The sequence below is a fragment of the Gavia stellata genome, chromosome 18, assembly GCF_030936135.1.
Source record: "Gavia stellata isolate bGavSte3 chromosome 18, bGavSte3.hap2, whole genome shotgun sequence".
In the NCBI taxonomy this organism is placed as follows: Eukaryota; Metazoa; Chordata; class Aves; order Gaviiformes; family Gaviidae; genus Gavia; species Gavia stellata.
The window spans coordinates 20,095,770-20,304,513 of NC_082611.1; the positions used below are offsets into that span (position 1 = coordinate 20,095,770).

Genomic DNA, 208,744 nt, shown 5'->3' on the forward strand with positions numbered 1-208,744 from the left:
AGAATGAATGACTGACAAAAGCAAATGGTGAAATAGAATAATAAAATAATGAAACAATGGAATAATGACATAATGTAACGATGTAACGCTATAATGAAATAATGAAATGAAATCATGATACAATGAAATACAATACTTTAATTTCATTATAATGAATTCTTTCTTTTAATTTAATTTAATTCAATTAACTTCATTCCATTCCATTCCATTTTGCCATTTCAGGATTAAACGTAATGTTTTCACTTCATGATTTCAGCTCATTTCATCATTTCATTTCATTTCATTTCATTTCATTTCATTTCATTTCATTTCATTTCATCTTTTCATTTCATGTGATTTCATGTCATTTCATTCTTTCATTTCATTTCATTTCATATCATTTCATTTCATTTCATCTTTTCATTTCATGTGATTTCATGTCATTTCATTCTTTCATTTCATTTCATTTCATTCTTTAATTTAATGTTTAATTTAATTCGTTCCTTTCATTGCATTTTTCCGTTTAAATTCTTGTAATTCTTTGATATTGTTTTATGTCACTTCATTTCATTCTTTCATTTAATTTCATTTTACATTTCAATCTTTCATCTCATTTAATTGTTTCATTTTTCATGTCTCCATTTCATTGCATTACCTCATTTTAAATTTCATTTTATTATTTCATTTTTTCATTTCATTCTTTCATTTCTTAAATTAATTTCATGTCATTTCATTTAAGAATTTCATTTAATTTCAATTAAATAATTTTGTTTAGTTTAATGTTATTTCATTTCATTCTTTCATTTTGCTTTGTCTAATTTCTTTTGATTTCACTTAATTTCATTTCTTTTCATTTCATATTTTAATTTCATGATTTAGTTTCATATTTTCATTTCATGTCTTAATTTCATTATTTCATGTTATTGTTTAATTTAATTTCTTTTCACTCATTCATTTTATCCTTTAATTTAATTTCGTTTCATTTTGTGATTTCATTTCATTCTTCAACTCACACTTTCATTTCATTTTTTCATTGGTTCATTGTTTCATTTTTTCATTGTTTCATGTCAGTATTTTTTTTATTTTCATTTTTTCATGGCATTATTTCTTTTCATTCTTTCATTCCTTCATTTTTTTTTTACTTTATCACTTCAGTATTACCAATGAAATAAAATAAAAAGACATTAAATGAAATGAAAGAATGAAATTAAGAGAATGAAATAAAAAATTACATGAAAGAGTGACATAAAATGAAATGAAATAAAATTAAATGAAAGACAGACATAAAGTGAAATAATGTAATGAAATGAAATGAAATGGAACCTAAGAATGTATTAGTGACATGAAAAAATGAACTACTGGCAAAACGAAAGAATGAATGACTGACAAAACAAAATAATTAAATAGAATAATACAATAATGAAACCATGAAATAATGACATCATATAATGATATAATGAAATAATGAAATAATTAAATGAAATAATGATACAACGAAAGGAAATAATTTTTTTCAATTCATTCTTTCATTTCGTTTCATTTTGCCTTATTTAATTTCATTTCATATTGTCATTTCATGATTTCACTTCATGATTTCATCTCATTGCATTAAATGCACTGAATGAAATGAAATGAAATGGCGAATGGAAATGAAATTGAATGGAAAAAATAAACTAAATGATATTACATTAAATGAAGGGTGAAATTAAATTAAATTAAATTAAATTAAAGGAGGAAATGAGAACTCAAATGAAAGAATGAAATGAAATTACATGACATGAAATTAAATTATTTTTTAAAATGAAAGGCAATGAATAAAAGGAAAATCTGAAAGGAAAGTAATGAGTGTATTAAGTGGAAGGCTAAAAGGAAAGAATGTAATGAAAGAAAGAAATTAAATGAAATCATGACATGAAATGTAAGAATTAAAGTATGAAATGAGATTAAATAAGATGAAACAAAATTAAATGAAATGAAAAATGAAGTGATTAAATAATGAAAAGAAATCGAATGAAATAATGAAAAGAAGTGAAAGGATGAAATGGAATGAACTGAACTGAACTGAAATTAAAGGAAATTAAAGGAAATTAAAGGAAATAATGCAATGAAATTCAATGAAACAATGAGATGAAATGGTGAAATGAAATGAAATAATGAACTGAAAGGAAATAATGCAGTAAGATTAAGTGAACTAAAATGAAATGAAAGAACAAACAGAAATGAAAGAAATTTAAATGACAGAATAAATAACATTAATAAGATTTAAAAAGAAAGTGAAATTAAAGAATTAAATAAAATAATGAACTATCATGCAGTAAACGAATCAAGGGAAATAAAAAATGAAATGAAATGAAAGAATGAAAAGTAAGAATGAAATAATCAAGTCAAATAATAAATGAAGGAATGAAATGCAATGCAATTAAATGATATGAAATAATGAAAAAAAAACAAAAAAATGAATTGAAAGAATGAAAAGAAATTAAATAAAATCATCAAATGAAACTAAATGAAATAATGAATTCATTAAAAAAAGGAAATCATGAACTGAAATGAAAAAATGAGTTAATGAAATAAAATGAAATGAAAGGAAAGAATAAAATAAAAAATAAAATATAAAATAAAATAAAATAAAATTAAATTACATGGAATGAAATGAAATGAGAAAAAAGAATGAAATCAGATGAAGAAATGAAGGAATTTTTAAAAAATATTGACATTAAACAGAAGACTAAACAAATCAAAGATTGAAATTAAATGGAAGAATAAAAACAATTGAAAGAATGAAACTAAAAAAAGCAATGAAATGAAATGATGAAATGAAATGTAAGAATGAAATGAAATGAAGCAATTAATGGAAATCAAACAAAAGAGTGAAATGCAATAAAATAATGAAATGAAAGAAAATGAAATGAAATTAATGACAATGAAATTAAATTAATGGCAATGAAATGTAAGAATGAAATGAAATTGAAAGACTGACATGAAGTGAAGGCATGAAATGAAATAAAATAAAACTAAATGAAATGAGAGAATCTATTTAAAGATTGAAATAATTAAATGGCATGAGAGAATGGAAGAAAATTATAAAATGAATTTAAATGACTATCATGAAATGAGTAAGTGAAATGAAAGGAAATGAAATGAAAAAATGAAATGTAAGAAAAATTAAATGAAGGAATTGAAATGAAAGAATGAGATGTAAAAAGGAAATGAAATAATGAAACAATAAAGGAATAAGAGAATGAAATGAAAAATTACATGCAAAGAAAGAATGAAAAGACTGTATTATATGAAATGAAATTAAATGAAATGAAATGAAATTGAATTAAATTAAATTAAATAATGAAATAACCGAAGAATGGGTTGAAAGAATGAAATACAATGCAATGCAATGCAACGGAAAAATTATAGGAAATTAATTGAAAAATAAAAAATTAAAAGAAAGAAAGTAATGACAGGCTTAAACTGAAGAATAATATGAATGAAATTAAAAGAATGAAGTGAAAGTATGAAATAATGAAATTAAATGAAATAATGAACTTGAAAGAAAAAAGAAATTAAATTAAATTAAACTAAATCATATTAAGTGAAACAAAACTAAATGAAATTAAGTTAAAGAATGATATCAAAGAATGAAGTGAAAAATGAAGGAATTAGTTTAAATGTAATGAAATGTAATGTAACCGAATTTAATGAAATGAAATGAAATGGAATTATTAAAAAAGGAAATGAAATGAAAGAGGGAAATTAAAGGAAAGAATGAATTTAAATAAAAGGCATGAAAATAAATGAAAGAATGAAAGAGAATAAAATGAAAGAATGACTTGAAAAATGACATGAGAGAACAAAATGAAATTAAATGAAAAATGAAAAATTAAATGAAAAATGAAATTAAAGAATGCAATGAAATGAAATGACATTCAATGAAATAAAATTAAATATTTAAATGAAATTGAATGGAAGAATGAAATGAAATCAAATGCAATGAAATTAAATTAAATTAAGGAATGAAAGGCAATGAAATAAAATTAAAAAGCAAAAGAAAGTAATAAGTGTAGTAAATGAAAGACAAAAATGAAAGAATGATAGAATGAAATGAAAGAATGAATTCATGAAATGAAATCATGCACTGAAATGAAATCATGCACTGAAATGAAATGGAAATATGCACTGAAAGGAAATAATGAAATAATGCACTGAACTGAACTGAAATTAAACTAAATTAAAACAAAACAAAACAAAATGAAATTAAATGAAAGAATGATATTGAAGAATGAAGTGAAAGAATGTAGGAATGAAATTGAATAAAATTAAATGTAATTAAATGTATTGTAATGTAATGAAATGAAATACTGAAAGGAAATAATTAAAAACTTGAAATGAAGGAATGAAATTGAAAAATGAATAAAGATTAAATGAAAAAATCAAATGAAATTGTATTAAATTAAATTAAGGATGAAATGAAATGACATGAAATGACATGAAATGAAAGGAAAGAAGGTAATGAAAGAATGAAATTAAATAAAAAGACATTAAAATAAATGAAAGAATGAAAATGAAATGTGAAATTACTAGAAATTAAATGAATTTAAATGAAATGTAATTAAATTAAGTTAAACTAAACATTGAAATTAAATGAAATGATGTTATGAAATGAAATTATGAAATGAGATGAAATCATAAAGTGGAATAATGAAATGACAATATGAAATGAAATAAAATGAAATGAAATGAAATGAAATGGAATTAAATGAAATGAAAGAATGAATTGAAATGAAAATATTTTATTTCTTTATAGCATTATTTAATTGAGTTATTTAATTATTTCATTATATCTTTACAGTATGTCTTTATTTCATTGTTTCCTTATTTTATTATTCTTTTCATTATTTCTTTTTGTTAGTAGTTCATTTTCTCATGTCACTATTTCATTCTTAAGTTTCATTTCATTTCATGCCATGTCATTTCATGTCATTCCTTCATTTAATTTTTCATTTCTTTCATTCATTTGGTTTCTTTCATTTTTTCTTTCACTCTCTCTTTTCATTTTCCATTTTCTTTCATTTTTCATTTCCTTCTTTCATTTCCTTTCTTTTCATTGAATTTCATTTTAATCTTTCATGTAATTTGTCGTTTCATTCTTTAACCAGGGGTTTTACGCCGTCATAGGGGAAGACAGGGAGTCGGACATGCGCTACCCCTTCGGCGATTTAGACCGTGCGAGAGAAAAGCACCTTAGAGATGACCAGGAGGCGGCCCTGAGGCCCCTTATAAAGACAGAAATAAATGTCGGGGTGTGGAATTTGGATAATGAGGTGGGGATTCCTGTGCTCAAAGAACCGTTAAGACTGACCTTGGCATCTCTTGGCATCTCTTGTGCGACCCGGGGGAGCGGAGACTCGCCTGCAGATAAGGAGGGGGCCCCGTGGAGGCAGGACAGCTCTGCTTGTGGTCAGCAAAGACAGCGAGATAACAGGAACCTGAATGGGTCTTTGTTTCTTCCAAAGGCTTCGTGTCCCATCGCTGACCTTTGCCTCATTACTGGTGAAATGCATATTCCAACTCACACCCTGCATATGCTAATGAAGATTACAGAGTTCATGCTAAACATGTATGACTATAGCACTCGTCTCTCCACCCAAATCATGCTACACGTCACATATGGGGGGGGACCTCGTCGGTTTTGGGGATGAAAGACAGAGAAAATGGTTGTTAAAGTGGGAGAGAAGAACCTCGATACCTGACGGAGCAGTCGACGGGCTGCGTTCTCTTCCCCCACCCCAGGCAGGGACGCCTCTCTGGGTACGCGCTGCGCCTCCCACCCTCCGGGTGACAGTTATCCCCGGGTTCGTGTATTACTGTCAAGTTTGCTAGCAAGGTGAACCTTAATTAGTAGCACTATTGTAGTTAGTGACTTTATCAACAGCAATCTCGAATCTGGTTCTGTCACTTTCAATAAAATAACTGATTTTGATTTTTGTGCACCTGCTCAGTGCAAGTCCTTTCTCTGGGGCTCTGATAAACGAATCAGTGAAAGTCCCGGGACTCTGACAGACAAATTTTGAAACCACATTCCTTTTAACACACCACGAGGCTGATGAGGAACTAGAAATAACGACCCACACCATTCCTTATTCCCCCACCGATGTAGCAAAAATTCAGTAGAAATATTCAAGAGAATCAGGAGAAACAGAGACAGAACATGTGCGGAGAGTCTCGCTTACGGGCGGGGATCCCATAATGTTGTCCAAGGAGGTGCCCAGAAGTCACTCAATTATGGACAGAGAATGGGGTTTATGAACACAGGAGGGACTAAGGCTCAGGCAAACCTCCGAAGGATAGCGGGACAAGGGGAACAGCAGCATCCCACAGGTCCCTGTTCCCAAATCCATCAAAGAAGGATGCCGAACACTCGGGATGATAGGAGATACGCTCTGTGGGCCGAAGGCATTTCAAAAGGGATTCCGAGGGAGGTCATGGACAAATTGCCCACGCCTAACCTGGAGGCATTAATCAGGACATGGAAAGACCTCCAGGAAAGCCAATGGCTTTCTCATATCCTGAGGAAAAGCCGGAGCCAAACGCCCTCTCCAATCCACCGCATAGGGACTTGATCGATTTAAGGGGCCCTGGTTTGGGAAGCTCCCCTTAACCTGTATGCCTGCACAGCCACCGATGCCCATAGAGGGGAGCGTAAAATTGACACTCGGTGCATTATCCCTTCCTTTTAAAACCGGTCCTCATTGGACTGGGGTTTCTGGGTTTTTTTCTGTTCTCTTTTAGGAGGAAATATCACAGGTGGTTAGAGAAGACCTACAGTCAAGCCTATAACGAACAGTGATTGTGAGCATTTGCAGCCGGCGTAGATCGACAGGCTAGTAACTGCACAAACTATAGTTGCTGGCTCGCTGATCTTTGTAGAGTGTCTATGTTGGCACCACGAACCTTAGTTTGGGGGAACCTTTTCCTCTCCCTTGCTGATACCAGCGGCTGGGGAGATGAGGCCCCAAACCTTGCCTGGGAAATGATAAAGGGCTTTATGAGAATATGGGGGCAACCGGATCAAGGAGTATGTATTACTTTTCCCCGAGCAGCTGAAAAGGGGCTGAGATTTTTTATGATGCCGGTGAATTTGAGGTTTATTTTGAACATGACTAATCCCACCTCTCTTACATTTTTGGCAAAGAAGTGGACAACTGTAAACACTAATAGCCAGGTACAATGGAAGGGTAAGCCACTGATGGGAGGTGACATCTATGAAACATGGAAGGAGCCTCCTAGTTTGTCTAGGAGTGCCACGTTAATGAATCTGCTCTGTGATGTTACCAGGCCTTTGTTTAATGTAACAGTCCTGTCTCCAATAGAAGGATCAAACCCTTTGTTACGATGGGGCAATTTGTCTAGCGGTAATACTACTTTTGAATAATTGTCAGTATCCATGTAGACCTTACCCGTGGGATCCGATGCTCCATCCTGTCCGGAAGCCTGATCCCTTTGAAGCCAAGTATATGACAAAGTGGGAACCAAGTTGGCGCATCCAACTCCCCAAGAGAACACAAAGATCTCCAAAAGATGGAACTAATCTGATCTGGGCCTGGTCTGGATCTACCACAACACAACCACCCCAAGACCCTCAATTCAAACCACCCATTAGGGGGGCACCCAGTCCTCTTTTTAACTGTACCAAGGTGATGACATGTGACACTGGACCTGGAGATCCTCCTGAAACATGGTTGATTAGTAGGCTCAGGACCCTGATCAGAGATATGTGCACCTGTTGGGGATATGCATCAAAAGGGTGGCAAAATCAAGATTCACCTTGTAACACCACCAATACCTCCTACATTCCCTCAGGTGGCATCCCACATACGCATTGTCCTATAAAGGGAACCCCCCGGAGACAGAGCCGCAAATAACTGTCGTAAGGTTTGCTGACCATTATAATTGCAAGACAGCTGTATACACGGCTCCTCTGGGATTGGCTTGGGGATGTTCCGATGGAAAGTTCTAGTCATATTTAACACTGGAACAACATGCGGGATTGAAGTGTGGTGTTGGAATCCCCTCTTTGTGTCCCTCTAGAGTATTTAGTTTCACATCTCACCGCCACAGAACACGCACAGAACACGGTAATAACCCCACAGCACGGCCCGCGTGGGGCTTCCCTTGCAAGCGCTTTCAAAAACCAGCCCCATGGCTTGACTCAAAACCCTGACGGAGCCGTGAGCCTGCGGAGTCCGTGCTCCCCTTCACAGGGACCTGGATGCTCTGGTAGAGCCCTGGGGGCAACTTACTGAGCTTGTGCTTGTTAACGAGAGGGAAGTTCTAGAGAAAGACCTTAATAGGGACAGAAATCAGCTGACTTCCCATGCAAGGGACATCAACACAACACCTCCAGAACTGGACTGACCGACCCACGTGTTCAGCAAGTCAAACTTCCGCCAAGCTGCTAGCTCAAGGTAACGCAGCTTGACACCTTAAGCCACTTGCTTACTTTGACTACAGCTCCGCCACCGTTTGGCCCGTACCTTAACCCGCTTCCCGAAGGCCCTGCCTGTGCTGCCGGAGCCGGCTGAGCCGGGAGATAGAAGGCCCCTTCCCTGGGCTCCCGGGCCCACAGACCCCCAGGGCTGCAGCCCCCCGATGCCCCCGACCTCCCGGGGTGACCCCTTCCCCCGGACACCCCCGCTGCCCCCGGACCCCCCCAGGTCCCTCTGGGGTGACCCCCTCCCGCGCGCCCTCCGGCTCTCTGCCGTGGGCCCCCCTCCCCCGAAGCCCCCAGCTCCCACCGGGGAGCCGGGCCGGTCCCCTCCCGCCCCAGACCCACGGCTGCACGGCGGGACCCCCGCCCGCCCCCCAGCATCCCGTGCCGGCTCCCACCACCCCGGGGCCGCAGGCGGCCCCAAGACCCCCTCCAGCCCTCCCCGGGCCGCCGGGCCGGCCTCCCCCCGCCGGGGCTCGGGGCAGCCCGGAGCGGCACCGCCCCGCTCCCCTCCCGGTTCCCGGCAGCCCCCGCCGCCCACTGCTCGATCTCCAGGGCCGCCCCCTTCCTCTTCTCGCACAGCGCGGCGTTCAGCGCCCGCACCACGCCGGGCGACAGCGGCGCCAGGTCCCGCTCGGCGATCACGGCCCCGCCGGGCCCCGCACCCGCCGCCGCCACCGGCGGCCACCTGACCCCGCGCCGCCGGCCCGCCCACGTGACCCCGCCGTCGCGCTCCGCAGCACCCCCGCGCGGCGCGGAGGCCGCCGGCTGCGCCCCGCCCCGCCGCCAGGGGCGCCCTTTCGCCGATCGGGCCCCTCCCGTTGCCTCAGCACGGGCTGGATGGGACGCGCTGCTGGGTTTATTCCAAAGAGACCTTTAATTACCCCCGCAGTTAATTAACGAACGCCCACGGCCAGAAGCAGCGTGGCCCAGGGACCCCAGGAGGGGCACGAGTCACGGCTGAGGGGGCAGACCCCGGAGGTAGTACACCCAGGAGACCCCCGGCCCCTGACCGCCGGCAGCCCCGGGGCAGGAGACCACCATCCTGGTGGCGACGGGGGCCGGGGCACCCTGGAAGGCGACGGTGATGAGGGCAGTCTTCTTGGAGCGCCAGCGCTCGGGGCCCCTGAGGGTGAAGGCCGGGTGCTCCACCCTGTACTGGAAGGCCGTGGGCTGGAGGAAGACGTTTTTGAAGGGGATGGAGGTGGTGCCGCCGGCCTTGACGGGGAAGGGGCCCTGGGGCTTGGGCGGGAGGGCGAGGCCGAAGAGGGGGATGCTGTACTCCCCCCCGAGCCGGGAGGAGAGCCGCAGCGTGGCCCTGACTTCGCCCAGCTGGCAGGGCTCGTAGGTCACCTCCACGCTCACCGCCGAGCCCCCGGGGCTGGCGGGGGCCACGCTGATGGTTCTCTCTGTCTGGAAGTCGGGGCAGTCGGTCTGCGCAGGGGAGAGAAGAGACGGGGTGGCGGGTCACAAAAGCAGAGCCGGCACCTCGGGGAGAAAGCGATGGTCCCCCGCCATCACGCAGGCCGGGGTCCCTCTCCCATGCCTGTCACTGCAGCTGTCCCACCCACACCATACCCCTGGTGAGCACCCACGATCAACGGCCACGAGGACTGTCCAAACCTGACGAGCAGGGACAACCCTGCACCCAAACCCCAAGAGACCCTTCTGCCAGAGCTGGGGTTTAGGGTGGAAGTCCAGACCCCACAGAACCTGCAAGAGCAGCTCCAACAAGGGCAGCAGAGAGGGGTCTGCGAGTGAGGACAGTCCAGCTAGAGACAGATCCAGTGTCGGTGGGAAGACCCCCGGGCTCACGTGGCCGCCCTGGCTACACCAGGGCAGGATCCCTCGACAGAGAGGGCTGATGCTGGCCAGATGAGCTGCCTCCCCCCAAAAGAGCCCAGGGAAAGCTGGGGTCACCTGGAGGAGGTAGTCTGTCTTCTGTCGGGCGTAATTCGTGATTTCGGTGGTGATGGTCTGACTAGAGCCCAGTGTGGTGCGGAAGTAGAGGGGCTTCTCCGTCCTGTGCGTGGTGGCTTTCAGGTGCAGGTTGTAGTAGAAAGAGCCCAAATCGCTGCTCTGAAGCACCAGGCGCCCGCTGCTCTCACCTATTTTCATGGGCTGGTACTCAAAGACAAGGTCAGCCTGGGAGGAATGAAGGGAAAAGCCACTGGGTCACGCAGAGATGGGGAAGGCAGGGCCTGGGATAGGGGAAATCGGTCCCTGGTGTGCTCACGCAGTGCTGGAAGGCAGCCCAGCACCCTCCCTCGCTCCAACTCCTTCTCTCTGGGTCAGAGCCCTGCTGCATGTGGGGGACAGTTCACTTGGGGGACAGTCCCCAACATCTGAGCGCCCTCCAGCACTATCCCAGAAGCTTCCCACCCTAAAATGCCCCTATACTCCCCCAGGTCACACAACGCCTCCTGTCAATCCAGGCTGCAAACACCCTGCCAGTGGGGTGAGGCATGCCCTGCAGCCACTCCAAACTGAAAATACCCACACTAAGTAAGGAGCACGTGGCACAAGGACCTGCCACGTGAGGCCTGATGGGAGCATATCACAAGGGGCAGCATGGCAGACTCCACCAACACAGGGCTATTCCCGCTAGGGCTATTCTGACACACTGCTTCACCTCCAGATTACTAGCAGGTCGGAGCTGTCACCCTTGGAAAGAAGCCCCAGATGGTTCATGTAGGGCAGAGCACCCACTCCCAGAAAGGCTGCAGGAAGAGGAGAGCGTACAGGACGAGCTTTGCTCCTACCTCCGACTGTGCAGGAACAGTGAAATGTGGGGGAACGTTGACATCGGGCACTTTGCAATCTGTGGCAAACGTCACCGGGACAGGCAGAGGGTTCTCCACCTTGACGGTGGAAGACACTCTCTGCCGAACAGCGGCGGTCATTTCAACAGTGCTGAGGGGTCCCGAAGCGGTGGCCTTGAAAGTCACCATGTAGAACAAGTACTCCTTGGTCACCTCGTTGAGGAAGGTCACCTGAATGAGAGAAAAAGGGAAGCACTATATAAAAATATACCAGCTGTGCTAAGCCAGCCCAAAGAACCCCCCAAGCCCAGCACCCTACTTCCAAGAATGGTGGTAAGCAGCCACCCAGGAAGAGTGCCAGACTGGGGAAAGCATGTGTGGTATTTCCACTCTGGAGTCTCCTGATTGCCTGTTGCTTCCAGCTCACCAATGGCCTGACCCACCTGTGCTCTGCAGCCCCCAGTGGGACCCTCGCAGAGACTGACACGTGAGTGGGGCACGTGGAGAGGTGCCTGCTGTTCAGTACCCACCCAGGACACCTACAAGCCCACCAGTGGGCACGTGGAGGTATGAAAACAGGCACATAGCTTCTCAGTGAGCAAACAGCTCCTTGAAGGGCTCCACAGTCTGGTGTCCACACTTACCGTTGCGTTAAAGACTCCTTCCTTGTAGGAGAGGAACGTGAGCTTGTAGTCCTTTTTGGCAGAGCCTGGCACGTCAATGTAGTCCAGCCCCTGCAGCACAGAACTGCTTTCCAGGTTTTCTGGTTTGAGTATGTCCACTACCACGAGGAACCTGTGGGTGAGAAGAATGCAGTGAAGCTCAACGGGAAGGACTCCCATAGGATACCCATCGTGGGGGGGCACAACACAGCTCCTCACACCCTCAATGCCTCAGGCAGAGGGAGACAGCTCTCATCCCCTCGGAGGAAAACCCTCCAGGATGGGTCTGCATAGGCAGAACGTGGGTAGGGTGATCCCAGACACCTATGGCCAGAAATGGGCCGAGGAGAGTAAAAAGCTTGCAGGAAGGACCTTCCGGGCAGTGGGAAGCCCTTCCTTGTGCTGCTGCAGGGATTGCTGGTGGGACGAGACTTCCTGGGCCGGACTCACCTCTGCGGTCTGTTCAGCCAGTTGGAAACAGGGATGAGCTCAGTGTAGGAAGTCCGACATGGTACCTGCCGGAAAATGGTCCCTGAACACTTTGGGGCCTCAGCAGTCCCTTGCAAGAGGTAGTACAAGCCTGTCCCATCCGGCAATGGGAAGAAGATGGAGCCCTAGAGACGAGAAATAGGATAAGTGAGCTCTCCTGCTCTCTGTCTGGACGAGTTACTGGCTCTCGAGCACACCTGGGCAGTCCCATGTCTCAGGCTGTCATTTGAGCAGCTTTGAGCAGGTCCAGCTGGCAGAGCTGTGACCGCAGCCCTGTGTCCCACGCAGGTGGAGATGGCAGTGTCATACCCGCTCGGGCTGGCACAGCCACGGGACACAGAGGCAACACGTCTGGGCAAGGCAAGGAAGCACCAGCCCTGCAGCAGAGCTGGTCTGACCGTCCTAGCACCCTTTTACTTGCCTTACTAATGTGGGCACGTCAGCTGCCAGCCCTGTGCTTGTGCAGGGACAGCCGTGGTAAGGGGGTGGCAGTCCCTACTAAGCTTGGCTGCCCCGGCAGTGCTGGGATTAGCCCCAGCATTACTGCCAGGAGAGCAGCCTGTAAGCTAACACGGCAGGGTCCCACCAGCCAGGGTGGGCCACGAGAAGCTCATAACCAGTACTCATCGGGTGCCAATGGGTCACAGCCACCTGCCTGCAGCACCTCCTCTGCCTCCAGAGCAGCATGAAGAGTCCTGCAGTTTTCAGCAAGGCTGTACATTAAAAAGATACTGAGCCTATGCAACCCTACAGGGCACAGATCTGCTCCGCACCCTGGAGATTGAGCCCAGAAGTCTCTGGCCTCCACTCTTGCTCTGGCCTAAATTCTGGTGTGGTGTAAGATCAGCTAGAGGGGGCCAAGGGGCAGGTGTCTGACACCCACCTCCAGCACCCCGGAGCCGTTTGGAATTGACCCCCTTGATTTAAGAGCTTGTCCCTGGTGCATCTCAGAAATAGTGCTCATGGAAACAGAGGGGACAGTCACCCTACCTGCCCAGCCTGAGACCTGCAGGAAGGGCTCTTTCCACATCACCAAAGGTGATGTCAAGAGAGATGTCTGTGTTGTTTCCCACCCGACTGCTCATGGTGAGGGGGGGCACTGAGAAATGGCAGGGCAGCTTCGCCCCTCTCGTTCCCTGCATGCTGCAAAAGGACCCCAGCAGGGCAGTGCTGGCAGAAGCAGTCGCGCCCAGGACTTGGGGAGCCTGTGCAGCCCACAGGGCTGAGCACGGGGCGGGTCTCCGAGCCCCCCTGGGCTGCACAGGCAGGGACCAGGAGCTGCACAGAACGAACTTCATTTCCTGGACTTTCAGACAACCTGGTTTTTCAGGTTAGCTGCTCCAACACATTTAATGGTCAGTCCAGAATTCCCACCTGCAGTTTCCTTACACCTGGCCTCTAGCCACCAAGAAATCCAGCTTCCAACATGGGATCACAGGATAATTTCAGCTTGGAGGGGACCTCTGAAGGTCATCTTGTCCAACCCTCCTGCCCAAAGCTGGGTGAGCTATGAGGGTCATGCTACCGAGGGTCAGCGTGCTGGCACAGCTCACATACCTGATGCTGCTGCTTCTCAGAGCTCATCGTTAGGGGTTGGTAAGTGATCTTGTAGGGCTTGTTTTGTTGATTGGCCTCTAGATGGAAAAATTCAGGCCCCTTCCAGTGTTCCCCCTCAATGACAGGTTGCGCGGTCCAGGCCTCATTGCTTGGGTTGGACAGGAGGATGGTCTGGCTGTGCTCCTGGCGCACGTCGCATGCGAAAGTCAGTGTCTGCAACAGAGGAGCACAGAGGCTGCTTGGCCATACCGAGGAATCCTTTCCACTCGGACTCTGACTAGCTCTACGCACAGGGAGCAGCTTTTCCTCGTCGTACGCAAAATTCCCGTTTGAGCTGTAGATTTTGGTGTAAACCAAATTGTCGGTTCTTAGAGAGGGAGAGGAAGGGGTGTTTTGCATGCTGGGTGAAGGGGGATGCCGCCTCCCAAGGAGGGGAGAAAGAAAATGGGGAGTCATGGAAGGAAATCTCTCCTGTGCAAGGACAAGACCTGCAGCCGCACAGCCCCTTTGTGGGCAGGCTGGAGAGCAGCTCCGGGCTCTCTTTTGGGAGCAAGAGCCAACACCCCCCAGCTGCACCCTCCCGCGATGCCCGTGAGGGCCAGGAGTCCTCCAACGCTGCATCCCTGTGCCCTAGGAGCTGGATGCAGACGCCTTGCCCACTCCTAGCGCTGAATGCCCTCCCCAGTCCCGACAGGGACGAAAAGTGTGGCTGCGCGTGCAATACTGGGAGTACAGCTGGACAGCTCTGTGGGGAGGGTCTCAGAAGAGCCCTGCAGGGTGTCCCTGCAGCAAGGGTGCTGCAATGCAGAGCCAGGACAGCTGAGGTGCTCGCTGGAGGAGCAGCACCGTTAACAGGGGAGGAAGGCAATTACAGGGCTCAGAAATTTTGGGAATCCTGCCCAACGGTTTTTTCAGGTCTCTGGGATACCCAGGCAGGATGACAGGCAGGAGCGAGTCTATGCACGTAAATATCCTTCAGTCCCTGCCCTGCGAGAGATGTGGTGCAAACGGTGGTGCAAGGAGAGGACCCATCCTGTCTCTGCTCCAGTTACCTCTTTGGTCACAGGGGTCTCCATGCAGCATCCTGCCAGCGTAAGCTGGAGCGGCTCACTGCCCTGGATGAAGCACTTCAGGTCCTCGTACTGGATAGCGTGGCTCAGCTTACAGGGGTGGAAGGTCACAACGAAGGGGACATCCATTCCTGGGGAGATGTAACCCTTGGCGGGGCTGATGGAGAAATCTGGCTTGAAGCTCGCGATGTCCCACTTAAACCTTGCCAAGGAAAGCACAAGGACAGGAAGGAAGGATTAGCAATGGGGAGGCTGCGAACGCAACGTGCCGTTTCTAATCCTCTTGTGGGCTTTTCCACCAGATTTCAGGCATGACGCTGAGCCACCTGGCAATAAGGCTTCAGGCTGGCCAGGAGTCAGCTGCACCCATCTGTAAACAAGGTTTTGGTTGTATCCCTTGCTAACTTCCAGGGCCTGACTGCACAGCCTTGGCTGCCCAACTCTCCACTGGGACGGAAAAGCAGAGGGGAACTATCTGGGCAAGCTACAGCTCCATCCAACCCTCATCCAAGCTCTCAGCCCTCAGAGAGAACAGGGTTTTGCATTACTTGACTCCTATGTCGCCCGTGTTCTGCATGATGATGCGCCGGGATGTGTAGCTCTGCTGCACCACCGCTCCAAAGCTGAGGTGTTCCTGGTCCAAGCTCACATGGATGCCCTGGCAGGAGCCCCGCACCATGAAGAGGGAGCGCACCAGGCCGTTGCACTCCATCGTCACTTCTTCGGTGAATGGCTGGATGCGGCGTTTTGGGGAGAAGGTCACCTCCACTTTACAGGTGTCTCCTTTGGGCTTCAGACTTAGTTCGGTGGTGGGGTTCAAGCAGAGAACCTGCCCAAAGAAATGAGTGGAGACTACTACTACAATTGTAACTACTAGCTCCTGCCCAGAGCAGCTCATAGCTACCAGCAGGCACACCAAAGTGCTCTCCAAGTGAAGGAAGGAGCCTTACCCCAGCTTCTTGGAGCTCTGGCATGGTGGACATGAGACGGAGCTTAAAAGTAAGAGGGGCAGCACTGTTGTTTGCTATGGTGACCATCTTCTTCACCGTCTGTCCGATGGAGAGGGCTCCCAGCTTCACCACCTTTCCTCGTGGTTCCACAACATCAACCTGAGGTAGGAGGGATTAATATAAAGTGAAGGGAAAGAAGGAGAAAAGGTTTTCTGCCACCCTCATGGCAGAAAACCAAAACATGGTAGGCTGGGGAAGAGATGAGGAAAATGAGAGAGAAAGCCATGCTGGCTGCCTGCCACCTGGAGTTTTAGGGTTTGGATTTCATCTCACCTTCATTTTCATGCCCCTTCCTTGGACCTCAACAGTCTGCTGGCAAAGACCATTGATTTCAAAAGGGATGAGCTCATGGTAAGACGCAACCTCTCTGGGATAGAAAGTGATGGGCACCTCCACTGTCCCTCCTGGGCGTAGGACGTGCCCTGGGAAGTCCACCTCCAGGTACGCGGTGTTGGTGAACAAGCAGTTCAAACTGGCAGAAAGCACAGCAAAGAGGAGCAGAGGTGTCACAAGGCTGTGTGCGCTCAGACAACAACATCAGGGCTACTTGGGGCTCTCCTTTCTCCTCCCCCTGCATCTTCAGGATTTCACCCACAGTGGTCACGAGGACATGGAGCAGGCATGCGCTAAGCAAGGGTTGAAGGAGTGTGCGGAGAAGGCCTACCTCATATCCCTGTCTGCCTTGTTTGTGATGACAAGGGTCCGCTGGGCAGGTGGCATCCCAGCATGGTAGATGAAGCAGGCTCCAAAGTCGAGTCTGGTGGTGGAGAAGTGGACAGCGGGCACTACCACAGTGGCCAGGAACACGCAGGTAAACGTGGGACCCTTGCTGATCTGGTGGGGCAAAAGACACCATGAGCCAGGTGAAGAGGTGGGAATTACAACCCCAAACACCAGAGATGGCTGAGGAAGAGGATGGGGGACAGCTGGCTGCAGTGACAATAAGGAAAAGCAAGTACCAAAGGACCCCAGAATAGAAAGAGAAGGCGGAATGCTTGGGCTAAGAGGGAAAGGGTTTTTGAAGAGTCATGGCCCTGCTTTGTGCAGCCATGTGCTGGCAAGACCGTTCTGAGCTGTGGGACCCGACTCAGGAGGGGTCTGGCAAGGAGAAACAGCTCCATCCCCGCGCACATCTAGAGCCCCTCCAAATTAGGGGCAGAGAGGGCCTGGGGCATACGTCCTGCCACAAAAGCACCTCCCAAAGTAGTCCTGGATAAGCGCTTAAGTATTAAAATATTCCATTCAGAAGCTGTCAGGCTCTTTATTGCAGCAGCAGGAGCCTCTCTGCCTCGTTCAGGCTCTTCAGTGACGGAGCTCACCCCCAGCCCTGGCCTCCTGCTGCCAAGCTGCTGCGTAGGGAAGGCGAAGGTCCCGTATTAAACACTGGTGCCTCACCTGTAGCGTCAGCTTTACATCCTTTAAAGAGCACATCTTCTGTGGGTGAAACACCAGCTGGGTCTCTGCTTTCCCCTCCGCCTGCACGGTGCCCGTCTGAGGGGTGACAGCAAGGACCTGCTTACGGGCTGGGGGGCCGCTCAGCTCCCACGAGAAGGCGAAGCTGAACTTGCCGTTATTGCGGATGCTGAAGATGCGCTTGATGTTCTCGTTTAGCTGTACCTGCGGGGAGAAGATGGTGAGGATTAGGGCTTGGAGCACATGCAAAGCGCTGGCTGGCCCAGCAAGTGCTCCTTCATCTTTCACATTCAGCTAATGACCTGTCTGAAAGATCAATCTCCCTCTCTCTAGAGACCCACAGATGAAGAAAAAACGTTCCCTCTTAGTCAAACATATCTGCAAAGCTCCTGGTTAAGGCCGAATCTTGCAGGGCTTTGTGGGGCAAATGGTTCAGGGAACCAGCGCTGCTCACCTCCTTGAGATCAATGACGTTGACCTCCTGGGCGCTGAGCTCAGTGACACAGCCGTCGCCGTCCTCACAACTGACAGACGCCTTCACGCTGTAGCCGGTGGCCTTGATATTCAAGGAGAGGGGCTGGGTCTTCCTCTTGACCTTGCACTTGAGGTTGAAGACCACCTCTCCTTCTAGTGTTGGTGTGAAGATGACTGTAATGGGAAGCCTGGGGAGAAAAGATCCTTTTTGCTCCATTCACTGCCTCTTTGCTTTCTTGGCCCCACATTGCCTGCTCTGGGAGGGCAGGCTGTGCAATGGCTGTGGTGAGACCCCAGGCCTCGGAGAAAACAGGAGCAGCACTCTGCCCTTCCAGGGCCTTCCGCTATGGAGCGAGCCCTGGTGACAACTGTTTAGGGTATGATGATCCCATGCAATGAAACGGCAGAGGATACAATGACAAGGCAGCAAACCCTGAGCTAACGCTGACCTTACTGCCCTGCCCATGTGCTACAAGGCAGCACTGGGTTAAGACCCCACTTCTGTCCCACACACAGAGGAGGGCACTCCTAGAGACCCCCAGTCTCTCTGATCTATACGACAAGGGTAACAGCCTCTTTGCAAAGAGGAATCATCCAGCTCCCGTGACCGCTGTGCAGTGCGGGTGCCACCAAACTGCCTCTTCGTAATTTCTGTGGATAATTTCTGGGTACGTGATCAAACACAACCAAACTACAGAGATTGAAGGAATTACCCCCTCTCAGGTGAGCCACAGTAACTGATACAGGATGTTCTCTTATCTTACACCCTGTGGCGAGCCAAAATTCAGCATCTTTTAAGCCACAGCAAAACTGCCTGGAGCTAACGCGTTCTCCTTACACCCAGGCAGGCTATGAGTGGGCACAGGGACATTTGTGGTGGATCAGCAGATGAGCTGGTGACCTGCTTGAATTCATGATCATGTCTGATCACAAGTCACACCTGCAGTTCACAAGAAAAGAGCATCCATTTTCTGACAGGTGATCCTGCAAAACACAGCTAGCTGTGTAAGCCTGTTGCTGTCCCCCATGATGGGCTTATATGCTGCTTGTGTGCTCTGCTGCTCTTGGTCGCTTTGCCCAGACCACGCGTGGTGGACTCTGTCACTAAAGGAACACAGAGGAGAGAGGAGACCTTGCACACTTAAGGCTGCTAGCTCAGGGGAATCACAGAGTTAAAACCTCCAAACATGCTTTTGTCATCAAAACTAGAAGATCCAAAGCCTGAACTTCTCCAGGAAGGGGGCCTAGAAGACCGGGGTAACCCCGGCACAGCCACTCTACGGAGAAACCTGAAGTTTCATGGTGTCCCCATTGGGAAGGAACAAAACAAGGCAGACGTACGCTATGGCCAAGAGTCACCAGGTGAATGTGGAGGGGAGAGCGTCTCAAAAGCAAAATGATGGTGCTGCATTTGGCACATGGGAGAGGGAATCTGACCCGTGAGCCCTATTACCTTGAAAGAGGAGCGATGGAGCCTTCCAGGGGCTCTATTTTCACGGAGGTGTTGCATCCCTCTGAGAAGAGAGAGCTTTCTCTGAAAGCAAAGCTGAAGGCTTCCTTCTCACTGTTGATCATATAGATAGTCTGGCGTACCTCGTGCCCTGGGGAGAGGACAAAGCAGCTGCTGAAAACCTTTTGTTCCTCTGGCCACCAGACCACCACTGCCCACTGTGCTCCTGCCTGCCGGCTGAGCCCAGCAGGCAATCTGCAGTGAGAAGCACTGCCTGCAGCATGGCACGCTCAGGATGCCAACATGGAAACGTACTTCTCACCCCCTGGGCTCCCCCGCATCACCCCCAAATCCCCTCTTGGAAACAGCCCCAACTACATGCCGTATCCCTGACACATGCCTTCCTCCCTTCCCCTTCCTCTCCCTCCTAACACTTGGGTGCCGGGAGCTGGATGCTCTGCTCACAAGTGCCTGTTTCCATTTCCACCTTCCTCGTGGGAGCCTGCTGGAATAATGGGACTGCTGGGCCCCTGGAGAGGTACGCTTCTGAGCACGTAAGCTATAATCATGGTGCTCACCGATTAACAGCAAGTGGAAGTTCAGGTGGGATCTGTCCAGAGTCACGAGCGGGTCGGTGGTGTTGCCCACCAACAGGAATGGGACCGAAATGCTTTGCTCAGGGATTGTAAAGACCCAGAATGATTCTGTGATGTCCAGGTGCCGGGGGACGAATTCAAACTTGATCTGGGGGAGAAAGAGGCAAATGAAGGAAAGTTGCTGCCCCTGGCTGGGTAAGGGGAGTGGGGTGCAGTCTATACCACCAAGAAACCCCCCAAACCTCCACCTTATGTTGCTGTGAGCTCAGAGATAGGCTGTTGTGCCACTTACAGCCCAAAAGCATGGCAGATGTGGGGTACAGGGTGAGGACAGGTTCATCTGCCAGCTCAGTTACATTGCAGTCAAAAGTTTCTTCATGGTCTTGGCAAGCTCACAGAGACATGGGATGCCCAGTAGGTGTAGATATAGCCGGTGTTAAATTGGCATACACGTGTACCGGATCTACTTTCTTAATTTTCTGCACCCACCTCTGCTTTCTTCCCCGGCTGGATCTGACCTCTCTCTGTGAGGCAGAAGAAAGCCACCTGCTCTGGTGGGGCTTCACGGTCTTGGCAAGTCCACTGGAAGGAATACACGGAACTGGTTGGGTTCATAACCCTGATGGTCCTAGGCACACAAAGCAAAAAAAAGGACTACTAAGGTCGTGTTGGGATGTTAATGACTCTGTCCTGTAGCAGACATCAGGCACTGCCAATCCTGCACACCATCTGGAAGGGGTTATTTGGTATAGCGGAACGACGTTGGGAGCACAAACATTTCACCTGCTTTCTAGGGGCCCTGTTTGTCTCTCAGGTGGCTAAAAATTAATGGCTGTCAACAAAGAAATTAGCAAAGAAATTAGCCAAAACCTCTTGCATATTAAAACAGTGAGATCAAGTGAAAGTGGTAAAATGAAGTCCAGCAAGACTCCTTTAGAAGATAGTACTCTCTGTTGTGGTTGCAGCCTTCGCTGACCCTGTCTAACTGGTATCTCAGAGGTGCAAGAATGTCCCAAGGATGCTCTTCAAAGGGACAAAAGTTGTACTGGCCACATGACATGGGCTGGGGATACGTGGTCCTCCCAGATTGACCCATACCTTACTGAAGACAAAGAACAAAAAATTGGCCAGTTGGTCTTCAGTGACCAGCTTGTTCCAGCCCCAAAACAGACTGGTGGCCAAGTCTCAGCAGATCACAGACAAGGTACCTCGGGGCTTGGAAGAGTAGCTAGAGAGGTCTCTGGTTAAGGAGGGTGACTAGGAGACCACAAACAGGGGAAACCATGCCCACACCTACCTGCTGTTCCTGCCGCGCACTCCAATTGCCGCAAACTCAATCACTTTTGTGTTGAGATCGAACGTTGCCCCTTTTGGTCCCTGCAACTCTGGGTTGCGCCTTTTTGCAGTGATGTAGTCAGAGTCTTCCAGTTCAAAGTGGCAGTTTGGCATCAAGCTTCTCCCCTTCACAACCACCTCTGGGCACTTCTGATTTGGCTTCAGGTTAGGAATACTAGGAAGAAAGGGACTGGTATTAGCCAAACTAACGTTTCTGGACGGCAGCTGCTTGTCTGTCTCCTTGTACAGCACAGAGCGCTGCATCCTCTCTCCGTGCAAGCGTTGCTCAGCAAATCAAACAGAATTGCACTCCCTGCCATGGGGAGGCAGCAGAGGTGAAATGGCAGAAGCATGACCAGTTATGTGTCTAGAGACCAACCGCAGCACACAAGTTTCTATGTAGGTAAGGAGGCCGTGCTTGTCTGATAAGGAAGCGTAGCTAAGGACTAGCTGGCCCCTTGACAGCCTTTCTGGATCTCTCGTTCCAGATTTTGCAACCCTCCAGGAGCTTAATATTTCATACAATGTCTTTTCCCACTGTCCCATACCTGCTTCTACCAAGGCCGGATGACCATCTTTCTTTGTTGCTGTATGTTAGCTGTTTCTGCTGCCTCTCTGGGGCTGGCTGTCCCCAGGTCTGCACTCCCACCCACCCCAGTCAGAGGTATTACCACGACTATCCATCAGTAGCATGAGTTGAAAAGTGGCTGGACGTTTCCTACCTGCAGAGCATACGGCTCTGAAAGTCCCCCACGTACACCGGAGAGAACTTCATCTGGAAGAGCTGCTCCTGGCCGGCAGCGATGGTGCCGCTGCCGGGCTCGACAGAGAACAGCAGGGCGGCACTGACGGCGTTCAGAGATGAGCTCAGGGAGGAGGAGACGTGGTCCACAGCACGGTCCAGCTGGCTCGAACAACGGCTAGATCGGAGCTTCACAGAGGTACCAGAAGTGGAGGAAAGGAATTCCCCTGCAATGAGGAAGAGGTTATAGCAGGATATCTTTCAAGGAGAAAATCCTCTGTTCCCAGCAACTCTGCCTTCTGCTGCAGGCGAACAGAAGGGAGGTGGGATGCACTTGGAGCATCCCTGGCCAAGCGCTTTCAGCAGGAGGACTCCCGATGAAGAAGAGGGAGAGCGGTCAGGTTGCTTTTTGCTTCTGTGTTACTGCTTGCTAAATCGTCATCCCAGAAAGTCCTGGGGACGGGTGTGAAAGTGAGGACGGACAGGAGGGACAACTGAGGGTGGGGGGCAGCAAACACAGTGAAAAGGCCCAGCAGAGACCCAGAGAAGCACGTGAATCAAAACACACAACTGAACATCAATCTGTAAAGATATTCAGATGATGGACAGGAAGGCTATGTCTATGTTAGCAAATGAAATGGGCCCAGGACTGAACCCCGCTGCTTCACTCCACGCTGTTAAACTCCCTCCGTCTCCAGGACTGGGGAGCTAGATGCAAACTTCTCCTGCAGAACTGTTTCTGGCCAGCGTTCCTTCCCAAACCACACCCAGGAACTAACAGTAGAGATGTCTGGTGTTACAGCATCTGGGAAAATTTCTGGGCGCTGTTTCACGTCCCAGCACAGCCAGCCTCAGCGCTTAGCATTAAGGACAGCGTTAAGTCCTGCTCCCCAGCTGCCTACAGAACTGAATTTTGTTTGTTGTGCACGGTGGAGAGAAGGCTTTGGGGAACAGCACTGCTCTGTCCTTCACACCCTTTCCTTCCTTCCTCTTTGTCAGGCTTTCATAACCGACGACCAGCCAGCTAATGGCACAGCAGACCGGCTTCAGCACAAGCGTGCCCCATGCCGGGGAACAGCCAACACCAGGACCCACAGGGGAGGGAGTTAAGCACATTCAGAGCGTCAAGGACTTTGGTTGAGGTCTCCCAGCTCGGCAATCAGACAAGCTGCTTGTGCTAGGAAACGCAAGGCTTGACAGCTCTCCTCATTCCTGTTCCTGATGAGACCTCTTGGACACACAGCCCTGTTTCCCCGCAGAACCACGCTGCTCCCAAGGAGACCACGCGCTCAGACACAAACACATTACTGCACGTTAATGAGTCACGGCCCCGCCGTTGAGCTCCGATGGCTGCTGTGAGCAGGGTCTCCGCCTGCAGCAAACACTCCCGTGCCCGAGTTAGGAGGGTTAATTTAGACAGTGACTTTGCTTTTGCTGTAGACTGGGGAATTGCACACAGACAGTGTCTGCAGGTCAGCGAACCCGTTGTTACACTATCAATTTTCCCAGTCTCAGAGACTTGCCAAAGAAGTGCCCTGATGTCCCCCTTCCCAGTCCCGACCCACCACGTGGCTCTCCCCTGAGCCAGGCCCAGCTCCCGCGCAGAGCACAAGCGTCAGAGCAAGTGTAGGAGGGTCTGGAAGGCAGAGAGGGGGCAAGGAGAAAGTCTCCAGCTGCAGCTGGGAAGCTGCTGGTGAAGGTGGGTGACCAGACAGGGATGAAAAAGCAATTCATGCTCTGGGTGGAAGTGGTATAGTCTTCTCACAAAGCCCTCAGCTACCAACTGAAACACCCCGGGCACCCCCAGCTGCCACAGAGAGCTAGTGCCTTACCATCCAGACTGGGCAGGAGCAGCTCCCCAGTATGGCTCACTGCCCTTTCATCCTCCACAGCCCTCATCCAGGTGTATTCCAGGGCCACATTCCCTGTATTGGACAGCTGGAAACTGAAAAGCAAGGAGGAGGCATAAAAAGAAAACGTCCAATAAATACCAAGCAAGTAGGAAAGTAACCCTGTACGGTGGGCTCCCGGCACCCCTTTCTTTATGCTGAGTAGCATCTTCTTCCCCAGACAACTCTGCCACGTCTAGATCGCTGCCCTGGGCTGCCCCGAGACAAAGTATTTCAAAGTTTGGAAGTTTAAGAGGAAATGGCAGACATGGTGCCCAGGAGAATTAATCCAAGGGTCTTACTCTGGTCTTTATGTCTCGGTTTGGCGTTATTTTGACTGAAAACTCGTCTTCAAGCAGATAAGGACAGGCAACACACAATGAAAGCAAAACCATGGTTGTTCTCAGCAGAAAGGCATGGCAGGATGGCAACCACCATCTCCTGCTTGGCTTTGTGTGTAGATATGTGGGCCCCAGCACCCAGCCAGGACTTGGAAAGGATGAAACCAAAAAATTATGTGTTTAAAGGGAAGAACAGCAGGTGAGACTGCTCTAGGGAAGCAGACACCGTGTCAGCCCTGGGCAAAGGCAGCTCCCATACGCAGGTCCCTGCCTGGCCTCCAGCACTCACGTGAACGTCCTCGTCTGGAAGAGCAAGGTCTCCTCGAACTGAATCATGTCCGTATCCAGCTTGAACTCGGCGTAGTCAACGACAGCACTGAGGCGAAGCTCCACCTCACGGCTGCTCTTCTCCAGGACAGTGTGAGCTGGTTCTGGCTCTGGCTCGACCACCTCCAAACAGGACAGGAAAGAATCACTGAGCAGAGCCCAGAAAGCCAGGCTGAACAGGGAGTCTTTTGGCCTCCAAAATCAGCCACATAGAGGGGCTAGAAAGGACCATTCCCATTTATTTCCCTGGAAAGATGATCAAATGTGACCCTTCCGCTACAATATTTGTTTCTACCTACTGATCAGAGAAATCACCATGACTGCAAATACACCCATGGGGACTATGGCCGGGTATCGGTCCCCGTGTTTCAACCCTGCAGAGTGTCTGACCTTCTTCCTGGCTCCCCATAAATCTAGCAGGCCCCTAAATTAGGATTAAGTTCCGCTGCTGGAGCTCTGTGGATGGAGAACCCCAAGAATGAACAAACCTAGAAAGCACCTTTTCCTTCTTGTCTTAGGAGAAAGTGCTTTCCAGATGTCTCGGGTGGGGCAACAGCCACACTGGTGGGGGCTGGGGATGGGCATTTTGGGATGGGCACAAACTCACTAGGAAAGTCTCCAACTGCTGATGCTCGGATGGGGAAGAAGTTTGGTTTACAGGTCTTACAATGGTTCAGAAACTAGGGAAGACCCATCACCCAAGACAAGTGTGTTTGGCAAGAATGATAGTAAAAGCAAGAGTTTCTGGAGATGATACTTCTCCGAACTCCCGCATGACTGCCATATAGTGCCTGGGCTGCCCCATAATGAGATATCCCACACGATATACAGACCACAACTAAAATCTCCAGTACCAGTACAGACAGAGCTCAGAGCTCACCCGCAACGTGCTGGTGGGCTAGCCAGCATACACGAAAGAGCGCTAGTGTTGCTCTCCACTTTAAAACAAGGGGACAGAGCGCAGTGGATTTAACTCCTTGTTGGTGAAAAGGCACCGATTCAGATGAATAGATTTTAACACCATAAAATCAGCAGAGACTGATAGTTTGCACGTGGCTAAATGTCTCTTGTCAAACTAAACATCTCTCGTCAAAAAGACTTCCCCATCTTGTGCGAGCGTAGCAGGTCACCGTGCATCCACCTCTCCCCTAAAAAGCACTGCTGGTTAACCTCACGGATGGATTAAATGTCAGGAGGAAGCAGGAGCCAGCTTAGCCAGCAAGGATGGCGGTCTGCTGCCGTTGGCAGCTCTTTTTGTAGAAGCTCAGTTAGCTTCTTACCTTCTTCTTGAGAGGCCACGTGGCTGCCGGGCCCCTCGTGGCATCCACCCACTTGACGGTGCGCAGGCGGTCGTCCCAGTCGGTAACCAGCTCTGGAGGCAGCTGGAAGGCGATCCTAGCCACCTTACACTTCACAGGGTGCTTTTTGAAAGCGACCGCAACATCTGATTTCAAGGTCACCGTGATGTCCTTAGCACAGCCAGCATGGAGGTGTCCCACCTAGGGAGAAGCGGAGAGCCAAGACCAAACTGGAATCACTGGCAAGGGCAAGACTGACAGCAAAGGGATTGATGTGTTGAGGAGCTGTGCCAGGGATCTGCATTTTATTGTGTATTTATCTGAAGTTTGATAGGCAAAAAGTACAAACAAAAGATGCCACCTCCCATAACACGGAGCCTTTTCTGCCGGGCTGACAGCCCTGCCCCAGCAAAGCCAGGGATTGCATCGCCTATGTGGCACTGGAATGGGCTCTCACTGGGACGTGGTGACTCCCTGCTAACTCCTGGCAACCCGCCGGGAAGGGCTCGACCAGCGGGGAAAGGCAGAGCCATTCAAACTCACCTGGGGGGAGAAGTGAAACGGGGTGTCTGCCAGCCACTCAAACCGCACCGCCTCCCCCCTGCTGCGATTGGTGATGGTGAAGGTCACAGGGTAAGGTGTCCCGATGTGACAGTCCCCGAACTGGATGTGATCCACTCTGGTAGCTGTTAAGAATGAGAGCAAGGGATCTCAGCGTGCTGTGAGGTCCGCCCGCCCCCCTCACATGCACAGACACACGTATGTCCAACTCCTTTACTCGCTCCAAGCCTTCCTCCCTCTGGGAGGTGCAGATCCCCATCCTACCACTTTCAGAGATACACCCTGACATGTCCCTAAACACGCGGCTGTGTCTGGGCAGAGGGGACATGCGGTGCAGCACGCACGGCCTCTGTGCACAGGGCTGGCACGCTCACAGACCACCAGACCTCCTTTTAGAGATACTCAGCTGAACGCTGGCATCTCTCACCCTTCCCTCCCAGCCTGCACGCGTCCCCCTTGACAGAGGATCCTCCCTTGTGTTCTCAAGCGTGGCTGCTCTGCAGGCTACAAAAGACAACAGGATCTGTCCGCTAAGCCTGGACCACACCTGCACTGGCACAGGGTGAGCAGAAATGTGTATTTTCCTCTTCCTTGCTCCATCTTGGCAGCCTCTCCTTTCTTACCCTCAATTATGTCTTCTTCCAAATTGCCTTCAGTGTTCTCTTCATTGCTGTCTGCCACTAGTCCATGGATGTTATCAAGCGTGAAGTCATCCTCATAGCCTTCACCCACCAGCTGAATGTCGGTCTCTTCATAGGGGTTGTCCACCACCGAGAGGTGGATCTTCCCTTCCACACGTTGGGCCAGGTTGGGTTTGAAAAGCACGTCAAACTCTGCTAATTCCCTGTGATGCAGGACCAGGCAAGCGGTGTGGGGCTTCCTCCCTGCACAGCAATGGAAATCAGAGACAAGTGATACAGCTGTACAGAGGAAATATTCCATTGGGTATAAGAGGAATAAGAGGTTGAAACACAGCTGTCTCTAAGCACAGGTTCTCCCACCACTGGTTCCAGACCCTCCTCCTATATTCACAAGACTATGAAACCACCATGTATATCACTGCTTAAGCATCTTAACCTTAGGTTAACACACAGCTCTCACTCAAACTTCTCAAGCCGTACGTAACGCTGAGTCAAAGAGCGGTTTTGGCTTTTGTTGGTTGGCTGTGGGCTCAAGGGCTGCCTCTGTTCAGGCTGGTAACTCCCCACATGCAGCAGAGACCTCAGACGGTCCATTCAAGTGCTGATAATTCCCCGACAACTCAACCCACCACGTCCAGAAGAACAGAAAAACTTCCTACAACTTGCTAGGAGGAAACTCTGCAAAGAGTCCATGGGAAAAAATAGGGGTACAGAGAGCCCCAGGAAAGAAAGTATGTCTAACATCTGGCTGCTGCTTGGCCAGGCCAAGAGCAGGGCACGCATCTTCCCTGTGTGAATGACCACACTTCATGGTTAATGAATTTACCTTCTCCAGGAGAGTCCTCCTTCGTGCCCGCAGCTTGGTAGATGCAGTGTGTGGTGGGCCTGGCTTTCAAGAAGAAAACTCCCCCTTCATCCAACAGGTCTATCATCAACTGAGAACAGGGAACACAGAGAACGACCACACTGGTGTGGGTACAGGGCGGCACGTGGATCGACACCGTACCGCTGCTGGTCCAGCACGGGGAGCCCAGCACGCTTTCCCGCTTCAAACACAGCTCTTAGCACAAAGTTTAAGTAAAATCAGACAGAAAAAAAGAGTGTTCAGAGGCATTGGGATATCATTAAATTAGAACCAAACAGGACAGAAAGTACTAAAAGCAATGAGCAGAACGGAATTAAACTACAACTGAGTTTAATTAAAATGTAGTAAAATGTGATCAAATACAATCTAATGTAACTAGGACATCCCACATTCCCACATGAGAACCAAAGTGTGAGAAGAGAGTCGGGAGGAAAAATACCCCATCAACTTTCTTGTGTTGTGTTGAACTGAAAAGGATGGACTGGTCAGAAACTCACATTGCCAAGAGGAACACCCTTCCCGGAAAGCAGAGTTCAGTCATTTGCTTAAAAAGAATTTCTGAGACCCATTCCTGTGCAGTTCACTGCGGCACAGAGTGGAAAGAGTAACCGGCATAAAACCCAAAGGTGGGTCAAGACTAGCGGAGACAGCAGCAGTGGTTGCAAAGGAGAGGGGGACAAAGACGAAGGGCTGATGGAACTTTCCTAGAGGATCTGGCTGAGAAACGAGACTTTTCCCACTGGTTTGCCAAAGCATCTTCCAGAAAGTCAGAGGGAGTTATTCTCCTGCGATGGAGTGGCTCTGAGCGCAAGGCAAGGGTTTCATTTGGTGTTCAACTGCACACATAGAGTAGCGGTGCATCTGTGCACCTCTACCACGGTTTTTGGTGCCTTTCCTCCATGGCACAAGGACTTGTTCCCAGACCAGAGCATTCCCTGAGCAGGTCCTCACCTGGACAGGTACGACGCCATCATTCTGAAGGACCAGAGACAGTTTTTCTGAATCACCCAGCAACAGCTTCTTGAAGAGCAGCACTGGGTTCCCTCTCTTATTGTGAAGGACCGGGCGCAAGACCGTCACTCGAGGCAGATGCCCATCTCCACTGATATCGAAGGTCAGGCTTTGTGCTTTAATTGCTGCAGGGCTGCAGGAGAGGCAGAGGAGAAATCCTTACGGCTGGCACTAACCCATTTCCCACTTGGCAATCAATGAAGCGAGTGCCATCCACTGCGTTTTCCCTGGCTGCTGCTCCTGTACCCCACGACACAGCTCCCTCTCACCCCTCTCCTCCCAGTCAGATTAGGGCCATTCACAAGAAGAATCTGCTCTGAAGAGACAGAGCCTTCCAGAATAACAGTTAAAAATAATTTCACTTCATCGAATCATGCACTACAGCAGGTAAATAATGAGGCAACAGATGGACATGGCAAATTCACTGGCTGCGGTGATATGAGACATATGCAAAAAGCACAAGCACAGCATGAAAATAGTAGAAAAGCAAGAAGGGAGAAGTCAATAAATAACACCATCACTAAGGATTATTTCCAAGGACACTAAACCAGGAATTGCTTATTAGGGCAGAAAGCTGACTTATCTCATCCCAATTCAGCGACTAAAGGGTTGGGGAAAAGCAGGTCAGATCCCCGGTACAAACACAGGTCCCAGGACAGAGGAGCTGGGCTACTCTTTCGTAAGGGGTCCAATCGCTCCTTTAACATAAAATATGTTAATATACCCCAGGTAATCACATAGGATCATCTCTTTTTAACATAAACAAGGAGGAAATAATGCATGCTGACTTGCTGGCACAGAAACCACTTCATCTAACGCTTTGTCCTTGGAAAGCCCCAGCTCAGCTGTCGCACATCTCCGTTTCTTTCTGATTCAATAACTTCCAGTTGGCTACCTGATGTTCTTCATAGACACTCATATAGGCTAAACTATGACCCTTATTTTTCTGCTCTGCTCTATCTAGTAGTTACTGCCTCCTATATTACCTAATGCTAAGTACTCGACCTAAGGCTAATGAAAGCATTAGGGTTAACAAGAGGTCTACGTCCTCCCAGAGGAGAGGCAGCTATCAGAAAGGTGTCCCTGACAAGATTCCCCACGGTGAATTACCTTGCCTGGACATCAAGAGATGCCTCAAAAGTGCACTGGTAGCTCTGCATCGCTTGCGGAGTGAAGGTCACTGTAGCAAAGGCGTGGGAGTGGCTGGGCACGCACGTCCGAACGGGATCCACCTCGAAAATGTGGCTAACAGGGCTGTTAAGCTTGGGGAACCCACAAAGAGGTGTTAGGAGAAAACATCCTTCAATATGATTTGCCTTAGTCACATATTCATCATGGGGAACAGCCCCAGGCAGCATTTTCCTTCCTGCTTCCCTGGACAGGCTCCTTCCATCTCGGGGGTGACTCCAAAGTGGTGCTGACCTTGCACACGAGCTGCCATAAAGCCCAGGAGTGCAAAAGCTTGCTCTGAGCGCTGGGCAGCCAGCCCAGCATACTTGGGAGGTGGGGACTGCATGGCAAACCCCACAAATAACCTAGAATTGGCCTTTAAAGAGAAGGGAAAGATCAGGGAGCCTGAGGAAATAGTCTGCTTCGAGCCCTGGCACATCAGTCCAGTAAAAGCCCCCATCTGAGCGTGCTTCCAAGAAGGGTTCAGGTCTCCCACCAAAGATACAGAGGGTTGAGCCAAAATCTTGCTTGAATCACGGAATCACTACGGTTGGAAAAGACCTGTAAGATCATCAAGTCCAACCATCAACCCAACCCCACCATGCCCACTAAACCATGTCCCACAGTGCCTCATCCACACGTTCCTTGAACACCTGAGACACACTGAATTCAATTGCCACCCCAGCATTGCTGCTCTCCCCTCTAGTTTGACCTGCACTGAGCTGAACTAGTCCAGACGAGAGGAAGCAATGAATCTGGAGAAGGCGGCAGGCTACCACACAGCCTTTAAAGAGCAACAGTCGCCTTGGCCTCTTGTTCCTACCTTACTGGGGATGGGTTTGATGGAGAAAACCACGTCACAGGGGACTTGGTTCACGTTGCAGATCTTGAAGCGAGCTGTGGCCCGGTGCCCAACCAGAACGTTGGTGAAAATGAACTTGTTCTCATCTGTGACGAACACGCCCTTGTCTCGCACTGTCCGTAGGATCCGGCAGAGGTTGATGCTGCTGCAGATCCGATGTTCCTCAAAGATGGACTCCATGTCATCAACCACAAATGCTGTGAGCAGACAAGAGGGAGGGCTGAGGATGAAGAAGCCTTCCTGCTCAATTTATCTGGACCCTCTTGGCCTCTCAGAAGGCTTGATAAGCCCTTTCTGCCTGGGTCACTGCAAAACCCAACCTGGGTGGGGAGTTGGCTGTGAGGATGGAGCTCAGTCACCCTCAGTCTTAAAGGGCAGCGCTTTCCCTGTATCCTTCCATGTTTCCCTCCCAGCCTCCCCCCACTGCTGGACTTGAAAAGGACTGGAACCTCTGAGGATTTTAAGATGGGACTTTAGGGTTAGGGCGTCTCTCTGTAAGCCTGGGTGCTGATCAGCAGCAGGTCTGGCCAGGGGAACCTGTGGACGGGGCATACCTGGGAGGCAGGACTCAGCAAACAGGGTGTAGGGGATGCCAAGGGGATTGTCCGTAGGGTCTCTGTCGCTGATGTCGATGGACAGGTACTCCTTGCAGATCCCCACTGGCTCTGTGTGGCAGTCCACTGTGATCATCTGCTGGCCCCCAGGAGGGATGGAGCCAAAGCCAGGGTACACCGTGAACATGCCTAGAGTGAGGCGAGCCTGCAGAGAGAGTCCCAGGAGAGGCTTGAGCATCCCCAGCAAGGAGTATGCCACTCCTTGACCTCCAGCCGGGCCCAAGCCCCCAGTCCCAGGGCAGGGAGGGATGATTCCATGGCCCATAGGCAGCCCCAGGATGACATGAACAAGCTGGGAGGAGGCATAGGCTTGTCCCAAGGGGTATGGAGAAAGGAGTTGGGGTGTAAAGGGTGAAGGTGGTGGCTGGGATCCTTCAACCTCCAGGGGTAAAACAGGAGAGCAGAAACGATGGGAGAGGAGAGAGGGGGCTGGGAAGAAGAAAAAGCAAGGTCATCTCATATCAATGGACTGGGAGTTCAAACAGGGATGTTCCGCATCTGTGGTATTCATAGACCTGTTTTGGCCAGCAGCTACCAAACACAGGACCTGCTCCCCTCCCTTGAGCCCACAACTTCAGGTCTGAGCCAGAGCATGGGACTGTCAGTGGGACTGAGCAGCTCCTGCCTCTGCTTGTGGCTGGGAGATGACCTCCGTCATGCAGACCACCAGATCTCATGGCGACAAGCCCCCCAGGCTGGGCACAGCAGCGTCCTCCCACTCCAGCTGCAGTGGCACGTGTTGGGGAGCCGGAGCCACCCACCTGCAGGAAGGTGTTTGTGTCCTTTGGCAGCGAGCGCTTGCTTTGTCTGGCCGAGGGAGTCATTTTGCCCACGTTTTCACTCTCGTGGGAGCGGGCAGATTTGATTCGATGTGCACTGAGAGGAGAAAGCAGAAAACATCCATCACGCTGAGCTCCCCCTGCCTTTCTCCGCGGCCAAAGCTGGTCTTCCTCGCCATGGAGGAAAGTCCTCCTGCTCCCGGAGGGCTCCCTGCACCACCCATTGCTGTAGCTTATGGATAGATCAGCTGTATCACCGCCTTTGTCCTACACATGGGGATACTGAGGGGTTTTTCTGCTCCCTGCTCACAAGCCAGTGACGCAGATGGACAAGAACCCAGGTGTCCTGGCTGCCTGTCACACCCCAGCCATGCTGTAGTGCCTCCTCGGGCAGGAAGGGTGGTGCAGGTCTTCTCTCACCTTTTCCTTGGCAATACAGGTGCAGCCTGGTCCGCTCGGTAGATGACGAATTTAAAGTCAAGGACACCTTTGTTCTCCAGCGTGAAGGTGCAGGTTTTCCTGGTGCCATTCGTCAAGGCACCGAAGTTGATGAGCGAAGCAGGGTAAATGCTGTACTTGCTGTACACAGCTTTTGCTGACACCCTCACTGGGATGACAGCGATGGTCTCGCCTCCTTCACAGATGCTGGGCTCAATCACCTGCAACCGGAGGAGGGGTTGGTAAATGCAGCAGAAGCCAGCCTCTATCTCTGTCCCCTGACGCCACCCCAAGTCCCCATCAGCTCACCCTCCCTGCTTAAATGCCTCCTCCAGAGCCAATTTCAGCTCTGCTTAGGAGCATCACAAATGGTTTCTGAAAGACTTTATTGTATATGGATGAGAGAGGATTCCCCAACTAAAGCCTTCCTCCCAGAAGACACGTGTCCCGCCTACACTCCCAAGACGCGGTGTGCTAACACCGCCTGGCCCAGGCAGCTCACCTGGCACTGCAGGATGGGTTTGTTCTCAATGCTCATTTCCATCTTGGGATGGAAGAGCAGCTGGACCTGCACGGGGTGCCCGGAGGCAGTCAGCACGCCCTTCTGCGGCTGGAGAGTGAAGTGGGATGCTAAGTCGCGTACGTTGGTATCTGCGGCTTCCAGCTTGAAACTGGGGTGAAAGGGAAGGAACAGACCTCTGCAGTTAAAAATACCGGTGCCACCAGCACAGCCGGGACTTTGCATAGGACCATCAACAAAGTAATAAAAGGGAAAGAGTCCAGCTCTGCTTGGGGAATTCCAGATCTTGACACAGAGTGCAGACAGTCAGGAGTGTTGTAAGCTAACCTTGACACCAAATTTTTTCATTCCCTCCTTTAAAGAGTCTCAAAGAGAAATGAGCTGACCCTCAAAGGAGGGCAATGAATCTCAGCAGTGAGGGGCTTACATTTCAGGGTCTCTCCTTCTGGTTCCTGCTGAGCTGTGAAGAATTGCTGGTGTGTGGCTGGATTCTCTATTAAAGTATTTGAGCTTAGAGAGCCCAGGTTTTTATTTACCTGGAGCATGAGGTAGTCAGCATGGGAACAGGTTCTAACCATGGACAGAAGGAGAATGCAGGCCTGGGTGGCACCATGCATTCACGGGTGGTGGCACCATGCATTCACAGACCAGGCAGCTGGACCCACCTGTACACGATCTCGTATTTCCCTTTGTTCTTCAGGGTTAGCACCTGCTTTGCCTCATCCAGGACCTTAAGGATCCCAAAATCCACGCTGCCGTCTGTACCTGCAGAAAACCCCCAGAGAGAGGTAAGAAATGGTGAATATTTGTGAGCTGCTGCAGACTACACCAAGTGACAAGATACAGATTTGGAGTTCTCAGGTGGCACAAAACCCTTCTCGGCAAGTTTCTCTTATGGAAGGTTTTTCTAGCTACTTTGCTGCCCTTTCCCTTACTTGGAGAATATGTGTAGGGTTTAGTAGCTAAGGAGCTCACTTTCCATCTGCCTGCTTCCAAGCACAGATCCCACAACTCTCTGTGCCATGCCGAGCCTTCACGAATTGCCAATTGCTTGTTCACATCACTGTCGTTTCAAAGCCCCCAAATCAATCTGCACATGAAGTTGCACACTTCAAAGTTTGGAGGCGAGAGACTCAAGGCTCTCTCTGTATCCTGACAGTGCTTCACTCCACGCAGCTTGCAGGATACGTGCGTTACGTATCCGTGCCACGCTTGCATGGTATCCCATCCTGTTCCAAGTGCCCTGGCTGCTCACCTGCCAAGGCAATGCCATGCGCCGGACTACTTGGCTTCGGGGGCATCCACTCACCTTTAGACATGCTGATGCTTAAAGCAACGTCATAGGCCTCCGCAAGGATTTGGATATTTTCAACCTGAACAATCCCCAGGATGTTTTCTGCATCTGAAACCTGAGATGGCAAGAAACAAACACTGCTTAAACCATTCTCAATTCTTTTGGAGGACAACATACGAGGGCTTGCCTCTGCCGGCTGCTTCCACCATGGCCTCCCCTGCTTGACAAGCATTTGTGACTCCCAAACTTTCCTAACCCGTTCATCTCACGGGCTGACCCAGCGAGATTCTGACGCAGTAAGAAACCCTGTCAGCCCACCTCGGCGCTTCTCTAGCAGCAGTGTTGCTGCTAAAGCACCCTGGGAAACAAGGGGATGTTAAAGCCACCACAAGAAGCATGAGGTGTCCTAGAGCACGTGGCATTGATGCCCAACCCTTTCCTCTTCAACCACCCAGCACCCTCACTGAAACACAGCCCCTAAACCCTGGGGAACAAAATCCCAGGCTGAGAGTTTGTTGCTCCATGTTAAGAGCCCCAGACGGATTCCAGGATGGCTGCAGGGAGCACGCCCAAGTCTGGACAACCAAACGACTGCACTCAACCATGCACAGCAGCAAGGTTGTTGTTGTACGGCCTCAGGACGAAGCCTCAAAACCCAGATGTAGGCCACGCAGAGGCAGCACCTCTTCCTGAGGTGCTGTACACAGCAGTACATCTCTTCCAGACTCCACAGCGTACTTGCCCCATGAAGCTCAGCTACAAGAGCACCCTAGGAGTCACCTAGTTTCCAAAACGTTATCCTTCAGTGAGAGTCCCTTGCTGCTAAGGGACTGGCCCCCCAGCAACGCAGGTAGAAGGGAATCTCATGAAGGCTCATCCTTTTGCCCTCTTGGCAGGGTACCCTTCAAGCACAGTCTCCCAATCCCCAAGAGCACAGGGATCACTCTGCCCTGCTCTGCCAGGGAGGGCACAGTCCCCCTCACCTCTAGTTGGATCATCTTCTTAACGGTTACAGCCTTCGTGGCCTTGAAATACAGACGCACGCCAAACTCCGTGCAGGGAGCAATGAGGCCCTCATCCTGTGACAGGGAGAAGTCCTCGCCGAGGTTTTCCAGCCCGCTGAGCCGCCAGGCCACGGGTAGTGGGGTGCTGTTTCGCAGCACCAGCGTCTTGCTGTCCCTCCTGTAGAGACAAGATGACACTCAGCACCGGTTGCTCGACTGTCATGCTAGCCTTGCAACTGAAGGCAACTTGGAGCAGCCCTAGCCATGCGTATGAAATCATATTTTAATGTTTTCCCTATGTCACAAGTCTGAGAGGTGAGGTCCTTGGGGGACAGCTTGGTGTCAGAAGTGTATCCAAGAGAAGGGAGATAAGGAGGAGCCACTGGACTGCTCTGCAACCAGCAGACAAGATACCAATGCATCGAGATGCCCATGGCACAGCATTGCTGGGGGGCTATGGAGCTCGTGGCTGTTACAGGATATCGGAGCCAGAGAGGAATGGTGAGCAAGGGACTGGGAATTGCTGGGAAGAAAAAGGGATGCTAGCCCAGCCTCCAACCTGAGTGGCCACACAGCCGGCGAGAGAAGCTGAAGGGAAGCCCACTGTCAGCTCTCGTCACCAGCAGAGCAGCCGCGGGATGACTGACCTGTGCAGAAGCAGCCTGTCGAAATGCACCTGCTTGGAGCTGACCCCCAGCTCCACCTGCACACCCTGGCAGCACAGGCGGAAGACCACCGGCTCTGGGTTGTCCTTAATGCAGCAGATGAGGTTGTCTTCCACGAGGCCAGCTGAATTGGGGTACGCCCAAACGCTCAGCTCCTAGCCCCATCCCCGCAAAAAGAAATACAGAAAAGCATTCAGTGAGCAGGAGGAACGGCTCCTGGGCACTTCTACCAGAGCCTGCCCTACCTGTCCGTCTCCTACCTGCTTCTCGTTAGGTTTCAGCCTCATGCTGGGGGGGTCTAAAAGGAACGTGTCCGCTTCGACGTCGTGCTCAAAGAAGAAATGCACCTCTGCCTCCAGTGGGGTGACATTGAGGATGGTTAACTTCTCGCAGTTGCTGGGATACTGCAGCGCCTTGTACCTGTCCACAAAAAGGGGAAAAGGCTGCAGAGGAGATGCCGGGACCGTGGTCTTTATCACACATCGAGGAAAGCACTGTGTCCTGGCAGCGGGAGGTTGCACTGAAAGACCATGGTCTAACAAGCCGGCTAAGAGAAAGGATCACTTTCACGGGCATGTTGCTTGGTACGTGTGTTCGTCCTTGTGTTACTTTGATGTCCGCCTCTGTACCTGGTGCCTCCATCCCAGAGGCGTTACAATGCACAGGCCACTTAAAAGAGCGTTTTACAAAATAGAAATTCAAAGGCGCCTGGAAAAATAAAAGTACACCAGGCACATGGGTTCTTCCCCCTTCTTTGTTGGGTTTCCTTCCCTGCAGGGCATAAAGAAACGGTTTTGAAAAGAGGTTTTAAAAATAGTTTAGCTTATCTCTTTCAAAAAAGTCACAAGGCTGCCTTGTATTTCATGGGTTAGCCCAAAGTCTGAGGGAAGGAAATAGAAAGGATTCATTCCCAAGAGGAATGCTAAATCTTACAAGTGTCCCTTCTTCTCAGGCGTGGAACAGAATTTGGAGTTAAAAGGTTAAAAAAAGCAAACAGAAACCTGAGACCATTCATCAGCCTAGCTAAAGATCCTCTTTTGTTTTTTAAACTGTTTTGATTTAATTTCCTTGGGTGGTCAAAATACCACTAGCTCTCCAGAGCTCCCATGAAGACAAGAACTTCATTTCTAATATTTAAAAAAAAAAAAAGCTATGTTAAAAATAGAAATACGCCAGCAGCTACAATGCCAACTTTTTTAGGCAGACTTCATCCGGCAGTGAGGATCAGGAAAATGTAATTCCCATTTTTATTCCTCTGCAGGTTCCGCCCCCCCCACCACACACGCTTATTGGCAGGTCAACTCAAAGTCTTACTAATATTACAGATTAATGAATGGTTTACAAAACCATCAGCAGAATAATTGCTCATTCAGTTCAGCTCAAAGCACTTTAAAAAAGCCCCATAAAGTTCATTTCACAGGTGGTGAGGCTGAGATGTGGAGGGGGGACACAAGTTGCCCCAAGTCACCTTCAGGCTGGAAGCAGCACGTGGCTCTGGCCACCGAGGCGCCCACCATGTTGGAAGATCGTCTCCATCTCTTCCCAGCTCCTCCGAGACTCACGTGCCTGTTTATCTACCCGAGTTCACACATCCGCGGTCCTTCAACCCCAGGTATCTCTCAGGTCTTTGCCTGGGCCTGCCCGGAATTGTGCCGCGGGGACAGCATGTCTCCAAGCATGTCCATGAAAGCACAAGGCCCTGGAGATCCCATCCCAACATCAAGAGATCATCAAGACGTACCGGTCTCTTGACTTCCCACACAGCAGCGGTCCAAAGTGGAATGCACCCGTGTCCATGACATACTGCTTGAAGATGATGTCGTCATCTGCCTTGCTCTTCCTCCACTGAGGAAACACCAGCCTGGGCAGAAAAAAACAGGGAATGAGGAGCTGCGAGATACTCTAAGTAGAAAACCTGGTCAGAAAGCCATAACCCTTCCTGGTGGCTGAGGCACCAGTACTGGTTCCCAGCTCAGGCAGCACGCTCTGCCCAAGCCAGAAGGCCACAGGGGTACAAGGGACAGCCCTGGCTCGGAGTTTAGGAGGGAGCAGTGTGGGAGGGCTCCCACGGGCCAGCCTTACCGTGGGTCCTGGCTGATGGTGGGATACAGGCAGGTGCCCCTGCAGTGCAGCTGGTACAGACGGTTTGTCCCCAGGATCTCAAAATGCAGCGTCTGATCAAACTGGCCCAGCACTGTGGAGCTGAAGTGGACCTTCAGTTCCACCTCGCCGCGGGCAGGCACTATCCACCGGCAGCTGCTCAGCCTGGCAATTAAAGAGGAGGCTTCAGGCATTGTTAACGAGCAAACGAGACAGGGAGGAGGGTTGTGAATTCGCCATCCCATGGAGGCACTGGCAGAGGGTCCCTGCAGAGCTGGGGACAACGGGCCTCGTTTGGCAAGATGGACATGAAGCAGAGGGATCACCTCCTCCCTCACAGCTCACCTGACGGATCTCCCTGGGCACGGGACCGCGTCCATGCTGCTTTGGTCCGCCTCAGGGGGACGTGTGGGTGCTCCCATGCCTGGCCCCTGGAGACTTTGCCTCCTGCGGCTGGAGTTCCGCTTCTCCCTTGCAGCCTCCCGGCTGCCTGCGGCTTTCTGCTTCCTCGACCGGCCCCTGGTTGGGGTGACCTGCTCCTCTGGCATCTTCACACCAAGAGGAGAGAGAGAAGGGAGAGAGGTGAGACCTGCCCTGAGACATCCCCATCCCGGAAAAAAAACTGCAGGTCTGCTAACAAACAGGAGAGAGAATAAATAAGTAACCAGCATCTGCTGGTTTCATAGCTGCCCAGGGACTTGGTCTTCCTTATTGGACTTTGTTTTGCCTACGAGACCTCTCCTCGCCCAGGACCCTCTCCTCAAGGGAAGTTGAGGACTTTAGGTGATTTTTTTTCTCTCGTCTTACAGAACCGCCCTATGTCTCAAGCACAGCTGTCTCTTTCGGACAGACAAAAGGGACGCCTGCAGACATGGGACCCCGTCATGTCTTCACTGCCCTTCCACAGTGATCTTTTTCCATCCTCCCCCCCACCATGCCCCCACCCAGCCTGCTCCCTTGCCCTGGCACCTTCACCGCAGGCACGGTCGGGGCATCCACAGGACTTTCCATATCCTTCTTTTCATCTTCCGCAGCAGCATCTTCTGGCACAACAAAGACGAAGTGCTTGAGGGCTTCTCCTGCTGCAGGGAGCATCCGCTTCTCCGGGTAGTGGACCACAGAGTAAAAAGCCGTAGGGGGAATAGGAGGCCCGGAGGGACCCAGTCCCAGGTCATCCAGGATCTAAAGCATAAGAGAAATTCCCATCACCTTCATCCTCACACTCCTTCCTTAAAGGCAGGGAGCTTTTGGCAATGGGTTTTTTTTTTGTTTATATGGAGTACAGTGCTTTTTTACGCCCAGTGGGGTGGGCAGGCTCCAGAGCAGTGCCAGGACCTACAAGCGGGACCTAGAGAGAAACCTCTCCCTTGAGCGACTCAGCTGCCCTGGGACCATTTTTAATGATTTCCAGACCGGGAAACTCTCTGAACAGACAGGATGCTTGAACAGAGAGAGCACTCCCTCTTTCCACCCATCTGAGGGATGCTGAGAACCTCCCCAGCCACGTGGCTGCTGCGGAGCCGTTGGGGAACATCATCAGTGGCCTGGACAAGGCTCTGTGCCATTGTCACCTGGCAGGACACAACACACCAGGGCCCAGACCATAGCAGGCTCAGCATCTGAACCTTGCAGGGCTTTACCTGCTCTGCTGCTGGCAGCTTGCCGCTCTCCAGGATCTTCTTACTCACATCTTCTGAGCTCAGCACCTGCATGTTCAAGCAGGGCACCCCGACATCCTGCCCTCTGGCTGACCCTTCTGCACCTTCCCCTTCCAGCCGAGATAACTTGGAGTCCTCAAGAGCCTTCAGTTTTTCCAGCCGCTCCTTCTCCAGGCGCTCTTTCTCCGCGCGCTCCTTCTCTCTATCCTTCCGGCTCCTGCAGCTGGATAAATACCGGCGCTGGTCTTCTGCTTGGTGCCGCACCTCCTCTTGGTTCAGGGGGGACAGCAGGATACCCTGAACCCTGTCCCAGGATGACAAAATATGTGTGACGTCCTTCTGCGATGCCTCATAGATCTTAAACCTCATGGCCAAGTTCTTCTCGCTGTCACTCAGGGCCTCGTTTTTGGTTTCCCCCTGTTCTGGGTCTGAGGGTTGCACAACCACCGCTGGGCACGCATCCGTCAGGGGAACCTTGCCTCGCTTCTTCGTATCTTCCTTGTCACCTGCAACAGAGTCTGGGCGCTCCTTTACAGATCCCTTCTTGTCCACCCCCTTGGTGACATCCGACCAGTTGCTGGTGGACACGTTGGTGTTGCTGGTGGATGCGTTCATATTCTGGGCAGGAGGAGCAAGAAAAAGCAGTGAGCATTTCAAAGCACCGACTCAAATGCTGTAGGACAGTGATGACCTTTACAATAGCACCCCAAGCCTCGTCCGAGACCGGTGCTAGGTGCTCTACAAATCCCAGTTCAGAACGCAGCTGGTACCCAGTTTAGCTCAACTGAAACCAAACTCCCCAGTGCCAGACTGATGAGGAGTCCTGCAAACCAGATGAAGAACAGAACAGCTTCCCAACCCAAACAGGGAACTTAAGACACCTCCTTATTCCTGTGCAGTCCTCTGGGCTCATTTGTGGTGTGCTGAGCATCCCTGTGGCTGGCTGACTCTGGGAAGTCTGGTTGCTAATGAATACCTAAGGCTTGGTGGTGTCTCCTGCCAGTCATGTAGGAAAAGACACCACATCCCAGATGGATCGTGGCTCAGAGGTGTAAGTCACATGCAGAGTGGGGAGAAATGCTGGACTGAAACTATCCAGGGTTTCACAGTGAATGTACGGAGTTATCTGAAGCCGTGACTCCAAGGCAGCATGATCCTAGAAGAGCAGTTCTCCAACAAACCCATGGGAAAACACACCTCTAGCAGCATGATCCAACACCGGCTGTTGTTTCCCAGCACAGCCCCACGTGTTACTCATGGCCAGGTAGTCGTTCCCAGTGCTGCTTGTGACTGCTGGCTTCTGGGGGAATGGTGCAACTCAGCGGGAAGGTCCCCAGGGCTTTTACTCATCTCTATAAACACAACCACCCACCTGTCTGACTCCAGGCTGGCTTTTCTTCCCCAAAGCACTATTTGTGTCTTTGCCAAGCTCTCTCTTGCTCCGCCTGGACTTCTTCTTCAGCTCTTCTTCCTCCTTCAAGCGTTCTAGCTCCCGCCGGTGCTTTTCCTCCAGCTCTTGAGCCATCCGCTCCATCTCCCTTCAGCAAGCCAAAGAGAAAACATCTCTGAGAGTCACCACCAGAAATCTGGGCTCACCGCAATCCCAGCTGGTCCTGCACTTCAGCCATTGACCCTGAGGCCAAGCAGAACCATTAGACCATCTCCATGGACCTCCCTCAACCTGGGGAGGCTGGGAACATCCAAAGTGAGGAAAGGTGGGAGACGACCTCCAGGACCAGCCAAATCTAGCCTTTGCTGTCATAAAGCCTAAATTGCCCTGCTTCTCCAATAAGGTCTACCTGGACACCTCCAGCACACTGCCGAAGACTGATCCACCATCGCTCCGTACTGACGCCTGAAGTCCTCTCTTGATTTCCCGGTGTATAACAGCTCACAAATCACTAACACCTACTTATCCCTGCACCAATACTTCCTTGGCTTAGCCAGCCCTTCTCCCTGGGCATATCCTGCTCCTTAGGGAGAATAATCACATCCATCAGAAAGCAAAGGCTGCAGGAACTGCCCTCCTGCAAAGCAGGCTCTGAACAAGCAGGTTTCCTGCTGGAACCCAGTCGTGAATCATGGAAAACTTGTGCTATTGTGCTGGTTTTGGCTGGGACAGAGTTAATTTTCTCCATAGTAGCTAGTACGGGGCTGAGTTTTGGATTTGTGCTGAAAACAGTGTTGGTAATACAAAAATGTTTTAGTTATTGCTGAGCAGTGCTTACACAGCATCAAGGCCTTTTCCGCTCCTCACACCACCCCACCAGCGAGTAGGCTGGGGGTGAACAAGAAGTTGGGAGGGGACACAGCCGGGACAGCTGACCCCAACTGACCAAAGGGATATTCCAGACCATAGGACGTCATGCTCAGTGTATAAACTAGGGGGAAAGCTGGCCGGGAACCGCTGCTTGGGGACGGGCTGGGCATCGGTCGGAGCGTGGTGAGCAACTGTTTTCATTTGCATCACTTGTCTTTCTTGTTTGGTTTGGATTTTTTGTTGTTGCTGTTATTTTCTTTTTTATTACAATTTTTATTATTATCATTATTTCATTTCTTTTCACTTACTAAACCGTTCTTATCTCAACCCACGAGCTTTCTTTTACTTTTCCGATCCTCTACCCCACTGCCCCCACAGGGGGGCAGTGAGCGAGCAGCTGGGTGGTGCTTAGTTGCCAGCTGGACTTAAACCACGACAACTGTCTGTCCTGGAAATCACAATTTGAAGCAGCCCTAGTGACCTCCTCCCAGGGAAACAAACTTCAGCCTGGGCTGAAAGAAGTGCTGAAACATGTGTTTGCTTTAAGCAAAGCCCTCCTCGAGTTTCAGGCGGGGATTAATACAGGCTTACACCTATCCTATGCATCCTCCTGAACACGCTGCTCTGCTGGATGGGAGCTTCTCCCAGGCTCACCTGCTGCTGCTGCAGCTGAAGGTGAGCCTAAGGACACCAGCTTTTATGGCTGGGGTCACTCAGTATGGAAAACCCTGGGAGATTGGCATTGCGAGGACTTCACCTGCGAAAGGACTGGTATCTAAACCAAGCCAGCACAGCTGCGCCTCACGCCAACCCCCAGTGTTGAAGAAGGGGGATGAAGAAGATGAGAATCAAAATAATTAACTTGGAGACACTTAGAAGTGCAGTGGCAAGGCAAGCAGAGAGCCCAGCTCCCTGCGTCTCACCAGAGGAAGCTCCTTCCTCTGTTGGGAACCAGGGAGGTGGTACTGGCCATCCTTGTGCCCCTTGTAATAGACACTTTTGGCCTTTGCTCTGTAACCCCTCTGAGCTCAACCAGGGTCTCCAGAGCAGGGAAACCCTTCAGGGACACTGTCCTGGGGAGTTACCCATGGAAGGCTTACAGACCTCTTCTTCCTCTCACGCTGGACTTGTCGTATATTGTTATTAAACTGAGCTTTCTGCTCCTCAGAGAGGGCATCATACTCTTCCTCATCCATCTCCCAGAGACGTGCTTTCTCTCTCCTGGCAGCTTCTTCCCGCTCCCGTCCTTCAGCACAGACCAGAGGAGAAACCATTAGCGACCTCAAGCAGAGCTTGCTGTTCTGGGTGGGCTGCGAGGATTCACAGCTCTGCCCCGGCCCAGACTATCATTGGGCCAGGAGATACTGGGGAGCTCATATCCCAGCTCCAAAATTCAGATAATCCCCCAAACTGTCGCCGGTCAGCGAGTTCTCGTCCCTTGCTTGGCTCACGTGCACCAGCGGCGTGGGCAGCGGGCCGGTGCTTAGTTATTGAGCCACACACTTGGGCACAAGCTTTAACGTTAGAGACCAAGATAAGTTTTACAGCCTCAGCTCTGATGTATTTTAAGCAACGGGGCGCTGAGCACTGGCTACACTGAGGCAGAATGAGGAAGGATTAAGAAAAACATTTCTGACAGGCTCTGCTGGTAACCCAGATACACATGGATAAGGTTGAGGGCTTGAGAGAGAGGATTTGAGAGGTATGGAGGTGAAGAGTCTCACCTTCTTGCTCTCTTGCGGCTGTCTCCCTGGCTTTCAAAGAAGAATAATCCTGGAACAAGTTCACAAAATAGATAGAAGGCCGATTTCTGACAGCTTTGAGCAGGCAGAGGAGAGCAGACGCCGTGTTGCGTGCAAAGAGGGTCTCCAGGCCATCAAACACCACTCCCTGGTAGCAGTCACTCAACTGTGAATCAAATCGAGAAGGAAGAGAGTCAGCTATCACACGCATTGGACTCTCAGCTAGTCAAACCCCAAGGTCAAAGGACACCAGCCATCATTGTTCCAAGCGCATCAGCTCAGACCAGCTCTGATCTTCCCCCGTGCTCTGCCAACTTATGGCATCCGCAGCTTCACCCAGGGATCCCTGCACGAAGCCCAGGACTCTTCCAACAGCAGATATAAATCTCCTCCTCTCCAAATTGTACCTCTCTGTGTCTCGCTGCCTGTCTCTGTAGCAGGGACATTTCATCTGCCTCCATCCCACATACCTGCAGCCTGTCAGAGAGGATGGCCACCAGCAGGTCCTCGGGCAGCACACAGCTCATAAAGCCTGTCTCTCCCGTCGTGCTGCCACTGATGCTCAGCCATCGCTGCGCAGGAATGCACGGAGAGGGCGAGATGAGATTAGAACTGGATGAGCCCTGCAACATTGAGCACCACGAGAAAAATCAGCCACTTTGGAACCCCCTAAACAATTCCAGCTGCTGGGCTTGGAGTTGGGCTCTCTCAGTAACGGGAGACCAGAACAAAACTGCAGACCAGCAGCTCCAGGGGACAACCCTGGGGGTCACATCCCTCGGCCAGCAGAGACCCAAGCTTGCAAGCCCCTGGCACAGCATCCCACAGCTCTGCCCGCTGCCTGCAGCCACGTTAGTCGGGACTGCACTTTGCCAACAAACCGTAAGACCCAGTAGAGTTTTTCTACTGGTGCACAGGGTTTCGTTCCCACCTTGAGCCATCCCCAGCCTGCCCAGCTGGCTCTCTGCGCTATGCAGCCCAGCACCAGGCTCTGGGTGACACGGAGGCCCCACTGTAAGCGGCCTCTTCACTTCTCAAAGGCAACTGGAAGCTCCCAGGCATTAACCAGTGCAGATCACACTTCACCTGGGAGCCTGTTGGATCTCTTGGATGCTGCTTCTGGGATTGGGATGTGTGGCTATCCGTCTTCCTCTTGTCCACTGCGGCACTCGCCTGGCCTCGGGAACTGACGGAATGCAGGCTGGCTTTGTCCCCAGAGCTGGACTGGCTCATGTCCGAGCTGTGCTTGGCCTCGGCGCTGGACGGCAGGCTGAGGAAGACATCTGCGTTTTGACCTGCGGAGGGGACAGACGGCTCAGCGGGGCTGCGGACGGCCCTGTGCTTCAGGCACCTTCCACCCCAATGGGCACAGCCCTGCGCCCTCGCAGGGATGCAGCACGCGTCCCCCAGCCTGCCAGGGACTAGCAGCACTGCTTCCCAGAAGCAGCTCCTTCCTTACTTATTAGCACGATAAACCACACCATCAGATACTGGATTTTGAAGCTACAGACTTTTCAATGCACAGCCCTATGTCCCTCCTACCAAACGGAGCAGCGTGCACGCAGGTGATGCCATTTGCACAGTACCTCCCGGGTGGATCAAGCCAAGGATTTGTCCTCCAGGACCATCGTTTCCATACCTCACACCCGTCCTGCATTCTCACACAAAGACCGTAATACGCAGCCTTGCCCTGGCTGCAGTCACCCATCTCCCCTAGAGTTAAATCCTCCGGTGTGGGATACCCCCACCCAGGACCCACACTCTTCTTCCTTCCACCAGCTCCCAACTCAACCAGGTTCAAAGCTGAGTGATGCAAAACTTCCCCCCACCAGAGCCAGGGTCCCCACCTCAGCCTGCAGAGCTCGGGGCATCAACTGCCCAATAAAGTTCCCTAAAAGTCTCCGGTCTCACGTGGAGAACAGCACAACATGCACGAGCTGTGCGACCTGACAGCGTGTGTAGGAAAACTTCTGGAGAAAAGAGCTCATCTGCAGTGTGTCTCTCATCTGAAACTCCCCTGGGAGGTTATTCTTCCCTTCCTCTCATGTTTGTGAAGCCACACTCCAAGTCAGTCCTCTAGTGCTTAATGAGCCGCTTCAGAGGGCTTCTTCCTCGTTAAAGTGGGCAGCAGTTCTACCTGATGGCCATGAGGAGGAAGCTGGATTCAGCTTTGAGGAAATATATAAAAACCCTGAGAAAAATACAGGTGCGCTTCACCGCTCCTAGGAAAAGGAACATGTGCTGTGAAGCCCGGCGGCAGTAAAAGTGTCTCTGAGCCCTTAAAATAGAGATTTTGTTCATAACCTGAGATGCTTTATGAAATGACTTTGCATTTCTACACCCATGTTCCCTAAGAGACCCAAGGGCTGTCAAACTTCTCTGGAGCAAGCAGAAGCGGATGGTCACGGTGGGTTTCCGAAGCGCTGCTCTGGGTTCACTGTTTCTCCTTACCGGCATCCTCCGTCTCCTTGTGGCTCTGCTCGATGGCAGCCCTGATGCACAGCTCCCGGGCACGGAGCCCTGCTGAGCTGCTCCTGTCCGAGATGGCTTCTGTCACCACGGCATCGATGGACAAGCACGCAGCACCGTAATATTTGGACAGGGCGACCGCTGCCGACGTCTTGCCTTGAGAGAGAGGAAGACTGCTTGGTGACACTTGCATATGCCGCATTTTCAGGGACAGGCTCTGGAAAGCCCCCGAATGGGATTTCAAAGTTTCAAGGACAGTCCAAAAGCAAAATGCCACTTTAGGGGAAACCACAAGGGAGGCAGCTTGAGCATGGTTAGAAGTGTTGTCCTCTAGAGCCAGGTGGATCATCTCCACTTCACATTCACCTAAAGACTTCGTCCCTTGTGGCAACCTCAACCCTGGGCCAGGCTTTGGAGCCCTGTCCCACCACCATTCAGACCATTTGCTAGCCTGTGCTGGATGGCGCTGCCTCGGGTAACGTCTGGGCACGGTTTGGGGGTCAGTATGGGCTAGGGACTGCTCCCACAAGGCAACATGGACACTAGGCAACGTGGTCCCAACAAGGCAACGGGGACGTGGCCACCCTGTTTGGGGGAACCAGAGCCTGGCTGTATGGACACAAGATGAGCCACGCCACTTGCGCCGGCGAGGTGAAGGCCTGGGACTGTTTAACGTACCAGCAAAGCTGTGGCTTACCTCGCTTCGCTTCAACTGATCAACCAGGCAGCACGGTCCACCAGGATACTCCTCTCCTGCTTCCCCCACTCCTTGCAGCCAAGGGCTGCAGCTCACGTACCTGTCAGGGGTGCCCCGTGGACGATGACGACAATCCCTCTGCGGTTTCGGGCTGCGCGCCCTTCTGCAGAGATATCGATGCCAAGGTGGCGGGCGATAGCCCTATAGACAGGGCTGTCATCCAGTTCTCCCGCGGCCTCCTTGCTGCTGGCGGTGCTTTGCCGATGCTCTGCTGTGCGGGACCGGGTAGAAAAGTCAGCCTCCTGCCTACCTGTGATGCTGATCATCCTCCCCATCCCCTCAGATCCTGGCAGAGAAGACTCTGCCAAAAACAACGTCACGCCCAGGGTCTCCCCGTCCCCTTCCTTAAGGCTTGTGCAGAGCAGGGTCTGCCCTAGATGCTGGGAGAGGTTCCTGTTCAGAGTATAGTAAACGAGATGGCAGAAAGAGGAAAGAACGAGCATCTGGCAATACCTAAAAGGACTGGGCCAAGTCTCCTTCCCTGGACTGTCAACATGGTCCTCATGGGAGTTTGGTCCCAGGTCCTGCTGAGTAAGGGGGGGACAGGCAGAACTGGGCATATTACACAGTCCCAAGGGAGCTCCTCCATTTGGGAATCAAGCGATTATCCAAAAGCTGGATGCTTTAGGAATATTAGAGCCGCAGATGTGCTGGGCTCTGAATTCACCATAACAGCATTTACAAAGAGTTGCCACCTTTGCCCTTGGAAGGTCAGCCAAAGCCATCTTGGCTTGCAACGTCATATAGGACAGAGAGCGCGCTGCCCTGCCTAGGAAAGGGACCACCGCCATCCTGATCCCAGCAGCTCCTGGGAGAAAAGGCGCTCGTTTGGCAAAGCTGGGCAAAACCTCCCTGGCCTCTCCCTTGTCCCTGCCCCAGACTCTTCTCAGGATCCTACAGACTTCAGATGCAAGAGTGGATTCAGGGCCCACAGGAGCGAAGATGGCACCAGGCTGCAGTGAAGTGATGGAGGTGACGCTGAAGTCCACTACTGAGGCCCTGTTGCCACAACAGACGTAAAATAGGTGAAGGGCTTCGGGTTATTACCTGTCCCGTGTCTTTTGTCTGCACCTTCCTCCTCCTCTTCTCCACATTCAGATTTAAAGACCACCTTGTTGGAGGGGCTTTCATCAAAAATGGTGGAGGGAACGACTGAGCTATGGGATGAGATGGTGTCAACAATCCCAGCAGAGCGCTCTCCTCCTTCATCTGACCGCGTCCGGACGTCTTCAAGGTTTGCTGAGGAGGAAGGACATGGGGAGGGAAGAAGAGGGTGAACATGGCCAGGCAATCTGCTCTTTGCCATTCGCCACTTCGCATGGCCAATTGCAAACGACGGAAAATTTCCCAAGAAGGGAAGCTCCCAAGGCAGAGCTTCCCTGCCCAGGAAAACCTGCCCAGGCTCTCTCTGCCCTCAGGGGAATTTTGAGCTTGTGCTTTTGGTGCTGGGAAGGAGCAAATATCAAATAGCTACTGAAATTAGACCTGGTTCTACCGGCTGAAGAACTCATCCAGCCCTACTCCTTGTGGATGAGGGACACAAGGAGATATCTTGATTATTTCCCCAGTCCATGGCAGGCAGATATGAGCTTGCTTAGGCTGCACTCAGGGCTGGTAGAGGATGCGCATTCCAAGCCCCAGGAATTCCTTTCACCCAGGAATTCCTCCCCCGAGCTGGGGAAGAGGTGGCTGCTAAAAGCATGGACTTTCCGTGGAGAACATGGTCACGGAGAGCTCAGGGGAGGTTGGGCTGGACTCCCTGCTGTGTCCACACTCAGGACAGCCAATGCCAAACCCTCACCATTGTCCTGGCCCGCTGGTTCCCCCGTCTTGGACTGTGCCTGTTCACCCTGCAGTCTCTTCTGGTGCTGGTAGTATTCCAGCACCTCCGGGGGCAGCTTCTCACCCGGGGCACGTGGAGGCAGCAATAAGGTGTTGTGGCAATCGTAGTCCTTCAGCGTCTGCAGGATCTGTGTGCGTAGGGAAGAGAAACCATGTATGGGATGTGTTTCTTGACCTCCATCCCATGAACAGACTCCCCAGCCAACCCATCTTCTCCCTCATTCCTTCCTCCCAACAACACGGACTATCCAAGCCCCCCCACAGCCTGCCAGCCCAGCTGGCTAACCCTGAAATGCCACCAGGCTTTGCCCTGGGGACTGCCTCCGTCTCCCCGGCACAAGCCTGGGAACGCTGGAGCACTGTGGAGCTACGGGATTATGCATGTGGGGACCAGACCTTCCCTCTCACCTGCTCCTCAGCAAGGTACTGCTGGTCGAACTCCAGCGAGTAAAACTCGATGGGGAACTCACAGGGGTTCTTCACTACGACCGTCCCCGCCGCCCCACGGCTGTATGGCAGCACTGCTCCCAGGTCAAGCACCGCGGGGCTGAACTCCAGCTGTGGCTCCAGCCCCTGCCCCGAGACCAGCAGCTGGAGGGGCTGGGTGCGCTGGCAAATGTTAATCTTCATCTCGCTTCTGTAGGACTTCTGAAAAGAGAGAAGTGCAGAAAGCTCCTCCATGAAGTCCCAGGTGACAGGGCCTCAAATTCAACCCTTGCCCCAAGGTCAGGGATGTTACCAGTACCTCTAAGCTGAATGGAAAACAGATATTAACTTATAGCAGGGGCTATGGCACCTGCATGCTGGCTCTGAGGAACTGGGATGAATCCTGGTGTGAAGTGGAACTGCATATTTGGGTATCTATGGATGGATCTAAAATGGACTATCAGATGTTTCCACCTAGTCACGAGGGAGCGCAATGCTCATAAGAAAGGTCCTCGCGGGGGGACTCAGCTCCCACAGGACTCAGGGGCTGCTTCACCTCCTTCTTCAGGGTTATGTTGCCCAGACACAGTCCTGGCACCGCTGCATCAGGCAAACATCAGCTACATGAAGGAGGCAGATGAGCTCTCATGGGCTAGAAATAAGGGTCTTCCTCTATGCTCAGGGCTTGGCTCTGATTAAAGCCAGAGACAAGATGGTTACAGCTCTGCTAGCAATTCAAACATCCCTGGGACGCTTCCTAGGCGTGGAAACACTCATGTCCATACTGTTACACACTGCCAGTTTCCAACTCATGGTGGCCACATGCAAACTACCTCTGGGAGCACTCCGTCCTTTATGCTGACTCCCAAACTACCTGGGAACATGCAGGCAGGCTGGGCCAGAGCCACAGGGACTGCTGGCAGCATACCACTACAGGTGACTGTCCTGCCATGCCCAGAAAGGGGTCTGGTGGCTGTTTTGTCTGCTGGTACCAGCAGCAGGATTAGCCTAGCTCAGCCCTTCCAGGGTTAGTTATCCCCTGCGAGCGTGCCAGCTGCTCTGCACCAGGGTGTTCCTGTCTGCAAACATGCCCATGAAAGGGGGAAGACGAGGGGAAACAGGCAGATTTCCCCCCCATGCACCGAGAGGGAGCTGCACTGCAGTGCCTTGATGCTCTCTGTGCCAGCTCCTCATTGGCATTTCAAAGCCCCTCTCAGAAGAGTGCGCTGCAGGGGAAACTGAGGCACGGTGGTATGGGACTTGCAGAAAGCTCCATGTGCAGATAGACCTCCTCTCGGGCTCCCTGAGCTGGGCTAGTTACCACACTGCCCTGCCACACCTCCTGGGGGTGACACCTGCCAATCTCACCTCTTCCACGGGTGAAAACCTGACTCGCACATTGCATCGCTCTCCCGGAGCCAGGGTTCCAGCCGAGGGCAACACCTTGAAGACACGGGGCTTGGTCTTCCACTCCTGGAACAGCTTCCGACGCACCCTCACCGGCAAATGCTTGTCCCCCTGAGCGCAAAAAAACAATTGTGTGAGGTCTCCTCGGTCTGCGAGGACAGACCCTCGGGTCCTGCAGTGCTCTGAGATACTTTCACGGTGCTGAGAGCACCCGCATCCAAACCAGCCGCAGCCACCACTGCTCTACAGCTGGAGGGAAGACATATAGGCAGGGCAGGCAGATGGGGAGGCACTGCCCTCGGAGGAGGAACGGGGGAAGATGGCAGAGAAGTGAAGCATCAGCTAGTGAACAGGTCCAGGAGAACCAGATTTGCTCGGTACTCTCTAAAGCTTCCTCACACGAGCTGTAGCCCAAGTGCTCAGGCAGCCACAGGGGCAGAAAAGGCAAGAGAGGCAATGAAAACTCAACCAAGAAGTTAGGCGCTACACGTCGTCTGCGCTTTACCTTCTTAACAGGCTCAATCACAGTGATGAACCATTTACAGGGGACCTGGAGCTGGTTGTGGAGCTGCACAGTTTCTTCCCGGCACTGCCCACACTGGACAGCGGAGAACTCCAGTCTCTCCCTGGAGAGGCAGAGGGACGGCACAGTCACGTAGGCACGGAGGCGGACATGAAACGTGGGGCCTTCTGCTACCTAGCAAAGGACAGAGCATCCAGCTGAGAGCCTGAGTGACACCTACTGCTGTCCCCAACCTGCTGCCTGCCCCAAAAGGTGGTGCGGGCAGAGGGAGGTGAGGGACCATGAGGTACCTTGATGGGCAGGAGCACGTCCACCTCTCCCAGGGGCAGGTTGGCACTTTGTGGGTCAAAGCGCACTTCAAACGTCTCAGTCTTGCAGTAGGGCAGGTGCTTCACACGGTCCAGGTCCACGCTGAAACCTTGAACAGAGGAAAATAAAACAGCTGAGACACTCAAGCGACATGAAATGTGTCACAAGCACGTTAAGGCCATACGGGTGTCCTGGCTGGCAGCTCTGTGAAGAAGAGGGCTCTTTGCCTCTCCGGAGAAGCCTGCCACTCTTTCTCCTTTGTCACCGCTCCAGGAGAAAGGCTTTTCACAGCCACAAGCCAAGGTCCGCATGGTAAAAAGGAAACATTAGCTGAGGAACACTGGTAATTCCTTATCAGGCATCCCAGGGAAGGATGCCCAGACCTCTCCAAAGGAGAACTTCCAACTACGATTCCCCCGTGCTGTGGTGCTCCCTGGAAAACAACTTAGAGGAGACACCTGACCAGCCCTCAGACACAGCGAGTCACCGTTTGATGGCACTGCAGCCTTACCTCAAGGCCTGTTTCGGAAGCCTATTTTGATACACCAGAGGACCTCACAGGCTGTTTGCTCAATAAAGGCTGAACAGAAGTGCTGTGACATTATGAACTCTAAACCAAAGCACTTCCAAACCACCAAGGGGCCGTCTGTTTGCAACGCAAACCCACTGCGTGCACAAAAACTCAGATGATGTTCACGGTAGCCAAGAGCAGAAGATGCTGAGAGGTGACCACAGTGATCAGCACATCCAGCCCCTGCAATCACGTGTTAGGGCAGCCACAGGCAGGCCACGTCTCTGGGCACTGCTGGCCAGGAGAACTCAGGCTCCAAAGCACCAAGCAGGGGATACTAAGGAGGACAAAGCTATACAAACAAGCACTCAAAAAACGTCCCCATGTCCAGTGGCTTAAGCCAATCTGTCAGAGACAGCTCCTTCAAGCCCACGTGAAGTCTCCCCAGCACTGGTTACCTGTGTCACACAGGACCCGTCCATCGGCGCAAAAGGTCACGGGGAACTGCCCGGTGTTGGTGATCTTCACAACACGCGTGTGGATGTTCCCGAGAATGACATAGCCAAAGTCCAGGACATACTCGGGCAGCTCAGCTCTGAAAGGAGGAGTAAGGAGAGCCCTTAAACCACAGCCTGGCTATGTTTCCAAGTGGATGGACGATGCAAATAAAATGGATATTTCTGTATTCACTGCTGTAAAAACTCAACTCTAGCCAGTGAAACCCAAGCCTGACCACCTGGTAATAAGTCTTTGGTAAGTCATGGGGAGTCTAGGTCCTAGGTTTTGTCAGCTACCAATGGGACCTTAACAAAAAATTAGGTTGCACTGCTCTGCAACCAGATCTGTCCCCAGAGGAGCACCGGTAAATGCAGTAACCAACACCTCCAAGATTCGTGGGAAGGTCCTTTGCCAGAGCAATCCCACTCAGGAAAACACCTAAACCATCTGTTTTGCAGAGCCTCTTCTTCCTGAACTGGAGCCTACGGTGCCCGTCTCTCATCATGAAGGAGCAAAAGGAAGGACCAAGTTACCTAGGTGAGCCCTGCAGTCCCACCAGCACCCAAGCCACCCGATTTAGGGCTTCTCAAGGGGTTGTCAACCTGTGCCGTTCCCTGCTCTTTTTGTTTAGTGTGAGCTGTTAGTTGGAACAAAGATGCCAGCTTTGAGTTGCCTCTTTCGGAGCTGGTCAGCAGGGATGGTGCCTGGGCTGTCTGGATGGGCTTGGTGGTCTGCACTGGACCCCCTTAGCTCTAAGAACAGAACCCATCATCTGTGGGGAGCTGAGCATCCCCAAAGCTCGGGGTGGCACTATAGAGGTGAGGACACTCAGCTGCTCACAGGGAACACGTAAATCCATCAGGATCAGACCCTTTCTGAAGTCCCCAGCTATTCCCAGCTCTGCAAACACAAAGAGCTCTCAGAAGCAGGGGTGTGCCGCCGGGTGTTACCCTCGGGGTGCCAGGAGATAGGGTACGGGAGTCCCCACTAACTTGAGAAGCCTCCGACGAGCACGCTGGTCAAAGACAGTGTCCTGCGGGGAACCAGAGGCAAGAGCTTTTTGCTGCTCCAGGGCGTGTTCCTCTACCAGCAGCTGCTCCATCTGCATCTGCAGCCAAATGTCAAACTGAGGAAAGCAAAGACAGTGGCTGGTTAGCAAAGGTCCTTCCCAAGGGAGAGGCTTGTCTCTGAAAGAGGATCCCACCCTGCTTTTGTTCAAGGAGGTGATGGGGTCCACCTGTCTCCCTGCTCAGTGTCTCTGAAACCTCCTGCTCTCCTAGCCAGGACCTTATCTGGGGGGAAATGAACTCCAGCATCTTCGCCCATCCGGTCACTGTTATAAAAGCTGATCTGGCCAGACAAACAGACAGACAAGCCAGGAACCTGCCAGCGTTCCAAGTATTTGCCTGCCCCCAGCCACTGCCAAAGCAGCTTGGACAAAAGCTCTCTCCAAAATGGAACCACGACAAAGCTGGTGCCTCTTGGAGACAAACACTGACAGCGCGGTCCCAGGGCACAGTCAGGCTGCTGCTATGAAGCTCTGTAAACCTGGCAGGGCTTGGGGTGTGAGCCACAAACACCCCAGCCATGACCTGCACCTCCATTCACAGAGTACCATAAATTCAATCACATGAGCATGGTCTTCAGGATCTCCCCCTGCGGTAGTCTGGAAGCTGGTGCATCTACAGGAGGGACAGCTACCAGAGGTGGGCAGCCCCCGGGGCAATGCTGAGCTGATGCCTGATCATGGCCAGATGCGGGCAGGGAGGTCCCAAGTGCCAGCAGGGCCCCAGGAAGCCTGCTGCAGGGTGCAAGGGGCCCAAGTGACACGGCGGGAGGGTGGCACATGACAAATGGGGCAGCAGCCGTTCTCACCACGGTGCCCGAGTCGTCCGTGGGTGGCTCCACGGCTGCAGCCTCCACCAGAACAGCTGCTTCATCTCTCTGGCCATCCTTTTTCATCTTCTCTTTCACCTCCCTGAGGATCCTCTCATACTTTTCGTTTCCTGAAGGAAGAAAACATCCACAAATAGAAGGGTGAGCGCAGCACCATTCTCACTTAAGCTGGGAAGTCCCACTCCCCCGATGCTGGGCTCTCCCAGAAACTAACTCCTCGAGCAACCTATGGAAAATGGATGCTGCGACTCCCCTCTGAATCCTGATGTTCACTCCCACCCATCTTCCGCCCCACATAGGAGCATCTCATCGCCCGCAATGTGATGCAAAGCCAACCCTGCCAAAATCCCTGCCAGCCTGACAGCTTTCCCAAGCTTTTCTGTCTAGGCATCATCTTTGCAGGCCACCAACAGATACGCTGGCAAGCTCTGCAGGATGGTTCCCGGGGCAAAGCCCACGTGGGCTCGTCTGCTAGAGACTTGGGAAACAACCAGAGGGTTGAGTGTCAGTCTGACAGCCCTGAAACCTCCAGGCTTGCTGGAGATGGGTGGGAACTGCCCTATGGCCATATGACATGGGGGAAAAAGCCGAGGACCTCCCTGGGGAGCAGACAGGCAGTGCTCACCTTCGATGTTCCTGGGCAAGTCCAAGGAGATCCTGGGAAAACTCCCCTCTCCTTTCAGGGAGATTTCTTTTGGTTTTAAGTGACCCACTTGGATCTCGAAAGTCTTAAAGAAGATTCCAGGCACTCCCGGCAGGTAATAGACTTTCAACACGTGCTGCTTGCCAGGTCCAAGGTAACCCTGCAGGGTGTGGGAGAAGAGGGAGGGAATGCAAATCAAAGAGGGTTTGGTGGAGGGATGGCTCAGACGATAGACACGCTGAGAGGAGAAGGCAGGTTCTCAAAGAGAAAAAAGCATCAGACAACATCGCCTTCTAGCTCTCTTCTACCCAAAAGCTCAAGTCTCCTACACCAGGATGCAGCGTGTCCTTCAGAGGGCCTGTAGGGATGCATTCCCACAGCACAGACTGCCCTGCGCTCAGCAGGAGCACAGCTCTTCTGCTAACGGTGTTCACTCTCTGCTAGCCAGAGCCAGACTGAAGAAATAAAAGCTCTTTTACCAGCCGCTGTGGAAGAGGAGTGAACTGCCTGCGCTCTCAGCAGAGCCAGCAGCTCCTCTCACAGCACGTCGGTGGTTCCCAGGCTGGTGCCGAAGGGCCTCGCCCCTTATTAACGACCCCAACCAAACATCTCCTGCCTGTGCGGTTACACCGAGGGTGCACGAGCCTATCTGGGCTCACGATGACCGGCAAACATACATCTCTGGAAACGCAGGAGCAGGGACTAGAATGAGATCTAGGGAAGAAGGCGTTGCCAGGAAGGTCACCTCCTCTCCGGGCTTCCAGAAGGACTGTCCGATCCCCGGGCTGGGCTCACACCAGCCAGGTTGAGAGCAAACACAAGCAGATGGCAACACAGCTCTGGATGACAGGACACAGCCGCAGCTTTCCTCGGCTCGCCCTCCGCACATGGGGCTGGACCCTCGGCTCCCCGCTCCCCTCCATGCTGCAGGGACGAGCTACAGAGCGGGACGGATCCTGCCACTTCGTCCCCTGAGCCCTTACTCCAGCGCACAACACAACTGGAGTGAAAGTGAGCCCTGTCAAGCTGCCAGGGCCGACAACGCCGTTACAGCAACAACTGCGCGGGTCCGTGCAGAGCTGTGTGTTGGGAAGCTCGCAGAAAGAGGGCATCAGTGTGTCATCCCTTGTAGGAGACAGGCATGAGGGAATGTGAAAGCCATTTGGCTTCCTCTTCCCATCGCAAAAAGCGTCCAAGATAGGAACACTGTTTCAGCTCAAAGACATCCATGCAGGACTGAGAAGCTGGGATGGTGGGATGCTGCAAACTCCTCTCCTTGCTATTCCAGCCCTGCTCCTCCCTGGCCCCCTCACTGCCCCACAAAGCTGCTGCAGAGCAGCAAAGCTGGAGGAGCGAGGGACTGGCACAGGGGCTGTTACAATTTTTGGCCAAAGAGCGTCATGCCCAAGCCAGAGAGTATTGAAGTCTCACCCGGTCAGTGCTGGCAGGGGGCAGGCAGGGTTTGTTACAGGCAGGGACAAGGACTAAGTCCTCTCCGATCACACAACCCGGGTACGGTGACCCTCGGGAGAGCCTGCACCGGCCAGCGCCAGTGCCGGCACAAGCAGAGAGCTCAGCAGCTGGGGTCCGGAGAGCTACCAAAGCACTCGTGCCTCCCGCCCGTGGCTGCTGAATGACAGCAGAGCCACCCGCCAGCAAAGGCCATTCAAGGCAGTCTATTAGGACCACGCCTGCCTGACCTTCTCTGCCCCCCAGCAGCAATTGCTTACAGCCCTCTCTCTCCTGGCTGCTTTTGCAGGGTTTTTCATGGCTTTTTTCCCTTTTTTCCCCTGTAACCCTCTCCTAGGCAGCCTGACAAAGGGCCAGGGTTAATCGCTTGTGCTACCTCCGTACTCACCGTGCTGGGCACGACCAGGGGCACGCCGGGCAGAGGGCTGTCGGCAGCGGCCGCGCTGGGGCTGAGCACCGCGTAGGTGAAGCCCACCTTGCCGCTGTTCTGCAGGGTGACCTCTGCTTCGATGACTTTGTTAAACAGCTGAAGAGAGGACAGAGGAGCGGGAAGTTACAGACACAGGCCTGATGCTGGGAATCTCCTTCCTCTTTCATTGGCTTGAAAGGAAACGAACCCAACGCAGCAGCAGGGACTGCAGAGGACATACGGGCACTTGAATCTCCCGGGTTAACCCGGGGAACCCACAGCCACAGGGCACCTCTTAGCCCTACACAGGAACAGATATTTAGGGCAGCACGCAGAGGTGCAATGACAACCATGTAAAGAGCAGTAACAAAGAAACCAGGGGATACAAGCCCTCTGCGCTTTAAGGTGTCATCGAACAGCTAGCTGAAACAAAGACGGAGGCATTTCAGAGGAAAAGGCACCTGCATACAAGTACTTGCAAGCAAAATACCAGCAAAAAGGGAGACAGACAGTGCAACACATGCAGGGCCAACAGCTGGAAATATCAATGGGGTTTTTAAATGCAAAGAAGTAAAGTGGGGATTCTTCTGGGAAACTCTCTCCAGCTACAGTGACGGGAAGCCCAAGTTAACTCCCTCCCTGGTTTATTTTGTTGATTAATCGAGAGCACTGAAAAAGAGCATCTCCTTGCACCTCAGGCTTTAGGAGTGGATCAGTGGCTGGATGTCTTGGGGCATGTCCCTCTGGAGATCACCACCGGGATCCTGCCTGCCCCAGGAATTCCCAACTTTGGAGGGGATGGAGATGGCCGTTAAAAACCACCTTGGATGCAGGATGTATTGCTCAAAGGTTGTACTTCCAAGCCATACAGCTGACAAAGTAGCTGGGAAGGGGAGAGAGCCCTAGACCTAGGTGGGCAGCAACCCGCCAGCGATGGTTTCAAAGACCTCTGCCAAGAGAAGTGCGCGGTACCTGCAGCCCGCAGTCGATCTCCGTAACATCTAGGAGATAGTCGATGAGCGAAGCCTCCCCACTCAGCGAAATCTTGTAAGTCGGGCCGCCCTCCACCTTGCACACCGCAGTGACGCTGGCGACGATGTTTGCGTGGCCAAAGAAGGTGAACGTAACCCGCTGGCTCTCGCCCGGCTGCAGCACACCGTACAGCGGCACGATGTCAAAAATCTGGAGGGAGAGGAGGAGAGATCAAGATGTCAAGCATCCAGATGGATGCAGAAGAGCCATGGCTTGAAGCAAAGGACAGACATGACTGGAGGGGCCTGTTCCTCAAACACAGGCAAAATCATCCTAATCTCACCCTACATCCATTACACTTTCTAGTGGAGAAACCATGGGAAAAATCTCCCATACTCATTAAGTAATACAGTAATTAATACACTACATCAAAGTAATTTGGGAGGTCTCCTCGCTCTCTGATTTGCATGCTGCTCTCTCTCAGGATGCTACAGCAAAATCTACTGCAAAATTTTCCTATCGACCACTTGGTTAGGAACAGCAGGATGAATAATGCCCTCCATAGGTGCCGCACAGGTAACGTCCTTGGCCAACCCTACGACATGTCCCGCATGGCCTCTCCAATGACCGGTTGATTCAGCAGTGCTGCGCGACGTGCTGGGAGGGCTGTGACACCACTCCGTGAGCCGCACCGAGGGCCACCAGTGAGAGTGGGGGCTACATAAGCACGTCAGATTCCCACTTACCTCCTCCACTCCAAAGGTGAGACGCTCCACCTCCATGAACGGCGTCAACTTCTTGACCCTCACCAGGCTCCGAGTCTCCACAGCACCTTCCAGCTCCGCAGCAGAGGATGGTAGCAACTGGAAAACAAGCACCATGGGCTGCAGAAAGCAGCTGCCTGGTCTGGGTGAGACCACTCTGCTGCAGGATCCACCACCTCACCAAGCCAGGAGCAGCTGAGATGGGACCTGGGCACAAATCAAGCAGGGGTATGCCCGTGCCATCAATTGAGCGTGGGTCCAAGCCCACCCACAGATGAGACATGGGCTCCATCTGCACTTCCTACACGCAAGCTTGCACGAGGAAGCTGCGTGCGCCCAGCACTGAGTCCTGGCAGAGACCTCAAGGGTATTTTGCACCCTCATGCCAGCCTGGCTTTGCTCACTCCCGCTCAAGGAACACATCAAGAACAGGAAAATAAGGACTTAGAAAGTGCTCAGCACAACTATCCCGTTTCAGGTGGTGCTTAGGTTTCATCTCATGCACTCATCGGTGCTGGAGAGCTGAGGATCCCTGCTCGGGCATTCTTCTCCAATGGCACCTTCCTGAAGAAGGCAGCTGAGATGGCTTTCTGTCTTGCAGCAGCTGAGAGCTGGTATTTAACCTCAAAGGCATCACCTCTCAAAAGGAACCTCATCCCTGGGCTTCTGACCCCTATTTATAAAAGAGGGCTTTGTGACTGCTCTTCAAGTTTAATACCCCCTCGCTCACTAACGCGAAGAAGTGCTTTGTGCTGTGGCCTTGACTTCAGCAGAATCTACAAGAGTATTTACAGGACATCCTTAGACCTAATCAGAGGCTACATCTCCCCAGCAGGTAAAGCACTGGGGAGAGAAGAGTTTTCTCTCATTTCATTGCTCTTTCGGTTGTCTCCACATTTTCAAGCTTAGCAAAGCTTTGCCAAGCGTATATTCCCAAAGATGCTAACCCGCATCTTTCCTAGGCCTGTGGTCTCCCACCTCCCCACGGAGGTTATATGGAGCTTGCGTACAGTGACACAAGCAGAAGACGAAACTGCAATCCAGAAGCATCCTTTGAATCCAGAAGAATCCTTTGAAGCAATTTTGGATCCTACTTAGCCTGGTCCACTTGTATTTCCCTGGTTTACTTCCTGGGCATACATGGCAACAAAGCAGGGAATGAAGATGAATTCATGCTTCTATCCAAAAACATTCAGCCACGCTATTCTTTACGTCTACAGGGCATCATTTCTCCTGATTCAGAAAAAACGTGCAGAGTTATAGCATTAAAACTGCTGATATTTGGATGGAAGCAGGTGCAAGCCCCCTCCTTGAACTTAATGTCAACGCTGGCACTTTCAGAACCTCTCGAGCTCTCTTACATCCTTTTTTTATTGCCCCAGGAGCAGCCTCTGTCCCACACGATGCAGAACAAGGTGCCAGCTCCCACTAGTACCAAGGTCAAGCTCCAAAGCAGCGAGGTTCACCAGGAAGGTCAGCAGATCAAAGGCGTCTTTGTCTGCAAAGCCTTGTTTTATAAAAATCCTCTCTGTGGCCGTCACTGCAACACTGGCTCTTAGGGGAAGCCAGAAGCATGAAAACGGGTGGCTCCAGCTGGGGTTGAGAAGGTGCTACATAGAGACCAGTACTTGGCATGGCTTGGTGCAGAAAGGAAACTGGAAGCCCTCACATCATGGTGCAGATAAAAGCCTCATTTGGTGTTGTAAAAAAACCCAAACCAAACAAAAACCAAAAAAATCCCAAACCCAGCGGAAGTCAGCAGAATCTGAGTGGGCTTCTCCAAGGAAGAGAAGGTGCAGAAGAAAATCTACCTTTGCTCCCAGGGAGTCATCTGCAGCTGCTGGCTCTTGGGCAGGATCCCCCGCTGCTGCCAGGACTTCGGCCGGCTCCTCCGCACCCCCGACCCTGGAGCTGCTCTCTGCAGACGCTGAGCACTCCGACAGGGCTCCCTCCTTCTTTGCTGGTGGGGGTCTGATGAAAAATTTAGGTGCTGGAGGGCTGAACCTGGAAAAGAACATAACTTTGGTCACGGACCTGCAGTGGGAAGGAGGAGAGCCTGCACCAGCGGTCCCTTGGCAGAATGCGGCCCCTGGTGTGGCACTGGTGGGGTGAGCTCAGCGATGGGTCTGACCCAGCAGCTCCGAAACCAGGATGGAGCAGGACAACGCTTGGGGCTGCCCAGGGATGATGCTGCTGTAGCGGCTGTGCAGGCAACTAGCAACGGGCTGCAAGGAGAAATGGAAGAGGACAGAGAAGAATAGCTTATAGGGAGGTAAAAAGCGCAGCAGGAAAGGAAAAGGGACAGAAACTGTACAAAACGTGAGACCGAGATGCAAAGTGGCAGAACCGGACAGCGATGAGCCAGTACAGACCCACCAGTGCCCTCCTGAAAGCACCCACCGCCGCGGACCATCCTTCCTCACCCAGAGGGCCAAAGCAAGAACTACTACACCTCTACTACACCTTCATCCTGAATATTTCCCCTGATAATTTCCCGCAACCGTAGGTCAGTCCGAGCAAGCAGTAATGCTGGTGGCTTTCTCAAAGCGCGATGGGGCAGGAGCAGGGGTGCAGCCCGCAGCCTGCTGTGCCCTGACCGGACAGAGCCCAGCACCGCTCGGGGCACCCACAGAGCCCAGCGTGGGACACCCTCGCACGCGCACGGCAACACGGAAAGACACGTCGAACAATTCCCGGCAGAGACTCGCAATTAAACAGCCCATTGATCCCTGATGAGCGCCAGAGCAGCAGCGATTAGTACTTTGGGAAAGAAAGCTTTGGTCGTTTTGAATCAATATACACCAAACGTGGATGACAAGATACAGCTCCCTGCCATGCCGCAGGTATTCCCCGGCTGCAGAACAAGGGCTCCAACAGCACCTCGCGCTAAAAGGGCAGCAGCTCTGCTGAAAGAAGGTTATAACCGACATGGCAGTTACCAACGGCGCGGCTACCTCCCCAGCAGTTTCTAAACGCAAACCGGTTGAGGACCAATTTGGCAAATGATTCAGCAAAGCAGTTCAACGGCTCGTTTCACAAATGGAGCTGAGATTATAGGTTGACCAACATCTCTCAGGAAAAGGTATATGGTTTTTAACTTTTTCAAACGTTCCCAGGTGACTCTGATTACATTCCCTGCACAGTAACTCTGCTCCTATTTCTAATGCCACACACTCGAACCATTCCTGCCTGTCACCGTGCCGATTTGCAAGTGTTCCCCATAGGCAAACAAGGCAGATTTTTTTCACAGCAACCTGGGTGCTTGCACCTCGAATGCTGTGTTCAGTTTTGGGCCCCTCACTCCAAGAAGGACATTGAGGTGCTGGAGCGTGTCCAGAGAAGGGCGACGGAGCTGGTGAGGGGTCTGGAGCACAAGTCTGATGAGGAGCGGCTGAGGGAGCTGGCGTTGTTCAGTCTGGAGAAGAGGAGGCTGAGGGGAGACCTCATCGCTCTCTACAACTACCTGAAAGGGGGTTGTGGGGAGGTGGGTGTTGGTCTCTTCTCCCAAGTGACAAGTGACAGGACTAGAGGAAATGCCCTCAAGTTGCACCAGGGGAGGTTCAGGCTGGATATTAGGAAAAATGTCTTTCCTGAGAGAGTGGTGAAGCACTGGAACAGGCTGCCCAGGGAGGTGGTGGAGTCACCATCGCTGGAGGTTTTCAAGGAACATGTGGACGTGGCACTGCGGGACATGGTTTAGTGGGCATGGTGGGGTTGGGTTGGTGGTTGGACTTGATGATCTTACACTCTTTTCCAACCTTAATGATTCTGTGATTCATTGCCAGCTGGGAATTTGGTGCCTCTAATGACATTGCTCCCAAATAAATATTTGTCCTTAGCTTTGTAGCTTATTATTTTCATTTCTGGATGAGCGGCTCTGCTCTTCACAAGCCCCAAGAGGTCTCACCTGACTTGTCCTTCCTGCAAACACATGCAAGAACAAGGCTTGACCCAGGGAAGCTTCCCCAAGCAGGGACCGATGAGCAGCGGTGCCGTCACCCCTCCCCAACCCTCCCTCCGCCTGCTGCTGGGACCCCATGGGGGACCCCAAAGACAACCTCAGCACTGTCTGCGTGGAAGGACAAACCAGGACTGGAGGGGACAAAGGCATTCAGTTGCCCCTGCAGAGCATCACCCATCTCCAGGCCCAGCTGCATAACGTTCGCTCCTCTCAGCTGAGGCACCTTAATACATTTCACACTAGGCAACCAAACCAATCCACACCTCCAGCAGCCACTAAGTTGGGCATCTATGTAAGGATGAAATAAATTCAGCTCAGCTGTGACAACAGTGCCTCTGGGCAACACTACTTCCCCTGGCTGATAAAGGAGATGCCTGCAGCATAGGGGTACAAATATCCAGGGCCAGGAGCACTCGGAAGCCCTCCAGCTATGCACCGGTCCATGAACCAGTTCAGCACATGAGCCTGGCCATCATCACGGCGGCTGTCCCAAAACTGCTAGCTGCGATCCATCCTAGCCAGGAAATGAAACTGCGGCTCTTAGAGTGCTTGTGATAAATACTGCGGGTTAATAACAACTCCTGAGGAGAGAGAAACCCCTGAGATGGAAAATCCATCATCGTTTATTAAATTACCTTTAGTTTTATAGAATGGTTTGAGGCAACTTCACGGAACCACGGTGCCTAGACAACAACAATATTTTTCACTCTAAAGGAGAAGCCCTCTGGGACCCAGTGCTGGGAGATGATGTGATTAGCGAGTCCTGCTGTGGAGAAGCACAGAGAACCACAAGGGACTTTTTCCAGTGGGGGAAAGTCAAAATGAATAACAAGTGTAACGTGAAAAGGGAGGGAACGAGGAACCCAAGGTGTCAACAGAAAGCTGCCTTATTTCTGATCTCTGAGACAAGAAATCTTCTTGGCACTGAAGGAAAGAGAGCTGTCTCAGAAAAGGAGAAGGAGGGGGAAGATAGGAAGCTCAGCATCAGCTCAGGCTTTAGGCAGCTCTTCCTCTTCCTCCCCAGCACCTTCTGGCCAAGGTTGTGAACGCAAGGAGGAAGGCAAGGAGCAGAGAGCAGCTCCTCCACCTGCAGAGAGGACCCATCCCAAACCAGAGAGGCCAAAGGGCTGTGGAATTGCCTCCACCAGCACCGTGGAGCTGAAGCAAGGAGCCTCCCGACATAAGCAGGTCAGCCTGGAGCTGGAGGGGCCGAAAGCAAGGTGTTAACCCCTCTGGGTCTGTCTCATCCAACCTGGCCACCCCTCAGACGAGACAAAATGCATCCAGGAATTAACAGTGGGCATTTAATGGCAGCACGGGTGGATTGACACCGGGGAGAGAGGAGTCCTTCCTGCTACGGCCAGGACAAGCTTGTGCCACCCATCGTCCCCAGCCTCTGAGACATTAGAAAAAAATAAATCTCACCCTGTCTCCTGGTTTCTGAGCCTGCTAGGGACACAGCTTCACACCGCTTCCCACACCCGCCTCCCAAAATAGAGGAGCTAGAAATCACACCGCTTCTGCAAACTCCATGTGAAGATTCACGTGGGACGATGTGACCCTGCCGACCCAGGCTGTGCGAGAGACATCGACATCAGGAGCGTCACCCCGAACCTGCAGCGCTGCAAGGGGAGCACCCGAGTCCCCCACAGCCCCTGCCAGCAACGAGGACACGGGCCAGAAGCCACCACCCCTTCGCATTAAACAGTGCTGAGACTGCTTCCCTAGTGCATGGCACCCACATGTACCCTCACATCCTTGCCTGGCCTTCCAAGGACCACCCGCTGGTGCACCCATCAGGCACAGCCATGGCAGGGGGTACAAACAAGCCTCTCAACAAAGCACGAGCTCTTTTCAGGTTATCACAGGGCAAGGCACTGCAGACCGCATGCCCGTGAGGCGTCTACACAGGCTTACAGACCCCTACAATGCACTTTCATTTCTCCCTGGGGCCATCAGATGCATATTAAAAAGGCACTTTGGACCAAGCCACAGACAGCTCAAGGGTGTTTGCAACTGAAAGCAAAATAACGGAACACCGGAGCAAACCGAAACCCTTCCCAGTGCACCATGGGGAAACACTGGGCTTGAGCTTGGCCACCTGGCCAGCAGCTGAGGAAGGTGGTGGGGATGGTTTGCCCTCATCAATAGCAAATATTAAACTGCATTTTGTTCAAATGGCCCCGACGACTATTTCTTTGCTAGGATAAATTCCTCTGCTGAGCTAAGGCTTGGGTATTTCCTGAACCACCCACTGAAATTCAGACTAGGCAGTGGAGAGAGAGAGAGAAGAGAAGCAACATCACTGCAGTGAGATCCGACACCTCCAATTTCTGTCTCGCACACGCTGGAAATGATTAAGCTGGATTCGGCGTTCATCTGAATGCAGTGAGCGGTCTTGGGGATGTCCCCCTGTGAGCGAGTATTAATTAACTCAAAGTTAATAAGCAGTTTTAAGAGCCACTTACTTGAGTCAAAAAAAATATTTTGAGAGATGAGGGAGAATTTTGATTTCTTCTTTGAAAAGAGAAATTGTGTAGGAATGGACGCAGGGATGTTACTACTGAAGAGAAGTATCACATTCCTGGGGCAGCAACCAAAACGCTCCAGCACCTTCCAAGCAGGAGCCACAGGATTTGATTTTGGGGTGCGCCGAGAGGCCTCGGCTCCTGCTGAAGCCCACTGACCTCAACTGTACCATCACTTTTGATGAGAAGAGTCAGAGGAGCAGCTGAGGCCCCTCAAGCTCTTCTGACATGGTTTGTACCTCTCTCAGAGTATTCCCACGGGACATGCCTGGTCTGGTTTTGCAGGGTGCAGGCGCTAAAGCTCCTCAGCCACCTTGGTCCAGCCTAAGCTGAGTCAGGGCCAGCCACCAGCACTGCAGGCACAGTGGGTCTTGCTGGAGATCACCCTTCGGCAGCAGTACTTGCCTCTCTTGGCAAGTGATAGCCTTGGAAGAAGTCTCCACTGACTTCACCGGAGTTATTCTGACTTGCTCTCATTTTACAGATGGCAAAACACTACCCATTAAGTCCTCTCCTTCCTCATGCTTTGCACCTCAGCCAGGTGATTTAGAAGCATCAGGTGAGGCGGTAGGAAGCTTCGGCTTCTCCATCAGACAGAAAAACACTTCTTAATCAGACTCCGGCCAAAGGTCCCTCTGAACAAATCAGTAGCTCTAACGAGAAAGACGATTTGTCATCTTTGTTCAAAATTAAACGAGCCCCAACAGCTGTAATTTGGAGATGCTATTTAAAGTAATCAGCACCAATTACAATCTTACCAGCTACTTCAAAAATTGGCTCCGCAAACAGACAACTGTGTTGACCCCCCGTAACTGACAGCAAAGGAGGAGAGATGTGCTCCAGCTCTCTTTGTGGCAGGGATCTGGACATGCACCATTTTGAGATGTCTTCATAAGGTCAAGCCTGAGAGCTTGGCAAACCAAGAAGGGTACGGCTGCAATGGTTAAAATTATTAGGAAGCGGGGGGGAGCCAAAGAACTCGTTGCGAATAACCAGTTGAGAGCAGCAGGTTGGTTCGGGGAGCGTTAGGCAAGCAGAAGGCTCCCAGCCATGGGAAGAGAGAGATTCCTGATCTAGCCTCTCCTTAGGGGAAACGCTGCAGGAGACCAAAGCTGGATCTCAACAAGTTTGTGAAAGGGATGAACAGGAGAGAGCCTGAGGTCACAGGGAGCAGGCTGGGTGGGCTTGGCAGGCCAGCTTCACCCTACAAGAAGTCAAAAAGAAGCTCAAGTCTGAGCTGAGGCATCCTGGGGGTTGAGGACCAGTGTGTCCCTGGGCTCTTCTGCCCACCAGCTAGCATCACTGTCCCTCCAGGGTGCCAAGAGCAGAGCGTGGCAAAGGAGGGAGATGAAAAGATGGAGCACATCCTGAAGTCCTCACCTAGGGGGAAACGTCCCTGCTCATCTCGATCGCTTCTGCGGAACCCCAGAAGGTGTCTCCACCGGCCTGCACTGATGCGGGCTGCCCGGCACGTCCCGGGCGGGCAGCAATGCCACAGCCCAGCGCGCCCTCCCAATGGGACTCCACAGCAGGTCACCGCAGTGAAAAGCGGGAGAAGGTAAAGCAGCAACGATAACGAAGGCAGAATGAAAAACAAACCAAGAAAAGCTCCAGTTTAATAGACTTCCTAGGGTCGCATCCCAAAATCAATCGGACACACGCTGAAGCTCCACCCCGCTGAGTACGTTGGCACCACCATCCATCCCCTGTCCAGAAGGAACAGGGCTTGTCACAGCAGCAGAAATCACAGATTTAAGGCTGAGCATGGCTTTTACCTTGATTTATAGGGTTGGTGTAAAAGGCTAGTTAACATGGCTGCTGAGTTATTAATTAAAGGTCACTCACACAGTACAACAGAATTACCCCCTGCTTTACCCAGAGCAAGGCAGATGTACTGCCGGGAAACGTGCTCACAGTCCAACGGCCCCACTGAGCTCCTGGGGACGGGGCGAGGGACGACCGGACAGGGTTGGCCTGGTCCAGGCGACACCGGGGACAGCTGAGGACAAGTGTGGGGTGACGGAAGCAAGCGGGCGAGGGAGAGGGGACAGTTACCACCGAAGACGAAGCAAGCAAAGCAAGCTCACAGTTAGAAAGGTTTCCTGCAGAGGAGACAGATGACTCTTCCGAGGGCAGAGCGGCTGAAAAGGCGGCATTAACTGAGTCAGGCGCTCTCGAAAACGCATGGCATGCCAGCTGGCCCAGAAGGACCCTCGGGGTGCCCGACCCCCCAGGGACCCCTGCCTCCCTCCACTACACAAAGCAGATGGTGGGGAATAAATCAATCCTTCTCGCACCAGCCCACACCACTAACTCTGCGGTGGGCATCTCACTGGGCTGCCCTGCTCTTCGCGGAGCCCCATGAAATCTCCCTGTGAGCTGAAGTCCTCCCCAAGCTGCTCTGCTGTAAAGAGCTAAAGGGTTCCCCTCTCTTCGCCCCTGCCTGCCTCCCTCTCCGAGTCAGGAAATGTACATCTACGGCGATACCTCCTCAACATCCCAAAGTCCTCACCAGGGCTGTTTGAACACAGGGGCCCTACTCTCGTAACCCAATTGCTACTTGTTTGTTGAGTGGGCAAAGACAATCCATCTGCTTCTGCGAGCAGCACGGCAATCTGTCAGAGTTCACGGATCATCTGGACAATGGTCTTAGTCAAATGGTTTAGTTTTAGATAGTCCTGCGAGGAGCAGGGAGTTGGACTCAATAAACCTTATAGGTCCTTTCCAACTTGAGATATTCTATGATTCTATGAACCAACGCTCCTGTGCAGCTACAAGGGCAGTAGGAATGGCAGTTCTTCACACCACGGCTATTTTCAGGGATGAAGAGACGGGCCAGCTGATGACAGATGATTTCTTTTTTTTTTTTTTAACAGGGTCATTTAACAGAGTCTATGGCAGCATGGAGTGGCTCCTCACCTAGAGCACATGGAGCTGGCGGCTGTGGCCAAAGAAACCGTTGGGGACCAAAACGCTGGCTTTGGCCACCTGACTTTGAGAGGAACAGCAAGCATTACTTCTGCTCCACGCTGGGACAATCTCCGGCCTCCTCAGTGATAGAAGAGGAAACCACAGCACCGGCACATGCCGGACAGATCCCACACTTTCTGAAAAAGAAATGCGTGATGATGTCTTGGGAAATGATCTCCCTCACTGGTACACTCCTCGTCTGCCTTAAACCAGCCAGTAAGCACCAAGGGATCTGAAACCCACCCAAAACCCATGCTGTCCACCCACCATCCCGGTATCAGCCTCTCGAGGGGAAAGAGAGAAGGAAGAGCATTAGCTTCACTGTCCAGCCTCACACACGACAAAATCCCTGTTCTCTGGAAGGGTTTTTGCTGCAAATCCCTGTCTCGGCAGCAGCTAGCTCCGGGCTGAAGATGGGACCGGCAGGGAGCTGAGCTCTCCATCACCTGTGTGCTAGGAAGCGCCTTGGACTAGAAGGGATCAGCACAAAAATCCCCAGGGCAGATTTATACCCAAAAACATGTGAAGATTTGACACGTGGATTCAAATCTGGCCTGAGCTCCTACTCCTAAGAGTTTAAAGGTTTCTCAGCTCCCCTGTAAAGACAGGGATGTACCAAAGAGCACAGCAATACTACAAACGACACTCTTGGGCAGAGCAATGCCAGCGGGTTCAGACGGATTTTCCCTTAAGGAACACTGTTTGATGCACAGCTTGCATGATGTAGGAAAAGTGTGATGGGTGAGAAACAGCTGGAAAGATTAAGAGAAACGAGGTCTGGAAAATTATGTCACCTTACTCATCATCACCAGATGCAGTGACAGCAGCTCAGCAAATAAACAGGCACAAATAGCCTATCCTGCCACCCAGGATTCGGTTCCTGAACCGATGCTGTTGCTCTGCCTCAGCCAGGCTACGACAGCAAGCTGTTCCCACAAACCAAACAAACCCCCCCCCCCCCAATCAACATTTTGTTGCCTAAACAGTAAAGCTCTGCAGAGACGGGGTCTTGAGCAGCAGCCCAGCGGCAATTAAAGCATGAGCCATCCAGGCAGCACAGGCGTAATGGCGTTTATAGGGAGAAGGACGTTGTTTGCAGTGCAAACGTACCTTGGGTACCCACTGCATGCCTTGGGTAATGAAGACGTTCAGAAAGCGAAGAGAGAAGTCGGCTGCTCCCCAGGTTCCCTAGCTGAACATCGCTGGCAGGGCAAGAAGTCACCTTCCAGCCAGCGTTTGCTGGCCAGCTGTAAGACCAGAAGGCAACCCCCGTCCAACCGCAGCCCACTCAGGGCACGGATGGCACATAGATATCTCCCACGCTTCGTCCTGATGGCACAGGACAAAGTCAGGGAGAGAGTCAGCTGCCTGACACCACCTTGGCAGGGACATGCAGCGCTTTCCACCCAAGCAATAGTTTCTCCTTCACCTCCCCTGCCCTCAATTCACTCCTCCAACACCCTGGGGCTGCTCCCCGGTCTGCCGGGCCAAATGAAAGCTCTCGGGGTCTGTCACCCTCATGCAAAGGAGGAGGCTGAGTCTCAGAAAACCCAAGTGTAACACTTGAAGTGATTCCCACGCAGCCGTTCTGGGCTCCAACCTCCATTGCGATGGCCCAGGTAAAAGTCCTCCAGGTGCTCAACAGTGAAACCGTTGGGCAGAAGCCCCGGGGCAGCAGAAGCTGTCACAAACCTGCAGCTTCCCAGCAAATGAGCTGGGGAAAAAGCAGTGTCGTGCTGGAAGGCGCAAAGGTGGAGGGTACATGGTGAGGGTCACCATGCTGAAGGTGGAGGTAGAGAAGAAAGAAGTTTACAGACATGTTGCAAATAGGAAATCATCACACTCCAACCTTCGTTCTGATAAAGCATCACTGTACCATGCCGAGTAGATGGGTTTATGTCTCTAATACAGACTTGGCAACAACATATGCTCACTCACTCCTGGCTCCAAACCCCTCCTTGGCACTCACTGTATTTACTTTTCATCCTTTCTGGAGGGGAACAGGTCACAAATTTCCCCAAGTCGCCCTTGCTTCAGCTCCCCAGTGCCTCTGTCCACGAGTACAGAGCCTGTCCATCAGCCACTCACGGCAACCAGACTGCCACCCCAGAAGTGAAGCCTTCCCGGCACCCAGCCCTTGCTCCAAGAGACTCCGTCTCCAAAAAATAAGAGGCCACTTCTCTGTTACACCGAGCAAACCGCTTCTCAGCTGCTGCCAAACCACACACGGCTGAAGGACACCTTCAGCAGCACATTTCCATCACGACTCAGTCCTCCTTTTCTAAGTTACCCATGGGATTGAAGCAGGAGAAATAGCACCCATGGGGCTAACCAAAGCCCAAAACGTCCTGCCCCGAGGAGCTGATTGCACTGCGGGGTGAGAAGGGGGTATGCTCTACTGTCACCCATCCCAGACTCCCCAGCATCAGGGGCACGGTGGATGTGTGCATGTCTGATGTATATTCTCACTGCTGATGTTGCTACCTCTCCCCTCCGGTGGCTGACAGAGCACTGCTGTCAGGTTTTTGCCTTGCACTGTTTTTCACCGTCTACATTTTCCATTTCTTCCTTGCTATAAAAACAACAAAGCAAAAAACTCATCAAATACAATACAGAATTGATTTGGGTTTTTTTTTTGTCAGTACCAAGGCTGAGATCTGGCTCGCAGGGTCCCTGCAGTGCAACCTGCCAGGGGACATGGAAGGAGAGAGGGCAGAGGCATGAGGAATTACTAACACTACAGGAAGATGCACTTGGGAGGAGAAAGGCTGCTGGTTTGTTCAAAACAAATTGCCCAAGAAAATCCTGGATGGAAAGGGAAGAGTCATTTTCTAGATGTTTAGGCCAACAAACTCTTTCCCCAAAGAATCTACTGGCAATTCATTACGCTGCCTTTGTAGCCAAGAAGTTCCCACTCTCCAGAGATGTCGGACCAATGCACGGAGGGGGCTTGACATGTGCCATGGAAGTGCAGAGCTCCTGCTGATCCATCCTGGCACACGGAGCACACGGCGTGTGTTAGCTCTGTCCCAGGGAGGGAACATGGCTCGCGTGAAGGGGACAAAGAGGTGATGCAGGAACAGCAACGCTCAAAGTAAATGACAAGGCCTGGACCCTTAATGAAGGATGAAAACTCTAGAGAACAGCTAAGTTTGGGGATGAGCCTTTGTCACAGGTCTCTAAGAAAATCCTTGTATACCCTTTGCATTTAATGCCTTCCTTTTGATGGGGATCCCAAACAAAGCTGAGAAGCTGAGTACTGCCCTTAGAAAGGGGGACAAATCAGTCTTTCAAGAAACCTTTAAGGTAAGAAAGGTGATGAAATGTTTGAATTTGACTCCAGATCTACTGTCTCCTCCTGGGCGATTCTGGAGATCCACTCCAACGCTGCAGAAAACATCTTGGTGCAAAGGCTTAACTCAGCTTTGAGCTATCACAGGTCCAAGGGGTGAGGAGAGCCTATTCTCAGTTTGTCTCTAACCACATAGGTCTAGAAGAAGAGTAACCATGAGAGATTTACGGCTCAGCAGTGTCAGAGAAGGGGCATGGGTTGGCATGAGTTGGGCATGTCCAAGCACACAACAACGGTTGGACTGTGTTGCTCATATGATTGCTCTGCTCCAAGTAGCAGCAGTGACTAAAGTGTAAGGAGAAAAAAATGGGTTGAACAATTAGAAGAGAAAAAGAAAAAGAGATCTAAGCACACAGCGCCCTGTCCAGGCAGAGAAACAACACTTTTCTCTCCTGGCCAAAATAAATAGATGTGTCTGATTGGCGCTGGGAGTCTCTGATGATCGGCTCCAGCAAGGTTAGATGCATGGACGGTTAAATTCTATTGATCTCACCTTCCTGAGACCTGATGTTTGATTCCCTCAATGTCAGACTGAGTTAGTTTGATCTGACAATTCAGAATACCAACACTGCTTAATGTGGACCAGGAATAATATCTGACATGTTGCTCTTCTGCAGGGCTCTTAATGAGCAATTTGAGGTGTTAATAGCTTGGAGACCGTCTTCATTTCCAGCTCTGCCACAGAGGATCACATGGTGTCTGCTGAGGGACCCGGAGAGTACATTACTGCTTAATTAATATGCAGAGCAGAGAAGGGAGCTGTCGTAACGTCCACAGCGCTAACGAGCCAGCAAAGGGGCTATGCCAAACCCTGTGGAGCAGAGGCTGCTATCCTGCCAGATGCTCAGGACCCTCAACTGCTACCGACTCAGCAGAGTCGGGTGACTCCGCACCCGCTGGAAGAATGAGCACCTGCAGGCTCAGGTCCAGCAAAGCCAATGTAGGTGGAGACGGCGTAATTAAAAGCTGAGAACTGATTCAGCATTCGCATTTTCAAAAACCTAAATTGGTTCTAAAAAAAAATAAGAGTAAAGATAAACAGGCAACCAGCCAACAAGTGGCCCCAGAGGAAATTAATTCCACACAGGCTTCGCTGCAATGTGTTTGTTTCTCTTATAAAATATATGCATTGTTCCATCATCAAAATTAGATTTTCCCTTTAGCTGGTAATTAAACCCTAATCTAATTTACCAGGAGATGACAGGGGCCTCCAAGCAGAGCTTACAGCCCTGCTCCTCTTCCCCTGCCCGCCTCCCTCCACCTGCTTTTGCAGACTTTCCTCTGCATTTTAGGGTCTGTTCTTGAAGGCGCTGTGCATCAAGAAGGGCCACACTAAAGACTTGTTGTTACTTGGCAAGAGCCAGCTGTGGATGGGCTACCCCAATGCCCAGATGTTCTCCCCCCAAGCCCTCCTCATAGCCATAGCTAATTTCCACTTCCCAGTAGGTTGTCTCCTCTGAGCCAGATCCCAATGCCCTGAACAAAACTGTTTATTGATGATCTCCGGTATTTGTAATAGCAGCACTTCAATGCACAATGGGTGATTTTGCTCGGTTTCCTAGGGCATTATGGAAAAACCATTTGTGACTGTAATTAAAACTGCCCAGACTAGACTTTTGTACTATGTAGAGAGGCCACAGCAGGACGAACTGCTAGAAATCTGTTTATAGATGTGCTCTGGCATGACTACAAGATTGGCTTGGAAACCACAGACCAGCGCTGGGTGGCCCTGCTCCCAGGGGATGTTCAGATAAGTCCTCCCCCCAACATCTACAGCTGCACTCGAAGCTGCAGCAGGACCTGCCATTTCGCTGCAAAACACTAAAGAGCTGTTTGGCGAATATGACGTGCAGTTGAGCAGATGAAAACTCACTTCACCAAGGTGGTGTTTGCCTCAGGCCACAAAGGTCTGAGAAAGCAGCTTTCCACACCAGCTTTCCTTCCCAGGGGAACCAGGACGGGGGCTACGGCAAAGCAGCAGCAAGAGACTGGGGCAGCAGCACATCGTTCTGGTGGCAGTGCCTGTGTAGGTTCTTTGTATGACATGACGACAAGTAGGGTTGGCAGGGAAGGAAGAGAGCTCCCGTTATAGATCTGCTTTTCCAAGCGCCTAAGCATGGCTCTGTAGCTCCAGACACCAAGCAGGATTCTAGGCTACGGGCTATGCGAAAAGTGTTGGTCGTGTCTTACGGTCCCAGCTTGGCTGGAGAACGCTGCCTCTTTCCCAGCATCAAACTGGTGGAGATCACCTATTCCCTACGCATCGAGCCTGACCACGCCTGGTAGGTGTTATTTCCACAAGGGAAAGTTGAAGGCAATTTGTCGGATCCCAGGCAAACAGCTTGGTCTTGGCAAAGTACAAACAGGACACCAGGAAGAAGAGCTTCAAGGAAAGGGCACTGGTGCACGTACCTCATCTGCTTCGCGTGGCTGTCCACCAGGAATGACCAGTGGTACTGGACAAGCAGCGGGCTGCAGTTAGTCATCTCGACATACTGGACAGCTTCAGTGTCGTTCAATATACAGCCGAAGTCCAGGGCTGTGGTCTCGATGTGGAGATTCGGGAAGTAGACCTCTCCCCGAACGGTGACCTGCTCCTCACGAGGGTGCTCGAGAAAGTGTATTTTCAGAGCCTTCTCTGCTACCCAGGTGTTCAAATGCTCTTCAAAAGCAGGGTTAAATCTGATGGAGAGGTGAAGCTCCTCCCCTACCTCCAGCTTCATGGGCTGCAAGGAGATGAAGAGTATTAAGCACCAGTGTGATGAAGTCCCAAGGTCTGATGGCATGAAACGTGTAAACATTCAACATGTGACCCCAACGTGGCCTTCTCAGTTCATCCTTCCTTTTCTTTACAGCGTGCACGTGACCGCAAGCACCACACCACTCTTGTCTGAGACTATCTCAGGCTCATGCCTCTGGGCCCTGCATCAGTACAAGAGGGAAGTAAATATTGTTCTCCTGAATTCTGGACCCACAGAAGCTATACGCTAAATACATAACCAAACCAGCACTCTGGCAAGCCAGGGCCTTTTGCCCTGACTCTACAGGAACTCCTTTATCCTCACAGCACAAGCGCAATGGCATTGCAGCCTCACCCTTGCAGGTGCTAGTCACTGGCACGGCACAGAAATGGTGGCCGTGCCTACCACAACACGTTTTGCAGAGTCCATACCCAACACCTTCCACCAACAACGGGGCAGGTGCCGGGGAGCGGCTGGAGGAGCATCCTCAGCCTTCTGGAAAGCAGGGCTGCTCTTGAAGGGAGCAAGCTGCTTCTTGAGGTTATCTGGATGGCTGCTGGAGAGCTAGGATGGATTCCAGGAGACATCTTTACTACATGGCATGTCCAGACCTAGTTGCATGCTCCCCTCTCCTCATGGCTTAGAGCCAGGACATATTTCCCCAATTCAGATGATATTTTGGTTCCTTCAGCAACTTGTTTTGAATCTAATTTAGTTCGGGCCAGTCTACTGCTGATTCTAAAGAATAAACCTCTCTACCAGAGGACCTCCCAACAGAAACGCACCACCACACTCCTCCCTCTTCAAACCCCACCAGCACGAAGGTCCACGGCTGCTCACCTGAACATCTGCGGGGAGGGGCTGCCGGTCCGCATCGCAGATCACGAAGGGTTGCTCTAGGGCCAGGACAACGCTGAGTGGCAGGGAGGAGTTGTTTTTTAAAGAAAGAGGCTGGTACTGAAGAGCAAGGACATCACCGGGTTGCTACAGAAACAGGAGACAAGGGAAAAAAACAACCTGAAGCGACCACGGACATCCTTTCCTTTCTGATGCGTTTCAAGTTTTTCAACCCCAGAAGAGCATACACCTCTATTTACTATTTTTATTCACTTCTACCCTTCTAGAAAGGTTTCCTTGAAGTAGATCAGATGCTTCTCATCTTTAGAAACTAGAGCATCCCCCGGGGGACAGGGAAACAGTCTCAGGTACAGATGGGGGGATAGGACCCCGAGAGGAGGCAGCTGCTTGAACAAGATCAAAAGAGAAAGTGAACCCAGTTCATTTGTCTCCAGTTTTGTACCCTCTCTTGGGCGGAATGGCACAAGACTTTTCACGCACATACGGTCATTTCTTATAAGCCTATCGGTTCTAGTAGCCTCATAAAAGCAGTGATGCTAGTCAGAGGAGAAAAGCAAGCAGGATTTAGCCTGTAGTGGAGAGCCTGCAGTAGCCTACGGTTAGCTTTGAACATTTCCATGCACATACAGCCAGCGAGAAACCTCGACAGTTCGTTTGCAACGTGTCTCCTGCCGCCCCTGCTACAGTGACAAGGTGTCTGTAGCCTCAAAGCTCAAGCTCAGCCTAAGCTATTTCTTCCTGTTTACACATTGCTCTGGGCTTCCTGCATGGTTTATGTAAACTAGACAGTGTTTGGGAAACTAGTTCTGGGTGTATTGATATCAAACAGCTGCAGCGTCGTAACGCTCGATAAATCAGAGCGCGTGGCATCAAGCAGACCACAGGCAGACATCAGGCAGAGCTGAAAAGCTTCTAATTAAATCAGAACTGCCTGCTCACAGGATTTTGTGCTTCTCTGGAAGCCTAGGAACCAGAGGAGAGACCTGAAAACACAGAAACTAAATAAGGAAATATCTTCTCTTTTTCAGACTCCTCGCGGGAGAGGGAAAGATGATGCAGGAGTCAGGATCCACAGACTAAAGGGCACCTGCTTCACGTTGGTGTTATCACCACTGCGGCTGAAGGACGTCTGTGGGTCCTTTGAAGAAAGTGAGGCTTGGGGAAATGCAAAGAGCTAGCATCCATACCAACAGCAGAGAAGGCAAAGAGAGACAAGAGATGACAGTTTTTCCTCATCAGCCTGAGGAGTTGACAGCTAAATCAGTTTTTCTCAGCTCCCCTACAAGATCAGTGTTCAGACTTCACCGTGCCTTGGAGGATCCTTAAAAACCTCCCGTTATACTGAGTACAGAAACTGGTGTCTCTCTACAAGTGGCCACGATCCCCCTCAGCGGAGCAGCTGTAATCTCAGTTTTACTTTGGTGAAGTTAAGAAACAGTCCCATCCCTAAAAATGTCCTCACTTATTTTACAAAGCGCCTCAGGAGGGGTGAGGAGCGGGTTTAGCATCGCTCGGCTGCAGCCCCAGCACACGAGGTGGCTGAGCAAAGCCCACGCTGTCCTCGGGGGTCCCACACATCTCACCCTCCGCCCTTGGCTCAGCAGCTCAATTCTGTCTCCACATCAAAAAAGGCAGAATAGAGCTGCTGAGACTGTCCCCCAGCCCAGAGGAGCAAAATAATGATCTCGGTGTTAATGGTAAAAGCTTTGTCCTTCTCAAATCAATAGCCAAAGCCCCGAGGACTTGGAGAAGATATTTAACTTCCTCCTTTGAACACAAGCGCACACACCCCACGGGCTCTCAGTCATCAGCCAAGCTATTCAATGCCAGCATGCAATCCAAAGACTTACCTTCTCCACACGGAAAGTGACTTCTCTGGAGGATAGCTGCACAACAGGAACAACAAACTCACAGGTGACATCCACTTGCATGATCTGTGCCTTCCCTGCCTTGCTCCCCACCATGGCATGACACAGCAGCCGCTCCTTCACCACCTGCATGCAAGAGGCACACGTCACTCAGTGGGTGCTAGCAGGGCATCCAGAAAACACCCTGCAGTTGCTAGCCACCCGACCGTGGACATAAAGGATTTTGATAGCCTGGATAAAAACCATGCCATGGGATCTTGGCCATCAGCAGCTATTACTGCCCTAAAGTTACAGTCACTCATCTCCTCAACAGCCCCCCTCTTCCTATGCTGCATCCTATTTATTCTGCACTCAAATGTCCATAACACTACACCCCAACATCCACAAAAGGCACTTGAGTCATGTGCTGTCTACAACTGTAATAATCCCTGCCCCAAATAAAGATTTGATGTGCCCCATCGCTAAGCATAATGCTTAGGAAAGGCTGTAGGAATGGATTAAAAAATACGTAACTATATTAAGGGAAACAAGTGGTAGAAAGGCAAATGCCAGCAAACCCTCCCTTGGAAGCTTAGTGGAAAGGATCCATGGCAAAAACCCAACTAGCCAGCCTGCCTTCAGGTAAAGAGGGGATCACTCATTCCTAGGATGTACTGTGCCCTCCTAAAGCTGGTTTTAAGAGCAATCTCCCCAGAAAAGAGATGTCTTGCACTTTACACGAAAACCCTCTGCTGAAGCTGGATGCTCTTGCGTTCAAGACTTTTTCCTGATTTCTCATGGTTTCACTTTCCCAAATTCCTTCCGTCATTTCTCACTCTTCTCTCTGGTACAACACCACAACCCAACTCCTCATTGGAGCCTACAGTCTCCAAAATCATCTGTGTTGCACAGGCAGTGCAGGCAGTTGGGCTTCTGGCCAACCTGAAGAGTATTAAGTTCTCAAGAGCCAAGTAAGGTGGAAAGCCCACTCCCAGGCTCTGGGCTTTGATTGCACGAGCCAGGCAGCCACAACTCAGCTCACAGATCCCCTTTGGCCTTTCCAGGCAAGACACCCTCACCAGTGCCCTGATCACTTTGTTTCCTTTCCGGTACCTTTCTCCCTCTTCAGCAAAACCTTTGGGCTCAGAACTGCACAGGAACAGTCCCACCACAGTCAACTGAGTGAGTAATCAAGTCTTCCTCAAGCTGCTACTGAGGCAACCCTTTAAAACACCTTTCAAAGCACTGCTATCAGCAGGAGCTTAATGGGGATTTATTCCATAGTTGCTTAAACATCTGGAGCCAGGGAATGCACACCAGGGTTAGCTGCCAGTTGCCTTGCAGAGTTGGATTTCCCCTGGAAAGAAGGGTCCAGGGAGAACGCCCAGTGACCCTGCTGAAATCCCCACTCTCAGCTGCCATCCAAGGGTGCTGCAAGACCTGGCTGCCCTTGGGACACCGCGGCTGGCTGAGAGACTGGGGCGAGCTGTTATGGAAATACTGACAAAAGTCAAGCTGTCAAGTATAATGATCCCTGGGAAGAGGCTCCCCCGTGGAGAATGATCAGTAGAGCTGACACACCCTGTTCGTTTTTCTCCTCCAGGACTCGCTGCTAGACAAGCCCTCGGCTTCTGTTTGTCTACAGAGGAAAAATGATGCTGCTCCCAGACACTCCCTCCCCTCACAGGTGGTTTGTTTTACTCACTGCTTCCCCCAGATATATTACCTTGCATTTTTTAATCTCCTTTCTTCCTGTGTTCCTAGTCTAAGTGTAACTTATTTTCCCTGCCCTTCCTTTCTGCCTCAGCACACGGCACCTCGTAACCTGCTGTTTGCCCCTGAAGTAGGAATACTTCCTTCAGCCCGCATTTTGGTGTCAGCAAGTTGGGTTTATGGTAGCTATAGAAACACAAAAAAAAGCCTTAGCAACTGATGGTGGCCAGCAAGAAAAGCAACTGGTGCTGCCATGGTAACTTGTGGCATTAAATCAGTTTCTGGAAAGCTCTTGCTCATTTTCGCAGGAAAATGTCAAGGGGCTGCAAAAGAAGTCCCAGTGGATGTGATCAGATGGGAAAGGCTCAGCCCTCGTGGGGGACCTCACCTGAGGAGTGCTGGAGAAGCCTTCCAGCGTCATCTCCACAGTCTTGCCCGGCATCAGCTCCATCCTCAGCGGCCGAAGCCTGAACACGGGGCAGACGGGTTTGGGGCTCTGGGAGGCATCTTTGCCCTTGCTGTTACTGATGGCCGGGAGACGATGACGCAGGTGAAAGGGGGCGAAACCTTCCGTCGTCCAATAGAGCTGATGGGTGCGTCGTCCTTTATTGGTCAACTTGAAGTGGTAACTGCAGGGATCCAGGCTAGAAGAGAAGCAGAGACGGAAAATGTCATGGGAGCTGCTATTTCCCAGCGATCACCCAGCTTCAGCACCCTGATTTCATTATCTGACTGCACACTCAGCAATAAAGGCACCTCCAAAAAGGCTGACCTAGCTCAAAGCTACAGCAAGAGCCAGACCTTGGTTGCCCCGAAGTTTATGACCATCCAGCAGCTGGTCTGGTTGTGCACAGCAAGGAAAAGCTTCATGGAGAACATAGTGGTGGGTTGATCTCGGCTGGACTCCAGGTGTCCACCAAGCCACTCTATCACTCCCCTCCTTAGCAGGACAGGGTGGGGAGAAAATCAGATGGAAAAAACCTCGTGGGTCAAGATAAAGGCAATTTAATACAGCAAAAGCAAAGGCTGTGTGCGGAAGCTAAGGAAAATAAAAGATTTATTCTCTATTTCCCATCAGCAGGTGATGTCCAGGCACTTCCCAAGAAGCAGAGCTTCAGTACACTTAGCAGTTGCTCCACAAGACAAATGGTGTAATAACGAATGCCCCCCCTTCCTCCTCCTTTCTCTTAGCTTTTATTGCTGAGCAGGCGTCGTATGGGATGGAACATCCCTTTGGTCAGTCTGGGTCAGCTGTCCTGGCTGTGTCCCCTCCCAAGATCTTGCCCACCCCCAGCCCACCGGTGAGAGGGGAGTGTCGGAGAGACAGCTCGGATGCTGTGCGAGCACTGCTCAGCAGTACCCAAACCACTGGTGACTTATCGACACCTTCCAGCTACCAGTAGCAAGCACAGCACTATGAGGGCTGCTGTGGGGAAAAGGAACTCCATCTCAGCCAGACCCAACACAAACATCATCTCAGTTGCTGCAGACAGAGCATCACCAGCCTTTGGGGCTTAATAATCCGAGTATTTTTCCAAGGTGCAGGTCTCGCTGCATCAGACGCTAAGCTGGCCTGGCCGCAAGTAGAGGGAGGAACAGCTTCGCTGCCATTTCACCTTCCCCTTGGGAGCTGCTGCCTCAGATGGCTTCCTCCAAAGACGCTACTGGGGAGGCTGCAGGGTATAGACACTCATCTGGTGATCCGGGCACCGCTTGCCTCGCTGGTGGGATCTCATCCCTTAGAGAGCAGCCAGCCCTCATCGCCCCCAACATATCGCCCTTTGCCTGAACAGTGCAGCTGGTTTTGTGTTTTAGGAAGATAAATGCGCTCTGAGAACACAGGATCAACAGAAGTTTCCCCAATATGAACACGGCAGCAAGACCAGCTCTAGCTGCTGAGGGAACGGAGCGACAACCAGAGATGAGTAACTAGAGCTAGATATAAAACCAAATGAATATTCAATGGAAATTGATTCCTTCAGGTAAAGAAACACTAACCGCAGGCTAGTCTGGAGTAATTCTTTTACCCTCTATAAATCCGAGCATGACCAGGAAATGAAGAGTTCCTGGAACAGTTAGTGTCTTTTTGAAAGGTACAGAATATGTGGCTCACAAAATGCCTGTCTGCCATAAGCAGCTAAATACAAACACAGAAGCGACAGTATAGAACAAACCAGTCTTTGAAACAGACTGTTAAAAAAAAATGATGTATACAAGTTTAGTATGACATGGTGTACATTGCGGAGAGCAACAGATGAAAGCTTGGAGCAGCTCTGGGGAGATGCAGAATCTGTGGCTCTGGGAAAGCCCAACTCAGAGATGTTACCGGGGTCCCACCTCAGCTCAGCCGGTGGCAGCTCTGCAGCCGACACCAACGGCAACAGCTCCAAACAGAGCCTGCGGGTGAAGGGCGGCAGAACACAATGACATGAACCACCCCAACATTGTCCCCTGTGTTGCGTAGCCAATTTGTGGCTGCACGGAGCACAGGACACGCTGGACAAGCACCAACCTCCCTGCAATGTCCCTGCTGATGTGGATGGCTTGTGGATGCATATTTAAGTCGCTAAAAATCTATCCTAAATGCTTATGGTGGGATTAACCTGCTCCAACTAAAATTTTAGGTATCGGAGCACTGTGGACCCTCTTTGCAGCCAGGGAAAGGAACAGGCACCTCGAGAAGGTGATGCCTCTCGCCCCAAAAGGTCTCCAAACACAAGGTGAGCAGCACTTTGCAAAGCCTTAGTTTCCTCCCCTGTTTAATAAGGATGTGCCTGGTTTCAGACACGCCTGTTAGGATCGACAAATCCCCTCCTCTGAGCCAAGCTCTTTCAGTTGAAACTCCCAATTTACCCCACCCAACCTCAGCAGATCTCTCCTCCTCTCCCTTTCAGAGCTGGGCCTGCAGCCACCCTCGCTTGCCCATGCCCCGGGCTGCTGCTGCGGTCTTGACGGAGGAGACAGGGAGGAAAGCAGGCAGGAGAAACGAGGAAAGAGCGACTACGTCTAATAAAGAGCAGCCCGGCAGGGGAGCCGGGGATGATGAGTGAACTGAGGGATGATACAGGGCAAAGACAAATTCTGCTGCTCCTCCAGGACTCCCAGGCAGAGGGGAAATAAAACAGCACCATTAATTTAGTCGAGGAGTTGCTAACAAGCTACCTCCACGGTTTTCCGCTGTTGCAAGATGATACTCCACAGTGAGTGAAAAAGCAAGCCATGTTACTGCAAAGGGAAATATGTTTATACTCGTAATGCAGCGTTTTCCAGCCGGAGGCTTTCGGGGACCTGCTGTTTTCCTTCGTATCTTTATTTGATAAAGTGAGGAAATAAAGGTATTATAACTAAGGGCAATTCAGTGACAATTTAGCAACTGGTGTCCATTTTGGTGGCTTTTGAGGGTATCTAACGTCTTTCAACTGGCCATAAAATGCTTCTAAAGGAATTCTTGTGGCTTCAGTGAAATGGAGCCAGGACCTTGAGCACGGGAGGAGAACTAGCCTGAAGGACCACAGCAAAACTCCTCCTGGCTGAGCCCATGGCAGAAGCGGGTGATGAGAGATATCCTACCTGAAGTGGGGTCCCAAGTTGAGCTCCGGACCAAAAGGTTTGTCAGTGACAATCGTGGTGCCGATGCCGACAGCCTGGACGGGGATGACGTAAGAACGACTGTTCTCTATGAACAGGTTCACCTCGTCCTTGAATTTCTCCGTGTCATCCAAGTTCGCTATGACGGTCACAGACACTTCGCTCTCAGGGGGGATCACTCCTCTACGGGGTTCAATCCTCCAGCGCGAGCGTTTGCCAGCCTGTAAGACAAGCCAAACACTAATGAGGATGGAAACCATGGACCCTGGTCTCTTGTGGGGCGCAGGAAAAGGAAGGACTAAAGATATGAGGGTAAAAAACATAAAGGCTTCATTTCCCTAAATCTAAGCTACAGTGTCTGGAAAGAACAACTACGCAGGAGCTTACACAACCTGTAATTTACCCTCCTTTAACAGACTCACTTCATTAACCCAGTCTTGCCCAACCCAAGAGATGCTCATCCTCAGGAGAAGGTTATTCCCCCTCTTCTTTTGGTCTCTCTTTCGGACTGCACACCAAGGGAAGCTACTTTATCTCTCCTACCTTCCCAACCACGGTCGCCAGGTTTGCATCAAGGCTCAAGGCCAGAGGAAGCCAGGACTGCTCAAATCCCACCGTGGCAGCGGGATACTGCTGAGAGCCTGAAGAATAACTCTGCAAAACCGGTCCATCAAAACCCCAACACCAAAGTCTTCTTTCCCAAGAGTTCGGCAGTGCTTTTCAACAGCCCCTGAAGGACTGAAGCACTCGGGCCCCACTGATCACCAGCTGCAGCGAGGTGTCCCACTGTCCTTGGCCTTGAAACATTCAGCTCTAAGTGTTTACAGCAGGGCAGTAAAGAACTAAGCAGAAAGAAAGGGCAAGACATGCCCTGTGGGCATGGCCCCGGCTTCCCAAGCGTTCTCTTCCTCTGGTCTCTCACAGACCTCCCTTTACAGATGGGGCAATAAGGGCGCTGGACCCCCAATTCCATTTAAAACCACGTTCGCAGGGAGCAAGCTTGCAGCAGACAAAGAGAAACGCATGCAATGCTCCCTGGCCAGCCTGAAATGCACTGGGATGTAGATGTACGGCTTCAAAGTGTCCACCATGATGTTAGTGGCACACGCACTCCACAGTTCAGTGCTGTGTTCGGGATAACAGGCACTACTCACCCAAAACACCTCAGTATTGTAAGAGAAAAGGGGGTTTTCTATTTTTTTTTTTTTTTTTTTAAATGAAAAGCAATGATGAGCTTGGAGGCCTGACATGATCCCAGTGCCTGATCCAGGTGAAGTCAGCTTGAGTTTCCATCTGCCAGGCTGGCGGCACTGAGCTCTAACAGGACACCAGACAGCCCAAGGGAGAAGAGCATCAGAAAACCAAGCAGCACTTCAAAGTCATGGAAAGCATTTTAAATAACCCCCCAAAACGAGGGTAAGACTAGCGGGAGGCCAGGGAAGCAATAACTTGCTGAGCATTCAGGGTCCCAGCAGCGTGGGTAGGCGCCCCAGCTACAATAACTCCTCAGGCTGACTGCGCCCTGCACGGAGAGCGGGTCAGGGCTGCATGCCTGCATCCCAGGATGGAGCATGCCAAAGGCATCACAATTATTCCAGGCGCTGGCAAAACTAATAAACTCAGTTCCATTTCATTTATCCTCTAGAGTTGCAAGAGAAAGTCTTAAAACAAAGGCAACATAAGGGTGGAATCACAGACTCACAGAATGAGAGGGGTTGGAAGGGACCTCTGGAGATCACCTAGTCCAACCCCCCCACCAGAGCAGGGTCACCCAGAGCAGGTTGCACAGGAATGCGTCCAGGTGAGCTTTGAATATCTCCAGACTCCGCAACCTCTCTGGGCAGCTTGTTCCAGTGCTCTGACACCCTCGAAGTAAAGAAGTTCCTCCTCACGTTGAGATGGAACTTCCTATGACCAAGTTTGTGCCCGTTACCTCTCGTCCTGTCGCTGGGCACCACTGAAAAAAGACGCCCCATCCCCCTGGCACCCACCCCTTCAGTATTTAGAAGCATTAATAAGATCCCCCTCAGTCTTCCCTTCTCCAGACTAAAAAGACCCAAGTCCCTCAGCCTTTCCTCATAAGAAAGATGTTCCAGTCCCCTAATCACCATCGTAGCCCTTTGCTGTACCCTCTCCAGCAGCTCCCTGTCCTTGAGTGGAGGAAGGTAGTCGGCACAGGCTAAACCCCGGGGCTCTGCATCTCCAGGGAGCGCAGGCTAGGCTTTTTTCACTCCTACACCTTCCACATCCATTACTACCTGCAACCTTACTCTCCAGCCTTCTGGTTTGGGACCTCATACTCTGTTAGGGAATATTCTTATATTCCCTTTGAGGTCTGGCTAATTATCATTTTGGTTTCTGCGCCCCCCAACACTCCCTGCCTGCAGAGGGTAAGCAGTGCTTGAAAACCAGGCTGAACCTCAGGGTGTCTAGCGAGACTGGAAGATGGCAAACAAAGCAAAAACCTGTCAGCAGAGCTCTACCTGCTTACCCAGAGAGACTACAGTCACTGAAAATTCATCAAATCAGCACCACATTTATTTTCATCTCAAAGGCCAGTGATGCACACAACCCCAGGCAGGCAGACAAGAGAAGACTGACCTCACTCACCACATAGGATCCCACCAACCCTCTGCTGTTGTCCCTGCATCCCATGTGTAGCCTCAGTGGAGCCTCAGAGGCATCCACTGCGCTGCCATCAGCCAAGGGCTACCCAGCCAACACGTTCATGCCAAGCCGGTGGGTGTTAAGTCTTCATTGACGGTAATGTACAACTTTTCCTCTGATTCATGCTGACACAGGGTAGCTCGCTTGAAAAGGAGACCTGATAGCTCTGCTCCAGAGGTGAATCTGCAAGTCTGCTATCTGACAAAGCTCATTTATCAAAGCTTGGCAACAAGCCGGGCAGTAAATTGTACCCAAGAAACTATTACTGAGGAATAACGATAGGCTGTCTCGACGGAGCCAGACTTTGCATTTCCCAGGGTGACCCAGCGCAGACCCACCAAGCCCTACCAGGCCAACAGCCCACTCCGGAGGAGCGTGATTTGCATCGCGTCCTCATTCCTTCAGTCAGCGTTTGGTGCGGGTCCGAGGGGCAGAACAGTGCATCACTGAACAGGAGACCTGCCGGGACCAAAAGGCTCTGCCGGGCCACATTCACTCAGGTTTCTAGGTCAGCTCCTGCCTACACCCAGCCAGGCTGTGTCCCAGAGACAGGAAATCTCATGGAGCCATGCTGAAGAATTCCATCACTTTGGAGAGCAAGATCTAACTTCTGATGACACCCCTGCTACTTGCTTCTCCCTGAATGCTCTGGAAAATGATGCAATAGCCGTACGCACTGGATAGACAAAGACAGTGGCTATTTTTATCCCTGTAGGAGCTTGCGCTATCGGACATCAGAGTCCCTGAGTGCTAGGCAAGGGTAGGGATCAATCACTTAATCAAGAAGTTCAATGCTAAGATCATTAGCTTCTCCCAGGACAGATTTCCATTGCCAAAATTTGATGATAACAGACACCAGCGTGCATCTGAGAGACGGATGGATGGATGGAAGGATGGCTGCCTGCCCTAAGGGACGACTGAGGAGCCACCACACTCCGTTCTCTTGAAGCTACTCAAAGCGAGTTAATTAAAGGGGTCTGGTCATTCTGGCCTTGCACAAGCGAAAGAGGAAGCAGAACTCAGTATTAAAAATGCAGCTGTACTTTACCAAGCCATAGCTCTAGGGAGAGAGCGTTCCCACCACGTCAGGCTGACCCATCGCTCCTCGTGGAGGTTGCACATGATGGGGAAATAAAACCCCATCATACCTCAGTTGTGCGGAGAGCCTTGTCCCAGGTGTTTTCGCAGTCCTGAGGTGGGGGACCCCACCTTCTTCGTTTCCAAGCTACTCTTTAGCCGCACAAACTGCCAGTGGCAGAAAACAGCACAAAAGCACCCCGAGCCCCAGCACGAGGTGGAGATCAGAGCGCGAGGCTGACTAGGTGCTCCCACCAACAACCAGCCTCCTCCCGGCACCTCAGCACCAGCATCTCCTCGGCAAAAGCATGGGGACCACCTTGGTTTAGCCTCTGCCCCAGCGCACCATCAAGGGGATGCTTTATGAAAGCAAGAGGCAGAGCCTTTAAAGCCAGTAAAAATATAAAAACTAAAGCATGGCACTCACTGCCACTGACAACGCAGCCTAATTTGTCACGCTTGGTTCAGCTAATAGCAGACTGGTGAGGGAGCTAACGAAGCCTCTCTCCACCTTTGGCCCCTGCCCACAGCTCACCCCTCCAGACCCCATCTGCCCTCCCCACTGAGCTGGGGAGACCAGTGCCACCGCTCTGCACATCGGGGTTCGCCAGCCAGGACTCAGGCACGGCTTGGCCGGCTGCTGCCCAGCACAACATTTAGTAACCAAACTCCTCCCGCTTTTCCTTTGGGAAAAGCACTCCGCTGAGTCACTCTTGCTTGTAGGAACATAATTGCCTTGAAGACTTCTACCCTTCTTTAATTCAGTTGGCCAACGGGTGCAGCGCAATACGACGAGCTTAGTTTCCCTAGACGAGCAGAACAACAACTTCTTCAATTACTGAAATACAGCAATTTTGAAAGGGCATGAACTCATATAAGATACCTGACATGATAAAAAAACCCTTTTCCCTGTGGCCAGGTTTCAGGCACCTTTTCCAAGGTCTCCTCCAAACCTCTGCTCCCCTAAGAGCCACATGCCCTGGACCTAAGCCTGTGCAACCCTGGCAGGGACACGGCCTTCCACCTTCCTCAGCTTTTCATACAACCGGTTGCCAGCACAAGACCGGACCCTCCTGGCCCTGACCCCCGTTCATGACCGATGGCGTGAGTTTCCAGGCATGGTCCAGCTCTGGCATGACCAAGCTGGGTGGAAATCAGCAAATCGGTGCTGCTGTATTAGCAAAACACAGCCTTTAAAAACCAAACCAATGGTTTAAGTCTAAAGGTGAGCTTTCAGAGCACCATGAGGCTCTGCTGGGACAGCTCTGGAAAGAGTTAAGCCTATGCATCTTATCTTCAAAAGCTCTGCTCACCTTGGAAGAGACCACATATTCAGGGCCAATGCTGCCCATACCCTGCAAAGTTAATGTAACACTCCTCTCTAAACAGCATTGCAGGTATCATTTGAAGGGCACGGCACTGCCTGCGTCTCGCTACGAGCAAACACTGACAGGCTGCCTAATTATTCAGATGCTCCGGGAAACAAAAAAATAAATGTAATTTACAGTAGATTTCAAAACCACCCTCTTGCCGATTCAAGTCTGCTCCGACTTCAGCGAGAGCAGCTGGAGAGAGCTACGAACAATGCTGACAGGCTCTGCGAAGCCTTCCCTCCCGCAGCCTGCACAATTTGCTCAGATAACAAAATCGCGCATCAGCCAGAACAAGAAACAGAATCACTAAAGCAGCATCCCTTTATCGGCACTGGTTTGAAGTTTATCCCCACGTTTTGCTGTCCCTCTGTATGACCATTTCTTTCACAAAGGGAACGTCGTCAAAAGCTTGAGATAATAAGCAATGAAATTAGTAAATGAAACAAATCCTGCGCTAAATGAGGAGAGAAGCAAGTACGGGAATGGGAACTGCGTGTTCTCTCCTTGCTTACACCGAGTTTGACCAAGAGCCTTTATATGCTGCCTCAAAATCAGTTGATTTTCTCCACTGAATCCCAGTGAGAAGATAAACAGTTACAGCTTTTTTTTTTTAAATAAACAAAACTTGGTCTCTTCTGCAACGTCAGCTCCAGTTCAACCTGACGGCAGCTCATCCCTGGGAAGGTGGAAGGGGATCTGCTCCCCAGGCGCTCTCCTGAAGACAACAACACATCTGGCTGGACAACCGCTGCTGGAAAAACCAGGCGGCAGCGAGCTCCATCAGGAGCACAGGGCTCTGGATTAGGGAGGTCAAGGATCCCGTCAAAGGAGACTGGACCTCAAAATTAGGAAACAGAGCACCGTCACTACAAGGGGAAGTCCCAAGAAAGTTTTTTCCTCTCCTCCCTCATTACAAGGCACCAGGAAAACACCGTTTGCCTCCCTGCGGTAGCACATAACAGACCCAGCGCGGTGGTTATGCAGGCAGAAGAAAGCTGCCGCTGATTAACAAAAATTACACCCTAAGCCTGTCTTCTCTTTCCTGATCACACAGGCGTGATACGCAGCTGCCTTCCGTGATGCCGAGAGATGTCATTCTTAGCAGCCGAATAAAAGATGCCCGAGAAGACAGAGTGACAACAAACAAGTAGGAAAAGATCAAAGAAAGATGCTTTTCCCTCTCTGCCTTTCTGCAGGGAGAGCAAACGCTTCCATTAATCAATACAACTCTTCCTCACTTGTCAATACAGCAAAAACCAGACACTTAGGGAAACAGGAAAAAAGATGACAGCGGCGGCAAGGAGGAGAAACGGCCACTTTTTTCAGCAGGTCGCATCAGCCCCCAGCTAAGCTGCAGCAGCTCCTTCATGTTGACCTACTCCTCCAGTCTTTTTTACCACGAAAAAGGCAAATCCTCCTTGCTGGATCCAGAGGATGCTCTAATGGGGCTGCCTGGCAGCTGGGAAAGCAATCTGACAAGGAAAAGTACAGACAGACACAAGATTCAGTGGATGAGCAGGGGATGACACGCTGGCCCCAAGGGTCACAGCCCTGCAGCTACCCTGGCAAGCAGGGATAAGCCAACCAAGGACATGGGTATGAAGTCCCTACACCCCACTACAAACCCAAAAAGCCCCATCGCAATGCACAGCTTTGGAGGTTTTTTTATTTCCTTCCTTCTAGTGGCAGAGATGCTCAGTGCTGCTCCCCGCAACTCGTCCGACGGAGAGAAGAGGGGTACAGGGAAGCCTGTGCACGAGGGGTACTCCAGGTAATTCCTTAAGTCGCTATCCCGGAGTGAAGTTATCCACAAAAGACATCTCTGCTTGCTCAGATAATGCTCTTTTCTCCCATAAAGCAAGAAGAAAGCTCGACTTGACAGGAACAGCAATTTGCATGTGGTGGTTAAGGATACCACCATGGCCATCTGCATTACAGCATTTTCCTTTTCTGTTCTGAACAAGACACCAGCCTTTGATTTGCCTTGTTGCTGCCCCTTAATCTAATCTCATTCAGGTTGTTGAGCTGCCAGTCAGCATGCTGTAATGTTGCTGTGAAAATTTCAATCAATAGCTCTTTCTTTCGAGTGGGGAATCGTGATCTAGAAGCCAGACTGCAAAGAGCCACGGTTTCGAGATTAGCCATCAAACGGGAGACAGGGATATCACAGCTCGCTGTCCTGCGGCAATCTCCAAGCAGGAAATCAAAGCAGCAGCTTTGGCATCTTCGAGAACACAAGACTTGGGTTCAGGGGCACAAGTGAATGAAGGATGCCCAAGTCACCCACCAGCTAGGCTAAGGGACAGCCGGAGCCAGTTCTGCTCTCAGATCTACACGTGCAGGTCACCCTGACACCCGACTGCATCTCAAATTTTATCTCCAAAATTATTCAGTCCCCTCTTCTTCCCATCAATAAACTGCCAGGCAGCCTAAGGCAGCAGCAAAGGGCAAAACTTCAACCGAGGCAACACAACAGCACCAAAGTAGGCAGCTGCTGAGGGCAAGGGAGTAGCTGGAGCACACCTCGCCTGCTGCGGTGCTGCTCCCATCAGGCAGGCTCAGCATCACCATCCTGAAGAGTCTGAAGAGCCCTTGCTGAAACGGCTGATCCAGCAGGTTCCCAGCACCTGCCTCCTTGAACATCTCCAGGATAGCAGCAGCTATCCTGAGAAGCTGAGATGCTCACCATGGGGTAACTCCATGCTGGGGAGTCAGCAGAGGGGCTATGGAACAGCAGAGGCCATCTTTGCTGCAGGGAAAGAAACCATCCCTGAACCACCTCATATTACTGTTCGAGTTATTGATTAGCACAATATTTGCAGAGATCGCCGGGAAGCAGGATGGGATTTATTGCCCAGTCCCATAAATTAGGGCACTGAGGCAATGGAGAGGCAGATATACCCCTGCAAGCCCCCTGGGTGCACTGCAAGCTGCCCAGGGGAGGGAGGGAAGGCATCACACCCCGATGGCAGGACCTAAACGGAGCTCTGCAGGTCAGTCTTGGGTACAAGCATGCAAACCCCATCATTTATACACCAGTACCACCCATCCGAGGTGGCTTGCTCTCTGCAGAGATGGAAAGCAGGTTTTCGTTGTGAAGCCAAAGAAAGCTGCCCTGGGAATCCCCCACTTTGAGGTTACATTTTTGCTCCTGGGCACAGAAACTGGAGTGCAACAGCTGCAAAAGCAGCAGGAGGGAAATTCAGCCTGGGTTAACCAGCCCCAGAACTTCAACCCACCTAGCACAGAGAAGCACAAACCCCCTCCAAACCCTGTTTTCCTGCCCTGATCCCCCCTCCAGTGGGGAGCACATCCCCCCCAGCCTCAGCACCCGAGCCCTTCCCGCCTGCATCAGCCCTGCTCCCCCTGCCAGGGAAGCAGCCAAGCTCTCCTCCTGCTACGCAGCTTGTCACACTAGGCAGCCTCCATGAATTAAATAACCTTCTTCTGCAGCTAGTCTCCAGAGATGCTCTGCAACGCTACGGAGTCCACAGACTCCGTCGCTACACCACCCTTACAAGCATATTTTTGGGCAACAACCCAGCTGGTGTGACCCCCCGTAAGTGTGAAACTCGCCTCCCCACCAGCAGTTGGAGGACAGACCTCACACCCTAGTCTCTATCATTAACAGGAGGTTGAGGCAACGGAGATGCAGATGGAACAGGGAAACCACAGGGCCACCCATGCCCTTTCAGGAGCAAAGGGTCACAGGGTTCCCTTCATCTCCTAGAGCTCCAAAAGCATGACTCTCCGAGCTAAATACCTTCCACAAAACAAAGGGACAACTTGTAAAAATGATCCAGACTCATTTCTGCTCAAACATCTATACAAACTCTCTATTTTACTGAGGGGTGCCCCAGCTAAAACCACCCCCAGAACCAGGCTCCTCTTACCGCATTGTGGTGGAATATCTTGCTTTCTCTCTCGGAGAGCGATACGGAAATGTTGTGCATAAAAATCAAGTCACGGGCTGTTATGGACCAGTCATTTTTGTTGGGAAATAGCCCCACAGATACTTACCATCTCTGCCCAGAAGGATGCAGGGATGACAGTCTGATTGGAGAGGTGGAGAGTTCGGGAAGCGTCTTGCAGAACTTGGACACTGCCGAAACTTATCTTATTTGGATGCACGTAGACAACTGGTCCTTCTCCAATGCTCACTAGATGGATTTTCTGCTCCAGGAAGCAGGTAGGAAAGATCAGAAAGAACAAGGAAAGTTTAAAAAGATTAGACAGCTCTAAGGGTACTCCTACACTGAGGGATAATTAGGTGGTTTGAAGTTTTCAGTGTTGCAAGACTGAAACAGAAAGCCTGGAGCAAGTGTGGGATCTGGAGGGATCCCATCTGAAAGCCACAAGCTCCCGCTATCAGGGGATAAAGAAACCCAGTTTCCCATGCTTGCTCTTTCACCCCTCCTCCACACTGTTAGCTCTCCTTCTGCTACCCTGTGCCTGCTCAGTCTTGCCCCAAACCACCTTCCCTGACTCCTGCTACTGCACAGTCCCACTTGGAGAGTGACTTTGTTAACATTCCCAAAGCGACACTGATGAAAACCAGCCCAAGTCAGAAGCAAAGCAGGCTCTTCAGAGTACGGATCACAGAATCACTGAGGTTAGAAAAGACCTGTAAGATCATCAAGTCCAACCATCAACCCAACCCCACCATGCCCACTAAACCATGTCCCGCAGTGCCACGTCCCCACGTTCCTTGAACACCTCCAGCGATGGTGACTCCACCACCTCCCTGGGCAGCCTCTTCCAATGCTTCACCGCTCTCTCCGGAAAGACATTTTTCCTAATATCCAGCCTAAACCTCCCCTGGTGCAAATTGAGGCCATTTCCTCTTGTCCTGGTGTCCCCTCACCAGCTCCGTCGGCCTTCTCTGGACACGCTCCAGCACCTCAAGGTCCTTCTTATAGTGAGGGGCCCAAAACTGAACATGGCATTCGAGGTGCGGCCTCACCAGCGCCGAGTACAGGGGCACGATCCCCTCCCTACTCCTGCTGGCCACACTGCTTCTGATACAGGCCAGGATGCCGTTGGCCTTCTTGGCCACCTGGGCACACTGCTGGCTCATATTCAGCCGGCTGTCAACCAACACCCCAGGTCCTTTTCTGCGGGGCAGCTTTCCAGCCACTCGTCCCCAAGCCTGGAGCGTTGCGTGGGGTTGTTGTGACCCAAGTGCAGGACCCAGCACTCGGCCTTGTTGAACCTCATACAATTGGCCTCAGCCCATCGATCCAGCCTGTCCAAAAGTATCATGCAAGTTAGTTGCCTCTGACTTGTGCTTATGAGCATTCCTGGTATTATATGAATAACAGACATTAATTATTAATTACATCATTCAAGCAGTATTTTTTCTTTTGACAGTCCGAGACCCCAAAGTTTTCTTCTTGCAGAACTGGCGCAGACTATTGGAGGAGGAATACGGATCTCTTTGCTAAACCACCTTCTCACATCATTAAAAATGGGAATTTCTCCAGTCTGGCTGGATTTCATCGGTTCCAAACACCCCAACTCTTAAACAGCATCTGAACGCATAAAACTCCCAACACTGACAAGCTGCTGTACGATTCACTGGAGGGCACGGAGTATGATTTAACCACAAAAGAAACCAGACTGATGTAAAACCTTTAATAATGTCTGACTCAAGGAAATGGCATTGGCAGCTGTCAGGATCGCTAGTCCAACTCAGCCAGAAGGAACAGCATCCAGAAACGCTCATCCCTTGACAGAACACTACTGCGTGCAACTAAGAGCCAAAAATCACATACCAAGGCTGGTACCTCAAAAATAAGGGACCTGAAGCTACACATGATGCTGGAGCTTTTATCCCTCCGGGAGGAGGGAGGGACGGAGACCTGCAGTCTGGGTGATGCTGCCCAAAGCTCCCAGGAAGAAGGAGCTGGAGGGAAGAGCTGTGCCTTGCCAGCTGGCCTTGCTTCCACGTGACAGCAGGGCATAAGCAACAAAGGCAGAGCAGAACCCTTTGGAGATGGGCAGAGTAACATCTGGGGGATGCCCAGGCTAGTTGGCTTCAATTAGAGTGTCTACTAACACCACATATCCTCGCCAAGGAACGGGCTTTTAAAAAAATACAACCCCTTCATCTACAGTTGTCTTAAAAGGGATGAGAAAAAAAACCCGTTCAACAGTGTTACAGACAACATGGCACACGGGGAAAGGCACTAAAAGGAGACAGCAACTTTGCCATCAGTCATATTGCCACACATACACACACCCCCCTCCAGCAGCACTGCTGGCTTTGTCGATGGGTATGTAATGTCACATCTGATCATTTAGCAATGAAGAGCGTCTGTCCCCAGCAAACAGCCACGGTTTGAGTGACCGCTTCATTCTGATAGAAACCAGCTGCCAAATGCCCTGCGCGTGGCACACAAGGCTGCCTTGCCACCGTGACCCCAGGGCTGGGGTTTTACCAGCTCCTTAATGCAGGACATCACCTCCAGTGATGGTGACTCCAACCAAAAAAAAAATAAGGTGTTCAAGGAACATGTGGACGTGGCATTGCGGGACATGGTTTAGTGGGCATGGTGGGGTTGGGTTGATGGTTGGACTTGATGATCTTTCAGGTCTTTTCCAACCTCAGTGATTCTGGGAGATTACATACACCAAATGGAAGCTGGCATGCAGTCACTGACAAAGAAAATACCAGGCAACAGACCCGTGGAGGGACCCTACACAACCTGGATGAAAGATCTGTATGATATTTCACCTAAAGACTCGGTATCAATACCAAACGGCCTAACCTAAGATAACAAGAGCAAGCTTAAATTTTGCTTTATTGGAATACATTGCAGCGATTCCCCTGAGGTCAGATTTGCATGATATGATCTAGACAGGCAGGATTTGCCACCAGTGCAGGGTGTATAACAAGATGGTTAGCTGTTCTGCTAGCTCGGAAAGCTCTGGACCAAGGAATGACTGAAACAACACCCAAACTCTAGGGCAGTCCTATAGAAAATGCAAAGAACCTCACCTAACGGCCAGAAACTCAGGTCTGTGCTGCCAACATACCCAGCGAGGTTCCTAACAGCACTCACTGGGCGCTAGAAGCAACCGAGCATAAACGCTGCACGTTCAAGTTCAACTTAATGGGTGCACGCACTTGCTCAAGCTCATGCTGGTCATTTCTTTAGGGACAGCTAGGATTTTCCAGCTGAAATGCTCGCCCTTTGGGCCAAAAATTGACATATTCCTCTCCCAACAAAAACAATTAAGGTAAAGTTTGAAACTATACATGGTTTAGCCCAAGGGTAAAAGCTTTGCAAATGGTGCTGAGACTCACGTGTCTTTGGCTGGGACTTTTGGCAAAGAGATTTGATGGATATTTCTCAGACACGATGGGCCTGACTTCAGAAAAGCTGAAATCCAGCTTTGCACAAAACATCACTTCAGCATGGTTTCTTACAGGCTCGCTTTAGCAGGATTCGGGGAGGTCCCTGTGCGCTCCTGAACTACAGTCCTAATGACACAGCAGTTGGTGCTCATCTAATTTCACAGCAGAGCGTGAGACCCAGGGATTGGGCTGGGTTTCAGACTGGGCTTGTTATCCCATCTCACATATCCGTAATGAAACGTGGTGTCAGACACTTAGATTACCACCTAAGAGAATACCATCCTTCCTCTTCTCTAGGCATTAGCCGTTGCTCATGCCATGAATCCCATCCTTCCTTGTCCACGCCAGCCATATATTACAAGTTCTTGTTTTCCCAGGAAGAATCCCTGTACACTTTATGCCCCACCAAGACGAGTCGCGCAAAGGCACGCATCTCCCCTAGCACTCACCAGTGGGGATCCTTTGCTCCCAAAGACCGCGACGTGAGCAACTGTTTCCTTCTCTCCCGTCACCTGGGCTTCCAGCATAACCGGGACCTCCACCAAGCTGTGAGGCTGGATAATCCCACACGGCACAGGGCTGGAGTACCACACAGGAGCATCCTTCTTGTGTTCCTGTAAGGCACAGAATCAAACCCAACATTAAAGCTTCCTCAAAGGTCACTCTGAACTCCTTGACATCTACCACAATGATAATTCCCACATATTTTTAAAAAAATCCCTAGGAGAAAGCAGAAAGGCACAAAAACAGATGCAAGACTAGTATGAGCTTAGCGTCCTGAGGGGGTCCAAGAGCTGCTGCAGGCACAAACACCCGCTCCTGTGCTGGCAGCCTCCTTGCAGCCGCCTTTCGTGACCCTCTAAGTCCTCCTATGTGAACGCACCCCAAAGACTAGACTATAAACTGTTTCCTAAAGTTTATATTCAGGCACGTTCCTATTTAACTGCTTCCTAAAGTTTCTATTCGGGCAGGTTCCTGTTCTCAGCAAACCTTTAGGTTTGAATATAAACCAGCAAGGTCTTAGCCAAAACTCTTTTTTTTCCCTAATAAACCCCTCGATAACATTTGAGGGCAGGAGGCAGATGCGATGACAAACCTGAGGAAGAACCATGTAGCAGCCTGGAAGATTGCTGTCGTTCGCAAGGGTCAGTATCTGCCGGTAAGGGAATTTCAGAAAGCACCGTCCAAATGTCATGACTGGGTTGAGCACTCGCAGCTGAGGAACTATGCATCTAGGCAGAGAGATGACCAAAAGGGAATCAGAGATCCTGAGAGAATGTACAATTTCTTTACTCCCCAAATAGCACGAAAGAGACCATAGCACGTGTCACTGCCAAATGGATGTTTAATACCCCTACAGCAATAAATTGCCTTTAATTTCTTTTTATACAACAACCTCTTGTAAAAGGAGGAGCAAACCCTGAGTCTCAGCATTGTAGGGGCTGCCAAGTGCCCAGGCAGAGCACCGTGCCCTGTCCCAGAGCTGTCTGATGGGCACCTTCGCCCCAGGAGGCTTGCGAAGACACATTGCACCCTCCTGACGCTCCCAGCAAGGCATGAGCCCCAGGGGAGCCTTCCCACCCATGACCAGGGCTCACCAAGCCTCAGGGAACACAAGACCCCAGTATCTCAGTAAAAATGACTCCTCTCCCATACCACTCTTGCCCTGCCTGAAAACTCAGCCATTTACCCCAGCAACAGAGGGCACAAGCCACCACCTGCCCCACGCAGCGGGTGGTCACCCTTTCCCCATGTCTGTAGCTACCTTGCTCCGCAACCCCCACGGCGCCATACACTGTCTGCTCCCATTTGCACTCATTTTACAGAATTGCAGCCCAGGCACTGACTGGACAACTCTGCCACTTGCAATGAAACTGACACCCACTGCAGCACAACAGCATCAAATCCGGCTGCAGCAAGAAAAACTTTTGGCATAAGTCCGGGAACATTAATGCTCCAAAGAACCAGAGGAAAGAAGAGAAACCTGAGCTCCCAGAATCACTGAGGTTAGAAAAGACCTGTAAGATCATCAAGTCCAACCATCAACCCAACACCACCATGCCCACTAAACCATGTCCCACAGTGCCACATCTACACCTTCCTTGAACACCTCCAGCAATGGTGACTCCACCACCTCCCTGGGCAGCCTCTTCCAATGCTTCACCACTCTCCCAGGAAAGACATTGTTCCTAATATCCAGCCTGAACCTCCCCTGGCGCAACTTGAGGCCATTTCCTCTTGTCCTGTCACTTGTCACTTGGGAGAAGAGACCAACACCCACCTCCCCACAACCCCCTTTCAGGTCGTTGGAGAGAGCGATGAGGTCTCCCCTCAGCCTCCTCTTCTCCAGACTGAACAACCCCAGTTCCCTCAGCCGCTCCTCATCAGACTTGTGCTCCAGACCCCTCACCAGCTTCATAGCCCTTCTCTGGACACGCTCCAGCACCTCAATGTCCTTCTGATAGTGAGGGGCCCAAAACTGAACACAGCATTCGAGGTGCGGCCTCACCAGCGCCGACTACAGGGGCACGATCACCTCCCTACTCCTGCTGGCCACACCATTTCTGATACAGGCCAGGATGCCGTTGGCCTTCTTGGCCACCTGGGCACACTGCTGGCTCATCTTCAGCCGGCTGTCAACCAACACCCCCAGGTCCTTTTCTGCGGGGCAGCTTTGCAGCTACTCGTCCCCAAGCCTGGAGCGTTGCGTGGGGTTGTTGTGACCCAACTGCAGGACCCAGCACTTGGCCTTGTTGAACCTCATACAATTGGCCTCGGCCCATCCATCCAGCCTGTCCAGATCCCTCTGCAGAGCCTTCCTACCCTCCAGCAGATCAACACTCCTGCCCAACTTGGTGTCATCTGCAAACTTACTGAGGGAGCACTTGATCCCCTCATCCAGATCATTAATAAAGATATTAAACAAGTCTGGCCCCAAAACTGAGCCCTGGGGGACTCCGCTTGTGACCAGCCACCAACTGGATTTCACTCCATTCACCACGACTCTCTGGGCTCGCTCTATACCTGGCTGTGAGAGGCAATGCCAGCACCTCCTTGCCAACACCATCCACGTCCACCACCAGTGCCAGCTCATATCTCTTCACAGTGTTGGAACACAGGGTGACCTGGTGGAAGAGAAGACCATCAAATACTGCATCGCTCCCAAAAGCCATTGTCCATGTGTGGTGTCCTCCAGTTCTCCTTCCACAGTAAGGAAAGGGAGGATTTTGCTCTAATTCTTCTGCTGGTCCATGTACACAGCACAGGCTCTGCAAGTAATAAAAGTCTTCTGACAACATCTGCTTTGTTAAATACACCGTGCAGTTATCAGGGTATATACAAGGTAAATTAAAGCACAATTAGACTAATGCTCTACTCACCACTGTATTAAAATTAAGGGACCAATTTGTAATCTTGACTACAATAGCATAAATCCAGAGGAAATCTGCTGTCTTGAACGGAATGAGTACAGCTTTACGGGGGGAAGGTGAGAGCAAAACGTGGCCCAGCAGATGCTGTGCAGTTCGCGGCTGCCAGAGCTTTTTCAGTCCCCATTGGAGATCGCTGCAGTGAATACAGCTCCTTCTACTCAACAGGACAGGAGAAATAAGACCGGGAAGAAAGGCAAACTGCTTTATACAATGACATCTCTCTTTTTAACAGCCACCTTCTGTTCTCATTCTTCCTCTGCCCACTTTAAATCAAAGAAATCGCTCTAAGCAGCTCTCAAAAACACAGGAGTGGCTTCTGTACCTGACTATATGGTACCAGACCTTCTGCTTGCGATTCTGGAAACAAAATGGTGCTCCTTCTGAAACGTCCCAGAGTAACCCAGCCAACAAAAGCCTAACACTAATGCATATATCTTACTCGCATTATGCTGGCAGCACTAAAGCCCTCTCATACATCAGTGAAGCTTCAGCTCCACCTGCTGAAGCACGTATGGCCGGACTCTTCCCATACCTCGATATCCATGATGCCCTGGGAGCGGATGGTCCCTCTGCACGGTGTTATGGTAAATTCAGTTGGCTTGACGTAACCCTGGGCTCCCCTTCTCCAGGATGGCGGAGCGTTGTCCGACATTTGAACAAAACTGCTAACGCTGGGCTCTCCTGAGCCGTCCCCAGGAATGCGAAGGGTGAAAGTCATGGGCACCAAGGAGGTGTTAGTGAGGCGACACGACAAGGTGCGAGGGAAGCCTAGGAAAAAAACACAAATATGAATTTATGCGCCAATTATCCCATGATTCCCGGTGTGAATATTCTGTTATGATAAAACTGCACCTGGAGTTTAGCTCTTCTCAATCTGAATTAGAGCTAATTGAGAAGCTAAGCAAGGAATTAGTCGTCACTTAAGCTCCCTTTTATGCTGATCAGAGATTGCTTCCTCGGCAATGGCCACTCTTAATGATACCGAACACCAGAATTTCGTCTCTCTAACTGAGGACTGTTCTCACATGCCCCAAAAGCAGCACCAATTATTTCTCACTTACGAGCGTGCATCCAGACAGACCATTGATTCGGAAAATTCAGTCCATAAAATTCCCTGTTAACTTTGCGAACACTCCCACAGTTTTCAATATATAAAAGCAGTGTCTTGTCATCGAGGAGAAGCTCCAGTAAGAGAAAGGATGGATGCAGTGGGATACCACAGCACGATGCAAAGCACTCTAATGCAGTTTCTCTTGGCAGCATCCTTAAGGCATCTCCTCTTTTGGGGTAACCAGACTTGGCTCATCACAAGTTGCAGCCCACTTCACAGGAGGCAAGCCTGATGCTTGCTTAGAAAATTAGCAGGAACCATGTCTCACCTTACCTAACAAACGGGGACATCACATCCACGCTGCACACTGGCTTTGGTTACTGCCCGCAAAGGTTTACCTCACTTTAGCTTGGATACTTGCTTTCCATAATGCAAAAGCAGTGATACAACCACACCTGGTGGGAATGTGCTGCAGAGACAGGACATCAGCCCACAACCTGCTCTGGAGTGGACATCGGGCTTGGCTGGCCAGCTCTGTGAGAAGGAGACATCTCCCATGGCCTGCTTACCAAGCATTACTGGAATACGGGTGGGGAGGAAAACCATCTGCAGACACAGCGGATCGTTCATCCATGCCCAACAGTGACCACTGCCCACCTCCAGCAACTACTCCAGCAAACAAAAAGGACAAACACAGACTTCACAATCCCAAAGGAGACCAAAGTCTCCAGCGGCAGACAACAGCCAGCAGCAGAGCTAAAAGAAGCAAAAATACAGTAGCTGCCTTCAGCTCAAAAGGCCTTATTAACGAAATCAGATTAAAAGGATGAATCTCCTATTACATAACCAGATTTCCGCCTGGTGCGTTTCTTGTTTTATTTATTCAAAAGGAAATAAAGAAGTGGCAGAGTGGTGCTGTAGGGAGGGGAGGAAGCAGCTCAGGGAAGGCAATGAGTTTTCTTAGAAAGTCCATGAACAGCATGACAACACAGAGGCATCCTGGGTGCAGAATGATAATGGCCCTTCAATCAATCCACAGTTGATTTCACATTTCAACTTCAGAGCATCTCAGTAAAAAGCCTTTTGTGAGACGGAGATAGAGAACCAGAATCTGCATTTCAGTGGAGACGCTCTGGATGCTCAGCCACCGGATCCATCAGCAGAGCTGGGCTTTCGGCAGGGAAGGAGGAGCCCAGATCTCGGAGGACATCAGTGCCCCATGCCAAGCTACTGCTTGGGCATATTACCTGGGAGGTGAGAATGAGGTGCCCTCACAGCACTAATTAACATCTCACACTGAAGGTCAGGTGGGGAAATGGTGTCCTTGCCTTGCAACACGCACATTGACCCAGAGCAGCTACAGGCTAGGACGTGGCTTCAACTCCCTTCTCCTGCAGTCCCATCCCCTGGGACCTTCTGGCACAAGGACTTTCACAGCCATTCTGCTGCCAAGCATTGGGAGCTTGGGGCTGAACAGACTATGAGGGACATCAGAAAATACTGACTTTCTGTTCTTTTGGTCCTATCTGATCTCACGATGGCACAATACTGCCTAAGCAACCAGCAGCCCTGGTTTTAACACCTGGAAGGCTGCTATGGAGGAACACAAATGACATGCTCTTATGTGAAGTGCTCTGTTTTGGTAACGCACAGACCTCTCAACCTATGCTCCAAGCCCAGGGCACACTCACCGAAGGAGACGTCACCAAAGCAGAGGGAAGGTACACTGAAATGAAAAGTCGGTCCGATGACACAGCCCCTGTGAGAACAAAGACAGGCAGAGAAGGCGTTGGTTTGGTTAAAGAGAAATGCAAAGTGTTCAGCTTTCGTTAACGCCCGGAGGGATAAATGCTGGTCTCAGAACCACAGTGGGTTTCAAATCAACCCGTCGCCCTTCTGCTCAGCACGGCATCCATGTGGGCAGGAGACAGGCAAAGCAAAGTGGTCAGCAGCTGAGAGCTGCTGATCTGCCTTAGGGGGGCACTTGGGGGGCACTTGGGGGCAGGGTATGCCCCCAAGTTGCTGCTGGCCTGATGAAGGACCCTGAACTAGTGATGGCTCCGTGCCTCAGTTTCCCCATCTGTAACGTGATGACACAGAGGTCTCCACGCAGAAGTGGACCCATTGTACTAACTTTTCCAGCTGCAGGTTCTCTGCTTTGGTATTTCTTTGCTGGAACTGGTGTTCCCATGGAGTATATGAACATCTTGTCCTCAGAGCATCTTGATCCACACAATTATTAGGCATGCAGGATTTGGAGGCATGAAGCCAGGGGAGCTCCCAGACACCCACTGGCCACAACAACAGCAGCAACAGTTCTACACAGCGGACAGCTGAATCTTGGGGGAAAGGATCAGCTTGTCACCAGTGCACCAGCTGACACATCCAAGAGCAATACACGTCTCCAACCACCAAACATGGATGTCCTGAAGACATCATACCCATCCTTAAATTCAGCAGCCAGGCTCCAAACTCCAAAAACTCACCAAAATCCACCAAAATCAGCACTTGGAGCTGCACAACATTCATTAATTTATTTCATGGCTGATGCCAATCAATGCCAGCTCTGCCTCTTAGTTAAAAATCAAGGACCACAGTAAACGCTGCCTTCTAGTTTTAGTCACAGGACTGCCACTGGCTCTGTTTGGCACATCAACAGACCCCAGCATCCCGCAGGAGGGACCTGCGTTCATCCATGGTGTCTCATTTCCAGCATCCCTTTCTAAGCACCAAAGAAACAAGCATTCAGGACCTTGTAAGGTTGGGTTCCAAGTAAGGAAGAATCACCTACGGTTTGGGCATCTTCTGATTGCATAGTCAAAAAGCACTCAAAACCTGACTTTCAGGAGTTTCAATCCAATACTAATTCGCAGTTCTTGGAGCTGAAGCAGTTCCTGAGACTAAGTCAGGGAGCAAATCCCTGCTGCTGATGAAGTTCCCTCTCCAAGGACCTCACATAATCAGACCTAACCGCCCAAGCCCTAACAGCTTATTTTGGACGGAGCAAAGGGAGCAGGCATGTTTTACGTCACAGCACTTGCCAGGAGACAATGGAAAACTACCTCCAAACCAACCATGACTGGGGATCATGCTGGGAAACTGCCAAGGATGAGCCTTGCCAGGCAAGCGGAGAAATGACTGCCATTTCTGCTGAGTGCGCTGTATCTGGGCTCAAGTGAGTTAACCTGAATGACTGCCAGAAGGCTCAGGCAAGGAGCCAACCCGGAGCCCTGTGCACCACAGCTGATAACAGTACAGCTTGTGAGAAAATGGGGGAAAAGGCAGTGGTTTTGGCAACCACCGCGTTTTACAGTAGCATTAAATAATGCACTTGCGAAGGGAGATCAGGGTCCTTGCAGAGCACGAAGGATAACACAAGGTGGGAGAGGAACCACTTCAACACTCATCCCCATTCCTTCCTTTGCAGCCCAGTCTCCCACCAGCCAGCTCACCTCCGTTCAAAAGAACTGGGAGTTTTTCTCCATGGAGGACTAAATCCAGTGCTTAAAACCTCCCGACGAGGGAGGCTCAGCTTGACCTGGTGGGTGGACATCTCAAAGGCCTTTGAAAACAAACAGCTTGAGCTGTGGGGCTGGAGAATGAGAGATAAGGACTGAATAGGGATCCCTGAAACAAAGGCAAGGCAGAAATCAAGGAGGCAGATGACATCTCAGAGCAGAGTGGACTGCAATGGGAATTACTGCTGAGGGATAGGTGTACGGGAGCAGGCGGGGATGCTGGGGTACCCTCAGATGGGCTGCACAGGAGCCACCAGCCAGCAAGGAGGAATACAAGGGTGGGGAAGAAATAAATAAAAAAGGACCAGCAATCCTCTTTCACTGAGACGGACGTGGTTTAGTGGGCGTGGTGGTGTTGGGTTGATGATCTTACAGGTCTTTTCCAAACTTCGTGATTCTGTGATGAGGTCTGCACTGAGCTCAGGGCCGTGCTGGCAGAACGGGGCAGAGCGGCCACAGAGAAGGGGAGGACGTGCTGGGCACCGGGAGACAGGGCATCAGTGGGGGAAAAAGGACCACTTCATCTGGTTGTGGGGAAGCCAGAAGACAACTATCCTGCTGACAGCTCTTTCCTGCCCCAGGAGCAAGGCCATTGCAGGGCAGAGGCAGTGGGCACTACCCAAGAAAAACTGTATTCTACCTGTGATAAGCACATCTTTACAAGCGAAACCTGCCCTTGGCTCAAGGAGAAAGCTGCTTATGCTATAACATCCCATGACCAATTTGGGGGAGGGACAGAAGAGAATAAATTATTTGATTGTGAAATGTTCCCTCTTGATTTCCAAAAAAAGCAGCACTTTCCCTCCAAACACAAAGCCAACATAATTGTTTCTCTACTGAGGTCAACAGACCTACTCACCACTCTTCTCTTGCAAAGTAATAACCTTGTTGTTCTTTTTTATCCATTTCCCTTACCTTACTGGTAAAATCAACTGCAGACTCCTTTTGTTTCTTTACTACCTTGATCTAATGCCTCCCCACAGCAGCCGCCCGGGAGGCTGGCTGCCGAGGAGGCACAGCCAGCCCCAAAGCTCCAGAGCACCCAGCATCAGCTTCCCTGCCTACACCACGTTATCCCGCCAGCCCATGGTTAAGACTAGCTGGGACGAGTTCGCATGCTGCTGTGCTCCTGTGAAGCGAGCTTGGCCTCTCCTGTCATCAGCTTTTTTTTTTCCCCCCTTCTCCCCTTTCCTCGGTCAGGATTATCTTTTCCAAAGGCAGCAGCCCATGGGATGATGCCCAAGTCCTTGTGACAGTACTTGCTGCAGAGCTTCCCGTCTCCCGCATCAGCACTTTTCCGGCTGCAGAAAGAAGGTACTGTAGCACTCGCTGCACAAGAGCCGGGAGGACAGCTTGTCCCAGTGCATTAGCATGAGAAATTATGTTGAGGCTGCTGCTGCTACCCATTTTGTATGGCTTATTAACAGAGGATTTTAAAAACACTGCTTCAGGCTGCAGAATCACCCAGGCTGGCCCCTCTCCAAAGCCCTCCTGGCCTTGCTGGGTGTTCGGTGGGACATCCCAGACCATCTACTGCCCAAAGCTGGTACCATCACACTGTCTGCCATGGCCCAAGGGCAAATGAGCTACCTGTAGCAAGGAGTCACTTCAGCTCCTGGGTACCCGCACAGGGCAGAAGGCATCTCCACACCTTTCCTGTCAAACTTTTTTCCAGCATGGGTAGCCACTTAAAGCCCCAGGGGCCTCACACAGAGATGTCAAAGGGTCACAAAAGGAACCTGCTGCTGCTGAATTCGGTGCAAACAGTGTCCTGGAAAGTTACAGAGCCACCCTGCCTCAACCATGAAGGCAAAGCTGCTTCCCAGAGGAACCCAAGACTTGGAAAGTTAAACTGGGTATTGAGAGCAGAGGAGGCATGGTCATAGGTGGCCAGCAGGTCGAGGGAGGTGATTCTGCCCCTCGGCTCTGGTGAGACCCCCCTGCAGCAATGGGTCCAGCTCTGGGGTCCTCAGCACAACAAGGACATGGACCTTTTGGAGCAGGTCCAGAGGAGGTCACGAAGATCATCAGAGGGCTGGAGCACCTCTCCCATGAGGACAGGCTGGGAGAGTTGGGGTTGGTCAGCCTGCAGAAGAGAAGGCTCCGGGGAGACCTTCCAGTACTTAAAGGGGCTTATAAGAAAGATGGGGACAGACTTTTTAGCAGGGCCTGTTGCGACAGGACAAGGGGCAATGGTCTTAAACTAAAAGAGGGCAGATTCACACTAGATAGAAGGAAGAACTTTTTTACAATGAGCATGGTGAAACACTGGCACAGGTTGCCCAGAGAGACAATTACACTTTCCTGGCTGCTGCAATTGCAAGGTTCAAACTGGAGTCAAGGTGAAAAAGCCTTGGCTCTTAGTGGGGGGGTGCTAGGATCTGAGCCAAGACTAAGACCTTAGACAACCCCTTTTTTCTCTGCTCCATCATAAAACGAGGTAGGGGGGAGATGATTACCCAGAGAGAGATACAGATGTGCCCACCAAGCTCCTATAACCCTCCTCACCTGATAGTCAAGGTCACAGGCTCAGGCGATCCATTCACACTGAAACTGAACTCTTCAGTGAACTGCCCCAGGATGGTGGAACTGAAGGAGATGCGGATGACCTGGAGCCCATCCGGCAAAACGGTGCCCTCCTGGGGGACAAAGGTGAAGCAGGAGCCCAGAGCTGTAGCTGGAGGGACCAAGTTGAAGGAAGCATTGATGGCTCCTCTGTTAAACAGGACCGCCTGCAGCAGCAAGAAAGCAAAATGGAAATACATAAGGAATCTGCCTTTCTTACACAAGGCTGATTTGTCTTCCTGTTAAACAATTAACATCTGTAAAAGGCAGAAGATGCCATGTGCTGCTGCTTGCCAGAAGCCAAAGAAAATGCAACAGGACAAGTTCTGCCTTTGGTTTTTTTCATGCAACGCAGTGATAACTTCATCTAAACAGAGTCACGCTGCGTTTATTCCACTGACACAGAGCAGTCCACTTTGACTTGCAGTGCTCAGCATCACCGAGTTGATTCAGACCCATCCCTAAGAGCAGCAAAGGGCGGTTGCAGCATTACTAGTGGATCATCACACAACTGCTTCTGCTCCAGATGAGCCCGGTCCTGCCAAGGGCAGAACATGTTCAGCTTCCATTGCAGCCAACAAGTTTATTACATGTAGAAGGCACCTCAGACCAGCACTATAACCAACTAAGTGCTCCCCAACTCTGCTACAGCAGAGAATTTAGGTTTCAATTTAGGTTTCTTTTATTTTTTCTTTAATGCGATACTTTCTTAATCTTTGCTCAAACAGACATGTCAGGAAAGGATGAGCGTGAGGTGCATAGCAGCTCCATCTATTCCAAAGAATTTCTCTTTCCTAAATATTCACAGCCACCACCTAAGATTTTACCATTATTAGAATAAACTGCAAATTTAGAATCAAGCTGTATTTTGTTGAATACTCGAACTACTGCCTCTAACAAGTGACACAATCCCACAGCGTTTGTTGAGATTCAGCTCTTTTCATGTTGGGCAAGAAACACCCGCATCTGCCTGTGAGTACCAGCACGCTGTCAGTCACCTACAAACCTACCCAAAGCAAAGCTGTAGAGTTTCTGATTGCTGCAGGGTGAAATCCTGCCATTTCCATGGACTTAGCTATCTGCTTTGAATTTCTTTTCCCTAATTTTTCTCCTTGCAAAACCTGTCAGAAAAACTGAGACAGAAGCATAGAAACATCCCTTGTCTTTCAATTTTGCAGCTGCTCTTGAAAATATGCATGTATTCAAACTCCACAATGGTAACTTGAAAACTACTCTCTCCTCTCATGTGTTTTACACCTTCGTTACAAATTGCACTTAGGGATCCTACGCTGAGCTGGGGTTTACCTCCAGTCTAGCTGCTTAGGAAAGCACTAACAGCATCATCTACTTATTCACATTTTCTCAAGTAATGAAAATAAGAAATTGATAGAGAGAGAATCAATAAAGTAGCAGCATTAAAAATGCACAGAGAGCACAAAATTTTGGTAAGAAAACAACTTAATGTGTCCTTCCCTGCCATAGTCAAGGTTTTGAAAGTGTCTGGCATGATGTATTGCCTCATTTTCTACCTCTTTCGCTTGCGCTTTTTTTTTTGCGGAAGACTTGACACCATTGGGGGGAGGCAAATATATAGAAAGTGCTTTGCTTTATTTCCAGAAATGCTTTGCTCTTTATAGTGCCAGAGATGCACCAAGTCTGAAGTGTGGTGAGGCACTGGTCGGCGAGGGGAAGCACTCCCAGTTTCTTTGCTGGGGACAGCTCTGAGCCAGGAGGCTGCACGGCTTCCCTCCGACTCCCAGGAATCGGTAGGATGCACTTAACTGAAAACTCTTTGCAAGGCACTTGAGTTCAAACACAGTAAATTTGTTCCAGCTGCTTTTTAAGAGCCAGAGTACAAAGGTGCTTTGCATCTAGGGCTGAAACAAAAGCCTCTGGATACTTATCTTTTTGACCCAGCGGTGCCTGGGTCAAGGGGCTTTTTTGCATGAAGTCTCCCAGCTGACCTCAAATGGAGGTTGCCAAAAAGCAGGGACTAGGGCTTCCTAAACATATATACCTTTCAGACCCCATCAAAAGTATCCAGATTGTGTGAAACCCCCCACATTTGGCTATTATGTCAAATATTCCCTGCTCACAACTGCCTGAGTTGCCAGGAATCCCCCAGGTCCACGAGGCTCAGCGTTGCCCCGGGAGCCGTGAGGATCCAGCCCAACCCCTGCGAACCCCTCCTGCTCACCTCATAGCTGTGGGCCGATCCAACGAAAACCTTCCCGATGTCCAGCTGGTCAAAGTTGAAGCGGAGCCGGGGCCCTATGCCTTCCCCCTTGATGCGCAGGGGCAGCCTGGTCTCTCGGCCTGGGGAGAGATTGCCGTTTCAGTACAGTAATTCCCTCTGTTGTCCTGGATTTTCCAGCCTGCCTCAATGCTAGTCCCTGACTCCGGGATGGATGGGACCTGCTCTAGATGCTCTACGAGAGGATACAGGACCCTTCTCGGCCCTCAGGAGATATGCCCTTGGGCTGGTTTCTAATTGCGCACCAACCCCTTGGATCAGTTTCTAATTTAGCGAACAATCTGCACCCTGAAAAAGCGATGCCGAGTTTAAAACATGATCTCTGAGTTTTTTCCCCACGCACTTAGACGAGCTCTGAAATCCATTCAGTGAAGGCACAAAGCTCACGAAACAGAACTGAAGATAAAAATACGCCATCTATACTGGAGACGACAGCACAAGAGCCGAGAAGTACGAGCCCAAGCAAGGCGAAGCTCCCTGCTAAGGGCCATACACACATCCGAGTGCTGCCTCGAGCAAGCAGAGCATCTCAGCCACCGCCTGTGCCCAACATACAGCTCCGTACCTGAGAGTGACCCCAAGTCTCACCTCCTGCAGCAGCGCCTGAATAACACAGGGCTTTATGATCTCCAGAGAAGAGAAGCACTCACCTATTCCCACCACGATACCAGAGCTCAGCTTCGTAAAGACACCTTAGCTGAAGCACGCTGAGCAGTTATGGAAAACCAACCTCCTCACCCCTGAGATGAGAGAAGCCATAAACATACCGCGAATACACACATCCCTTGCTGCAAAGGTAACTGAGACCGCAAGGCTCATAGCTAAACTCCAAGATGTTCGTTCTCATCCATAAGTCTGCTAAGCCGACAGAGTGCAGGGTCTTCCAGTCTGAAGGCTCTTCTGAACCACCAGAGCAGCCCAAAGTGCCTGAATCCTAGCTGGAATTTCAGGTTGGGTCTCCCTGCCTTCCCATTCTACTCTGCATGGAAAGCGAGTAGCACAAGGAGGAAGAGAGTGCCCCAGAAGTTGTGTACAACCCTCACTGTAGCTTTTGTGCAAAAATATTCCTCTTGCCTTCAAGTTCCCCTTGCGCAATGCTCACTGCTTAGTAAAGAGTAGGGATTGAAGGTTGCTTTTAGAAAAAAAGTCTTCTGCAGAGCTATTCGAGAACATCCAAACTGACTTTTTATTGGAAAGAGCAGCCCAGGTGTGGCGACACAGCAACTAGATCACAACTTGAAAAAACCCTCCTGGAACAGCCTTTTCAACAATTACTGACTTTTTGATCTTGCAACCATGGGATGAGGATGTTTGATAATGTCCAAAGCCAGAAAGGAAGAGCTAGGGAGCTTTTGTTCAATCCAACATTTTTAGCGTGCATCCAGCCAAAGCCCAGCTGACACCAACGATGAGAGTTATGTTCCACAGCTCCGGCGCTAACAGAGGGCTCTGTATTTCTATTTCTCAGACACCGTAAAAGAGGCAGTATTGGGTGCTCACTGTCAAAAGAATTCTCCATCTTGCATCACGTGTGGCTTCATTTTAAAAACTCCAGGTCTAAGCCATGAAACCTCTTGGGAAATGGCAAAGATTGCCAAGTGACAAGCTTGTGTCCATGACCTTGCTGAGACACACGTCCCATGGCCACTGTGATGGAAAAATCAGTGGCAGTTCTTCCCCTTCTGCAGTAGGTCCTCATCCTCTCCTGAAGGTCCAGGGAAACCATCCTTTCTTCTACCCCTACGCTGAACTTGAAACTCTAGGAAATCCCTGAAATCTTGCTCTTCCTCCTTCCAGGTGAACCTCAGAGTGGGCTTTTCCCAAAGGAGGAGCAGCAAACTAAACTACAGGCAGCATTCAGGAGAGCTGAGAGGAAGAAAGACGAGAGTACATCCTCCTCTTTGCTAGCAGCTGGGGCTTTCAGGAGCATCCAGCCTTTGCCCAAGGCCTGGGTACAGCTGCCCTGTGGCCCTGTGATGCTCCCACCATAACGTGTCCCAGAGCACGCAGACCAAGGGCATGGAGGAGCTACAGCCTCCTCATCCTCAATCCCAAATCCACACCTGGTACGAGAATTTGGATCTCAGGAGGAATAATACCTTGGCACGTCATGCAGGGTGTACAATTTGGCACTGCTGCCTTGCTTTCAAATCAAGAGGGGTGTAGCTGGCCCAACAGCACAGCACTTGGTTGCCAAAGTCCTTAACTTCTGCTGCTTTCTGACACTCAGTTTCTTGTTCACAGAACGTCCCCGTGTTTTGTGACTGGTTTTGAACATGATTCTCATCTGACCACAGCAATAAACAGGTTCACATGATGCAGGACAGATCTCTCACAAGGTAAGGGAGTGATTGTCATTTGGGATTTTGCTTCTCCCTGCAAGACTGGCTCAGAAAAGGGTTTTGCAAGCTGCAACCTAACACAGTTCTGTGTGCAGACAAACCTAAAAATGAATTTTAGGTGTCTCAGGCCCCCACCATATGCTTCCTTCCAGCACTCACGAGCCTCAGCTTTATTTGCATGAATAACTAAGGACATTTTGAGCTTAAATATTTGCCAAGAGCACATTTCAAACCACTTCTTAACTGCCAGCTTTGCAAGTTGCCCAGTGCTGATTAGTTCCGTAAATGACCTGATCCAGAAGCATCTGCTAAGCAATTTATGGAGGCACCTGCAAAAAAAGTGGAGGCCAGCAAAGCCTCTTTCCAGTGGGGCGTGAGATCCAGCTGCACAATTCACAGCGCTGCACTGGGGCAAATCTTCCAAATATTCCCCGCGAGGGGCAGGCACGCCATCTGCACATCACGCTCCAAAGGGATGTGTGACTGGCACGCCGATGTACGAGGAAGGCAGTCATGCTTCTCAGAGGAACCAAGAAGCAAGATTAATTGACTCCCTAGTTAAAGATTGTTGTTTTCCTCTTTAAAGTCTTTTCGCACCCAGGGACCTTGACTCTGGCACAGCTTCCATCCTGACGACACAGTGGAGCAGCTCTGTTTTGTCACGGATGGGGGGTAGGGGCATCATTTAAATGACCTCCTCGACATCCTTTTCCAAGGAGCCAGTGGAAGAGTTAAGCTCTCCGGAGGGCCCATCAGGGTCTTTCAAAAGCAGGATCCTCTTTCTAAATACAGATCATTTGCCCAGCTCCGTTTCCTGTAACTCCCAGACCAGCTCAAGGCTTGCATGCAAGTAGTTTTCCCATTTCTCTGCAATGAAAAAGCTCTCCTGGCACAACCCCTGGAGATCCCTGCAGCAAAGTGACAGACAGCCCCCCATCACCACAGCAAGAATCCCAGAGCTATGAGCATAGCACTGAGCAAGGAATCCCTTGGGAGCAACTTCTTAAATCAATCCTTGCCTTCCACAGCTCTAACAACTGCCGCTGGTGGGCAGGAAGACAGTTTGCTAACACAAGCCCTCTGTAATTACTGTAGGTGGCATTTGCCAAGTAAACCCTGCGCAATTACTGTATAAATAAAAAGCTGTTTCATGACATTTGTGTCTGTCAGCTTGGAGCGGTAAGGAAAGCAACAAAGCAGCTGGGTTAGTGATTTCAGCACCCTCCAAAACAGGAGCCGGGGTGCTGGAGAGCCACGGGTCTCGCACTTCTTCCATGGGGAAAACCATCATGTTCCCTGGAGGGAAATCTGACAGCCATGTCCCACTCAAAAAACACCTTAAGCAGCACCGTGCAGAGATGCAGAGGAAGGACAAGGTAACCTGAACCACGCAGCCTGCTGCAAGTATTCCCTGCCCCGTGCTAGCACAGCAAAGGGATCACCTCTGAAGGGCAAAGATGGTATAACTCGGGTGGGTCAACAATAACTGCTCCCAGAAGAAGACCTGACAGCACTTCTGTAAGACAGGATGAGCAGAAAGCTTGTCTAGCAGACTGCTCGGACTCCAATTTCCAGGGAAGGCGTTCACCCTGCTGAGTACAGCAAGGCCTGTGCAACGCTACCCGTATGCACCATAGACTCCGAGCCATGAGGTGACAATTCCCATGCAGGGAGAGAAGCGTGGACTAGCCAGAAGCGGTCCTTTCGCAGACACGCCGTGCTCAGCAGGGCTCCGTCACCTGAGGTCTGGCAGCATCTGAGGAGCGGGAGGTGATCCAGGGTCTGGGAGCACATTTGTAACTCAACTCCTGCTGCCTCAGGAGTCTGATGATGCATCCGTGTAATAAAGACTCATCTGGGAAGGAAATGGTCTATAGGGGCTTAGTGCTCGTCCACAAAAGCTGTTCTGCTGTGTCCTTCTTTGGCATTCCCAGGCACCTCACAGCAGAGGAAACGCTGGCAAACCCATGGCATGAAAGCTTATCCCTTCACTGCTTTGGTTGTCTGGGATCAGTGATCCAAGCTCATAGCCAGACATCCCGAGGGCTGGCCGTGGATAGGAGACCACCTGGAAACCGCAGGGACAGCGGGCATGTGCCAGCACCGCCCTGCAGACCACCCACCCTTCCCAGCAACTACACGAGAACCGAGGGGGCTGGAAGACTAGTTGTGCCTCGCCTTGACCATAGGTAACAGAAGCAGGAGAAAGGAGCTGTACCTGAGATGTCACAGTAGACCGTCTGTTGATAGACTCTGGCTTCTCGGGGTTTAAAGACCACCTTGATTTCAGCCGAAGAATTTGGCCAGACATCTCCCTCCTAAAACAGAAGCAGACCATTTATCTTCCAACGTTACGTCTTGTTTTCAAGCCCAGCCCTGTAGCCTATATTTAGAGCATCAGTGAGGAGCAAGGAGCAAGCAACACTTGTCAACAAAATTTATAAGAGAGTTTGGAAGCAGCTGCAAAAACTAAGCCCCTTACCTTTACTGGCACCTGGTAGAAGCATTTTGTTAAATTAGGGCTACAACAAAGCAACCAAACTGGCAATCAAACTCCAGCGAATCAAGCAGGATTTCTTCAAAGGTGCTAGCCAGTCTACGGAAACAGGACCTCTCTCCTGCAGACCTTCCCGTATATCCCTGTATCACTATGGCTACGTGAACACTTCTGCTGAGATCAGAAGAGATTTAGCAAATCAAATGGATTTTTCCATTCTTAGTTATGAAAGTTCTGCCTCTTCTCCCCTTCACCCGTACATGTATTTAAATATATAACGTACTCCGGTGAGTTGGGGCGCTCAGCAGAACAAGCCCTCCCACCTGGGGATCAATGAAGAACAGAGTCCTTGTCGATGGCTGCTTCTGCCCCGTGCCGTGAACAGTCAGCCAGCACATAGGTTACAAAAGATCTGAGAATGAAATTGAGAGTTGGATGTGACCTGATTACCTCTGCAAGGTGCATGCGCTCCTGGTTCCCTGAACACAGGCTCCAACAATAAGAGATGGGATTTGCTTATAGCTCCACACCTCTTTCAACCAAAAATCAAACAGTTCTTTCCCTTGTCATGCTCAGAGATTGAAGTCTGGGCCATGCCACCAGTGCTTCTGCAAGGGTCTGCCGCTTCCTTGGGGTCTTCTCGCTCTACTTCACCCCCAAAGAGTCCTGGCACTGGTGCCCAGTCCCAGGGAGCATAAATATTCAATAACTATAATACTTCCCATCGACTTAGCACTTATAGCTCAAAGGACAGTCCCCACAAAAATTAAAGGGCTGTGACATGGTGAGTTATTGGGCTGCAGCTGCAAGTAATTCCCTAATGCACAGCCTGCTCGGAGTCAACAGAACAGAGGGAAGAACAGGCAGAGAGAACAGTTGCGAACACCAACCACCCATCACCACCACAATAATAAGAAAAGGGAAGTCTGAAAGCATAAAGTCACTTGGATTCCTCTCAAAACCTAGAGCAAACACATTTGCCAGACCAAATGTACTTCGTGTTTCTACCCAGCAAGCGACTGGATGAAGATGAAGCCTTCTTCTATGACGACACGCTTGCTTGAGGAAGCAAGATGGGGACATCAGCCTGCAACCCACAGTCAGCGTGCCAGGTGTCAGAGCCTTTGGGTCCCACAGGGATGCCACATGGACTGAGCACCCACAGAATTATCTCAGATTTGCAGGAATAAAAGCATTCCGGGTGCTCCAAACAACAGAAGCTCTGCTACCTCTGGAGCTTGCCTAAGCTGAGGCACTGAGAAAAACCGCTCGGATGATAGATTTCCCTGGCTTGGCTAATTAGAATTGAGTAACTCGGCAGTGCGCATCACCCAGCAGCTCCCTGTGTGTTCAACAGACTGAATTCAGTGGTCTCACCCTGGGCAGAGCATCCCTGGGGAGGAGGGGATGCACTAGGCAGCTGCTGGCATCTGCTTCAAGCCCAACGCCTGTAGCTGAACACAGATCTCAGCTCACCGGCGTTCTACGCTTCTCCTTAAAGGGTGCTGCATGGGCTGAGCTGCCCAGCGGCACCGTCTGATCCTCCAGCTGCTGTGATCCTCTGCCCAGAGAGCTGCAGAGAGCCCTCATTCCTGCACAGCAAACAGTGCCTTGCCAGCACCATCAGCTATGCAAACACTTGCTGCTGCTACACTGAAGCGGTGGTGATCTTTGACGTCTTCATCTTAGAGAGGGGCAGAAAGCAGGGGAGGATAGCACATCCTGAGCCTTAAAACCAAAACACAGGCATGCACTAAAAGAGGACTTCAGCAAGGAGTGGGAGTGAAGAGAGCCCAATTTCAGAACAACCACCCACATCACACCAAGGGGAAGTCTCCATTTGCTCCACAGAGCCCCACGGGCCAGACAGCAAAGCCGGGAGAAGGTATTTGAATGAGACAGGACAGAACCAGAGAGGCTGAGGGTGAAAACTGATGCCAGGATTTGACTGGAGGTCTGCAAGCAGGCTTACGAGGGCTGTGCACAGCCAGACTACCAGGGGCACGCAGCTTAGAGTTTGTGCTGGCTGTCAGACGGACGATGCCTACTGTAAACCGAGCATCCCATTTGCTGGGACGGCGTTACTGCTTTCAAGACTTTGGGACCTATCTGAAAAAGCAGAGTGAGATTTATACCATGTCACCATTTAGTGCGATACTGGCTGCTCTAAAGCAGGAGTTCATACGAACAGGTTCCATAGAGCCAAATCATTCCTGGGAAACTCGGACAGCATCCTTCCCTCCACCGAGGCCAGGAAACAAACTTCTCTGAGCCTAACACAGCAATATCAGTCTTTCACGTCAACGATCTGACAAAGTACTCTTTTGCTGCTGGCTTCTGCTGGATCGCAAGCTGATGGTACTCACTGGTCTATTTTATGTGCCGCAATCAGATATATTGGCCCTGCAGACACTTCAGGCCAGTTTGGTTATTACTCAGAGCTTGACAGAGGCAATACATCTCCCATTAATACAATTCACAAGCAAAAGTGAAGCTAACCAGGAAAGGCAGAGAATTCAAAAGAACCATTGGCCTGATGAATATGTATCTGCTAACAACGGGCACTCTTCTAGCTGAGCGAGTTTAGCTGACTTTGGGATTCGATGAATTCCAATGCCGGCACATCTGTGACAGAAATATAACCGACACGGTGATCTTACCCCATTGTTTTGGAGCACAGTAACAGCAATATATCATGGAGGCAGCGATAGGGACAGAGCTGACAGGGCGGGGGACCTAGGAAGGCGGTGCAGAGCCAGAAGGCAGGGACAGGAGTGGGAGACGGTTCAGAAGCAGCCTGTGCTCGATGCTCACGACAGCTCTGCCTTGCTACGAGCTGCACTCACATCACCTGTCCAGCTCTGGTCACTGCCAGTTGAGCTTTAGGTGAACAGGACTAGGATGGCAAACTTACCTGTTCCCCCGCTAAGCTCTGGCAGTCAGACAGACAGATACTCTGCATGCCTGAGCCCCCAACGTGACTTGCACGGCAACAATCCTGACTGCAGCGGTGAATATGCACAGGGAGACATTGTGACTACAGCAGGGAGAGGGGAATAGAAAGAGAACTTCATAAAAAAATTCAGTAAATCTCACTCCCCCATTTTACAGCACACCAAAATGGAGGCACAGCAAGGCTTTCACTCACCGCAGAGTCCACCTAGGCTACTGCGGGACTTCCAATGCTCCTCTCAGGGCAGCAAAACCTTCCAGGAGCTCCCCTGGCAGGGCAGCACCGTTAGCCCCAGGCGCTCCACCGAGGTTCCAACATACAGAAGGAATAAGGGCTGAATCCTCAAGGCCTGAATGCCCTCAAGTGTTCAGGAGAGATGTGGGAGTATTCACACTATATAAACTTTCTATCTCTAACTTGGATCATCTACAGGGAGCCTCGGGCTACAAAGCCTACATCCCCTTGAGTGCAGAAGCTGAACTGCCCAGGTTCTCCACCACACTGGGACACCTGAGGTTTGTGTCAAGGGCAGGCAACGGGGAAACCCCTCCTCCCCAGAGTAACATAAAAGCCTTTCATAGTCCTCACGCCACTCCGGTGGTGTACTAGCCCCAGGAGTGCACGACTACACGCTATTTCATAGTGCAGAGGCTGCTCTCTGGACATGCCCTGGGCTCTCTGCAGGCACCGAGCTCCATACCAAGGGCTGCCCCTCAGAGGAATCCCTTCGGGTCTTCGCGGCTTTGGATTAACCTGGTTTGGGATAACAACGCCCACACTTAGCCTGTTCTCAGGGGGCACTGCCTCTTGCCACGAAACCGCCTTGTGCAATACCAAGTCCACTTCAATAGCCTTTCTCTCTCTCTCCACCATAGGACCTGTCCCCATTCAACTCTTGCCCCCACCTAACCCCTGTCCCCCTGCCCCCCGTAGCACACACATCTGTAACAGGCACCAGGTAGCCGGACGCTGGCAGAGCCAGCAGCGATACCCTGCCTCCCGCTGCGTGCCAGGCCTTGCACCCAGCAGGGCATCTCAGATCAGCTCCTGGGGAGAAAACCATGCCCACCTCCATCTTTGCAGAAGGTACTTGGAAACCAGCTCGCAGATGAAGGCTGGCAGGGAGCTGGCTACCCCAGCCAGGACTCGCTGTCCAAGGCTCCCTCTGCTTACGGACAAGTGGGCACAGAAGGCAGGAGGGTGATATCGGGGCTTTGCAATCTGCTCCGGCTGCCTGCTGGTCTCCATGTGGGATATGAGACACTGGTCGGGACACAAAGCCCTAGTTGTCCTGGCCTCCTCCCATTCCTGCATCACCATTGCTGTCGGAAGGGGAACCGGAGCTGGGTCAGTGCTGGCAGGGCATATATCTGACTCTGGAATTTGATGATGGCTCAAGATAGCCCAAAGTGAACATCAAAATGGGGAACTGCCACTGCACCAAAAACCACAGCTTCAGCAAGAACCTGGGAGAACACTGCAAGTGCACATCTCCAAACAGCGAGGGAGTGGAAGTGAGTCCCTGCAGGTGTTACTCGGAGTGCCCGAGATCCTGGTGGGATGATTTGCTCAGTACCGCCAAGACCACAGTGATGGCTGCAATGCTGCCGGGATCTCTCTGTACACTGTATAATTAACCAGTGCGGGAGGGAGCCTAGAGCTTTGTGCCGATGTCATGTCTTCTTTTACAACCTAAACAGACAAACCCCCCTTGCCGGGGAAGATGCCTTGCCACGCTCCAGGAAGCCATTCAGTGATGCACCAAGATCCTGACAAGGGACACATCTCCATACATCTGAGGGGCTGCTGGATCCCAAAGCACAGTCACATGAGACGCCTCTAAGGCACCAGGAGGAAACAAACCTCCGGACTAGCAATAAAACCCAGCCTTCTGTATGCATCAGCACAGCTCTCTGGAACGATCCTAATGCCGCATCATTACTGGAGCCTTGCTCATATCCCCACTCCCAAGCAAACATGCACCAGCAGTTAATAGATTCAGTCTCTTCGGCTCCCGATAGGAAATTGCCGTTCGGCAGGATCCAATGTATTTGGGTGGAAACTTCTGGCAGTACGTCCACAGATAGCTTCCCTCTCCTGTCAGTGAAGCTATAAGCCAGATCGTTTGACTCCAAAGGTGGAGAGCAAGAAGAAATAATCAGTTACACTTTCTTCTACTATACCATAGCTAAAACAAAGTCTTTCAAGACATAACTAGTCTGGGAAATTTCTGTCATTTCTCCCTTCATTACTGCTGTATCTTAGACTATCAAACTAGAAAAATACTCTTTTCTCCTGGGAAATTAAAATAGGCTGTTGAAAAGGTTCCTCACATTCCTGCTACCCCACAGGGAAGAAAAGAGCTGCTGGTTAAAAGGATATGCTTCATTACCCACCCTTGCAGGCTGCCGCTACATGCGTAAGAGCCTCGGGACGCCTCAGGAGCCAGCGGTCTGCCTGGGCTAGCGTGTTCTCTATAGGATGGCAGTTGAGTCAGAGCACGAAAAACTACCATGGATGCTAACCAGGACAGAAATAAAACATATAGTGCTGGGAACAGGATATTGCAACGCTTCTGGCTTCATGTCAGTCTCAGACAGGCTGCAACTGGAAGGTGGCAGAAAATACAGACAGTGGCTGTATGGTGATACAGCACAGAAACTCCAGCTGTCGTACCCTGGCTTTGCTACAGCGTAAAGCAACGTCATACGGGAGGGGATAACACAACATGACTCACAGCTCCAGAAGTGATCTCTATGCAAGAGCCCAACCGTAAATACTTGCAGATCTTATTTTCCCCCCCTCAGGCCCTAAATAATGAGAATCCGCTAGATATCCACCAACCTGAATAAGAAAAAGCCTGTCTTGAACAGCTGGGGACGACCAACTGTTGGCCAAATCCCCTACTTGCTTTTGCAGAGGGGGAAGGCGAGCCACGGAATGGAAATCGCTGCTCAAAGTGGACAGAAAACCAAAGACAGAGCTGGCAAGAGAAGTACCAAAATGCCACCCAAAGCGCACCCTGCTAGTTCAGGGCATTTAGGAGAAAGGCAGCGCCGAAGCAAACATCTGCCTCTTCCCATAAATAACTGAACCCCTGGAGATAGTCTCTTCTGCCAAAATCTGAAGTGCTCTGTAGTAACCTTTCATTTGGATGGGGACCAGCTTGGTTCCCCAGCTGAGGTGGAGATTTGCAGGAACAAACAACACAGTTACCTCCCAGCCCAGCCTCTGGATCAACAACACGAGCAGCTTCATAACCTGGACATCTCGAAGACCACCTCCCTCAGCTCAGAGCTAACACATGGCACTGAGGAGTCACTACCAAGCAGTCACAGGACAGGGAGGACTTGTCAACGTCAGCGCAATGGTAACAAATCCTTGCCCTCCCTTTCCTCTGGTTTCCATTTCCAAGGAGTCGGCACCCACGAGTCTGCAATGTGACTTACAGCTAAGCTGTGCTGCGGAGGGTGCAGCAAAAAGCAAGGACCTTCTCCTTTGGTAGCCACCTGGGCTTCTATCACAGCTGCTTCTGCTGACATAGCATGTGTATTTGCAAAAATAAATTAAACCAAATTCGAGATGCACTCAGAAAGTCAGAGTTGCATAACAGCTTGTTTCCCACAGGCTTGGATGGCTGCTCAAAATGTTCATGGCCACGTGGTAATTCCAAAATCACTGCCTCCTCTTTTTTGTTATTATTTTCACCAGCAAATTAACCCTATACACACTGAAGTCACCTGCTGCAGCTTCTACAGATAGCAACACCTGGAAAAAACAGCAGCTAATGGTGCATTTACACAGCAAAGCTTCTGCACAAGCCCTGCAAAGGCACCCTGCCCAGAAAGCATTTCCCAGACCGCTGTCCCTCCATCAGCTTCCTAACCTCTGGAAGCAAATGCTTCCTCCAGTCACTTGTTACAAAGGTTTGATTATTTTTATAGGGTGCTCTCAGACATCACAGGTGATAGGTGGGAAGAAGAGAGCAGCCACTTTGGGCCAGAAGGTCTGTGAGGCAGCAAGGTCCCAGCTTTGGGGGGGCTCTCCAGCACGTTCACACGGCAGTGCAGGAAGGGTGTCTGTCCAAGCTAAATGTTACAGGGCTGTCACTGGAGAGAAGGTTGTGGAAGTCAGTGGCGGTGGATTTGTAGATTCTACATTTGATAAAAAGGAGAAAATACTTGCTATCTTTTGAGGTAAAGACACCCAAATGTCAGGCGGGAGGGAGAAGACAGACATGAGCAGAACTCCGAGCGTGAAACTGATTGTTCCATAAATAATGGAATTAATGGAAATCAAAAGGTTGATAATGCTGGCCAAGACAGAAGGGGAGAGACCCATGTAGTAGCCCACTTATATTCAGCCCTGGAGCAAACTGTGTAACATCACCATAGCCATTCAGGAGATGTTTCCACTCAAGACCTGAGGCCAGGCTACACTTCATGTCTGTACATCACCACGTTGAGTACCAGCACGCAGTACTGTGGGCAGCCAGGCTTTGGGACCTCACCTTAACATATGTAATGCATCAAGGGTGGGTCGAGCTAGTTCTGGAGACATATACCAACTGTAACGAAGCAGGAGCCCTGGGACACGCTCCAAAACCAGCTCTAATGCACTGCAGGATGCCCCTCATGCTCAGCTGATCAGCTCCCACCCTCCACAATACTCCTACAGCTCTCACTCTATCTCTTGGTCACACCATGCTGCTGCCAGCTACAGTGGTGTGAAACCGCAGCTGTGCTGACATTGCTGGCTCTTCAGCCTTAGATGGGCTCTAGGAACAACCAAGAAGAGAACACAATCCCCTTCCTTGAAAAAAAACAAGAAATTATTTTCACCTATTTTAAAAAAAAGAAGAGGTTGGGTTTATTCTAGGGTTTACTCCACGATGAGAAGGGATTTTGCACTGCTCAGGCAGCAAGTATTCTTTGTCTCAGACCATGCAAATACTCAGAATCAGAGCTCTGGTTAATTGAAGGACATGGGGTTTTGCTTGCAGAAACAGAAAAGCAAAGAATGTTCTGTACTTAAGTACAATACAACTCAAAAAGACCGTTTAAACCTGCCAGTCTTGTGTCCAGGCTCACAGATGACCCTGGATGGGAGATTCCGACATGGTGTAAGTCCAGGTTATACGAAGTGATTGGTATTTCCATGACTAAACTTGGGCTGAATTTGGCCTCCTTTCCACAGAGGACCATTTCATTCTTCAGGTCAATATGTGAACTGACAGTGCTCTAATACCCTTTGATACTCCCCATACAGTATGCGTAAAGGTGTGCCCTTACGTATAATAACCGATACCTCTGAACACTAAGAGCACTTATTTATAGCCCTTGCAGTAGCTCAGCTTTAGGCAGGCTCTCGCTGCCTGTCAGGAGCCCGCAGTTCAGAAGTGGTTTTTGTAACAAGCTCTCCCAGCCTCGCTAGAAACCTGATGTTTTCTCTCGGCACATCAAGGCAGCTGATGCAGGGATCTGCCAAGTGACCTCATTCAGGGAGGAGGAAGAGGAGGAGGAGGGGAGGTTCTCAGCTAACAGCTTACCGCTGGCTCAATGGTGAAGATATCATCGGAGAAAAGCATGGAGTCTCCTTGCACCTTTGCCCTCTGGTTCTGGAAGGTGCGGGAGAGAAGGGAAAGGCGTTCTCGGAGAGCGGGGTCCACCGTGCACTCCTTGAGGAAGCAATCCGTCTTCTCCTCTTCCTGCCTCTGCAGCCTGCGACACAGCCTGCGGTCACGGGGAGAGACAAACCAAACAGATCATTCAATAAGCAACATATTTGCAGAGACTGCCGGGTAAGTGCAGGGGCAGCAACGCACTCAGGGAGGAACAGCAGCAGCTCAGCAAGGGGCTGACCCCGAGCCATGGGGTCCCAAATGGCTCAGATGATCACTTGTTGCTCGCTGGCGTGGCAGGTAGTTTTACTCCACACTCACAAGTTAAGAAGAGGTTTTGGAAAGCTAGCAGCCCTCAAGAGAGCCTCCCGGCTCAAAGGCGCTGCCACAACTGATGGAGAATCCACCAACCTCAACTGGCTTTTCCCACCATAGAGCTGCTCAGAGGAGGCAGATAAAGATCAAGGAGCACTCGCTGCAGGGCTTCACCAGCAAGGGGAGAAGCACCTGGGGTACAGCTGCAGGTTAGTAGCATCACTCTTTTCCCTTCTTTTTTGGACCTGCGACGATAAGGAAACAATCTCTGCTCTCTGTTCCCTATACGGCCTTCCACCAGAGGAGCCCAGAGCACTTGACAAGCAAACTGATGAATTCAGGCATCACACCCCCTCGGTCAAATTAATGGGTTTATATGCTTGCAAACAGAGGCCCTAGGAAAGGAAGGGACTTTGCCCAGCATCACCCCATAAAGAAGTCAGGACCAGCACCTCTGAATCCAAACCCTTCAGTCGAGCCTTGAACCACCTTATTTTTTCCCTTTTTTGGCCTTCTCTCCAGAGCTGTGACACCGTTACTCTCTCCCTTACTTGGCAGTTGTAGCAGAAATCATTCTAGTGTTTCAAGATCGCAACCAAGAGATGAGAAGGCAGCACTGCTACAGAGCCGTTGCTTCCGAGCTGGCGTATTCCTGTCCCCCCCTTCATGATCCAGTCCCCTGGCCATCAGGAACCACCAGATGACATCACAGGGCGGGATGAGCGAAAGGCTCCCTATGCAACAAATCGAGGTAGTGTGGTATAAACAGGAGAGCGATCATCACCCCGCTAAATTCAAACACAATTAGAAAGGAAATACAGTCATGGATGTTACTAGCTGCACACAGACAGAGCCTTGGGCAAATGCCGTCACCAGAGCCAAAAATACGTGCTTTGGCTAGCTCCCTGTGGAGGGCGATGGAAATGGTTCTCCGTGGCTGACCTGCAATGCCGCGCATTCGGGGGGCTTCCAGCCACTGAGATGAGCAACCCTCAACTCAACCTCAAGGGACCATAATTCCACCGTTACATCCCAGAAAGTCCTGCAGGAAGGAGACGATCCAGGTCTTTTTGGGTCACATCCCAGTGCAGGGTCCTGCCTTCTCCCATGAAAAAGTCCTCCCTGCTCCAAGACCTCAAAAGCTTCTCTGACACCAGGACAGCGGCCTTAGAGCTATGACCATCCCTATGACTTCCAAGTAAGGAAGAACAAAACCTCCTGCTCAGACTTTAAGACACAAACTGGCATAGAGATCAAATGTAATTGGAAAAAAAAAATAAAAATGATCAGGTTGAAGTCGACTGGGGGGAAACCTGGATGCTTCTGAGGGGAAAGAGGATCACTCAGGGTCCAGGCTGAGACAGGCAGCTGGGAGAGATGGTAAAGGAATGGGCCAGGGAAGTACCAAGAGAAGGTCACGAGATTTTCTTTCAACACACTGAGCTTGCACAGAAGTCACACACTGTGTCATTAAAAAGAGAGAACAGGGGAAAACTAGTTTTGCCCTTCAAGGCATTTCTGACCTAATTACGTTGAACTTTATTTGCTCAGAAGCCCTTAAAAATCGCTCCAGTTTAAGGCAGTTTCCTGATCAGCTATGGGTTCAGACTAACTCCAATATATCCACATCCATCCAAGTCTGAAAAGTCACACAGGGATTCCCTAAATCACCCAAGCTTTTAAGTGTCATTTCCAATTCACACTCCCGCCCCGGGCTGTGTGTGCTGCCCGAAATGGGAATTTCAAAGCCTGAGCACAGACACCCTTTCAAGAACCTGCCCCATCTCTCACCACCATGAAGACACAGGTGACTGAAGCCCAAATGCACTTCCAGGTCCTGTGCAGCCCTACCTTCCCTGCAGAACCCTCCACCTCCAAACTCTCCCCAGCCTCGAAGGAAGGGCACAAATACCTCCTTGTGCTGGAAACCAGGGCAGCGCGAGGCAATTAACACCCGACAGCAGGGTGGCCTCAACTTCCACCTTACCCTGCACATCGCTGGAAAAGGAGCCTGCCACCTTATCAAAACTGGAGGGGAAGAAACTGCAGTGACTATCGTAATAGTTATGTTATCTGCAGGTACATTACGTCCCAGGTAACGAGTGCTGACACTATCCGCAGCCTCATGGACCCTCTGTAGCCCAGGGATGTCTGGACCTCAGTGGTTTGTGCTCCCACAAACCACCAATTTGCTATCCAGTCATTGCAACCAACCTTTCCTCCCTAAAACATCATCCTCGCCTGGAGTATGGGTGGAACTGGAAAGGGAAGTGCTGAGCTCCAGTACCCTGAAGCTCAGTGACACATACCCTGACACTGGGGATGGTTTACTTCTCCTAAACCGTTCAAAAGCACCAACACCCTTGAGGCCACACATCAGTTTTACCCTTGGGCAGCATATGTTATGGAAACGAATCTTTCAAACGAACCTCAGCTTCCGCTGATCCTCCTCTTCCTGCATAGCAAAAGGCTTCCACTGGAAGTGGGCTATGATTTCACTCCGATTGTGGATGACCACGGATCCGTGGTTTGACAGCGAGAGGTAAGTCTTCTCAACTGCCAAGGAGTTCCTGTCTAGCCTGATGTTGACATCTCCAGCTGCTCCATAAAGGCTTGTGTGAACATCTTCACCTGCAACAAAACAAAAGGCAGTCTTTGCTCATCTCACTTGCCGACAGAAGTACAAGGAACAGAGCAAACCACAAGTAACAGAAGAAAGCGTTACAACTTTTAGCTGTATTAGCAGTTCCATGGATCAGTACATTTATCACATCCTGATAGATACATGTGTACAGCACAAAGATGTCCTGGACACCACCTTAAGCACTTAATTTCTGGGTGTGTTTGTAGAGGTTTATCCCCAACGTGACAGCATTTACAGTGAGATTTTTCAGATGTGCCCAGGTGCCCTTTGGGTTGCCATCCCACTCAGGTCACAGGGAATTCTGCAAAGTCATTCAGGTGACTCTGAGGAGTCCCACCACAGTCACAGCTTGCCCAGGGTCTCCTGCAGGCACACCACCAGGGGTGGGTCTCTCCTGAGGACCCCTTGTAACTGACAAGCAAAGATGCCTGGGGGCATGTGGACAGAAAAGGGAGGTTCAGAGGAACAAGTCAAGTGACAGCCCACCGCAGGATGACACGCAGAAGACAACCTCACTGTGTCGTAGAAGCAGTGCCCTCACTTGCTGTGGGTTTGTGAAGATATGTCAAAACGAGACTGGTGGGGCACAGCCCACACCAACCCGCCCACTGCAGACCTGCAAGCCCATTTTTTCAGCCTGGATCCTGTTGCCTATGCCCGAGGGCGCAAGTCTACGCTGAATATTCCCAAGCTGTTCAACAACCAGAGTGAGGACATCTTTGCTTTCCAACTCAGACCAAGCTGAAAAGGAGCGAGCCCCTGGCTGTGCACATCAACTGATTAATGACCGGAGTCTTGCTGGGGTACCTGCCAGCATCGCACCCTCCAGAACAGACTCCCACCAAAGGCTCCCTCATTCCTAGAGCCTTCAAACCTTCATTCTTCCCAACCAAGGAACTCCTGGGAGTCAACTGAGCTCAAACTTCACTACCAAGCCCACTCTTCCTGTTGTGGGTGAGTGTTTCCCAGGTGAGATGCAAACAGCAAACATCAGACATGCTCTCCAGAAACAGCATTTCTAGGGAGTGGTGCTTCAAGCCTCCGAGCCAGCCCCAACTGACAAGCGCAGCAACCCGGCCATGGCCTGGAGAGCATCCCTCTGCAAAGGCACAGCCTTCTCCTCACTGCAGGGCTTACAGCAAGGCAGCCAGTGGATGGACCTGCCTTTAAAAGGCTGCCATGAAACAACACAAGGGGAGAGCTGGACGGACTCCTTCAATCCTAAGCCAGGCAACGCAGCAGAATCACATTCGCTTTGGGAGTGGGGAATGAGGCAAGACTCACCCTTAAAATAGCAGATCTTTACAGTCATTCGTTCACCTCCACACATGGAGAATTCAGCCTTCATGCCTGTGTAAGCCTCAATTTCTTTGCTCTTAAGGGAGTTTGGAGTGGCAGGGATTTGCGGCCAGAGCTGAGTTACGTCGGGAGAAAACCAGCAATGTTTCCAAGGACTGGACAATCCACCTCCCATAAGGGACAATTCAGCATATAAAAATAACTGAAGTTCAGAGGAGTTAGAGGCAGGTATGCTTTATAAGCATTACCTTTCCCCTGCGCTGAATCCTCAGCATACATTGGCAAGCAGATGAGCCAGGACCCAAGAAATGGGAGATAGGCACAGTGCTTCGAGCGTGCACAGCGCCGGTTTCTGGAAACACAAGCTAATCCTCCACAACCATCAAGACAAACTACTACAAAATAAACACCATGAAAACTATCATCTCACTGTCCAAACCCATGGCCACGTGGGTCTTGAAGTATTGGGTATAGTTCTGATCTCAAAAAACAAGTTGAAGCGTTTGAAATTAAATAGAGAAGGGCAGAAAGTACAATTAAAAGTATGGAGCAGCTTCTGCATGAAGACTGAATAGGATTCCTCAACCTAGCAATCCTATGGGAGATAGATGGGAGAGGTTTGTAAAAGCATGAATGGCCTGGGAAATGTGAATGAGGAAAGATTTGTCAGGATTTGTCATAAGACAGGAACCTGAGGGCCTGAAATCATGTTAGTAGTCAGAAATTACACAGAAGTAGTAGTACTTTTCCAGGGAATATTCCTTCCTTTGCAACATACTGCCATAGGATGCTGTAGAGGCTAACAGCTCTAAATCCAGAGAGCAACCGGACAAATTCTCGGGAGATAAAACCATCAGAAGCTCTTAAATGAAGATGAGAATGAAGCCTCCAGCACAGAGAACTGCCAACTCCAGAGCCCAGGGGGGAGAAAGGATATGCACTGCCTGTTTCTACACGCTTTGCTGAGCATCCCCCGTGACTGCTCTTCTGGAGATGAGCTGGGGACGCAGCCACCCTTACACTCCTGGCTGCAGGCACCGAGGACTCTTTTGAAGGCTGGAGGGCTTGCCGGAGCACCTTCTACCGCAAGGAGAAGTATTTGACATCGTGCTGAAGATATAAACCCAGAAATGGCTCGGTACAGTAGAGCGTGCACAGATGCCGGTGAGTCAGGAGGAAGCCGCAGCTCTGTCTGCCAGGCAGATGAACTGACACAGAGAGCGGAGCTGCCAGGGTTGGCCAAGGGCGGCTGCAGACTTCATGTCTGGGGTGCCAAATTAGATGTGACATGTCATTTAAGACTCTCGGTTGTCTAATACATAAGTTTATAAAAAAAAAAAATCTCTCTACTGTAACAGTGATGTAGCACTAGGCATTGCACTTGACAGGGTAATGTCCATGGTGTGTAGTCTGGGATGCTTTGCTGCCGTGAAAGCACATTTACCGAATCTAGATGTATCTGCCCTACCATTATTTACACAACACAATTGTATTACAGGCTGTCAATTCTTTCCTCCTTACATGCTTTTGATACATTTCCTACAGGTGGCAGGACACAGCGCTCACTCTGCAACCCAAACAAAGCAAGGCCTAAACTTGAAATTAAAAGCTAGACTTTTTACACAGCAGTAGGGCAGACGCTTTGGGTTGTGCACTCCCGGACGATGCTCTTTGACACAGCAGAAACACCACTCTGTTTTATTCCACCATCCATCTGCATGACTATGGATGCAGGTGTCTTAGCACATCATTACTTTTTACTATGTTGAATCAAGAAATCTAGTATTGGGTCATCCTTCCTGGGGCCTATTCTGCAGGAAAAAATGTTAAAAAAGGGGAATTTACAGGACAGCTAAAACATCTCTCTGAATTCTTCTAATGCTACATGATCATCCTGGTGCAAGAGGAAATAGTTTTCAGAGCAGTACAAATTGTTCTTAAATAGAAAGACAAATTTGGTTTAGCCTGAAAGTATAGCTCAATGAATGGATGAGCAAACCTTCGAACAAGATTTCAAAACACATTTTGGCATTTATGAAGAATGCTTTCCTAATATTCAAGAGTAGTACTTTCCTTCATTGATCACCGCTCTAAATACTAGAAAGCTGGCAGCCAGATTGATTAGACCGAATAGAAACAAAACAGCACCCTGCTGCACCTCGCCTTCACTGAGATGATTCTTCCTTTATCCCTGTCACTCCTCACATCGATCTGCAATAAGTAATTCTTTTGCTCCCGCTACTATCATACCCAACTGCCTCACCGCTGCCGGCACACTCTTGTTTTTCAAACAGCATGCAAAGGACAGCTATTACCACTCCACCAGGCTAAGCCATCTCTGGGAAGCTAGAGAAGTCACCTACAGCTGGAGCCAGCCCTCCCCAACAGATGCTTTTTGCTGCACCTCCCGCAGAGCTACCGCTAGATCAGAGTCAGGAGCACTGCTCTGAGCCCTTTCGCTGTCGGGAAGCTAATGGCATCACCTGTGAGGTGCGCTGGGTCTCCACCGGCCTGAGGAAGGCAATCTGTCAGCCCCCACGCTTGAATTGCCACCACTAGAGCAAAATGCAGAGCAGTGACAGTCATTTTTAAGTGTTTCTCCAAGGCGGCGTTCATGAGCCACCTTCAGACTCTTAAATCATCACGTTATTTACTCCAGCCCTAGGAGCAGCTTGTTTAAAAACCTCATCACTAAATAACGGCTGCTGTTAACACGGGTGTTTCAGAAGAGTCATTCCCAGGCTACAACAAAGCTCAGAGCATCCTAATCATTACCATTGCCACAGTTATCGCTGTTAACGGCCAGAAGTCCCCGGCATGGCCCAGGCCTCAGCAAAGCACCCGCTGAGCTCATGCGGCACATCGACAGAAGAGGGTCTCTACCCCAAAGACTTTGCAAGGAACCGTAAGACAACAGATGGGGAGGAAGAGGGAGATGGAGAGCAACGACAGGCCGGCAGTGGTCTACGGGACAGGCTGCAGGCTCTTCAGACAGCTCTCTTCCACATCAAAAGTCATTTCATTGTCCATCAGGCTCTTTGTTGTGCATCCATCTGTAATGGAGCACCCAAAGTATTCCCCATTAGCTCCTCTGCCCCATGCTTAGGAAGAGCTCGTTGCCTCGTTATAGGATTAAATACTCTGGCACGGGAATATCTGGGACCCAGCAGGGAGGCTTCGTTCTGCCCTGCGTGAAGGAGCCTCACAGAATGTATTGAAAAGGACAATAAAACTATCGGATGATGAAAGACAGCGCTGCCGCGGGCTATTTTTAATCATCATTACTACTACAGTAACGATACGCTGGGGTACCTGACTGGCTGAAACATTACTCTTGGCCCACGGGGAAAATAGTGCAGGAACTTTCATTCTGATTGCCTGGCAGAGACATGCCCAATATACCACATAATAAATCAATTACCCTTCAAGCTGCTCTTCTGCTTCTCAGCAGATACTGACTGATCCACAAGGAAAGGAGGTTAATGAATGGTCAGTTCTGCCCTGAAACCCATCCAGAGTCAATGACACTTAAGAACGTATTAGTGATTTCCACTGATGATAGGGTAGACAAGCTGCGCTCAAGGATGACCTGCTACGAGATGAAAACCACCTTCTTCCAGAAATTTGTCATGCGCTAAGAATGAGATCTGCGGCGTCACACAAAAGTCTGTTTCTGTGCATATCTGGGGATGAACAAAAACTGCCAAAAGGAGATATTTAACTTCCAAACGACCCTCCAAGTACGCACACACACACACCCCCCCCAGTCTGTGCTCATGCAGCCAACTCCATGGGTTGCTTTAGCAGGGTTTTTGTCAGGAGGGGTGTTAGGTAGTTGTGGAGCTATAAAGCCGTGCAAAAAAACCTCAAGCACAAATGAAGCACAAACCTGATTCCCCTTCATCTACCCTCAAAGCGATGGACCATCTGTCTTGAAACACAAGGCCCTGGAGAGGGGGCAAAGGCCATACTCTGTTTGCAAGAAGCATAACAACCTTACTTAAAACAGTATAAAAAAATCATTCTTGCAAGCAGCGCTAGAAAAGGGGAACAAAGACAGGGAACAGTTATTACCTATTAGCTGTTTTGACATAAACGAACACTTTGGAGACCAATTAGACTCACCCATCAATCTAATTGATTTGGACTATAAAAGCCTATAACCAATCCGTTGGATAAAGTATTAGTTACCAATCCTCCATCTGTTGCAACGCCGCTACTGTTAAGATGCAAAGTCAACATACAATTGCACAAACTCCTATTTACACCTTTTTTTCACCTACAATATGCGCCTCCCTCCACCCACCTAGTTCCCACTCCCTTCGAAGCAGGCGTACAAGAACATACGTCAGTCAGAAACCAGCCGTACTGCTGGGAATTCGCACAAGCAAAGGAAGAAAAACCCAACCCGCACTCACCACCTGCCACAAGCAGAACGAAAAATCCCTTTGCAAAGTTGTTAAATGCCTGATGGCCCAAGAAAAAGCTAGAGAAGCCTCTTGTAACAGCTACAGCATCAGTCTGGCTTACACCTTACAATAACGTGGGAAACAAGGTCTTTATAAACTCACGGAATAAAATAAGTTTCTAAACATCTGCCAGCACTAAACACAAGCAAAAGAAACTGTGTCAGTGCACAACAACAAAGCTTCGGAGTCAAAAGAGGCTGCTGCTTAGGAAGCAGAAGATTTCCCCAACTCTTAGCACTCATAAGAAGCTACTATAAATCTGTCTGGTGTTGAAGGAACAGAGAATTGCACGAAGACGAACAACTACAGAGGTGAATAGCAACAGCACACAGCGACGGCAATCAGAAGCTCAGGGTCTGTTGCTGTGAATTTAGCTCAATAGTAGTTTATCGCTACTAACAGCAACATCCGAGCCCCCGTAAACACTCACACAAGACTAAGATTAAAGCCAGAAAACGGTTTTGGTATTCCCACCTTGGTATCCTCCACAACACAGGGACGACTCAGATAAATATCTAAAGAGGTAGCAAGTTTGCTCAGGCAAGCGTTGAGCCTCCTCCGTTCCGGCTGAGGTCAGTACAAATTGAGAGCACTCAGCAACCTCTTTGAGTGATCTCAGGAAGGGAACACGCAACACGACAAGGGCTAAACCTCAGCGAAACCCTGCTGCCTACCCACATCCATCAGCGGATTTGCAAAGAAGAACAAAAGAGAAAGGAAAAGGCTTGATCTAGAGACTAAATCAATAGGATTTTCATTTCATTTTCAAACAAGTTCCTGGAAGCCACTGATTGCAATGCCGGCCTTGCAAGGCAGATGACAAGACCCTTGGTAGAAAAGAGGTTCTTAAAGGAGAGAGAACAGAGCTATGCAAAGGTGGTTGTGTTCTCCAAAGTCTACACACAAACACACATGAATAGCACAGCAAGGCAGTGCTTTTCTCAGATGCTTTAGCCTTGTGGGTAGCTGAGATGTTCGGAGGTGCTGGCACACCCGTGCTACAGTCACTTGTTCAGCCTCAAACAGCGAGAAACAACCAGGGCTGGGATTTAATGAGTTTCCTGCATGCGCACAGTGATCACTAACACACCACCAAGCCCTCGCACGGGTGGCTTCATTTACCAAAGTAAGCCAATTCAGCTAAACCCAGCATCGATTTTACCTGAAGAAAGGGATTCAGCATCCCGACACGTTTACATTCCCAGCTGGCAACCCCACGCTGATCCACGTAGGAGCTGAACGGTCACTAACACGGTTGACAATTCCCCTTGGCCCATTTGCCATACGACGTAGCCCCTACTACAATTTAGCACCGTGGCCAAGACGCACAGGCTTTCCTTCCTACGCTGCCAGACAAGCACACCCGGTTCTGTAGTTACCCATCATCTTCACCAAACCCAAATGGCTCTAATACATCACGTCAAACTCGCTGTCATTCCACGGGTGACTAAAGAGCTCCACATCAGCTCTCTAATTAGTCAGTTTTTAATATGCCTTAATTTTTCCTGTGATCTCATGCCTTGTTCTCCCCATTTGAGATGAAATGTCAGTGTTTTCTCAAGCTGGCAGTTTTTACTCATGGCTCCAGAGACTGCTGCAGCACAGAAAAGCTGTCTGTGCTTAGACCAAGAAGGGCAGAGGCATCTCAGGGTGTCCTACGTAGAGTGGAAGACCTAGAATCATCTCTGATAGCCCCCTGGAACCCTGAGCATTGCTGCCACACTCAGTACAGCCATTCCCATTCAGTTCTTTGAATCACAGAATCACTAAGGTTGGAAAAGACCTCTAAGATCATCAAGCCCCACCATCAACCCAACACCACCATGCCCACTAAACCATGTCCTGCAGTGCCACGTCCACACCTTCCTTGAACGCCTCCAGGGATGGTGACTCCACCACTTCCCTGGGCAGCTTATTGAGATCCACCCAGGAAAGTTTTTACTATTTTTTTCCTTCTTACATTGCCCCAAGGAAGTCGTATCTAGGCTACAAACATCCGTGCTGGCTCAGAGGAAGGGGATGATCACAGATCTGCTAAGCACGCTCGCTCCAGACACCCGTAGGGCTAGCAGCTGTAGAGGCAGTCCATGCAGGCAGATCCTGGTCAACCCAAACTGCACATCGTCTTGGCTCTCTGGTGCTCAGTACAAAAATCCCCTGCAGTGATTCCCCTCAGCGCAGCCAGCCTAAGCGCCTGGCTGTTGGACAGCTTTCAGGACTGGAAAGGACCCCAGGAGAGACTAGAGGGGCACTGCCAGGGAGGAGACATCTCAGGCCAGGGCTTGCTTCTCCACCCTGCAGCCTAGTGCTACGTAACACAAGGCTGATGTCTTGCCTTACATCTAAAAGCGAGCAGCAATGGGGAGGAAACGATGCTGGGGACCCCATACTTCCAGGGCCAGCCAGCAAAGCCCAGAAGCAGGGGAACAAGGCAGACAGACCCTTCCCTGACCCAGGGCTGGGCAAGCTCAGCTCCACATTGTGTCCAGCACTGGACAAATATTTAGCTGCTCTCTCTTCTCCCATACAGGAATAACCTGAATTTGGTAGAGGGCAAGTTTTGCTTCCCCAGGGCTCAGGAAGGAAGGCATTGCTTCATCCGCTTCCTACAGGGACAGTAACTAACCCAGTGCAGGAAAACTCCATCTGATTGACAACTACGGAGCCAGAGGCAGACGCTGCCCGCATCTTCTACCTGCTCTTGAAGTAATTAATCAAGGAGCTGAGGCTGAGCTCTCCCTTCCTTGCCCTGGGTGTGCAGAGCCACAAAGGATGCTCTGAGCCTGGGTCTGGCATCCACATCAAACAAGCTGATATTTGCTTTAGGAGACCTCCTGCTCAGGAACTGTCAAGCCCTCCCGTAAGTTCTGTAGGAAGTGGAGGGAAAACAGGGTATTAATCTGCCAAATACCCAGATGGTTCCTCAGCAGGCTTTTAGCACGAGGCTGGAGGCTTCCAGCAGGACTAAAACCACTGAGAACTATTCCTGAGCCACAGGTGCCCTTTTCTTCTGGGGAAGCTGCTTTCTGGGGCTCTACACCAAGGGCAGACAGGACAGTAATGGAGTAGACACTCCTGCCTGAGGGCTGGCTCTTCTCGCATGTGCCGTCTCTCCTAAAATTCACATACGAGTACTGGCTCTGATCTCTCCCCCTCGAAGAGGACGAGATCCTGACCCCAGGCTTTTGCTTCTGTGTTACAGTCTCACAGAGCCACCGAAGGAAAATGCTCTGCAGAATTACACTTATTACTGACAGCAATAAAGGCATCTCAATATATAGTGTCTGTCAGCCACGCACAAGCTCAGTGAGGCTTTGCTAATTACTGACGTTTCCTGTGCTGACAAAGGCATCCCAAGGGATGCAGTCACTGATGGGGAAAAAAACCTGTACAGAGGACTTTCAGCACCGCACAACAGATCTCCTAGACTAGAAGCACGTTGTAGCACCTTGCCACAGGGTGCCGGGGGCACTGCAGGCACCCACCTACAAGCACAGAATCTGGTCTTACACCTTGAAGGCCACCCATCATACCAGAGTAGGTACTTCTTGGAGACAGGAGTCTAATGTGAGTCAGGATTTAGGGAGCTCTGAGCAGAGAAGTGATTCTCCTTCCACAATTCCCACCATCTCTCCAGCACCTCCTGTCTCTGGCAGCCTCCTTTACTTGCGTGGAGGATTGCCATAGACGTTCTTGTTTCTGGGTGCTATGGGACTGGTGAGTTTGTTTGCAGCTCCGGCACAGCTCTGGGAAGCTGTCACGCATCTCCTTAACCACACGTCCCTGAGCAAAGCTCACCCTCCCGCCCCAAGCTTGTGCTATGCCGTCAGGTTGCAATGAACGCTCTGATTGCAGCAGACTGGGTTTCATGTACAAACACAGCAGCACGCAGGGCAAACAGCTTGGGTAGCTCACTTGAGAACTGCTTGAAAGCTACAAGAATACCTAAGCTTTATGAATAATGACTTGGTTGAAACTAGAGACTTAACTCCATAAACTTATTTTCCCACAACCACATGGGGTGGCCTAAGTGTCACCTGGGAAGGGCCAAGCCACCAACCAACCTTCAAGCCGTCCTGAGGGCAGAACACTTTCCAAACCTGTACATCTGCTTGGCATGCAGGCTTCAGAAACCCCTTCTGATACCATCATGAAGATGATGAATAGAGAGGACCACTAGATGATCTTGGAGGTCCCTTCCAATCCAAACCATTCTATGATTTATGAGGAGGAGCCCAGAACATCCCAAGTCACCTTCATTTCAGGATGGGCAGGGATTTTTCACACCCACACACACGTGCATGGGGCAATATAGAGGAGTTTGGACATGTAAAGCACCGAAGATCAATTTTTCATTGGAAATCATTATGCTTTTAGCAGCAAAGACACTTCCTTCACACTCATCTGTAAAGTTTGTAGCAACAGGACTATCAATATACGTACTGTCCATCGAGGGGACAGTACCTACATTCCTAGCCAGGGCAGTCTAAAGGATGCACAATTTAAATCAACCAAGTAATAGGCAAAGGGAAAATTGTGACTTACTGACATTGAAGAGCTCCACATTTGCTTAAGCAATGCTAGCGACAGATTTGACCCAACTTCAGCAAAAATTAAATCAAGGCAACACGCACCTGATCCTGCCTAAGTCACACTCACAACAGCATGATTTATTGAGAACTACTGCCACTTGTGAGCTGAGCAAGTCAATACCCATACGCAGCAAAGCAAGGAAAATGCCTCCCAACATCCTAAACCGCTGTGATGCTCTTAGCACTTCTGTTTCGTAATAAACAGTCGGTTGGTGGCTCTGATAGAGCAACACAGCTGCTTTTTGTACGCGAGTCACACAGAGTCTGACTTAGTGCAGGACAAATTAGCCAGGGCTTGCCACGCGAGGTTGGGTAACATTGTCTGGTGCTCTGCACTACACCTGCAATAAGCAGCTTTTAAGACGGATTGATTAAATGTTTGGGTTTCATTTTAGCAATTAATCACAGCAGCCTTTTACTTACTTGTATGCTTCAACGCTAGAGAGATAATCCCTTCATTATTCCCTTGCTCTCCTCCTTATTCCGTGGTTTATTTAAAAATAACTGCACTGTTGTACTGACAGGCGGGAAGGAAATCCTAGGTTTATCTCCCAGGTAGCTGCACGTGTTCCTGCGAGGTCGCCCATCTCAGAGCCAGCAGATAGTTTGATCTCCATGGTCTAGCCATGCAAATTGCTTCGGCAAAGATTAACCACGAAGGAACCAGGTGTTTCAGTAAGAACCAGACTCAGGTTTTCAAAGCAAGCCATGAAGATCCTGGCCCTAATTATTCACTCAGTCTTCTCAGTCACAAAGTAGAAACCCTACAGCCCTAACCTCTAGCGTTACTACTGACTTACCCCAGAGAAAGATCTAGCTCTCTGAATTTTATCCTATAAATTCTCTATATGCATACAAATGAGGCACTTTTTGTGCTTCTTTCAGTAGCTCTTTCAAGAAAGTCTTACCCAAACCCATGAGCTTCCCAGAGTGAGCATAAACCATTCTCTGGGAATACGTCACTAACTGACAAATATTGAACAAAGCTGTGATAACTCAAAGCCACAAAGAGCATCTGGAAGATAAAGGAGCCTTTTTATAACTTCTACAAACTCGAAACAACTAAGATGTTCACTGCTGGCCTAAAGCATCACAGTATCACCTGGATGAGGACATCATGCTTCCCAGGACCAACAGTCAGGAATAGGGACAAAACAAACCTCTCTTTCCAGCAAGAGAAAACGCACACCAAAATCATTCATGCAACAGAGAAAGCGTCTCCTTCAGCATCACAAGATACCTCTCCTGAACCAAGGCCGACAGAAGCACTTCAACATGTCGCACCTTCTTCTTGAGTTTTCCCCACTCACTCCTAAAGCGACTTATAAAGCTGACGGTATTTCTGTGGCCTGATCTTGGCTCCTCGTACCCTAGCATACATTTTACACCTATCTCGGGAGGCAGTGAGCACTTCCTGCCAAATCCCAAGAGCCCTCAAGTCTGGCTACTTTAGTCCTGATGTTGGGAAGCACGGGCTGTAGATGGGTAGAGGGCAATACGGAAGAAAAGATCTGTGGCAAGACGATGGAGAAGCAGTACATGGCACAGAGGTGTGTAAGAGACAGCAGGCACTGCAGAGACTCTAACAGAAACGTGTGTTCCCTGTGTTACGCTTCAAACATAGCATTGTCTAGGAATAAAACCTCACGCATACATACGCAGGCTGCAATGGTGAGTCAAGGTTTCTCCTTCCTCCGCTCAGCAACTCCCAGAAAAACAGCATTCCAAAATCTCATTCCCATTTGAGGGGCATCTACTTTAACAACCCCCTCAACACCAACTATTCTTCACTTTTATCCGAGGTAAAGCTGGGGCAGGGCAGGTACACCTGGACAGGGAATTGAGGTGGCTGGGACAACGGGGAATGATGGTGGAAGACTGTCACGAGAAGGTGCTGGGTGCAGAACACCATGCTGACACCAGGGTCCCCCAGGGAGGGACCAGAGCACAGGACACACAGAACAAGGACAGGCTCAGCCTCTGCCCCTTATCTGTTCACTTCTAAGCACTGAAACATGCAGAGCTTTTGGAAGAAAAGCTTTTAGAAGTTGCCCACAAAGCAAACTTAACATTATTCTGCTTAGAAAGGGCTCTGCTTTGAAGGACGCAGAGAGCGTGCACCACGCAGCGCCCAGCACTTACCTGTGTCGTAGTGAACTACCAAGGACCTGGAATGGTGCCCGGTCTTCAGTGGGTGAAACTCCACTGTCACTTGCATGGCGTCACCAATCCCAAGAGTCCCGACGGAGGGATCGACAGAGAAAGGGCTGCAAGGCAAAGAGAGCTATCAGGACTATTGCGGGAGATTTGGGGACTGTATTCCTTTGGCAGTCTAGTTCCCTTCAGCTCACTTGCACAAGCAAGGAGCAAACAAACCACAGCCAGCAGAAGACAAACACAACATACAGGATCAGAAACAGAGCGACTGACTCCCGCTTCTGCAGAGATCCAGCCCTCAGAAGATCCCATGGCATAAAATGACCTCATCTCCCCCATGCTCTGCGTCCAATTCTCTGCAGCCTCAGGAGTCCCACTGCTAGCAATACAATCAGAGAACGGCTTGTGAAGAGCACAGAAATGGTAACAGCTATTCGCATGCACAACCTGATGCTGATTTCCTCAGGAATCTGTCTTTTCCTGCCACCCAGAAACCTCACCTCAAGAGATGCAATACCTGTTCCAATGAGATTACAGCCTAGAAATCAGACAGAGAACAAAAGTCTTTTTTGAAGACCAGAGACTAATTATGGTTTAATTTGCAGAATTCATTTTTTTCTTTTTACCTTGGAAACATTCTGGTTTAGCCTAAGAAAGGGCACGTTTTATCAGCATTTCAATGAAAGCTGCTCCAAAAAAAGGAACCATCAGAAAAATCTGAGTGCAAATGCAGATCGGAGCGATCCCATGGCATGGAAACAAGACACAAAAGGAGTATCCCATTTACAGCCTGAACAATTAAATCTTGAGCTAAATGAAGCGCCATTAACAGGAGCATATCAAGGCGAGTTTAACGGGAGGTTTTCTCTCTGTTCACAAGCAACGCAATCTGGGACTCTGGGTTGTAATCCAAGCTCGGTAACTGTTTGCCTGGCCCACCAGACAAAGTCTGTGCAATGTGTTGGAAATAATTATGAAAATGCGTTGGCCTACTTTGGATTTAATATGAGCTATTATGATTTGTCACCAGGTAAACAGCTCTTGGCTGACAGACACAAAACTCAGTGCTTTAATGCTTAGGGCTAAGTCAGATGAAACATGCTTCTGCACAACGGCAGCTGCGCTTCATGGCTCTTGTGCAGCCCCACTTAGAAAACAAAAGTTACTGGGTTTTAGTGCTTTGCTGGTGGTCAATTTGTCACCGTAAAAACATGTTCTGGAGAGTTTTACCGTGATCAGAGAACGCAATGCGCACACAAAAATAATGAGAACAACCGGAGCCGTGTGCAAGCTGAACTTTGTTCACCTAAGTAGTGACAGTGATGAAATTGCTGGAGTTTCTGCTCGTTAAGGAGATATTACTGTGATTAGGGGCCTGACCTCTTCCCATTACAACTAGTGAGAACATTACCGCTGACTAATGGAGAAGCATTGGGCCTGCAACGTTTACGTGCTGGACTTGAGACTTCTGAGAGAGAGGAGGAGGAGGAAAGACAAGGCACCACCAGCCTCAGAACCGGATTGCTCTACATGGTGCTGCACCTCCACTGGTGGTTACGCCAGGACTGCTGCAGGTCTCTGCTGGCGCTTGGGTGGGATCATGGCCTGCTGTGGGAAAGGCACGGATTTTTTTTCCCCCCCTTCTTTTTTGGCCAGAAGCGTTGCCAGAAAAGCTGCTAGCTAAGGAAGGGGACTCCTGGCAACACTTCAGCACTGCCTCCCATCCCATCATCTTCCTACTCCTTCCCCATGTCTAGGTACTCCTGCCCTCACATGGCTGGGATGGGAATAACACTCCTGCGGGTGACTTCAGGGGACCCCTGAGAAAGAAGTATCTCCTATTTTCAAATTCTCAGAAGAGGATCTAGCCAAGTTCAGGACTCTGTTCTCAGGACTGAGAAACCGAGCACAAATCAGACACTGCATCTCCTACACCCCATCCCATGCTGTACCCACAAGACAACTCTGTTACTGCTGTAGCAAGAGCTCATTATCCCTCACATAGACCAGGTTCTCCAAGACCCAAAGATGCAAGCTCCATGGTTCAACTTAACTCCTCCGAATTGCAGTCAACATCACTAAGCTGTTCCCTGCAGCCTACAGATAAGAAGAGATGCTACGGAGACATCCCTGACGCATTGTAAAAGCCAAATGAAGACCACTGCCAAGAGATGAAGCTGGCAAGGTAAACTTTGGCCTTTTATCCATTCACTGTGAGCTGCTCTTTAAGATAATTCCGGTCCCGTTCGATCTACCCTTTTAATGAATCACTACCGCTCCCAAAAAACAGGAATGACAAGGCTTGCAGGTTTTTTTAATAGCTTGTTTTCTTCCAACTTGCTTCTTAACTACGTCCACTTGGACGTCTGCATTGTTGTATGACATCTAAACTTTCACAGGTCCAGATCTCCCAACGGTACCTTGCAATCCCCAGCTTGTATAAACTCATCTAGCCACAGCAATTTAGGAGAGACCTTCCCACCAGCACCTGCTGAGATCTTGCCTATTACTGTCCTTTAGAAAGAGATCAACGCTAGATTGGTAAGCAATTTCATAATGATGTACTTTAGCATTTACATCTTGCTTACTTTCTCCAAGCAGCAGCCCCCCTTCTTTACAGAGCTGGGCAAAGTTATGGCCCGTGAGGATACCAAGGGCCAAATACTCCTGACGTTATTTAGAAACACAACTGACGAGTGAACAAAGCTGGCAATTCAGGCTCTCAAGCCACCATGCCACCTTTTCTCCTGCAACCACGCAGTTAGCAAATACAGTGTGCAGGGAGGCTGCAATATCCTTTCCTCAAGTCCCATCCTATGTTTACCTTCTACGACCAAACTTCCTTTGGTCTACTGACCCCTTAACTTGCATTATAAAATTATCTGAGTTTGGGAGAATCCATTTCACCCAAAGCTACCTCCAACCCCATGGAAGGCAGTAAAATCTACTGGTGATTGAATTGCCTCATCTGTCCACTAAGATCTACTGCAGGAAAAACCCAAAGATCATTTAATCTCAGTATACATTACTTTTAGTAATAGTATAGCAGCCAAAGTCAAGCAGTGTCACTATTCCAGTAAACCCAGTCGGTTAGGTCAAAGCATCCAAGACTCCATCCCTGTGCTGAAAAAGCCTGTGTAGAGTCAGCATCCCACAGCTCTATCTTTCCCTCTTTCACTGCACCTAGGCTCTATTTTCATATTCTTGGATGGTCTTTGTCCGTCTTATTGTAACTTTTCAATCCCATGCCTCCATGTAGTCTGTGGGTACTACAGGGAGGGATGCAAGGGGGCTCCAAGCACTGTGCCTCGTAGGATAATCGTGCCCCTGTACTCAGCACTGCTGAGGCCACACCTCGAATGCTGTGTTCAGTTTTGGGCCCCTCACTCCAAGAAGGACCTGGAGGTGCTGGAGCGTGTCCAGAGAAGGGTGACGGAGCTGGTGAGGGGTCTGGAGCACAAGTCTGATGAGGAACGGCTGAGGGAGCTGGGGTTGTTCAGTCTGGAGAAGAGGAGGCTGAGGGGAGACCTCATCGCTCTCTACAACTACCTGAAAGGGGGTTGTGGGGAGGTGGGTGTTGGTCCCTTCTCCCAAGTGACAAGTGACAGGACAAGAGGAAATGGCCTCAAGTTGCACCAGGGGAGGTTTAGGCTGGATATTAGGAACCATGTCTTTCCTGAGAGAGTGGTGAAACATTGGAACAGGCTGCCCAGGGAGGTGGTGGAGTCACCATCCCTGGAGGTGTTCAAGGAACGTGTGGACGTGGCACTGCGGGTTTAGTTTAGTGGGCATGGGGGGGTTGGGTTGATGGTTGGACTTGATGATCTTACAGGTCTTTTCCAACCTTAATGATTCTGTGTGATTTGTGATAATTACCTGGGCTTTCAGAGCTTGGTGGGGACATTCCTAAATGGATCTTATCTCAGACTGATCCTCTCTAGACCTATAGCATGGCATAGTACAGTGTCTGTAACGTCAGAAAAAGGCAGTGCTGCCCTGAGATCTTCTAGACACCATTTTCAACTCAAATGTACTGGAATGACATTTATCTCCCTGAATGTCATGGAGAAGAAACTCATTATCCTGCCTTAACAATGAGAACGACAGGAAGAGACTTTCTGTAGTTATACTATTATTATTATTATTACCAAGCTATGCAGTTAAGAGCTGGGTATGGACGTGCAGAGAGAGGACAGGCACAAAGCCAGACTGCATGATGAGTGCTTTTAGTGGTTTTTTTTTTTCCTTTTTCAAAAAGTGGTTAAAATGTGGCCATGTTTTCTGGTAGACACCATGGCAAGGGAGAGCTCTGAACAAGGAGCAGCAGAAGGATGCTGTATTGGCCCCACGGATTCACTTAAGAGGTCTTCCTTGGAGGGAAATGCACAACAGAAAACAAAGTCCTTAGATAAATGAATAACAGGCAGGGAACATCATGAACTGACCAGATGTAAGAGTCGAGCTGTCCATACTGACAGAGGAAAGGTTAGGATGGGAGATGGGCTGAAAAATGCACCGAAGGTGAAAGCAGATAGGTAACGCTTGATGCTATAGAGAAGGGAATCCAGAGAAAGGAGGCCAAAGGAAGCAATATGACCAGTGTAAGGGACTAGGAAAGGGTGGCATCTGCAGCTGGCTTGCGAATGGGCAAGACCCTGACTTTGCTCAGGCCAGAAAACAAAAGTTGGGGCAACTAAGACAGAAGCTTCAATTGTGCAGAGAGAGAGGAAAGGACAGAGGGCAGCTGATGGGTCTAGAAACTTACACAGATCTCTCATTCCCTTCTACTCCACTAATCCTCCTCCCTCTCTCGTATGCATGCATGTGCTTGTACGTATCAACACACACCAAAGCTATTATGGGATATTAAGAGTGCCTTTAACACAACACCGCATCCTTACTCAGCAGAAGTCAAGCATACATTCAACTTAAGCTGCTTAAATTCTCCACTAAATAAGAAAGACCAAAACAGTTCTGAAATTCAGCCTGGAAGGCTGGCACTCCTTTCCCTAACTCTTGATTATGCATTTCATTTACACTATAAGCTCTCCAGGACAGGGAACATAACTCGTTCATTTCCAAAGCACAGTTTTAAGTGTTCTGTGGTAATAATTAATCACCAAGTTATTAGGAAAGTCATTCAAAAGAATTAGTGACATTAAACCTTCACTACCTCTGTTGTTAATAATGATGCAGCCTTTGTCATAGCCTCTACAACAGGGAAATTAATCCCCTAACGTTAGTAGGAAAATGGCCTCTCTTGTGAAAGCCTCTGTAAATATATTTGTTCAAAGACAATTGCCAGCTAATAATCTACTAGCCTGTGGAGCGGTGTATCAGTCTGATTCTCAAGCCAGCTTGTCACGCCACCTGGGAGGCCAATTCTTGTCTGCTGGGGTTGCTAGAACCCCAGGGCTCACCTGGGAGCTCAGTGGTAGGTATCTGAGCAACTTCTCATAGCACAAGCGGCAAGGAATCAACCATTGATCACTGCTATCAAGAGACTCAGTCAATAATGGGAAAGTTTACAGCCACGGTAGAGGGTCCAGAGGCACTCAGACAGCAAGAAAAGAGTTGGTGCAATGCAGTGACGACATGTCACACGGTACAGTCGCCAGCACTGGCTGCAATGACCACTCCTGGCACACCACAGCCTCATCGCAGAGAGAGAACACGGTTGTTCTGGTCTTGGGCTGCAAGGGGACATCCTGACCTGGTCAACAGCAGGGAACACTCCAAATGTGCTGGAGGATACCACGCTTTGGGGAGTGGTCGACACACTGGAGGGCTGGGCTGCTCTGAGGAACCACAACAGGCTGGAGAAACAGGCCGATGTGAACTTCATGCAGTTCAGGGATGGAAAAAGGCAAAATCCTGGATTTGGGATGGAATAACCTCCAGCAGTACAGGCTGAGCACTGATGGCACAGAAAACATTTCTACAGAAGAGGACCTTAGGGGCTGGAGCACAGGACAGGCTGAGATAAATGGGTTTGTACAGTCCTGAGAAGGAAAGATGAAGCGTGATCTTAGTGCTGTTCACAACCACGTAAAGGGAAGGTGTAAAGAAGAGGGAGCCAGGCTCTTCTTGGAGATGTACAGTGTAGAATAAGGGAAAATGAGCATAAGTTGCAGTAATGGGAAATCGGAGCAGATATTAAGAAAAAAAAATTGTCATCATGAGGGTGGTCAAACACTAGAACAGAGACCCAGAGAAGCGAGGGAACCTTGAAGACATTCAAAGCTCAACACAAAACACAAAAAGGTCCGGAGTAGCAAGCTGTGTTGCTTGCAAACTTGATCAAACTGACACTGCTCTTGCTTTGAGCAGGGTGCTTGCTCAGATGATCTCCAGCGGTCCCTTCCAAAGGTACTCTACGATTTTAGCTTCTAAATCAGCCCAATCCCATTTCACATACTCCTCAAATTTCTCATTATATTTCCTATACATCTGTGCATGTCTGTGTAGGCAGACGGTAGACAGACAGGCATTAGAGGAACTCAACCTTTAAGAAAATTCCCAATGAAGAATTCATTATGACATTTTGCTGAACACTTAAAGCAAAAATAAAAAACAGAGAGCAGAAACACAGGAACTTCAGAGTATTTAAAAAGAAATCCGAATAAAAGTAGGACCGACTTAATTAGAATAAAATGCTGATTATATTCAAAGATTTAAATCATCTGTTTGAAATTTCAAACTGGCTGTCAAAAGTTCATAATGAAATGGAAGAGATGACTGCTGCCCTCAGCTAACAAGGGAAATTATATTAGCTTTTGAGCTCTGTAAACATGCAATCCGGTTATTCAGGATTCTACTTTTTGGTGTGGTTTGAAGTAAAATTTTCGTAACGCTTCCCATTGCTTTACTGCAAATCAGGACTGAAATACCTAATTGCTGAAGTTCAGAAAAGTCTTAAAATCTCTATCAAGCAGGATTCAACATACGCTGCATCACGCAATAGAATAGTTGGCAAGTACACTGCAAAAAGACGCTAGACTTTACTGGGGATTTATTTTAGTTGTGACAACCAGATCTGGAAATCCCAGAGGAAAACTGTACACTGATTTGCAAGTTCCTGCCTATGCATTCTCCATGGTGAAAAGCAGCAGCCTGCTTAAAGAGCATCCTCGAAGCCTGCTTAAATGGCTTTGCCAGGCTGTGGTGGAAGCTCCTCTTGGACCCTCACGTTTCACAGGACAAAAGTAAGAAGTCTTCTTTCGAGCCCTGTTTTCCTGGGGAAGAAATTGAGGCAATGCAGGTGCACCAAGTCAGACAGCGGGTCTTCGCTGCATTCTTGACCTCAGCTCCTACACCGAGACCTCTGGGACCAAGCAACTCTCAACTCATTACCAGCCAACTGAACTGCTTTCCTTGCAGATGCGGTGTCAAAAAACTCATTACCCTCTCCAATTCAGCCAGCTGGAAAACCAGTGACTGCTTTCTGAGACCAAAAGGAACAGCACAGGCTGTCCGCAACACAATTCACATCAGGCATTTGATCAGGGGACCACCGGAATACCCTGTGCTTGTGGCCTCCCAGAGAACGGGTGTATCTGGCTGACAGTGGTATGCAACCATTTCAGAAGGTATTTACCATCAGCAGGTTGCAAGCTAGCTACTAACATTCTAGCACTCTCCAGGAAACCTAGGGGAGATAAAGCTCCAGGAGAAAACGCTCCCAATCCATGCACCAGATTTTTGCCGCAGCTTTTGCCTGTGCCCTCAGTAGCATTCTGCTTTGGGGCTGTAGTGCAATCTTGAAGCCAGTGTCTACTCATCTCCACCTAAGAGCTCATTCTACTTAAGAATATTTTGGTCCCAAGGACCAGACGAAACCTACTGGAAAACAAAGTTCCTGGACCACACGGTGGTACTCTCAGGGCCTCAGTACCCTCAGCTTTCATCTACTCATCTCCAATTGCTCAGAATGACTTGCTAACATAGACATAGCTGCTGATCGACTCTTAAATGTCTCTTCCACCAGCTCATAGCCAGCCATTTCCTAACACTGCGTTTGGTCTACATAACCGAGCTCCCTAGACCTGTCATCTGCCACACACTATCCCATACAGCCCAAGGGCGGTCAGGTTGCCTTCCTTTATTTGTTCTTTCAAGCTAACAGAATTCGTCTAGTGAGATGCTGTGCTGGAGACACCACTGCAGTGTAAAACTTTGCTGCAGCTTGCAGAGTTTTATCAAAGGTTGTATCATGCTTAAGACACCGTAAGCAACTGCCAGACCCACATGTCCTGCCTGTTTCCAGCTACGGCTGCAATACAGCAGCTCAGAAGCTCTCATTCCTTTTTGTTACTGTTTACCAGCTATATTATCACGCAACAGTGTTTTGCACAAGATGTTGAGTTCCTTTACCTCTGAGTGCTCATGCGGTAGCGGGCCTCCCGGTTCCCGATGTTGCGAACCAGCAGTGTTTTCTGGGTGCTGTATTTGACTGGACAGACACCGAAGTTCAGCTGGTCAGGGAAGTCCAGGATGGCTCGGGCACCTATAGCTCGGATCGGCACAACGAACTTTTCCCTTTCCGTGATGCAGGTGACCTGGTGGAAGTAATCCTGCAGGGAAAGAAGCAATCTCAGCACAGTGCGTTTAGTACCATCCCCACGGCAGAAGGAAAGCTGCTGTTTTCTAGGACTCTAACAGAGGCATTCAATAATGTAATAGTCCTTTTTGCCTTAATGACCTTTCAGTCCAGTAGCACGACTTGAACAGGGCTGCTAACTCGCAAAGAAGGAACAACCCCCTTGAGTCACCTGCTTTCCCAGCAAGCTGGCAGAACCAGACAAAATCATCTGACACTTGGATTCTGAGGCACCAAAATAGAGTCATGTCATGTACGGGATTACAGCAGTAACAAGAACCTGCCTTGATCGCCACTGCAGACTATTAAAGGCACCACTAAGAACCCACTTGTGCCACAGGGCCAGCTCCAATCCCAGCAATGCAGTGACCTGCTTGAAGCTTGGCAGGGGATGCTCAGGTACATTTTCAGAAGGACTTCGCCACATGCACAATCAAGAGTCAGTCTGGTGAAATACTTAACAAGCTGGACACAATACTTTTTTTCTATCAGCTGAGTGTAGGGTACAGGTGTATTTCCCACCCCTTCCCATAGCATTATAGAGACAAAGCTGGGGACACACACCCTTAAAAGGTTATCTGATCCATCTCCCCACCCCAGAACTGGCTCAGCTCTGTACCCACACTACTCAAGAGATGTTTGACAAGTACTTGAAAGCACTAACAACTCCACCCCTGCCCTCAGCAGCCTGTTCCAGCTCTGCCCTAGGTTTAAAGAGAGCTCTTCCTGTGTCTAATCTCAGTTTCCCTTTACATCTCCTCCTAGCCTCAGGGGAGGCAGCAAACAGCTTTGCTTCCTCTCCGCTGCATGACTGATGTCTTCATCACCTCCCTTTTGTACAGTCTCCAGAATAAGCCACTTGCTGCCTTGCTAGCACGCCTCCCTGAGGCAGGTCAGACATCCCGACCAGAGCAAACTCAGCTCTGCTATTCCCAGTCATTGGCTTGCTCAGAAAAGAGCCAGACAGCCCCCCCTAAGCTGTCTGGCATTTAGCAGTAGGGAGGTGAATCAAATCACCAAAATCATGCTGCTGGAGGGTTGAGCAGATCGATCTCCAGATCTACAGTGTGGCATAGCTGGGCTGGAAGTATCACCTTGCCCCCCGCTGAAAGCAGTGGTAAAACTGTTTAGTAGGGCCAGGAGCCATTACCTCCAGCAGCTCTTAGTGACCAGTTGATAAAAGCTCTGCCTCTTATCACTCACTTGCTCTCCTGATCTTTTTTCCCCTCAGTGCTTTTATCTCCTTTGGTATTTTTATAATTGTTGAAGCAGCAAGCAGACAATTTAGGATTTGCACACAGCAGCAAACCCCCTCAACCAGACCGGATTCGCGTTCCTCTGCACTTGGAATTTCCTGCTCCCATACCCATCCTCTCCAAGCCTGGAAGGGACCTACAGCAGCCAGACGAGGCACAGACACAGAGCTACAGCTTCAGCACAACAGCTAACACCCAGCGCCTACCAACCGCCTGCTCGGCTGGGGTTTAAGGTTGCAGTAACAGACGCTGTCACATCCAAGGTGGAAAAAGAATAAAGAAGGACCTTTTATTCTGGGTATCTGAAATATTCACACTGGATATTGCAGAAGGGCTTTTCCTTCGCATATTTGGAAGGTAAAATACCAGGAAAGGAACTGCAGGAAACGACCTACAGACTGGAAGATCACATTTCAGGAATGCATTTCATCTTCAGCAAGTCCTTCTGAATTAGCAATTTTGTACTCAACCTTGCAGCCTAAGCCCTCTAAAATAAAAGCTATGGGCAGCCCATGTGAATTTAAAGCACCTATTAGCTGGGTACTTCACATCCTGGACTGTTTAGATCCTCAGAAACTGCATTAGCAAATAAAGAATCCTATTTACTTTTTTTTTTTGTTATTTTGACCACACTACTGTAACAAAGGCATTGTAAATCCAATTGAAATCTGCGTGCCTTATTAAGTCTGGGCATGCCATATTGACTTATCTCTCCCTTCCAGAAGCCAGGTAGACAGAGGAGGACGCAAGGAGTTCAGATCAGCAGGGGGATAAAGAAAAAAGAAAACTTCAACAATTGGAGGCATTTGAGGGAAGTAAAAGGAAATAATTTTCAAGTCATTGTCATCGCTAAGGAGCAGATCAGCAGCAATGTAAATAAGAGCCCAAGGAATCAACCCCCCCCAAAAGCAAGCACAGGCAGCCTTCCCAGCTCTGCTGCCGGTGAGGGGCACTGGGACTGCCTGCACAGCAATGCATGGGGAAGGGACTTCTCCAGGTGTGCGAAGACAAGGCTAAAGCAACAAGGATTTGGCCTCGCAGAGACAACCGCGACCTTTGAGAGAGAAAGCTGCCTCTTGCCATTCACATACACGCATGTTGTGTGCTGAGCCCCTTCTCCAGGGACACCCTGGGACGGTGCATCCTCTACAAAGCTTGACTCAAAGCACTTCAGCACGTGCTGACCCTTCAACCGCGCTCTAGGACCCCAAAGTGGGACCTCGCAGCAAAGTTGAATGCAGCGTCAGGCCAAACGGGGGGGGAAAAAGCAAGGAAAGAGGGGTGTTAGGCAGAAGCTGGCTGCTCACGCTGCTGTGAATCCATGGTGGCTTTACAGAACCATTTCCCAGAGCCTGCCTCTTCGCTAAGGGGTTTTCAAGGTGCTGTGCACCTCCTGACCGTGCTACTGATGCATTTCTAGCTGAGCTACAGCACTTGGGTACTTCGCTGACTCACGCTCCACCAAGGACGAGACAAATCATTCCATTTGTACAAAATTCTGATTCAGCTGTATAAACCCCTACGTGCTCCTCACCGAGCAGCACGCACCCCTCTCCCGATGCCCTGCACAACCCCTGCACTGGGCACAAAACCCAGTTCAGCAGAAACCCGCCGGGGTGTCGCCGAAGCTGTGCGGAGGACCTCTCGCTGGCAGAGCTCCCTACTCCAGATGCTCGCCAGTTCAAGGGCAAGACAAGGGACAAAGTATTGGACATCAGTGCTCTTGGGGGGTTATCTCACCCTACTTCTACTTGTGGTGATGTTCACCTGTTGCTCTGCTGCCTCTCAAAACTTGAAGAGCAGCACTTTGCCACCCTTCACGGGCACCCACTTACCTCTTCCACCCCAAAGATGAACACTAATTTATACTAATAAATCACATTTTAAAGGCACCAGTGTACTTTGCAAAGCCTACCTCAGTGACATTAAGCTCTCAAGTCACTTGGGTAGCATGGAGAACTGCCCGAGGCCAACATAATTTTTACCCTAAATATTAATGATGTTAAATAATTTCTCAGTCCCTCCAAAGGAACGGATTATTTCACAACCATGGGGAGCCAGGCACCACAGGGCATTTCCTCTTTAGTTTTCTATACCCATACTGTTTGAGGACAGGACAAAGTGTTAAACTGAATCTAAGCTGCAAATGGAAGATGAGAAAACAGCTATGCCCAAAGAGATCTTGCACCTCTGGCCTGCTGCAGAAACACCAGCTGGCTCAGAGCTATCCCCTAACCTTGCCTCTCCAACAAAGTCATGCGAAAAACAGTGCTAAGGGGTGGCAGGGCGCTGGCGGAAGGAGTCAGCCTGCCTGTCTTTGTTTGCCTGCAATGCTTCCTCCCTTCCGTGCCATGGACTAAATCCTCTGTATTAACAAGCCTCCAGGTAACAGCACTGACCCTTCGCATCACAGCACTGAGAATCAGACTTGCCAGGGCCACGGCACTGGTGTTCAAACCTCCAAGCAAAAGTATGTGTGGCACGGAATAGGCGCCAGGTGACAGAGCAACCACAATAACACGCATGAAGACACAGCCACACCGGTATTACTGCCCACAGGCTCTGGGGTAAGGGGTCTGCCTGCAGACTGTACCTGCCCCTTTAGTCCCATACGTGCTCTGCCAGGCAGATGTCTCACTGTCATCTGCAGCACATCAACCTCCCGCTGAGTTAAGGACATCTAGAGCTCAGTGGCTCTGCACCAGGCTGGCTCCCTGCCATGGCACAGCACTCCCTCTCCCCTCAACTCGCAGCTGGATCGCAGGCGGGCAAGTATCCTCAGAAACAGCACGGCTGCAAGGCTTGGAAACACAGGGGATGAAAAAGCATCATCTTTGCTCCAGTCCAGAGCCAGGCAGGGAAGTGGCTGCCAAATGAGACAGAGAAAAGCTCTCTGGATCTACTCATGCCTCTAGGATTTTCCATAATAATTACACCCCTGCCATTGAGATGGCTAAACATCTTATCAACACCCCTCCCTGACACTTTCCTACTGTTCCACGTGCACCTTCCCTCACGAACGCTCAAGAAAGCACAGGGAGGGAAAGCACAGCCTGCGAGTCCCTGCTGCAGCGCCTAGCAGCACCCTGCAATGCCAAGATGTGACCAGCTGCAGCCTGGAGCAGACCTCACAGCAGGGGGTGGACTAGAACCGGCATGCAAAAAAAGCGATTACTTTAGACACAACGCTCAGCTGTGTCACTACTGTGTGTCCAACGTGATATACATTAAGGTGACTGCAGTTTTCAAAGGTGGTGGTCCTCACTCTGATCAGGCTTACTTCGGGTCCCCCAAATAACAGGTCACTTTTAAACAGACCTTTGTATTTATAATTAGTGGAGCAAACCCATAATTATGCAGCAACGCACAGATACTACAAACCGACACCTTGAGAGGCTGCCTCACCACAGACAGTAGACTCTCTTATCCCTGAAGCCAATAGACATTACGTTAAATGTGCCAGCGCTGAAGGATAAAAACTGTCTGAAACACATAAGAGCCTCCAGCCTGTGAGAGCATAATCTTCACCATGGGGAAAGAGTTTCCCCCAGTTCTAGATCCAGTGCAACCCCACCAAAACCAGGACACTTCCACAAAACCCACACCAGATGCCCTGGTCTGAATCCGGCCCTGCAGGTGCAGCTTCCCCTGAAGGCACCAACCTCTTGGCACCTCCACTCTCACCTTGTTCTCCTCAGGGGTGAAAAGGATGCGGAAAGTGGAACGCATGCCAGGTGCTACCTTACGGTACACAACGTTGGGGCCGATCAACTTGAAATAAGGTGACCTCTCCAGGACGACCTTCACCAGCCGAGGAACCTGCAGGAAAGACATGAAACTATGACTTTGCCAGTTGTGGAAACACGAGGAGAAGAGACCTAGCCATGCCCCGGTGACATCCTGCCTCAACCACCTTTCCAAGGCACTTTTAGCTCTCGAGGTACATACACATAATACACAAGGGTGGACCTGAATCCCTTCGGCTGGGGCAAAATAGCTCCAGGCCAGAGGCAGTAGGGCAATGCCCTGCTGTGAAGGAAGTGCCAAGCAGATAAGACACCAGCAGCATGGCGATACGATACCAGAATCAAGTCATCCACATAGTCAACAAACCCAGAGAACCTGCTTGCTTCTGCCTGCGCACATCCATGCCATCGCACCTCTAAAGGGGGAATGTATTATCTGAAGGCAAAACAGGACGTGTTATACTGGGGCAAGGAAGAAATTCACTTCTAACATACCGGGTTTGAGCAGGGCAGTCAAGCTGCGATGCTACAGAGTCATGCAGGCAGACCAACAAGAGAAGGAGACCACAGACATTGTGGCCTTGCTGGGAATAAAAGCAAGCTGAGGAGCAAAAGGAGGAACATAGGAAAACAAAGGGACAACCCCACAAACAAGGAGATGGCTAAGAGAATTTAAAGGGGGCTGTAGAGAAGCAAGGAAGAAGCATCATACTCTACAAGGAAAGGCTGATGCAGAAGATCAGAGCAGTCAACTTACCACAATAATGGCAAGCCAGACGACCCCCCAGGCTGTGCCTACCAATTATGGGCTTCAAAGGCATTTTCTGCCCTGAGATACATGACCAGCACTGACTCACAGCGTGGTTTCATTACTAAAAGCCAATCTCAGCTCTCCGGAGGCTCTTGCTGCCTGCTGATTGTAGCCAGGCAGCTGCCAGTGCAGGCAAGGCAGATCTCTGGGCATTCCTCCCCACACCCGGGAGTCCCTGCAGGCACCCTGCTGCAAGTTGCTGCCCTCTGGGATGCCACAAACACAGAGACTGCACACAGGCATTTTCTAGCACGCGGATATCAACCCTTGAGCACCAAACCTCATGTCAGAAAGTCTAAAACAGGTGATTTTGACTGACAGGCAGCTTCACTGGGAAACAATGAACACACATGAGGCTTGGCAAAAGTGGAGATTCATTCTGCACCTCCCACCCGAGCCTCATAACCCACGGCCCAGGCAGTCCTGAACTCTCCAAACACCCTTTGCTCCCAGCAATGCCCTGGGGCAGCGAGCTCCCAGAGCCAATTTCACACTGCAGACAGACATTTGGGTCACCAAGTCCCTTGGGAGATGAGTTAAGACCTTCAGCAAAAGCCACCCAGAAGACGTGAGGAGCAGCCTGAAGGCAGAAAAGCACTTGTACAAAACACAGGTACAAACAGGAAGTATGTAGCAAAGCGCTTCTGTATTGGAATGATTACAGAGCCTCTATTTGGAATACACTTTGCTGTCAGCTGGATTTTGATGGAGCAGACAGCACCAGGCTACCATGCAGTATAAGTCAGTATGATTCAGAGGACTCTGCGAAACTGGTGAGAAAACTGAGACAGAGCACATGTTGCTTTTCTCTAGGACATTATCAAAAGCCAACGAAAGTAAAATACAATAACCTCTCTTAGGACTATCATCTCTAACTTTGTGTACTTAAATATGCCAAGGATTTTCCTTAGAGCCAATCTTACTTTCACACCAGTACTATCCAATGGTTGAGGTCTTACTAGCTTCAAAACTAATTCATTTCGGGAAAAAATCAACAGTTCACACATTGCCTCCTCTTTACAGGGCATACAAATCCCAAGGTGCAGCTGTACAAGTTTAGGATTTTTTAGTGGGAATGGCAGAAATGTTGATGCAGATCTTCTTTTCCACTTGAGGAAGCAGGAATAGAGCAAATTAACTGTTTGCCTGTTGGCTGGTACTTGGCAAAGACAAACATTTTGAAGTGCCACATGGATAACGGAGCAGCTGAAGCCAAAAGACTTAGTGGGAATGAAGCAGAGCAATAGGGAAAGAGAAACTGAGGCACACTTTAATCAGGAAAGGACACCTACAGCAAAGAGTGCCCAGAATCACTGTGGACCACACAAGTGGTATCCCTGGGGCACGGGCATCCACGCTGCATCTTTCCAATATCCCCGAGCTGAACGCCAGACCAGGAATGGCACAGCACTCTCCAGGAATAACTGAGGGACCACGCCTGCATCCTCCCTTGCCAAAGGGTCTTCTTTTCAACCGTGTCCCTGTCAAAACCTGTCATCTCACAATATACTTTGACTTCTCTTGCTGTTCCTCCACCTGCCATATGCCCCGACAGTGCTTTTTTGTCCACCTGTTTGTTTCCCCCAACAGGGAGATTTGGAGAGGGGGTTAATTCACCCGCTCTCGTGCACACTTCCATCTTCCCATCCTGCCGCCCTCCTCTCATGGATACGTCTCACTCTTCAGTACACAAGACTGTCTTTAATTACACCTTTCTTTTTCTGACCCTTCTCTGCTTCCAGCACACTTACTGCTAGGTGTCAAGAGAAACCCTTGCCTGTACAATGTTCTCTCCCAGAGCACTTTTTAACTCAGCTCCTTTCCTCACTCCTCTCTTTTCCCACCACCTTGCTCTTGGCACATGCCTCACTCCAGCAAATATCTCCCCTGCTGAAATTCAAAAGGTCTCAATTCTCCTCTTTACAGTGGAACAAAATTGCTGACGTTTTTCAACTTTTCCCTTCTCAACTTCCTTGGGAAATCTCAAAACAATCACAGTTTTTTCAAGTAAAGGTGGAGACCTTCAAGAGCATGTTACTGTGGATCGGCTGTGGTTCTCCAAAGGGAAAGCAGAGACCCACGTTGCCTTAGAAAAACCTGGGCAGAACTGAATTAAACTTACCAGGAGCCTAAAGTGGCCCCTAAGGGCCTCCCACTGCTCCTGCTAAATCAGTCCACTTCCACTGCTGTTTCAAAACACCCTTTCTGGAGTGCTAACACCACTAATTGTAACTTATTCCAACATAAAGCGGAGAAGACTCAACCCCTGTGCTCTGACAGTGAGCTGCAGAGGCAGCTAAACAGGTTGTGAGAGGCAGAGATGCCCTGCCAGAAACCAAGGTTAACCAAGGAGCCACCAGGACATGATACGCACTCGAGGTAAAGCATGAGGGCAGATACGAACTGTACAGCCCCTGACATTCCCCTCAGTCCGGGGATTTCGAGAGGAAGGATGCTGACTAGAAAAGCTCCTTTGGGCTAGATACCACCAATGCATGGCCAAAATCAGGGGGAGAATCTCCAGCATGGGAAGATTTCCACCAGCTTGCAAAATAAAGGTGGTGAGACATTTGATTCTGACGTGCTGCGCTGCAGCAGATAACTTGCTATGCTGTATACCGCGTGAATTACACTGCTCTCCTCTTCCAGCACAGCATTAAACCTCCACGTCCCAGCACTTACCTTGTCGGTGTTCCTCAGAATCAGAGGCGCTTCATAGACCTCGCAGGGGACATAGCTCTGAAACACCACCTCTGATGGAAAAGGCTGAAACAAGCTCTGGTCCAGGTCAACTGAGGAGAACTGGAGATGCAAGAGAGAGCAGTGAGAGGTTCAGCTGCTGGGAAAAAGATTCATGAATGAGATTCCTACATTGATCTCCCGGGAAGTACAGTCTCTTGGTGACTATGTCTGCCCAGCTCACACTAGGGAAACAGGAGCTCACCCACCTGTGTTCTGAGCTCAGCAAAAGTTTCTGGGCCACGCTGAACAGGCTCAAGCTACGAAGCTCTTTTGGGAGGTGTTTCTCCAGGTTTCCTTCTCCAAAATGCAAGGCAGCACTTACCTCCAGCAGAGCCCTATGCTAACGGGGTCACACAGCTCCAGAGCACTTACTGAAAGAGCCATGAGCGCTCACAGAGAAAGCGAAACCCAAGAATTTACGTGAGACTCCGTGGGAAACCATTTCGGGATGATCTTTACTCTGAGACAGAGAGACCAAGTCCCACACATCCCCAGATATCATTTTTTGATATAGAGCCTAGAAATCAGTAAGAAGAGAACAGTACCAGAGGAGGTAAGGCCAACAAGAAAGTAACAGTAGTTAGGAAAAAGACATGTGAGGTGAACGTTGGATGGTGATAAGGTTCAGCTCTTTTCTCAGCATTACTGGGCAACTTGAGTAAGACTGGACTTGAGATCTCCTTTTGCCATGAGCTTTAAAAGGGATGCTTTATTGTATTCTATTATTATTCTTAATTAACACCACTGCAGAAGCATGGCTGAAAACATACACAAACAGCAAATGCTTACAGAGCAGAGGCATTACTTGGAGGAAATTCCTCCCTGCTTTGTCTCCCCTCTTCCAGCTGCACTGCTCCCCCTCGAAAGACGTGGGCAGGTCTCCATGTGTGGCTGCGGCACACTGCCAGTTATTTGTGCACTCGTCTGACGCATTCCCAACCTCCCGTGCTGTCTAGGGCAATCCTTAACCAATTCGTTACAGGTCTCTGGCTGGCAATTTTCCACTCAACAGCCTACCTCAGCAATCTACCCATTTGGACTGCGTGTTGTACTGAGCAATCCTGTAAGAAAAGCAGCTTTAAAGTAAACGTTGATCCAGATAAAGCACCTCCATGTCGCCTCTGCCCAGCGTGATTCCCCTGTATATCTGGCAGCCTGCAATTTCTAACACCCTGCAAGGGTCCCACACGTTGTTCCAACCCAAAGCACTAATGCAATTGGTTTTCTTAAATCTTGAATAATTACCGTAGGCCCTCAGCTTTCAAAGGCCAATGCTGCCACCGTTGAGGGAGTCCTATGACCCCAAGCATTTGACAGCAACTGTACCGAAGCAAGATGCGACTATTTCAGCAGGAGGATGGAAAATGGCAAGCTCGCACCCTGGTGTCCTGCCCCAGCCTTCCCCCAGTATCGGGCTTTAGCACTTGTAGCTAAATTCCAGCAAAACCCACCAAGTTCAGCAGAGGTTATTCGTATTGGCTACTAAGCATATCAGGACTTCAATGTCTCACCGGGGAAAAATGTTTTACTTTTCCCCCAGCAGAAGGAACTCCACCACCACCAGCACTTCACAGAATCACTAAGGTTGGAAAAGACCTCTAAGATCATCAAGTCCAACCACCACCCCAACCCCACCATGCAAACTAAACCGTGTCCCGCAGTGCCACGTCCACACGTTCCTTGAACATCTCCAGGGATGGTGACTCCACCACCTCCCTGGGCAGCCTCTTCCAATGCTTCACTGCTCTCTCCGGAAAGACATTTTTCCTAACCACCAACCTAAACCTCCCCTGGCGCAACTTGAGGGCATTTCTTCTTGTCCTATCGCTAGTCACTCGGGAGTTGGAAAGGACAACAGGACCTAGTCACCGAGGTATTCAGAGAAGCTGGAGGCAGGCCTGTCACAAGCACGCACCCTCTTCAAATGTCACCAACAGCAAGGAAAAGGGCAGGAAAAGGCTACCTTTTGATGGGAGGTTTCACTCATGTCTAGAAGCTGGATAATCCGGGGCCGCCTCATCTCCCGAGTGCTGGACAGCCTCTGCTCCGTGGTGAGAGACATCTCCTTCAGGAAGGCCGAGGGAGTCAGCTGAAATGCAAAACACCAGCAAGAGTTACACAGATGCCTTTCTTCAGAAAGGCTTTTCTTCTTCAACTGCCACTGATGAATAATTTGTGATCACAGCCACTAGGATAGTCCTGGAAGTCCCCTAAGTTACCTGCTGAAATATTTAACGTCAGTAAATTAATGATATAGAGCCGAACACACACGCTCTAACCAAGTGGCTCTGCCCCGCCGTTAGCTTCTCCTTCGTGATTTGATGTGACATGTTTGGGGATTTCTGCTCTTCGGGCATTTGTTTTCTTTTTAGTTTTGCTGCACTGAGCCAGTGACCTTTGAAGACAGTGGCGAGGAGTTATCAGAAATCCCCAAACTCTATCCTTGCACAATGCTCACAACCAACACGTGTGTGATGTCACAGTGACATCACAGTGGGTGAGTCAGAGGAAAGCAGAAAAGCAGCGTTGCGCCAAGGCTGACGTGGAGAGGAATGGGTCCAAGTTTTAGTTATTTCTTCTTAATTAGCACTTATTTTCTCTCGGTTCTGGCCTCACAGACCCCTCCGCAGAAGTACACAGAGATATCTCCTTGACAGAGCCTGAGCACTAGGTCATCTCCAGTCAAGTGAGCTCCAGTCAGCAAAGGGGACGTCTGTGGATGGGAAGGAGGAATCGCCCTGACTCCACTGCTGTTTGCAGGGCTGGATCTGTACTCCACACGGGATATGAGATACAATTACTGTTTTGCAACCTGTTCTGTCTGGGACCAGCCACGTCTTCAGGCAGAGCTCGAGCAGCCCACCACATGCCCGGCTGCCTGGAGGGCAGGTACGGTCAGAGCAGCACTGGCAAGTATGCCTACGCGACAGAAGATATTACTGCCCACACAAAGAGGATGGAACGAAGCACACACTCACGCTTCAGCTATTCCAGTGCAATGCCCAGGACATTCATTTAACTTGGCATCCAGGCAAGACTCTGGACCTTCCCCGAAGCAGCATGCACCCCATCCCCCACTGCACCATGACAGCCACCTCCGGCAGAAGCCGGGCAGCAAAGCGATGGGGAGGTGGGGTCCAGCTTCACAGTGCTGCTAGACAACAGGAAGGGAAGGCGAAGGAGGGACACAGGGGGAGTTTCCAGCCTTAACACAGGGCCTGCCCAGCCACAGCAGGTACTTACAGTTACAGACTCCTTTGTCCCTCTGACTAGCTTTGGAAAACGAGGTGCTACCACTTTGCTCTGGAATCCACCAGCCATTTTGGAGGACCCCATGGACAGATGCATCTTGCCAGTGGCCATCTCTCAGCTCACCTGGAAGGAGCAACAATGGAACTTTGAAACTCTAGAATCCCATTCATGGTAGAACCAGAGGACACACCCACGTCTCCAGGCTGCGGCATCCTTCCAAAGTGGAGAACTTAAGGCCTCCCCGCCCTGTTCCGTGATTAGGCCATATTTAAGTGGCACAGTCAACATTCATAGCAGTAAAACCCCAGAACAAACATTCCCTGAGCCAAAACAGCCTTTTGCTGGGGGTGCTGTCCCACGAGCCACAAACACACACCAGGGCCTGCTGGCATTTCTCACCTTCCCCCGCTTCCATTACTTTTGGAATCCCATTTACTGGAATTATTAACCCAATCTCTATTAGTAGGCAAACTGTCCTTTATTCCTTTTTACAAGTTTTCCGGTGGGAACAGAAGGAAGGGAAATGTCACTTAGCTGCTTCATTTTGCCAGGGCAGCTGACCTGATGGGACTGTGTGCCTGACCCTACTAAGTGCTCAGAGTACTATGAACAACCTTAAACCCAGGGATCCCTGCTGCCCCCAGCATTAATAAAATCAGACTACTTGCCGACTTTGCAAACCCGATGTCCACCCTTTGTGCAAGGAGCCTGGTGATGCTTCCAACTAATGGAGTGTAGAGTTCAATATTCTCATTAAGAACTATAGTTTCTCAAGGCTAATTTGGTTGGTTTAAGTTACAAAAATTAACCAGCAAACATGACTCCTTCCAGGCATGAAATTACCACAGTGCCCAAGAACGTTTCTCCACGGCGAATGAGGGCCCTCATTTTCACTTATTAACACCCAAACTTAAGGCTCCCTACAGGCATTAGAGGCTGTAACAGCAGAAATAAAAACATGAAACCATTAAAGGAACATGAGCAATTAGCTCAAATATAAATGCAAATATGTGACAGCCGGGCCACTGAAGACTTTATCCTAATGGCAGTTCTTCTCCAGCATCCTTATCCTACAAGTAGCATGGGTTAACAGGTCCATGGGCTATTCTTTTTCCAACCACCAGCCTGCCGACCACCTCTCTCCGTCTGCATCACACAAAGTGGGGGTGCAAGAAAGGGCAAGAAGAGACGACAACCCCAGAAAGTGGTCTCGAACACTAACAAAGAGAAACACGTACAGTATTTGCTAAGCACTACTTTGGACTAGAAATAATTTCCCCTCCCTTTCTGGCTAACTGGACCAAGGAACAGATAGATTTCCCTGCTTCTTATTTTCTGGCACTTGAAAGGCCAGTGCTCTCAAACCCAGCCCTACTCTGACTTTTTTTTTTTCATTCTGACATTATCTGACAAAAATCACAGCTCACATTCCCTCCTGCTTCCTTCTGTTCCACATCACCTTTTTTCTGTGGGTGATGTCTTGCTGTATACAGCAAGTCATCATCTATACAAAGATGACCATTCCCTCCCCCTCAAGGTTTACCCTCATCCTGCAAGCAAGGCAATAACTTCATTCCTTTACTCCCCAAACAGCTACAGCATTGCACATGTTCATGGTACCGGGCCCTTTACAGTGTTAGGAAACAACAACATTGCTGTCTCCTTTTGTTCTTGCAAGAAACATGAGACAGCACAGCACAGCACTATGGACATGAGGACATGCTGTAGCAAGAGCTAGGATTTAAAGCTGGAAAGAACTCTTTTTCCAAGAGAGAAATCTAATGGGGATGATACAACATTAATCTGGATTTCCACGTTTTATTATTAGGTCTTGAGAATAACTGGATTATTTGTTCCAATTTTCTACCTGTAATTTCACTTTGCTTGAAATTAATCCCGTTCATCATGCCCACAATGCTTATTTCCAGAGGGCTTCCAACCTCCACAGCCCTGGCCCCGTCTTACAGCTTCCCCTGCTCTCCACTGAGGCACTATCACAGCCCTGCGGCTCCACTTCCCTAGAGCCCGCAGGGATCAGCCTCCCAGATTCAGAGGAAAAGAGCAGAACTAAGGAATCAGCCACATCTCCCTGTAGAGGCAAGACAAAACAGCAACCGCGCCACAGCACGCCTCCAGCCCACCACCCCTGGCTGGTGGGGGGAGATCTCCATCTTCCCCACCTCAGACAGCCCTCTACCCACCCCAGAAACATAAGGAAGGGTTGCAATTCCCCCTCTGCTCCAGGCTCAGGGCACAGACAGCGCTGCCACCTCAGCTTTAGGTTCAGAGCACAAATGCCCTGAGCCTGGGCAGAGGAATCGGGACACAACAGCTAAGACCACCTAGAAGAGCAATGAAGAAATATGCCCAGGGCTGGGGTAGACATTCCTGACGCGTCTCAGGAAACCAAGATGTATCAGAGCAGGGCACCAAGCTGAAGATCCCCAAGGACATCCAAGCTTCAGTCTCCTCCCCAAGGCTCCCTTTTACCCTGGTATCTACAGCTAAGCTAGAAGTGTCCACCATCGCTGCAAGTTGCACAACAATTTTCGAACCCATTAAAAAAACCTTTACCTCCCCAGACTTGCTCTTAGACCAGGTATATAATTCAATCCTACTGAGTATCACGTAGCTGCTGCATCCCTGCTGTTGGCCCTCCTGCCAACAAAACTGCCTCCTTCCTGCCCGCTGCCCAGACACTCCCTTAGGACAGGGAATTCACGCTTCTCCTGGAGGATTCACTTTGTGTAGTGCCCACTCTTGCTTCCTGAATCACCATGGGCTACTCGGTGGCTGTGGACAGCCTGGAGAGACAGGAGATGGCCAGGGAGCCATTGGTGTGACCATGCTCCCACCGGCGCAGCAATAACCGACACAGTGCCGGCAACTTCCAAGAACCCAGTGGAACCCCCAAGGCAACTGACAGGACTTGGGAATTGGGCTGCCCGGCGTCCCCTCTCCTCAACTGTTACAGCCTTGCCAGGCACAGCAGGAGGATTTTACCAGGACCTCAAGGAAGCAGAAGGTTCAGAGCTTGACATTAGCTAAAAGTATGCTTGTTTCTCTGCCGCTCAGCTCCCCCTGCTCTAACGTGGGGAGATACTGCACTGGGCAGTGCTCAAGGTGCTGTGCGGAGAAGCTTCTCAAAACAGCAGCATCTCATCCTGCAAGTAGCACGACAGGAAAGGGCCACTAACCCACTAAAGACTGGGGGTTTACCACCTTAACCAGTTCCACACCAAGGGAACAGATGCCTGTTCAAGCATTTGCGGCTTTGGGATTTCTTCAGCTCTAGGCTGGAGTGGAAACGATGCTTTCTGCCTTGAACTTTCTCAGCATCACAACTGGTCAACTCGGTCTCATCTCTGGTGGTTTACAATGCCACTGAAATGCCTTCACAAAGTTATAGCCCTGTAAATCACTGCAGCCCATCCATTTCCTAAACATCTCACTCCGCAGTGAATGATTGCAGCAGTATTCTAAAGTACGCCTCAGAGCAGCATTTGTTCATGTTCCACGAGCTTCAGATCAATTAATTTAGACACTGCAGACTAGCTAATCATTTCTTTAAGGAGTAAAGAAAAAGTTTCCATGCTGACTTACAAAACAAGAACTCAATTTCTATTTTACTTGCCCAGGAAGGACCCCAATCACATCAATACAAAAGACAGCAGGCAAATCAGTGTTGCCGCAGCTCCGACAATGCCTTTGGGGGTGTCCTCTGTTGTTGCACCTGGTGAATACCCATCTGATGAGCTCGTTCCAATTAACTGTGCACACATATACACACACACCAGCCAGGGACACCCAACCTACAAGAGCATCTCAGCTGCCAGGGAGCTTCACGCATTTTCAGCACAGCAGATGCTATAAACAAAAGCTTCTCATGAGACTCTCGGCCACAGGCAAACCAAATCATCCCATCTGCTTGGCTGGGAACAAGAAATCCTTGGTCTGAAAACCACCATTCATTATTTGGGGGTTTACAATTCAGTTAAGGAGCATCTTAGCCCTGAAAACAAACTGGCTCTCCAGCCAGCTAGCCTGTGGAAACTCGCTTCAAAACATCTCCCACTTGGTGTCCAGCCACCGATTGAGTGGAAACTGGAGAGCTCAGGCAAAGAAACCTCAGATGTGACACCCTTGTGCGCTCAAGGCACCAAGACAGAAGTGCTGTAAGGAAAGGCAGCTGGATGCTGGGTGATGCTTCCAGTCTCAGAAGGCGGAACTTGGAGACAGATGTCAAGGTGAGACCCACCAAGTCCCTTGTGCTTGGCCGGAGATGCACTCACAGGGCTGCCACCTCGTGCTCCTTCCCACAGCTCCAGCACCTTACAAGCAACATTAGAGCCTCCCCTGCTCAGCACAGAAGCAACTCCTGCCTGCTGCAGGCAAAGAGCACACCTGCAGCCAGCTTTCATGCTCAGAGGACTTGCCAGACAAGCCTTGGGTGCTTAGCAAGGGAAACTGCTGGCCACAAAGCACCTTCATGGAGCTGCATGGTAGGAGTGACACAAAACCCATACAAGGCTTGCAAGCACCTCAGCACCCCAATGCCAAACCCGACGCTGGTACCTCGACCTGCTCCCATCAGCCTCAACAACCCTGCTCCCATGCTTGGCTGTGCTCCCGCTAGCAAACTCACCGTCTCTTTTTCCAGCCCAAACCTTCCTGTCCTCCCAGATAGACGGAGGGGGACAAAGCCATTCCTTAGTCCTGCTTGTCAGCGCAGACAAGGTCACTGCCACATCTCCTAGCACTGCTGCGTGGAGAAATCAAGTGAGAAAAAGCCTGACCTCCAAGCTAGCAGCTAGGATGCTTGAGAGCTAAAGAAAAGCCTTGGCTGGGGGGCTCTGCCCCTGCATCACAAAGTCTTTTAACTAACGACTATTTAACGTGCAACGCATGAGCAGTCTCCAGAGGGGGGAAAAAAAAAATAAGAGGCCAGGATCATCTTCAAAGTGAAGGAAAAAGATTTGTTTCATGATGCGGGCTCACAGCTAGTGTAGGCTCCCTGCCTCACGCTGGGCAGAAAAGGAGGGTCTGCACAGGACCGCTCTGCTCCCAGCTGTTTTTGGCCTTGAGCTACATTAGGGGTGCAAAGAAGCACCTTCACCTTGTCTCTTTAGGGCTGCAACATTAACCTCTGAACACTCCCTGGCTCATGATATGGGCTAGGGTCATAAGGCCAAAGTATCACTAGGCACAAGGTAGGGCTTCACACAAGCTCAGTCGTGCCAGGACCTGGAAGATTCAGAAGGCTCAGCAGCACAAATACAGGCACAGAGGGGCCCTTCAGGGCCCCTGAGCTTGGCAAAAGCTGCGCTGAGGAAAAAGTTAATGTGAGCACTTAGATATGGCCCTAAAGCATCCAAATCCCTTTGTGCATATGTCCAACAGCTTCCCTCAGTGAAGTAACACTGAACAGCTCTCTGATGACGCTGTGCTGAAAAAGACAGGAAATTAAGAATAAACAGCAAATTTCTTAATGGACATTAAGAAAAAAAATGGGAAGTTTCATGTAAAAGCACAGCTTCACGTCTATACAGATCCTGCGGCTGTCACTATGCCACGTGCCAGGGCTCTTATTTCAAGGGACTCCACGTCACTTGTGCTGAAGCAGCAGCACCAACCTCTGAGCTGGTCTGATACCAACCGATCGCCCTCCAAACTTAAAGGCTGGGGATATATTGGCACACTCTGCACTACAAAACGCTACACCCAGCTTTTCTTGTAGGAGCAGGGACTACTGGCTCAATCTTGTTTCAGTATACACAATAAATCCTCTTTCTTCTTCCTTCTGCAAAGATAAACCATCTCTCTCTGGACTAATTGGTTAATTTGCCTTTCTATTACACTTTGCTGGAAGAGTGAGGCAGGAGATCTGTTCAAAGTGAGAATCAGGATGCTATTGAACAATTTTGTTCAGCTACATCTTCTTGCCCTCTTCAGGCTTAAGTAGCAAGATCACATTTTGTGACTAGAAATCACCTGCTTAGCTATCATTACCATAGAAACAGCATCTCAAGGAAGCCAGGAAAGGAGAAGCACAACTTCCAGGACTAAGCTCTTGTCCCTCCAGCCCACTGCTAAGTGGCTGAGTGCTTTCTAAATCAAGTCTTGCTACCCAGGAAGCCTCACCCGTCGCCTTTATAGTCCAGTGCCTCTGTATTTTATCACTTCGCTACTGTCATCCTGCAATTTATTACAAAAGCTCTACCATAGCCAAGATAATTAATAGGAGCCTAGTGTTACACCTTCCTGTTATTTCTTTTAATAAACTTCAACTCTCAGCTGACAGCGAGCTGGACCAAGGGTCTGCTGGAGATTCCACAGTTCCACATGCTACAATTTACAACTGTGGCTCCTGCCTGAAATATTAACAGTACTACTGTCCCTTTCCCAACTGCCTCTCCCAGTACCTGATCTCTGCTCTCCTGGCTTTGCAACTTGCATCAACTCTCCCTTTTTATTTCCTCTTTTTCTGGCATCTGGACCACATTTCATTCCGGTTCGCAATACATCGGAGCTTCCACGCAGCTAGAGGCTTTGGAGTGGAAAAGCAGAAACCAAAGGACTATTAATGGATCCCCAGGTCAGGAGCAAGCGGCCGTACGCGGGGTCAGAGCTGACTCCGCAATGGTGAATTCAGAGCAGCACGTTCGCTAAGCAGTACCTCTCTTTAGTAGCTACTGTCAAGACCTCATCCAAAGTTCATGGAAATCATAGGAAGACTCCTATGGATATCAGATTGTTTCCCCATGTGATCCCTTACTCTGCAGCAAATGCTTGGACATGTCACATCCACTAGCCTGCTAAGGAGAGCTAAGATGAAAGGAACAATTCTGTACTCCCTGGGGGCTTAAAGCATATGAACCTCCGCTCTGCTGACATGCAATCATTTGTTAATCTACCATTTCACTGCATACCCAAGCTGGAACAAGGGGCACTGCCAGCATCCCGAAAAACCACCCTCCCTCCCTTTCTGAGCCATCTCTCAGCTTCCGCAGTATCAATTTGCAGTGTGCAGCGCAGGCGGCACGATGTTCACATCCTGACCGGCTGCCTTCCCCAACCAGGACCCCGAGAGGTCAGGCATCAGCCGAGTTCTGGGACAAGCTCCTGTGAACCTCAAGCCAAGCCAAGTGTTTTAATCTCAATTTTCAAAACCTTCTGAGTGAAATACTTCTGCGTATTCATGCCCAGTTCTCAAAGGAGTTTCAAGCTCTGGAAAAACATCAACATTAACTGAATTCAAAGATGCTAAACTGCAGACAGGTAAGCGGAGGCAGGAGTACCACTCGGCAACCTCACCTTGGCTGGCCCCAGCCTCGAACCAAATTATCCAGCACACACACGGTCTGGCTGCCAGAATAGCAAATATTCCCTATTGAGTGGATTATTACTGTAACACTACAGCACTGGCTGTAACCCCGAGGTGCTACAGAGCAGACTTTGGCTTCACCAAGTTATTTCACAGAATCACAGAATCACTAAGGTTGGAAAAGATCTGTAAGATCATCAAGTCCAACCTAGGAAAAAAAAAAAAAAAACCAAAAAAAAACCAAAAAAACCCACACCAAAAACCAACCCACCCAACACCACAGAGCACCATGCCCATCAAGCCACATCCCACAATGCCACATCCACACGCTCCTTGAATACCTCCAGGGAGGGTGACTCCACCACCTCCCTGGGCAGCCTGTTCCAATGTTTCACTACTCTTTCAGTAAAGAACTTTTTCCTAATATCTAGCCTGAACCTCCCCGGCGCAACTTGAGGCCATTTCCCACCCTTCAGCCAAGGGGCAAGGCTGGACAACCTGTTAAGAACAAGCTGCACCCTCCGGGAGTAGTCCAGCCTTTGGCTTTTCCCTCGACGTAGACAGGAATTGCTTCTCAGGAAATCACCTATGGATTTAGAAGGCAAGGAAAGGACAGTCAGGGGGAGTTGGCTGCGCAGTCGCTCTGAGCTAAGCCATTAGTTGTATTTTTCATCACAAGCCTTCACGGCAGTTTATAGACAGAGCGAGAATAAATCGTCTCGTCCCTCATTTACAGACAGGGCCACACAAAGATTTAAGGCCAAAACATCCGAAAGCCCACGTGCGAGACAAGACGAGGGGGGCAAGACCAGCAGCGGCGAGGCAGGCAGCCTCCATCCCCCTCCACATTTAACCCACATCGGCATCCCATGGGGAAAAAAGGGAGAAGTTTGGGAAGGCTCTCCTTCAGGGAGCAAAGCTCGCTCCCCGTCCAGCCCTGGGGGGAAGAAGGGGCCCCAACTCCCCCTCCCCACACAGAGAAAGGGCTGCAGCCTCCGGGGGCACCTCACCCAGCACCAGAGCCCCACTCTGCTCCACCCGCAACCTCACCCCTAAAGCCTCCCCAAAAAAGCACCCTGGGCACCGGCACCGCCCTCCCGCTTTCCTCCGGGGAGGGGACACAGCCACCACCACCCCAGCACGGGGGGTCACCAGCGTCCCCCCACCTCTCCCCCCCGCGGGGGACACGGGGCACACTCACACCCCCGATCCCCGCTGCCAGACGGGCTCTTGCCCTCCTGCCGAAGGCAACCGGGACTCCGGGCGGGCCCAACACCGCCATGGCAATGGCCAAGGGCCGGGCGCCGGCAGGGGAGGGGGGCGCCGCCTTCGGGACAGGAGGGCGGACACGGACACGGAGGCGGAGGGGCCCGATGACCCCGCTGAGGAGCCGCGGCCGCCTGCGGTCCCCCTGCGTCTGCCGGCTGGCTGGAGGGGACAGCCAGAGAGCACGGAGAGAGCCCAGGCCTGCCAAAGGCTTCACGAGCTCACACGGCTTCGGCAGGGAGCCTCTGCCCCAGCACCACAGAGACCCGCTGCGCTTCCCTCATCTCCGGGGGCACGGGCACTGCAGAGGCCCGGCTAGCAGGGCCTCATCCCAGAGCAGGAACAGCCGCGCAGGGACAGCCTGCAATGGCCACGGCAAGCACGCGCGGGAATTGCCTCCAACGCACCCTCCTCCCAGCTCCAGCACGGCCACATCCCTGCGGGGGTCACCCTGAAACAGAGCAGCCATTGGAGACACTCATGGCAGAGCCCAAAGGGTTTCTCCCCGGGCCCAGCACTGACCACGAAAAGAGCCACACGCCACCTGGACACAGCCCGTGTGCCAACAGAGCCCAAAAATCAACTCACACCTCACGGAGGTGCCAGCACTGCCCTCAGAAGGGACCATCTGCTCTTCTCCTGCTCTCTGGGCGATAACTCGCACCCCAGTCCCACCCGCTCACCTGCTCGGCTGCCACCTCCCACCTCCCAGTCTGCCTGTGGCACGGCGCTCGGCACAGGCGACACCGATGCACAAACCGGCACAGCCAACCTCGTCATTTCTCAGGGAAGCGCTGTAATAAGTGCACCCCGACAAGCACAGCCCAACAGACACAGCTCTACACTCTTCGCTGAAGCCAGGCTCCCCCTCACTCCCTCACTGAGGAGCTCCACATGGGCTCTGAGCTCCATCACGAGGCACACCGCTGGTCCACTCAAACGGATGCATTTCACCCAAGTGCCTCTGCCCAGCACTCCTGTGCAGGGTCTGACACAGGGCTGAAGGGAGCTCAGGGCTTGCGGAGTTCTCCTCAAATCCCTCATGCCCATTTCAAGGTCAGAGATGCTTCCGCGACTAGGAAAACAGAACCGGCTGTTTCCATCATGGTGGAAAACTCAAGTTGCCTAAGATGGCAAAAAACAGCACTTCCAAAGCAGATATCTGGAGGTTAATTCCTGCTTCACAGTCAGCATCACTGGTGTTTCATTAAGAAGCCATCCAGGACACTTCAAACTCTCAGCCTTGGGCAAATGCCACGGGACTGCAAAGTGTGAAATCATTATCTAAAAGAACATGTCACCCGTTCCTCTTCCCCACACTGCCTCTCCAACAAAAAGGCTCCTGCCTAAACAACTAGACCTGAGAAGACCCACAGCCATTAACGCACTTCACCTGGGAGCACGTGCATTGGGCTCCTGGGGAACAGCAAGCCTTCAGGCAGGGCTCACCCTGTGCCACAGGACAGGCAGGCAGCAGAACGTCTGCCTCTCAGCGTACAGTCTCTTCCAAGGACTGAGCGACAAAATACAAATGCACGCAATAAAGTGTCACCCCTGGTATGCACCACATCACCCTCTGGTGCCTTCAGCATGAGCACAACCTGGGCTCATCCTCCTCCCACCATGCGTCGTCTGCTACGGGCAGATTCATTTTTGCCCTATGTTCCGTTCACTGCCACAGAGACGAGCCAGTCATTAACTGACGGAAACACAGGGCTCTGAGGTCAGGTAACCAGGGCAAGATGTGACCTGCAGTTCTTCCCAGCCACTGCTTTCCTTCCGTCCGCCTCACAGCAGCAAAGGCCAGCTTATCACCCCCACTCTACCAGGTGGACATTGGGATATGGATCCCATAGCCTGGCTATTTCACTGCACTTTCTCATCTAGATTAAGACCCAGCGAGATCTTACAGATGTTGCACAAAGTTTAGGCAGGTTTTTTTTTCCTAGAGAGGTTCAACCCAAAGTAAAGCAGAATTCACAGTACAAGAGAAGCCCGGGATGGGGGAGCACAAACATGCCGGACAGGGAGAAACATATGCACACACCTTGACTTCAAAGCCTTTTTCTCCTTGGCTCCTCCTCCCACATCCCAACTCTCATACATTAACTCCCTTATTTCAACTCCCGGCAAATCTCCATCTGCTCCTGCCAGACCCTGGGCTGGACGTACCCAAGCCCATCACCTGGAGGGCAACTACACCAGCACACACAGCAACACGGTTTATCACTGTGGAAATTCCAAATGACAGCCCTGAAGAGGTCACCACTTGGGAAGAGCACATCAAGACAGTCTGCAGGAGCTAATTTCAGCCACCCAGGCTACAGAAGCACAGCACCCAGAGGGCCCCAGCTCTATCCCTGCGCTCAGCCAGGCTCTTCAGCCTCCCTGCAGCACCCATCACTAGAGGGAGAGCCTGGGTAACCCTTGCAAAACCTGCTCCCAGCCCCGAGGGAGGTCAACTCCCTTTGCCAGGGCCTTAAACACCCAGACAAAATCCTGGCAGGCAGCAGGCAACAGCTGATGCAGCCCTGTGAAAGGGGAGCCTCGGAGACCCTGGTGAGCAAGCAGAAGGGGACCGGTGCTCTCTGCAAAAAGCAGCTTTCTTGGATTCTCTCGGCTTTTGCACACAAAGCCCGCGGGGGGCTCCAGCGTTTCCCAAAACACACACGTTCTGCCAAAGCTGCTTAATTTCCGATGGCAGAGAAGGTGAACACTACAGATTATTACTTTTTCGAGCTAACGGGGACTTTGAGGGGTAGGAATACACTGCATTCCCAGAGAGCACAGCAGGGAGGTGTCGCTGCAGCTGTACGCTACCAGCCAGAGTGCTGGCAGCTGAGCAGGGGGAGGCCACAGCCAGCTTGTCCAGTAGCTTCTTCACCATAACCATGGCTCTTGATGGATACAGACACCAGGCAGCCCTGCCAAGCTGCCATTTTTGAACAGCAACGGACCCGAAATTAAAATCAACATGGGTGTACATACTTTGCAAGCCTACACACATGGTTCAGGACGTCCTGCAGGATGTAGAAGACTGCAGCCACCGCCTTCTGACCCAGTCTTGGGCTTCACCATGCTCGGAGGTGGAAAGATCATCCCTCTCACAGAGCTTGCTGCCAGAGACACAGGTGTAGCTGAGACAGGGAAGAACCAAGTCCCTTCCAGGCTTCTTCCTCAGGACAGGGCTTATCAGTTCCAAGAACACTTGCAAGCTAGCCACAAAGTGAAGCATCAGCCATCTTCCCCAGGGGAGACCCACGCTTTCAAAAGGAGAGCCCAGAAGCTGAAATTCACACCACCACGGATGCTCAGGACCACCAACTCAGAGGAGGTACAGGGTTTACATCACTGCTCCTTCTCCATTCCTGGGGCTGTACATACAACCCCACAGGGACCAACAAGCCCCTCTTCCCTTGCCAACACCCTCTCTGCCCCATGAGCTCACCTCTGTTTTCCTTCACAATATCCAACTCTCACCATCAGGTTCACCTTGGAGCCACCATTCCCAATTCACACTTGGCTCTCAGTTGGCTGCCTGCGTTTCTGGCTCAAAGGACACATTTCAAGCAGCACAGACTGCAGCTAGTCCCAAGCAAGCAGAGAGGGGGCGATCACACTTGCACACAGCCCAGTGCAGAAGCAAGCCACCCACCTCAGCACTTCAGACAAGCCACCCTTCTCCACCCTAGCAGGGTCTGACCAAAGCAGGCTCTTGGCCCTGGTCTCCTTAGAGGCACAGGTAACAGTTAGTCCATGCAGGGAGCTGCTCTACAGGGCTCAAAATCCTCACCCCCATCCCCTGAGAAGCATTGTTTACATCGCTCTTACCCTCCTGCAGAAACAAAAGAGCATACAGCCAAGGGCAACAGGCAGCCATGTTGCATTAGTAACCTCTCCTTTGCTGCAGTGCTAGAGGGACACAGAGCACTATCAGCCGGCATCCCCAAAAGCCCTGCTGCAGGCTCTGAGATGAGACCTGACAGCACAGGCACTGTCTAGCTTCCGAACACCAACACCCTGGCGGGGGTTGAAACAGGCACATCAGAAACATAGCTTTCCTGTCACCAGTGCTGCACTCACCAGATCAAACCCACAGAATAACTGGACATGTCTGGTGTCTTGCAGAGGACAGAGCCACAGCAAAGGCAAAGACCAGAGCTGCAATGAGGATCCAGGGAGAGCAGGGAAGTGCTGGCGCAGACAGCTTACACCATCACAGGGATGCAGATGGGAGCATCCACTACCCCCACTTCAACCCATAAAGGTAAAACTCCAGCACTTGGTTAAAGAAAGGAATACGACTGCAACACTCAGTCATTTTAGATGCTATCAAAACTTTTCCTCCCGAGTAACTGCAGTGACATCACTTACCTAACTGCAACCTCGTAAAGTGCCAATCATGAAGTCCCAAACAGGCAGCCCATAGCCCTCTTTGTCCAGGCAGGGTTCATACTTGTCTTCTTCTGAAAAAAGAAGGACAATAGAGTTGGCCCCTTTCAGCCATTTTCCCCCCTGCCTTCCTCTGAGCAATGCAATCCCACATTGCAGGGGAGAACATCGGGTTTTTTGGTAGCACAGACCTCAAGGCACAGCCCTGGATTTGCTTTCTCCCTTTTTATTCCCATGCTGGGAATCCATTTTGTTTCCTCACTTTTTGCTCAGTTTACATCTCACTTCCAAACCCTGAACTGCTTCTCTACTCCTGTTCTGAATCAAAACAAGATTTCAAACGCCTACATTTTGGAGACCCTGCCATTTGCCGTACAGCCATGAAACCCCCCCCAAAATAAATTGTTTTTTCCCCACTGCTTGTTAAAACAAAGTCCTTGGCCCCAACAAGTGTCATGCCTCCTAGGTTTTCTTTTTCCTTAATACTACGAAACCATTTAATCCAGCCAGCTGCCTTTGCGCAAATGCAGAAGAACATTTATAAGCCTCAAGAAGTTAATCCCATTTCAAGGGGAATGTCTGACATAGAGTTTAGCAAGGCAGTAACGGGGCTGTGATTGCCCGCAGACAATGCACAAGAAGATGGGTAGGCTCTGGATGGAGGTTCAGGCCTGACTCAGCAAGGTACTGCCACAGCAGCTCAGCCTGAACAAGGAAACGCAAAGATGTCAGGGGCACTGATCACTCACGCAGTTACAGGACGGTTCGATAGCTGTTCCTGGGACTGACACTACCTTCATCCTTAGTCTTGGCCTCATGTTTCCTCTGGAAGCTAAAAGCCATCTAAGTCCCCGTGATATTGAGGACAGAAACATGCTGCGGTACCACCACGCTGTAGGACCAGGGCTCAGTGGTCCTTCACGGTCACAGAGGCAGAGCAGGGGTCAGTCTCCCCTCCCGCACACCCAGCCCTTCTCCTCAGCTGGCAGGGTCCCGCCAGGGCATTCTCCATCCCACCCAGTGCCACCGGGCACCACAGGCTGGGGAGTACCGCGCTCTGGTCGTGCATTCCTTCCCCTCCACTTTTTTCCTGGGCTGCTCTATGATCTCAGGAATTCCAGCTGGGCCTCGGCCTTTGCGCAACGAGTTGGGCGGTTAAGCGTCCCTTGACTGTACCAGGAACTCTTGCATGGCTAAGGTGGGGAGCAGCACTGACTGTACCAAGCACTCCTGTTACCCAACTCAAGGCGGTAACGAGAGCGGGAATAACCAGCCATCCCCTGACAGCCTTGGAACATCCCTTACCTGGGCCATAGCCCGAGTGAAACAGTACCAGTGTTGCTGGAATTCCAGTAACTTTCCAGTAACTTGCTGATGACTAAAGCCAATCATCTTATGAACCTACAAACAGCCGTCCCAAGTGAGCTCTCCTGGACCGCAGCAGGCTGCCACCAGCATCCTCCTCGCAGTGGGACGCCTCTCAGAGTTTCATGAACTCTGCAGTTTGTGAAAAGTGGAGGACTGCCGCCAAAAGATGGTCCTTCCATGTCTCTCTTTTTTAATGCTTACCTAGCTTTACCGTGCTCAGAGACAGAAGATGAAACCCCGTTCAGCCACGTGGCAACATGGGCTAGAATGAAATAGCACCCATTCATTCACAGATGACTTGCAGCTCAATTACTAACAGACCAAGAAGCAGCAAGGTGGAGAAAGGCAGTTCTGAACACACAGACAGACAGACAGAGGCAGCAGGAGGGCTGCTGCACTTGGGCAGCTCTTTCCAGCCAGTTCTTTTCTGAGCAGAGCAGCCCCAAGTGAAAACTGCCCTTCTTCAGCCATTTCAGGAGACAAAGGGGGTCCATTTGCTCACCATTAGAATGCAATTTGCATGACTCAACATTGCCTTATTCTTACTGACTACAGCCTTCAGGGCATTTTCATTAACTAATGGCCGCGAAAGCAGCAGTCACCAATTTCGGATCTCAGGGGAGGTTTTGAGTACACATTGCAAATCTGACCTAACTCCTATTTACTTCAGACACAAGCAGGAGCAACTAACACAATTTCAATCAGAATTGGGCAGTCTGGATCAGGTCTTGATGTTACAGAACATCTTGAAAAACAAGGTCAAAAACAAGTGTTAAAAACAAGCAAGAAGAATTAGAAGAATGTAAAGAAGATAGTTCATAACAACTGCACCTGGCACTTAGACATACTGAAAAAAAAGACTGTCTTCACCAACTCTCTACTAACTAGCAATAACGATTAACACAAGGACGAATCTTAGAAAAATAGAATGGACTGCCAAAATAGTGCCCTAGAGTTAACCTGTCTCACTATAATCTCATTCTAATGCTAAAGAACACACCTCCTAGCTAGAAAAGACCCCAACCCAATTAAGCCCCCTACTCTCTCAGCAGGTGTGGTGAATTAAGAGAACTACAACTTTAAGATGAAGTAAGAAAAGTATTAACCAAGAGTTAATTAAGGGGTAGAACCAGGAGGCATAACTAACGTAGTTAACGGTTTCAAATACCTGTCATGATTTTAACCTGGTGTGCGTGCTAGGAGGAGAAATCCCCCATGCACCCGGCGCTGCAATAAACCAATGTCGGCTTTCTAAACTACCATTTGGTTTGGAGAGTTTTCTTCATTACGATTTTCGGTAACAGAAATTGGTGACCCAGATGGGACCTGCTCTCCAGAATCTTGACGGACCAGAGGAATCGTAAGAACTCCAGCATGCACCGGAGTATTTTCAGGGAGGCCCTCCGATTCCCTGGTCGGGAGAGTTTCTGTGACAGCTCTCTGGGAGACTAACGACATTGGTATTTGATATTAATATTGATATTGGTATTGGTTGCTTGCAAATAAGTCATATCTGAATTCAGTACGCGTTGTTAAGTTGCTGGTATTGATATCGGGAGTACACTACTGTATAATTTTGTGTAATCCGTATGCTACTACGGGGATGCCCGGAATCTGGATTTTGATTTGGACACATCTACGTGGTTATTTTACATCATGGGTGCTGGACAATCTACTGAAGGGGGGATTCTTAAGTGTTCCCCTTTGGGGTGTATACTAAACCACTTGAGCAAGTTTGGGGGTGATCCTCTGTACACTCTGGATGATCAGGAGAAATAGCCTAAGAACGAAAATATAAATTACAACACTGTGTTACAGTTAGTGCTGTTCCGTAGGTGTGAAGGAAAATGGGATGAGGTACCATACGTGAATTTGTTCTTTGCTTTGCGGGATCATTATAACATACGTAAGGAGTGTGGCTTGATTGCAAGTGAAAGTGGTGTATTAGCCCTAGAGGCAGAGAAAAAGAAAGCGCCTAAGTGGTGGTGTTCAGCATGCAGCATCGGCAAGCGATGCAATAAAAATAAAGAAAGTGGTGAAGAAGAGCAACAGGAGGAGGTAGAGATGTTGGTTGTACCAAGGAGGGGTAGGAACAGAAGGAGAGAAGAGTGAGACAAGGATTCTGACAGTTCCAGCGAAGAGGATTTTAGTCTGGTGGCGGGGAGAACTAGGAGGGGAAATGCTTGGAATGTACAGGCCAACGTACAAGCCCCCCTCAGACAAGCCGTAGGACCAGACGGAGCACCAGTTTGGGTAAAAGTGCCGCTTTCGGTATCGGATTTAAAGGCGTGGAAGGAGATGGCAGGTGTATATAGGGAGGACCCCGAGTGGGTGGCAAAGGTTATGGAAACTATAATCAAAAATCAGGATCTGGACTGGAAAGATCTGCAAGGTGTCTTGAATAATTTAGTGTCTTACGATGAGAAAAGATTGATTTTGGCTAAAGCTAAGGAGGAGGCAGAATGAGTGCATGTTCAAGCTGCAATAGCAGGATGCATATAGGATCATTTCCCTTCCAATAATCCCAATTGGGATCCTAATGTCCAGGCTCAAAGGTTATTATTATCCGAGTACCAACGAGCGATTATGTATGGTGTCTGGAATGCAATTCCAAAATCAAAGAATTGGTCTAAATTGTATCAGGTCATTCAGGAAAAGAATGATGAGCCCTCTTCTTTCTTTGAAAGACTAATGGAGGCTGCAAGAAAATACACTGATTTGAATCCAGACAATGAAGCAGACGCTGTCTCGTTGGGCCACATCTTTACGGGACAGTCTAATGCGGACATAAAACGGAAATTACAGAAACTAGAGGGGGCAGATGCCCGCTCATTGGACAAAGTGTTAGAGCGTGCCTGGAAAGTGTACAACAACAGGGAAAAGGTGGAGGAAGTAAAGCAGAGAAAGGAGAGGCTTAAAGATAGTAAGATGCTGGCAGTAGCCATAGCCCAAGAAACTAGCAAGTTCAGAGTTCCCATAAAGCGAAAAAGATTTCCTGGTGGAGTACGGAGGGTCGGAATGCTGCTGGACATAAATCAGTGTGCTTACTGCAAACAGAAAGCACACTGGAAAAGGGAGTGCCCGCAGTTAAGAAGACAAGGTCGTGAGGAGATGCCAAATCAGGCTGCTAACATGATGACAATAGATTCAGACTGAGGGAGACCGGGGGAGGAATCGGAACCCTCCCCAACAGAACCCCTCGTTAGAGTAAAGTTGGGGAATGAAAAAGAAAAATTTTTAGTAGGTACGGGGGCCACTTATTCGGTATTAAATACATGTAAAGCTAATTTGAGTAGTCAGAACACATCTGTTATTGGTGACGCAGGGCGGAGAGAAAATCCAGCCTTTGAAGTTTACAATTGGGAAAAGGGTGTTAACCCATCAATTTCTTTGTATTCCTAATTGCCCTGTGCCACTATTAGGATGAGATTTATTAAGTAAATTGAATGCACAGATGACTTTTGAAAAAGGAAAAATCCAAGTCCATATTCCTGAAGATAAAGCTTTAGATCCTCAAGTTTTTATGTTACAGAAGGAAGCCGAGTTACAGGAAATACCAGAAGCAGCTGAAAAGGCTGTAACCCCTCTAGTATGGGCTTCAGGAGCACCAGGACGATCCCGAGCGGCAGAACCGGTAATCATTCAGTTGAAACCAGTCACCAGACCGGTAAGACAAAAAGAGTATCCAATTAAATTAGAGGCAAGAAAAGGATTAGAACCATTAATAGAACGATATGTAAATTTTGGATTACTAAAAGAATGTCAACCAGAACACAACACCCTGATCTTGCCAATTAAAAAGTCGCATTCAGGAGAGTATAGATTGGTCCAGGACTTAAGGGCTAGAAATGAAATTGTACAGGATGTTCACCCAGTAGTGGCAAACCTGTATACTCTCTTGACCACCCTGAAGGAAACAGACAAATGGTTTACTTGAAAGATGCTTTCTTTTGCCTTCCGCTAGCAGCCAGAAGTCAAGACCTGTTTGCTTTTGAGTGGGAAGGCCCTAAGACAGGTAGAAAAACTCAATTGTGTTGGACAGTATTACCACAAGGATTTAAAAATAGTCCTACGATCTTTGGACATCAATTAGCCAGAGAATTAGAAGACTGGCAAAAGAGGCATAAAAATATCACCTTACTGCAATATGTAGATGACACACTGCTAGCAACAAATGACAAGAAGGATTCCATACAAATGACAATAGAACTCCTAAACTTTTTGGGGACGGCAGGGTACAAAGTATCCCGGGAAAAGGCACAGATCACTCAGCAGGAGGCAATATATTTGGGGTACACAATTTCCCAGGGCCAGTGTAGTCTTGGAACTGAAAGAAAAGAGGCCATTGGCCAGATCCCCGAACCTAAATCGAAACAAGAGCTCAGAGCATTTCCCGGAATGGCTGGATGGTGTCGCCTGTGGATAATAAATGTTGGACTCACTCCCAAACCCCTATATGAAGCTGTACAAGGGGAAGGAAATCTCCTTTTCTGGACTCAGGAGTGCAGAGATGCATTTATGAAATTGAAACAAGCTTTAATGAATGCTCCAGCCCTAGGCCTTCCGCATTTGGAAAAAACATTTGAATTATTTGTGCATGAAAGACTGCATATTGCCTCAGGGGTACTGGCCCAGAAGCTGGGATCCTGGAAAAGACCCCTGGGGTGTTTTTCAGAACAACTAGACAATGTTAGCAAAGGATGGCCAGCATGTCTCCAAGCAGTGGCGGCTACAGTATTACTGATCCAAGAGGCCTGAAAATTGACACTCGGGCAAAAATTAACTGTATTTGTACCCCACGCAGTTACAGCAGTGCTGGAACAAAAAGGAGGACACTGGTTGTCACCAAGCTGGATGCTGAAATATCAAGCCATTCTTCTCGAACAGGACAATGTGGAGCTGAAAGTAACCACGATCCTGAATCCAGCGACCTTCCTAACTACTGATCCTGCTGGAGAAGAATTAGCACACGACTGTTTGCAAACTGTAGAACAGATGCGCTCCAGCAGACCAGACCTGAAAGACCTACCAATAGAAAATGCAGACCTGGACCTGTTCATAGACGGTAGCAGCTTTATGCAGAATGCAACACGAAAATCAGGTTATGCAGTAGTAACTGGTAAGGAAGTGATTGAGGCCAAAGCTCTGCCATCCAACACTTCAGCCCAGAAAGCAGAACTCATAGCCTTACTGAGAACATTAGAACTGTCAAAAGGTAAAATTGTTAATATATGGACAGATTCAAAATTTGCCTTTGGAGTGGTGCATGCTCATGCAGCCATTTGGAAAGAAAGGGGACTCCTCACATCTCAGGGATCCCCAATCAAATACGGGCCAATGATCCAACAATTACTACAGGCAATTAATCTACCCCGATTAGTGGCAGTTATGCATTGCAAGGCACATCAAACTGGAAATAGCCCAATGCATATAAGGAACTGCATGGCAGATAGAGCTGCGAGAGAAGCAGCTGAAGGTCAAATATTGCTAGTTTTGCCAGAAAGGGTTCAGAGGTTGGGACCTGAGAATCCGCAGTATACACCAGAAAACAATCCATTGGCTAACCTACTGAAAGCAAACAAAAATCAAGAAAGATGGTGGGTAACTCCTTCGCACCAAGTAATAGTTACACAAGAAATCATGCGTGAAATAGCCAATAGGCAACACCAAGAAACTCACTGGGGAATTCAAACAACGGTTGAAGCATTAAAAACACAAGTGCTAAGTGTACGAACGACTGGAAAAATTAAGAGCATAGTGAAGAAATGTGAGTTATGCCTGAAGAATAATCCTCGCCTACCCTGAAGACCTTTACCAGGGGTGACAAAGAGAGGAAACGGGAGACTATTGGCAAATGGATTTTTCCGAATTACTGCGGCAAAATGGGTACTGAGATCTTTTAGTAACGTTAGATACTTTCTCAGGTTGGCCAGAAGCTTTCCCTTGTCGCACCAACAAGGCAAAAGAAGTAGCAAAAGTGCTACTTAAGGAAATAACACCGAGATTTGGGGTACCCATTGGACTATCTTTGGATAGGGGCCCACACTTCATAGCAGAAGCTGTTCAAAGTTTGACGAAAGCGTTAGGGATAAAATGGGATCTCCATACCCCACGGAGACCTCAATCAAGTGGAAAAGTAGAAAGAATGAATGAAAGCCTAAAAAGACAGAGAAGTAAAATTTGCCAGGAGGCTCAGATAAAGTGGCTGGAGGCTTTACCCTTAGCTTTGCTACGGATACGCATCCAGCCTAGAACCAAAGACAAGGTTAGCCCTTTTGAGATCATATATGGTAAACCTTATCAGATGACTGAAACAGGAGTTAATCCTGAAATTGCAGGAAGACATTACCTAAAAGCATGTGTTATCTCTCTGGGAAAGTTTTGTCCTCTCTCCACAGGTACATCACTGTGAGAACGCCACTATCTTTGGACGTGCCTGTGCATCACTACCAACCAGGGGACCGGGTGTATCTGAAGACATGGTCAGATGAGCTGTTGAAAGAGAGGTGGAAAGGACCTCTTCAAGTTTTACTCACCACCCATACTGCTTTCAAGCTTGACGGAGTCGCTCCGTGGATACATCGCAGCAGCATCAAGCCAGCCACGTCACCACAATGGACTGTCAAACAAGAGGGACCTTTATGTTTAAAATTAACGTGGGAATCATGAAGTTCTGGGTTATATCTCTTGCAGCGATGTCAGGAAGTCGCTACAGATGGAGAGGTCAATACAGATTTGGATGAAAACCTAATTCTAACTTTGATACAAGGGTTTGGCAAAATGTGTAATCTTACCAGTGTTACAGCATGCATCCCGATCCCTCACTCGGCCAGTCAGCCCATCCCATGGGGCACTATCCAGGTAAATTTATCTTTACTAGAGGAACACGACAACATCACAGGAGCCTTTAAGCAGGCCAATGTCTCTTATTATTTAGACAAAGACAATAAACGCAGACAGAGAGGAAGCGATGTTTTACAAGGTGCTACTTTTTGGAGATCAGGGGACAACAGAACAGTATTTGGGAGAGGCTCGGAAAAACAATGCCCCAAGGGATCACATCCCTTACATGCCCAGTTTCTGCAAATAGCATTGGCAGCCTCCGGCGGACAGGCCGCAGGATTACTGAAACTCTGTGTCACTAATCACACAGTACCTAACGTAACCACCGCTCCAGAATGTACTAACCTTAGAACAAAACTCAGAATTTGGACCAGACCTTTGGAAGGACATTGGAAATATATAGGGAATGTGGACTGGGGCTTTAATTGGGGAACGAAAGCTACTTATGTTAGCCGAACCAACTGGATGTGCCCCAGTGTTCTAAATTATAGTGAAATATCAATCCTAAATTCTACCTTGACAATGATAGAATGTTGTAAAAACCAAAATTTTTCAACTAATGATTGTAAACAAGACGTTCCATCCCCAGGCTACACGACCTGGGTTACATCAGATGGGTATTGGACTACCCGACTACGACTTAGTACAATAACTAGACAAGTAACTTCAGGATTACTGACCCTATGTCCTATATGGAAAAAGAGTCCAATCAAAGCTCAATATTGGGGATGAATTAAAAGAGATACCGAGACAGAAAAGGACCCCGATATTTGGACGGAGCCTTCCGCAGCAGTACAATTTGAGTGGGGACTCCAAAGTTTCCCATTACCAGGGCTGATGCCTTTAGAAAAGCGAATGTTAATAGAAAATCTGACTTGGCAGGTGGAAGCCTTATCGAGAGCCACTCAGAAAGGATTCCAAATTATCAACAAACATATCCAGGCTAACACTAAAATGACTTTACAAAATAGGCTGGCCTTAGACTTGCTATTAGTCAAAGAACAAGGGGGGTGTGGCTATCTTAAGGTAGACAAAGAGCACTGCTGTATCCACATCCCAAATATCACTGATCACCTGCAAGAACAATTAGACAAAATGAGAAAAGTAGCAAAAGACAATAGAGCGATAAAAGAGGCGGCGGAAAATAATCGGTTCAACAAAATTCTCCAAGAATTAGGTGGGCGGTCTCTAAAAGGATGGTTAGCTGCATTGTTGGAGGGAGTAATTTATGTGATTGTGATTATTATAGGAATCTGCATAGGCTGTACTAAAAGAACCATTGAAAGAAACATACGGAAGTAATAAAAATCTAACTACTTCAAAAGGGAGGATTGATACCAAAGAATTAAGGAAAAAAACAAAGTTGCCAAACCTAAACCGTGATCATATACGAGCAATTAATGACCCTAACTGCATCGCTGAACTCATATAATGATAATCCCAGAACTTCAGACTGAACTAATATCCAAACCACTGAGAAGACTTGGTATCGACTATGCATAAGATAACTGATTTTTCCACAGAATTGCTTCAATAAGGCTCTTAGAAATTATTATTAATAATATTGATACTATTATAGTATTAATAGTATTATTGCGTGCATAATCAGGTTAGAATTGAAATATTTTATATTCTATTTCTTTTTCCAGGTTGTAAGAGGAGAGGTAGATTTGAGAATGTGTGACCAGGTTAATCACCTTCTGTTTAGTTGGTGAAATCCAGGTAAGAAGGATTGAGACTTATGGGAATTATAAAATATATCCAGAAGTTTCAAAGGGGGGAAATGTTACAGAATATCTTGAAAAACAAGGTCAAAAACAAGTGTTAAACACAAGCAAGAAGAATTAGAAGAATGTAAAGAAGATACTTCATAACAACTGCACCTGGCACTTAGACATATTACAGATAAAGACTGTCTTCACCAGCTCTCTGCTAACTAGCAATAACGATTAGCACAAGGACGAATCGTAGAAAAATAGAATGGACTGCCAAAATAGTGCCCTAGAGTTAACTTGTCTCATTATAATCTCATTATAATACTAAGGAACACACCTCCTAGCTAGAAAAGCCCCAACCCAATTAAGCCCCCTACTCTCTGAGCATGCGTGGTGAATTAAGAGAGAACTGTAACTTTAAGATGAAGTCATTAAAGTATTAACCAAGAGTTAATTAAGGGGTAGAACCAGTAGGAATAACTAACTTTGGTAATTGTTTTAAATACCTGTCATGATTTTAACCTGGTGTGCAGGCTTTGAGGAGAAATCCCCTTGCACCCGGCGCCGCAATAAACATGCCTGCTTTATAACTCTGTGTGAGTTGTGAAGTTTGTTTCCGCGTGTCAATACCTCTTTCCCAGGCTCTCAATTTTATTATTTCCATTCTCAATCATTGTCAATACAAGCACAAGGGAGAGGAACATTTGAATATGCACAGGCATTCTACAATTAAAAAATAACTCTATAAATAAGGGGAATGATATACTTGGCAATGAGGTATAAAGCATAGAGGAAACCCACAAGACCAAGGGCTGTTGCTTAGCACATACATCACACCTGGCAGAGCCCACAAATAAGGGGTCTGGCTGCATATACTGCAATGGCACCAAAAGATCCAGGACCAATATGGCACTTGTCAGAAAAATCACTACCAACTTCAGCAGCGCTAAGGAGGTATGCTACACACCTTGGACTTCTCCTCCTCCACAGACATTTGCAGGGAATAATGTGCAGAGCATAGCCCATGCTGCTTGTAACTCACAAACTCACGATGTGGCTCCGTCTCTTTCCTCAAGGGTGCATCAAATTTTACTTGACCAACTAAAGAGGAGAAAAGGAAAACAAGAATCTAAGCTGGACTGCAATGAGACCCAATTCAGCTCCAAAGGCTAACAAGAAAGACAAATCCCGTTTAATGAGTGCATCACAGCCCCACTGATGCAAACTTCTGACACAGGCACACCCCCAACTTGTGCCTGCTGGAAACTAAGGGGCACAGAAAGTACTCTTCCATCACAAAGGCAGCAGGATCGCCACTTGCCCCACCTAGTCATTAGAAAGATGAGGAAAACCATTCAGCAAACAGGCTGTCAAGTGCCCTCTTTAGAGCAGCAATACAGATGTAATTTAGAGAAAACACACAGCCATTGTGGGAATTCCCTCTGGGACCTGTTCTTCGGGGAGATCACTAGCACTAAAGAGCCGTGAATGGAGTTTGAAGAGAGCTTATCGCATCTTCCAGGAAAGCTCTTTGGCAGACGCTCATTAACACTCCTTCCCTCAATTTTAGCTTCAGGAAAGACAACTAAAGCGCCAAGGATTGCTCTGATTTAATTCAAACAAAAGAATGACTACAGTTTGGGGGATGGAGTCTGCTTGTAATGGCCAGCGATCAACCACCTCCTTTCCTGATTTCTACAGGACTGTTTCAGTTCAAACTACAACAAGAGACTAAATTAAGGCAGAAAAATCTTCCTCTGCCATTCTGCTACCTAGCACAATCTGGCATCACTCCGAATATCTCTGCTGCAGTGGCGTATGAAGCGATACCAGCCAGCTCTCAGAAGAGCTCAGGTTGCGTCCTGTTCAGTTAAGATGAAGCAATAGTGAGATTTGCTGAAGTGCTGACAAAAGGTGTATTCCAATGTTTTACACTAATGTTTCTTTGGCATAGTCATCTAGAACCTATATCCGTAAGTGAAACAGCACAAGTTTTTCTTTTCCTCTGTATCACTAAAAATGTTTCTATATACGTCAGCTATGCAGAATACTAGTTGAAATATGTGAATATCAATGATTATTTTAAGAATATTTAACGATGTCATATTACACATGCTTACAGTTTATTTCAGAGCGTGTCTTTTCTCTTCTCCCATTTCTACTTCTCGAGTGAATCCTATGAGGCACTACCAGAGGCTAGAAGTGAACAATAAAACACTTCAATTCCAAAATATATTCACTTGAAACCCAGTATTGTGTACCTGGTTTTTAGCAGGTTTCTTTAGCATAATAGCAACAAAGAAAGACAGAAATCAAGCAGAAACTAAAAATACAGATTGCATGTACGTTTTTGTACATGAAAGTTAGAATTATTTGGAGACATTTTATCTGTAGAGTGTCCTCACCTTCAAGACAAGGGTTTTTAAAACACTGGATTTGAGCAAGTGAAGACAATGCTGGCCAGCATTTGTCTTTGCTCAGATAACATTTCCTTTTGGCCTCTCAGTTTAACGGTATTGATAGTTGGAAAGTCTTCACTAACATACAGTTAAGCATGAAGACAGGATGCAGTAACAGAATATCTGTTTTCTCTTGTTTACAAAACACTTCAGTCCCACACTGCTTATCATCTTACATAAGCATGCTGTTTTTTCCCAGCTGTTAAAGCAGAAAATCAGAAATTTTGTCTTTGACAAAACCGTAGGTGAAATGGAGTTTCAGAGTATTCCAAGATAGAAAATAGAATCTGCAAGAAACACATACCAAACTCCTTGGCAAAAACAACTACAGGATCATTCTCGTCTTCTCATAAGAAAGTAAATTAGGAACAAAAGAACAAGTTCTACAGAGGTAGAAAATGATTTTTACGAATGCTTGCTTTGCAGATGAATGGAAACATAATTCCACAAAGAAACAGAAAGCAGAATGCACGACAGAACTCGGGACTGCAGAAGCAGTCCACACATACTGCTGCAAAATTGTTGAAGGACAACCACAAACAAAATTTTAAAGTGTTTTCATCTCTTTCTCTTTGAGCGTCTCTCCCCCAAATATAATGAATTTTGCTAAGGGCCTGGACGTGTGACAGAGCACCACAACCAAAAGTAAAAGCAACCCTTCAGCCTGTTCCCAGATCACAAAACATTCTGGGCCTCAATGAACCATAAGCATTTAATTTTGTCGGCAAACGAAAACTTAATCTGATCCTGTGATTAAAACGTATTCCTACCTCAGGATCATCGTCATCAAAATCACGGTAAGTGGAATGATCAGGATTATCCATTTTATCCAAAAGTTCAATAGCAAGACTTGGATTTAATGGCTGGGTGACAAAAAGGATGCTGAAAGACAGAAGGAAAAACACAGATTAAAATACCAACCACCCATATTAAGCACATTTTAATTTCAGAACTTAAAAAAAAATCCCATACATAAATTTATACCTGTAGTAACTTTTCAGCTGTCGGTCTTTTTTTAGGATTTTTCCTAAGTACCATTTCCACAGAATGATGGAAACTATTGGACCTATAAAAGGAAGTGGTAAACGTGAGAATCAATTGCCCAGTGAAATACACAATCATTATCTACTGAAACAGAAAAGTACTTGCCATTTCATTTTGTCCTTTAATTCAGGAGGCTGGCAGTTGCTTTTCATCATTAGCAAAAGCGCTCTAAAAAAACCAACAGTATTTCTGTGGGTGACATGGCAGTACATTATCTGCCATGAATTTTGAATACATTGTTTAGTTGGCAGGAAGAAGTCCATCCGTTTAAGAGACGCTACCAGGACAACATGACGCGTTTATGCACCAAAAGGAGTTGTCACAATTTCTACCACGTACATCCAGAACACTTACAACCCAACACCCTTGCAGTACCCCCAAACACCACAAGCACCCATGTAGCCACTACTCCAAATGGATGATTTGGGAAGCTGTACTTACACACCGCGCTTTAACCCTTTGCTCACCTCACGGGATGTAGGTCAAACATTGGAGGCTGAAGCTCAGCGAGCTCTACAGCAGTTATTCCAGCTGCCCACAGATCACAGAGGTGCTTATAGCCACCTTTTCTTCCTACTGCAGCAACTTCTGGCGCCATCCTAAAGGGTAAAAGACATTTTTAGATAAACTCGCCACAAAGCAAACATTCTTCTCTATGCAGTGCTTTACTACTCTTTTTCCTAAAGCTCTCAATCTATAAGCTCACAGCATATACACTTCCACATGTGGATATATACACAGGCGTGCGTGTGTGTGCGCACATGTGTGTATAAAAGGTTATGTAATGTATACATGAAGTTCTCCTCAATCACCTTCTAGTAACTAACAGGCAGTTTCCAAAACAGCTATTTCACTGTTTTCAGTGGATGAAACCAATCTGCCTCAGGCTGTTCTGCAGGCACACAACAAACTGCCCCTCCACAGCCAAAGAGCCTAAGGGGTCATTATTCAGCTACAGTGAAACCCAATATACGTCTGGATCCGCGTCGCCTGAAAGGAAATGACTCCCCGCTAAAAGGCACAGAAGGGGTCCAGAACGGGACTCCAGTTTCAGGGAGAAGTGGGGGTTTTTTTGGTGGTAGTGGTGTTACACAAAGACGTACCTGTCCAGTGCCAGTGCCAGCAGAACACAAGCTGTCGAGATCTCCGTTTCAAACGTTTTTGAAGCCATTTTCAGCACTAAACGAGCATCGCAAACACACGTCGGTGAAGGATCCACAGCCCTCAGTAACCAAACGGAGTAAATCAGACACGAATTCCACACGTGGGACTTGAACTGGGGCTTCTGGCCCCCGCGCACCCCCCCCCGCGAGCCAACCCGAGGGGTGGCCCGAGGGAAGGAGGCAGGGCCCCCCTTCTCTCCAGCACCTCCAGACGGGGCTTCTTCCGCGTCCGCTCCCCAGCCCCGCGTCTGCTCCGCCCGCCCCCCCCGCTCCGTGCCGGAGAAGACCTTTCCCCGACGCCGTCCCCCCCGGGGAAGAAGCGGAGCCGAACCCCCGCGGGAAGGCGTTCCGGGCGGGCGCTGCCCGCAGCCCCGCAGCCCCTCAGGCCCGCTCGCCCCGGGCAGGGCGGAGGGCAGCGCAGCCCTCGGCTCAGCGCGGGGGGCGAGGGGACGCGGCCCGCCCGAGCGGCAGATGTCCCTGCCCGCGGCAGGGGCGGCCCGGACGGCCCTGAGGGGTCCCTTCCGACCCGGGACCGGGCCCGGAGCGAAGCGAACGAGGCCGCGTTCCCCGCCGCGCCGCTCTGCTCCGCTCCGGGCCGGTCCGGGCCGCCCCGCCCCGGCCGGGCGCCGGCCCCCCCTCACCTCCGCGGCGCCGAGCCACGCCCGCCCCTCCCGCGCCAGGGAGGGCTCCGGCAGCGCCCCGCCGCCCTCAGCGCGGGCCGGGGGGCCCGGCGGGACCGGCCCTCCGCGGCGGGGCCCCTCCTCGGGGGCGGCTCTCCCCCCTCGTCGGGGCCGGCGGGAGGCGCTCGGCAGCGCCCGGGCGGTGCGGGAGGGCAGTCTGCGGACCCCCCGCGAGGGGTTCCGCGGCCCGGGATGGCGCCAGAAGTTGCTGCAGTAGGAAGAAAAGGTGGCTATAAGCACCTCTGTGATCTGTGGGCAGCTGGAATAACTGCTACAGAGCTCGCTGAGCTTCAGCCTCCAATGTTTGACCTACATCCCGTGAGGTGAGCAAAGGGTTAAAGCGCGGTGTGTAAGTACAGCTTCCCAAATCATCCATTTGGAGTAGTGGCTACATGGGTGCTTGTGGTGTTTGGGGGTACTGCAAGGGTGTTGGGTTGTAAGTGTTCTGGATGTACGTGGTAGAAATTGTGACAACTCCTTTTGGTGCATAAACGCGTCATGTTGTCCTGGTAGCGTCTCTTAAACGGATGGACTTCTTCCTGCCAACTAAACAATGTATTCAAAATTCATGGCAGATAATGTACTGCCATGTCACCCACAGAAATACTGTTGGTTTTTTTAGAGCGCTTTTGCTAATGATGAAAAGCAACTGCCAGCCTCCTGAATTAAAGGACAAAATGAAATGGCAAGTACTTTTCTGTTTCAGTAGATAATGATCATGTATTTCACTGGGCAATTGATTCTCATGTTTACCACTTCCTTTTACAGGTCCAATAGTTTCCATCATTCTGTGAAAACGGTACTTAGAAAAAAATCCTGAAAAAAGACCGACAGCTGAAAAGTTACTACAGGTATAAATTTATGTGTGGGATTTTTTTTAAGTTCTAAAATTAAAATGTGCTTAATATGGGTGGTTGGTATTTTAATCTGTGTTTTTCCTTCTGTCTTTCAGCATCCTTTTTGTCACCCAGCCATTAAATCCAAGTCTTGCTATTGAACTTTTGCATACAATGAATAATCCTGATCATTCCACTTACCGTGATTTTGATGACGATGATCCTGAGGTAGGAATATGTTTTAATCACAGGATCAGACTAAGTTTTCATTTGCCGACAAAACTAAATGCTTATGGTTCATTGAGGCACAGAATGTTTTGTGATCTGGGAACAGGCTGAAGGGTTGCTTTTACTTTTGGTTGTGGTGCTCTGTCACACGTCCAGGCCCTTAGCAAAATTCATTATATTTGGGGGAGAGACGCTCAAAGAGAAAGAGATGAAAACACTTTAAAATTTTGTTTGTGGTTGTCCTTCAACAATTTTGCAGCAGTATGTGTGGACTGCTTCTGCAGTCCCGAGTTCTGTCGTGCATTCTGCTTTCTGTTTCTTTGTGGAATTATGTTTCCATTCATCTGCAAAGCAAGCATTCATAAAAATCATTTTCTACCTCTGTAGAACTTGTTCTTTTGTTCCTAATTTACTTTCTTATGAGAAAAAGAGAATGATCCTGTAGTTGTTTTTGTCAAGCGTTTTGGTATGTGTTTCTTGCAGATTCTATTTTCTATCTTGGAATACTCTGAAACTTGATTTCACCTACAGTTTTGTCAAAGACAAAGTTTCTGATTTTCTGCTTTAACAGCTGGGAAAAAACAGCACGCTTATGTAAGATGATAAGCAGTGTGGGACTGAAGTGTTTTGTAAACAAGAGAAAACAGATATTCTGTTACTGCATCCTGTCTTCATACTTAACTGTATGTTAGTGAAGACTTTCCAACTATCAATACCGTTAAACTGAGAGGCCAAAAAGGAAATGTTATCTGAGCAAAGACAAATGCTGGCCAGCATTGTCTTTACTTGCTCAAATCCAGTGTTTTAAAAACCCTTGTCTTGAAGGTGAGGACACTCTACAGGTAAAATGTCTCCAAATAATTCTAACTTTCATGTACAAAAACGTACATGCAATCTGTATTTTTAGCTTCTGCTTGATTTCTGTCTTTCTTTGTTGCTATTATGCTAAAGAAACCTGCTAAAAACCAGGTACACAATACTGGGTTTCAAGTGAATATATTTTGGAATTGAAGTGTTTTATTGTTCACTTCTAGCCTCTGGTAGTGCCTCATAGGATTCACTCGAGAAGTAGAAATGGGAGAAGAGAAAAGACACGCTCTGAAATAAACTGTAAGCATGTGTAATATGACAACATTAAATATTCTTAAAATAATCATTGATATTCACATATTTCAACTAGTATTCTGCATAGCTGACGTATATAGAAACATTTTTAGTGATACAGAGGAAAAGAAAAACTTATGCTGTTTCACTTACGGATATAGGTTCTAGATGACTATGCCAAAGAAACATTAGTGTAAAACATTGGAATACACCTTTTGTCAGCACTTCAGCAAATCTCACTATTGCTTCATCTTAACTGAACAGGACGCAACCTGAGCTCTTCTGAGAGCTGGCTCTCGCCACTGCAGCAGAGATATTCGGAGTGATGCCAGATTGTGCTAGGTAGCAGAATGGCAGAGGAAGATTTTTCTGCCTTAATTTAGTCTCTTGTAGTTTGAACTGAAACAGTCCTGTAGAAATCAGGAAAGGAGGTGGTTGATCGCTGGCCATTACAAGCAGACTCCATCCCCCAAACTGTAGTCATTCTTTTGTTTGAATTAAATCAGAGCAATCCTTGGCGCTTTAGTTGTCTTTCCTGAAGCTAAAATTGAGGGAAGGAGTGTTAATGAGCGTCTGCCAAAGAGCTTTCCTGGAAGATGCGATAAGCTCTCTCCAAACTCCATTCACGGCTCTTTAGTGCTAGTGATCTCCCCGAAGAACAGGTCCCAGAGGGAATTCCCACAATGGCTGTGTGTTTTCTCTAAATTACATCTGTATTGCTGCTCTAAAGAGGGCACTTGACAGCCTGTTTGCTGAATGGTTTTCCTCATCTTTCTAATGACTAGGTGGGGCAAGTGGCGATCCTGCTGCCTTTGTGATGGAAGAGTACTTTCTGTGCCCCTAAGTTTCCAGCAGGCACAAGTTGGGGGTGTGCCTGTGCCAGAAGTTTGCATCAGTGGGGCTGTGATGCACTCATTAAACGGGATTTGTCTTTTTTGTTAGCCTTTGGAGCTGAATTGGGTCTCATTGCAGTCCAGCTTAGATTCTTGTTTTCCTTTTCTCCTCTTTAGTTGGTCAAGTAAAATTTGATGCACCCTTGAGGAAAGAGACGGAGCCACATCGTGAGTTTGTGAGTTACAAGCAGCATGGGCTATGCTCTGCACATTATTCCCTGCAAATGTCTGTGGAGGAGGAGAAGTCCAAGGTGTGTAGCATACCTCCTTAGTGCTGCTGAAGCTGGTAGTGATTTTTCTGACAAGTGCCATATTGGTCCTGGATCTTTTGGTGCCATTGCAGTATATGCAGCCAGACCCCTTATTTGTGGGCTCTGCCAGGTGTGATGTATGTGCTAAGCAACAGCCCTTGGTCCTGTGGGTTTCCTCTATGCTTTATACCTCATTGCCAAGTATATCATTCCCCTTATTTATAGAGTTATTTTTTTAATTGTAGAATGCCTGTGCATATTCAAATGTTCCTCTCCCTTGTGCTTGTATTGACAATGATTGAGAATGGAAATAATAAAATTGAGAGCCTGGGAAAGAGGTATTGACACGCGGAAACAAACTTCACAACTCACACAGAGTTATAAAGCAGGCATGTTTATTGCGGCACCGGGTGCAAGGGGATTTCTCCTCAAAGCTTGCACACCAGGTTAAAATCATGACAGGTATTTAAAACAGTTAACAACGTTAGTTATTCCTACTGGTTCTACCCCTTAATTAACTCTTGGTTAATACTTTAATGACTTCATCTTAAAGTTACAGTTCTCTTTTAATTCACCACGCATGCTCAGAGAGTAGGGGGCTTAATTGGGTTGGGGCTTTTCTAGCTAGGAGGTGTGTTCCTTAGTATTATAATGAGATTATAATGAGACAAGTTAATTCTAGGGCACTATTTTGGCAGTCCATTCTATTTTTCTACGATTTGTCCTTGTGCTAATCATTATTGCTAGTTAGCAGAGAGCTGGTGAAGACAGTCTTTATCTGTAATATGTCTAAGTGCCAGGTGGGTGCAGTTGTTATGAAGTATCTTCTTTACATTCTTCTAATTCTTCTTGCTTGTTTTTAACACTTGTTTTTGACCTTGTTTTTCAAGATATTCTGTAACATTTCCCCCCTTTGAAACTTCTGGATATATTTTAGAATTTCCATAATTTCCATACTATAATAGTATCAATATTATTAATAATAATTTATAAGAGCCTTATTGAAGCAATTCTGTGGAAAAATCAGTTATCTTATGCATAGTCGATACCAAGTCTTCTCAGTGGTTTAGATATTAGTTCAGTCTGAAGTTCTGGGATTATCATTATATGAGTTCAGCGATGCAGTTAGGGTCATTAATTGCTCGTATATGATCACGGTTTAGGTTTGGCAACTTTGTTTTTTTCCTTAATTCTTTGGTATCAATCCCCCCTTTTGAAGTAGTTAGATTTTTATTACTTCCGTATGTTTCTTTCAATGGTTCTTTTAGTACAGCCTATGCAGATTCCTATAATAATCACAATCACATAAATTACTCCCTCCAGCAATGCAGCTAACCATCCTTTTAGAGACCACTCACCTAATTCTTGGAGAATTTTGTTAAACCAATTATTTTCCGCTGCCTCTTTTATCGCTCTATTGTCTTTTGCTACTTTTCTCATTTTGTCTAATTGTTCTTGCAGGTGATCAGTGATATTTGGGATGTGGATACAGCAGTGCTCTTTGTCTAACTTAAGATAGCCACACACTCCTTGTTCTTTGACTAATAGCAAGTCTAAGGCCAGCCTATTTTGTAAAGTCATTTTAGTGTTAGCTTGGATAGGTTTGTTGATAATTTGGAATCCTTTCTGAGTGGCTCTCGATAAGGCTTCCACCTGCCAAGTCAGATTTTCTATTAACATTCGCTTTTCTAAAGGCATCAGCCCTGGTAATGGGAAACTTTGGAGTCCCCACTCAAATTGTACTGCTGCGGAAGGCTCCGTCCAAGTATCGGGGTCCTTTTCTGTCTCGGTATCTCTTTTAATTCATCCCCAATATTGAGCTTTGATTGGACTCTTTTTCCATATAGGACATAGGGTCAGTAATCCTGAAGTTGCTTGTCTAGTTATTGTACTAAGTCGTAGTCGGGTAGTCCAATACCCATCTGATGTAACCCAGGTCGTGTAGCCTGGGGATGGAACGTCTTGTTTACAATCATTAGTTGAAAAAATTTGGTTTTTACAACATTCTATCATTGTCAAGGTAGAATTTAGGATTGATATTTCACTATAATTTAGAACACTGGGGCACATCCAGTTGGTTCGGCTAACATAAGTAGCCTTCGTTCCCCAATTAAAGCCCCAGTCCACATTCCCTATATATTTCCAATGTCCTTCCAAAGGTCTGGTCCAAATTCTGAGTTTTGTTCTAAGGTTAGTACATTCTGGAGCGGTGGTTACGTTAGGTACTGTGTGATTAGTGACACAGAGTTTCAGTAATCCTGCGGCCTGTCCGCCGGAGGCTGCCAATGCTATTTGCAGAAACTGGGCATGTAAGGGATGTGATCCCTTGGGGCATTGTTTTTCTGAGCCTCTCCCAAATACTGTTCTGTTGTCCCCTGATCTCCAAAAAGTAGCATCTTGTAAAACATCGCTTCCTCTCTATCTACGTTTATTGTCTTTGTCTAAATAGTAAGAGACATTGGCCTGCTTAAAGGCTCCTGTGATGTTGTCGTGTTCCTCTAGTAAAGATAAATTTACCTGGATAGTGCCCCATGGGATGGGCTGACTGGCCGAGTGAGGGACTGGGACGCATGCTGTAACGCTGGTAAGACTATGCATTTTGCCAAACCCTTGTATCAAAGTTAGAATTAGGTTTTCATCCAAATCTGTATTGACCTCTCCATCTGTAGCGACTTCCTGACATTGCTGCAGGAGATATAACCCAGAACTTCATGATTCCCACGTTAATTTTAAACATAAAGGTCCCTCTTGTTTGACAGTCCATTGTGGTGATGTGGCTGGCTTGATGCTGCTGCGATGTATCCACGGAGCGACTCCGTCAAGCTTCAAAGCAGTATGGGTGGTGAGTAAAACTTGAAGAGGTCCTTTCCACTTCTCTTTCAACAGCTCATCTGACCATGTCTTCAGATACACCCGGTCCCCTGGTTGGTAGTGATGCACAGGCACGTCCAAAGATAGTGGCGTGCTCACAGTGATGTACCTGTGGAGAGAGGACAAAACTTTCCCAGAGAGATAACATATTCTTTTAGGTAATGTCTTCCTGCAATTTCAGGATTAACTCCTGTTTCAGTCATCTGATAAGGTTTACCATATATGATCTCAAAAGGACTAACCTTGTCTTTGGTTCTAGGCTGGATGCGTATCCGTAGCAAAGCTAAGGGTAAAGCCTCCAGCCACTTTATCTGAGCCTCCTGGCAAATTTTACTTCTCTGTCTTTTTAGGCTTTCATTCATTCTTTCTACTTTTCCACTTGATTGAGGTCTCCGTGGGGTATGGAGATCCCATTTTATCCCTAACGCTTTCGTCAAACTTTGAACAGCTTCTGCTATGAAGTGTGGGCCCCTATCTGAAGATAGTCCTATGGGTACCCCAAATCTCGGTATTATTTCCTTAAGTAGCACTTTTGCTACTTCTTTTGCCTTGTTGGTGCGACAAGGGAAAGCTTCTGGCCAGCCTGAGAAAGTGTCTAACGTTACTAAAAGATCTCTGTATCCATTTTGCCGTGGTAATTCGGAAAAGTCTATTTGCCAGTAGTCTCCTGGGCTGTTTCCTCTCTTTGTCACCCCTGGTAAAGGTCTTCAGGGTAGGCGAGGATTATTCTTCAGGCATAACTCACATTTCTTCACTATGTTTTTAATTATTCCAGTCATTTGTACACTTAGCACTTGTGTTTTTAATGCTTCCACCATTGTTTGAATTCCCCAGTGAGTTTCTTGGTGTTGCCTATTGGCTATTTCACGCATGATTTCTTGTGTAACTATTACTTGGTGCGAAGGAGTTACCCACCATCCTTCTTGATTTTTGTTTGCTTTCAGTAGGTTAGCCAATGGATTGTCTTCTGGTGTATACTGCGGATTCTCAGGTCCCAACCTCTGAACCCTTTCTGGCAAAACTAGCAATATTTGACCTTCAGCTGCTTCTCTCGCAGCTCTATCTGCCGTGCGGTTTCCTCTATGCATTGGGCTATTTCCAGTTTGATGTGCCTTGCAATGCATAACTGCCACTAATCGGGGTAGATTAATTGCCTGTAGTAATTGTTGGATCGTTGGCCCGTATTTGATTGGGGATACCTGAGATGTGAGGAGTCCCCTTTCTTTCCAAATGGCTCCATGAGCATGCACCACTCCAAAGGCAAATTTTGAATCTGTCCATATATTAACAATTTTACCTTTTGACAGTTCTAATGCTCTCAGTAAGGCTATGAGTTCTGCTTTCTGGGCTGAAGTGTTGGATGGCAGAGCTTTGGCCTCAATCACTTCCTTACCAGTTACTACTGCATAACCTGATTTTCGTGTTCCATTCCGCATAAAGCTGCTACCGTCTATGAACAGGTCCCAGTCTTCATTTTCTATTGGTAGGTCTTTCAGGTCTGGTCTGCTGGAGCGCATCTGTTCTACAGTTTGCAAACAGTCATGTGCTAATTCTTCTCCAGCAGGATCAGTAGTTAGGAAGGTCGCTGGATTCAGGATCGTGGTTACTTCCAGCTCCACATTGTCTTTTTCCAGAAGAACGGCTTGATATTTCAGCATCCAGCTTGGTGACAACCAGTGTCCTCCTTTTTGTTCCAGCACTGCTGTAACTGCATGGGGTACAAATACAGTTAATTTTTGCCCAAGCGTCAATTCTCAGGCCTCTTGGATCAGTAATACTGTAGCCGCCACTGCTTGGAGACATGCTGGCCATCCTTTGCTAACATTGTCTAGTTGTTCTGAAAAATACCCCAGGGGTCTTTTCCAGGATCCCAGCTTCTGGGCCAGTACTCCTAGGGCAATATGCAGTCTTTCATGCACAAATAATTCAAATGGTTTTTCCAAATTCGGAAGGCCTAGGGCTGGAGCATTCATTAAAGCTTGTTTCAATTTCATAAATGCATCTCTGCACTCCTGAGTCCAGAAAAGGAGATTTCCTTCCCCTTGTACAGCTTCATATAGGGGTTTGGGAGTGAGTCCAAAATTTATTATCCACAGGTGACACCATCCAGCCATTCCGGGAAATGCTCTGAGCTCTTGTTTCGATTTCGGTTCGGGGATCTGGCCAATGGCCTCTTTTCTTTCAGTTCCAAGACTACACTGGCCCTGGGAAATTGTGTACCCCAAATATATTGCCTCCTGCTGAGTGATCTGTGCCTTTTCCCGGGATACTTTGTACCCTGCCATCCCCAAAAAGTTTAGGAGTTCTGTTGTCATTTGTATGGAATCCTTCTTGTCATTTGTTGCTAGCAGTGTGTCATCTACATATTGCAGTAAGGTGATATTTTTATGCCTCTTTTGCCAGTCTTCTAATTCTCTGGCTAATTGATGTCCAAAGATCGTAGGACTATTTTTAAATCCTTGTGGTAATGCTGTCGAACACAACTGAGTTTTTCTACCTGTCTTAGGGCTTTCCCACTCAAAAGCAAACAGTTCCTGACTCTCAGCTGCTAGCGGAAGGCAAAAGAAAGCATCTTTCAAGTAAACCATTTGTCTGTTTCCTTCAGGGTGGTCAAGAGAGTATACGGGTTTACCACTACTGGGTGAACATCCTGTACAATTTCATTTCTAGCCCTTAAGTCCTGGACCAATCTATACTCTTCTGAATGCGATTTTTTAATTGGCAAGATCGGGGTGTTGTGTTCTGGTTGACATTCTTTTAGTAATCCAAAATTTATGAATCGTTCTATTAATGGTTCTAATCCTTTTCTTGCCTCTAATTTAATTGGATACTCTTTTTGTCTTACCGGTCTGGTGTCTGGTTTCAACTGAATGATTACCGGTTCTGCCGCTCGGGATCGTCCTGGTGCTCCTGAAGCCCATACTAGAGGGGTTACAGCCTTTTCAGCTGCTTCTGGTATTTCCTGTAACTCGGCTTCCTTCTGTAACATAAAAACTTGAGCATCCAAAGCTTTATTGTCAGGAATATGGATTTGGGTTTTTCCTTTTTCAAAAGTAATTTGTGCATTCAATTTACTTCATATGTCTCGTCCTAATTAGCGGCACAGGGCAATCAGAGAAATCGATGGGTTAACACCCTTTTCCCAATTGTAGACTTCAAAGGCTGGAAAAGTGGCCGATTTTCTTTCTGCCCCGTGGCACCAATAACTGATGTACTCTGATTACTCAAATTAGCCTTGCATGTATTCAATACCAAATAAGTGGCCCCCGTATCTACTAAAAATTGTACTTTTTCATTCCCTGACTTTACTCTAACGAGGGGTTCTGTTGGGGAGGGTTCCGATTTTTCCCCCGGTCTGAATCTATTGTCATCATGTTAGCAGCCTGATTTGGCATCTTCTCACGACCTTGTCTTCTTAACTGCGGGCACTCCCCTTTTCCAGCGTCCTTTCTGTTTGCAGTAAGCACACGGATTTATCTCCAGCAGCATTCCGACCCTCTGTACTCCACCAGGAAATGTTTTTCGCTTTATGGGAACTCTGAACTTGCTAGTTTCTTGGGCTATGGCTACTGCCAGCATCTTACTATCTTTAAGCCTCTCCTTTCTCTGCTTTACTTCCTCCACCTTTTCCCTGTTGTTGTACACTTTCCAGGCACGCTCTAACACTTTGTCCAATGAGCGGGCATCTGCCCCCTCTAGTTTCTGTAATTTCCGTTTTATGTAGACTGTCCCGTAAAGATGTGGCCCAACGAGACAGCGTCTGCTTCATTGTCTGGATTCAAATCAGTGTATTTTCTTGCAGCCTCCATTAGTCTTTCAAAGAAAGAAGAGGGGTCCTCATTCTTTCCCTGAATGACCTGATACAATTTAGACCAATTCTTTGATTTTGGAATTGCATTCCAGACACCATACAGAATCACTCGTTGGTACTCGGATAATAATAACCTTTGAGCCTGGACGTTAGGATCCCAATTGGGATTATTGGAAGGGAAATGATCCTATATCCATCCTGCTATTGCAGCTTGAACATGCACTCATTCTGCCTCCTCCTTAGCTTTAGCCAAAAATCAATCTTTTCTCATCGTAAGAAACTAAATTATTCAAGACACCTTGCAGATCTTTCCAGTCCAGATCCTGATTTTTGATTATAGTCTCTATAACCTTTGCCACCCGCTCGGGGTCCTCCCTATATACACCTGCAATCTCCTTCCATGCCTTTAAATCCGATACCGAAAATGGCACTTTTACCCAAACTGGTGCTCCGTCTGGTCCTACGGCTTGTCTGAGGGGGGCTTGTACGTTGGCCTGTACATTCCGAGCATTTCCCTTCCTAGTTCTCCCCGCCACCAGACTAAAATCCTCTTCGCTGGAACTGTCAGAATCATTGTCTCACTCTTCTCTCCTTCTGTTCCTACCCCTCCTTGGTGCAACCAACATCTCTACCTCTTCCTGTTGCTCTTCTTCACAACTCTCTTTATATTTATTGCATCGCTTGCCGATGCTGCACGCTGAACAACAACGCTTAGGCGCTTTCTTTTTCTCTGCCTCTAGGGCTAATACACCACTTTCACTTGCAATCAAGCCACACTCCTTACGTATGTTATAATGATCCCGCAAAGCAAAGAACAGATTCACGTATGGTACCTCATCCCATTTTCCTTCACACCTACAGAACAGCATTAACTGTAACACAATGTTGTAATTTATACTTCCGTTCTTAGGCCATTTCTCCTGATCATCCAGAGTGTACAGAGGCCACCAGTGATTGCAATATTCTATCCCTTTTTTCCGAGTAAGGGGATCACCCCCAAACTTGCTCAAGTGGTTTAGTATACACCCCAAAGGGGAACACTTAAGAATCCCCCCTTCAGTAGATTGTCCAGCACCCATGATGTAAAATAACCACGTAGATGTGTCCAAATCAAAATCCAGATTCCGGGCATCCCCATAGTAGCATACGGATTACACAAAATTATGCAGTAGTCTACTCCCGATATCAATACCAGCAACTTAACAACACGTACTGAATTCAGATATGACTTATTTGCAAGCAACCAATACCAATATCAATATTAATATCAAATACCAATGTCGTTAGTCTCCCAGAGAGCTGTCACAGAAACTCACCCGACCAGGGAATCGGAGGGCCTCCCCGAAAATGCTCCAGTGCGCTCAGGAGTCCTCACAATTCCTCTGATCCATCAAGATTCTGGAGAGCAGGTCCCATCTGGGTCGCCAAATTCTGTTACCGAAAATCATAACGAAGAAAACTCTCCAAACCAAATGGTAGTTTAGAAAGCCGACATTGGTTTATTGCAGCGGCGGGTGCATGGGGGATTTCTCCTCCTAACATGCATACCGGGTTAAAATCATGACAGGTATTTAAAACAATTACCAAAGTTAGTTAGGCCTACTGGTTCTACCCCTTAATTAACTCTTGGTTAATACTTTTCTTACTTCATCTTAAAGTTATAGTTCTCTTTTAATTCACCACACCTGCTGGGAGGGTAGGGGGCTTAATTGGGTTGGGGTCTTTTCTAGCTAGGAGGTGTGTTCTTTAGCATTAGAATGAGATTATAGTGAGACAAGTTAACTCTAGGGCACTATTTTGGCAGTCCATTCTATTTTTCTAAGATTCGTCCTTGTGTTAATCGTTATTGCTAGTTAGTAGAGAGTTAGTGAAGACAGTCTTTAGTATGACTAAGTGCCGGGTGCATTTGTTATGAAGTATCTTCTTTACATTCTTCTGATTCTTCTTGCTTGTTTTTAACACTTGTTTTTGACCTTGTTTTTCAAGATGTTCTGTAACATCAAGACCTGATCCAGACTGCCCAATTCTGATTGAAATTGTGTCAGTTGCTCCTGCTTGTGTCTGAAGTAAACAGGAGTTAGGTCAGATTTGCAATGTGTACTCAAAACCTCCCCTGAGATCCTAAATTGGTGACTGCTGCTTTCAGGGCCATTAGTTAATGAAAATGCCCTGAAGGCTGTAGTCAGTAAGAATAAGGCAATGTTGAGTCATGCACATTGCATTCTAATGGTGAGCAAATGGACCCCCTTTTTCTCCTGAAATGGCTGAAGAAGGGCAGTTTTCACTTGGGGCTGCTCTGCTCGGAAAAGAACTGGCTGGAAAGAGCTGCCCAAGTGCAGCAGCCCTCCTGCCTCTGTCTGTGTGTGTGTTCAGAAGTGCCTTTCTCCACCTTGCTGCTTCTTGGTCTGTTAGTAATTGAGCTGCAAGTCATCTGTGAATGAATGGGTGCTATTTCATTCTAGCCCATGTTGCCACGTGGCTGAATGGGGCTTCATCTTCTGTCTCTGAGCACGGTAAAGCTAGGTAAGCATTAAAAAAGAGAGACATGGAAGGACCATCTTTTGGCAGCAGTCCTCCACTTTTCACAAACTGGAGAGTTCGTGAAACTCTCCAGGCAGGCGGCTGTACCTGACTGCAGATATGCCGGACATCTAACCCCACAGCAAATGTGGAGTATGAGACCTTTTGTCTGCTATGGGACAAGACCCTGCTTGTAGGCAGTTGCTGGAGAACAGCTGGTGCGTGTTAAACTTATACCTTCATTTTCCTGTGCAGTATCGTCTGCATTGCAGTTCTATCCAGAAAGCCGAGATGCTTTTTCCCCTGCCTTTCAGGATTGCTGCAGGCACGTGTTTTAAAGATATGTTGATCTAGCCAGCATGCTGTAAGGGTATGGATAAGATCAGGTTTCTCAGTGATACTTTTTCTTCCCACCAAGTTAGACTGGCAAAAGATAGCATTTTCTACTAAGAAAGCTCATTCTATATGTTGCTAAAAACACTGGGCTGCTCAGACATTAGAGAAAGGGGCTAATTACAGAGAGAGAGGCTAGACAAGTCTCTCCATAGCATTAACAGCACTGTGTTGAATGTGAGTTGTTTGCTAGCTCTTGTGACTGTCCTTTTCCCAAGTAAGTATTGCTGGACTTGCCTCGCAGGTAGGAAAGCTGAGTCCCTGTGAGATCAAACACCTTGCCTGGTCCCTGGCAGAGCTGTCATTAGATGAGTGCGAATCTGTGACCGTCAGTGTCATCCTTGGTGCATCTTCTGTGCTGCCTGTGGCACGGGAGGGATTTTTTCTATCTGTAGGAAAGAGGAAAAGGTTTTGGGTTGGTTAAGAAAATGGGGAAGGTTTCTTCTCTGTGGCCCGGTTGTCCTGGGAGTCCCCGTGCTGCTTTGTAAGGGGAAGTTGCAAGGCTGTCTCTGTGGTGGAGCCCAAGGGGGATGCTCTGGGGGCAGCAATGGAGCAGAGCCCTCCATTGCAAGTTGAGCCTCAAGGAGGAGAAGGTTTCAGCCCAGGTCATGTTGCCAGCTTTTGGCGGCAGTCCTCCACATTTCACAAACTGGAGAGTTCATGAAACTCTGAGAGGCGTCCCACTGCGAGGAGGATGCTGGTGGCAGCCCGCTGCGGTCCAGGAGAGCTCACTTGGGACGGCTGTTTGTAGGTTTGTAAGATGATTGGCTTTAGTCATCAGCAAGTTACTGGAAAGTTACTGGAATTCCAGCAACACTGGCACTGTTTCACTCGGGCTACAGCCCAGGTAAGGGATGTTCCAAGGCTGTCAGGGGATGACTGGTTATTCCCGCTCTCGTTACCTGCCTTGAGTTGGGTAACAGGAGTGCTTGGTACAGTCAGTGCTGCTCCCCACCTTAGCCATGCAAGAGTTCCTGGTACAGTCAAGGGACGCTTAACCGCCCAACTCGTTGCGCAAAGGCCGAGGCCCAGCTGGAATTCCTGAGATCATAGAGCAGCCCAGGAAAAAAGTGGAGGGGAAGGAATGCACGACCAGAGCGCGGTACTCCCCAGCCTGTGGTGCCCGGTGGCACTGGGTGGGATGGAGAATGCCCTGGCGGGACCCTGCCAGCTGAGGAGAAGGGCTGGGTGTGCGGGAGGGGAGACTGACCCCTGCTCTGCCTCTGTGACCGTGAAGGACCACTGAGCCCTGGTCCTACAGCGTGGTGGTACCGCAGCATGTTTCTGTCCTCAATATCACGGGGACTTAGATGGCTTTTAGCTTCCAGAGGAAACATGAGGCCAAGACTAAGGATGAAGGTAGTGTCAGTCCCAGGAACAGCTATCGAACCGTCCTGTAACTGCGTGAGTGATCAGTGCCCTTGACATCTTTGCGTTTCCTTGTTCAGGCTGAGCTGCTGTGGCAGTACCTTGCTGAGTCAGGCCTGAACCTCCATCCAGAGCCTACCCATCTTCTTGTGCATTGTCTCCGGGCAATCACAGCCCCGTTACTGCCTTGCTAACCTCTATGTCAGACATTCCCCTTGAAATGGGATTAACTTCTTGAGGCTTCTAAATGTTCTTCTGCATTTGCGCAAAGGCAGCTGGCTGGATTAAATGGTTTCGTAGTATTAAGGAAAAAGAAAACCTAGGAGGCATGACACTTGTTGGGGCCAAGGACTTTGTTTTAACAAGCAGTGGGGAAAAAACAATTTATTTTGGGGGGGGGTTTCATGGCTGTACGGCAAATGGCAGGGTCTCCAAAATGTAGGCGTTTGAAATCTTGTTTTGATTCAGAACAGGAGTAGAGAAGCAGTTCAGGGTTTGGAAGTGAGATGTAAACTGAGCAAAAAGTGAGGAAACAAAATGGATTCCCAGCATGGGAATAAAAAGGGAGAAAGCAAATCCAGGGCTGTGCCTTGAGGTCTGTGCTACCAAAAAACCTGATGTTCTCCCCTGCAATGTGGGATTGCATTGCTCAGAGGAAGGCAGGGGGGAAAATGGCTGAAAGGGGCCAACTCTATTGTCCTTCTTTTTTCAGAAGAAGACAAGTATGAACCCTGCCTGGACAAAGAGGGCTATGGGCTGCCTGTTTGGGACTTCATGATTGGCACTTTACGAGGTTGCAGTTAGGTAAGTGATGTCACTGCAGTTACTCGGGAGGAAAAGTTTTGATAGCATCTAAAATGACTGAGTGTTGCAGTCATATTCCTTTCTTTAACCAAGTGCTGGAGTTTTACCTTTATGGGTTGAAGTGGGGGTAGTGGATGCTCCCATCTGCATCCCTGTGATGGTGTAAGCTGTCTGCGCCAGCACTTCCCTGCTCTCCCTGGATCCTCATTGCAGCTCTGGTCTTTGCCTTTGCTGTGGCTCTGTCCTCTGCAAGACACCAGACATGTCCAGTTATTCTGTGGGTTTGATCTGGTGAGTGCAGCACTGGTGACAGGAAATCTATGTTTCTGATGTGCCTGTTCCAACCCCCGCCAGGGTGTTGGTGTTCGGAAGCTAGACAGTGCCTGTGCTGTCAGGTCTCATCTCAGAGCCTGCAGCAGGGCTTTTGGGGATGCCGGCTGATAGTGCTCTGTGTCCCTCTAGCACTGCAGCAAAGGAGAGGTTACTAATGCAACATGGCTGCCTGTTGCCCTTGGCTGTATGCTCTTTTGTTTCTGCAGGAGGGTAAGAGCTATGTAAACAAGGCTTCTCAGGGGTTGGGGGGCAGGATTTGGAGCCCTGTAGAGCAGCTCCCTGCATGGACTGTTACCTGTGCCTCTAAGGAGACCAGGGCCAAGAGCCTGCTTTGGTCAGACCCTGCTAGGGTGGAGAAGGGTGGCTTGTCTGAAGTGCTGAGGTGGGTGGCTTGCTTCTGCGCTGGGCTGTGTGCAAGTGTGATCCCCCCCTCTCTGCTTGCTTGGGACTAGCTTGAAATGTGTCCTTTGAGCCAGAAACGCAGGCAGCCAACTGAGAGCCAAGTGTGAATTGGGAATGGTGGCTCCAAGGTGAACCTGATGGTGAGAGTTGGATATTGTGAAGGAAAACAGAGGTGAGCTCATGGGGCAGAGAGGGTGTTGGCAAGGGAAGAGGGGTTTGTTGGTCCCTGTGGGGTTGTATGTACAGCCCCAGGAATGGAGAAGGAGCAGTGATGTAAACCCTGTACCTCCTCTGAGCTGGTGGTCCTGAGCATCCGTGGTGGTGTGAATTTCAGCTTCTGGGCTCTCCTTTTGAAAGCGTGGGTCTCCCCTGGGGAAGATGGCTGATGCTTCACTTTGTGGCTAGCTTGCAAGTGTTCTTGGAACTGATAAGCCCTGTGCTGAGGAAGAAGCCTGGAAGGGACTTGGTCTTCCCTGTCTCAGCTACACCTGTGTCTCTGGCAGCAAGCTCTGAGAGAGGGATGATCTTTCCACCTCCGAGCATGGTAAAGCCCAGGACTGGGTCAGAAAGCGGTGGCTGCAGTCTTCTACATCCTGCAGGACGTCCTGAACCGTGTGTGTAGGCTTGCAAAGTATGTACACCCATGTTGATTTTAATTTCGGGTCCGTTGCTGTTCAAAAATGGCAGCTTGGCAGGGCTGCCTGGTGTCTGTATGCATCAAGAGCCATGGTTATGGTGAAGAAGCTACTGGACAAGCTGCCTGTGGCCTCCCCCTGCTCAGCTGCCAGCACTCTGGCTGGTAGCGTACAGCTGCAGCGACACCTCCCCACTGTGCTCTCTGGGAATGCAGTGTATTCCTACCCCTCAAAGTCCCCGTTAGCTCGAAAAAGTAATAATCTGTAGTGTTCACCTTCTCTGCCATCGGAAATTAAGCAGCTTTGGCAGAATGTGTGTGTTTTGGGAAACGCTGGAGCCCCCCGAGGGCTTTGTGTGCAAAAGCCGAGAGAATCCAAGAAAGCTGCTTTTTGCAGAGAGCACCGGTCCCCTTCTGCTTGCTCACCAGGGTCTCCGAGGCTCCCCTTTCACAGGGCTGCATCAGCTGTTGCCTGCTGCCTGCCAGGATTTTGTCTGGGTGTTTAAGGCCCCGGCAAAGGGAGTTGACCTCCCTCGGGGCTGGGAGCAGGTTTTGCAAGGGTTACCCAGGCTCTCCCTCTAGTGATGGGTGCTGCAGGGAGGCTGAAGAGCCTGGCTGAGCGCAGGGATAGAGCTGGGGCCCTCTGGGTGCTGTGCTTCTGTAGCCTGGGTGGCTGAAATCAGCTCCTGCAGACTGTCTTGATGTGCTCTTCCCAAGTGGTGACCTCTTCAGGGCTGTCATTTGGAATTTCCACAGCGATAAACCGTGTTGCTGCGCGTGCTGGTGTAGTTGCCCTCCAGGTGATGGGCTTGGGTACGTCCAGCCCAGGGTCTGGCAGGAGCAGATGGAGATTTGCCGGGAGTTGAAATAAGGGAGTTAATGTATGAGAGTTGGGATGTGGGAGGAGGAGCCAAGGAGAAAAAGGCTTTGGAGTCAAGGTGTGTGCATAACAAAAATGTCAGCATATGTTTCTCCCTGGCCAGCATGTTTGTGCTCCCCCTGACTGAAGGGTGGGAAATAACTCGGTGAAGCCAAAGTCTGCTCTGTAGCACCTCGGGGTTACAGCCAGTGCTGTAGTGTTACAGGAGTAATCCAGTCAATAGGGAATATTTGCTGTTCTGGCAGCCGGTAACGTGTGTGCTGGATGAGGGTATGAGGCTGGGGCCAGCCAAGGTGAGGTTGCCGAGTGGTACTCCTGCCTCCGCTTACCTGTCTGCAGTTTAGCACCTCTGAATTCAATTAGTGTTGATGTTTTTCCAGAGCTTGAAACTCGTTTGAGAACTGAGTGTGAATACGCAGAAGTATTTCACTCAGAAGGTTTTGAAAATTGAGATTAAAACACTTGGCTTGGCTGGAGGTTCACAGGAGCTTGTCCCAGAACTCGGCTGATGCCTGACCTCTCGGGGTCCTGGTTGGGGAAGGCAGCCGGTCAGGATGTGAACATCGTGCCGCCTGTGCTGCGCACTGCAAATTGATACTGCGGAAGCTGAGAGATGGCTCAGAAAGGGAGGGAGGGTGGTTTTTCGGGATGCTGGCAGTGCCCCTTGTTCCAGCTTGGGTGTGCAGTGAAATGGCGGATTAACAAATGATTGCATGTCAGCAGAGCAGAGGTTCATATGCTTTAAGCCCCCGGGGAGTACAGAATTGTTCATTTTCTCTTAGCTCTCCTTTGCGGTCTGGTGGAAGTGGTGTGTCCAAGCATTTGCTGTGGAGTAAGAGGTCGCGTGGGGAAACAATCTGATATCCGTAGGAGTCTTCCTATGATTTCCATGAACTTTGGATGAGGTCTTGACAGTAGCTACTAAAGAGAGGTACTGCTTAGCGAACGTGCTGCTCTGAATTCACCATTGCGGAGTCAGCTCTGACCCCGCGTACGGCCGCTTGCTCCTGACCTGGGGATCCATTAATAGTCCTTTGGTTTCTGCTTTTCCACTCCAAAGCCTCTAGCTGCGTGGAAGCTCCGATGTATTGCGAACCGGAATGAAATGTGGTCCAGATGCCAGAAAAAGAGGAAATAAAAAGGGAGAGTTGATGCAAGTTGCAAAGCCAGGAGAGCAGAGATCAGGTGCTGGGAGAGGCAGTTGGGAAAGGGACAATAGTACTGTTACTATTTCAGGCAGGAGCCACAGTTGTAAATTATAGCATGTGGAGCTGTGGAATCTCCAGCAGACCCTTGGTCCAGCTCGCTGTCAGCTGAGAGTTGAAGTTTATTAAAAGAAATCACAGGAAGGTGTAACACTAGGCTCCTATTAATTATCTTGGCTATGGTAGAGCTTTTGTAATAAATTGCAGGATGACAGTACCGAAGTGATAAAATACAGAGGCACTGGACTATAAAGGCGACAGGTGAGGCTTCCTGGGTAGCAAGACTTGATTTAGAAAGCACTCAGCCACTTAGCAGTGGGCTGGAGGGACAAGAGATGAGTCCTGGAAGTTGTGCTTCTCCTTTCCTGGCTTCCTTGAGATGCTGTTTCTATGGTAATGATAGCTAAGCAGGTGATTTCTAGTCACAAAATGTGATCTTGCTACTTAAGCCTGAAGAGGGCAAGAAGATGTAGCTGAACAAAATTGTTCAATAGCATCCTGATTCTCACTTTGAACAGATCTCCTGCCTCACTCTTCCAGCAAAGTGTAATAGAAAGGCAAATTAACCAATTAGTCCAGAGAGAGATGGTTTATCTTTGCAGAAGGAAGAAGAAAGAGGATTTATTGTGTGTACTGAAACAAGATTGAGCCAGTAGTCTCTGCTCCTACAAGAAAAGCTGGGTGTAGTGTGTTGTAGTGCAGAGCGTGCCAATACATCCCCAGCCTTTAAGTTTGGAGGGCGATCGGTTGGTATCAGACCAGCTCAGAGGTTGGTGCTGCTGCTTCAGCACAAGTGACGTGGAGTCCCTTGAAATAAGAGCCCTGGCACGTGGCATAGTGACAGCCGCAGGATCTGTATAGACATGAAGCTGTGCTTTTACATGAAACTTCCCATTTTTTTTCTTAATGTCCATTAAGAAATTTGCTGTTTATTCTTAATTTCCTGTCTTTTTCAGCACAGCGTCATCAGAGAGCTGTTCAGTTTTATTTCACTGAGGGAAGCTGTTGGACATATGCACAAAGGGATTTGGATGCTTTAGGGCCATATCTAAGTGCTCGCATTAACTTGTTCCTCAGCGCAGCTTTTGCCAAGCTCAGGGGCCCTGAAGGGCCCCTCTGTGCCTGTATTTGTGCTGCTGAGCCTTCTGAATTTTCCAGGTCCTGGCACGACTGAGCTTGTGTGAAGCCCTACCTTGTGCCTAGTGATACTTTGGCCTTATGACCCTAGCCCATATCATGAGCCAGGGAGTGTTCAGAGGTTAATGTTGCTGCCCTAAAGAGACAAGGTGAAGGTGCTTCTTTGCACCCCTAATGTAGCTGAAGGCCAAAAATAGCTGGGAGCAGAGCGGTCCTGTGCAGACCCTCCTTTTCTGCCCAGCGTGAGGCAGGGAGCCTACACTAGCTGTGAGCCCGCATCATGAAACAAATCTTTTTCCTTCACTTTGAAGATGATCCTGGTCTCTTATTTTTTTTTCCCCTCTGGAGACTGCTCATGCGTTGCACGTTAAATAGTCGTTAGTTAAAAGACTTTGTGATGCAGGGGCAGAGCCCCCCAGCCAAGGCTTTTCTTTAGCTCTCAAGCATCCTAGCTGCTAGCTTGGAGGTCAGGCTTTTTCTCACTTGATTTCTCCATGCAGCAGTGCTAGGAGATGTGGCAGTGACCTTGTCTGCGCTGACAAGCAGGACCAAGGAATGGCTTTGTCCCCTTCCATCTATCTGGGAGGGCAGGAAGGTTTGGGCTGGAAAAAGAGACGGTGAGTTTGCTAGCGGGAGCACAGCCAAGCATGGGAGCAGGGTTGTTGAGGCTGATGGGAGCAGGTCGAGGTACCAGTGTTGGGTTTGGCATTGAGGTGCTGAGGTGCTTGCAAGCCTTGTATGGGTTTTGTGTCACTCCTACCATGCAGCTCCATGAAGGTGCTTTGTGGCCAGCAGTTTCCCTTGCTAAGCACCCAAGGCTTGTCTGGCAAGTCCTCTGAGCATGAAAGCTGGCTGCAGGTGTGCTCTTTGCCTGCAGCAGGCAGGAGTTGCTTCTGTGCTGAGCAGGGGAGGCTCTAATGTTGCTTGTAAGGTGCTGGAGCCGTGGGAAGGAGCACGAGGTGGCAGCCCTGTGAGCGCATCTCCGGCCAAGCACAAGGGACTTGGTGGGTCTCACCTTGACATCTGTCTCCAAGTTCCGCCTTCTGAGATTGGAAGCATCACCCAGCATCCAGCTTCCTTTCCTTACAGCACTTCTGTCTTGGTGCCTTGAGCGCACAAGGGTGTCACATCTGAGGCTTCTTTGCCTGAGCTCTCCAGTTTCCACTCAATCGGTGGCTGGACACCAAGTGGGAGATGTTTTGGAGCGAGTTTCCACAGGCTAGGTGGCTGGAGAGCCAGTTTGTTTTCAGGGCTAAGATGCTCCTTAACTGAATTGTAAACCCCCAAATAATGAATGGTGGTTTTCAGACCAAGGATTTCTTGTTCCCAGCCAAGCAGATGCGATGATTTGGTTTGCCTGTGGCCGAGAGTCTCATGAGAAGCTTATGTTTATAGTATCTGCTGTGCTGAAAATGCCTGAAGCTCCACGGCAGCTGAGATGCTCTTGTAAGTTGGGTGTCCCTGGCTGGTGTGTGTGTATATGTGTGCACAGTTAATTGGAACGAGCTCATCAGATGGGTATTCACCAGGTGCAACAACAGAGGACACCCCCAAAGGGATTGTCGGAGCTGTGGCAACACTGATTTGCCTGCTGTCTTTTGTATTGATGTGATTGGGGTCCTTCCTGGGCGAGCAAAATAGAAATTGAGTTCTTGTTTTGTAAGTCAGCGTGGAAACTTTTTCTTTACTCCTTAAAGAAATGATTAGCTAGTCTGCAGTGTCTAAATTAATTGATCTGAAGCTCGTGGAACATGAACAAATGCTACTCTAAGGCGTACTTTAGAATACTGCTGCAATCATTCACTGCGGAGTGAGATGTTTAGGAAATGGATGGGCTGCAGTGAGTTGCAGGGCTATAACTTTATCAAGGCATTTCAGTGGCATTGTAAACCACCAGAGATGAGACCGAGTCGACCAGTTGTGATGCTGAGAAAGTTCAAGGCAGAAAGCATCGTTTCCACTCCAGCCTAGAGCTGAAGAAATCCCAAAGCCGCAAATGCTTGAACAGGCATCTGTTCCCTTGGTGTGGAACTGGTTAAGGTGGTAAACCCCCAGTCTTTAGTGGGTTAGTGGCCCTTTCCTGTCATGCTACTTGCAGGATGAGATGCTGCTGTTTTGAGAAGCTTCTCCGCACAGCACCTTGAACACTGCCCAGTGCAGTATCTCGCCACGTTAGAGCAGGGGGAGCTGAGCGGCAGAGAAACGAGCAGACTTTAGCTAACATCAAGCTCTGAACCCTCTGCTTCCTTGAGGTCCTGGTAAAATCCTCCTGCTGTGCCTGGCAAGGCTGTGACAGTTGAGGAGAGGGGACGCCGGGCAGCCCAATTCCCAAGTCCTGTCAGTTGCCTTGGGGGTTCCACTGGGTTCTTGGAAGTTGCCGGCACTGTGTCGGTTATTGCTGCGCCGGTGGGAGCACGGTCACACCAATGGCTCCCTGGCCATCTCCTGTCTCTCCAGGCTGTCCACAGCCACCGAGTAGCCCATGGTGATTCAGGAAGCAAGAGTGGGCACTACACAAAGTGAATCCTCCAGGAGAAGCGTGAATTCCCTGTCCTAAGGGAGTGTCTGGGCAGCGGGCAGGAAGGAGGCAGTTTTGTTGGCAGGAGGGCCAACAGCAGGGATGCAGCAGCTACGTGATACTCAGTAGGATTGAATTATATACCTGGTCTAAGAGCAAGTCTGGGGAGGTAAAGGTTTTTTTAATGGGTTCGAAAATTGTTGTGCAACTTGCAGCGATGGTGGACACTTCTAGCTTAGCTGTAGATACCAGGGTAAAAGGGAGCCTTGGGGAGGAGACTGAAGCTTGGATGTCCTTGGGGATCTTCAGCTTGGTGCCCTGCTCTGATACATCTTGGTTTCCTGAGACGCGTCAGGAATGTCTACCCCAGCCCTGGGCATATTTCTTCATTGCTTTTCTAGGTGGTCTTAGCTGTTGTGTCCCGATTCCTCTGCCCAGGCTCAGGGCATTTGTGCTCTGAACCTAAAGCTGAGGTGGCAGCGCTGTCTGTGCCCTGAGCCTGGAGCAGAGGGGGAATTGCAACCCTTCCTTATGTTTCTGGGATGGGTAGAGGGCTGTCTGAGGTGGGGAAGATGGAGATCTCCCCCCACCAGCCAGGGGTGGTGGGCTGGAGGCGTGCTGTGGCGCGGTTGCTGTTTTGTCTTGCCTCTACAGGGAGATGTGGCTGATTCCTTAGTTCTGCTCTTTTCCTCTGAATCTGGGAGGCTGATCCCTGCAGGCTCTAGGGAAGTGGAGCCGCAGGGCTGTGATAGTGCCTCAGTGGAGAGCAGGGGAAGCTGTAAGACGGGGCCAGGGCTGTGGAGGTTGGAAGCCCTCTGGAAATAAGCATTGTGGGCATGATGAACGGGATTAATTTCAAGCAAAGTGAAATTACAGGTAGAAAATTGGAACAAATAATCCAGTTATTCTCAAGACCTAATAGTAAAACGTGGAAATCCAGATGAATGTTGTATCATCCCCATTAGATTTCTCTCTTGGAAAAATAGTTCTTTCCAGCTTTAAATCCTAGCTCTTGCTACAGCATGTCCTCACGTCCATAGTGCTGTGCTGTCTCATGTTTCTTGCAAGAACAAAAGGAGACAGCAATGTTGTTGTTTCCTAACACTGTAAAGGGCCCAGTACCATGAACATGTGCAATGCTGTAGCTGTTTGGGGAGTAAAGGAATGAAGTTATTGCCTTGCTTGCAGGATGAGGGTA

General features: G+C 49.5%; 1 protein-coding gene across 1 annotated transcript; it reads right to left on the bottom strand.

Moving 5' to 3' along the window:
- Window positions 1-9,415: 9,415 nt before the first annotated feature.
- Window positions 9,416-157,215, bottom strand: LOC132318653 (hydrocephalus-inducing protein homolog). The gene is made up of 84 exons (XM_059826626.1): window positions 157,096-157,215; window positions 155,816-155,941; window positions 153,793-153,912; window positions 150,238-150,372; window positions 145,072-145,271; window positions 136,684-136,808; window positions 123,967-124,168; window positions 121,151-121,334; window positions 112,371-112,470; window positions 107,754-107,872; window positions 105,500-105,723; window positions 101,165-101,232; window positions 98,955-99,190; window positions 98,016-98,116; window positions 96,088-96,223; window positions 95,441-95,605; window positions 91,652-91,804; window positions 82,497-82,735; window positions 79,315-79,570; window positions 77,217-77,360; window positions 75,349-75,492; window positions 74,180-74,493; window positions 60,768-60,960; window positions 58,939-59,055; window positions 58,193-58,402; window positions 57,200-57,337; window positions 55,324-55,501; window positions 54,678-54,808; window positions 53,795-53,928; window positions 52,763-52,899; window positions 51,775-51,902; window positions 51,467-51,658; window positions 50,923-51,072; window positions 49,537-49,776; window positions 49,088-49,256; window positions 48,334-48,525; window positions 47,327-47,497; window positions 46,512-46,685; window positions 45,147-45,355; window positions 44,531-44,683; window positions 44,043-44,226; window positions 43,423-43,564; window positions 41,431-41,596; window positions 40,041-40,676; window positions 39,370-39,582; window positions 38,746-38,948; window positions 38,383-38,565; window positions 38,042-38,161; window positions 36,561-36,720; window positions 36,283-36,455; window positions 35,615-35,813; window positions 34,647-34,746; window positions 34,003-34,102; window positions 33,320-33,488; window positions 32,800-33,038; window positions 32,362-32,476; window positions 31,541-31,745; window positions 30,948-31,183; window positions 30,065-30,216; window positions 28,895-29,087; window positions 27,905-28,013; window positions 27,061-27,321; window positions 26,420-26,562; window positions 25,859-26,077; window positions 24,541-24,701; window positions 23,854-23,966; window positions 22,002-22,248; window positions 21,242-21,454; window positions 20,434-20,572; window positions 19,927-20,092; window positions 19,352-19,499; window positions 17,879-18,086; window positions 17,407-17,628; window positions 16,676-16,845; window positions 16,285-16,483; window positions 15,952-16,110; window positions 15,550-15,830; window positions 14,984-15,203; window positions 13,932-14,144; window positions 12,336-12,499; window positions 11,868-12,018; window positions 11,224-11,454; window positions 10,382-10,606; window positions 9,416-9,895 (listed from the first exon to the last, which is right to left on the bottom strand). The coding sequence occupies exons 1-84, from the start codon at window positions 157,213-157,215 to the stop codon at window positions 9,416-9,418; spliced, it is 15,357 nt and encodes a 5,118-aa protein (XP_059682609.1).
- Between the last annotated feature and the right edge of the window lie 51,529 nt (window positions 157,216-208,744).

Bases quoted from the DNA above. Each gene is read 5' to 3' on its own strand.
- LOC132318653 (XM_059826626.1), bottom strand. From the start codon at position 157,215: ATGGCCACTGGCAAGATGCATCTGTCCATGGGGTCCTCCAAAATGGCT. The intron at 145,272-150,237 runs GTGAGAGTGGAG...CTTTCCCTGCAG, and splicing joins TCACCCCTGAGGAGAACAAG to GATTACTTCCACCAGGTCAC. The intron at 79,571-82,496 runs GTAGGATATCTC...CTTCTCTTCTAG, and splicing joins AACTTGGGACCCCACTTCAG to CCTGGATCCCTGCAGTTACC.